The following is a 288,358-nucleotide window of genomic DNA, read 5'->3' on the forward strand; positions in this document are numbered from 1 at the left end:
GTTGTCTTCATTAACTTCTGCTCTGAATCAATAATCAGAACTGCTGACTGTGGCGAAACCATCAACGTCCTCATCAGTTCATTTGTTTGGCTGACGCCACCGGAATTAGGCCAACTGTCAACTGCCACCACCCACCCCTGCAATTTCAGAAGGTGAGATGTTTCTCCACCTGACGAGAGCAGCCTCCCCTGGTGATATAGAATGGATTAGGTGACTGCTTTTGCTTGAGCATGATCAGAAGATGTGAGGTGAAGGCGCAGTAGTCGGGCCAGGGGGTCTCGGCGCGCCAAGTGTGATCAGTAGGACTGTCGGCCTCCTCTGAGCAGTCATTCAGCTTCTGCTTTTGTTTCTGGTGCCATGCTGCTTCCTCAAATCTGCAGACACCTGTGGGAGGATCTGATGTCTCAATCCTCAAATAACATTGTTGTAGATCTGAGTTAGTGCTTTGGGAGAAGATGCTCTTTTATTCCAAATGTAAAAGTTAACCAAAAATAGCAAAAACTCCACTAAAAAAGGCATCTTCAGCCATATCTAAGACAAAACTGATCTGCAATTCTACTCACCTAAGCAACAATATTAAGCATATTACGTTTTTTGATTCTGTTCTTCTTCAGTTTTGCTATTGGATAGTTAATTTGTTACTTTTGTAATCAGTCTTTTACTGATTTCTTAGCAACCACATTTTTTGCAGAAATGTGCAGTACCGCGTATGGCCACAAGGTGGTCAAAAGTGCCACATGATTGTGGAGGATTTGTGTGCGATGACAAAAAAAAAATCATTTTTTAGGACAAATTGGTGAAATTATTCTAATTCCAGCCATTGTGGAGACAATCGCTGTTTTGCCTCTGAATTGTGGGCATAATCATGCCCCCTCCCTGAGGGAAAGCGCGCTTCTCCTCCGCTTTTAATGTCTGCTGCTAATGACCATGTGAGGACGAGAGATTTACAAAGATGGCCATAGAGGCCAGTGGGGCGGCAGAAGCAGCATCCCCCGTGTGACAGAGTGCTTCTTAATCTTATAAACTATACAGCCGACTGCCCAAAAATGTGTGGCAAAATGCAGGCCGCCTCCTCCCCCTTCTCACACTGGCTGTAAGCTGTTTATGTGCACAGTCCCAATTAAAGCTCTCTGACTCTGAGGGTTTTAGGCTGAATGAAGACATAAGTGAAGCTATTCATAAAAATGGAAGCAGACATTTCTAATCGTGCTGTGTGTGTGTAGCTGACCTCAAGGTCACATCTGGCTCTAGACTTTCTTATTCACTTTGAGCTAAGCTGCTCATAGATTAACTATGTGTTTACGGTCTAGTATTCACTCAGTGAGGACAAAACAGCACACAAAAGATGAAGTTATAATATAATCAATCCATGAAAGAGTCAAGTATTTTTGCCTTTCATTACTATGGTGTAGGATGAAGTCCAGAAAGTTCTTGTTACATGGAAGATTTTTGCGTATTTTTATCCAAATATTGATAGCACAAACACAAAACTGCAAAAACTATCTGATAGGTAGTGAACTGTCATGACTGCCGCACCGGGCTTAAATGAGAAATGGGCTTCTCATACCTGTTCCTGGCAAGCAATTTTTCACAAAATATCCAATTCAAATCCACACAATCTGGCAACACTGAGAGACAAATGCACAGCCTGAATGATTGTGTCAGTGTTTGCTTTTTTCCTTATTTCATGCCGGACATAATTTATTTCAGTCTAAATGAACATTTAACTAAATGTGTTTGCCTTTATGCAATAAACATGTAAAAGAAAAAATATTTATCATTAAATTGTGTTATATTAAACTACATCTGAATTTCAAATGAGAATGATTTTGATACAGATTCTAATAGAAATAGTGAGATCTCTGTACATCCCTAGCATGTGTGTATATGTGTGTGTGTGTGTATGAGAGAGACAGATAACAAGAGAGCTTCATCTCTAAGAGTGAGGATTAGAGGAGAGTCCAGCACTGACTCTAGGGCGTAAGAGCTCCAGCACTGGTCCCCCATGCCGTCGGCCATCTAGCCCCAGATGTGGTGATGGAGTGGGGCAGCCCGGTCCCAGCATGTGGCCTCTCAGTATCCTGCAGCCACCTCAGCTGGAGCCAAGAGCTTTGATCCTTTCCCAGAACCGAACAAGCCCTTCATTTAGGTGTGTGAGGAAATTAATAAATAAATAAATAACAGAGAAGGAGTGATGCATTGCATTAGGTGCGGAGAGATTAAAGGGCCATATGATTTGTTAAAGTGATCGAGGTGGTGTCATATGAGCTCCGGTCGGCTCAGAGAGAACCATCCGTCTGACTGAAGCACTCCATTTCTGAGTGCTTCTCTCCGTCTCTATCTGTCTCTCCCTCACTTCAGAAGTCTGACTGAGTCGCAGACAGCGGAGAAGGCATCTAAAGCACAACCCTCCACCTGCTGGCACTGACTGATGAACATGCAGATATAAACATATACTTTATTTATTTATTTTTTTGTAATTCGGTTTGTATTAATGTTTGAGAGGTTTTCTGTTCATGTCTGAGATTTTATAGAGATGGGTGACAAATGAAACAAGTGTCTCATTAAAATTGAGGAATATCTCTCTATCTCTTCATTGGATTTTAGCATATTCCCTAATCTGTGTTGCTTTACTTGAGAATTCTACATGAAGAAAATCTCAGTGTTTTGCTGTTTGTTCTCTCGTAGGTGTTTGCTGGATTGAAATCTGGTGACTAGAGGTTCCTTTGCAACATAGACTCACATTCACCCTTATTCAGTTAATTGCTGCATGTGTATCCCATCAATTTTCAGGCACAAGGCAGTGCACCAATCGCTCACAGATAGCGCACACCAGCAAATCACCAGTTCACTTAACCTGCGTGTCTTTGATTTATAGGAGGTAAGCTTGGCACCCATCACAAAACCCAGCAGATTAAAAACTCAGTGCATATGTATCGCCCAGTATGCAGTAATGAAAAATCATAAAATCATGGTAGAGTAAATCATCAATCACCAGTCAGCTTGCTATATATATTATCTATATTTGACAATAAAACATTTAAATTGACTTGTTACAGCCTAATTCCAAAATTGATTAAATGCATTTTTTCCTCGGAATTCTACACACAACATCCCATAATGATAACGTGAAAAAAGTTTATTAAAAATAAAAAATTCATATACATAAGTACATAAGTATTCAAAACCGTTGCCATGAATCTCATGAAGCTCTGTGGAAAAAACAGTTGATTGGACATGATTTGGAAAGGCACAAACCGGTCTATATAAAGTCATACAGTTGACAGTTCATGTTTGATCGAGTTTTAATCAGTTTAATGAAAACTTGTTTTCTATGATAAAACATAAACAAACCATTTTAAATGACCATAACATTTTGGACTATAGTCAGTTTCCCAAATGTTATGGAAAAAAAGTTCATGTAGTAATAGTCATAGACCATTCCCTTCAGATTACAACTGAAATCTGAAATATGCCCGGGGACAATGCAGCGTTCCAGTGTTCCCCATAGCGTCAGCAGATGATAAGAAGATTAAAAACACCTCAGCCTGTTGAATGTGATGCCTGCTCTTGTTGTATTTTCTGAACCAGCCCCAGCCCATCCTGGGCTTCTGCAAATAACATCCTGCTGTTTTGTTCATTTCCACTTTCGTGGCAAACCGAACCTTCCTTTCAGTTTCTCCCCAATGTCCCATGAGCAGATTCTAGTCTCATATAAAGGTATAAATTTATTCAACAAGAAGGAAATAGGAACCAGATAGGTGAGGTGGGATATACACTTGCAGATGGATCTGGAATGATCTTTCATAGTGATGAAAAGACACCAGGTGCTACGCCTGGTCACCATTAGCATTAGCTGCATTGTCGCAGAGAACCTCAAGCAAACCTCACAGCAACACCATGAAAGAAAAGTTAGGGGAAACAACAAAGTTACTTGTCAAAATGTGTATACATAAATAAAATTAATATAGAGTATTTCATGTCATATATATGGCAGTCCACAATGTGTCAACACAGACTTTGTCGGAAACTGTGTGGAATATCTTTTTGAAGAAATGACCAGATCATGTCCCCGGCCGCCTCCACACTTGTGTTGTTCACAGTTTTGATGCCCACAACCTGAGCTACAATGGAACGCTTCCAGAGTTTTGTGAAGTTTTATTATGCTTAATTATCTGTGTATTTAATGACTGGACTATGGGAAAAAATCTAACAACATAAACAGTCCAAGGTGCAATGAAAAGAGAGAGCTGGTGTGTGTCTAGACATGACCAGAGGAAAATATTTTCACAGCATATTGAATGAATTGCAATTAATCGTGTGTAATTCTCCACAACAAAATGCAATAAAAGTGCTACATTTAATTGACGTAATCGATTGACAGCCCTCATTCACATACAGAGAGACCTTCGACCACGGCATTGATCTTTTCTTTCTACAGCTGAATGACCAGGGGCAAACAGGTCACCAAAGTTCCTTTTCAGAACTCCAGAACCACCCAAGCCTAAGGTGGAGGGGTGTCTGGTTTTGTCTTGTCTGAGATTGGATGGATTCTGCTGGCTTATCAGCCAAGTAGGCGCATGTAGCATCTCCACGGGCGTTGCTGAATGCCTCCTTCGGGGCAGTGGTGGCCTAGCGGTTAAGGAAGCGGCCCCGTAATCAGAAGGTTGCCAAGGTGCCACTGAGGTGCCACTGAGCAAAGCACCGTCCCCACATACTGCTCCCCGGCGCCTGTCATGGCTGCCCACAGCTCACTCAGGGTGATGGGTTAAATGCAGAGGACAAATTTCACTGTGTGCACCGGACAATCACTTCACTTCATCTAAGATATGAGTGGAAATTTCAGGCCAGGCATGCTGTGTGGAATCGATGGCATTAGTGGGGCTGGCGGCTCATGACCTTCTACCCTAGAGCTGACCCTGGCAGGCAGGATCTATTAACCTCATCAACGCTGCAGTGACCGCAGGTCCAGCGCCCACCATGGGGCGAATAAGCCTGCTACTCCTGTGTGGCTGCGTATTATACCAGTGCATGGTCTATTTGCACGCACCTTTTCCTCCATCCTCAGGCACACACATACACAGACAAACATCCGCTCACTCCTTCACATGCAGCAAACACTGGGGGTTTCAGGGATTCGAGTGTTTATGAACTTGGGCACGTACTGCAGCCCATCTCCATGGTGCATTTTAATCCAGGAAACCCATCTCTGTTTGTTGTCCTCCATGCCCACCCCCTTCAGTGGTATTTATGACCCACAAACTAATATCCAGTCAGTATTAGGTGCAGGAGCACAGGAGTTACGTTTGCATAAGAATGATTGTGTGCATAAGAGAGGGGTTGATGATGAATAAGAGCATGAATAAGAAACCAGCCTTATATTATATTTCTAATCTAATATTGCTGTGCCTATTTATAGAGGCTGTGTGTGTGTGTGTGTGTGTGTGTGTAGGTTGGACCACCCTGCAGGCCCTGTGAGCAAGAAAGCTTTTAAAATTTCACTGTGTTGCACACGCTCTAACTCACAGGCACATTTTTCATGGCTGTCAGTGTGTCAGTGCTGCTGATCACACAGGTCTAATGATTTATACAGTACAGCAGCCAAACGAAGCTGGGATTAGTCGCCTCACGGCCGTGTGCTTTTGCGGCGGGGGCGCCCAACAAGCCCCTGCTCTCAGGGCACCACAAGTCATAGTGTTTATCCTTACCTCATCTAGCAGGGTTGGGAAGTCTTATTTATGGACAGAGAGAGAGAGTGTGTGTGTGCATAAATGGGAGTTGCAAATCACTAAGTCACTAAAAATCACTTAATAATGAAGACATCCATCCTAATGAAGACATGCATCCAATGATGCAATTTCCCATGATGCAAGTCATTTTGTGTATCTGAAAGCTATAGAGCATGAAAACATAGAGCATCAAACTGCATTTAAGCACCTCAAAATTATTACTGCTAAGATTACAGATGTCTGGTCAAAATAACTTTTAAGGATAGAAATCACAACACTTTCTTAATTTCTTATTAGACCATTATGACTTATTACTCTCACATGAATTATACATGTGCATTGGTCATTAGTAAGTAATTTCTCATAGTTACAGATGTTATTTTAGTCTGTGTTTAAATGGAAAGAGAAGCATGGACACAAATTACCTAAACCAGCTCCGACAACAGGGCAGCAACACCTATGCACTAGGAAAGACATCTGGACCTTTTTTTAACCAACCGTTCCTGACCAGATGTTCTTCTCGCAGAACAGTTGTGCCTTTTAAACTTGTAGCACAATGGGCTATGGGTAGACGTGAGAAGCCATATGCTCAGCACCATGGCTGTGAGCTCTCCAAGCCTGACTGAGGGCTCTTTGAATAAAAGTAGACATCCTAATTAAAGAGGAATTAAATTCACAGAGTGATTATAAAATTAGAATGCTGAAAAATTGGACAAAAGAAAGTATATTAACCTATGACTGGTTGCGGGAGTCATGAAGCCGATGGGGTTAAGTGATCCATCGGTGCGTCAGGCCATATCTCAGAATGAAGTCTGACCACAGCGAGACACCTTCGACCACGGCATTGATCTGTTCCTTCTACAGCTGAATGACCAGGGGCAAACAGGTCACCAAAGTTCCTTTTCAGAACTCCAGAACCACCCAAGCCTAAGGTGGAGGGCTGTCTGCTTTTGTCTTGTCTGAGTTTGGATGGATTCTGCTGGCTTATCAGCCAAGCAGACGCATGTAGCATCTCCGCGGGCGTTGCTGAATGCCTCCTGTTGTAGCCAAAGGCAAAACCGAGACTCGGCGGGGTGACGCCAGGCGAACTGGGCACCTGTTAGTATGCAGGTGCGAGAAAAGAGGATTAGAGAACTGATTGATGTAGCTGTTTACACAGTAGATCTGAGACAAAGGGGAGCTTGTGGATCCTTTCCTTCACTCCCTCGCTTTCTTCCTGTCAGCGGACAGGTTGTGAAAATGCGCATGCTGTGACAGAGGTACATGTGGGCGTATGTGTTCGGAAAGGATGTCGGGGGGAAGATGAGGTGATGTTTGCTTGTGGACGTGTGCCCCTGTAGGAGTACAGAGGCACTGTGCATTAGGAGCATGGCGAAAAGATCCATTGTGCAGAATGCAAATGTGAAAGATCTACCTACTGCTGTTAACCCATGTAACTGAAACATCAGATGACCAGACACACATAACCAGGGCAGGGGTGTTAGTTAGATAATTTTTTAGGAAATCAATTAGTATCTTCATTTTGAAACTTGTATTAGTTCATTAAATTCCCCCTGTAACTCACTAAGTCATTGGTTCTGGATAGTAGGTCGTGGCTGCCGGATCCCAGGGCAGAGCACCAGACACACAAACATGCACACACCAGAGATCCCGGAGTATCCCTGAACAGATCAGGCAATCTCCACACAGACAAAACCAAGGACAACCACATCCCTGTGATTCACCGCTGACCGCCGTTCCACCATGCTGCCCTATCCATTTCCAAACAGCCAAAATATTGTGGCTTCCACCTGACATATTGGGACAGCACTGAAATGTCACCCAGAATTTGCAAGAATAGATCCAAAAATATTAACAGATCAAATGCATATGAAATGTTATTGAAAAGCGATAAGTTGTGATAACTTTAATTTGACACATTTAATAAATAATAGTTTACTAGTTGCATTTTTGAGTGATTGGCACATCTTTATGGGTGTCATGCTCCCTTCCCCAGTTAAGTGGGGAAGGAGTGGTGTGGTGTGTGTGTGTGTGTGTGTGTGTATGTGTCAGAGTGTGTTGTGCTGCAGGCTACAAGAGTCCACTCTGAACCAAAAAAAAAAAAAAATACAGCAGCAGAGACTGATTTAGACCTCCACTCCCGCTCAAAGTCTCTCTGAGGTCAAAGAACTGCTTTAGCGGACACCAGCGGCCGCCACCTCCATCGGCAAACTTCAGCTTGCTTTCAGCAGATGTATTAATATTAATCATTGACTTCAGACACATTTCAACTTCAGCGCTTTTTATTATTGCTAATATATATATATATATATATATATATACACACACACACGCACACACGCACACACACACACACACACACACACACACACACACAATTTCTATTTATTTATTTATTTATATGGCAGCAGAGCTCTTTGAGAAGCCTGGGCTCAGTTATCAGCGGGAGTTATCAGAGGTGGGTGGGAGTAAAGCCAAGTAGGGTGGTGGCACCCCACCCGCCAGCGCCATGCTGGGTTACCGACTCTGACATCGCCAGCCAGGCTCTGCCCTCAACTTTTGCTCGATGGGAGAGCTTCAAAAGAGGCTGTGAGGTGCTGATCTTCCTGGCTCCCTGCTGGGCATCACTCCTGGGTGATGGCTTAGTGTGTGTGTGCGTGTGTGTGTGTCTGTGTATTCATGCATTTGCCTGAATTTCTGGGTGTTTGCATATATTTAACATGCATTCATACACATCCTGCATTGGTGTTTAAGTGTATGTGTGTGCGTGTATGTGTATACAGTGTGTGAGAGCATGAGTAAGGTGTGTGTGAGGCCAGTGAAGGTGTGTCAGGCTGGATGTTTTCTTTCTCCTCTGCTGAGTGACAGGGCCAGGATGCTCATTACCTGGTAAATTACACTGGTGCCTCTGGGAGGTTCAGCAGCTGTACCGATTCATACACACTCTCACACACACACTGATCTCCCTGCCATACCTTTTGCTCAGGATGCTGTTACCACTGGTACATTCCTTCATTTCACTGATGAGAACAGAAATAGATATTAGATATTAATCAAAACTCTTATTCACTGTGCTTAATTTATTTTACGGATAAATGAGATGATTACATTTGAGCGAATTTGAAGAAGGTGGATGGAGTTTAAATTGAGAGTTAAGATGGAATGAGGGAAAAAAGTTATACTTTTTTCTGTGTTTCATTATTCTACACAGGAAATAATACAACTTTTAAAACTGGTCATGTTTTTCTGGGGCTGCTTTGTGGTATGACTGTAAATTTGCTTTGAGGCCATTTATGAGGCGTGCTATGAAAAAAACTCTTAGTCCCACCAAAGGCAGGCTGCAAACATATGCTGAAAAAAATTATAATAAAATGCAAATGTTTCATTCATCTTTTCTCAGATGTGGAGGTGAGCAAAGTCAGTAAATTATTTCTGGAAATATTTGACTTAATAATTTAAGCCACTGAGGTTTCCATTTTGTGGTAGTTCTGATAATGCCACATTTCCTTTTACTCAATGTTAGTATCGCAGCATTCTGGACAGAATAGATCACATTACATCATACATTTATACACATTTGTGTGGCTGCTGACCTTCTGCCTTGTTTTAGTCAATGAAGAAATACTTGTATGCAATTTAAGTTATGAAATCTTTTGATGGATTATGAAATTCTAAGATTATATAGACAGTCAGGTAAACCCTTGCCTGATTTTTCCCACTAACAAAGAATTGATCAGTTTATAATTTCAATTGTGGGTTTATTTGAACAGTGAGAGACAGAAAAAAAATCTCAATTAATTAGCATGAATGAAATAAGTATAATGATCTCTGTGCAATAATGTGCATTAGTACTTGGTGGTAAAGTCTTTGTTGGTAATCACAGAGATCAGACATTCGTTGTAGTTGGCCACTAGTTTTATTTCAAAGTGCTTCCCGCAGATTCTCTCCAAATCATAAATGTTTTGAAGCTGACTTTTGGCACCTCGAACCTTCAGCTCCTTTCACAGATTTTCTAAGGGTCTGGAGACTAACTAGGCCACTCTAAGACCTTAATATTGTTCTTCTTGACCCAATCCTTTGTTGCCTTTTGGATCATTGGCATGCTAGAACATTCTCCCACAACCCATTTTCAAAGCTCTGGCTGAGGGAAAGAGGTTCTCACCAAAATTTTGATGCAGTGCAGTTGTCCTGTTGGCAGAAAAATACCCACAAAACATAATGTTTCCACCTCCATGTTTGACACACAATATTTTCATGCAGTCCTCCTGTGAGTCATTTAGATGTTCAGTGAGCAGGGGGACCTTGAGGACACTGCAGGATTTAACAGTGTTACCAACTGTTTTCTTGGTCTTGGTTTTCTACGGTCCCAGCAGATCATTGACAAGTTCTTAGTTCTGGGCTGGTTCCGAACCGTTCTCATAATCATTGAACCTTCTTACCCAGCCGCTTGGAGATGGTCTTGTAGTCCATTTGCAGGTCCACAATCTTGTCTTTGACATCCTTGGACATCTCTTTGGTCTTGGGCATAGTGAAGAGTTTGAAATCTAGATAGTTTGTATTGCTTCTATGGACAGATGTCTTTTAAACAGATTACGAGTTGAGTTTACTTAGCAGATTCTTTTTTCCAAAGCGACTTACAGGAGGAAGACACCAGCAATTCTCGTTCGATTTCTATAGATTTTGAGTTTACAAAACTAAGAGCCCTGATAAGGCCTAACTTGTCAGAAAAAGAACATGCAATTCAAATAAACCAAACCATTCAAATTATAAACCGACAATTTCTTTGTTATGGGACAAACTTACAACATCAGTAGGGGCTGAATAAGTTTTTCCCCTGACTTTAATTCTGGAATTGAATTTTTAAAGTATTTTTCATGGGTGGTATCAGGTTTAATTTGCTTTTATACTCTGCCAGAGTTGTTCGTGCCCGAGGGAGTGTCTGACAAAGAGTAAAGCTGTTTTGGAAGTTTACCCTGTTCTTTTGACATGTAGCTGTCTCTCCTGCTCTTTTTTTAAATAAACATGTTTCTCCCAGAAAAAAAAGGCTTGTTTCAATCAGTGTCTGTAATGGAGCTCAGTGCTGCCTCCCTCAGGCCTGAAATGCGTAGGTGCGGGGGCATGAAAACAGCACTGTTTGACACGCAAATATGTCAACTCTGATTTGTTGCATAGCAGCATCAAATAATGAAATGAACAATCATTGTTTTTACCCACAAAATCTTTCTTTCTGTCCCCAAACTGCTCCTCAGTTTTTTTTCCTTCTGTCTGTGTCCTCCCACACACACCCGGCTGCAGACAGGCCCTCCGGAGGCATGGAGCTCTGTTTGTCTCCAAATCTCACACCGCACTAATTATTATGTAGCTGACATGGTCCATTTACTGGAAGAACCTCGGAAAATCAGACTTAATTTTGGATTATGACTCAGACGCCCTTTCACATGCAAATCAATCCACAGATGAAGCTTTTCATTTATTTGTTTGGCTCCTTTTAAAAAATGGTGCAAATGTTATTCATTCTGATGCCCCCTGGGAGGGCTTCCAGGTTTTGGGCTTCATACCAAATGACCGAGAACATGAGTGTAAGTCACCGGAGAGTTCAGGGTCAGCAGTCTGCATTAGGATACGGAGCCCTTAACCTTGATGACAAATCGTGTCCCTGATGTGATTAGTACGGCCAACTCGTGCTGTCATGGAGATTGATGACTTCACTTACAGGTGGAGGTAAAGGGAGCTTGTACCTGGCACATCTGGTCATTGTGAGTGTGTGCGTCTGTGTGTTTTAACAGCCAAAAGTGCTTGAGATCAGACTTTTATCAACCAGAGTCCTTCATCAAACCAACTCTTTTGGCTGATTGTATTTTTTCCCCGGGAGTGGCCAGCAAAATTAGTTCATGTTGACCCTGACAGGGAGTAGAAAAAGTATATACACTATTCGTCAAAAGTTTAGGGTCACTTTGAAATGTCAACCATGAAACATGGAAATGTTTGAATGCAAAAAATACAAAAAGAATAACAAATAATAATCATCAACAAAGTTTGATGTGAAGTGAAGTGAAGTAAAGTGAATGTCATGTGGATACAGATCACAGCACATGGTGCATACAATGAAATGTGTCCTCTACTTTTAACCATCACCCTTGGTGAGCAGTGGGCAGCCATGACTCCCGGGGAGCATTCAAAATGACAACCTTCTGATTACAGGGCTGCTTCCTTACCAGCTGGGTCACCACTGCTGCTTTGGTTCCGGTGGCAGGACATGAACCAGCCTCCTCCGTGTGTACAGACCGATGTCTTGTTGATGCACCAAAAATGAGGTTGTGTAATTGGTAAACAGTAAGACCCTTAATCGAAAGGCTGCTGGTTCAATTCCCGAACCGCCAAGGTGGCACGGAGGTGACAATGACCAAAGTTCATTCACATTTTCATACATATTCCTAAATTTAAATATCTTATACATTGTGATAATTGCCAGTCCATAGTCTATAAATAAAGTGTTTTCTTCTCAGAGAGGCTGAGGTGTGTCCGCTTGATGCTCTTTAAAGGCATTTAGGCATCAAAAAGAGGCTTCCTCCTCACACTTCAAAAACAGCGGGGGAAAAAAACAGTGAAAGCAGATGGAAATGAAAGAGCTGGTCTGTACATGTGATGCAGTCTGGCCTGTTATTGTGATGAAGCTGTCACTTTGTTTCAGTGGTGGCGCAGGAAGGGGTCGCGCCGTCTGATGGTGCAGATCAGAGAGGAACAGCTGCCTCTGTGACCATGTGACGCAATGTAGGTGTCGGCCATTGTGTCACTGCATCCGTCGTACACAAAGAAGCACATGCACTGGGGAAAATAAGCATTCGCTACACTGCCAATTTTTCGAGTTTTCCCACTTACAAAAAATGGAGAGAACTGTAAGTTTTCATCATTGCTACACCTCAACTGTGAGAGACAGAATCTAAAAAAATTCTGAAAATCACATTGGATGATTTTCAAATAATTATTTAGCATTTTATTCCATGAAATAAGTACACACTAAAAAGTAAAGTGTCTATTTTACACTTGATTTACACTTGATATACAACATTTGGTCACGCTCAAAATTAGAGTACAATTTACTTTATGTCCAATGTTACCTTTTCAGAGTTAATTCTACTCAATTTATCAAAATTAACAATGAAATGTGTAACAATATTTAACTCTAAGCTGTATTCACACTTTTAGATTAACACTTTTCACACCGTTAGTGAATAGTCATATTACTATATGACAATTCACACTGTCACATAGCAATATGACACCTTATATGATACACCTTATAGAGTTACTCTTTACTCCAAATTTTGTTCAATTATAACTATAATTAATCTATATGTAATGATATATTATTTTCATTTGTCTTTAATGTTTTTACATATTCATCATATTATGCTGTATGATGCCTGTGATCCTGGTTGGTTAAATGATGGTTAAATGCTGCCAACATGTCTTCATTTGACATCAGTAAAATGTTTGGTGTTGGAAGGACAGGTCAGGAGACTGGATCTATTTTAATTTACACTGTACAGGCGCTTACAAGACACAAGCAGCTCGCTGGATAACACTCGCTTAAACTAGCATTCCCCCCCGAGGCCAAACAGTATACTCCATCTTCTGCCTAACGGTGGGTGAAAGCCCGCCAACGCCCCTACTGAACTGGCCACCACAACGCATGCTGGAAATAATGCTAATCAGCCGGTGGTATACAATATATAGTTGATGTTACCAGCATGGAAATTTTACTTTTACCTACCTGACTATGGCACCTCACTGGAGAAAATTCTATGTGCGTTTGAGCTCTAAGACCACATGTTTGTGCATACTGGTACTAATCAACACTGTGTAGAGTTGAATCTTCACCACAGACTTTTTATTTTAGCTTACATGGTCTATTTGTCCTGCTAATCTTAAACCCTTTCTGTTTATTCCTCAAGTTGCCAGGTCTGATGGAGCTATGCAGGCGTTGGTATTGTACACCAGGAACCAAACGATTTGACTCCTGTCAAATCGAGAGAAAAAGTGCATTATAATGATGACTGAACATGGTGAGGAACGAGGACACATACACACAATGGTTTAATACATGAGCAGGACAGGGAAAACATCACATAACAATGACTCGACGGAAAACCGGGCAGCTTTATACAGGGTGGGCCATTTATATGGATACACCTAAAGTGAAGTGATTGTCACATGTGATACACAGCAGCACAGCACACGGTTCACACAGTGAAATTTGTCCTCTGCATTTATCACCCTGAGTGAGCAGTGGGCAGCCTCAGTGGCACCTCAGTGGCACCTTGACAGATCGGGATTCGAACCGGCAACCTTCTGATTACGGGGCCGCTTCCTTAACCGCTAGGCCACCACTGCACCTTAATAAAATGGGAAAGTGACATTGAACACATTTTATAAGCGGTCATAAACTTGTAAATAACTCATAAAAGAATAAAGTTATGTTAAAACCAAGCACACCTTTGTTTTTCTTGTGAAATTACCAATAAATCTGATGTGTCACATGACCCTCTTCCTATTGAAAAAAACAAAAGTTGGATCCAAGATGGCCGACTTCAAAATGGCCACTATGGTCACCACCCATCTTGAAAAGTTTGCCCCCTCACATATACTAATGTGCCACAAACAGGACGTATATATCACCAACCATTCCCATTTTATTAAGGTGTATCCATATAAATGGCCCACCCTGTACAATCAGATGCACGTGAACAAAGTCAGGAAACACAATAACACAGGACCAACATGAAACGCCGGTCCGAACTCCCCCTGCCAGACCGGATCCCGACACCATCCTTAACATGGCACCATGGGTCATGTGTGTCTTCACCCTCCTAGACTGACAGTAAATTTGGTCTAAGGCTTGATTGCTTCAGGAGAGGACAAATATGTATTATAACACTGTTAGCTCACACTGAGTATTTTACTGTAATTAAAGATTAATGGGGAAACAATATCTCATGACAATGATGCTTATTCCTTACAGTCACAACAACAGCTTTGTTGTACATAGAACTTACATGTACATGCTTTCATGTTTATTGTAAAAAAAATTATTAGCTAATCTCAATTGGGCAGTGGTGGCCTAGCGGTTAAGGAAGCGGCCCTGTAATCAGAAGGTTGCCGGTTCGAATCCCGATCTGCCAAGGTGCCACTGAGGTGCCACTGAGCAAAGCACCGTCCCCACACACTGCTCCCCGGGCGCCTGTCATGGCTGCCCACTGCTCACTCAGGGTGATGGGTTAAATGCAGAGGACAAATTTCACTGTGTGCATTGTGTGCTGTGCTGCTGTGTATCACGTGTGACAATCACTTCACTTCAATAGTGTCAATAATATTCTCACAAAATGGTGCAGCACCATTAGTTATTTGCTCTGGAAGCTGACTTGGAAACAGTTTCTGAGAGTAATTGCACCGAGTATCAACTTGAACTAAAGCAGAGATTACATAACAGTACAATTAAATTAAAAGTTTTTGGTTAAACAAAAGTAACTCCATGAGTTAACTGCCATTACTAATTCCCTGATCACTAGACCTGCATGTTGTCTCTAATGCAACACAGCTACATATAACCTAAATGACACTAACAGAAAAATTGTGTATGTTAAACCCATTTCTGTGGCCTAATTAGCTCTCATTAAATGGCCACTACTTTTACAGTTACTGCAGGGGTACAAATTTCACCATTTGAATGGTGAATCCTCTCTGTCCCATTGGTGCCAATTGCGGATGGCACCGTGTCGGTTGAATGGAAAGATGGGCCGTTTCCCCTTCCAGCTAATATTCACCATGACGACTTCTTTGCTCCACTACCCAATGCCCGCTGGTGTCAAACAAACCCAGTTTACGTCCCAGCACCGGCACCAACCCCTGGTAAACCTCTTTCCCCCCAAAAACAGCAAAAACATAGAGCCAAGTGCTCCACATTGCTCATGAATTTTAATGCAGACAACCCACAGATTACATTTTTGTAGATGCCATAAAGCCTACGGAATGAGAATTCTTGGACTTGGACTTTGTGCATGTTGAACATCCTTTTTTTTGTGGTAGGTTGTTGTTTGGTTTCCAATGAATATATCACCGAACAAAGGGATGATAGGGACAGCAGCATAAAATGATTCTCCCGAATCTCATGAAAGGGATAAGCGAAAGTGTGAGCATCAGAAAGAGACTGAGGTTTTTGCATAATTTGAAAGCTTTTTTCTTCTTCTTCTTTTTCTCTCTCCTCTGTAAATGTACTTTTATCTCTGTCTGCCAGGGCTTCATCTTCCTAATGATGTATTTACTATTCAAAAAAGGCAGCGTTTTACATTTTCAGCCTGATAAGGTGCCGCTCATCCGCAGTTGACTGTTAACAATGATCTTTGTCGGATCATAAGTGTAGTTTTTTTAGTAGTGAGAAAAATAGCGTCCGCTGCTCCATGCACTCACGCGGTCGCCCACCGTAATTTTTGCCCTTTCCACACATTGGTCTACTTTTGCACAATGATGAAACTTATTTCAGCATGGCTTTGTTGACATTGGCAGCGTTCTCTGTGACATTCATTCTGGAATTGGTGCACTCAATTAAGACCCCCCACCCCCCAATATGGGAGATGAGGGTCATGTTGTCCTTGAAGATGAAACAACATGCACTTCTGTGAAAGCTTCCAGAGTGGCTTGCTCTATATTTGAAAAACTGCTTAGGGACCTTGAGTGTTTTTCCTTCAACAAAAACCTTAAATGACAGGGGAAATTACCCCTTAAAAGAGGGACTTCTAAAACCTGAAGGAAACGTTATATATCAGAAAGTCCTTCATTTGTATGTATGTATGTGTGAGGAAGAAAATATTTATTTTCATCCAAAGATGATGGGATTGATCCATCTTGGGCGCTCTGCTGGGGATAATGTATTGCCAGGACACTTTCCACTGTTGTGTCCCACATTTGAACACATTTTATTTTCTCATTTCCAGCAGACGCTGTAGGTCATGTCCCTTTTAAAAGCTCCCGCATGCAAGTGCATTTTCATATGTGCATTTTTTTTTCGATTTCAATCAGCATTTTAAAACCTATAATTGTAAGCACACAGGATACAATAATTCAAATGAGGAAAATCACCAGAAGTATCATAAACATTATCCATTGATCCATTATGATCAAAAGGTCAAACGTCATTTACAAGGGTTACAGAGGATGACATTATTTTAGAAAAGCTAGCTATTGACCCCCAGAAATAAATGAAGTATCTACGTATCTAAAGAAAATGATGAAAATCTAAGGTTGTCTAAGTCGCTGAAGAAGCCCTTTTTTTGGTCTGTGATGTGGTTCTGCATGGTTCCGATGGTTCCGCACCAGCACTGGCACCAGTGCTGTGTAAATGGCATATATTTGAACCCACTACACCCACTGTACGTCTCTGCAAGGTTTATTGACATCAGCTTCATGTTCAAACAAAGAAAAATGTTCAACAAAGTAATAATATTCTGGTCGAGGCCAAGAAACTGCACGAGCAAAAACTTTGCGGCTGAAGCTTAATGGCAGTAGTCAACAGGTTTGTAAGTGGCCAGCAGCGCCTTTTCACTCTGAAATAATGGGAGAATAAAACAGGCCTGTCCTCCTCCTAACACTTGTTTATATTCTCCCCCTGTCTGGCTTTTATTCTCTAAATCTGTCACTAGCTTTATCTCTCTCCGTCACAGAAATGCCGGGCTTTGCATCTCACCAGCACTTAAACGCAAAGCGATTGAGCTGGCAATCGGGGTCTGGCGGGCCGGGGGACTTATAATCAAAATAATGACGACCATTCTCACCGCATTCTCGTGCATGTCCTCTCATTCCCGGGCATTTTGTTTGCGTCTGGTCGACAAGCGGCGACTACGTAGCCCCGCCGCCACCCACTCAGCAGCTCAGGGATCGATCCGTACGACCAACATAATTAAACTTACACACATCAAGATAAGACCCAATTACTTCCACTCTGTGTATTGGCATCCAGGATCAATACTGAACTAAAAAGGGCCGTACGTTCGGCGGTGTGCCGGCGGAAGGACAAGGGAGGTTGGAGGCGCGGCTGAATGCTGATAGGTGTTGTGCCTTATCAGTCCTCGTCTGGATGGGTGTCTGATTTAAGTGGTAGCCGGTTTACCCTCTCGGCTGGAATGACTCGCCGGAGTCGACCGCACTGCCACAATGAACTGGGCGACAGCGTTCGAGACGATTGGGATTTATGTTTCTGACGTTAACCCCGATGTGAAATTTGGGCGGCACAGGTACAGTCCTCTATCCCTTGCCGCAGACAACGTGCATAAATAGCATAAAAAAATAAATTGCCTTGTGCTTGGAGAACCATGAAAAATGCATGGCAATTTTCTCTGAATATAAAACCTGTTCGCAGCTTGTTATTCCTTGACTGTCAGCAGGACGATTTTTCCTCAGATCAGCTCCGTCGAGGGAGGGCTTCATCATTAAATGGCGGCAGGACGGAAGCTACGCAGCCTGTCCCTTCCAGCCTTGAGGATGGAGTTGGACATCACATTGGCAATGTGGAATAAGGCTAGTTAATAAGTGTCTTTGACCAAGACCACTCTTCTGCTTCCTGGGGGTGTCTCAGGTCTATGTGTGGGAGAACACATGGGATTGACATCAGGCCTAACAATTGAAGAATGGAGAAAATATCCAGTGTTCAGCAAAAGCTTGAAAATATTCCAGATTTCAAGATAAACTGCACAAAGCTGCAGGAATTTTAGGCCCTGCTCTGAAGAAACAAACACCTCACCTCAGGTCTTAATAATATAATATCAGAATATTTCTAGTTGTTTAAGGAAGAATTTTGACTTGGTCATCATAAAAGGTTAAGTAAATATTCTTCTATGAAAGGCTTTTGGTAGAATCACTTGGGTGCTCAGTGTTGTTGTCTTGATGCCTGATCCACTTTTTCAGTATCCAAGATCCCACCACCATCATGTTTCACAGATTAAACGAGAAGATCATGTGTTTTCCATTTCTGTCCTCAGTACATCTCTCATTTAAATAAAACAGATAACCCCTAGAGATAAGTTATTGGAAGAAGTTTGGATGTTCTTGTGATTACTTGCTGCTCGAATGCCATAGTTTCAGAAAATAAGTGTTCAGCATTTCGTCTTGTGGGGCTTGTTACCTGTGGAAGGCCACACTTAGCTTGCTACACCGTAATCCATATGTGTTTGTGTGTGTGTGTGTGATTATGCATATCTGTTCAGGTTTTGTGGCTCTGTATTAGAAATCCATACAAGGCTGCAATCGTGTGTGATGTACGAGATCTCGGCTCAGTAATGACTGGTGCACAGCACTTTTCTGATTGGGGGAAAACCTCCCACGATGAAGAATAATATGCAGGTTTACAGCCGGAAAAGGTCATGCCCATAAGGAACTTTAAGGCCTGGACTATTAGTGCTAAAGAGCAGTGGGGGATGTTTGGCTGGGTCAGGATGAACTCCTTCTCCATCTCTTCCCCCCTCACCTGCCTTCCACTCTTCCCTTCATCCTCGCCGTTACTCGTCCACCTCGCCCACTTCCCTTCCTCCCTCTCTGGAATGAGGCATAAATGATGAACTCGCTCTTCATTAACGCAGGGCCCCCTATTTTAGCCCTCTTGGCAGCTTTTGTGTCTGCTCGTATCTTTGACTGATCTCCGGAGCCTGTCGCTCGGTGACTAACGAGGAGGAGGTGGGGTGGAAAAGGGGGTAGGTGGGGGCTGTGAATTACTCGCCACTTTTACTGCCCGTCCCTGGGCGGGCATTCCAGCAGCCCGCCCCATACTTGCTGCATATGTCCAGCTAATCTGTTTCTCCAGCTGTTCCAGGCGTTGGTTCTGCTTGCTGTTTCTGCAAGGTCATCAAAATACTCAAAAAAAACTTTGATCACTCCGTCAGCAAGCAAAACTGTACATGAACATTTTTATATAATAATAATAACAACTTTCTGGACAATTTTCTGCATTACCTGGACTAATTTTTGTGCTAGAGATCCCCCTAATTATTTTTAAAGTCACCCAGAAGTCAATGACCTCACAAAAGAAGGAGGTTTTATTGAATTAAGACAAACAAAAAGTTCCAGAATGCCAGGGAAGAGGTGAATATGGAATGCTTGTTTACGTTCTAAAAGAAAAGCCTGAAGACAATAAGATCAATCACTGAACAAAAGTCTGAAATGAATTTTAATGGTAAAATTGTGATATGATGCACAGTTGAAGGGACGGAACAGGGCAAGTGGGAAAGAAAGCAACCCATGAGGCATTGTTTTCAAAGTGCAGGTCTATGCATTGGGTTTGTTCACTAGTACAGTCAATGCATTTACATAAATAGATCAAACAAAAAACAAAGTGGCATTTGGAAGATGCATTGCACTTGTAAAAAACCTACCTGTCAGCCCAACAACAGAATCCAACTCGACAGTGAAGGGTTGACATCTGTGATTGCATTGACCTTGTTAATCCCAGTCCATTAATTGTCTCTTTTCGAAATTCAGCCGATGTGCAGATTTACACAATGAGATTTTCCCAGGATGTCTGTAGTTTTAAATGCTAATGAGGAGGAGAGAAGCGGGTTGAAGAGGAGAGTTTTACCAACCACAATGTTTGGCACAAACAGGAAGTAGTGTCTGCTTTTTTCCAGAAAAAAAAAGAAATAACCCACTGATTTATTCTGGACATTGGGCTCTTCAAAAGGTTGCCAGATACCAACTAACACCCTTGCTTTTTCTTTCTTTCTTCTTCTTTTACAGATATGCAGGAATGTAGAGGTCATCCAGCCCCCAGAGTCCACAAGACTCTCCCCTCCCGGCAAATAGTTTGTCCTTTTGGCCTCCTGTAATAGTCATTGTTGGTAAGGGGAAGGCCACAAAAGTGGATGGTTTAAATTAACATTCTTGGACTTGGAATTTCCAACTATTTCCATTTAGGAGTCAGAAAACAATATGGAGAGCTATGTTATCAATGAATCTTAGTACTATACATTCTAACATCATGGCAAATCCTTCATCACTGGACACAGTTCTCATCATCCACATGCATCTTCAAAAAAAGCTAATTATTTTGTGATTTTGTAGTGGGGATTTTTCAATGAATATGTGTCTGGATGCATTGTTGGCACACTGCCATTTTAAGACATAGAGCCTTTGACCAACAAACTCATGTTGGAAATACACACCACATTCAGCAGTGGATTCTTCCAGATGCCAAGGGTTTTAATAGCCATTCACTTTGCATAGTCCCTGTAGGCCCAACAATGGGAAGGCTCTCAATAAAAAAAAAAAAGAATAATTGTCCAAGTCAGAAATGAAAGTCATCGAAAAAACTAAATCAATCTGTGAGATCTGTGATCAGTGTCTCTTTGGCTGTCAGAGTCAACAAAGGAATGAACACACCACTCAGAGGTAAACACATTAAACGCATTAGCTTTCTGTACAGCGAAGTGGCCCGTGTCTGTTTCCTAAAAACAGCGATGTCGTGTTTGGTACTACTTGTGTTCCGACAGGATGGACGAAGATGCTTTGATCAGCCCAAATCAGATCTTATTAAGGAGAACGCTGCTGCGCATCTGGTTTCCTCTACCACCCGCCTCCACCTTCCTTTGATTTGGCCTCTCGAGAGCTGCCCTTGCCCTCACTCGCCTTGTCCATCGTACATGAGAGAAATTAACAGGATTAAGTGGCCCGCGTGAAATGCGCCCGATATGCATCTGGCCCTCTGTTGTTTGCCCTGGTGAGTGGAGGGGCCGGCGCTCTTATTACATGCTGATTGTCTGTCTGAGATTGCTTTCTATTTTCCCCTCTTTGAAGTCGCCGGAGGAGTAAACACGGCGTGTCTTTCCCCGCTTCTCGCCGACGCCGCTCTGGCCCGCCTCAGAGGCGTAATGCGGCTCTCCGCTGCTGTGAGCCTGCAGTGGCCACTGTGCTTCTCTCTCTTCACGGGGCTTTCCGGATGCGTCTCGGCGCGATGGCAGCTCCGACCAAAAGCGATTCGTTCAAAGTGCCGCCGACAGGCACATCAAATTGATAGCGCTTTTATTTCTTTATTTTTTTTTATGATTTTCGTCTTTTACAGCCTGCTTACTGTTCCAAGGAGTCTGGAGAGGGCGTGTAAGAGCATTACTTGGCATTAATGAAAGCTGCTAGACAGGTTTTCCGCGGTATGCGTCTAGCTCGTGACCTTTTTTGGGACAGCAGGGATGTGTGTGTGTGTGTATTTGTGAGCGCATCATACAGCAGCATCCCGCCGCCTGGCAATCTCTCCTCCTTGAGTGACAGGCCTCGGGATCAGGGGGTCCGGCAGCAACACGTGCTAATGAATATAAATGACTCCCGTTCGCTAGGAGCGAGGTTGCCGGCCGCTGCCGGCAGGGAACGCTGGGAGCTAAACACGCGCCATTCCACCATGCGCCTCCGCTCCCCGCCCTGTTAAACACAATCACAATCAATAGGACAAGACGAAGCAGCCCGTAACCAGACGCAGTAACAAAAGGCAGCTAGGCGTCTACATTTTCTCTCACCTATGGCCATTTTATAAATGCCACTTGTTATGGTTTGTGCATGAGAATTGATCGGAAAAAAAGTCAGCACGTTACCTTTACAGAAATCATAGGACATCAGTCCAATGATCATTTTTTTTTTTTTTTGTCGTCCCGAAATCAATGAACACAGTCGAAGGGTCACATGCAAATCAGAGCGGCGTTCTGGGAACGTTTACGGACCCGAGGCCATAATTCACCCAAGGTCCACTGAGCCCCTGGGGGTAGGCAGCTTCGTCATGCTGCTCTTGTTTTATTGGGGATTTTAATCGACATTAAAAACCAGTGACCAGGATTTCAGTGTTCTGCCTGCGCCCAGAGGATCGTTCATATGCTAATGAAGAGGGTGCATTTTTTCCACGGCACATTCAGTAAAGGAACTTAAAAGGAACTGGAACATCACTGCAAATTTCATATACTAGTTATAGTTCTTGTCTCTTTGGAGACCAAAGTCCAGCTCTTAAAGGGGACGGATCTGAGTTTTGAAAAATGTTTCATGTGAGTAGTGCATGCATCTCTTTCCCAAATAGTTTTCACACAATCTGTACAGGTAAGACACAGATTTTTCTGGTTGGAAATGGGAACTCTTGATGTTAGAGTTTTATTTGACAACATTGACTCACTGATGGAACCATCCAAGAACCTTTCAGACTGCGCTGAAAAATAATGGAATGAAATTAAGGTTCAATACCTTGTGTGAAACCTGTCCAAAGTTTTGCTTTGCTGGTCTTCTACCTCACCTGATAAATGCCTGAGAACCTTGGATACAGTTCACAGGAGATACTGAAAATTAAATGAAATGGTTCCTTTTGAAATCATTCAACAAAAATCTAGTGAGGTATGCAGGTTTTTATGTGAGTGATGCGCTTCCTCTAGTCACATTGTTTTTTTAATTGTTTTATCACATAAAACGTTGCCTAGTCAAACTATTCAGAAAACCCAACAGTTTTATGCCCATGATAAATGTAAATCTTCTGGGAATGGTGATATTGCATAAAAATGAACGTTGCTGCATCAATAAGAGGTCTGAAGAGCGGTCTATAAACAGAACCCTTTTCCACACACAAAGGAGGGAATGTCCTGAACCTGGTCATCAGTGGTCCCTCCCCAGCTACTGTCCTTTCTTCCACTCCACTTCACATCTCTGCCCAGCACGTTCTATCCTTCACCCTCACTCTAGCTTCCGGATCCAAGACTGACCACCATCCATCCTTCACTCGTTTCACCTTCAATCTTCTACGCAAATTCTCCGCTAACCTCACCTCTGCTAAAAAATGTTTCTACAGAGTAAAACTGGAACCCTCTGGCCACAACCATATTCTCATCTCTACTCAACCCTCCGACACCCCCAGCCTTATCTTCCCTAATCGCTGAAGATTTCACCAACTTCTTCACAGGGAAGATCGAGCAAATCTGGCAAACATTTTCCACCACTACAAGCCCTGCTCTAAGAGAATACTTAGACACGTAACTTTCTTATAATCTTACTTGTATAGGAAAAAATAGACCTGAGTAAATAAAATGATGGCATGTTGGGGTCTTAGTGAACCAGAATCGATTACTTCATTGATGGTAACCTGTAAGCAACTTGTAAGGTCATTTCTTCACATGGGTTGTCCTACCACTGCTATTCCGATTACACACAACTCGTCTTCTCTCTTCCTCCCTCAGATGTACATGCTGCTTCCAAAATCTCTGTATGTCTAACCGACATTTCACCTTGGATGGAATCATCTAAAACTCAGTCCTAAAACTAATATCCATTTCAGCTAATTCTTCACCACCTCTTGCTATCTACCTGAACACCTCATAGATCTCTCCTTCTGCAACTGCACGCACCCTTGGAGTAACTACTTTCCTTCTCGACTCGCATCGCCAATCTTTTCTACTTATGTAGATTGCTGCTCTACAATATCAGATAAATCCATCCTTATCTTTCAACACAGGCCACCCACATACTCGGGTATTACTTTCTGTAATTCCCTCCTAGCAGGTTTACCTTAGAATGCCATCCGACCTTTACAACTAACACAAAATGCGGCAGCATGACTGGTTTTGAACTTTTTTTTTTAATTCTCTCACACTGCCCCACTGCTGCGATTCTAAATACTGATGCTGGCCCACAAAGCCAAACATGAGGTAGCACCATCCTACCTCACAGCCCTTATCATACCTTGCCTTCTCCAGTATTGCTCACCTGGTACCTCCACCTCTTAAGGTACACTCATCTAGAATCTTCTCTGTCTTGGCCCCTAGGTGGTGGAATGAACTTCCCCTCGAGGTCAGAACAGCACAGCGGCAGCTTAAGATTTTCTTCTTTAGAGAATACTAAGTAACTTTCTTATATTCTTACTTGTATAGGAAAAATACAACAGAGTAAATAAAATGATTGCAAGTTGGCGTCCTTGTGAACCAGAACTGATTACTTCATTGATGGCGACCTGTAAGCATGTTGCAAGTTGCTGTGGATAATGGCGTCACAATGCCACAAATGTAAATATAGAAGATCTGCTGCGTTTATGCTGTTTGTACGATGCCTCGGGCCTGTATTTTTCAGTTTCATTACACGTGTCTAATTGCAAGAATAAGGCTTTATTTTCATTTGTTCTAAAGCTCTCTCATCTGGAACATGAAAAATATAAGCTTTAGCATTTCACATTTCACTACAGTTTTTTTCCCCCTTCCAATAAATTGAAAGACTGATAGATTTACATGGCATATTTACAATAGCATATGTATCCAAGTGATCGGATGATTCATTTTAAGTGATTGTTAGACACATTCATTCTTCTTTGGAATATTAAGGTCGCTTTAGGACCTTAGGAGTGTTTTGACTTTACACATTCTATTCTGTACTTTTGAGAGGAGAAGAATGAAGGTCAGCAGGATGAAGACAGAATAGATGTGCATGATTGAGAGGGAGTAGTGCTGGTGAGGGTGGAGTGGTCAACATTACAGAATTATGTAATGAGAAGAAGAGAAGTAGAGAATTCTGGCAGGGTGGAATGAGTGGAGAAGAGAGGCAGGAGTGACAGGTGAGGTCCAGCAAGAGTGAAAGGAGCTTTTTGGATGTGGTAAGAATGCAGAGAAAGGGGGAAATGGAGATGCAGTATGGTGAAAGTAAAAGTAGAAGAAGGATCTTCTCTGCATCTTCTTCCTGACTCTCAGTGCCTGTTAGATGTGATTTCAGCTTTTAATAATGTGGATTGAGTTAAATGAATTAACGCCATGTATACTAGTGTATACAGGACTGGTAAAATATTATAATACGCTATGGTGGGAAGGCGTTTGAAAATTTAGAGAAGACCATTTTTTGTGGGTGTGGGGTCAGGGACGAGAAGAGGTGGAGTGGAAATTAACAAGTCACCACAACCTCAGTGAAGGGTTATGGGCCGATTGGGGTTACAGTAAATGAAGCAGGAATTGGGTTACTTTGTTAATGGTTGACTTCATCCTGTTAAAAAAATGGGATGGGGGAGGAAAAATCGAACCCTCTTGATCCCTTTACAAATATATATAGCAGCCTGTCAAAGCCACTTGAAGGGCACACGGTGTGGAGGAGTTGTCATGGCTCCAGTCTCAGGACACGAGGTTACAAGTTGAAATCCTGGAACGACGCCCCTTCGGCCACTTTTTTTTACCTGCTCTGAGCTGAGTGTTGGCTTGGCTGAGAGGGGCAAGATTTGGATGATTAAAAAGCACACTGATAATGATGATGGTTATGAGGCTCATCATGGCTGAGTGTTATATGAGATCAGCTCCTTTTGCAGCTGGGTTTCACAATCATCTGTCTGAGAACCTTGGATACCCTTCACAGGAGATATTGAAAATTAAATGAAATGGTTCCTTTTGAAATCATTCAACAAAACTCTAGTGAAGTGTGCAGGTTTATATGTGAGTGATGAGCTTCCTCTAGTCACTATGGTTTTTTTTTAATTGTGGAAATTCTATCAAATTAAAAGTTGCCCAGTCAAACTATTCAGAAAAACCAAACAGTTTCAACAAAATCTTATTTCCATTTTCATTTACTGTCAAAGTCAACATATATATGTGACTAATACATTGTTTTTTATGAATGTATGAACTAGTAAAATACATAAATTAAAAGGCCTATATGTTGATTTGGGTTCAATTCAAATGCCAAGTGACTGAGCAAGTGAGCAGGAGCTGAATTGATTTTTATTTCTATAATTTACAGTTAGAAAAAAAACAAAAGGGAAAAGTGCCTGAAGCAAAATAGGGGCAATTATTTGTCCCCTTTGGCAAGGACCGATGCTTGTGTCCACTTTTTGTAGGCAGATATGAGTCTTTCAGTGCTTATGTTTTGTAAGCAGATATGCGTCTTTCAGTTCTTATGTTTTGCACATCTGGACTGTGTTGCATGTTCTTCATGTTTGAGATCTATCCATAGATTTTCAGTGATATTTAGGTAGGGGAGCATGACAGCAGTTGTCTCTTGATGCATTAAACTGTTGATTTTGAGGTGTGTTTTGGATCATTACTTTGGTAGAGTGTAAGATGGGACATTCTGCAGCTTTTGTCTTGCGGAGATTTGTAAAACTGTGGAGTATAGTATACAAAAACTCTCTCTCTGCACACAAAACCACTCCAACCCGATGTTACCTGGGAGAAAGAGGCATGGCACAATAGAGGTTAAAAGGATGAACAATTTCTAATTTATTAACACCAGTAAATTATTATTCCAGTTACATGTAAATATTGTACGTAAAAAGGTACCAATGTTCCAGAGAGGTTGCCTGGTCCAGGAGAAAAATAGGTAAATAGAAAAGACTCAGAATGTCCCATCTTACAAGAGCATCAATCCTATTTCAAGCTTCATTTTATTGTTTTACAGATTTTTGGGCAAACAATAATGATGCTGTCACAATAACACTAAATAAGGATAATCATTGTGTTGCAGTACAGTTATCCACAATACAGGAAATGATAAAGATAAGTGATTATTATGATCTACATACATTTTAAACATTACTGTTATACACACTATTCTAAGCATTCAAAAACCTGAAACATTATTACACATTGATGAATCACAGTCTTAATAATATATGACTGCAGGAAGCATCATGATATGTTGCCATATTGATTTATTGTCCCACCACTAGAGTGTGTGTGTGTGTGTGTGTGTGTGTGTATGTATGTGTTGTGGGTGGTTGTTTTGGTTGCTAGTGACCCTGCAGGAAGAAGGGTGACAGTGTGTTGAGCTTGAAGTATCAGATAAGGGGGTCAACAGATGCATTCTGTCCTGATTCCCACCGAGATCTAGTGACCTCTTGGAACAGAGATAGCATAGTGATTGTGTGTATGTGTGTGTGCGTGTTTGCAGCTCAAAGCCCTTCCCATAGCCCCTCAGTTTAAATCTTCCACATGACAGTGATGGGTCCCTGCAGGCACATTTATCCGCTCTAAGCCCTCCGCCTGTGCCTTCTTGTCTTCCGGCTTCTATTGACTCGCCCCAGCTTATGGCTGTGACAGCCTGCCGTTGGGGTTAAAGAGGCAGGGATAGGGGCTCCAGAGACCTGTGTTAGAGGATAGAGGAGAGGATGGACAGACCTCCATGTCATCAGGTAGATGGGTGGAGTGATGCATCACATCTGAATGGAGAGTGGATTGCTGTAAAGCGGTGGACGGACCAGCCTTTCATCTGGGCTGCAAGCCCAGTCAGCGGCAATGGTGACGAGGGAGATGTGAAGGCGCCGCCACTGTTCAAGTGTAAATCAGAGTGGACCCCCGCTGTGAGGGAGTGCAGTGCTGCCTCTCTTCTCCACCCCACTCTCCTATTCCCACTCATCTCTGTCAGCCCTCATTTTGCGTTTTGCCTCAAGACAAAAGGCTAAAATATCTCTGATTAAATATATAAAACAGCACTGGAACTGAAAAGTTGATACTGGGAAATAAAAAAAACTTTTTTGAGTTTTTGGCCCAATGCATCTTAACTTTCTCAAAATGTTTTATTTATTTCAACGTGAGCTATATAGTACCAGGCCACAGTGTCATTTAAACTTAATTTCTTAATATCAGTTCTATGAGGTACATGGGATCTGTTAAAACTGGCATTTAACACCATGTCTCCAGTTAACCACCAGTTCAGTTTTTGTATGTGAAAGGGTGTTGCAGTTTCAGTAGGCATTATGCATATAATGAGAATAATAATACTAATAATATTTCTGTGTATCACATACATTTTCTGATTGAAATATTGAACTACATTTAATAGACAGGTGCTCTTTTATTTACTGAAGAAAGTCTTCACTGAGCTGCCTGCAACCTGGCAGCTTTTAAGAACTTTTCCTTCAGTACTTCCACCAGCGACGTCATGCAGACAGAACGTGAGGGTATGAGAAAAGGGGCAATAAACGTTTGGAACTGGAATGTCAGCGATCCGTTGGTGAGACATTAGATTTGCTGCTTAGCTCTATTGAGGAAATGCATTAGGCCTCCAGATTAGACCACAAGGCTGCCGTGGTTCTTATTGATCACCTCCGGGCTGTAGTCATCATGTCCTTATAGCTGAAAATCATTTACAATATGGACATTTTGTGACAGCAATGATCTATAAAATAAAAATAAAAAATGTGAAACATATTAGTGTGCTAATCACATGCTGCTTCCAAAATCTCTGCATGTCTAACTGACATCTCATCTTGGATGGCAGCACATCACCTCAAACTCAATCCCACCAAATCTGAACTAACATTCATTCCAGCAGATTCTTCACAACATCAGGATCTTGCTACTTACCCTGACAACTCACAGCTCTCTCCTTCTACAACAGCCCGCAACCTTGGAGTAACAATAGACAACCAACTTTCCTTCTCGACTCACATCAGCAACCTTTCCCGTTCATGTACATTCCTTCTCTACAATATCAGACAAATCCGTCCTTATCTGTCAACACAGGCCACCCAGATACTGGTTCAGTCCTAATGTCACGACTGGACTACTGTAACTCCCTTCTAGCTGGTCTACCACTATGCACCATCCAACCTCTACAACTAATACAAAATGCAGCAGCACAACTAATTATTATACATTTACATTTACATTTACAGCATTTATCAGACGCCCTTATCCAGAGTGACTTACAATCAGTAGTTACAGGGGACAGTCCCCCTGGAGCAACTTAGGGTTAAGTGTCTTGCTCAGGGACACAATGGTAGTAAGCAGGATTTGAACCTGGGTCTTCTGGTTCATAGGCGAGTGTGTTACCCACTAGGCTACTACCACTCCTATGCCTCGCACTGCACCTAGTATACTCCGAGACTCCAGTTCTGCTCGCCTGGTGCCTCCATTTCTGAAGGTACGAGGAAGACATTAATCTAGACTCTTCTCTGTCTTGGCCCCTCGGGGGTGGAATGAACTTCCCCTTGAGGTCAGAACAGCTCAGTCACTGAGCACCTTCAAACGGCAGCTCAAGACCTTCCTCTTTAAAGAATACTTAGATTAAATTGTAACCTTCATATTGTCTGACGTATGTATAGAAACTACAACAGAGTGGATAAATGATTGTATTCATAGTTGGGGGTCCTAGTGAACCAGAATTGATCACTTCATCAATTGTAACAAGTTGCTTTGGATAAGGGTGTCTGCGAAATGCCTTAAATGTAAATGTAAAATATAAATATTCATGAACTACTACACGCCTCCCACTTTACTATGATGCAATTAGTACTAGTTTAAGTTGATGTGATGAATGAAGTGTTTTGGACTAATATTTATGACTGTAGTACTTTATTCTTTAAAAGTTTATGGTAATTTAGAAACATCCTAATTTTTCTAATTTAAAGGAAACATTTTTGTTACATCAAATGGGTCAAAACTTCAAGCCAAACATTTTTCATGTTGTAAATGACTTGAAATGTCTGTTAATGATGGCTCCTCTCTGGAGCTTTATCAAAAACTATTAACCTCGAGTTCCAATGGAGTACTGTATTTGTTAGCCCAAGATTGTCACTTTAAAAGCATTCATTATTAAAAAAAACTCCTGACAATTATATCAGTACAGCAGAAAGCAGTGATTAAAAAAGCAATAAAAGTTGCCAGTTATTATTTATGAATCATCTATTATTCATTTTGTACTGTTCATATTCAAACCTTTTTCATGTTTCTTTTCATTGGAAAAACAATGATATTTCTGTATAAATCAATAAAACTGGCCGATAAGCATCACCTAAATATGCATTATATACTTTTGCCTTAGACAAGATGAAGCTGAGCTCTGGAGCCCAATGGGATGCAGCAGCGCATAAAACAGACAGTGAGGTGCATGTGAGGTCCAGGAGGCTGTTGATTAATGAAACATAAACTGTCTTATTAAATTCATCAGAACTCACTTACCCTAGAAAGGTCTGTGTGTGTGAGGCAGTGCGACTGCGTGTGTTACCCCGCTCACACAGGTAGTTAAAATGCCTTTGGAGTAATAAGATAGCTGTCCAACTGTTACCAACCAATCAAGGTGCAAATGCATGTAAATCAAAAGTAATTGTGCTCTGGAATCTCTGGTGTCTTGGGTCGCATAGAAGCCAAGTGTTTATGCACACATACATGGACAGTTCATGCATCAGAACAACGGTTTTAACAATTCATGGAGAGTTTAAAATCATGTGAAAATTGACTAGATTTCAAAACCGATTGCGCTAGAATATTAGCAGCCTTTTCCTTCAGAGTGCATAGAAATGAAAATTTGTCTGCTACTCTGCTGCAATGCCTCTGACAGTGAGCCGGAGTGTGCATTTGTGTTGGGACTTGGGCCACTCTAAACAGATGCTAAGGGGACTGGAGTGCAGGCCATATGGCTCCATGACTTATACTGTAGGTGGGAAGGCTGCACTGTGACACACGACTGCAGTCTCCAGCCAGCGCTCAGTGCAGCGCGACAGATGCATCCAGGAAAACAATCGCCCATTCCGATACCTCAAATCCCTGCGTGGCGATTACGAATTCAGAGAAGGTGGCAATTACACTTAGCACCGAACAACCTCATGGCAAATCCTAAAAAAGAACGCTGACCTCTGCCAGCTTTCTGCACGTTGAGAGTAACGTTTAAATAGCATCACACGGACATGTTGCTGTTTTTATGCTGCCCAGGCTTATGGATTTTTATTGTATGAGCAGTAGAGGATAGTATGTATGTAGATTTAATTGTTTTTGTCATGACCTGCAAAAGCATTGTCAGATATGGTTCATTAAGGTGCTATAAATACAGAATGGAACTCATGCTGGTCACATTACCATGTTTCTAAAAATTGTAATAATGTCTTCCCTAGATGCAGCATAAACTATCCAACACATTATTGCTTTTCAAATATATTGCTGAGCAGATGACACATAATCCTATGTTCAGTTGATTTGTCTGCAGTTGCTTTTTTAACAGAGACACCATTACAAACCCATTTTAAAAATCAAAGAAAGCCTCTTTCAGTAACCGCATGGTTATTGTTTTCATTTATTTCATTGTACAGTCTCTGGTCTTTGAAATTGCTGTAGAGGCTGAGAATTGTAATGTGACACATTTGTTCCACCAAACAAGCCACGAAATGAATTATATTAGCATTTACCACTTTAACGATACTGCCAAATGGATGAGGTTTAATTTGACTTCCCCACAACTTTGTGATCACTAACTGCCCGGCGACAACATGGAAGTAATTCAGACTCTAAATAGGAGTCTATGCCTGCCCTTTAGGGGTTCAGAGGGTATTAACACAGATTTTTTTTCAAGCAAATTTCACACTGTTGGCATTAAGAAGATGAAAAGAGCAGTCCGTTTTTATATCAAATATTTTACATAACACTGAAAGGTCTATGAAGATGTGCTTGAAATCGTGCAGTTTTCTGTCTGTTCTGTACAGTATAAAGAAAGCAAAAGAGGTTGATTATGTTGCATTAGTGTAATAATCACCTATAATTATAAACACTAGTGTTTTCATAAGCTGGAAAGGAACTCAAATGACACAAAACCCATCTGAATTCTGGTACGCCTTTGGTGGGGTCGGAGAAAATGGTGAACCTGGAGTACCTGGAGAAACACAGAGCCATGTCACGGTCCACGGAACCAGAACGTGAGCGGGTGTAGGAGGAGACGAGGAACCCCGGCGCGGTGTGACACAAGGAGGTAGGTAAGTTCCCTCCGACTTAGTATGCGAATGTTAAAGTACAATTTAGCACGGGGCAGGGCGAGAGGATAGGAGAAGGTCAGGAACGGTATTACTTTGAGTGGAGTGAAGGAGTGGAGCCGAATCTCGTTGAATTGTGTCAATCAATGACTGAGCAATCTTGCCAATTTATAGGAGTCACCTCGTTTCCGTGTTGCTCCCAGTCACATGGATGGAATCATGTGACAAGCCAGGGTTCATCCTCACGACCTTGGAGGTTTGAGGCATGCTGCATGAATTAATAAACAATTATTAACTCACGCACAGTTATTTCTATGTGCATACGTAAGGGAAGCAAGCTGAAAAACAGTAAACACTGGCGCCATATTACCTCCTCATTATCTCCTACACATTACCTCGTGATACGTATGATGTTAATCTTGCTCTTGCGGTCATAATGTAGCCTAATCACCGAAGTCAAATAAAATAAATAAAAAATAAAAGCCCCGTTTATGATTGCGATCTGCAGCTACTGCATTAATAAAAACCGGTTTGGAGAATAGTAAAGAGGAGTTGGCGGTGCCGCGGATTCCTGGAGCGAAATAAAACTTTATGTTTGTCTTGCTGTGTGGAACTGTTGACTCAGCGGGAGTTAGACGGTGTGATGGGAAACAGCAGATAACAAACATTTACTTCATCCAGAATATTTTTGCATTTTTTTCCATCATGATTCACGCTGCGTTATGTGAGCATTAAACACCTTCATCCGAACACAGAAATACGTGACCATGTGTGGGCTTTACGACTGCGCGTCCTTTTATGTTTTACGGCGGTTGTTTACAGTGAGCATCGCGTTTATTCCTTCCGCGCGTATGGCGGCCGTTAAACGCGGTAAACAGAGGAGGCAGATGCTTCCACTCCTGCCGCACACACCTAAACACACTTTCTGCAACAGCTGCGAAGCGAAGATCAGACAGCGTCCTGGAGTGATGAGTGTGAAGGAAAACCATTCGTTCGGTATCTCTTCACCGCGAAGGCACAGATGTCTGGAGAGAGCCGCACTCTTCGCTCTGAACGGCCCGAGCCTTGGGGCCTCGACCTTCAACCCTTACCGCAACGACGTTACCCCGGCAGCCGCATACATCACCGCGGCCACGGACCACCGCAGGGTGGAGGGTGCATGAGGGTGAAGATTAGCTCCATACATCACGGGTCTGGGACCTCCATCATACAGACGGCCTATTAGCTCATTTACAATAGAGTTATTGCCGGTCTTGGCCGTGCGCTTTCACCACCGATCGCTGTGGCACCCTGCCTGGAGGAGAGACCGTGGCAGGGGTAGGTGCAGGTTGAGCGCCTCGCTGATGACACCGCGGGCAACGCAGAGACTGGCACCTGCGCCGGTACCTTGGCAGCGGACGGTAATGGGGCGAGTTGGAGGCGGAAAGCCAGATTGGACTGGGGGAGAACAACCGCAGGCACTGAAAAGTCCCGCAAGATTCCGCCATGGGTGCACGAATGGAGGGGGAGGGCCGTCGATGCTCGCCAGTCGTGCCATCGCAGTGCCGCGATGGTCTGGCCGCATCATTATCTTTGTGCGCCTCTGTCCATGTAATATGTATGCCCGGTCTCCAGGACAAAAAAAGGCTCAGATCAGACAGATGAGTCACGGAGGGGGGCGACAGAAGGAAAATCAGCGGAGAGAAAGAAAGCTCTGTTGTTTCATCCCTTGGTAATGCTACTGCAGACCTTTGAAAAAGCAGCTCAGGCCACTTGGGATGTTTTGTTTGGTTCTAGGGACACTTCAGAGACGCAGCAGCTCACTTTGAGGTTTCAGTTTTCTCTTTTTGGGTTTGTACCTCACTTACAGTCCACGTTAATAAGCAACCAGCACTTTTTCACAGTAAAAACCTGCCGTGGAGAACATATATAAATGTTTGAACTAAATTAATCGACAAACTAACTAATTATTTTTGCAATGTTTGGCATACAAAGGTAGAGATTGACCTGTGATGTGTCTTCTCATATGGGGGAATGGTGTACGTGATTCATTTGTGATGCGAAAAGTTGCCACATGCTCTACAAGTTGTAATTAATTTAAGCAGCTCTATTTATTTATTTGTTTGTTTGTTAATCTCTGCATCTGTAAGAACTACAGCAACTGTCACTGCCATCCTGTCAGCAGCGCAAAAGGCCACATCAGAATTAACCCTGAATTTTAACTGAATGTCAACACACCCAAGGGAGAGAACTCCTAACAGACATTATTTTATGACATGCTGCAGGTATGACATCTGCACATTTGCCTGTTTGGCCTCCATGTTGCAGTCACAACAAATCACTTCAATCCCCATGAACTTCCGAGCCTGATTGCGATGACCTGCCCCTCGTTGCGTCTCCACTGATTACCTGGCTTTCTAAAGCCGCCTCATGTGTCTTGTCAGCTGAATGTTGTGTGTGTGCCTTGGTTACCGAAGGTGTGAGTGTTTGCATGTGTGTTTTTGCTGCCCTGGTTTTGGCTTTGTTTGATCCTCTTGTCCCAGCTACCTGACCGTAATCCAGATATCAAACACACAAAATAGATAACAGAATCACTCCGATAAGTAGATAACAAAGGCTAGATGAAACCATTCCTGATTGAAACCATTTTAATTCATTATTATTTCAAGATGAATGGTAGCTTCAAATAGAAAATTTTATTTTTGTTAATGAAGTCAAATGTTGATTAAAGCCCCAAAGTTTTCTCATTTTGAACGCATGTGTTTGGTCTCAATTGCTCATGTTTCAAAAGTTGTTTGCGAGACTGACTAATACAGTGGTGCATTTACAGGTATGGAGTACCAATAGACATTAATTTTGTCTTATACTTTAAAATAAGTTTGTCCAATTTTAATTGAAAAAGCCCTATATTCATGTCCATAACTTCTATTATATCTACAGATATTGTCTGTTCCAAAGTGATCATTTTATTTTCCGCTTTCCCCTCCACTGCCTGTTTGCTTGAACTCTCTTTGGGAAACTCACTGTGCTTGTTTCTTTGCAGCTGATGCCCTTCCCAAAATAATCTGCCGTCACCTTGAGAAATGTAGATCAGGAGAAATAAAGAGCGCAAATCGATATTTTATATTGGAATGTTTATCTCATTCTCCCTGAGCACGAATAGGTACTGCAGAAAGTAAAAATACACCACGGCTGACCGACCCGACCTTTAACCTCAACCTGAATCTTTCCCACCTGTAGGGCGCTTTTACTTACCTGCTTCTGGCTCACATAATAAAAGATAAATATATCATTTCTTGGTCATGACGGGGTGGAGCAGAAGGCAGGTTAACTGGTGACCCTAACTTGACCCTAAATTGTGTGTGTGTGTGTAGATGTCTGAATAGAGATGCTGGCGAAGGCTCTAATTTAGTACCATTTTATATGTTTTTTTTCTTTAACGTATTAAAAATATTTTTTGTTTACTTCCTGTGTGGGGTCTGACCAATGAATGTGAAATTAATGCGAAATTCATCCAGAGACCGTTCCTACATAAGGATATGGAATAGAAAAAAGACAGGGGTTTAAGAGGCGCATGTTTTGCGTGTCACTTTTATTGTATTTCCAAATGGCAACATGCGGCGCAGCATGCTTGTGGGGTGTGTCGGCGATGCGTCGGCATCTTTTTTTTAAGGCCTAACCAGATGAAAATATGTAAATGCATTACAAAATGTATAACTAATTACTTTTAAGCAATTGACAGCCCTATTATCTATTGTTAAGGTTGCTTATTGGCTGCTCAAAATGGTCTTTGCCTTATTTATTAAGACTGCATTGTCAGGCTTTTTATTATTTATGTCCTGTTCAGCTTCATGCCTCATCATGACTGCTTCTCCTTTAAACACAATCGCAAGCCACGTCCCAGCAGCCTCGGTACGCCCTCTCAAGGTAATTCCACATTATTTCACTGTTGTGCGTGTGTGTGTGTGTGTGGGACACCATGATCAAAGCCCTCTCTGGAGGCCACTAAACAACATTTGACACCTCATATTTACCACTGGCATGTCATGTCCCTGCAAATGCAACGTGACATTTAGGCAAACGGGATTGCGGTTGAATAGCTGGATTATACTGCTCGCCGCTTTCCAACTTGTTGTCCCCTGTCCCTTTATTTGAAAGAGCAGCATGGCTCAGGGTGCTGTGGGATGGCATTAACATTTATATAGAAATGTACTCCGTTGTGCTCGGTACGACAAATTGGCTATTTTCCTCAATTCCATTTCTAATGGAACAATGGAGTGAATGGAGGGAACATGCTGGGCTGTACTTGCTGCTAACCATTTTACGAACACAAACCAGCACAATGGTCCTCATTAGTCAGGCCCTTTGTATGCCAGTATCACTCACTTTGAGGCAGGGTTCTTTTACAGGCTTCCTGTGTCTCGCTCAAGACCGAGCTGAAATAGACACTTGGAAAAGAGGGCGGAACGAGGCCGGACAAGCGACACAGGAAACCTGCAGTTTTACACATGCAGGCATCGGCCACTAGGGCGCAGTAGGAAACACGGGCTGGGAGTTCCAGCTCATCCTGCCAACTTCCCTACACTGGCTACAGCTTAATCAGAGTTTTGTGGAACTGCGTGTTTGAACAATCCCGCTCCACCAATCCATTCCACCATGTCGATCAGGACTGGGGTCGGGAGTCTGCAAGCTCGGCATGTCTGTCAGAAGTGAAGTTCATGTTTAAGAGGCTTTCTGCTGGCTACAGAACTGATTCCTGAAGGGAAAAAAAAGTCCATGTGCGCTGAGAGATAAGCTCGCCAGTGTGATTCATGCATCGGGCCACCGCGATGGGTAATGCTCAATTACAGGGAATTCGGATCTCATTTGCCGCGAGAGCCGACAGTGTTTTAATGCGGCGCCGGGACTCCTCCATGCTGTGTGATTGTGCAGGTCCGTTCCACCCTTGGCTGCACTGTGCTGTAATCCAGCTCTGCCAGCCCCCCATGTCGAAGCGTAATGGGTGCATCCCTGTGTTCAGGCCATGGCTATTATAAACCCCGATCAGAGCACTGAACTCCAACTATCAGAATCACTCCGATAAGCTATCAAGCCCAGGCATCATGCAGAGAAGCCATCAAGCCACAAAATCGGTGTCTGTGCAAGCAGCGCTGGAGTGTGTGTGTGTGTGTAGGACGAATGTGCATGTGAATGCCATTAAATTAATGCATTTGCAATAAATATACAGATGCATATGTGTGTGCATGCATGCATGCAAATGTATGCATTGCATTGTATGTGCATGTATGTGTGCATGCAGACACATTGTGTATGTGCATGCACCTGCATGTACACGGTTGTATCTCGGTGTGCGTGAGCGCTGACACTGGGCCTCTTCTGACATCCCCTGTCCTTGAGATTCCACCAGAAGGGGGAATGCCCTGTGAAGCTCACTCTATTAGCAATACATGATACCTCAAAACCCCTGTCATCCACCCATCCCTCTCCACCACTGACTTTCTCTGTGTGTCTCAGCTGAGCTTCTGAAATATGTTGAAAGTAGCACTGGGAGGCCTTTAGGATTGGAAAACAAATGGCATAATTCAGGAGCAAGCTGCTGGACTTACTGTACCAGAATTCCCTTTCTTCTCGTAATTTGGTGTGCGCTTTAATGCCTGCCTGTTTGCTGTCAGCCGAAAGGAAAAGCTTGACGGACTCGCCGTCTTTAATTAGCATGTTGTTTCAGACAAGCAGTTGTCTTTTACTGAATTAGTCATATCATTTCTCCAAAACCAGAGTGAGTGATAAATGAAAGACTTTCACAGAATATGAAAGAGCTGACTTCCACTTAACATGAAGCACAGACAGCCATTCAGTCAACACAGCAGACCCCCCCCCCCCCCCCCTCGCCCTCCCCCCTCGATGCATGAGTCACAACCTATTAAACTGCAGAGGCAGGCCTTCTGCCTGGAGTTTAAATATTATTACTCTTCTTTTTTTTGTAATGCATTTCATTCACAAATACATTTAAAATGAGCATTCACAACGATTATTTAATACTAATATAAGATATGTCTGTGAAGATTCTCAGTCATCCAGGTGAAACTGACTGAAAGTTGAGTCATGGCAACTGGACTTCTTTCTTTCCTAAAGTAGATATGTTTCATTCTACCGCTTTTTTTTTCTCATGACCAACACTCTTTAAAATCTGTTGTTTGTGGTGCCATGCAATATTGTGTTTTTATCTAGACTGCAAATGTAATACAAATTTTTAATCTTCAAATCACAGTATAATTTTTCTATCAATAAAAAAAACATTTTTTTAATGTTGCACAGTTAGAATTCTTCAATAAAAGCAACGCTAATGTATCTACATGTTGGGTCCTGAAATGATTGGAATACAGATTATATTTGTGATGTCTCCTGATGGACTGTGAACAACTTGTATTCTGAAGACCGAAATCAGAATTTAACGAGGATAGATGGAGGAAGACAGAAGTGTACAGTTAATGTGGCCAGATTGGGAGGTTTTGTGTTAGGTATTTTGGGAGAAATTAAAATAAAATAAATCTCAATAGAACAAATCTCACATAAGTATGTTAAAAAGTTGAGGCATTTAAATAATTCTAATTAAAATTATATTTTCTGCAGATTTGTTGTGTGCTTTGGTGCATTTTAGACAGTTTAGCTCTAAGTCTGTAAATGCTGTAAAATTTGTAGGACTTTTTTTTCACTTCATGGCAGCACTTTGGAACACAAAATACGAACTGACACTCATGCAAGGTTGTGGCCGTCCAGCATCGTGTGGAACTCTGTCACCAGCCAGACTCCGACTGTGCCCATGACCCCCCGACTTCCCTGCCACTCTTGGGGTGCAACTCTGCTGGAACAGAAGCACTAAGCATCTGTCAGCCCTGCCAGCCTCGATTCCTCACTCCACGCCACTGTCATGTTGACGGACCCCCCGCCTGAGCCGAACGCTAATGTATGGCCTTGTCACGCTCCCCGCCCACACTCCCCAGCTCCCACTGCCGAACGTGACTCGCTCACCTATTCCGCATCACATCCCCTTCCTCTCCTTTACTTCCTGTCCTAGTGCTGCTGTGACTGATGGGCGCAGCCAACTCACTTGCATGGGCTGTGATGGGATTGCACCCATAGCCCACACTGTGCCACCACGCTTCAAAATTATGAATTAAGGCAGACCTGGGTGCGGCCCAGCTGTACGTCTTCTGGTTGTGTCACTGCCACCTTCTCAGAGCTGACTCTTAAGTGTCCCTAATTTCTTTGCTTGCTGTCGAGCTAAACGTTTTTCAAATCTCCATGAAGCAAGACAACCCTCTTTTGCCCTCAAAGATTTTTTGTGTCTGAGATGTCTCACACAGGACCTGCACATTGACCAAATTGAGACACAATGCAGGAGATGAAAAGGCTTTTGTACAAAAACAAAGGCTGATGAACTTTTGACGTTAGTGCATGGTGATTTTGCCTCTAACTGTTAAGGAAGACCATGAACATTTTTGGAGGTGTGTTTCTCTTTTGGAGGTGTGTTTACCCTGAGAATGATAATTGTTTGTTAGCATACAGAACCACCCATCGACTGCCTGTCCAGAGAATCTGCGGCATTTGATGTGACATTTCCCTTTTAAAAGGGCACTGGAAGATCATCCATTTGTTGACTCCTGGCCGTGGAAAGATCCCCCAATTGCCTGTGTTCCGTATCACATTTGAGAGCCTCTATCACACACACAACCCAGGAAGAGAGCTTCTGCTTCCAAACGTCTCATACTATACCTCATTATCTGTTTTGAACCATTCCCAGTTCTTACGATCTCTCATTTCATTTTAAATGTGACAGGATTTATGAGAGTGAAAAATATATATTTCAAAGTTTACTTGAACACAGTACATTGGGTTTTAAACAGTTTGGCAACAGTCCTAGATTTTCAGCTACCGCATTCTGGCCAGAGGCAGAAATTAAACTTCATATCTGTTTTTAATCTACAAAACCAAGAAAGGAAAAAAGCAAAGGAATGGTAGTTGTGGCACTGCCAAGTTATATTGCTCTGTATTGAGTGGCTGGTGATCAATGAGTGTATTTTTCCAAAGCTGCAAAATTTTTTTATTTTATAAATTGCTGTAGGTGCTTCCCTGGCTTTGGTAGCATGTGGACTGAAATCATTAATGCATTAATACATTGTTCACTATCTTCTGAAGTTAATGTGATACCTTTGTGGTGCTCCACAAAAGAATATTGTTAAGGATGCAAACTATTAGTATGTGACTGGTCATAAAATGACCAAATTGTATTGCTATATTTTATTTATTTTAAATGTAAACTGTAACTGCATTGCACTCTGAAGTTCATATCAACAGAACTGGCAGACATCTGAAAATCAGACCGAGAGCAAACTGCATTCTACCTAGCTAAACTCGCAAACTAAATTAGCACACTCTAACTGGGTCATTTGTATAATTCCAATTAAAGGACTAATGTACAAAATCATCTTGTCTTATGACCCTGAACTGAGTTCGGAGAATGGCTGGATGGAAATGGTCTTTTTTTTCTTTTTCTTTTGCATGACAGCAGCATGCAAATTTTGTTTGTGCAACTCACACACACGTCATCGTCTTTGTGTACAGAATTACTGCAGACTTTTTGTCAGGTCAAATTTTATATGTTCAGGTTCATGTCCATCAATAAAGATTAGTTAATTTCAGGCAAATCTGAAAAATTGCAACATTTGATGGAATTTAAATTATATCAGGTATGAAGGATTTTGTCACAATGATATGTGCTTCACTAGCCAATCACCTTATGCTTTTAATTTAAACAGGGCTATGACAGACAAAGTGATCCATCCCACAAAGCTGCGTATGAGTTTTTTTTTTTTTTTCTGTTTTCTGACCGGGATCCTTTGATGTGACTGAAAAGCACCTTGGATTAAATATGGAACTAATCTTCCCGGAGAGCTCTGTCCCCCCAGAGGTCCAAGGTTATGGATGGAGATATTAATCTGTCTGGGAAATGTTCCTCCGATGTGATCCCTCGCTCCGACATCCTCCTTACTTCCCTTTCACCCGGCTACGTGGCACCTGCTTGGATATTGCAATTTTATTCACCTAACACAGAAATAGAAAAAAAAGAAAAGCTTTAGAATTAACTTTTCACTCTTTTTTTTATTTTGAGACTGTTGCAGTCATTTCCATAACCACGGCATAATTACATTCTGTTTTTAGAAAATGCAAGGCACTTTTCTTGCCCTTCAATGCTTGACAGTACTAAAGTGGTGTTAAAGGAGTTTTTTTTTTTTATGGCTATGATATCGTGTCACAGGAAGAATAATTAACAACTGTCTTTCCAGCAGGTGTCAGTTGTTGCAAGCTAACTGGTGATGCCTTACTAATTCACGTTAGCACTCATTTATGCAATTACAATTCTTGAAACACTTAACAAAGGCACGCATAAAAACATGGCAATAAATTCGCAATTTCGCCCACATCTGAGACAAAAGAAGAAATCATTAGAGAGAAGAAACTGAGAAGCAGCATTGGCATTGATTCCTTTCCCCCAGAAAAGAAGTTGTCAGGCCAGGAAAGATACACATGAAGGGGTAGGAGGAGGGAAGATGGTGTTGGAGAGCTGGTCTGTTCTAAGATAACACCCTTTTTATTATTAATTTTTTTTTATCTTAGCTCAGACGGAGGGCATTGTTTCGGTAGGGTCTCTATGTACGTGCGTGTGTTCGAGAGCTTTCCCTCTTGATAACTCAATTGTCTCCCAGACGTCTCGAGGATTTAGCATCGTCTTGACAACGTTTGAGGCATACAAAGATGCTGCGAGCGAGCCGTGATATATATCACTCAGTAAGACTATTAAATTCCCAAAGAAGCCATCACGGAAATGAAATCAGATAACAGCTTGAGAGATCTGTTTATCATTCTCCCTAAGACATGGCAGCCCACACCCGTATTTATGCTGTGGGAGAGGTTTTATTTTTTATTTCATGGATTTATTTTAGTTCTTAGACTGGAGCTAAAGCATTCCCAGCAAAAAAATCTATATATATATGAAATAGCACGCTTTTGACAGAACATCTAACACTCCTTTCTCTGAGAAGTTGCACACGAGCACAGACATTGCATGAGGAAATAAATACATCTAGTCACTGTGCACAGTTTCAGTCAATTATTGAAATTACTGTTTGTGTGTGATGTGTGAGATGCTCGCCCAAGGCCAGAGACGACGGCGGGAAGCCTGCCTCGGCGCTGCCCAACTTGACCCGATCCCTCTCTGGCGTTTGGGAGGAGAGAACGCCTGCTTCTTTATACGGCTGGATTTAAAGGGCTTAAGAGAAAAGTCATCAAACGCAGTGAGCAGTGCCTCCCACCCTCACGTCGGTGGCACATTAAGAGTCTGAGTCTGTCTCTCACATTTACGCTCGGAGGCCAACACACAGACTGGGGACGCTGAAAAGCTACAACAAGAACATATCTATGGTTAGAGTTTATTGTCATCAACAGCTACTTAGTAAGTATGTAGTGAGATGAAACAGTGACCCTCTGAATTGGCACATAATATGATATATAACAGAACAACGAAACGCTTAATAAGTCGTTGTAATACAAGAACAACATGCATGTGAGCATTTCTGCAAGTCAGTTCACGTACGCAGGTATTAAAATAATCAGAATCAGAAAACTTTAAATTGCTTAAAATGTCCGCTAGCAACCCACTAAAGCTGTTCTGTGCATGGGAATATGCTAAAACTCCTCCAGGATGATGTGTAGGACTGAAAGTGAAATTGAATTTTGTTGTTGTGATACACAGCACAGCACACAGTGCACACAATGAAATGAGTCCTCTGCAGTTGTGAGCAGTAAGCAGGCATTCTGGCATCCTGGCAAATTGAACCTGCAACTAAAATACATAATCAAGTATAACATTTTGTGTATTTTTGTATTTAGTTTTGGGTAATAATCTGATTACACAAAAAAACTAATAATCTGATGTTAAGTATAATTTTATGCATACATATATGTCACGTTGGGGCTGGACATGGCGATGAAGGAGGACGCATTCGCACGATTTCACAGGACAGGGGTTTAATACAAACTACACGAGACAAGGGAACATGAACACGCACAATGACCCGACGGCGAACAGACACGAACAGGATAGTTTTATACAATTATATAAATATACACCAGGTGAACACGATCAGGGAACATTACACAGGACGAACATGAAACTCCGGTCCGGACTCCGGATCCGGAGTAACCCCTGCCGGTCCGGATCATGACAATATATAATATTCTAAGATACATGTAAGTTCATGACATGACACCTCCAAGGTTTCAAGATTGAATCCCAGCTGTGGCTTGATATGTGTGGAGCTTGCATACTCTCCCGATGTTCAAATTCAAATTCTAATTATATTTGTCACATACATAGTCATACACGGTATGATATGCAGTGAAATGCTGATAGGGTGGTAGTAGCCTAGTGGGTAACATACTCGCCTATGAACCAGAAGACCCAGGTTCAAATCCCACTTACTACCATTGTGTCCCTGAGCAAGACACTTAACCCTAAGTTGCTCCAGGGGGGGACTGTCCCTGTAACTACTGATTGTAAGCCGCTCTGGATAAGGGCGTCTGATAAATGCTGTAAATGTAAATGTAAATGGTTTGATGTTGATATGGGTTTCCTCCGGGTTCCTCTGGGCCGTGAGCACTAGTGGTAAACTAAAGGTGTAAAGTACAGTCAACAGACCCACTCCAATTTCTATACTTCATAAGTGTCCTTGCAGACATCATCATTATCATAATAATAATAATAATAATAAAACGAAAGCACCAAGCAATCACCATTACCAGGATAAAAATAGCCCCGACATGAAAGACTATCCATAACACATTTGTCATGAATACTTTATATCCCATTCATAACTGCTGCTGATTAGCTGCATGACCAGAATAAGTGAGATAAACGATGACATAAATGAATGAAGTAGAACCACAGATGGACCTTTATTCTGAAATTTCAAGAGCAAAAAAAAACTCTTCCGTTATGAAGGATGCAGATGCAAAAAGTTAAATTAGGGCCTTAAATGTAAAAATATGTTATTAACTGGGAAACTTGTTTGCAAGGGGAGGAAGATGAGAAAAGTGTGCAAAAAGAAAGACTCTGTGTGACTATGTCACTTGAAAGAAGGACTGGAGGAGGTGCAGAGGGAGCGAGAGGCTTCTGAACGTGATGCCACATCTTGCAACGTGAGCTGGGGCCCTAATTTGACTTGAGTCCTGTCGAAACACAAATGCGTGTCACATTAAAAGCAATTTTTCAGAAGCTGTGAAAAACACGACAATGACCGGGGGCCTGCTGGAGGTGTTCTGATTTTGTTGCTCTACAACAATCAGCCACGGAGAACTGGGATCCTGCCCCCCCCCCCCCCCCCCCCCCCCCCCCCCCGTCTTGATGACGGCAGCGTTAATTTTATCTTTACCTGACATTACCATAATATAGAGTTCACTGGAGGGCAGAGACCCTTGGAGCCACGACGCCAACTGGGCGAGATGTTTTAATATAACAGCCAAGACTGATTCTTCATTATCCATCTGCAAGACCGGGTTAACCTGCCCACCTCAGCAAGAGGAGAAATCAGTTTTGAAAGTGATTAATGGGATTAATTAAAATTAAAATTAAAAAGTGAGTGTGAGTACTTCACAGATCCACATTTTCAGAAATAATATCCATATAAAACAAAAAAAAAAGTCCTAGCGGCATTCCGAATTTAGAAAGAAAATATAAAGCTCGGTTCTCCACCTGTGGTACATGTGTCCTCTAGTGCGACACCGGGGTCCCAGTTCTTGGCAGTCCAGAACCATTCTGGTCCCAGCGTTCCACTTCACTGCTGGGTGTTCCTTGATGTTTGGGCTGCGCCCTGCTTGCGCCACATATGAAAGGATACTAATGATTATTGTCCAAAGCCACACGTATGGATGAATGGACCTTTTGGGGATATGGAGGTCTTGAAGCAGATATAGTAGATGTTTTTTCTTTGGTCAACTCTTTTATATTTGCCAGCTTGGATTTTCATTTCGTTCGGTGTGTGCCCACTCCAGCTCCAGTCTGAGCTGTCAGAGCTGGGTGGCGCATTCACAGATGATTGCCTGTTTGTTTTTGTCCGCTGTTGGAGCTGATGACTTATTGATTGCTGCATCCGTGCTGAAGCAGCCTCCCCAGATGTCCCCCCCCACCCCCACAAATAAATAAATAAATAAATAAATAAATAAACAAACTGCCAAAACATTTCATCTGCAGCCGCTCCAACTGTTCTGCTGATCTAATTGAAAAGTTTAATTAATTTACGTGCAAAATAAAGACTGGGAGAGACCAGTTTATAGTGCACATTTAGAGAATTGTCAATTATTCTTAGTTTGTTCTTTATTTTTATTGCTGCTGCTCATCAGCCAACTGCAATGGTAGATTTGTGCCCTCAAATGGGACAGAGTGTCACTTTCACACTGAGTGTCCCAGGGCGGTGGTACCCTAACGGGTAAGGACAAGCAGACCCATAATCAGAAGGTCGTGGGTTTGAATCTCGTGCTGCCAAGGTGCAACTGAGGTGCCACTGAGCAAAGCACCGTCCCCACACACTGCTCCCCGGGCGCCTGTCATGGCTGCCCACTGCTCAGGCTTGATGGGTTAAAACCAGAGGACACATTTCGTTGTGTCATTGTGTGCTGTGATGTGTTTCACAATGACAATAACTTCACTTCTCTTCACTAAAATAGTCCTTCTGACTGCTTTTCACATGCAAAAAACGACTCAGTGCCTTAATGAGAAGACTTACAATGGTTAGTATGTCTGCAATAGGCACCCATACAGTATAGTAAACTTGGTGTTTCCTATGGTGCCCGTGGGTACCTTTTAGACTAGAATACCTTAAAGTGGATGTACAACCATGTAGCATACACTTACTTTATCTCTTCACTAGAGAAGCATCCCTTCAGTGCATCCAACAGATCTGTTCTACTTGGTGGCCCTCCTGTGGAGATCATTATTATTATTCATTCATTTCTTGTTTTCTCATTTTACTGAAAAGTAGATTAGGGGGGTCAAATGTACTGTGGGGTCTTTTATATCAGTATATTTATATATTTATACTTTAGTGGCACGTACAGAACTATCAACACAGAGCAAGAAGTTCAAGTGCTCTGAAATCTTTTATCAAAATGGCAACTGACATGGACTTGGTGGAAACACTAACCCTAAAATTAACCCTAAATTGGCTTTGGATCCTGGGTGTGACACCATTCTCATGATCTTGTTGAAGAAGCCATATGAAGCTTGTCTCAAGTCAGCATGTCTCTAACAATTAGTGCAAGTCAAGGCGTTCACATGAATCTTCCCTCTGTTTACACATCTGTGCTGGGAAAACTGTGGCAGGTGAAGACATCTTTGTTCAGGTGAAGTTGTGTGAACACGACTTTTCAAGATGTCAGCTTGAATGTTAGCACTTTTTACAGGGGAAATGATTTATTAGCCTCCCCAAACTTGCTGCAACAAGGAAACATGGATTTACTGTGTATTTCTGCTGCACCTGATTGCAGGTGGACACAAACGTACCTTGTGAAACAGGGCTTTGTTGTGCAGATTGTGTCACGCAGAGCATTTTCTTAACCATCTGCATCCACTGTCTGTGCTGAGAGGCAAGAATGCACAAAGTAAATCTTTGAAGGGCCTGATGCCAGGAAGCATAATATGAATCTCCGGTCTGTTGTTAGAACTGCTGGTTGAGGGTCTCCGAGAGCACTTTTAAACCACTTAAGCCAAATGTTTCATCAGATTATGCCGAGAGAAGCACAGCTCTTCTGTCACGCAGGGGCACTTCCAGCATCTATTACCATCACCACCAAAATACACTTTAGAGACGCTTTGTCATGTACACTATGGCAATGTGGATGGTTTTGTGAAGAGTGACAGGTGTGAATGAATTGTTTGAAATTGTAGGTGTTTTTGAAGGAAAAAGAAAGCCATGGCTGACAGAGTTTTAGTACCCACTAATGATAGTCATTACGCCCGAGGAATCATTTCAGATTCTGAATGTTGAAAAAAGGCCGGTGAGCAAAATTCACAAGATCATTCAATTCACTGATTTTTGAAAACTGCCAAGAATTTAAAAAGTACTCTAAACCCAGGATAATGAACCCATGAGCTTTAACTGGCTGGCATAAGTAGAATGTATAAGATTGTCCGAGTCAGTTGAATTCTGTACAGACCACCATTGGGCTCTTAATTTGACTTGCTTATTCATCCTCCATTATCAAGGTATGGTGTTGAAGGTGAACTATATAACTGAGGTAGGTGATTTCTTCGGTGAATCTTCCTTACTCATTATAATGATAATTTAACACCCTAGCCCTAGTAGCGATGCGAGTGCGAGTGCAGGTGAATAGGCATGTAGCGTGCCCATGATGCAACACATGTTTCAAAAGCTCAGGCAATTCTAAAATTTCCAGGTCTCAAAAAGAGGACATGTCCTGGTCAAACATTCACCCAATTTTAGGACATATTTGAAAGGTGAAATTATGATAAAGATTCCTGTCCTCAGTCCATCTGTGTTTGACTTAACCAGATCAAGGTTGAGGGAGGTATTCTGTGAGACAGGCCATTGAAGGGTGAACTATTGCACTAATCAAAGCACAAAGCACAAAAAACAAAGCAGTTCTATATCCACTCAAATTTGAATTACAAATGGTGCCATTAGATCTGATGGGTATACTGTTAGAAGAACGTTCATCTGCACGTGGCAGTGTTGAGGCTGATTGGGTCGAAGGCTTCTCTTCATTATTCTCTTATTCAGTCTTCTCATAATTTCCCTCCTGGCAATTAATTGGGGCTGACAATTTGCCTTAAGTGGCTGTCAGTTGAAAGTCCATCCGATTTAGCTTAAACCTCCGCTCATTTCCTGCTTTGGCGGCAACTCATGCATCAAGTCAATGCGCTGTGACTGGGCGCTGGCAGAGGGGGAGTGAGGGGGTCAGGGTTTTTAATCTGTGGTCATGCCCACCGGGACGTCGCTATGCAACACCGAACCAGTGGCGGGACGGGATTGTATTTTATGAAACTTTTGGGCTGCACAGTTTTACTTCCTCTTTCTTCTCACCTTTCCCTCTTATTTTCTATTTCCTTTAATATATATGTATATCAGTTTTATTGCTCTCTGTTAATCAACTGTATATTTTTATGTTTCTTAACGAAGCACTTAAACTTTGCCGCTAACGGAGTGCCATAAAACTGACGTCTAGCATTATTACTTTCTAATAGTTTTTATCCACCAGGCCTCTTCTGCTCCCACATCTGGGGTAAATGCCACCCTGTCAGCAGAGCTGCTTAGTAATGTGTTCATCTGCAGCCTTTAAGGCTGCCAGAGCTGCACAAATTTCCTCTCAGTACTCATTTGCACAGACATCCTTGTTGGTGGGGAAAGGCTGCATTACGAGGGATAAGATGATTAGAAACCAGCCATCCATCAGGTCTTGTTAAAAAGAAAATAAGGAAGTGAATGACATTCTTTTCAAATTTTTACCTTTCAATGTTGAAGTGCATTGTTTCTGCAACAATTTTTGGCACACCTTGTTCAGATTATTAATTTTATGCTTCATATCTCATACTTTAATTGAAATAAAATATTGTTACTTGAAATGAAATTATTATTTTTGTTCTGTTCTTATTGATATATTTTTTATAAAAATTGTAATTGGTAAAGCTATGTAAGTCTATACTTTATTATTGTCTTTTTCTAAGGTCTTAGTCAATTTTAGTATTGATTAAAATGGAGCCAAGTACTAGTGAGATGTGGAGCTTAATGACGATATAATGCACCATTAGTCAACTTTCTGCTCCTGCTTAATGGGCAAATGCACAATTATTATTTATATTATATCTAATAACGTTGCTCTGTGATGCATCAACACACATTTTATAATTATAAACACTTGCACGTCAAATCTGTGAATGACTGAGAGTGAGAGATTATGGGAATGCTGTGATGCTCAACGTATTGTGTTGCAGACATATTTACTTAAGTTAGCCTGCTATTCAGCTGGCAGTGGTCTGATACATCTCATATATCTTTGTAACTTAAAATGTGATTATTGCATTATTAAGAAGTAAAACTAAAGTAAAGATCCTGTTCTAACCTCATTCCAATTGTTGTGATGGTACAGGGAGAGGCAGTCATCACATGGAACAGTAAGCCCTATTGGTACCCAGTCTGTACCAGCTGCTCAATTTATAATGTGCTTCAGTTCTGATGCAACATTAGATCTCCCTCTATATCATGCTTCATGATGTCTAATTACTCATTCTTTACTCCTGATTATAACTGAAATAGTGTTGTGTTTACTAGGAGTCAAATGTTTAATGTGACTTTGCACATTAGGTGGACGTGGTCAGCTTTCTGGGGAAATTCTGCCCTCTATCAGATGTTCTGTAAATTCACCAGTATCTATTTGATTTGGTGCCAGTGAAAACACTAGGTTTGTAACTGGTCAATACCATAACATAGACTTTGTAATTGAAGGAGTTAACTATTCAAAACATAACTCTAGAGTGTAAAAAAGGCCAGTCAGTAAAAGATCCCTTCAGAGAGATGAGTAGTCACACAAATATTTCAATTCATTCAAAGTACTTCCCATATATGACAGTAAATGCTGTGAAGTGAGCCCTCTTCATTTGTGATTGTTGTGAGGGAAAGCAAGACACTGTCCCTGCACATCAGTCCGATCTCTTCTTAATGGCATTTGCTTTATTTTTAATAATATTCAATATTTCCAAGCGAGCTCATCCCAAATTATTTTCTAATGACATCTACAGAGCGGCCTGATGCAATTTCAGCTCTGGTGTCAGAAAGACATGCGTTTCTAATCGCATCTCCCACCATGACCAGCAGGAAACCGACGGTCGCACAATGATGATGTGTTCCACTCTGGGCTCAGTGGCATCTCCCCCACATCTCCATAAGCGTGGTGCTCTTCTAGGCACGTTGAACAGGACACACTGGCAGATGTCTTCTGTCACAGAAAGCATTAATCAATGTCACAAATTAGTGTGTGCGAGCAGGGAAAGGGATGCAGTCAAGCGGTCTTTTCTGGAGACCCTCCAGATTTCACACACAATACTATTGCATTATTTGTGTTATTTACTGTCCAGTTGCTGAAAATAAAGAGGGGTGTCCAAATGAAGATGTCAATCATTATGATTAATTTCTAACGCATTCAAATAAATGAACACAGCTGTGTGAATGGAGACGGACCGATTTCTTGCCAGTTCAGATGATCTTTACCTACAGAGTGGAGATGCAGGGAGGCCAGATTTAAACACACACAGTACCACGTGATGCATTTTTAGGCACATCATCCAAAGTCATGGTATAATGTAATCAAGCATTATAAGTTTTTTTCAATTTATTAATTCACAATTAATTCATACCAAATTAGTTGTTTTAATTGATTGAGCTTCCTAATGATAACACTGTAATTTCTACAAATGATATTGATAAAAACAGAATGGCAATAGTGATTAAAACGGATTCCTGTTGATTGGTTGTCATTGATTAAGTAGAACAGCCCCACATGGCTGGCCCGTACCGAGCTGTCCGATGGTGTTACGTAAGACTGACGCTGACAGTGCGGGGTATCGACATCACGTCTTGAATACATGAGCTCCACCATGTTTGGAAATAATGGCTCTGGCTTTGCGGGCCTGTTGAGCAGCACTAGATTTTGGAGGTAACCCATCTCAGTGGAGCTGAAGACCAAAACATTGCCTTACTCAGCACTCTGTGTACGAATCCAAATTCACTACCATTTAAGCATTCAAGCTGACAGCCAAGGTCAAGGTGCCGAGGTCAAATTAGATTCCAGTTTTTTTAATGATATAATGGAATCATTAAAAATAAAATGACAAAAAGGTACTGAAGGTAAAAAAATATCAGGGTACTGAAGGTAAAAAATATCAAAAAACATTTGTGGGTTTGTGTTTTTTATTGAAAAATGAAGTTAAAGCAACATCCCAGGAAACACCACAACCATACAGTATACTTCTGTCCGAGAAAAGGTTTTTTACAGAAAATGCTAACACATTACAGCTGAATCAGGGGAGTTTCTTCAGATGAGAAGAAGCAAAGACATTTCTTCAGTACATTTCAAGGAGGGTGATCATTGTCCAATGGAATATTCAGGTTCACACAACTTTGAGTCAACACGGTTGTAGGTTTCACGGGTGAACTGTACAGTGAAAACATAAAGAAAGAGAGGAAATTGGTAACATGCCCTGTGGGAGCACTGGGGTTCATAAAACTAGCTGTTTTGTTACTTTAACTCTCTGAAACACGAAGACAACCATGGAAAAATGGTGGTTTGTGATGGTGAGGGGGTGGTTATAAAACTCAGTTGAGTCATCAACCACTCTTTATGGACTTAATATATTGCAAAAAATGCACTCTTTATAGAAAACCATGGAGCCCAGTTGACACACATATGAGTACAACAGTTATTGCCTTCATGATGAGAATGTGTTGCATAGAGAAAGTGCAGCACAACAGACAGCTAAAAGCCTTTAAAGGTTTCCTACATGATTTAATAGTTTCCTGGAATATGAGTTCCGTCTGTCAGACCAGGGTCCAATATGTTACCTAAAAGATACGGTTTACTCCAGGGAATTAATGGCACCTACTCCATATTTTAATACATGGCCACCCAAGCACATTCAATTGAGATATGATTGGAGGTTGAGCAAAATTATCTAAAAACATATTCCCCTCCTTTTAGAAACATGAGGTTGCTCTTGATTTGACTTTTTTCAGTTCCATGACTGAAACATTGAAAATAACACATTGTACATTTGCATATGAGGTTTGTCAAATATTTGTTAATGAACACTGAGTAATATATGTATAATTTATTGTGTAGTTCCTAATTGTAGATGGGAAAATCTCCATTTAGGGCACTATTTTTAAACTGGCTCTTGGTGCAGCACTCAGCATTAGACTTGTGCAAGGTCAAGAACTTCCTCAGGGATTAAAATAATAGATGAAACCAAGAAAAATATGTTTTTAAACAATGTTTTGCATGTGACATACACAATGAAGAAGTAGCATAAGTGAGAGTTGTCAATTATCAGGCCCTGACCATCTTAAACTCTGTTTATAAGACATCATTAAAGACTGAGTTTTGAGTGAAATAGTTTCTCAAGATACAGATAATTACCAAGTGGTTTCTAGTTATCTATTTGTGTTATCCTGAGGTGCGCCCTTGACCTTAAATTAACGAACGAGACCCATCCTTAGTGCATAGAGCTAATTTGAAAATAGTGGCCTTAGTCTCATTTTAGTAGTAAGAGTAAAAGAAGTAGTAGTAAAAAGGACGTGTTTTGGCAAATCCTGACAGATAAATCAGATGCTGGTAGCCCTACTGTCTGGAGGTGTTCATCATTGGATGGTTCACAGAACATGATTAACTTGACTTGGAGCGGCGCTGCTCTTCACTGTGTAAGAGAAAAAAAAACATGGCTTTGAAAAGGCAATGAACACATAATGAAGACAAATGGGCATCGAACGTCATTTGGAGGCGACTTCTAAACTTTCACTGTCTGCTTGTGCCAGGCCTGGCATTTAAATGTTATGCTGTTATGTGAGACGGTGAACTAAAAACACACACACCCAGAAAAAAAAAATAAATACATCTTAAAAATACTCAAATTGCAGAGCCAGCAGCTACTGCATTCAAATTTATATTCCAGTAGAACAATTTTGAGAGTTATATATCAACATCTGTTTATATTTGTTCAGTAAATCAGAATCTGAATATACATTTTAATCCAAAACAATTTGTTGTGTGACACAGCTTCACATTTTTATTTGGTTTTATTCATAGTTTTTTTTACAAAGCATTTCCCTCATAAACCAGAACACACAAAACCTCATAAATAAATCTTTACATATATCTTTTTACTGTAGTCTAACAGGGAAAGCTGACCTAAAACAGTGACTCTAATGGCTACACATGGACAATTCTCCTCGTCTGTTGGATTTCTGTGCCAAAGGATGTTCTAATTCAAGAAACACATTTGACTCAGACTTGCCAGGAAAGGTAATGTCTGCCTTTTGGCTTTCCCTCTCCATTATTCCCGAAGACCGATCATTCCTATTAGAGCCTCTTACTTCCCTCTGCTCAATGCTTCCCTTTAATGAAGCAGAACATTTCTGCCAGTGAGCGACATGAAAAATAAAAATATACTTTCTGACCTCGGTGCACCAATGCTCTCAGGCTCTTCTATTAGAGAAAGCACAGACTGTCTTGGCAGCTGGGCCAGGAGGGGGAGTGCAGTTATGCTGAGTGTACCTCATCCCCCAAAAGCTCTCAGTCTAAGAGCCACAACTCCACCGTATACGGACAACCCACACCACTTCACACTAAGTGGATTCTGAGATGCACAGTGGGTCAGATGAGGAACTGCTTTTTGATCACTCTATAATGTAAGTACCGTGCAAAGGGAAATATGCATTTCACTTTTATTTTTTAACAAAAACAAGCAAATAGGTAACATTGTGATCTCATCCAGTGTACCTGGAGCTGGAAAATGAGTGATCTTTGGAAAGTGAATTCAACTAAGAGCACAACACGCGTGAGACCAGCTAGCCTGATCTGATCCTATAGGTTGGAAATATACAAGCAGAAGGAGACACCACGACTCGTAAGAAGGCCTATAACAGAGGGTCATGAACACAGGAATGAATCACAGATGCTTTACGATCGACAGGCTTCTTATAGTGACTATTTGCAGCACATAGTGAATCTCGAAATAATCAAAATGAAAAGAACAAAAAGGCAAAAAATGAACAGACTGAGTCTAAAAAAGTTAGCATTTGTGCATAGTTCATTTTCAAAAAAAAAAAAAAAAATGCCATCAGCATCAGCTACCCTCTCACCTGTAAGAAACACTTTCTGCTGTGTTACAAGAAGTGCAATCATCTACATTTTCTCTGTATTCAAGTACACATAGATCACTGTTGCACTCGTGGATATTGTCACCTTGTCCCAATAGAAATATCTTTTATATATGTTTTATATATGTTTTTTTCTCTTCAATTATTCAGATTTTTTTGTACTTTCACAACAGTAACCCGACACACATGGTTCTTGCCTCTGGCTCAGTTCTTGGCTTGAGTCCTCGTACGTCTCTTTAAAGTCTGGTGCTTGTTTTTTGTTGTTTTCTTCTGTTCGCCTGTTCAGATCCGTACCTCATACCTCTCCCACCCACACCACAGTGTTCCCCCGCTTGATGTCTGACACCTCGCAGTGCAGGCCGCTTTGTTTGCCGTTCAGGACGAAGAGCGACTCTGCCGACGGCGTCACCAGATACTGTCCGAACAGCCCGCTGGACACCACCACGCGGTTTGCTCCGCTCCAGGGCCAGCTGAGCGGGGGCAGCGGCTCCTTTAGGTTCCCAAAGACTTCTCTCTGGCCTGAGGACAGGTCGGAGAACATCAGGTCTGTGCCTTGGGCCGAGGTGGCCACCACAGAGTACTGGTTGGACTCGGTGAAGGAGTGCTGGAACACTAGGTCGGAGACCTGCTGGAGGGGCGTGTCCAGCTCCCAGGTAAGATTCAGCTCACCTTGGAACGAAAGCGTTTGGATCCGGATCTTTCCACTTTGGTCATCCGGGGTCACAATGTACCGGCCATCCGGAGAAACGTATGGTTGCCCAGTCACGTCCATGTTATAGCCAATAACGGTGTCGGTGACGCTGTCAATGATCAGCTGCGGCGTGGGCGTGGTCCGATTGCGGCTCTGGCACTGGATGAAGTAGTAGCCACTCAAGTGTGTGTAGGCCATGCTCACTGGCACACAGCTGTAGTTCTTCAGACTGATGCTCTTGACACGACGAAAGGTCTCCAGGTCAATTTTATGCACCGCAGGTTCAGATTTTAAGAAGACAAACCCAAACCTGCGATGACAAAGGTGACAAAAAAAGGTTAATTGTCTTTTCAGTCATTGAGTTACGTTAACAATTTCATTAAAATTGTAATTTGCTCATTTCTTCTCGCGTGCAGGATTACTTTGATGGTTTTGTCTAAGGTCATGGGTGCCTGGTGGCGGCTCGTACCTCACGTGTGTGATGATGAGGTTGGTGGGGGGCAGGAAGAAGTTGTCCACCCGCTGGAACTGTGTACGAACGACTCGATGTGTCTCTCCCACGCTGGCCTGTGAGATGACCTGCAAAGGAACAAAGCACACTTTAAACCAGAGCAGCTGCAAGCAAAACGCAACAAACTTTCAGCCTAAAGTCAAGGAATAAAGACCCTCTAATTCAAAAGGAAAATTTGCCTAATGTCACAATAGCTTTCCTTATCCTGCTAAAATGGTTTCAATGCAAATCAGGACTTATCCTGGGTTCACCAACGCAGCAAGTCCAGAAACAGGGCTAAGACACCGCTTAAAAAATAAAGAAAGATCAATTATACTTCAAATCTTTATAATAACTTACCATTTTGCAAATATATTAGACATAAATAAATAGGGGCAGTGGTGGCCTTGCAGTTAAGGAAGCGCCCGCAGTAATCAGAAAGTTGCCGGTTCAAATCCCAATCTGCCAAGGTGCCACTGAGGTGCCGCTGAGCAAAACACCGTCCCCACACACTGCTCCCCGGGTCCCTGTCATGGCTGCCCACTGCTCACTAAGGGTGATGGTTAAATGCAGAGGAAACATTTTGTTGTGTGCACAAGTGTGCTGTGCACAATAACAATCACTCCACTTTCAATTTTGTCAAAGGTCACTCTGTATCACTGTATGCACCTGTTAATACCCGTATTTCAACAAAACACTGTACATACCCCTATAATTATCCCATAATTTCCTTCATTCTCTGCACATAAATGTAGCCATAATTACATTTTAAAGGCTATCTGGATTTCACTGCCTTGAACTTGTGACATGTGTAGTGACATTCATCTAGTCAAGTCAGCTTTATTTCTAAAGCACTTTAACAGCAGTTCCACTGCACCAAAGTGCTGTTCAGGCACAAAAGGACACACAGATATACATATACACAGATATACAGAAGAGCACTGTAAAATACATTGACGGTTGAAGCAAATAGGGACTAAACAAACAAACAAACAAACAAACTAACTAACTAACTAACTAACTAACTAACTAAATAAATAAATAAATAAATAAATAAAGGGGGATTAAACCTTTAAAATCTTTAAAAGTTTATAAAAGTTAGGGAACTGAAGAGGACAAAATAAAAACACATTGAGGGAAAACTTTAAAAGTCTGGGAAAGCTAAAGAATACAGATGAGTTTTCTCGCATGGATTTAAAAGCAGAGGTTGTAGGGGCAAATTTAATGTAGCTGGTTCCACAGGCAGGGCCCAGCAATTGCGAAGGCTCTGTCACCTTTCTGCTTAAGGCAAGATCGGGGGACGTGGAGGAGGGCGTTGTCGCTTGATCTTAAGGATCTAGGAGTTCGCTGAAAATGAACAAGATCTGTTATGTAGGGTGGGGCCTGTTCATTTGAAAAGTGGTGTCTTACATTCACAGTTGTAAAACCATGGAGAGTAAAGTAAAAAACTCTCTCTCTACACATAAAAGGACTGTATTCAAACCACTCAAATCTGATATTACCTGGCAGAAAGAGGCATGGCACAATAGAGGTTAACAGTTTCTAATTTATTAACACTAGTAAATTATTATTGCAGTTACATGTGAATATTGTATGTAAAAAAGGTACCAAAGTTACAGAGAAAACCCAAATTAAGAGAAAGGAGAAAAGATAGACAAAGAGAGAGAAAAGCCATGAGAAAGACATTAGAAAAATTGGTAAAATAGGAAAGTCTCATGTACTGATGGGAAAATTTCCCTCAGCTCCAAATAGAAAAGAAAGTGGAACTCCCCTGACCACAAGTGAACAATCCTTTATACATTTTACCCACAGGAAGTTATCACAGACCAATCAGAATATGTTGTTTCTGACGTCACGCCCCCAGTGTTTCCCGTCTGGGGAAGACAAAGAGAGCAGGCGATCCCGACGGCCAGCGCCTCGCACCTTTGGCTCAGGGGAGGGCTGCCAAATGCTGCAATGCCGTCCGACAAAGACATGGAAAACGGAGGTGTTGAACCTCCCGCAAAACAAAAGCTCAGAAACGCCATGGCCCTGCGACGTCCCATCTTACACAGTCTCCATAGCATAAGCATAGAGAAACATTAGAAACACCATGGCTTGGCCTGGGCAATCACAAAACTGCACAAACAACATTGCATAGCAAGACTTTTGCAGCTGTTTTGCAACTGTTGTGACGCCCCGTGGCAGAGTATGTGTGTGTTCTGTCTCTCTCTCTCTCTTTGTCTTTCTGTCTCTCTCTCTCTCTCTCTCTCTCTGTAATGTTGCAGGGTGGCTCCTCATCAGCCCATTCTTGGACTCCTCCCCCTTCCTGCCATGATTGGTGGGCTGTATTAAGGAAGAGGACTCAAAATGGCATCTGCTTTGGGCCAAGAGGAGAGGGGTGTTGTTGGTGTTATTTATGCATTGTTTTTAGCAACATGTGTGCAAAGAATTGTTTATTCATTATGTATTCAAAGAGTATTTAATGAACAGTGTACAGCGCATTACTTACAATTAATTAAGGAGCAAGAATTACCAAACAGAATGTGCATGAAATGTGTTTTCTGAATGAACTGAATGAATTAAATTTTTATTCCTTTTCAAAACAGCAAATACAGAGTGAACAGAGAGTTGACACTAAAAACAAACGTTCCTGAGGCAGATCACATAAAACCCGACGCAGACAGACTCCTTAATTGCTGCAGTTATGAGAAGCAGCTCTACCCACACTGCTCCCAGACGCAGGCGCTTGTCCTGCTCGTGTGATGCGCGGTGATACGGATGTTATCTGCGGTGTGTCACAGGCCCACAGGACCCACGGTGATTTATCTGATCTCACACGGGAACCAGTGATGTTCTCGAGGCCCGCTCCCACCTCACCGTGACAAATGCTTAATCACACCCTGCGCATTATTCGGTCACTGCTCTGGGCTGCGGCTCTGTTTACGTGCCCGGTGCAGGGCCCATACATCAGAGCGGTCCTGTAAAGGGTCAAATTATAACTGATTTTTCTCTTGTCTCTGACAGAGCACCAACAGGACAAGAATAGCATGTTCTCTTTTACTACAAAAATAGCCATACCAGACACTGTTTTTTTTTTTTTTTAAGTAATAATACAAAAGAAAGCCTTTTCCAGGTCCTGCAGCTTCTTTTAATGACATTTTGCTGTCAGCTGGGGTGGACCAGGGTACAAGAGCAGACAGAAATCTTTCCTCAGAGGCCCATTGCCGCCACTGTAAAGCTCAGTGTAACTCCAACCCAATATCAGCTGCTTAAGTGATTCATGCAGTTCACATCAAATGCCTGCAACTTGAGCCCTAGTCTCTTATTTAAACGCTTCCAGTCCCTTCTCTTCTTTTCTGTGTGTGTTTCAGAATGTTCTGCTGACGCAGAATCAAATGTTGTGTAATTACACACCAACAAGATTACAGAGCGGTTCTGGCTGACACTGTAATTTGGCCATAATGTGGAATTAACTTATAACACACACATAGATAAACACCAATTATGAATTCACTGTAACACAAAGCAGAGGCGTGTCGTACAGAAACAATGAACAATGAGATATTTTCATTATTAGGTAGAATTATGCTTAATTGCTTAAGATAACCTTTTCCTTGGCTTCATGCTCTCTTTGAATACTTGTGTGTAGTAGAAACAACTGTACATTTGTCTGCAGCATTTCGGTAGCTTTCTCGCTGAGCAAGGGTGACTGCTTTTGAATGTGGTTTTCAGCAGGCCTGTACTGCACTGTTCCGGCCCACAGTCAACCCGGGCAGGGGATCATAGGTACAACATAACTAGCGTGGTGAGACTGTAGTCACGCACTGCTGGGGTTTGTCGAAATGGCACACGGTGCCCCCTGAGTAGTGTAATTTATTCAGGTTTATTACCGATCACCCAGATGCCAGTGAGTGACTCTGAGTATTGGCGTATCGGTGCACGCCGGACCACCTCAAACCCTAAACTATTGAACAGACTTCAGAACAGGAAGCGCAGCGCACCTCGCTGGCTCTGTGATTTATTCAAGCCGCATTTCTTAATCGCAGGAGAAGTAAATCATCGGCGCAATCAGCAGCCTGCTTGAATCGTGCACCCTGTTGATGAGGCTAAACGCATGTGCCGAGTGCATCGTGGTTAAACCGCGGGCGAGGATAATTCACACGCTGTTTTGTTTAACTAATGAATTTGCCACGCGTGGCTTTCCGACGCCTCGAATGCGGATATTGAGCTATTAAAACTGATAAAGATGTTCGACATCACAATCCCTGCGTCTCGCAGAACCTGAAATTGAGATGAGTTCTCAAACACCCAGGTCAATTATGCGCCACCCAAAGGATAATAGCATTATCGGTCCATTTATTTGAGCTGGGATCCATATGCCCTCCAGTCTATTGTGTGGTTAAAAATTAAAATAGCTTTTTAGCATCTTTGAGTCATTCATGCCCTGTGCTGTAATTACTCATTATTATTACAAAATCACACTGGCGAGACGTGTAAAACAAGCAGTGGGAATTTTCCACAGTTTCAAACAGAAATCAAAGGTGTGGGTGAATAAAAACCCGCTTTATTTAAATATGTATAGATCGAGAGGACGAGTATGAATGCATTAGTGTAACACAATGAACAGACACCTGACACCAGCCGAAATAGTGTCCCCTGTTAATAAGACGGCCCCCACTTTGCCACAATGGCCACCCAGGCAGCGCAGCTCGCCAGACTCTTTTTATTATGGGATTGTGCCTCGTGAGGAGCAGAGGATAATAAATGCCGTCCCTGTCACGCCCGCTCGATAATTCCCAACGCAGCGTGGTGAGGCTGGGCCGCTCTGCGCTGCCTGCATGCACTCAGCAGCCCAAGCCCATTCAATCCCAGAGGCCCCTGGGGCAGAGGAAGCCCATCCACACCTACCACCATTCTAAACTTATGAGGTGCCAAACACATTGTGTCCTCGGGGCATTCAGCACATGGCCTGTCTTTACTGTAGCCTCGGCAGCGCAGGCTTTAAAAATATATCTGTTCACACAGGCTGAGGTGTGAGCACATACACACACACCTACATGCACAGATCTGGTTCTCACTCACCTGCAAGGTGGAATGGGACCTCTGCAGGTCTCCCCAGCTCAGAACCCACACCTGGTCATGGGACTTGTCATAGAAAAGCTTGACAGGAACGGGGTCGGTGTCCACTGCCTGTAGAGAGAAAAAGAGAGTGAGAGATGAACTGCAGGCATGGTGCTTTGTCAACAATGAAGAACATCACAAATCAATTATCTGCTCCTGCGGACGCAGCCTTGGTCCTGGCACGCCCGCAGTGATGCGCGACAGTGGGGCTGCTCCTTAATGGGAGGCCAACATCCTGCTCAGATACAGCATGTGCTGACAGGCCTTTGATTTTATGTCTGTCTGCATGTGTGTGTGAGAAAGAGAGCACAGGCCTCAGAGACAAGACTTTGACCCTTTGGATGTCATTCAAACATATGGTAGAGTCACAATGAATCAGATGCTTTTGTGTTTTGTGACAGATGACCAAGAACACTTTTTGTTAGACAATCAAAAAGATGCAGTTCAATACAATGAAGAAAAGTACTGAATAAAAAAATCTTAGGTAGCTTCTGAAAAACACAGAGATCACGGTTTTGTGCTGGGCCTTGTTTTTCTAATGTCCTCAGAATTTACATGAATAAACATAAAACAAGAAAGAAATACACAATTTTATGATGTTTCACTAATTTACATTGATAGGCGTGGATTTAAATAATCCAGAGCTGTCAATCATTGGTTGCCTTTCATTTAAACACACACTTTCCCTTATCAAAATGTTGTTTTGTAGGAGAAGATTAATACCAACCTGCACAACTTTCTGGGCTTGAATGTCGATGACCAGTAGCCGTTTCTGGAGGGGCTGTGTGACATAGACGTATCTGTCCCTGACGCTGACAGCTGATGACCACACACAACGCTGTGGCAAAATGCCTTCACTTTTAGGACACATCTCCTCCTGTGAAATGAGGATTACAAGAACAAGTTCAATTACAAAACAGTCACAGCATAGAACATTTACAGCATTTATCAAATGCCCTTATCCAGAGCGACTTGCAATCAGACCATGCTTTAGCATAGGATAGAATAGTACAATCTAAGTACAGAATAAATAGCGGCTAAGCAATGTTTATACATAGACCCAGCCACAATTAGATTACAGGTTATTCACTTAAAAAGAACCTACAGTTGTTGGATCCAATTCAAGTTCGCACACAAGCCAGAGAAAATAATGCTTACAGCACCAACACTCACACATGGCTTATTGAGTTATGATCGATCACAAATGCAATTACAGCCAACCGGTAAAACTTAAATCTCCCAGAGGAGCAGACGGCTCATCCAAGACACCTCAGGGCCAAATACAGGAGCTTCTGTCTGAATGATCTGGCTGGAGATGGTTATCATTAGGTTTTAGTGTTATCATTAGGTTCCATGCTTTGTTCTAAAACCTATTAGATATTTAGTGGTGGTGTGTTTTATTGTGTTGCTAATAGCATATTTGAACGTACATAGCTTGCCACAATCCTCTCTGTCCGCTTGATCTGTCGGCGGATCTCACACTCCCCCGGTTGAAGAATAGTGATGCCCTCATCGGAAAACACATAAAACATGTTCCCCACGCTCAACCCTGCAAGTAAAAATAAAGGATGAAAGGATGCTTAAATGTGATTGTAAAATGGTTAGAGATAAAATAACTCTCAGTAGGAACCAACACAACCCCAATATCAATACCACATAAAACAGGCCACCACCCACAGCCACAAACCGGAGTCCTCAATTACCACTTTGTATGGATTAGTCTTTGTATATTTATTCTATGTTTAAATGGAGAAATATTTTTCATATAACGAAATTATAACCTACTGGACATGAGAATCACATTGCTTTGCTGTACGTCAGAACAGAAGTGGTGGTCTGATGCAGAAATGCTATCACAGTAGATGGCACAAAATATAAGTGTTCGAATTAGTCTATAAAAAGTCATATTTAGTAACTATATTCTTTTTCAATTTATTTATATTCTGTATTCTTATATTCTTGCATGAGAATCTTATATCCAGGTAAGTGTGTTAACATTTATGCTACATTAATGCAACATTAAAGCAGTTTCCTCCAGACAGTGATACTGCATACCAGGGTATGTATACAGTACAGGCCAAAGGTTTGGACACACCTTCTCATTCAATGTTTTCTTTTATTTTCATGAACATTTACATTAGTAGATTCTCACTGAAGGCATCAAAACTATGAATGAACATATGTGGAGTTATGTACTTAACAAAAAGCGGAGACCTGGCCTCCACAGTCACCAAACCTGAACCCAATCGAGATGGTTTGGGGTGAGCTGGACCGCAGAGTGAAGGCAAAGGCCAACAAGTTCTAAACACCTCTGGGAACTCCTTCAAGACTGTTGGAAACCCAATTTCCGGTGACGTCCTCTTGAAGCTCATCAAGAGAATGCCAAGAGTGTGCAAAGCAGTAATCAGAGCAAAGGGCGGCTATTTTGAAGAAACTAGAATATAAAACGTGTTTTCAGATATTTTACCTTATTTTGTTAAGTACATAACTCCACATGTGTTCATTCATGGTTTTGATGCCTTCAGTGAGAATCTACCAAAGTAAATGGACATGAAAATAAAGAAAACACATTGAATGAGAAGGTGTGTTCAAACTTTTGGCCTGTACTGTATGTACCAAACTGGAGGAAGTTATACATCCATAGCCTACACTGAAGAAAGGCTTTATATAAATGCTTTATTATTCAATCAAAAATGAACATTTTCTAAACCCATCAGTATTGTGGTGAAATTACAGGCAGGGAGTCAAAGCACAAACCTAATAAATGCACAATAAATGCACAAATAAATACTCAATAAATGCATTGAGTTCAAACAAATGATATTTCATAATGTGTAAACGTAATCTGCCATCTGCCTGTGAACAAAAGCCGCTAATTGGACAAGACTGGACCGTAAGTTCAGCAGTAGATGCGGAGAAGTTGGAAGAACCATGTAAGCAGTATACAGCAATTTAAGATGCTGGTCATTATTTTTTGCTGGTCATTACTTATCTTAAGAGGTTGTTGCAATGAAACCTTATAAAGTCACCTAAACGGCTGTCACAATCAGTCCATTTCATGTGAGAGGGGAGAAAATGGATTTGATGGAGCCAAAAAAAAGAGAACAGAGAATGAGAGATGAAAGACATCGGTATTTGGCATTGTGGGTAATATGTACTTTGTTCTTTGTACTACCATAACCCCAAATTGTTTTTGACTTCATGAAATTACAGACCTTACCCCCTTTAAATCACACTCACAAGTATGTCTTGGAGCTCAGGTATTCTTTATAGATGCAAAACTCAAAAGCTGATCCCAAGCAGAATAAAACAGCATTGTGGTGATGATCACATCTACATGAGTTCCCAGGCAACCATCTATTTCTAAGGTCCTGCAGGAGTCAAACTAGGATTGCTTTTACACGTTTTACATTCACAGTTGGAAGAATTGACCAGATAAGGCACTTGACCTTGAAATACAGGCAAGAGATTCAAGGTATTGGTTTTATCATGGATGTTAAATGAAGATGACCATGGTGGAAATGTCGCTACGTACCTTCCTCCCGCCAGAGTATGTTGGCCACTGTAAGGACACGGCCAGCAGCAGTGATGAAAAAGAATAGAAAGAAGTGGACGTGTCATACACTCTTAGGACATTAGTTTTCTATTGCTTTGTATCCACACAAAAAAACTCATTCATTATGTGACTCAACAACTAAATAAGTTTTCTATGTCGCAAAAAATGAGTCAAGGATCTCTCCATTTTACAGCAGATTGTTATTTGATTTCATGCAGTTTTTTTTCACGTACAAGCCAATGATTTAGTTTATATAACCAAGACTTGTTCAGCATTTATTATTGAGTGAAAATTCAAAGAGTGAAAAAGAATGGGAAATATGAATGCAGTACACAGAAAAGCAGTATTTATTTCTAATTTTAGAGCACAAATTGAATCACCATGGAATCAAAATAAGGCAAAAATTATTCACATGAAATTGTTATAGTGATATGGAAGATCTCTAAACTGGTTTGGTAGATATGTTAGATCTTTTAGCCATTTATAGTACTGTATAAACAGCTTAATCGAGTATCCTCTGCTTACCCTCAAATTCTGGCAAATTCTTGGACCTTAAAACTACAAAAGTGGACCCCTAACTAACTAAAAACTTACATGTATTTGAACTTACATGTCTTACGTGCAGAATCCTCCACAAACAGAGAGGAGATGTCCTCATCCACGCCGACTTCATTTTTGGCGATGCAGGTGTAGGCGCCCGTGTCCTCATAGCGAACACTGTTGACGTGGAGCTCACTACCATTCGCTGTAAGAGAAAAGTAAACTGTGGTAAAAATCTGTGATACATGACTCGAACACCACAAAAGACACAATCCATTTATTTTCCATGAATTTTATATTTATAGAAGACCACACTTTTCCATACTGTTTATGAGCTCTGAGCTTAAGATGTGAGATGTCAAACTACATCTTACCTTACTAATCACTATTCTAATTTAAGGTTCCCCTGCTACACAACACTTTTAACAAGATTGTCAGAAATCTTGAGACTCCAGTAGCTTCTTCAGACTCTCGCCCCAGGCCTAGTTTCTCATCTGTGCAATAGAGAGGCTGTTTCTCTGTCCGTGCCGTGTGTATCTGACAGAAAAAAGCTCACCAGGACATGATAACATCCATAATGGCAGCATCGTTTCTCAGTTCTTTGCTATGTGTTACCTTGATCACAACCTCACAACCATTCACACCCATCCACACTACAGAAATCCTGTGTCATGTAGTGTCATGATAAGATCATGTGAAAGCCTCCTTCTCTCTCCCTATTCTCCTTCATCTTCACACTGTCTGTCCTCTTTGATCTGTCCTCTTGATCTCTGTCTATCCGTGCCTATAATGGTGACAGGATTCTAATGGAGAGCTTGCATGTCCTAGGCGGAATGTGGCTGTTCCGTCACATGCACGGGCATACACACAAACGCACAGCAAAGAAAATGCTCTGTAATCAGTTTTTTATGCATAGTAATAAACCATTTACAGGTCTTCTTTTTAATAACACTAACTACAAACAAAGATTTGAAAATGGGTGTCTGGAGTCACCTAGAGATGTCAAGACCTAACTTGTCAGAAAAAAGAACATGCTCAGAAATTAGACAAATAATTTTTTTTTTGTATAATATATAACCTAAAACTGGTTGACTGCTAAAGAGACAGACATTATGGATTGTTCTAAAGTCTCCTGATGTCCTGTTTAAGTGTGGTGAAACCTCAGTATACCTCTGTTACACATGTACTGTATACGTCACAGATTAACTAATCCGCCTCTAGTCTTCCACAATTGACATCATCTAAACCATGCTTTGAACCTTCACATTTATTGCTCCTCGGGGACTCTGGCCAAAACCTTCCCCTGTGCAACCACTGTTGTTTATGGTGAACAAATAAGTGCAAAGAGAATGCCTTCATCATCCCACTGAAGTCTCCTTAGTTTCAATGTGTGATGGTAATATCTGACTATTAGCACAGGTAATGAGCCACTTGAAACCCGTAAACTCTCCACCAATTCTTCTAATGAGCAATGCACTGTGAAGGAAGCTGAAAGGGAAGCTCCCTGGGAAATCTTCATTTCCAGTGGTCATTTCACTCCCCTCAGTTTGTTAATGGTTATTATGGCTGAGGGAATCACGTGATCATCTGAACCCCAACCACGTGATCAGCTGACCCAACAGCTAAGACTGACTGCAATATTGTATTCCCTGACAGATAAACTCTGTTGTCCACAGCATGAATCAGAGAGTCGACGTACCAAGGAGTGAAAGCTGCTTGGAGATCCTTGGCTGGAGGTCCATGCCATTCTTCAGCCAGGTGATTTTGGGATTGGGGATGCCGTCCGCGTGGCAGTAAAGGCTGGCGGCGACGCCGGGCTCCTGAGCCTGGGTCTCTGGGTACACTAGGATCACTGGGGGCACTGGCAAGAGAGAGGTGGACAGAGAACGCAAACAGAAAATAGGGGATCTGACACCGCTTTCTTTTTTCATGAAAATTGATATATGAAATTTTAATATCCATGTTTAATATCCATGTCATCCCATTGTGACATGAGAAAAGTGATGAGGCCATGGTCACCTGAGGCTGTGGAGAGAACATAAATGTGGAGAGACACACTGCTTATATTTGATGCGGCATCATTTTCATTACAACTGATAATATCATTATATCAGTTGATGATTGAATTTGAATTCCTCATTTTGATCTTTTGACATCTCCAAAAATGAGTTAACAGTGTCCTGTGCTGAACAATTGCTTAAATAAGCTTAGTAATGCAGCATTTTAATGATAAAATCCCAGTTTTTCCTCAGACACTTGGACCCTGCTGCACTGTGCAATCTGTTTGCAACAGAAAACATCCAATAAATCCAATAAAACTGAGGGTCTCTGTTGTGTTTACTTCATTTCCAGGTATGTTTCCTGGTTTATTTAAGCCAATGCAGCTGTCCGGTAATTGTGTGGAAAGAACAGAACCCATTTCCCTCCTCTTTTTACCTAGACTCCCCGGAGCAGCTGTATCGTTTTTCAATTAGCCAAAGTCCCAACAGACAAAACACAACAATCATGCCTATTGTCCCGGTTAATTGAAAATGTTTTTTCCAATTTTCCCTTTTTGCATATCTGTCAGCGGTGAAACAAAGCTCTGAAATTGGATTGTTATCTTTGATTTGATGCAGCACTCGTGCTTTTCCTGAGGTCCTCGATGAAGAGGAGGGGATGGTAATCACACCATTCAGCATGGGGTGGAAATAAAAAAATAAAGAGAGAGAGAGAGAGAAAACACTTATGCAAATGCTTTTCTGAAGCAATGCGCTTTGATAGCTGCAGACAGCATGCCCTTCTGTTTTTACTGCCACTGGCTATTCGATGTCGCTTAAACGGCCGGTCTGCTGAGAGGCTGAAATAATTGAGCGCGCCGCTATGAGCCTGCCAAACAGCCTACATTAGTCTTACTGATTCCCTGCGCCTGAACGCTGCTTACTCTGTCAGACATGTAGCAAAGTGTCACTCGGACGGTATCCATGGGAAAACTAAAAATGTGGGGAATATTAACTTAGAGAGACTTGTGCTTTGAGTGGAAGTTCAGTTATGCCAAGTGCAGAAACAATTTGACATGCAAAGGTGTCAGTGAGAAGTGCCACATTACAGAACAACATAAAAAAAGCTGTGACAATTGTACCTAATTGCTAAAGCGTTGAATAGATCAAGGCAGAGTCAGGGTAAACTTAAAGTTAATAAACCCAACATCACATAATACAATCAATACTTGTGTTCAATTCTGGAAGTATGAAAAGCTGCTGCTCCACTGCAGTCCCAATAATGAGAAAAGTGGTAATGGGTGGAATACTCTATTTGATTAAGTATTTTTAAAGGTCTCTTACAATCAAAATCAGCGTTTTCATACAACAAGGGGATAGCCTGCTTGGTAGTTTCCAAAGTAACCAAAATTCATTTCACAATTCACTGATTTACTTGACATGATCACAACTTCTCATAGTGTGCTTCATAAATGTTTTAATAATATTAGTTAAATGATGACCAGTTAAATGATGCCTGTATATTCAAATGCAGAATGGGCATTCAAGTCAAGGACAGCAAAAAGACCATCACCTTGACCTGAAACCTTGACTTTCACTTAATGAGGACATAACGAGGAGCTGTGAGGACTGATTTACTTGGCTGTTAATGCTAAGAATAATACAGCAGAAGCAGTAATGCAATCAGACCTGGAATGTGTTATAATCTAAAACATAGTCTATGAACTCACATGCAAAATAGTTCTCAAATTGCTCTGCACCATCATTCATTTAGCTGTCAGGTAGATAGCAAACTCTGACCGGTACTTTTGCCAGATATTTGGATAAAAATTTTGACCAATAAGAAAATGTTACTAACCATTCACCTGCAGTACATGGGTCTGGCTCAGCTCCTCGTATCCATACGCATGGCAGCTGTAGTTCCCCATGTGGATGGTTGTCACCTTCGTAATGTAGAGTGAGCCATCATCACCAAAGTCCTAATTGAACAAAAGGACAGGAGAAGAGAAGGGGGGGTTGTTGGGAACAAGACAGCAGGGAATCACTGGAAAGATAGACCATGAATCACTGCAGTCCCGGGTGAACGGGCACAGGGCACTCGAGCCCTGTCGTCACACTCATTCAGGCTGATAAATAGGAAGGGTTAAAAATATAACGAACATTAAGGTGATGAATGAGGCCAGTTGTTGTTTTTCGGGATGCTCGGCTCACTTGGGGTTTTAGTGCGGGCTTAAAAGGATTAAGACACTAAACAGCGCTGTCCTCAAATGAGGCTCCGAAGATGAGTGTACCTGCAAATTTATGCCCTGTAGTTTCAGATGATGGAGAAATGGCTTTCTGTATTTAATATGCGACTCAGGTATGAGGGTAAAAGTGCTCATCTGCACTCATTACTCAATGCAGTCATGTGTGTGTGTGTGTGTGTATGTGAAGGTGTGTGTTTAAACACTGTCTTGGTCATATGTCTTTTACTGAATCTGGCTGAGTAACAATAAAGAAACCTCTGACATTCATATGTTTTATACATATATATGCATTTTATTTTATTATATTTATCTTATGGCTATTAAAGTTATAGCACCAAGATATAGAATGAATACTTATGAAGACACTTAGGAATTGAGCCTGACGGAAGCCCCTGCCCCTTAAGTCAACAAACTGTAAATCTCCACTGAAAACATGAAGTGCCGTCTCTTATCCATAAGCGCTAATGAGAACACACAAAAATACGGTCGGATTTGCGGGGTGTGCCAACTTCAGCCACCTGAACCGTTGCCTACATACAATTTGTATGACAGCTGCAGACTCTTCAAATCAAAGGCTAGTTCATACATAATAATTAAAGCATGTGTTGGCCTAATTGTTATTTATTTGATTAGAATTGCGGATGAGGCTCATGAATAATGCATGCAATGTGGAGAAATTATTTTGCCATCGATAATCAAGCTTTTGATCTGGATTTTGGCCTGATAAGTGTTGGGTGGAGCTAAAGAGCCTGATTCTCAATCTTTCTCATCTCCCTCAAGCACTGCCCTCAACCTGAGAGCACTCAAACTTAAAAAAGAAAACACACACACACACACCATTACATTGGGGAGAATTTGCTATTCAGTGTGCAAAATGCCCCAATTTAGCTGTAGACAAATAGGTCTGCTGCAAGGCAAAGCACATTGCTGAACATGAGGTTAAAATAGAACATTGTTCGCATGGTGCCTCTCGGGCATTAAATTCTATCACGGCTTAATGTGGTGGTGGCTTATTGATTTTAAAAAGAACCAATTTTCATACTCAATGAGACAGCTACATGTGTAAATACAGTGTGATGCTATATTTAGACATTACGAAGGCAGCGTTGCTCTGCGTTCTAGAACACAACAAGGTAACATCATGCAGTTTCCAGAATGTGTGCTGCCTAGCCAGGCTTTATATTACCTGGCACTTCCTGGACATTAGCCAGTAAAATTAGTTAAATGTGACGTGTACGAAATGCTGAATAGAAAATATACAAATACATTCATTAACAAATTACTAAGTACTATATGACTCATGCAAACATAAAAAAATATTTAGCAGTTATGTTTAACTTTGTTTTTTAATCTAAATAGATATGTGGAGTTTTTTGTGTTTTTTGCTCTTTAATTGTACAGTACCAGTCAAAAGTTCGGACACACCTACTCATTTATGGGTCTTTTAAATTATAGATCACTACACATGAATATAAAACAAAACCACACGAGGTTATGTAATAACCAGAAGACCTAAAGTCACAGGTTGAAACTACTGACACGTTGTTCTGAATAAGATCCTCTGATAAATGCCATAAACCTAAAATGAAAATTTAATAATAAAAAATAGATATATAGCAAACAAGACTCTCCATAAGGATTTTTTTAACTTCTTCACTCATATTAATGAGCAACTCATAAAGTAGCTTTTGATGATGACAATAGAGATCAACGTAGTCATGAAGGTAAAAATAGTTGACTCTAGAAATAGAAGTCAACAAAATATTTCATATGTTTCTTGATTGAATTCTTCAAAATGGCATTCAACTTTACACAATTTCACTCACTCGCTTTCCATATCCACTTAGTCCTAATCAGGTTAATGGCTGCAGGAGACCATGAACACACACACCTATGAACAATTTAGAGTCGCCATGCACACTAGTGGCTAGTGTGCATGCCTTTGGATAGAGGAAGGATCCCTGAGAACCTGCTCCAGACACATGAAGCCCAAGGCCATGCTGCTAACTGCCATGCCACACTATTTTAAAAAATATATTTAAAACACATGGTAGTTGCTGTATATGGTAGGAACTCTGCTATGGCCACTAATGGCCAAGATCTTGAAACGCTCTTATGTTTAGAACAGACCATCCACATAAATAATTTACTATTTATTCAAGTTACTGACTCCTTTTACAAAATATCATTAGTGATGACATGAGACAAAACAAAATTGTGCATCATTATTAACAAAGATTGGGATTTTAAAATAAATATACATGTTGGAGTCTACAGAGTCACCAGTTTCCTGTTATAAATAAATATATATTAAAACATAACAGGCCATTCATTACAATGCAATTAGAGAATTCTAATGAGTTGCCGCATAAACAGAACCTCATGCTGTCAGCAATTCAGGTGAGTGGAAATGGGTGCTTTATAGTTCATTAACCGCAGCCAATTCCCAGTTACGGCATGTTTGGGATTTGTAAGTCATTTGTCTCCCCCCACTCCCCTTTTTGAACGGGGTTTGTGGTTTTTGAAAACAGCATGACTCCTGGCCGAACTCCTGAGACCTAAATCATTTCGTTATTTCCAATTATAATAAATGACACAAGCCACAAGGAAAAAGATACTTGGCTGTTAATTGGAAAATGAAAGTGTTCAGGAGAATGTGAGCCATGCATTCCGCTAATGACTACTACTGTTTATGATTTGTTTTTCTGTGAACCTAACATTTAATAATGCTTAAAATCAATGACTGGGAACTCCAGCTGTGCCTCACATTCCTGCACATTATCAAATATTTAACAGGCATCCAATTAAAAGGCCTCTCTGAAAGAACCGCACACCAAAGTGTGGGAGGGCTGGACACTGATTCAGTGATCACCTTGAAAAAGTTTGCAAAGAAAAATAAAAAAGAATTTAAATGAACGTATGACCTTGAATTGAAATGTGTGCAACAAAAACAAGCAGAAAGCAGCACATTTAAATATACACAGACACAGAATTGGCTACTTTCCTTTCAGTCGGAAAGTATTCACAATGCACGTTTCCACATTTTGTTATGTTACAGCCTTATTCCAAAAATGGATTAAATGCATTTTATTTTTGACAACAACAATATTTGGCAATAGAAAAACTGAGAAATCACATTCAAAAGCTTTTGCTCAATTCTTTGTTGATGCACCTTTGGCAGAAACTACAGACTCAAGTCTTTTTGAATATAATGCCACAAGCTAGGCTCACCTGTCCTTGGCCAGTTTCACCCATTCCTCTTTGCAGAATCTCTCAAGATCCATCAGGTTGGATGGGAAACGTCGGCATACAGCCATTTTAAGATCTCTACAGAGATGTTCAATTGGATTAAATCTGGGCTCTGGCTGAGCCCCTCAAGGACTGTCACAGAGTTGTGAAGCCACTCCAGTGGTGGCCTAGTGGTTAAGGAAGCAGCCCCGTAATCAGAAGTGATAAAGTGATAAAGTGAAGTGTTTGTCACATGTGATACACAGCAGCACAGCACACGGTGCACACAGTGAAATTTGTCTTCTGCATTTAACCCATCACCCTGAGTGAGCAGTGGGCAGCCATGACAGGCGCTCGGGGAGCAGTGTGTGGGGACGGTGCTTTGCTCAGTGACACCTCAGTGGTACCTTGGCGGCTCGGGATTCGAACCGGCAACCTTCTGATTACGGGGCCGCTTCCTTAACCGCTAGGCCACCACTGCCCCAAAACTTTCCCTGACCGGGAATCGAACCCGGGCCGCGGCGGTGAGCGTCGAATCCTAACTACTAGACCACCAGGGACCTAGGTTGCCGGTTCGAATCCCGATCCGCCAAGGTGCCACTGACCAAAGCACCATCCCCACACACTGCTCCCTGGGCGCTGTGCATCACAAGTAACAATCACTTCAGACATCCAAGATGTCTGTACATTGCAGTCATCTTTCCCTCTATCCTGACTAGTCTCCCAATTTCCTGCAGCTGAAAAACATCCCCACAGCATGCTTCATTGTAGGGATGGTATTGGCCTGGTGATGAGTGGTGCTTGGTTTCCTTCAAACTTCACGTCTGGCATTCACAACAAAGAGTTTAATCTTTGTTTCATCAGACAGAAAATTCTGTTTCTCATGGTCTGATGAGTCCTTCAGGTGCTTTTTAACACACTGCCATGTGTCTTTAACTAAGGAATGGCTTCCATCTGGCCATTGTACCACACAGACATGAATGGTTGGTTGCTGCAGAGATGGTTGTCCTTCTAGAGGGTTCCCCTCAATTTTGAGCTTCATGGCAAAGGCTGTGAATACTTATGTACATGTGCTCTCAGTTTTTTTTTTTTTTTATTACATTTGCCAAAATCTATAGTAAACATTTTCACATTGTCATTATGGGGTGTTGTGTGTAGAATTCTGAGGAAAAAATACATTTTGGAATAAGGCTGTAACATAATGAAATGTGAAAAAAATTATGCGCAAATATGCTCATCACTTTACATTAAACAATGGCAGGATATGACAGCACTTACATTGATATCTTCAAGGTCCAGAAAGTTGAGAATGATGCTGTTTCGCTTCCAGATGATTGGCGGCCTCAGCGTTCCTTGAATGGCACAGGAGAGGACGGTGCTGAGGCCTACCGTTACCGTGGTGATACTCACTCTCTTGTCCTCGGGGAGAGTGATCTGGACAACCTCTGCAGAGAAAACAGCACGGAGGAATGAGAAGCAGCGCTGCACTGCAAATGTCACAGCGACCAGTCAGTCACAGACGTGTCTGAGATATTTAAGCATTTGTCAGAGCAATACAGTCAGAACATAAAAATGTTAGTCTCCTTAAAAGAGCTTAAGTTGCTTTACTAATGCTACCTCACGAATGAAAGTTACAATTAACTTTGTTTTTTTATACCAGTAAAGTACAAGTAAAGTGATCTTCATGTGAGCTCTGCAGAAACACATACATATACAGGAAGAGAACGAGGGGAGGCTGGTAAAGAAATCATAAATATGTCCACATGAGCCCGGGTCAGTACTGGCCAGACCCTCTTAAAATACCACAACTGGTTCAATAAAAACTGATCCTCGAATTCTGACAGTAGTCTTAATGGGGCCACTCAGGTGTTACAGTGGTGAACAACCTCCCATTCAGCGGGTGAAATGGAAGTGATTGCAGGTGCCAGGCCTCCCACAATGATATACAGGCTTGTCAGGGAGCCTCTATTCCCTGATGGATATTGTGCATCTTTGTGCCTTGTGTCTATTCAGCAGTGTTCTAAAAGTGCCTACCTGTCATAAAAAAAAAGAAAACTCTTCAAAAATATTTTTGATTTAAATAATCAGATACTTTTTAAAAACATTCCTTTAAATGATTTAAAACAGTATTTTCAATGTGAATGTAAAATCTGCAGTTTATATAATGTGGAGGTATATAATGTGAACATCTAACTCAATATAAAATCTTATTTACCTTATCCATTGAAATATTTATTCCATTTCACTCTGAACTTGGCTACAAAAAAATCACAACATGGTTTTTGTCTCATTTTGTCTTTTTTTTATCATACTACATATGGTCAGAGGGATGCCGCCTACCTGCATGTTTATAACCTTCAAATGTGCCTTTCACTGTTTCACTGCCAGGCTGCAGTGGGTTTAATTCTGTGAAGTCCAGAACGTTCATTGAAGTGTTGTGGTATGGTACAGGCCAATACCAGACCAAATACATTGATTTGACATGGCGGGAAAAAGGAAAAACACAGTTTGTGCTTGAAACTGATATCAAAGTGCTGTGTGGAAAAGGAAATTGCACCATGGTGCCAACTGCATCAAAATTCTTCAAAACGGGAAACTGACTTATTGTAGACAAAACCTTACACACAAAACAACAGAGTATTATGATTTTTTTAAATTAATAATTGCAATTTATTTCAGAAAGGCACTGGTTAATAAATTAGTCACTGCTGTGTAGTATAAGGAACTAACAAAGGAATTAACAATTTTTTTTAAACCGTTGAACCCTGCAGAGTAACTACTTAAACGCTAAACACATTAAACACATTAGTATTTTAGTCTCCAGAAGGGCTTCTATTATCTGATTTGGTGTTGTGTGGATATGCTGTTTAAAATGTTACAAAAAACCCAAACCCCAGCATTTATTCATTCAGTGATTTGCCACTATGCATGAAAATGCAGATAAAGATCTGCTGCAAGGCCAAGTTGACATTACACTATCTTCTTAATAATTCGTAGCTTGTGCAGGATTTTTTCCCCAGGATTCACACATGCAAAAAACTATTTGATCCATCAGCATGAGCTGCTATTGCCACAGAGGCCGGAATGGGGAGTGACACTCCTAGCTGGCCTAAAAAAAGCATCCATACCAGATCACGAACACACTCTCAGGGAATCGCTAATGGGCCTCTCTGCCTGGAACTCCACTAGCACTCCTCCACAGTGACTTTCTCCTTCGTGGCGCAGGCCCGAGACATACTTAAATAAGTCATCCTGGGAAACGTGCACCAAAAAAAGGCCACAAAGAAGCAGATGGTGAAAGTCAGTGGGAGCAACAGAAGACTTTCGCTTAAACGATTCGATTCGATCCTGGCCCATTCCTGATGCTAATGGTATGGTGATGAAGTTGTCAGCTCTGCGGCTAAGACGCCCTGACACTCGGCTTTGCAGGTTTTTGCACTGGCTCACTTAATCCAGGCGGTTTGTACAGCAGCATGAGACAACTGTGTCTTACATCCATTACTCACATATTCACTCACATCTGTACTGAAAATCTGAATTATTTAAACAATGTACATGCATCCATTATGCATGTAATTAGGACTGTCAACACATTAAAGCAATTGAACAAATGAATATAACAGAGACAATTGTGGGAGGCTCAGATGGAGGGTGATGGGGTGGTGATCTGGTCAGCCTGCAGACTGTGACAGCAAATAAGCAAATTACTTTGGTTTTGTCGATAGCGGAAATTTTTTACAGTTAAAATGTTGCCGAACTGAGCATGTGATCCGGTAAAAACCTGCGTATGTGTGTTAAAATATGTTAATCTGTTCGCACATGATTTCCACTTTCTTTGCATCTAAAAAAAGGAGGGTCCATATGAAGGAGCATTGCATTCATACCGCAAACACATTGATGTCATGTTTAAGCGCCTCAGCAGCAGTGCTCCCATGTTAAAATAATGCAATTCTGTAAGCAGAGTCCTCACTTTTAGTCTCCTTCACCATTTAATTCCTTATTACTTGTGTGCAACAGATTTCCATTTTTGCCATTAGCCAATTGCAGAGTTTTCTGGGTGGAAATGTTGTGCCGTTCAGTCTGTTTTTAAAACAATTACAGATGAAGACAGGCACTGTGAGTTTTATGTGTAGACTGGGTCAGTGACAGTCACCATGCTGGAAATTGTTCAATATAGGGCAAATAATGTTTGCCTTTACACAGAAAATATCAGCCACACAATTTAAATCAGAATAAATGAGTAACATTAAATGCTATTCCTTGTTATTCCTCAGTATATTTCACATGGCAATATAGGTAATGAGTAACTGTAATGCCAGTTGACTGGGTCAAAGCATGGGACAATGACATTTTTGTGGCATAATATCTGCATGGCACTCACTGGTATGCGAGGTATATCCTGTCTTGTCTGATCCACAAAGTCCCCAACTTACATCTTATAGTACTTAAAGGATCTGCTCCTAAAGATTTGGTACCATAGAACCCAGAACATCTTCAGAGGCTTTTTGGAGTCCATGATTCCACAGGTAAGAGCTGTGTTGGTGGCACAAGGATGTACAAATAACAATATGTAATGTAATGATAATAAAATAGATCATACAATTTGTGAAAGTAAAGCGATTGTCATAATTATAATGTGATTGGACGCAAAATGTGTCTTCTGCATTTAACCCATCACCCTTAGTGAGCAGTGGGAGGTCATGGAAGGTGCCCAAGGAGAAGTGTGGGGAAGGTGCTTTGCTCATTGGCATCTCAGTGGCATCTTGGTGACTCGGGATTCCACCACTGCCCCAATTCACCTATTGACAATAAAATTGTTTCCAATTTTTATTATTTTGGAACCACCAAAGAATGTAAACAGCTATGGGGCCAAATCTGTGTTGTTTACAGGGTCTTACACATAAAACAACATCAATTTTGATAAGCTGCAGCCCTGTCAGAGGTTTTGGCACCGCTAATGAAATCCACGTCTTCCTGAACGTATTGCCTCATCAGGTGAGAATAAAAGAAGCGAACAAAAGAAATTTAACGAGCAAAGAAAATGAGGAACATTCTTCTCAGCCAGTGTCAGTGGCATCTGGATAATCGGAGGCAGAAGTAAGCACCCATGTTATTATTTATCACCTCTGTTCACCGGCGGGTGAGATGTTGCCTTCACAGGTGCAGAGATGAAGTAACAAAAACATAGTCATTAAAAGGAAGCAGAAAGGCATTTGTATGTGTTGTTATCTTAAATGCACAGGAATAAATTCACTCACTGCCGGTGTGGATGTGCCACACAACAGATACCACTAGTGGCATATATTATATATATATATATTATATTACACTGGAAGCCAAATTAAAATTAGGATCCTAATTATCATATAGAGATAAATAAAATGTACTTGGGCACTGTGGGCATGTTGGCACTGTTGCTAAGCAGCGACACATTTGCTGTAATGGATTCATCTAACAAAGGGCACCCATGCGTCGTATTCACGTATGTACAGTAGCAGCAGCAGGAAATGATTCCTCTTCTTCTCCTCTGCCACTCTCTTTCGCGCCGCTAACGGACACTTACGAAACCGGAGCCACGAGCGAATTTAACAACCGAGGCTGACGATAACAACCTCACAAATCGATGCCTGACTTATGATTACATAAAAAGACTGGGTATATACTCAAATTATTACATACAAATGAAAAAGGAAAAAAAAAATCCATGTGGACAGATTTTTTGGTACATTTAATTCTGGATGTGGCCTTAAAAAAACGTAAAGGAGAGTGTGTCATTCCTATCCCGATGGATCACATTAACCTAAGGGGAGACGAAGGACAACTCGAGTGATTAATTTCCCGCCCGAGGGCTAAGTGAATGTTTACAAAAACAAGAGGCATTTGCAGCTCCGACCATACTTAACCTGTAAATGATATTAGCGTGACACAGAATCTGCTGTGTGTTTTAAGCCGGTTACTATCTCGCATGCATGAAATATGAATGCCGGCCACCCTGTGTAAGCCTCCCATGATACATAAGCCACAACCTAGGTTCACGTGTGTAAACAATGCATCGTAATTACACTCTTTCATTCTCCCACTGAGCAGCAACATAAAAAAAGGAGAAAGAAGGACAATCTCAGCAGTGGTGCTCGCTTCACAAGGCATCAACGGAAAATGCCATATTTGGTTTTCTATTAAAAAAACGCATCCTGCCAACATGTCATCGCAGACTAAGTGAATGCTTGGTCCTACCAAAGCAACTGGTGAATAGCTTCATTGATGTGTGTGTGTCTGATCCAGTACAAGAGCTGCTGTAGCTGCTGAACATTCTAATAGAATATTGGTTCCAATAGAAAAGTGGCAGAATCAGAACACACGGTGCATCACACATTTTTACAGAAATAGCTGTGTTGCAACTGGTTTATACAGTACAGACCAAAGGTTTGGACTCTGGACCGCAGAGTGAAGGCAAAGGGGCCAACAAGTGCTAAACACCTCTGGGAACACCTTCAAGACTGTTGGAAAACCATTTCAGGTGACAACTTCTTGAAACTCATCGAGAGAATGCCAAGAGTGTACAAAGCAGTAATCACAGCAAAGAGCGGCGGTTTTGAAGAAACTAGAATATCAAACATGTTTTCAGTTATTTCACCTTTTTTTGTGAAGTACATAACTTCATTGATAGTTTTGATGCCTTCAGTGAGAATCTACCAATGTAAATTGTCATGAAAAAGACAGCCCCTGTCTCACATGGATGCCATTTAACTAAAATGCACCGATACCCACTTGAAAGAAAACACATTGCACCGATACCCACTTGAAAGAAAACACATTGAATGAGAAGGTGTGTCCAAACTTTTTGCCTGTACTGTATATAGAACCCATAATAAGTACTAAATTCTGAAACTGTGTTAATTGCTCCGGCATAATATTCAGAGAGTGAGTTTGAAACTCTATTTTTCTCTTGATCATCTTAGAGCTTTTAGGGATTCATAAGATTCATAACATTAAGTTATGCAGCTTGGGAAAGAATACATCTCTTTCTCCGCTTGTCTCAGTGCCTGACTTTAAAGTCTTTTCCACTGATTAAAACTAATGCAAACTATGTTCTTGAGCCAAAAATTACAATATTGCAATACAATATATTACAATTTACATTTATACAAATATTTGGACTAAATGTGTAGTAATTCGCTTTCAAATCAAGTCAGCTTGAAATAAACACTGGGTTTAATTACCTCATTAATGCAGAAAGTCCTGGCATCACTGCCTCCATATGTGTTTCCATGTGATTTGTGGACGGCGGTGCCCAAAACCTGTCAGCAGCTAAACACCCCTGTGTTAAAACCTTCTGAGCTTTAAAGCTACATAACTGAAAAAATACATCTCCTTGTAACCATTTCACATACTTCCTTAACAGCAAATCAAACAAAGAAATTAATTAATGAATTATCTGTAATGTAAACCCATGACTCCAGCTTGCCAGACAGCAGTGCTGCAGAATGGCCACTGTGGCTGGATGGCATCTCTGCCAAAAAGAGAATTAGAAATACATTAATGACACGCAGCTTGTGGTTCTGGCAGCAGGGGGATTAATTAAATGTGAGATGTGAGTTCATTTGCAAAGTTTTGAAACATTTGAGGAAACTGTAGACTGGATTCATAGTTCTTAACACTCAACTATCATTATTAATGAAATGAAAGTGAAGTGATTGTCACTGTGATACGGTGCACACAGTGAAATTTGTCCTATGCATTTAACCCATCACCGGTGCTTTGCTCAGTGGCACCTTGGCGGATCGGGATCCGAACCGGCAACCTTCTGATTACGGGGCCGCTTGCTTAACCGCTAGGCCACCACTCAGCACACAATCAGTCTGGTTATCATGTAAATATGGACAAAGATAAAATTACAGTCAAAGTTAAGGCCTGGAAAGTACTTAAAGTACGCTTTCAGCCTTCCAACACATATTTCACCTACTCAACCAATTTAACCACATTTTACCTCTTTCCACGCATCCCCTATCCTCTGCTCCTCCTTTTTAACCCTCCGTCATCTCATTCACCCCATGCATTTTACAGAGGAAACCACCAAATATTTCACATATTCAACCCATGTAACTAATTTAATCACATTTAACCTCCTTCCAATCATCCCCCATCCTCCAACCAAAAGTTAAAGTGAAGTGATTGTCATTGTGCACATGTGCACACAACGAAATGTGTCCTCTGCTTTTAACCATCAACCTTGGTGAATAGTGGGCAGCCATGACAAGCGCCCGGGGAGCAGTGTGTGGGGACGGTGCTTTGCTCAGTGGCACCTCAGTGACACCTTGGCGAATCGGGTTTTGAACTTCCCCATTCACCCCATGCATTTTACATAGCAACAATGATTAAACTTTCTGCCTTCCAACCACCACATATTTCACCTATTCACCAAACTGAAACAATTCAACTACGTTTAACCTCTTAACCTCATCCCCCTATCCACCACTCCTCATTTTTATCCCTCCATCCTCATTGAAGCCCATTTATTGTACAGAGCAACAATAGTCACACTATCAGCCTTCCAACCACCACATATTTAATCTATTACACCACTGTACCCAATTCAACCACATATAGCCTCTATCCACTCATAATTCTATACTGCTCTCCTCCTTTTCATCACTACATTGTCCCATTGAATCCATTAATTTTACAGAGCAACAATGGTCACATTTTCAGTTTTCCACCTAAGATAAATGACGTCCCAAAAGTCACCAAATTTCACAATTCATCATTGCCCCACCCTGTTAGCATTGTTGATGTTAGCATGCTAGGAATAGCAATAATTTTTCAACATGGTCCGAACCAAATTTCACGTGATGCATTGTGCATTGGCATTAGCATTAGATGCTAACACACTTGACTAATTTAACTTTCTTTTAATTTTCTTTTTATCCTTTCTTCCTCTTATATCCTAGTTTTTTTACTGCTTTCCAAGTCAAAATCGAAGTTTGTTCACAAACTTCCTTTTTCTAGTTGTGACTTTGGAGCTTGTCAGGTCTGGAAGCATCCTCAGTCAATAAAAGGTCAGTCATTTCGTAATTTTGGTACACTACCAGACTAGCTTGCATCATCCGCTGTTAATGCATTCAGACTAATGAATATTTCTGTCTCCCTCTCCAAGCACCACGTACCAGACGTTGAACCGGTGTCATTGCCCTCTCCTAACCTTTCTGCTGCTAATGCGACTGTCTACATTACAGTCAGCACAAGCCTCAAGTGAATGCCGGCAGGCGAGACAAAGGTGGGCTCTTGTCATGTAGCTGGATGTCTGACAAGTCCGTGGACGCCTGGGGTTGCAGCCGCATTGCTCTGGCTGCCGGGGCAGATGTCACCCTCACAGCGCAGACACAGTGCTCATCGCAGATGGCAGTGGGACAGCGAACCGCAGACATGGAGTCACAGGGACCGATGGGAGAAACGGGCAGGAAAAAAAAAAAGAATGAGAGGAGGGTAAACAGCAAATGCATGCTGACAGGGCTTGAGTGCTACAGAACCAGGCTGATTTTTTCCTGCCACTGGCCATTGATACAACAAGAGGAATGGTGAGGGGAAAAAAATTGTGAGACAAGAGGGAAAGCAGAAAGGAGCCTGTGTGGCAGAGTGATGGGGATGTCAGGTCAGGCTCAAGTCATTCTGTACAAACAGGCCAGTGATAGATATGAAGAGAAAACGACTTCCTCTTCCCTGCACCAAACATTGAGCAGGAAAAAGACTTTTTTTCTCTCTCTGTATCAGGCACGGTAATAGAGGTCAATCCATCCCGACTTCATCCACCCCCTCCCTTTAGAAAGTGAAAGTAAATAAATAAATAAAGTCGTAGCTGGCTGTAGGAGATGTCGTAAATGTGTGTGATATATAGCCTGCCAGGGACGGTGACAGGGTTAACTGTTCTGTAAAACGCTTATATAAAATTTCCCTGGCCAACTTGATGAACTGCTGAGATATGGCAACAATTTGAATTTTAATTGTCAATATCAGCCTCCTGGCATAATATAACAAAGCAATCTTGCAAAGTCACCACTTTGTTCATTGGCATTCAAGCAAAATAACAATATTATTAGGATTTAAAATAAGCAGACATTATAAACATCAAGGATTTGTTTGATTTATTATTAAAAGTCCTGTTGTAGGACTACTGCTGACCTAAGAGTTGGGCCTGTCTGGGACCATTCCTGATGCTGGGGTTGTGTTGACATGAGTGTCAGGATCAGCCATTGTCAGAAACTGACCACTGACGAAAGGCTAAAAAATAAAAATCCATGATTCTACCTGCAGCGGTCAACCAGATTTGGTGATTAGGACATGTCATGGCTATTGATTTCAATTCCAAATGCCTTAGAATAATCAGCTCTATCACTCAGTCTCTTTCTAAAAAAATGCAAATTACAGGGTTCCCTCGGCCACCAAAGTGGCTTGGTGCAAGCTGAGGGAAGCTCGCTCAAGAACCGTAGTCATCTAGCAGCATGATGCCCTGACACCCCAGGGTAAAAATTATGGCTTCTGCAATTAGCAAATCCACTAGGGCACAGCAGAACATTAAGCCGCGAGGAAGAATTAATATGAAATGTTTCTTAAATGGTTCTGATTAAACTGATGAATTGATCAAGATGTCACCCAGGAGTCTTGCCTTAAATAAATTCAGGGGTTATATGAGTTGAACAGTGGGTTCTGTCCAGTTCACGTCCCTGATCTGTCTATATTCACTTAAGAGATCACTTAAGGCCAAGGAGACATGATCTTACTAGTCTAAACCACTGTAATATTAACATGTGCGAGATGCATTCTAAGCCACTCTTTCTGAGGTAAAATTACCTTACAGCTGAGGGAAAAGGGAGGGGGTGGTGGTGTATATCTCAATATCCCGGCCTCATTGTTCGCACTCAAAGCCAGATCTGTCTCCACTGTGCAAACACAATCGTTGCGTTGTACAAAGATAAGCACTTCGTGTGGCACGTAGACGCACAGAAGCTTCAACTGCTATTGATCAATCCCACATACACAGAGGAAAATGTTTAATCTTCATCAAGCTTCTAAATAACATATCTAAATAATATGCTTGACTCAAAATATGCCCCCCCCCCCCTCCAATTCTTCCTCGTTTTATTTTATTTAAACATATAAACACAGTATGGTTTCAGCAATCATCTTGATTTATATCTTAGTAAGTTATTAGTTGCTGCACTTGTTGCTGCAGCCCTGAAACCAGGACAGAAAATCTTTAGACTGCCCCTGTCTCACATGGATGCCATTTAACTAAAATGCACCGATACCCACTTGAAATCACCCCTCAGACTGAATTATACACGGCCGACTGTTTTTTGCACATTAATTGCAGACTGTTTTACTTAACTAGTTTATTTCCCCGATCCAGCCGCACAATGAAGCCTGAGGCTGTAGGACTTAGTACCGCCCATCCCCCTTGCTCGATCCGTCTGGTGTTTCTTTCAATGCGCTGCACTTGGCTATTCGGGAAAAGGCATTGTAAACAGCTCACAGAGTCAGGTGAACATCATGCTACCACCGTGCCGGTGCCAAAAGCGGTGAAAAAGATTAGCTTTTCTTCCCCCAGATTTATGGGGCCTTCAGTATCACAGGGCCCCCAATCGATTGGCTGTTAAAACAACCCTGCCATGTTCCTACCGCTGCTCTGAGCCGCTAGAGCAGCACAAACACATTTTCTGGTTTTCCAGATGGGATTCCCTTTGCATCAGTTATGTCTGAAATGAAGCCGTTTATTAGTTCTCACTTAATGCAGAGTTGCTGTCTAAACAGTGGTCTAGCTTGGAATTATATCAACATTTAAAAAATATAATAAAAACACAAATCATTTGTAATTTTGATTATTTATTTATGTACTTTTTTCCTACCATCAAAAATTCCCTCATCAAGTGTACAGTGACAATATAAGGCTCTTGCCATGGAACTTGTAAAAAGTGATGTAAATCTATGTGCAAAGGTGCAATTTCTGACAAGTACATAAGAAAGAGACAATATTCCAAACTTACAAAGTCGAGGAGAGACTTGTGACTGAGTGAAGTAGTTAGATTTGAACACAGTTCTCCCCTTTTGGTTAAAGATAGGCACAAACGTGGAGGTATGTTCAAGGCTTGCAACAGGCGTGATATTTCTAATTGAGTTAACCTACTCCAGACGTGTTTATGTGCACATGTGTGTGTCTATAAATAAAAATAGAAGAAATGGGACGGCAATATGTGTAGGTGGTTGTATTTCACAGGCTGTATGTCACCTTCAGATTAACCCTAGCCACTTCAATAAACACTCAGTGTCATAGCACCTTCCACCTCCACCTAGCCCCACCACCTCATTAACACAGAAAAGAAAAACAGCACAAATTCTCCCACCCACACTACACTTTAAATACAATTTATTTATAGTCATCAAAAAAGAATAAAAAAACCCACAAAATCCAGCAAAATTGCATCAGTTGCCCTACATATTTCAAAAGGAAGACTATGATGTACAGATTCACAGCCTTGAGTTTTAACTGTTGTGATAGTCGATGCAGCATTTTCAGATGTAACCCTGTGGCACTAGCTGCCAAATTGTCTGCCATTGAACATTATAGCCATTGCCACTTCACTCAATTTTCCTACTGCACCCACTGTGTATATCCTAAAGAATGTGAATCTAGAAAATTTAGTTAATTGTTGACTGGTGAAACATAAGGCAGAAAAACCCTATATGTGCACAAGAAGATGATCTTTGTAAAGGAGCATTAACCACCAAATGTGCACAGAATGAGACACAAGAAGCACAGCTACAGCCACTTAAGCCCTTAAATGCACACACACCTCTAGCATTGCCACAGGGTGCTGATTTCTCCAACAGACATCAAAAAAGCTCTTATATTGCACAGAGAAAATATGGCCCTTGGCCCCTATAAAAAATGTTTTTTAGCTGAGGTTAAATGACAGGATGCATCACGCTACACATCAACCTGCTGTGAGACACATCAACCAGCATCAGGGGGATGCACATATTAACAATCAGACCGAATAAAGTGTTTATTTTTCTTGCACCCGCTTTGATTTGGCAAATGATTAATGAGGGGAATAAGGGACAGGAAGCAGCCTGCGTCTGGTGAGCCCCTCCCGTTGATCACAGTAGCGTTTTTCATCGTGGCCTTGGTGGATACCTCCTACAGAGGGGGGTGGACGTGGAAGCCCTGGCTCCCTGATGCACTTGTTTGATGTAAGAGAGGAACTGTGGGCCCACGGAAGGCGTGAATCAATGGAGGCCTGGTAATGAATTCTTTCCTAGCCTCAGCCAGAGTCTCGGGCAGAGATAAAAGAAGACCACATGCTGCGGTGCTAACAGCTGGGGGGCTCGGCGTGGGATACGGAGCACTGGGGCTCAAGGACTAGCGCAGTTTGGCGGGTGGGGGGGGTTAGAGGTGTGAGGACTGGGTGCAGCCATTCTTCAGCCAGAGCTGTAAATAGCAGCACAGATAATTAGAGTCGGTACCGAGCAGAGAGATACAATCCCTCACCCACACCCACAGATAAACACACTGTAATTACAACTCATTTCAGGTTTTTATGATGAAAGTATAAAATTGTGTCTCATCATTATTAACAGCATGCATTTCGAGGTAAGGTTTTAAGAGCTGTAAAGAGCAATGCAATCAAAACCAGTCGTTTGTAGTGAGTCAAATGCATTTCTGTGTTTGTATTTTTTGGGCTGGTTGTACCCTTGTGGGTCACAAACTTGCCAATGAACCAGCTGACCACAAAAGTAGCCAATTCAAAAACCACTTACTCTCACTGTGTGAGTCACTGTTATGGATCGAAAGCAGTAGAGGGAGGCATGGGCCTGTTTTGCACTTTTTGTGATAACCTGGTGACCTGCCTCCTGCCATTGCGGTACCTGTCTGAATATAACTGGTCTTTACTGATGAACACATTTCAAATAAAACCACCCGGTTTCACATCTGAGAAAAGTATTGGAACTTGCCAAGCAACAGGCATAAGATGTTCAATCATTAATTAAACCTTTGCTCCTGGGGCTCTGATCCTGTAACTGTAAGTGATTGTAAGTAATTACTATTTAAGTAATCATTAGTTACATGCATTATGCAAATGCGATCATTTCTAAATTAAATTGGTACATTTTCTAATCTCAGTACAGGGGGTATGTTTATCAATGTTAAAGGAGTATGGATTTTCAGATTGTGAAGTAAATATGAGGAATCAAAAAAGCATAGTCTGCTAGCTAGCTCTAACTGAGAGAAACTGTATTAGTGATGTTAGTTGTTTTAGACCTAGCTCTGTTCTGTACACAATACATTCAGCTGCATATCCTGGCAGACTTGGTGGAACTTCTGCACCCATGCAACCTAATTTTAACAGGTATATAATTTTAAATGTGCATTATATTACTGATGGTAGCAATATGTGACTGCAATAATGGTAGCAATAAGGTGGTAGTATCCTAGTGGGTAACACACTCGCCTGTGAACCAGAAGACCCGGATTCAAATCCCACTTACTAGACACTTAACCTTAAGTTGCTCCAGGGAGACTGTCCCTGTAAATACTGATTGTAAGTCGCTCTGGATAAGGGCATCTGATATAATGTAAATGTGACTGCTGGCAACACCAACTAAAATATAGAGAGCGGGTTTGATTGTCCCTAAAGATGCTGTTTATAGTCTTTGCCAGTATGTGGTTGGCCAAAATGAGACTAACCATGAATGTCCCAGTTATCTATATGTGTATTATAACAGCGTACTGGATGATCAAAAACATAGAAGGTTACCAGTGCACCAAAGGAATAAATATATTTTCAGTATTCATAGCTTGTAATGTTAGGCATTTGCTGTATTTTGGAAGTCTGCCATGCAGAAAAGACTTTCAAAAAGGCATAAATTATAAAATCACAGCAAGGCACAGGAAATATTGAAATGTTTTTAGTAATACAAACTTTATATAAAGTATCTGACCTCTTCAGACAGCAGGTTGATTTTTGAAATTTTATCATAAATGCCTATTCTCTGCGCCCCCTTGAAGCCACAGAGCTGCATTGTCAAGTGTCTCACACGAAAAAAATAAAAGATTATTGCAAGATTACAGTGGCACCTACTGTTGCCATGGAGACTGTCCTCGCCAGCCCTATGCAGAACAGAGTAAATCTCTTTCGAGAACCACCGTGGACACACACACACAAACACACAACACTCAAACACTTCACAAGGACGGCTCAGTGCAATCAGCCAAAGTGTGCAGCTGACATGCAAGGTGTCTGCAAAGCCGTGCAGATGTTTGCAATTAGTTGCAATGGCCACCGTGTCTGATTTGGGTCTTTACAGAACAAATTTGGAGGAGATCAGTCCATCCACGATGTTAGTAAATGTCCAGCCTTTGTGCTAGGTGCCTGAATTTTAAAGCCAATGACCAAGATCTTTAGCACAGGCCGCAGATTCACTCACAGCATGAAATCCAAACTGTGCATATTCTGCATTTTTGGAAATTAAAGAATTGCTCAGTAGCCTTCCAAGAAAAGGAATGTCCCTTGCGCTGTGACCTAGCGTCTTAAAAATACAGCCCGAAATGGTGGAGGGTCATTGGCGATTTGCTGGAAGGGATCAAACAAGACCCCTGGGCTGCATAAACCCAGCCCACATTTCATTGTTTGAAGAAATAGCAAGAACTCAATGACTTTGTGTGACAGGTGAAACCATCATCTTCAGAGGATAACCGTAATTGAGTACGTCCAACCTAATGCAGTCATTTGCATCCCAGGGAGACCTGTGATCTCCTTGTGATAAGCAGCCCCATCGAGCCGACCTGTGTTATCTCTCCCAGCGGATGACATCCATCACCCCCCGCGACAGGGACTGGCACGGCCGGACCCCGATGCCCTTCATAGCTTCGGTCGGCCACAGAGTTGCAAGTCTAAAGCAGCACATTTCTCCCGGCAGACCCCCCTCTCTCCCCAGGCAATTACACTCATCGTCTCTCTTCTCCACTCGCTCTTTATCTCTCCCTCTCTCCCTCTCCTCTGACCCCCTTCCTCCAGCCCCCTCTGTGTTCCTGCCATATGATTAATTAAGCAGATGTGCTGACTGTGGCTGTCAGAGCGGCGCTCCGTGTCCTTATAATTCCGCCATTAACGCAGACCATGAAAAACAAATAGACCTGTGGTGGGGAGAATGCCGGGCATCAAGCCCCTCTCCTCTTCGATATGTTTTTTTCTCCTTTTTCTACCTCCCTCCCTCCCTTCTCCATGATGAATGCTGTGCTCGGTTCTCTCCGGGGGTTTTAAAGTCCATCTCTCCTGGAGTACAAAGGCTCAGGTCCATAATGGGCTCTCTGAATCTGCAGTGGGGTTTACTTGGCCTGCCCCGCTATCCCTCTGCCTCGGCTGATATTCAGGGGAGCCTCACGAAGTGATTTATCCCATGATAACTGCTAACATATGTATGCGGCGCAATCAAATCCGTGCCTTAACCTGGCCGCGATCGGAATGCTGCTGCGTCAGCAGGTGCACGGAAGTCAGTTTAGGCCTATCTCTGTGCATCCAGGGGGTCCTTCGCTGCAACATGGCTCAATATGCATCTTCTGAAAATGGCGCTGAGAGTGTTCTCTTTATTTTCTCAGTGGGCTGCCCTCACTTTGCACCACGTAAAAAGTCTCCATGATCCATCACGAGTTGAAGCCTGATGTCTGAAGTGATTTCTCTCCCCTACTTCTGATAGTCTGCTCATCTGAGTCACAAAGAAGTGTAAGGATTATTTATTAAAATGTGCATGAGTCAGCAACCTGATGTGGGATCTCCCTGACATTGTGTGATTCCTCCTAAGAAAGAGTGTTTTTCATGTAGCTCATCTGCACCTGAGGCTTTCAGAATCGCCTTGGCAAATCCCATTTCCTGGAGTCGATGCTAATGGGGACCGGGATCATAATGCTGCCTGCTGCTGCATGAGGACCTCCAAATGACAAAGAAATTCTGTGAATGTGTCCTTATGCAGCATAGCATTTAACCTTGACCGGCTCCTGATCAACACAGTGTTTTATTGGCCCCTGCTCACTCCTTCACCGTGCAGTAAAACACCTTGAAGCGCTCACTGCATAAGGGGATCTGACAGAAATGCCGAGGTCCATCTGGACACTAAGAGTAGAGGAACTGTGTAATGACAATGGCCCTCCCACTAAAACCAGTCATTACAGTGGTTAATGACTGTTGGGGCTTAATGGACCCTTGTTTTGTGCGCTTCGATTGCAGAAGCTTTCGGAATGACTCCATGCGTACCATGTGGTTTACGTACTTGCTAAGATCGGCGATGTGTGAAGAACTTTTGATGTAGCTCAAGGTAAATTGTGTATGCTACTTTTAAAATGCCTGGTCAGAAAGTTGACTCGGTCAAAGGGACAATCTGACCTGGTATGTGACCTTCATTAAGACAGAGGTAACTCATGATGGTGATGGGCATTTTGTCACAGGAACCATGATTACACCTTATTAGTCCAAATGACCAGGTGCTCAGAGAGATGGATCTGGCCCCGCTGTGAACGATAATTAGAACTGGCTGGCTAGCTAACTGCAGTGGGATTTAAGCCCGGCTCTGGTGAGGGATATCTACTCTCATCCTGATGCCCTGGGAGAAGAGCAGCGTGACTTACGGAAGGCGGTGTAAAACTCGTGAAGCGTGAGGTGACCATCGTTGTTGTAGTCATCGTAACGGAGCAAGTCTTGCATGGTGCATTCCAGCAGACTGTCTTCGAGGTGGTCTTTCATGGATATCTAAAGGGAGAATGAATACCAAACATGGGTGTGTGCTGCACACCACATGCACTGATACAGAATAGCTGAACAAACTATAACCATGTTTAATTTGCCATTGCCACAGGCTAGAAATTATTAGCAATTTAAACAGACTATCAAGATAATTGTTTTTTTCATTGAACAAAATATAATTGATTGTTGAATTGTACTAACTACAACTTAAAACCTTCAAAAAATCTTCAGAACAAACTATATTAGACACGTAAGACATACTGTACAGGCCAAAAGTTTGGACACACCTTCTCATTCAATGTGTTTTCTTTATTTTCATGACCATTTACTTTGGTAGATTCTCACTGAAGGCATCAAAACTATGAATGGTCCACACTTGGACTGCAGAGTGAAGGCAAAAGGGGCCAACAAGTGCAAAACACCTCTGGGAACTCCTTCAAGACTGTTGGAAAACCATTTCAGGTGATGACCTCTTGAAGCTCATCGAGAGGGTGGTAGTAACCGTCTGGGTAACACACTCGCCTGTGTACCAGAAGACCCAGGTTCAAATCCCACTTACTACCATTGTGTCCCTGAGCAAGACACTTAACCCTAAATTGCTCCAGGGGGGGCTGTCCCTGTAACTACTGATTGTAAGTCGCTCTGGATAAGGGCGTCTGATAAATGCTGTAAATGTAAATGAGATAATGCCAAGAGTGTGCAAAGCAGTAATCAGAGCAAAGGGCGACTATTTTGAAGAAACTAGAATTTAAATTTTTTTTTCAGTTATTTCACTTTTTTTTGTTAAGTACATAACTCCACATGTGTTCATTCATAGTTTTGATGCCTTCAGTGAGAATCTACAAATGTAAATGGTCATGAAAATAAAGAAAACACATTGAATGAGAAGGTGTGTCCAAACTTTTGGCCTATACTGTACCTTCACCAAAACATGGTTAGATTAAAAAACTGATCTACAGAAACAGCATCAGCATTATCTGACCTAATGTTGAGTGTTTGGCTATGACATATAAGGTCAACAAATGTGTTGCATTTGCACTCCTTAATGAGCTATACTGCCTGCTGCGATCCAATTCTCACTTCAGCTACTGCCCACCTGTGCCAGCTCCTCACTGCCAAGGCGTCCATCCCTGTTCACATCCAGATATTTGAACATGGTGTCCACCAGAGCCCTTTTCTGGTCCATTCCAGTTTCATAGTTTTTGCCATGATTGCCGCGAAGGACTTTTGGCTGTATGTCAAGAATCATACTCTTTAGCTTGCTGTACTCTGCCATTGTGCAAGTGTCACCTGAAATGAACAAGAACAGGACTGTAATTAGCCTTAATTATGCTGGTTATGACCCTGGCGCTGCTGTCCAAAAAACATTTTCTGCACTTGGTCAGTTCTGCCCATAAATGAAGAAAAAGAAGAAACTGATTTTGTCTTTTCACGGAAGGTAACATAAATTATGTGTAATCAGCTAATTTCAACGAAGAACAATGAAAAAATATGCACTATACTTGGCCTTATTTACATTTAGATTCTCGTGTTTACTTTTGACCCCCCTCCTCTCTCCCTCCCTTGTAGCAGTTGAAAGATTATCACTCAAACGCTGAACGTAATCCCACATTACTACATAAGAGTCTCTGTGATGGGTACATGGAGCGGGAATCAGCCATAATTAATCAAGTGCACCAAGTGCGAGTTTATTCCTTTACTCGAAATAAAATTATGCAAATATGGACTACCCACTGGGACTCAAGCTGTGAACGGCAAGCGACGCGACTGTGCATCCCGAGCTGAAGACGCTGAGAAAGATGACGCAGTGGCAGGCATGCATGTGTAAGTTCCATGAAGGGACATGCAAACAAAGCATTCAAAAGGACTGGCTGGCATGAATAAGTCATTAGAGAGCTGCCCCCCTACCACTTTAAAGAGTGACAACCCCCTGTTGCGAAGACCCGGCCTGATCGTGGCGCCTAATTCAGCAAGATTTTCAACACTGATTGTTCTTAATAAATACCATAAAGCATGCTATTAGACATCCAAATTACAAAATATCAGCATTGTTTGTATTGACATGCATTGACATGAAAAACATTTGCAAAGATTGCAAGTGCTGTACTCAATACTAAATACAATCTCACATGAAGGTACTGAATTGGGCCAAAAAGCAATGCATCATATAGAATTCAATCAGATTAAATGCAAAAGTGCAAATGAACATCACAGTCGTTTGGACTAAAACGGCAGATTTATATAAAACTGGAAAGAAATAATGATTCCTAAAATTCAAATTAATTAAAAAAGGGCAATTAATAAAATAATAATAAAATCTACATACTGTAAAAATAAAGTATATATAAACATATACTAACATATAAATATATTAATACATGTTGTTGAAAAACCTTCAGCCATCACTCTAATACAGCAGACCTCCTACTGCTCCACTGGAACACATCAGCAAATCGGCACTTTTCATCTCTTCGGCCCATGATCACATATCAATCACTGATGAACCTGCTACAGAGGTGAAAAGGTATCCTCTTTTCGACTTTTCGAATTTGGTAATGAAGTACATCTATCAAACCACTGTTCTATGGGAAAGGTCAATGGCTATATGGCATAAGTTGTTCTGACATGCCATTAATCCCAGTCTCTCAATTATCTCCTTCTTATAACCTCTCTCTCTCTCTTCCATTTCCTCTCCCCGTCTCTCTCACACCCAGAGCCTGCCCCGATAGATAACGGATGGCGATCACAGCAAGGTCTCGGCTAAATCCCACTGAAATGTTAGTTTTTGGAAGGAAATGGTGTGTGTCATTGATGGCCCATGAAGGACTTTTGCACAGGGGACATCATATTTGAAATGTTGTACTAGCCAAGAGCCTTTTTAATGCTAAAAAAAAACTTTCAATATTTTTCCCCACAAAACTGTTTTAGTACTGAGGAAGTACTAAAACAAAATCCTTTTTGCATAGATTTTAAGGTCGTAATATTCATAGAGCACTATTATCAAACTTGCACTTGACCTTACGCTAGCAAACAAGCCCCATGCTTAGCGGGTAGTGCAGTGGCTAGCACCAGACTGTGGAAAGTGAAGGTCTTTGAAAATGTTGCAAAAGACTCCCGCCATGCCTACCAAGCTTTCCTCTGACATTCGGTCCCGAAAGGTCCGCTTTCCTAATACTAAGAGCCTTATTTCCTTAACTTTTGTAAATGACTCAATCAGTGGAAAGTCACGGCAGATTGTTCACAGCACTTTGGGTCAAATCGATAAGAGCTGCACTGAGTCCATTCTGATCAACCGAGGGGTTTGTTCACTTGAACCCAAATACATTTGTCAATATGCCAATTAAATGTATGTGATGTATTGTAATCAGAGCATTTAGTTCCCCAGTCATGTTTTCAATAATCACATGATGGATAAAATGGTGCATTCAACCCATTCCACTTGACAAACCTCTTCCCCTTCACACACTCATGTCCTACAGACAAAGCCTGATTAGCTCTGTCTGATGAAATCTACCTGCACAGACCTCCTGTTTATTATCTCACCAGTAAATACTGAGCTTAACTGTGAGGGCCCTGACAATCAAAATGTATTTGCTTTGTTTGCTGCATGATGTTCAGGACTTCTCCCCACCACCCGATGTGAACTAATAGACCGGTTTTCTTAAGTGCCCACGCCTTTACTTTCTCTTGCCTCCGGCTCTGGCTGCATTCAGTTCCAACCAATTCAGAGGAATAGTGAGCAAAATGTTTGGCTTCTGTGAAGCAGCTCCGGAGAAAAGCAAGGGCAACACCTTGATTCGCCCAAGATAAACCGTTTCCAATTCAAAGGCTCGCCTTGCTTACAGTAGAGAAAAGCTTTGGCCCGAGGATAATATTCCTATGCAGCAATGCAGCAACACGCGGCACCACCGTTCTATACCGTACCGAATTGTGTTCGTTTAAAAATAAACTCTTAAGCACTGTCCCTTTGAGCAATGTCCAGGCAAGTCTTATATACAGTAGCCATGCATGTAATTCATTCCACACAGCTCTGTGTCTTCTTATCAGATTGTACAGTAAGTTCTACTCTCAGCAGCTGCCGTTATCTGGTTCTCCCCACCTTGAGACACTGCAAATTAGAACGTGGCGCGAGCTGGCATTAGCCTGCATTGCAGCGAACGTGAAACAGATTACTGGGTCTGGCATTAAAGCATCACTGCTACTATGCAGAGGCGTTGCAACATGCATGTGGTTTTCTTTTACTACCTTCAGGTGGAAACAGCTTCTGTGTGTGTGTACACTTGTGTCTTTAGACATTTCAGTGGAACACTTCAAAACCACTTCACACACCTCAAAAACCACACAGATAGGCAACTTATCTTACACATTTAAAACAGCTGGTCTATCTAAAATAATAATGTTTTTCACTAAGGGTGATGGATTTTCGTTGTGCACCATTTGCTGTGCTGTGTTTCACCATGACAATCACTTCACTTTTTCTCGTTTTCACTTTTAAAATGACCATCATTGAAAACCCTTGTTTGGTTCACTAGGAGCCAATCTGTAAATGTCATTCACATAACAACTCAGAGTCTACATACTTTACACAGAAACTTATTCAATTATTAAAACCAGTTTTTAATTTGTTTTAGATGCCTTAGGTGTATTATAGTTTCACCATGTTTCTGCTATATATTAAGAAAGTCATTGTTTTTTTTCTCTATTCTGATACACAGCAAGTAAAGTACACGTTGCACACTACTGCAACCTCTGCATTTGACCCATCACCTTGTGAGCAGTGGGCAGCAATGAAAGGCACCTGGGGAGCAGTGTGTGGGGACTATATCTCACTCAAGGGGACCTCGGTGCCACCTTGGAGGTATAAGATATGAATCTGCAAGAGCATTTTCACATTAAACATGCCCAGTTCTGCTGCCTGATTTGATTTATGTACAATTTTTAAAAGCTATCTTAGCTTTACTGGCCTGAAAACAGTCCTCATTGTCTCTAAGGCATAAATCCCAGAACCACCTTCAGAACAGGTAATATGGGAGCTGTGCATTCGGCTCATATGATTGCAAAAGAAAAGAATTGTGAAGCCACTACGCAGCTAATAGATTAGCAGCACAAGTGCAGGCGTTGATTACATTCTTAGCATCAATTTCTCCCCAGCCTGTAGGGCACTGTAAGAAGCAGTAATCTCCCAGCCTCCACTCCTCCTCGCTTCATGAGCAGGACCTGCAGTCTCTGGGGAATAGGGGCTTTAAATTGCCTGGGTAGCAGCTTTGGCAGCAGCCGTGCTGGCCTCATCCATACAGCACCCCCGGCCCGTTCAGCCCGCCCCCTAACAAACAGTCATCATTAGCCACTTCTCCAGTAAATGGTGACCTTGTCGCGCATGCAGGACAATGCAGAAGGAGCGGCAAAACTGCTTAGGAAGCATAATCTCTTGTTTGGTGGAGGCTGTGTGAATCCGTGAGCATCTCGATGTGTTTGCATCAAACACTTGATGCTGCAGTGTGACAGTCACGCAAGAAAATCTGAGGGTCAGCATCACTGCAACAATTAGGGAAGAGCCGTGACGTGAGTTCGCTAAAAAACAGATGCAGGACCAGATGCAGGAAAGGCCTGAGCATCATTTATTTTTTCAACTTATTCACAACAGGGGAGCAGAGCTTAAATGTAAAAGTAATTGTGAATTATTGAGCAGTTTTTCAGTATTTTATTATTTATATCGCCCAACCCCCCTAATTCTTAAAGGTTAAAGCCCTAGAGGAGCTATGATTTGAAAATAACTACTAATAATAAAAAAGTTACACTTTGTGCAGAAAAAAACATTAATTCCACTTGTGTGTGTTTTTTAAGTTGTCACATGTGATACACAGCAGCACAGCACATGGTGCACACAGTGAAATTTGTCCTCTGCATTTAACCCATCACCCTGAGTGAGCAGTGGGCAGCCATGACAGGCACCCGGGGAGCAGTGTGTGGGGACGGTGCTTTGCTCGGTGGCACCTCATTGGCACCTTGGCGGATCGGGATTGGAACCGGCAACCTTATGATTACGGGGCCGCTTCCTTAACCGCTAGACCACCACTGCCACAATGTATCCATTGTGTACATCTTAAACCTGGTATTTTTAAAATATAGGTGGTTTAAAGTATGTCCTGTGCTTGATTCAGACATGGGATACCTGCTGCCTCCTACAAGGTTTTAATAGCCTACCCTACTTTGTCTCTCCTATAGATTTGAGGATCGATTTGATCTTTTATAAATAAAAAATAAAGTGAAGTGATTGTCACATGTGCTGTGATACAAAGCAGCACAGCACACGATGCACACAGTGAAATTTGTCCTCTGCATTTAATCCATCACCCTGAGTGAGCAGTGGGCAGCCATGACAGGCGCCCGGGGAGCAGTGTGTGGGGACGGTGCTTTGCTCAGTGGCACCTCAGTAGCACCTTGGCGGATCGGGATTCGAACCATAAAAAGTAGTTTCGCTGCAAGCAGGGTTTGAACCTGCGCCTTAACCACTCAGACATCGCAGCTTTTGAAGGGCTCTTAGCAGTCTGCTGTCCTCTGGCCTGACATCACTCCCCACACTTTAATGCTTGTGGCACCTGAACACAGGTAACAAATATAGTCATTCAGAATGAAGAGATACTAGGTTATTGTCAGACTGAAATAATTTTTTTTAAAAACCAAAAGCTCTACTTTGAGCCTCATATAACAAGTGTGATGATCAGTGCATTAAAACGTAAGCCCCAGACATGGTAATAATGTCTGTAAGATGGGGTTCTGGATGGGGTTTGAGGCAGCGCTGAACACCTGGTTGCGAAATCCCTGTCGCCACGACAGCTTCAGAATATCAAACATGACAACGGGAGGGAAGGAGTGAAGGCAAGAAGGACAGATCAGTCAATCTTTTGTGGCTTCCACTGTCATACAAGTAGGGGGGGAGGGAAATTTCATTCTTACTTTTTTTTCCCCCATTGTCTATTGCCACACTTTTTTTATGAGGGAAAAGTTATTCATCTAATTATTATTATTGTTTAAAAGAAATCCAGTTTAAAATGATGATATGTTCAAAAACACTTTTGTGCTGTCAAACATCATTAAGAAGTGCAATGTTTTCAGCCTATTATTACCTAAACAGTTATTACCTAAACTTCTCCCAGAAATGAAACACATCTCCAGCTTGCTTGTTTTAGGAACTGACTCAAGATCTCCAATTCAACCTTCAAGGGTTTTTCCAAAAGCTCAAACCTTTCTGAACAAAAAAAGGTATTTCAAGGTACTCCAGAGCTACTCAGTATTGTGGAGCCTTTTTCTTTTTTGTAATTGATCTAGAGATCACATGATAATCTGGTTACTTGGATAAATTGGGTAAACAAATATCTTTGCTGTCACTGTACTAGATGGATCCTTATTACTGATGAATATAAAAAAATATTCGAAAAATAACAAAAATCCTGTTTTAAACTTCAAAAGTCATAGTGTGAATAGTGTCTTGAAATATCACTTTGGATTCAGTCAGAGCACAATCACTTTGTGCAAAGGATCGTCTTCACTAGGGGCAAACCATGGCACTGCTTCTTACCAAAAAACACATCAGCTACAAGCCTCAGAAAAACACACCTTTAGGTGACATCGGGACCCTTCTTTCCTCCACAGTTCATTTGCAGATGGATGGGGCATTTAAGAGGACTTGTCAAACGGAATGACATGTTTCAAAGCAGAGGTATAGAGCCATTAAAATATCTATCGCCACCCTTGTCCCCCTGGAATTGCAAGCTGCATCTCTGTCCTCACTGCCTGTCACTCACAAGCACAATTCTGAGAGCCATGAGCCGCCGAGGGCCAAAGATTCTCACTTTTAGCCAGATGACTAGCATACAACCTTCCATTTTCTCTCTTTTTTTCTTCCTCTCTCCTGCCTCCTCATTACCTCTCCCACACAGATACAGTAGCTGAGTAAAATGTGGGCCAGTCTGATAATATTAACACCGCAGCTGCTCTGGAGTCTCCCCTGGAGCTACTGCCACTCCCACCATTCCACTCATCATCCAGGTGACTAATTTGAAAACCAGGGAGAAGGGGTGTCCATTGACAGAGGCCCATAATTAAAAAACTTTCCTGCCTTCTCCCGGCGCTGATGTTTCCTGATTAGAGGAACAACTCAGACACAGAGCACAGGCAGTAAGCAGAGCCTCAAGGGATGCAAAATGACTGAGTTATTTATTGCTATGTGTTGGTTGATATTTTACATTTAAAAACACGTAAGTGACAGGTGCAGAAAATTCTTACGTGAACAGAAACAGCCATCATATGTACATGAAAAACCCTGATGATCATTGTAGCAGGATTAACCACATCACCAGAATAGTTGTCACCGTAAGTGGAGCTGTCATCTTGTCACAAGTGTTGGTTTGTTACTGCAGTTTGCTTTTTTTCCCGCTTAAAGTGGTTGTATTAGGTAGAAAGGGAGATGGCGTAAGACTACATAAAATTATGATAAGTAAAAAAAGAAAGAATATAACCGCAAAATTTTGTTTTCCATTTCTGATATTTGGGTCATACTGAGGCTGATGTTCATCAAAACCCTGCACAGTAAACAGTGGTGGTTCATCAATGCAGAAGATTATTATTGAGAGAACAAAAGACTGAGAAAAATGACTTTAAAACTGCACCCATTTTAACCTATTTTCTGCTCCGAATTTGATTGGCTATGCATATTGATGATGCATATTCTTCAAATGCAAATTCATGTTCACATCCACCATTAATTTAACACACAACTTTTGTGGAGAACACTAAATTAATGCACAAAACCAATGATGCAATTGAATCTGTTATTAGTATTACAGTTAGTTGCCACAGTAATACAGTGATATCTGCATATATTAAAATGCATTCAATTATATATGACACTTTTCAAGTATCATCACAAATAACCATGTCACTAGTTAAGCAAAGACACCCCCATGGAGCAACACCATGTTAAGCGTCATGCTCAGGGTAGCAGGGATTAAGACCTGTGAATTCTTGATTAAATGGATCACAGGCAAATTACATCTACATCTGATGCTACATTTAAGCTCTGTTATCTCCTACAGAAACCAATCATGATTGTCCTCTGAACATACAATATAATTAGTCACCAGGGAAATGGAGAAATGGGAAAAAAAAATAATAAAAAAAGATCAGCACTAAATAAAGAATTAAGACTTCACTATCACACAAGTCCTGTCGAGTTAAGTGAATAGGTACAAATTCATAATTAGCATATTAATAAATCATCACCATAAGCAAAATCATTTTTAGCAGCTATCAGTCTTCCACTAAACACAGCATATATCTTTACAACTCGGTGATTCAAAAAGTGCCTTTTACACAACCTATGAACACACCAGGCCATTCTGTCTCAAAATTCATGTACTTCCATGGAAGGTAGATTTAGCACTGAATTAAATCTAAACATATTCTTCTAAATGATTTTGCATTTGTTTGAAGATGAATGAATACGTTTCCATGAGTACCATAAATTCAAAAGAAAAGTGAGAATTAAATGGATCAAGAGGAAAAGAACACTTGTGAAGTTCAACTATCTGAGGAAGAGATTACTGCTTTACACCGTGCCAAATCCTGCTGACATTAGCAAAATTAAATTGACAGTGTCCCTAGCAATATTTTATAGCAAATGTAACATCAGATGTGCAATTTGGCTGCAAGCTCTCATTTGGGTTCCCTCTCATCTGCTGAGGCAAGTGATGTACAACATATGAAATTGCAATTAAAAAGCGGTAAAAATAATTGGAGTCCTAACCAAAGTTGACCCCACTGCAAATGGCACATGAAAAGTACCCAAAGCACCTTTTAAAACAGGGCAAAGGGGGCAGCTGTTTTGTTGTTAAGGACCGGTCCACATGTTCAAATACTGTTAATTAGGTAGGCCATATATAAGAGACAATGTTATAGCCTTCACTGTATCAGTCCTTTAACAGTCCATCAGTTCAGTATTAATAACTGCTCACTACTGCTGAATAGGAGTGTTGAAATGAATCAATTCTGCAACGATGCAGTGCATAAAATATAAGTGAATATATCGTTATGATGTTGCTTGGTGTAAACCGCAGAGACAGGATTGTCTAGAGGCACAACTCTGGGGAAGGTTACATGAAAATTTCTGCTGCTTTGAAGGTCCCAATGAGCACAGTGGCCTCTATCATTCGTAAGTGGAAGAAGTTCAAAACCACCAGGACTCTTCCTGGTGGTCAGGAAGGTGACCAATAACCTGACGGTCACTCTATCAGAGCTCCAGGGGGCCTCTGTGGACAAAGGAGAACCTTCTAGACAACCATCTTTGCACCGATCCACCAGTCAGGATTGGTCCCCTAATACTGTATCAGAAGTCTCTTTCCGAAATTCAGCCTTCGAATCACTGCAACTGCAATGCATCGAAACAGGAGGTAACCTTTCCCTTAATGACAACATAAGGGGATAAATTCCTCCGCCCTTTGGCCATTCTGCTTTGCTGCTCAGAGAGCAGCAGCTCAGATATGGAATTTCTCCCCTTATGCCGTCATAAGGGGAAAGGTTACCTCCCATTTCTCATGCTTTGTCTGCCCAGAGAATTTCCCACCCCTCCCCAAAAAAGGAAATCCACCGACCACCATGGTTTGAAAACATGCAAAGCATTGCAGTTGCTTGGTGATTCAATGTAAAAATTAGAACAAATTTATTTAAAGAACCATTAAATTTTTTTTTCTGGAAAAAACGCTGACATGACTTCCTATTTGTGCCAAACAGGAAGTGTTGATTTCCGTGAATGCCTGCACACTTATATAGGCTGCCCTCATCCTTGTCTCGTCTCTCTCCTCCTTATTGACATTTAAAGCAACACACCGAAACGGGCAAACGTCCTGGGCAAATCTCCTTGTTTGCTCCACATACCATCTGCCTATTGGTCACCTCCAACTATATAAAGTGACTTCAGATGGTGTTAAGAGTCTTCTAGGCCCTTACTCTTTTGGGAGATCCCCAGGGTCCACGGAGATGTGCAAGGAGCTCTGTTGGGGTGTGTTTGTGTGTGTTGTTGCTTCGTGTGATAGACCCCTTTGTTGTTAGTCCGTGTTAGCCTGTTAGGTTTATGTGCCCTTTTCGTTAACTCTTATCCCCACTGGACCATCCCTTCCTGTAATCTGTACTGATCTTGGTTAGCTGTGCTGATTCTGCTGTTGCACCTGTTAGCTCGCTGTAAATAAAAGCACTGTTTGTATGCTTTCTTTGGCTGTGTGTGTAACAGTGGACGTCCTCCTCTCCACACCCTTGTCACATTTCTTAGACCCCTACATTTAGGAATGTGACAACTGGCTAAAAGTGGCTGTAATTGTGCACCAAGACATATTTTTGGAAAAAAAAACTTAGATAAAGTATTAGGGGACCACTAAGACTGATATTAAAGCAAAAAAGTGACCACCATAACAGAATGTTTTCAGCTGTAGTATAATAACAGAAAAATAGTTTTCTAAAAGTCAAGGTATCAGTTTGACTGAAAACAGTTGCACTTAATAATGAAAGAAACAGCTAAAGTGGCCAAATTCAGACTAAATGAGTACTTGGTGCATCAGTAAGTTCAACTACATCATTGTTTCTCTTTTTTATATTTTCTATTAAGTGATTGTCATTGACCAAGTGAATTTCAGATTTTCTTCACACAAATGGTGGCATACTAGCAACAAGTAGTTTATACCCACGAACAAAGATCGTAACATATGCTGTTCACAACACCTATAGAAGTTGAGCTGTGGCTGGTTGTGTCCTTAAATGTACCTGAAGTCAAACAGGCGCAGGCATCAGACCGTGCCCAGACGAGCTTCAGACGGGATTCTAGTCATGGCAACAGGATCAGGAAAAGAGATGTGATCTGAGGGCTTGTGCAGGGGGCTGGTGCACTCCCTTGTGCTCAGACAGCTGCAGCTTTCTAACCCTCTCAAAGAGCACACGGCATCGCTGCTGCCAGTAACCAGTCACCTTATGATTTAATAAGGAGCTGACTCTTTGACTTTGCCATTGTTGTTTTGCTCCCCCCCCCTTCACACCCCCTCCCCGCTCTTACACCTTTCCATCCCAAAATTTCACCAGCGTGTGCCTGGTTGCCAAGGAAGCTCACCACGTCTGTAAATAATGCAAGGCCCATTTGGACCCACAGGGAATTCGCCCAGATGTCCATGCACCTGCTAATACATTTTAAATGCCAACGGTTGTCATGCTTGCTCAACTTTCATTTATGGTGGGAGTAAAAGGTTCATTTTCACTTCATTTTGTGTGGCCACATGTTATCAATCTCAATCGCAAAAGTGGTGGTGACATAAAAAAAATCTATTAATCTATTAACAATAATAATTACTATTTATTATTTTAGACTTATCATAATATTTTTTATCATCCTTGACTTAGATTAGATGTAGAGTGGTATCCCATGAAAGAAAAAGTAAATTATAATAATCCGCACTAAAGTAATTACAAGAGAAGCAGTTACTTAATTCTCCAAGTATGATTTTATCCATAGTCACAGTTGTGATGAGAATTATAATCACTCAGCGTCATTAAAATTCACTTCTTCAGTTTCAGGGCCATGGTCTCTCCCTGTTCTTAGCCCATCTTACTTCTGGGTTCACCTTCATTAAAACTAAACCATGGTGGAAAATAATGGGAAGCTAGATAGGCCATTGCCACCAGCAAGGGGAAGTCCATCAAGAGCACACACACACACACACATTTCACAGCATCCCTGCGGGTCTCCGTCAGACAGCTGTCCAGTGCAGTAGGGTGAGGGTACCGGTATGTTTGATGTGGTCCAGATGCTGGACAACACTGAGTCTGCTGTTCGACCCAGACTCATGGCAGCACCTCCTCTCTGTTTGTCATGTAAGGGCACAGCTGCAGCCGGAGTGATCCGGTACGGCAGCACCTGTCTCCCCGCCTGCCCTGGGACTCTGCTCATAGTGAGCACTTCCTGCTAGAGCTGGAAAATGGAGGTGCGGAGGGATGCTCTGATTTAAAGCACTGTCACAATAGACCCAGACATTGGTTATCAAGACTGCAATTACACCAACAAGTTAATGCTTCACTGTCTGCTTTTGGCCTTGATCCTGTGTTTGCAGAACAAAAATTGCAACCTGCTTTCTTGGATTATTGAAAAAATATACATACACACAATGTAACTGTGATGTAATTAATAAATGATTCCTATGAAAAGATAGCCATGAGATCCAAAAGAGAACTTACAAAAACTTCACACTTGAAGGTTGTTGCTAAGCAACGTCACTAGTCAAGTAGGACAGCAGATGCTTGTCACTTTAAGTGAAACATGGAAACAAGGCGGGAAGATAATTACAGAGTAGTGGGCTCTCATGCACGGACAATCAGCCAATCACAATGCAAGGTCAGAACTAAGTGTGGTACAAGAGAATAAAGCTGTCCAAAATATCCCAGTCACATGACCTACCTACACAGAGCCCTCATATATTAACACTTTTTCATTGTTTTGTTCTGGGGGAGACCAGCTGGGTCCTGCCTTTTTTGGGGTAGCACAACAACCATTTTTAAAAATGGTTGTTGTTTTTTTAAAAAAAAGGATACTGTGGAATGCTGGTCTGAGAAAACATATATTTTCTCAGTTTTCAAATGACAAATGTACATAATATTTCACACATTAAGCTGATGTATATTCACAATTCAGCACTCAAGTTTACACTGTTCAATTGTGTATCTACACTTAGCTTCATACCTGTGACTGCAGCACAAAAAGTACTCCCAACTCTTGCATTATTACTTAAATATTCATCAACTTGGTGTACAAAAAGTAAATCGATTCCAGAACACAGTCTCATAAATGGGTTTTAGAGTTGCTTCACATAGCCTTGTGACTCAATATGGAATTATTTTTGTATTTCTTTGTTCTTTAAAGCTTCACATGCATAACCAATTTCAAATGAGTGCTTCTGTGAATGCATCCAACTCGACCAAGAACGCAGATTCTGGCAGATCTGCTTGGGAGAGCATGAGTGAAGCAGAAGGCCGTTGCCGTGTGATGAATTGCATTTTTTGGCACGCTGTAATTCTTTTCACTACTGTACACTGGTACCGCTGCACTCTCTCCTGCGGCCACCGCTGCTCTTTTGAGAGATAGTCATATGCTGATGTGTCCTTGGGCGCCTACGGCCTGAGCCCAATCCTATTCATCAGCAACACTAATGAGCTAGCCGCACTCCAGCCCCATAGCCAGCTAATGGATTTGGAGATAATCCTTAAAAATCCACTAGCAAGGTGCCACACGATCCCAATTACCCACCTGGCAGGGCCGGATGAATAAATGGCTGGTGTGTTGACTTACTATATATTTTGTATGCTTGAGGACTGAGAGTGTGTGGGGGCTAAAATTGTCTTTTGTCATACACTTTCCTAGAAGTGAAAACTTGGTTCATGAGAAAATTTGTAACTATTATAGACTAAATCTACTCTCCATCCATGCACTTTGTATTTTGTAAACCCTGAGTCATAGCGATCTCTACCAATCTCTATCTCGAAATCATGTGTTTGGGCTATTTGAGGCAGAATGAGCCCCACTAACCCCAGTACCACCCCTATAGCAGAACATATAATTGCACAAAGGTTAGGTGGGCTTGTTTCACTGCCATCCAGAGAAAACTGTCTGAGCTCCTAATATCTGATGCTCATGGGCACAGACTGTGAATGATGGGTCTATGAATGGAGAATGAAGTCTGCAAGTTGTGACCCCATATGACAATGACTGTGTGACAGATCTCAAGTTGGCTCGCTAATGGTGTCCATCCATGCTCTGGGTGTCATAGTCTTCAGGGGCAAAATACTTCCTCTGTTTTTCTTTTCTTTTTTTGAGAGAAGCAGTAGAGCACTGGACACTGAATTATGCACTCGAAAGAACAAACAATGGGAATGGCAGGACCCATTTGTCTGAGCGCTCCTTGACTGCAAACCTACTGAGTACAGCCATGAACCTGCCATTGACTTTCATGAATGCAGTCTGCCTTGTCCCCAAAAGAGAAGAACTCTAAGAAAGAAAATGACATCCAGCACCACCAATTCCAGCCAAATATCCGAGCTGCTCTTCCATCTGGACTTCCCTTACCCTTTCAGTCTCATGAGTTATAAAAATGCATTGGTCTTATTGGTGGGACACCTGTGCCTGGACTGAAACAAGGGTACATAAACTAGAAGTAAACTATATGAGAATGTAACAAAAAAAAAAGAAAAAAAGACAGAAGGTCATTCAGACAACGAAGTTCAGTTATGGAGAATTAAGAATTAAAAAGATAAAAAATAATTTCGTCTCGTTCCAGAAACATGCATGGGAGAGGAATTGATTTATTGGAATGTCCAGCACAATATGTGGCAAAAACAAACAAACATTAAAATAGGCCATTTTTCCCTTTGTCCACTTCTTGCCGAAACATTTTGTAGGTTACTCCAGAAAGTGTGTTTTTGATCTGCCATGATTATCTACACGTTTCATCGTTCATGCACCAGCCCTCAACCCAATTCCTTGGGTGCTCCTGATAAATCAGCATTTTAAATGCAATGTTTTATACAATAATTTGCCGTTTCAGAGGGGAAATTAAAATTTCTGCTGTAATGACTAGGCTGGCCTTTCACAGTAATTGAGGCTTCAGGGAGGGACGATAGAACAGGAAATAGTCCCCAGAGACATTCAGACAAGCATTTACTTCCTTTTCCAAGCAAATGCTCTCTGCAATCACGGGGCTGTGTAGGGAAGTAAGGGAAGTAAATGGACGCTGTTGTTGCCACGCATCATGTTTTAATGCTAATATAAGAAGGGAGGACGTTCAAGCACTCATTTCAGCACTAATGAAACCTCTCGGTCTGAAACAGTGGGAGAGAAATAGACAGCCAGACAAGACATAGCTTTTCAGCTGATATGTTATCCTTTCTTTATTACACACCGCTCTTTCTTTCAAGGCCTGTTTTCCAGAGTAGAGGCCTCAGTGCCACATCCTCAGTCTCTACCGGTTTCCTAAGTACCTGCTGTCATTAAAGTTCTTTATTATAGCGATTAGTGCCATTGCAGAGGGAGTATGATATTAGGTTATGAATTATTGCTGTAAAAAGCTCGACCACGGGTTTATACTCAGCTGCCAAACGAGCCAAACACCAGCAGCCCTCAGACAGAGAGGCAATTATCGTGTCCGACCACCATACAACACCTCTCTTACTGCGACCTGGCATCGGAGACAGCGGCTCTCGTAGAGGCGCTGCATACATACTGCAACGTTTCAGACCTAAAGGGACTCTGTGGTGCTGTCACTCTCACACACAACTCACTGGCTTTTTGTTTCGAGGACTTAGTTGGGTATTTCACGTCTTCAGAAGGGATAACGAAAGATCTGTAGAAGCCCACAGGGGATTTGCGACCCCACTAACCATCAGCCATCCATCGCACTATTTCACACTTTTCACTGTTATATCCACCCTGACTGTGAAGCATCGGGAAAGAGCTTCGGCTTCCCATGTTGCAAGTGTTCAGTATGTGAATCCTTAAAGAGTACATGTTACACATTCATTTCTGTTCTCACACACACCACAAGCACAAGTACTGCCTTGTAGGTGTGATTCAGTCCCATGAAAACTGGACTGCTCATTATCGGATTTAAAAATACACACCATTATTCACTTCCACAGGCATGCACACTAAGCACAAGGATGCATGCACAATGCATGCAAAGTGCTTTTGTGCACATATCCCCCAGGTGAGAGGCGAATACAAATAGAGGATGGGCGACCTCTGAACAAAACTGATTATATTACCTAGGGCACATTTGCTATGGCGATAAATAATTTGCATAGCAGGAATGTGTATGATCCACAAGGGACACTAAAATCATTGGAGGCTTATGGAGAAAATGGATTCAGATCGAATCAGGCGGGGTCAAGAATGCACTCAATTAGCTGTAAGTAATTTGTTCCCAAATGTATAGCAATTAGTTAATTATTCTGGCTAATTATTTTATATAATTGATAACATCTTTAGAAACAACTCAATCTGAAACTTATTAAACTTTGTTAGGTGAATTGAACCTCCTGGGCCATTAATTAACATCAGTTATAATCAAGTATGATGGAGATTCAGGGGACAATTACTGAGCTGGCGCTAAATGTAGTATAAGACGTTCTAATGATTTACATAATTAAATGGACAAAACAATAACGCCACGCAATCTTTACTGGTGTTTATGCATGTGAATGTATGACGGGGACTGGTTTAAATCATCCAGAGGAAGCAGCATTCATGAGAGAGGTGAAACATCAAGTTCCTCCCATTTTAAACTAAAAACATCATTAAAGATTATGTGCTAGATGACAGAAATAATTATGCATAACATTAATGGTAGTTAGTCATCTGTGTTTTGTTTTATCTATGTAAAACCTGAGGATGCTGACCTTACACTAGCAAACAAGGCCCACACTTAGCACATAATTGCGCTTAGCATGAAAATAGTGCCATCAGTTGCATGTATGCTTACATTTTGAATTTCTGACCATGTGACCTTGAATGCAATACGATACAGGGGCTTGTTGTCAGTAGATGGGGAAAAAGCACTAAATAGATACTTATTCTGTGTATTTATTCAGAGACAGATTCTAACCCACCACTATAAGATTGCTCAATACATACTAATATGCAATATTACCATGCATCTCCGCATTGTCACTTGCCGTTATCCTCTACACTGAACTCTCCCAAGCTTTGCACAGCCACTAAAAATGTTACATTGGGTAAATGTACAGAGAGTTTATTGTGACTGCTCTAATTTTAATTGTCTTGGCTGTGGAGAAACACTCAAGTATGAATTTTATTGTACCCTATACTATATACTGAACTTTGTAGATATTAAAAAACTATATGACAATAGTGTAATAATGAAACAGAATTATTATTCTGTTACAAGAATATTAATGGTACAAGTCATTCAGACTCAAATTCACCCTCAATTATTTGTACCATGTTGCTGACCTCCATTTTACATCAGTCTTCTAAGGTGCAGCAACACAGAAAACAATTCACTTACCTAGAAAAACGTAAGCTCTTTTGCGTCAAGCCAAGGGTCGATAGAACAGATCTCAAGCCATTGACAGTCTGGACACAAGGATAGACATTTTGTCTCAACTTTGGATGAAACACTGCAGCAGAGAACAGCTTGCTTCTGGTTCACAGCAGCAGGGGCCCGATCACGTTCCTCCGACTCAGCAGGTGAACCAAGGCGCTATTCTGGGTTCTCCGTGAACCTGGCCCTCTGATCAAAGCCAGATCAACCTGTTACCCTCTATTAAAATCCAGCCGATTCTTTCCAGCCACCTAATCCATCATTTAACACTCAAACATTCACACGCTTTGACACTGCATCAGATTGAATTACTGCATTTAAAAATTAGAACAATTAACCCCATAACCCATTAATTACTCTATAAAAGGGTTGGTGGATCCAGGCAGCTATTCAACTAATACTCCAGGAATTTGTTTCTTTTTTTCACATTTTATTTTCCAGTAATCATATTTTGTTAGAGTAAAATTTCTGTTGTACTTCAAAAGATGCCTTGTGTGTAAGGCCCTTTTCTGAGCATGTCAGTTACTCAAAGATGACCCCGAGGAGTGGAGGAATTACTTTGCTGACAGATGAGGTTCTACTGCAGGCGGTACTTAGCGAAGCTCGGGGGAGATTTGAACATTGTGGATTTTGAAGTACGCATTTATAAAAAAGGTTGTTCAAAGGTGACCATCCCCCTCCATTTGTAATTGGCTTAGAAAATGAGTTTGTCCATGCATTGGGTTTAATTGGAATTAAACACCGGCATAATTCGGTGAGGAAAGTGCCGCTCCCGCTGTTTGATTAAGTGTGGCTCGAAACATCTGTTGTATCTCATTAGTCTTTTTCATTTTTTTTCTCTTTTTTTATTGCAATTTCCTGCATCTGTGTGCATATGTGTGTAACTAAGTGTGAGAAAGTTGAGCGGCGATAGATTGCCTCTTTGTGCGTCTCTCTTAAATTGACAGGAATTGACAGGTCAGGCATCAGTTCCACGAGTCATAATGATGGCCTGCAGTCGTAATGACAACGGACTTGCTCTGGATGCATGATGCATTAGTGCTTGCAGCTGCTGACATTTATTTCCAGTGCCCCTACCTGCTTGTAAATCTGTAATTAACACTGTTGATCCTTGTGTGTCTCTTAATTAAATCACCGAGATCTGCAAGACGACGGTGCGGCTATTGATAATGGATCTCAATTAATTGTACACCGCTGTACCATCAATCTAGCATTGGCGCAACACACCTGTTAGAGTAATTAAGCATTCGGCCGACGTGGGCACAGTCACTCACATTGACTTGGTCCAGATGGAGGAAGTTCATTCTGGTTGATATGTTGCTCAATTCTCAGGCCCCCAAAACAAGAGCAACATATTGTGTGATGGTACAATAAGTTGTGATACTTTAAGGTATTTATCGTTAAAGACAGGAATATGCCGGGTTGCCGGTTCGTATCTCGATCCGCCACTGAGGTGACACTGAGCAAAGCACCATCCCCACACACTGCTCCCTGAGCTCCTGTCATGGCTGCTCACTGCTCACCAAGGGTGATGGTTAAAAGCAGAGGATACGTTTCGTTGTGTCACCGTGTGCTGTGCTGCAGTACTGTCCTTCGCTTTCACTTATATTACAAAGCAAGAGAATAAAAATGATGCACACAATCAATGTTTTTAAGGCTGTTGCACTTGCAGATAAGCTGATATTTATAGTTTTGTACTTCCTAACAAAATTATACACATTTGTTTTTTATCATTGCATTCTATTGAAATGATGGTCCTGGTACTGTTATTATGACACTAAACTGAGCATGTATCACTATACTGAACGTTTATCATTACTATTAATGATATTATCACTTGGTAAGTTTAATATTGTGCCAGACAGTCTCTAATTTAGAGACATGTTTCATTCAGTGGTGATTAACAGCCCAGGTTTTGGATTCACCTCCAGGGTCACTATAGAGGCTTAAAGTCACTACTGAGAGTGAATGGAGTTGAATCAGGTCCTCAATCTGTCTAATTTCTAATGTTGATTTTAATGGTTTATTTTATAATGTTAAATATATAATGTCATCCGGCTCTGCCATATTGAGTGGTGGTACCACTCAGGGTTTTTGGACCAAGGTGACAATGGAAGGAAGAAAAGAATAATGTTTGCAGAGCACCTAGAAAAGAGGAGTTGTTTTAAAAGAGAAAGTCTAATGGTGAGCTGAAACTGGAGTTTTGTGGAAATGAGGTGACTATCTGGTCCTCCTTTTGCTGACAGGTCAGCAGCCTCAGGAGTCCTTTTTGCCTCAAATGCAAAAAAATGCTAGACCTGATTTTTAGCTGAGGTAATTAAAACACATGCAACCCTACATTATGCTCAACACCAATTTCTGAAGTCACGTGAAGCTGGGTGTAATTTTAGCACAAACACCTGTTGCCGATGACGTCCGTGCATGTAGCTGTGGCATAAATTTATCTGCTGACTGATTCGGGCCTCAGCCCACCGATATGCACCCCCTTTAAAAAGCATTATAAGGCAGAAACATCTACAACAATATGTAAAACATTCCACCCTTGTTAGCAATGATGAATGTTACAGGGAATGACTGTCGGCTCTCAGTCGTGAGAATAGTGGCGCCCAACTGGGTACAGGGGTCCACATGATTATTATTACATTCACAATTGCAGCTCACAGGTGAAACGTTTCAGGAAATAAATAAATAGGGAAAAAAAATGGTTGGCCACAGATCTGCGATTGATCCTGATACGCAGGATGATATGGTGATTTCCACCCTTAAATTCTCTCACCAGGGAAATTAATTTTTCCTACAGCAGCACACAGAGAACAGAGCCTTCACCTGATCATGCAGCAGCAGAAGCAAGAATTTGGCACAACAGTGATGGCTGAATAGAGATTACACTGCCAGAAATGTACAATTACACTATGTGTATTCAGAATTCACCTAGAATACATAAATAATGTTTCAAATTTTTTTTTTATTATTATTATTTGCAGTTCCTATAAGTGGTGGGATAGGGGGTGGTGACTGTTTCACACATTCCTTCACGCATTCCACATTTGAGAACACATACTTTTATAAGGATTTACATCATTTTCAAGCATGTGGGTTCAATAAAATGTTATAGGCAGTCATCCATATCTGTGTTTGAGCACAGAAAACAGCTTTTTCATATCTATATATATTAGACATCACACTAGATGTATATACTTCACACTAGATACTAAATGCACACTAGATTCTAAATACTGCACTGCTTTTAAACATGGATTGAAAACATATACTTACATGTTGTCTACTATTTTAAAGGTTTATTAACTAAACATACATTTTTAACCAACAAAAACCTTTATTGTTTCATTATTTCAGTAACCCAGAACAAAGAACTACACAAATCTGAAAAAAATCCTTTTCTTCAGGATTAATAAAGTTTTCTGATTCTGAGATCAAAGATATATAGGATCTTAGGGTTAAAGATGATGGTAGAGAATGATTATTTTAGTATAATATTACATACTTATATCTGAGGGAAACGAACATGAACATCAGTGGCTAAATCCTCGAAAGTGTGCATCTTTTTCTCAAGACGAGTGGATTATGGCTGGGCTGGCTCTCGATATTCAGTACGTGCCAAGGTGCCTCTCCAGCAGCATAGACACTGCAGTCCCTAATGATAGCAAAGGCCACGGTGTCACTAGACATTAGCGCTAATTTTTCTCAGTGCTCCCGGGGAGATGAGAGGAAGAGAGGTCTCTGCTCCATGCAGGGAATATTAAAATGCAGTCCCGCTCCTGTGTGCGCGTGAGAGGCCAGTAGGCCCTACAATGGATGGGGATCTCAGGGAAAGAAAAATATCGACAGCTGAATTCAACAGATCTCTGCTGTGCATTTCTACTGAGTCTCATTGCGTTAAAAAATGCACAAAAAAAGGGTTTGAACACTAGGGTTTAATTTTGAATCTGTGTGGTTCCAGAAGAGGACGAAGGGCAGCAACAGCTTCAATGTGATGTCAACTTCATGATGTGGCACGGCAACATGCAAAGCTTAAACACGTCAGACACTGTTAGTCTGTGGAGCGACTCATGTTGACATTCTCCCTTATGATTTGTTGGCATACACCACTTTTATTTTCTACACACAGCAATAAATGGCAAGGTTCCTGCATCAGGTCATATTTTAATTCTATTTTACTTTATTGTAAAACACCTGGTTGATGGGTCTTCATTTTTCTTACTATTTGCGCATTAAAGAGTCTAAAATATGAAAGATTTTTATGTAACCTCTGTTTTCTTCTACAAAGCACAAAACACTGTTGGCTGTGCTGCCAGCATTTCCTACTCTATCACCAACCCTAAGTTAGACAATGGGGATGGTTTCCCAATAGTCCTGAAAGAGATACCGAAGCTACTTTTTGATAAAGACCTGCATTGTTGTGAGGCCACGGTCATTGATGTGCCCTCTCTCACTCCCAGTGTCTGTCCTCAACCCAGTGTGATGCCTGTTTGTTCCTGTTTGCCCTCGCGCCATTTTGAGAAGGTGGACATGTGGTGTCTGAAAGTCACAAACACTCGCCCACTTGCACCCGCACTGCAGGATCCATCACTGGGGAAGCCCACCTCTCCGAATCTAACCTCATTTTTGCCACCCCACTGACTGAGGACCCCCAAGCAGGTGGGTAGTGTGCAGCCAGCTCAGCTAGAGAGCCCCACAAGTGCTCACATCAACCGGATGCCACCAGTCCTCCAGACATTAAAGAAAGAGGCAGAAAATGACTTAAAATGACTCATCTAATTAAGCACCATGTACAGTTGTGGCCAAAATGTTGGCCTAAATCAACCATTTATCGGATCATCAAAAACTTCAAGGAGGGAGGTGTTTCTTGAAGGCCTCAGGGTGCCCAAATAAATTCAGCAAGTGCCAGGACCGTCTCCTAAAGATAATTCGGCTGTGGGATTGGGGTGCCACCAGTGCAGAGCTTGCTCAGGAACGGCAGCAGGCAGGTGTGAGTTCATCTGCACGCACAGTGAGGCGAAGAATCTCGGAGGGCAGTCAAGAGGGGCAGCGAAAAGCCACTTCTCTACAAGAAAAACATCAATGACAGACTGATATTCTGCAAAAGGTACAGGGATTGGACTGCTGAGGACTGGGGTGAATTCAAAATGATTATCCGTGCGCTGCTATCAGCCCTGTCTCAGTAAAGCATCCTGAGACCATTTATGTGTGGGGCTACTTCTAATCCAAGGAAGTGGGCTCACTCACAATTTGCCCGAGAACACAGCCATGAATAAAGAATCATGCTCCTGCATGATGGAGCACTGTGTCATGAGGTCAAAGAACAAAATTTTGGGTCCATGGCCAGGAAACTCCCCAGACCCTAACCCAAAAATGTGGCCAAAACTGCAAATATTGACTCTTTGCATAAACCTGAAGTAATTGTTGATAAAAGCCTTTGAAACTTATAAAATTAAAATTGCAATTATACTTCAATACATCACAGAAACAACTGACAAAAGATCTGAAAACACTGAAGCAGCAAACTTCACTGTGAAAAACAATATTTGTGTCCTTCTCAAAATGTTTGGCCACAACTGTACAGTTCCTTCTAAGATTCCGTAACTACATGACATTTAGTGCAGTAACTATTAAAAACACCTTTTAGCAGAATTAAAGGCATTGTTTAACACAATGAGTCAGTGGTAAGTAATGATAATGTGTTGGAAGTATTGTTTTAAAAGAGCAACAATATTTTGCCTGTTATTACAAGTCAGCCAGCCAACAGTCTGTCTCTGTGGGTTCATTCATTAGACGGAACACAGTCTGTCAGACATGGCCTTTATTTATATTCAGTCTACCAATCTGATTATCTCTGATGACTGTGAAGCCACGACAAGAGACTTCCGCTTAAAAAGTCAGTCAGCCAAGTTAGTGAAAGGTCAAAAGAGGAAAAAAAACCCACAAAAATGAAATGTTCCCCTTTTATTGTAAAATCCATATCTCTCTCCCCTCCGACCTGTTGAAACTCCGGAAAGAATTATCCCCATATGCCAACGTTGCAGAAAGGAAAATTAAACCTTCAATAGACACCAAAATATCAGAGCAAAGATTATCGTTTTTTTTTTTACTTTTTTCTCTCTGTGAAAGGGCCAAAATGAAAGATCCGTTGTTAGTATTTATTTTTTTTCTTTTAAGATTATGGGTAGGTGTAGGTGAGAGAATGGAGGAGACTGGGGAGGACGTTCCCGAGCGTTTTGACAGCTATATCGCGCAGCGTCTACGGCCGACGTGACTGCCCCTGGACGCACGTCTGGACTGGCATAGTGGAAATATTTTGCCTGACAGCTCACATTTCAAAAAATGGAGCGAGGAGAGGCTCTACCTTGCACAAGGTCAGAGAGGGGGGGCTTCACCAGAGGAACTGGGCCATGAAACGGCCCGGCGTGTTCTCAATTTACACAAGTCTTTATGAGCGTAATCAAACGTAATTCAACCTGTCACTGTCTGTAATATTTCATTACGCCGCGGTACGTCTGAAACCAAGAGAGGAACAGACTGAAGACAAAATAGATAAATAGGAGCATAAAGGACAGATTCTTGGTTGCTTATGTGACAGCTGAAGGCACTAAGGGACTGATTATGAGTATTTTAAGAAAAAAACAACACAGGAGGCATCAAGTTGAGCATTAGCACACTTTCAGTTCCTCTGCTGGAGATATAGAAGTAATGTAATTTTATAGACACATCTTCAAAATTTTGCCACATGAACACCCTACAACTGATCATATTTTGGAATACACTTTTTGTGTAACCACGCTTTTAAATGTGTGGTTCCCAAACTTTTTTCCCTGGAGCCCCCCTGCCTGTGTCCATGACAAGTCAGGACCCCCAACCCCAATTCCTTCCTGCATACATACATTAAAAGAATAAAATTATTAATTACAATCTTTTATTTGCAAAATATTTTACATCAGTTGTAGGTTGTTGTCTTATTCTTAACACTGCAGACTATATAAAGTATGTATTAGAGCTGTTAGGCCCAAACTGGCCTGAGAAGAACAGAATTCAGCCTGGGCCTCTTCTGAGCTGACTGTTATGCTGTGTGGTGCATTTAAATAAATGACAGTCACACAGTCAGTATTTTTACTGCAGCATTTCCATACAGCAATGACCCTGTAAACCCTTGCAATGTACATCTTAAGTCTTTCTTTGTACATGCTACGAGAGCTAAAGGAAATGTGCAGGTTTAAAATATAATAGCCAGCTGCTAGCCTCCATTTCGCCCTGTCAGAATCACATCTTTTCACATCTCTCTCACAATAATTAAAATCACCCACCTGATGACGTTGACTGAAAAAAAATGTACATGCAGTAAAACCATACAGATATAATCGGTACAATAGGTACTATAATGTTTACAAATGTCATTATATTATCCTCAGCCAGATACAATTCTGCAGCTGTTCTAAAGCAACTAAAACAAAGTTGAGATAGAAAGGGGACCGCGTCCCAGGTCTTTGGAATAATCTACCTGACTAAAGGATCATTTGTATGCCTTAGCTTTTTATCAGCAGTGCGGCCAATGTGGTTGTATTTTGTATGTGTCTTACTGACCTAAAGAAGGCTCACCATTCTTCAAAAAGATTTCCCCTGATTTGGTGTGTGTGTTGGTGTGGAGTTCCTTTGGATTTAGATCTTAGGGATTATGATTTACATCAAGTAATCAGTGATGGCCATTCATTAGAATGAAAATGTTTAAATCATATGCTAAAAGGTGGTTTGTATTGACCTTCCTTGATAGCAACATCTCCCCTTAGCTGAACGCTCCACTCATTTAAACCTCTGAAGAAGCCATGCTGATTTTGAGCGCCAGAGAGGCTCAGTTTCAGGGTTTTATTTCATGCAAAGAAATATTTTAATGAGTGGGTGGAGAGGCGTTCTTCTCACGACACAAGCCTGATAGCCTTTGGCTCTCTGCAGCTTCTGCTATCTTCCGACGAGAAGCTTCTGCGATCAGCTTAAAACAGAGCTTGTGCCTCAGGGCAACGCTGAGATGCACACCTCCTTTCTGCTGCCAGACAAATAAACAAGTGTCTGTCTCCCACACACAAATACTTGCTCACAAACTGGGCTATAATACAGAGGACAAAATAACTTCAGTTTAACACATTCAACACAAAAGCAACACAATGCATTGTTTAATGTAATTTATCATTTAAATAAGTAAAGAAAAAAATGCAAAATACATTCTAGTAGCACATTTGGCCAGTTCAGGGACCATATACCACAAATTACAAGTTTATCATCTGCTATTTGTTATTTTTTCATGTGGCCATAAAATAAGTGTGTCTGTCAGCGAGTATTGACCTGTTTGGTTTCTATGTATTGTGCAATAAGTAGCTTTAATGGGCCACGGCTGACTGTGAAAAATAGGCCATAATTTTCCTCACTTATACAGCAGTCATTTCTTGGATTTTTGTACTTAATTGTGTGTCTCTGGTGCCATTTATAATGCACAATCTTGGTTGTAACCAAGAAGTCCACCCTTATTCTATGAGAATAATCTCCAAACAAAATGAATTCATTGATTTGATTAGAGAGCATTTTGTTAACTTCGGTCATGGTGCAGACTGAGATCTGAGCTAGTCTGTATTGGTAGTAGTAAGAATCTAGTTTTATACAAAAAAATAATAATATTTTACTGATATATTAACCTGGATGAAATAGTTAGCAGTTAGTTGCAGTTAAGAACACACAACTGAGATGTTAACTATTTCTTCTCTGGCGGGTTTGTAATTGAATTGAAGCCCTGACACAGGAATGTAATACGTTTAATTGGGAAACTTTTCAGACTTTGCACTGATGGCAATATGTTTTTACAGAACCATTAACCGGACTGGCAGAATGAATAGGGCGGGCCATATAAACCCATTTGTCACCTGAAACCCACCCTGCGCTCCAGTTCTGTGCCAAGATCTGAGTGTGTTAGCTGCAATAAAATTTCAAATACATCCATATATCAGCAGGGCAGAACCACACCTGCTACACTCCACCTGGGAGAGGGGAAGAATTGTTAACAAAAAAGAGAGGAATACTTTTCTTGAATCCAGTTTATGAAGAACAGGCATAAGCAATAAATGACTACAAATATTCCTAATAAGGTACACAGAAAAAAAATAATTTAGTCATGAACTGACTGGTCTTGTGAAACCAGTGATTTGTGTGACTAAATTAATTGCACACTTCACATAGAATGCACATTAAAATTCCCCTACACAAAGAAACCAGTGGTAGTCAAGGCAGAGAGGTATGGATAGATATAATATGTTCGAAATATGCACATAATCACAAAACAGTGTAATAATCAGGCTTCATTAAGGCTGATTCACTTTATAGAGTACTATGGAACCAAAAAAGACAATACCCCTCACCTACCAAGAACCTGGACTTGGCCGACTCCTGTTAGCCAATCAAAATGTCATTTAGGAATAAACCATGTTATAATAAAGTAAAATCAAATCTTGGTATTGGGTATTTATTTGGGCTACAACAAGACTAGGTAGTTCTGTAAAAAAGTTATATAGAGATGGATGAGTGCTTTTCCCAGTATTTTCTGTTCAGAATTCTGTGAGTGGTTTGTATCCTGGCACAGCATGCTGCGTGGGATTTTTTCTGCATATTGTTGACTGTATGGGGCAGACAAAGGTACAAACACATTTTACAGTTTGTTGCTGTTTCTCGGTGCAGCGCCTCTGCAAAATCCATAAAGTGAAAAGCTCCCATGATGACCCAACTCCCTCACTGCTTGTAGAGCTCCGCCCCCCCTGTACACACTGCACACACATGTGCTTTTTCAAAAGGTTCATAAAGCCTGAAACAAACAAAATATTACTGTTTCTCAAATCCAGGAAAACAGTGGGAAATGCAGTGGGATGCTGTGCTGCTGTGCTGCTGTGTATCACAAGTGACAATCACTTCACCTTTAAAAGGTGTGTTGGGGCAAATTTGCATTTGAGGTGGAATTCGAAGGCGGAGTGAACCGTTCTCACCCTACCAGGGGCACATGGCGACTCAGAGGCGGACGATTGAAAAGTGAAATGCAGTCGGGCCGCTCGGCACTGAAAGACACCAACCGTGAGAGTGACACCATGACAGGCGTGTCAAAGTCCCTTAGTCATGAATAAATATTTCTTTTCGGGGGAGATTATTGTATTTTGCGTTGTTTGGCAGTGTTTGTGTGGCAGCAGAGTATGGGTCCATCTCGGTGCAGGGCTCCGGGGTCTTGGCACAAGGGGGAGAAATGACAGCCTGTTTGCAGAGTGGGGAAAAAAAACGCTAAAAGAAAAAGAGCTTGTTGCTGTCAAAAGGACTGCTTGCCTGTGGAATGAGTGTGTAAGACTGCTGTATTACCCTTAAAATAATGAAACAGCAGGAAAGTTACCCCTGTTTGTCCCCGTTGAACTGTAATGATGTGAGACGTGGACGCAGACTCCCGCCCGCTACATGGTCCACACAACTAAATAATGGGAAGGGCTGCCTAACAATGCCATCGGCATAAGGTGGCGAAAAAAAAGAAGTTTTCCCCTTTCCCATGGAAGAGAGTGATGTTTACGAGGCTGGGGACCAAGACAGGACCATGGGACATTTATAACTGGGACAGACTGTCCATTTCGGCCAGCAAATTTTCTTTTGTAATGATCCTTCGGGGACAAATCAAGCTAATGAGGTGACCATGTGACCACCGGGACCTGGGGACTGCGCATATTTGGGGTGAGTAAGAGGGATGGCAGTCGATTGGAGACTCATTAATAACAAAACAATAACAAATAAAGTGCTGTAGCGAGAGTCACACTCGTGTCACACCTGGCCCCCACACCTTAGAGGCAGCGTGCGGTGATTAATGGACGCCCTGCAAAGGAGAGTCAATAGCGCATCATTCCAACTATTTCTGCATGGACTGCAAAAGATTTGAAAACTTTCAAAAAGATTTGAAACTGGTACTGACTTATAGACATCATTATAATTACAGACTAAGGTCAGGTAGGCCTTCAACATTATTAATTTTATCAATAAATGTAAATAATTGTATTTTTATTGGTTCTGTCACATACATGCACACAATAAAAAATATGACCAGAAATATATAAGACATTAAATATTTGATATGGCCTGGAATTCATGACATATTTCTAAATAATATGTAGATATAATCAACAATGAAATATTAACTTTATCTACTGTGTTGTTTTAAGATGGAGATGAAAACCACGCATCAGTGGTGCTGGGAAAAAAAATCCTGCTAGAATGCCAAGTTATTTAAAACTGTCACATACTGCCTGCTGCAGTTCTAAACTTTATAGCTCAGCACCATGGACAGCTCATTAACTACTAACTGCCCCTGAAGTAGTAACCACTTTTAAAACAAGAAGCCAGGAAGTCTGTTATATAAATATATGCATACAAAGGAGTCAGACATTAAAGACACCAGAGAAGCTAAAAGCAATAATAAGCACTCTCGCGCTCCCTTATTTTGTTGTTGATGCTGCATGATGTTAGGAAACAACTAAGCACCACGAGCTGCTCACACCCCAGGGGGTCGGTTCCACACCGGCTGATGCCTCAGTCAGGATGAGAGACGGATCATTATCTGAAGTGGCTCTGAGACGCCCCTCTCCGTCTGGACCACAGAAAGGATCTAAGTTCCTCTTGACCCTCTCCAAAATTAATTGTGCTACGTGGCATCCTGGCGGGCATCGGTTCAGTCCCGCCGACTGTGAGGGAGCCCGAGGTTGTGGGGGCCACCGCCGTCGAGGTGGAGGAAGTGGTCAGCGTTCCGGCTTCACAGACCCCCCGCTGGGCCATGCGCTTAGCCCCACACTTTGAGGGGCGCCGCCTGCCACTTTTAGACGGGTGGAGATGAAAGATATTTAAATAGCCGTCGCGGCCACCTCCTTTTCTGCCATTTTGGTGGACGCGTTCTAATTAAAGAGGGGTTGCGAAACAAGGTGACCTGCCATGCTGCAACTGTTTAATTATCAAGTGAAGATAGATTGAGGGCCCTCATTTGCGTTGGACCGAGAACAAGTAAAAGCAGTTTTTGTTGTTGAGTTTGTAAAGTGAAACGCTGCTTAATTGGATTACTGCTGAGGGAGGGGTCAGCTCTGTCTGCTTGCTTTAAATGGCTTGATGAGATAATGTCTTTGGCTCAAGAGAAATGTTAAGAGTGCAGATTGCTTGAAATGAACTGCAGCTTGGAGTAAAACTTTGAGCACAAAAAAAAAAGAAAACTTGAAGCAAGTGCTGTACGACACTGGAAAACCCTAAATTAAATGTAAAATATAAGTAAGCATTTTATGTGTAATATATTTAATTAAACAAATGTTGGTTATTAAATATAGTCTAGACACCAATGAAATTCTCCATATACTGAGATATGAATTATCCCTATCTCAGCTTAATGGAAGATTATTATGGAGCAAAAGAATCGGCTTGCATGCAAAAAAATATGAAAATGTAAAAGAAAGCATAAAAGGTTTAGATAAATTTTACAAAACATGCTAATTTACATAATTTTATACCCATCCACCATTCAGTGCCACTCATTTTCTATGTGTGGGGGCAAAGACCCCCAAGCTGGATAAAAATGTTTCATCACAGGATCAAGGTGATTGTTCAAAAACATTTTGTATTGATCTGCAGTGACTTTTCCCTCTAAGGGGACAGTTGAGCTGTGACAGCAAAATTATGACACAGGTTGTACTGTTTTTTGCCACCCCTCTGCATATAATGGGCCATAAATATACATCATATTTATGTATATGTGAGTGTGTGTGTGTGTGTGTGTGTGTGTGAAAGGAGTCGCTTTTAGGGGCATTTTTTGCCAGCCATTTGAGACCAACCACTTCTCTCAGAGTGCAAAAGGGACTGAAAGCCAGCGTGATAATTCTCCCGACCCCTCTCCACACAATCATGTCTGTACCCTGTCAGAGGCTACAAAGCCAAAAGCTGAAGGTTTACATCGATACCACTGAATGGCAGACCAGCTGCAATTGGCATCAAAAAGGAGTGTTGAAAGAGCACGAGGGGAGAAAAGAGCAGTGGGATGAGCTGGTAGCAGACCAAGGTGGGGAAGGAGGAGCAGTGGAAGGGGAAGATCAATAGCCCTCAGCCTATCATCTCCACTGTTTTCATCCTCCTCTTCATCTGCAGCTGTTAAAAGCAAAGCTGGCCATGCCTTTTTTTAAGGGCTTCCTGGAGATTGCAGCCTGTCAAGGCAATATCAACAGTCACTTATGATAGATAATGTCAGGGGCACACGGCCATCAGGGAAAGGGCTGCATCGTTCAATTGGCTGAGACAAGAACATCACACAACGCTAAGAAATGCGGACAAGCCTTCCTTTCAGTGACATTCTGACACTTGACACTTGCATGTAGAATCTGGAACTTAACTGACCAACTATAAGAATCTTTTCTTTAACTTTCACCGATATGTAGCTCATCACTGCAATGCAAAAAAATAATCACCCACCGACTGTCCATAACTGATCAGGGTGGGGCACCAGACACCATTTACTTACACGCTCACACCTACAGAAAATTCAAAGTCTGCAAAGAACAATAAAAATTGTAACAGTTCATACGAAACCCATCAGTCAGAGTTGCCACGTTCGATTAATCAGAACAACGCGCACTAGTGATCGGTACTGGCAGCTACTTCACAGTGAAGACAATACAGTGCATGTATCACAGAGATTTCAATACCAGTGTATGCTGGCATCAATATATTGAGCAGAGCAGCGAGACGTGCTGGTAATGGGAGCTGCCCTGATCTGACACAGTCCCTGCCACAGAGGCTGCAGGAAATTGCACCTAGCCAGCATCAGATAAACGACGTCCCGAGAGGAGGACAAACTGTCTGCTTTACTGTGAGGATAAGGGAAAGAGCATTTTAGAGGGGTTATGATAATGCAGATAGGGCATCTGGTCTCAAGCTCTAACTACCCCCCTCTAAACAATAAGCATAGTTTCTTATAGTTTTAGAGTGTAAGGCACACCAAAAAGCTTTTAAAAAGTTCATTGTACAACAGTCTAAAAGCATTTCATTTTATACAATGTTGATGTTTTCACAGACGCTGCACATCTCGGTGCTGCTTCCAAATGCACGCTTCATCTCCCCTACCTCCATATCACCATATGGATTCCACTCTTCCTCTAGCTCCACCTCCCATCTGACTGAGAAAGATAAATAAATAAAAGCCACGCTGACATTTACCCGCTGCTCATGATAGGAATGTCTGCCGCCGGAGCTGCGATGGTTTGCGATGTTGCAACTGACCACCTGCCTAATTTGGAGTAAGCATGCATGGCATAGTCAGCCGAGAATATTTTTCGCCTCTATTTTGAAATGACTGAGTGTTTTTTTCCTCCTCCACCTCCACTCATGTGAAGGCAGCGCCCGAGTAATCCCGTGCCTGCTTTGCATGACACCAGGGTAAACAGCCCAGGTTGGCTGCTGCTTACGTTGCTTAAGGCATTTCCGATAATTATCGCTCTTCGTCTGGCTGCCAACGACCTTGAGTTAGACACATTTAGGTATGGAACCATGATCGCTGGAATGTGAGATTTACATAAAACACAAACAGACTTGTATATCTGTAGACTGGTGTCAGATATGAGTGCAATATTTACACGGATAAAATCCATAAATGCAAATGCGTGCAAAGAATGCAAATCCATTTATGCAACATCATTCCAATTTGATAAAAAGGAGAGTGAAAATGTTTTGGGGTTTTGAGACATCTCTCTGATTATAATCATGAAAATCATTCTGCAAAATTTTCCAGTGACAAAAAAAGCTCACAAATAAGCACCCCCCCCCCCCCCCCCCCCCCCCCCAAAAAAAAAAAATGTTCTGCCATCTAAGCTAAACAAAAAATGTTTAATTAGAAAATCCAGATTCTTTCTCAAATCAGCAGTAAGTGAAAACAGAAATATGCACAGATGCATGTATTTAATGTGTTTCTACCTTTTGTTAAAAGCCAATATTTAACATATGCAGAATTATGTGTTATTTATTTGCTTTTATATGTACCACATTGAATATAAATTCCTAGACCATCCTCATAGGGGGAGCAATTTTTTTTATGTTGTGCCAATTTAATATTCATAATTGTCTTTCATTATCTTTCATTCATTAGTTTGCATAAATGAATAATCAGGGCTGGCGCACACTTGTAATTAATAAACGAGATGAATACAACCTATTATCCATGTGTCTCTACAGCTAAGATGAACTTAGCATTTGAATTTCATTTACTTCACAGTAAAAGGTGTACATTTGGTACACAAGCATATTTGACCACAGTTTGAGCCATGGAGGACGAGTTAAGGGACTTACCTTTAAAGAAGCAGTCTTTGCTGTGTATGATGAAGATCCTCCGCTTCTGCAGGCAGGATGTGCGGTACACCTCGCAGTGGTTCTCGTAGAACTTGCCATCTGACCCGCACACGGGCACGAAGCTGGAGTGGCATTTCTCCTGGCACCTGCATTCAGCCTGGCCCGTCACCTCGGACACCACACACTGGCGTCCTCTCCCACAGTACCTCTTTCGGCAGGGGTCACCGTCCAATCCATGAGACACTGCAAAACATGCATAAAACAACATATAGGTGGTGATGCTATTATGATGCAAAAAGAAGACCATTTACTACACGTATTGTACATCTATCACAATGTAATCAAACCAAAATGAAAACACAAGAAAATCCTGAGTTCTCAGGTCTTCACCTCAGCTCTGCACTAACACAGTGTTGCAGTTTGGGGTATTTTAGAACTCTTTTTGTACGGTGCAGTGCATAAACTGTGACCATTCAACTATATAAAAGTCAAAATTTAAACTATCTTGAGTGTGTCATTCTTATGCACCCTGTGGGAACGTGAAGGATATGACATGGTCAGTGGCAGAGAATGGTGGCGATGTCATCATTTTTGCCATGAGAGTAACTCCATTGTCAAATCAGTTCTGAATTGCAGAGAATAAACATCCCAAGCAAAAGATGACATTTTCTCTAGTGATGGCTTGATTATCATATCTATAAACAAAATACAACTGTTATGCAGTATGAGACAAATATCATAAAATCTCACAAATTTCCTCTTTGTTGGGGTTCACATCACATCACCCCACCCAGCACTATGCTCCACACTGACACACACACACCTGACACATAAAGCCTTCTGTTTTCCCACTGATTCAATCTATTTGCGCTTAAAGCAGCACGAAAGCTGCTGAGTCTTGCAGCCTCTCCACCTTGAATTGATCTTTCCAGGGCCAGGAGTGTGGGAGGGACCACGCCTGCCAGAATGGGTCAGAGTGTGGATTTGTGTGTAGGAGGAAGTGGCACGGTTGAGTTCCAGGTTGGGTCAGACTGGGCCAGTCTGGGCTGAAACCACGCCACAGGTCAGCAAATGTGCAAACTCTCCCACAAAGTCAAAATGCAGCAGAAAATTGAAAAGAGGGGAGGATGAAGAGGCTGAGGGCTGTGCATTCACAGACATTAAGAAACTGTCACAAGATCCTCAGTGCAAAGAGAACATTCCCCAACGTCATACCAAATGTCTTTTTGGAACCTCAGATGTGAACAGATGTGAACAGGTGAAGTTACAAAACTCACCACCCAGTTACAATATCTGGTAAGCATGTAACGATAAACTCAACTCATGATTCAGTTCCATTTACGATTCACTGTTCACTTGTTTTGAAGCTTGTTTTGTTAAAAAAAAACTGCTTCCACGCAGGAACAAAGCCACATATGGCAAGATTTTGTTTTACTTTTTTGCATCTAAATGGTCTAACAAAGACTACACTATGGGTCCTGTAGTCAATCATGTTATATTATTGCTTATTATTAAGATATTTACATCAATATTCTATACTGTTTAGAGAGAGCTGGGTGCCTCCTAACAAGTAGTGAACATTCATGATCGGAATCATGCATTCCACCATAGGTTTGTATCCACGTCTCCAATCTGTACAGAAAACCCATAAAAGCCTGGCAATTCGCTGCAAAGTGCACGTACTGAGTAACGGCTGCTATTTACTGATATTCACAACAGGAGAGGATGGAGTTCATATTCTACCAGATAATCATCCCACGGGGGGCTTCCGTTCATCCTCTGACCCGGGTTGAGCCGCATCGACTTCCTCCCGACGTCAGAACATGAAGCAGGTAGAGTTCCTCTGGGCTCCTTCAGTGACATGCAAATACCCAGACTCCCCCCGTGACCTTGCCGCCGGTGTCAAGGTCAGAGACAATTACCGGATTGCTTGTATTCTCTGCGCGCCGCAGATTAAATTCTTAGCAGGGTCCGGCAGGCATGTAGATGATCCCCCACCTCCAACCGCTTCCAATCTTCTGCCTCCACTCATCTTCTTATTCTAAGCCTTGTCTGCTTTAATTTTAACTCACAGAAGAAAGCGACACAAGCAACAAAACTCAACACATTCCAATCGGCTTGGATTGCTAATTACCCAGCAGCAGTTGTGGCATGAGCTGAAAAGCCTCCTCAGACCCCCAACCATCCCATGGGTGGTGTTCACCAGATTTACTGTAATTGTTGAAAAGTGAAGAAGAAGTTTGGAAGAGTTTAATCCTGACCCCTTTAGCAGCTGTTGACAAATGACCAATGGTGGTATAACCCACTGAGGGTCTCCAAAAAGAGCCACAAACACAATCAAGACCCCTCAGCCTTCCAACCAACAAAAGACATCTTAGAGGCTCGTTGGTTTTTTTATCATTGTTCATAATAAAAATCACTGTGACTGAGTGACGCTCGTTGTGTGTCGAAACAAGATTATTTTTTCTGTGATATAATAACACTCCTCCCCCTCTTGACATTAACTTGCCTTGTTTTTTTGTTTTTTTGTTTTTTATTATGATATTTGACAAAATGTCGAGTGTTTGGTTAATATTATCTGGAGGGGATTGTCTCTATTCTATTCTTCTCTCTTAATTCCTCGCATCAATGTTCAGAATGTCTAAGTAACCACTGAGCCAGAGGAGTCTTATGGCACTTGAGATAATTTATTTATTTATTCTTTGTCCCCTAGCTTTGTTCCTAAGGCGAGGTACTTAAATCTGATTAAATCAGTTTAACATTTAAAAAAACATCAAAACAAACTTTCCAGTGGAGGGTGGACAGGAAGCGGATCTTCTGTAAGGCAAACGGCAGAAAAGTTCTTTAATTAATGTGGTTCCATGCACTCATCTGAGGCTTAGTCTGCTCACCTATGCAACGGGGGGGGGCACACAGCAGCTTTCCCTCTGCAATGCCGCACAGCAGGATGTGGGATGTGACATTTGTGGATGCAATGCGGACATTACCATCACCTAACAGAGGCCGCAGCAAAAGTGGCCGTGACAGATGAATACAGGGAGCGGGGACTCATGTCAACTAATCTCGCAGGTTATTTTATTTGCTTTAAAACAGATGAAAGTAATTACATTCTGGCCCGTCACGTCCAGTCCTCATGTCCTCTGCACCACAGGAATGCAAATTGCACCTGACAGGGTCTGTCTGCGTCTGAATATCAATTGGGATCAGGCCAGCATTTACTGTACTAAAGGACCTTTTAGGGGCTGAAAAAGACTTTTAGGGGGTGGAAAGACTTTTAATTGTTTTAAATGATTGTAATGATCTAAGGGTACAGGAGGAGTCCACTTCTATTTTCCAAGGTATACATTTCCAAAACTATAAAAAAGTTGAATTAGCGAGCCTCATAGTGCCTGTGGGCCCAAAGGTACACATACTGTAGTACATGTATTGTGCGTGCAAATACACACATTACAGGGTCCTGTCCCAGACACAAGTCAATATACTCCTATAATAAAAAACTTTCATTTCTGAGAATAAATCCAAAGCAGATGCATATCGGTGTCATAGTAATCTACTTAAATACAGCAATATTAAATATAGTTGTGTGTCCATAAATATAAAGCATTTTTTTTCTCAGTGTCAGTATCTGCCCTCCAAATAAAGAGATTGCGTGCCAAAAACACTTGTTCTCAGTGTTACCATGACAAAAAATCTGTATATTTTTTCACATTACAGCAGTTAGTGTGAGTTCAAAATGTCATCTAATACTTTTTGAAAAAAAATAATTGTTTGCTGTGGTTCTAAAATAAGCTTGGTTATATTGGCTCAACCTCACACCTGCGACCAATTGAATTTGAAATTAATATTAAAATATAAGATGAAAGGTGCTTTATATTTCCCTTTAAATTTGTTACTAGGTAACTGTGACCTGTTGATGGTTTATATTCCCCGGAAGAGATTGCTTTCTTTTATTAATACTATAGAATGCTGTTTGGCAATGCAATTAAATAATTGTGTTAATTACTGTAATTCCAGTGGACAGCGATTTTCTTGATGATGTTATCAAAACCTGATAAAAAAAATAAATCATGATTATCAGGCCCACAACAAATTGCTTTTTTTTTATCAGCATTTGACATTTACAAATATATGTTTTGGGTATATACACAGAATTATTTGTTTGTCATTGATAAAGTTTGAGTGCATGCATTTGTTTTACTTTTTCCCTCAATTAACTATAGTTCTGCCTCAAAGCAGCAGCATTAAATTCCACTTATTGAAATTGCCATAAAGCTGAGTGAACAGATGACCGTCTGTAATGGCCTTGTGGAACAGACATTTAACACTACTAGCACGCCATTACTCAGACTTCCTAAAAAGGTTCAACAAACACGTACGGCAGTGTGCTTAACTCGCCTTTGAGAATTTCATGTTCATGCGCACAAATTGTTTGATCAAGGCAGATATGAGACCATCGTAATTACATTTCACAGCCATTTCCTCACCCGAAAGGGCAAAAACAGTTAAGCACGTCAGGGCTTTATCTACCCAGATAGCAAGAACATTTGGGTCTCATCTGCATGAGGGTTTTATAATCCAGCCAAACCCACATGGTTGAGATTTGAGCATCATAGAAATTAAGATTTCTGATTTCCTCAAACTCGACCAAACAAAAATGTGCACAAAAAAAGTGTATGGCCAGCAGCCACTGAGCCTGTTTCTACTGCACAGTCAGTCATCATTTGTAAAATGAATCTTTTCTATTCTGTCATACATTTCTTTGTGCTGATACCACACATGTATTTGTTTTATTTGTTTTGTTTTAAACTTGTGATTAATCATGAATCACGGCCGATTATTGTGATTAAACAGATTAATTTATTTGACTGCCACTAGTAGTACTTCTAATTCAATGTTAATGCACCATGAGGTGTATTAACATTTACATTTACATTTACAGCATTTATCAGACGCCCTTATCCAGAGCGACTTACAATCAGTAGTTACAGGGACAGTCCCCCCTGGAGCAATTTAGGGTTAAGTGTCTTGCTCAGGAACACAATGGTAGTAAGTGGGATTCGAACCTGGGTCTTCTGGTTCATAGGCGAGTGTGTTACCCACTAGGCTACTACCACCCAAACAAATGAATTAACCATAAACGTGAAACAGATCCAGATCTCAGTCTTCGTGCTGTGGGATGAGTCCCTGATTCTTGACTACAGGACCTCTCACTTCCACAAATGTCAGCCGGGAAAGTGAGGGAACTCAGCAAAAACGGCGGCGTCTCGTCACAGCCGGCAGATTAAACAAGCTCCATCTCAATATTTCCAGCACATTGTTAAATGGGAACAAATTCACTCTCCCACATGGATTATAAAGGACGGTAATGGAAAAGGTAATCAAGTGAAACCACGCGCTAACTGCCGCCGCTGTTTATGAGGCCCCTGACACGCTGCTGCGGTAACTGATATACTTCTGTTTATTTATAAGTAATAAAGGAAAGCCGCTTGCCCCGCGTCTGGACCGGCCGTGGCGGCAAAATAAAATGGCCTAGTTCAAACACTAATTAATTTTAGAGCAACGCTGAGCCTCGACTGTTAGCATTAAAAGGAATGGGCGATAAAGGGCGAGCTTTTAAGGGGGGGGGGGTTTGAGTGAAGCTTGTGTGGTGCCGCCGGGGTCGAGCCGGGTGACTCCGTTCCACTCAACGTCTGAGCTGAAACAATGCCTCGCCAGTTAAAAGCAAGGTCAGGTCAGCAAAGCCAAAGAGAGAGATGGGGAGGAAGAGGCTGCATAAAAGATGTAATGAAGTGAATAAGGGGGCAGGAAAGTAATAAATAAATAAATAAATAAAGCAAGCGATGGAGTGAGAAAAAAGGACAATACGGGGAAAAAGAGAGGGAAAGGGAGCAGGTCGCTGGCACACCCATCTACAGTCACTGATCCTGTTATTGATCTGCAGATCCCCCATCCATCTGCCTCCTCAGTGAGAGGGGCGGCACACAGCCGGCCGCGGCCCTGGCATCTGCTCGTCTAGGGGTGATTGCTGGAGCAACCCCGCTGGGGCAAACGACGCCTGACAAACGCGGAGACCTGGCTTTTACCCCGGTGCCGTGCTGCTGTTGGAATCCTTGCACCGGATTGGGCCGGGAACTTTTCACTAATTACAGATACATAACGATGATGGCAAAAAAAAAAAAAAAGATTAAAAATGAATTTATTAATGTTGTCAATTACATTTTGGTGATTCAGCTGACGCAGAATTTGTTGTTGCCATTTTAAAAATGCAGTGAAAATAAAATGAATATTTCAATACTACTCTTTATCAACCCATTTCCAACATCTACTGCAGACATGCTGGTCTTCAACATTAAGGCTTTACGTCATCTTTAAATTTTAATGTCCCACAATGCATTTATAAAATGAGGGAGTCTGCTGCTAAATGAAGAGCAGATGTTACATCTGAATACCTTTAATGTGCTCTGCCGGGATGTTGTGTAGGGTTTTTCAGCTGCTTCCCACTCAGACGTCAGCAGAGGGCCTGCACGGTTGGGTTCGGGTGTGAGGAAATGGGATCTGCGCTATGCCAGCACTCTTCAGTATTTCCACTGTAGTGGCCATAAGATGTATTGTTTATAGTAGTGAGAAGGATTTATGGAATTTAAGAAGAATGCATGGTTTTAATTAAATTTACAAAAAAAGGTTTTTCTTTTTTCTCATCTGAATCAGCCCTCAGGCTACTAAACTAACACACTGACAGTAAATACAATAAATATAGTCAGCAGGTGTCAAAGTGTCCAGATAATCTCACCATCACTCCATATATGAGTAGCTTTCCCACACTTGCCTCTATCTATACAATGCATAAAAATGATGTCCAACATGTTTCTTATTTCAAAATTCTACATGAACAAATGAATCGAGACATCTGATAAATCCTATAAAACTGAATAGCCATGTGATAATATAGCTGTCAAGAAGAGTGTGTTTGTGTGTTTATGGGTACTCATCTCCATCACAGACCCCAGCTCTCCCTTCCCTGGAACACACTGCCATGCTGACTCAGCTCCCATACACCCCTGGGCTTCAGAAGGCAGCTGTCAGCCCCACTCTGTGGTGACTTCGCCCCATTTCTCACTTCATCCTCCCTCTCTGTTCATGGTTGCCAAGTGGGAGTAGCTGCCCCCTCCTATGGCCCACAGCACCCACCTCTGACCTGGGCATTAGCTAATGGACTGTGTGAGCGACCCCCAGGGCAAGGGCATCTGCATCTGCCACTTGGCCCAAGAGCCACCTGAGTAGGTGCCAGCTGCAGTGCTGAGATAATCGATAGGGCGGAGTCGTACCCACGTTCCAAATGAAGTTATTAATGGCTCTCATCAATGCAGTCATCCAAATGTCAAATGTGTCATTAGCTGCTAAAGGTGCTCATCTGGTACACTGCACAGATCCGTCTCAATCAGATCAAGTCCTAAATTAAACTCGCTCCTGATTGGCTCTTGGAGAATGAAGGATTAAAAGGTGTCAGCTATGGGCACCATGTTATAATGTGCGATAATAAAGAAAGCTTTCACTTTGTTGGCACTTTCTTCATTTGCATTTTTCTCCACCTTTTTCAGATGAAATGTTGCCAGAGCTGGACCACAAAATTTAATTTATTTGCCTAAACATTGTGAAATGTTGAGTTTTTTTCTGACGTCTAGATTATTTCTAATGCGTTCACATCTGCCTGAAAACTCTCATAGTCAATAGCCAAGAAAAAATAACGAGTTTAAACCTGCATCCACATCTGATTTGAATTTCTGGGAACAAATGTCAACTGCTGAACAGATCCAGAGGCTAAAATTCCAAAGTGAGAATATACAGTAGCAATCTCAGAAAATATATTTATGGCGCATTTCGTTCAATCCTCTTTTGCCTATATTTTTTAATCATAATGATGCCGTTGTGTAGGTGAGCATCTGTAATCTATTCCCGTATCATTCCCATTCCTAACAAGATTGTTAACATGTTATCACATGATTTTTAAAAAAATTCCGCCCGTTCGGGGCGGAATTTATCATGTGACCACCTGATTATTCATGTGAAAAATCAGGTGGTCATTCATTGTTCGTCTCAAGAATTTTGCATACAAAAAGCCAAGAAAAATCTGACTCTGCTTCTTATATCCAAGAACAAAAATCTTTCTAATTTCCAGGAAAGGTAAGCCAATTATAAGTGAAGAGGGAACAAAGACCCAGAATAGTATGAGATGTCAATTTGATAAATGGGATCAAATGGTGTAATGTAGTGTGTATAGTGTGCTTAAATAGAGCTTCCACCCATATAAAACGATAGGTAATTAACACCATTGTTTGGAAATGGTTCTGACGGAAGAGGTTTCCACCAATGGTTCTACACACATTGTTTGCAAAGTTGCTGTAGAATGAGTAGCATTGTCTCTTTAGATGTCAGTGAGGACATATTAGACACTCATCTTTACTTTGCAAACTTTTTTGAAATTTTTAAGACCTTATGAAGTCCCCAAATTATGGATGATTTTGAAAAAAAGGTCACTGTATGGAAAAATGTGGCACAAGGAACAGATGAGTGAATTAATAAAATTTATTTACAGTTATATATTGTATTTTTCAATATTATATATCAGATATTATAATTGAATAATTTTGTTACTTCAAACTATTAAAATATACATGACCAAAATAATCTGAACATATATAGGTGTAGCATGCATTGAAAGGCTAACTGGCTAACTGTTGTAAGTGAGTGTGCATGCGTGTTTTCACTTTATGTATGTATATATGTACAGTCCAATTTTGTGTGCTGAATATTGGTAGCATAGGATTCACGGGTTTAGAAAATGGATGAACGTATTAACTTTTATGTTCCAGTAGTGCTGAATGCCTGAGAGCAATAAGTGATGGATGAATGAATACCACAGGCATTCTGCTCACCTCGGGAAGACAAACATTAAACACAGTGAATAAAACATCAACCTGTCTGTTTTAAACTAGCACTTCTAATGTTTTAATGATGACAAGCATTAAAGTCTACCGGCAGAGGAGGGAAGTCATCAGACAGTCTGGTAATATGTTTACAATAAATTAAGTTCACACAAAAAACATGGGCACAAAAAGCACAAATTGCGCTGGGTACATCGAGTCCAATGTGCGTCCATCATTTACAGTCAGACCCTGTGTCAACTGCACTCCAGTTGGAATTGTGCTGACATGTGGGGGCTTGTCTGTGCTTAGCCTGTGTGTGTGTGTGTGGTATCTCAGGGACCATCACTCTAAGTTCACCACAGCCAGCAGGCAGAGAGGAGAGTGGTGGTGGGAGGGTGGGAGTGGGGCGAGTGAGGAGGGCGTTGCCACAGCAGGGGACATAAAGAGCGAATGCTGCTGTCTGACCTGCAGGCACTGCCCATAATACCAGAGCAAAGGCGCGCACACACACACACACACACACACACACACACATATTCATCAGAAATAATCAGTACATGTAATCATGTTAATAAATGTCTGTTTCACCTTTCTGTTAAAATTCTGTTATTCTGTTTGTATGCATGTTCCTTCTCTAAAATGTGCTACACTGAGACCCTGGCACAAAGCGCCATAAAAAATAAATAAAATAAATAAAACGATGTAAAAGGGGAGTTCACTGAGAGGCTGAGACAGAGCACACTCACTCTCAATCTGATCACTATACATAATGAATAGACCCATAAATAAATGATCGGAGATCATCATGAGAACATTAGGGGTGCTGTGGGACACTAAAAGAAGCCACATGCTTCTGGCAGAGCCTGGAATCCAGGGCGGGGAAAAAATGCGGATTTCATCCAGCCATAACGCCACCTGCAGTGAAAAACTGCATTGGAGGTGTAGGTACATTTTTAGACGGCTTGCTATGAAGCCATCTGCATTTTATTCAGACTCCAAGTCAGCAGTAGAGTAAATGGTCACATTTCAGAGACATTTATACATGTGAGGATGTAAAACATGGCAGGCGCACACACACGCCATAAAGTAAAGCCACATTTCATGTATTTAACAATACCTGATTCATGTATATTTATACCAGCACTTGTTACTTGGTAATTATTAATTTACTCTATATAGCCGGTGAAGCCCATCCTAAGAACTTGTGCAGGGTGGCAACTCACCAAGGGTGGGGCACCAGCCCATCATGGGGCGCACAAACAATTTTACACACCATTCACTCACACTCACACAGATAAGTTAGAGTCAGCAATGTACCTAGTGTGCCATGGGGGGAAACTGGAGAACCTGGAGGAAACCCGTGCCAACACAGAGAAAGCCTGCAGACCCCGCACACCAGGAGGTTGGATTTAAACTTGCACGTAAGGCCTTACCCCACCTGCCCCCTGCTTCATAACAATGTCCTTTTAAAATATCTATATGTTCTGTCAAATTATAATTACGTTTTAATTTTTTTTTTAAATGTACATTTGTCATTTTATTAATCACAATTAATCCTAACTTTTTGTTAATTGCTAACAAAAAAGTATTTTTAATAAACACTGTCAGCATATCAGCTACACCCATCTTAATCAGACACCCTTGTTTCAGGGCTCGGCACGGTTGCTTGTTAGTTGTTTACACGCTCCAAGGGATGTGCTAATCCCGGACTTTCTCGAAACCCCTTCACAGAAAGAGAAACTAATTCTCTTTTCTAAAATGAGCTGATTAGTATGTTGCCAGAGTCGCCCGGCTGCAACTCCTCATTGTCTTCCACCTTCCCCTTGGCAAAATGGTAACAGCCTGGATCCGAAGTGGGGAAAGTGTTGGAGTCGGCATCAGTGTCAGCGGCGCTGTAAACTGTTCTTGAAAGGGCGATGAAGAGAACAGTGATGGCAGGGCGTTCTCTCTCTTTCTCTCTCTCGTGCCCTTTCTAACACACACACACTCAAAGGGAGCACTCACACACACTCACACACACACACACTCGCTGGAAAATGCATTACTTGCTTGAAAGTTGTTTAGCAACAGCTGAGTCTATTCTTTGTGAGCGATGATATTATGAGTGCGGACACGGCGCTTAGCCGAGGCCTCCACAGGGGAGCACTAAAAGCAAATTCTGACCCTGTTGATCATTAATAATGCAAAGGAAACCCGGGTTAAGATAAGTGCACCGCCGAGCGACACATAATTTATGCGCTGCCGAGGGAGACGGCAGTCTCCAGCATCATAAAGTTTGAATAGGGTGCAGGCGTACTCCACCTCAGGCCTGTAGCTGTCCACACGCGTTACGGCATTAGCTCCATTACTGCCCGGCGCTCTCACTCATCCTCCATTTGCCCACGTTGGACGATCCGAGTGAAAATGGGGTGTCAGAAAAGCGGCATCAGCGCAGATTCTGAAGGTTTGACACCACGCGAAGGACCAGAGCCGCTGCAGCGGTAGTCTGGCCCAGTGCGGCAAGTGTTCCAATTTTCACCAACGGTACATCATTTCTAAATCAAGAGCTAAAGCTAGCAATATTTACAAAGACTGCAGTCATTCCCGCTTACTAAATGACAGTTACTGCTATTATCGCCACTGCTAACTTCCCTGTTTTAACCCATGAAAACACCAACACTTAGGCCAGTTCCACATCTTTTTTTTTGTCTTAAAGTAATTTTGGCATTAACCAGTTGACAAAAATAAACAAGTTTTTTCTACTGTAATTTAGTTGAGAGGTGGACCTGCTTGTTTGATCAAGGTATGGGTCTTATCAGCTAAGACAAGCTAAAACTAGTGACAAGTGTTGTGTTTTTTGACGGTTGTTTGCCTGTTGAGATCAAACATGCAGTAAGCATGTGCTCGTTTTCATTGTTCTTGGAAAAAAAAATTCTCAACAATGCATCCCAGGCCCTTATTTGTGCAATGTGTCTAAGATTTTCTTTAGGTCCAACTAATGTAGCTTATGTAGCTCCATTAGGACTCACAACCCCCCTTTGGACTCACACCACCCCTGTTCTCCCTCCTACCATCTGGCAGACGGTTCCGCAGCATCAGAACTGTAACTTCCAGACACTGCAAGAGCTTCTTCCTCCAAGCAGTCAGAGCTCTCAATGCACAATGCACTGCCATCACCAGAGCACCGTTAACTCAACAACAATACACTTCCAGCCTTAGGCACCTGATAACATACTGACCATCTCTGCTCTTTTTACACATTTCTGCTCATTTTGCATGTTTGTCTTGTGTGTCCTGTTTGAAATATCCAACAAATCCACTTACAAGCATCCTACATGATGTTGTCCAGTTATGTCCTGTTTGTTCTGTTCATTATACAGAAAAAAAAAATTCTGTACAGTATTTAAGTTTTAGTTTAGTTAGTATAGGTTTAGTTTAGTGTATATATACATGTACAGTACAGGTCCAAATTTTGTACTGTACACCTTCTCGTTCAATGTGTTTTCTTTATTTTCATGACCATTTACATTGGTAGATTCTTACTGAAGGCATCAAATGAATGAACACATGTGGAGTTATGTATATACAAATATATATTTTCTTTCTTTTGAGATTGGACTATGCAGGGTCTGTGTGAAACGCTATTCAATACACAGTATACAATACACAGCAGACAATTCACAATTACATAAAACACGAATGTATGCAACCCCGTCCACTTGGAATTATTGATTATTGAAGCCACTGGCCTCAGCATACCATTGCTCAAATTGAATAACATGAATGACATTTATTGCAAAACTTAATTTATTCCAATTTATTCCTATGAACCCATGAGCCATTTGAAAGGGTTGAATTTAGGGCTTAAACCCCAAGCACATGCCCCTTTCATCACTGCAAACTTTGCTAAAGAGACCTAGCAATCATTCTTCATCAAGCTTATAGCTGACGCTGGAAGGAAACATCAATGAATGCCAACACTGAGCGTACAGAAATGTGAGAGGATCAATGGGAAATGATAGCGAATTTGCCCTTCATGGCCCAGTGGCAGGAAGACAGCCTGCGGAGACCTAACACCTCCTAAGACCTGACATGTTATTCTCTGAATAAGATGCTCATGTCAAGAACAGTGACATGTTATAGAGGGGTTTTTCCTCAAAACAGGATTTAAAAGCACACAGTAGAGTGCTTGCTTTAAAAAAAAAATTTGCATTTTTATGGACCTTTCAGGGTCTCATCTTGACCACAACGTCATGGTGGATATCGTGGGATAGTGGATAGTGTTATTCATGCCTACTTCAGAGGCTCAAAGTCAGAAAATGGCATCTTTCCACCATATCAAAAGGTGGATTATAGAACATGAGACTTAAAGGCTTTAGACTTGACTTCAAATAGAGTTTATTTTTGGGCAGTTAGACTCCTCCTACTGATACCTGCAGCGCAATGTATCGGGACAATGCATGAAATCTAATGTTTAATGTGTGCAGATTTATATTATACAGACACCACACAATAATCTGCATAATCTTCTTGATATGCCATATGACAGACAATTGTGGATAATGATGTAAACAAAATCTCCCCTGGTGGAAATCTCATAATTTATGCATCTTAAATGTCTAAAGGATTAAAAGTATTTCTCATGTGCACAACAAAATACCTAAGAAATTTACTTAAAAAAAAAAAAAAAACACCCTATTTTGTATTCATAAAAAAATTGTTTTGATGTTAACGAAGCTTAAAAACTGTCAGCATGTAGCCTATTTCATCTTCCCCCTTGGATTCCTGCATATTACAATTTAATATTCCACATCATTTTTAAAGGGTCCATTATATTTTCCACAATGAATTCAAAAGGAATACCTGTCTAACCATGCAAATGATGCCTTGCATGTCGACAGGCTCTAGGACTATTTGCATTTTGTAAATGCTGTCAGATATTTTCAAGTAGCTTGTTCCTTCCACTCAACTCCTTTAATGTGGTTTTCATGCCCCCCTCTTTGCTTGTGCACAGCAAAATGGATGGATGACAGACTGCATACAACTTGCTCAGACCAGAAAATACAGATGTAAATAAATCAATATAGTCAAGAAAGGGATGAAAAGCCGTAAATAGGAGGAAGATGAGGCTGGAGCGTGCCTCTCCGCTCAGGGAAACGGGGAGGTCGTGAGGAACGAGAAACATGCCTAGTGATCTGTGAATGGATGCGGGGTTGAAATGAGTCACTTGTGCCTCTACATCTCCCACCAGGCTGCGTTCCTTACGGGGCCTGAGGTAAATAAAGGCATGACTGCATCTCTCTCTTCAGAAATCTCTGTCTGGCACCAATCTCATTACTCCATTCGGGCAGTGCCACGTGGACATGGGGTGGGGGAGGGGGACAGGCGGGCACTCAGGGAGAAAATAAAGCACGCCGAGGGCAACAAGAAATGGAGCCGAGATGGGAGAGAAGATTCACATCATGTGCCCTGTTACATGTGTGATACTAGCACTGACACAATAAGTCATCAAAGAATCATTAATTGGAAGTCATGCAACATATATACCTACCTGCATTTTTGTTCTCCAGCTCATCACTATAAATGTGATGAAATCTCATAACACCTGAGACATCCTGTTGTAGCATATACTGCATATATAAAATTAATAATGACTTATGTACAGTAGTAATAGTATGCAATGTTTCATGACATGAATATTAATCTACCAGTTATATTAGTTTACCATATTATACTTATTTTAATATATAATTAAATTGAATTATTTTATTATATCTCTTGCATTTTGCATAATTATTGTTCAAAGACTCTTGCTCATCATGTTTAAAAATAAGATCTGTCATATTTTTCTTGCTGTCTTATACTAAACTAGAAACGTTTTTGGCTTGAAAAGCAGTAAAAGAAGTAAAGAGATGAGAGGAAGAAAGGATGAAGGGGAAAAGTGGAATTCTTGTTAAATTTGTTAATTTCATAGAATGGGTAAAATTGTAAAAGGTTGAGATTAGAGAAAGAAAGATTGAAGGAATCCTTGTTAAATTAGTTATATTCATAGTGTGCTAGCATGCTAACATCGTATAAATTTGGTGATATTTGGAACCTGTTTAAATGCTAACATCATATGAATTTGGAATGTTTAAAAATAAGCATGTTAGCATGCTGGGGCAGTGGTGGGTTGCCGGGTTGCTGGGTTACATTGGTTGAATAGGTGAAATATGTGGTGGTTGAAAGGCTGAAAGTGTGAAAAATTGTTCTGCAAAATGCAAGCGGTTAAATGAGAGGATAGAGGGATGAAAAGGAGGAGTGCAATTTTGCTGAGTGGAAAGAGTTTAAATGTGGTTGAATTGAAGTGGTGTAATAGATTAAATATGGGGTGGTTGGAGGGCTGTAAGTGTTGCTGCTCTTGCATGGGAGTAAATGGGAGGATGGAGTGATAAGAAAGAGTGATAAAGGAGGAAAAACGGGGGTTCAGTTAAACATTCCAAGTTAAGTCAATGGGAAAAATGCTCAGAAAAACAGACATGGCACGTGGGTGTAGTCACAGATTGCTTTAAAAAGTAATAGCACACTTCTGCAGTATGGGCTGGACAAACATGTAAAGTTTTGTGGATGTGCGATGAAAGCTGCAGTGAGAAAAAAAGTGGGAATAACAATAAAGAGGAAAAATAATAGAAGAACAAGATTTTGGCTTTCCAAGCCAGTGATGAATGAAAAGAAAATTACACTCCTAGGGACCTCAAAAACGTCATGTCTGTATTAACTGCATTCCGCCAAAAAACACACATGAATGGGCCTCAAAAGGTTTGAGGAAAAAAAAGATCTTTGCCAAGTGCTTCTTTTGGTGGTTTTACCCTGATTCTATGTTTTGATTGAAGTGTAAAGATTTGGATCCATGTTACATTCTCATATGACAGGGAGGGTGTTTGGTTTGATGGCCCAATTGTCTGAATCATGCTCCTTGTTTGCATGATCCTCATTTGCATTTTGTCCTTTGTTCACGTTGCTGACAAACACCATAATCCCACTGATTTTGAGCTCCAGTGAGCAAAAACGCAAAAGCCAGCTATTAAAACACATTATTATTCCAGCAGATCGTATATTTCACTCCAGTCTTAAAACACTGATTAAAGGAAGAAATGTGTAAAAATTAATGGTTTTTAGAATAACCTTGATTCCAGTCCAAGTCCCTTCTCGTGGGGATGGGACATTCATCACAGAACCACACAAAGGCTTTCTACGACAGATTCACCATGCACCGTCTCATTCGATTGTGATTTTTCTCCCTCCGGATGATTTCTGCAATGCCCAATGTGAGGAACAATTGACTCCCAACACTTTTACTCCACATAATGGCTAATCTAAAGATCATTAGTAACAGTAAACGCTTGACTTGCGTTATTTATTGTGCTGTCCCGTTTCCTATTAAAACTGGAGGCCTGTTATGATTTATGCAAAGGTGCCTCGGCACTTGTGTCAAGGCTCCATTAATAGATGTTTGTGTGATTTCCACCCCCTCCCCGAACGTGTGAACGTCAGTGGTGGATAAAATTGCTTTCGTGTGGCCACTGGCCATCATCAACACATTAAATTTTTTTTCCTTTGTGAGGATATGTATTTTTTTCCGTCATTAATTGAATATTAAATCTCACCATCTATTTCAAGCAATTAACGTATTTAGGGATTTCTTCTAAATTGTTTTTACAAAGCCCTTATTTTGAGGTAAGGATTAATATCAATTCTTGAGTCATGCTGTGACAATATACTGATGGCTCGGGATCCGAAAAAAAAGGGCTTCTGACCAAACACAAATTATACATAAGATAAGTCCCACAAGTGGGAAATTTACATTGTCATGGCAGAAAGTGGACAGTACAACACATATGAGTGCAATAAGGGTTAGAAAAGGTTTGGAAAAAAAGCTACTGAAGAAGCTGCTCTGTTAATACATATGAACACATATAATAAAAAAAAAAAAAAAGATTGCAGTTCATTGTTTGTGAAGCAAGTCCCTCCACCTTTCTCTCAGCGCACAGAAATATGGATCATGTAGGAGAAAATCTGGGTCAAAGGTCTCCACAATTTGCTAGAGATCACAGTCAGCCACAGAAGCAGTGATGTTAAAAAAAAGATGTTATCGGTTTCTGTTGAATAGCGTTCCAGCTCCTCACCCCATCCTACGCTTCTTCCACCTTCCCTCTTCCCTTTCACGTATCTACTTTGCTTTTCCGCTCGCGTTGCTGGTGTTGACCTGAACACAGCACATCTGTGCATCGGGCCGAATACATCTGCTCTACAAAGCTGCCGTGTGGCACCACGACAGACAAGGGAGATCAAACAGAGGTTAACCGAAATGGGTCGCCTTCTCCCACCACGCCTGTTTTACATTCTTCTCTAACTGCAGACTGTCTTCCGGGGATCTTCCGTCTGTTCATTATCATTAACGTGCATGCACTCTAATCGGGAAATACTCCAAATCATTACTCTTTTAATATTAAATGTGAATATCTGCATTAATATTTGTAGAATGCAATATATTCTGCCATTCTGCTTAGAGCTACAAACAAACTGCAACACTAGGTCAGAATTGCAGCAAAATTGCATCGCTACTACTGCAGGCTTCTTCACACCATGGCCATCAAGGGCCAAGTTCTGCTGATTTTCCAGCCTTCAGCCATCCCTGAGTCGTTTGTGAGGCCTTTGCGACCACTCACAGAGTCAGTCTTTTTTTTTCTTCTTAATGCCTGGGGGAATTGAAAACAATTTATATTTGAAGGCCAGATTGGCTCTAATGGACATTTTACATCAAGCAGTAGCACAAAGTAATCATAAGGCGACAGGAGAATCTACAATTGTACATCGTTTTCAGTGTTCAGTTGGATTGCACTGTAATTTGCCGTCTTTGAGGGTTTAGAATGTAGAAGTACATTACGTCAAGTTTCACTAGGTTGCTCTGTTATATTGGAGCACGGATGTCTCCCCTGCTCTTATCGAAAGTGGACTCGCTGTTACCTCTGACACCAGTTCTGTCCATCTCTAGGAGCTCAGTCTACGAGGAACTGCTAGAACCTAATAAAAACTTGGACTGACATTTTGAAGAGCAGAACTTTTCCTCCATCCAGTCTGACCTCTATATGTCGAGGCTGACAGTCAGCCAAGGCAAACGTTTCCCCATGACGCCACACTGCCATCAGCGTGCCTTATGGTGCAGCTTGTGCTCTCAGAATACACTCGCGCTCTCATGAGTCAGAGTCTCCCAAGTTATTCCTGTGATGTTCAAATTTCAACATTTTTAACTAACATTAAATCTAGAATTATCTTACATGAAATAAATGGTACAATTATTCAAACAAAGGTCTCACACTACTATTATGTCCTCTAATAATATTTAAACTGGGATAGTAACCTCATATGGGTATAAGATATCGAAATAGCTCAAGGATTAGAGGAGGCATTTAGATTCACTTCAAAATAAATACAATTTAGTAATACATGCAAACGTTTTTGTTCATGTGAGCCCAGAGTATGATCGCTATTTTTCATGAGCAATGAATCTTTCAGTCTATATAAAACCCTGTGGTTATACAAAGTCTACAAAAATGCTCATGGACTTTTACATATATGAGGATTGAACCATTTCAGCTACAACACGAATTATGGTTAGAATCATTGAAGAATTCTTATTTTGTCATCGGCCCGACTTCTATAAAGAAACAGTAAAGTGAAACATATTATTATGAGCAGCATGACACTCTTCACTCCTGACAGAATGCTCCGGAATAACTCACACACGGTGTGTATGACTCACATAAACAAACTGGGTTTAGAAGCGACAACTTAAGCGCTCACTGCTCCTGCCGTTGGAGTCTCGTTGGAGTCGCTGCAGAAGCTGAAATGGTCATGGGGCGGCTGAGTGAGCGAACCGCTCTCTGTCTCTCATTTTCTCCCGTCTTCCTCCCCGAAACGCATACACTTCCTCGCCCTGGGAGAACAAGACTCATCCAGATGTTTGCATTCGCCCGGTGTCCCTTGCTCTTAGACACGGTGAGATGCACATCTGATATTAACCGCGCTGCGAGCAGCAGCGAAGCAAAACAAATATGATCAGAGATCAAATTGATTGTGTTAAAAAAAAAAAAAACAAGGAAAGAAAAGAAAAGGGGGGAAAGTGCCCTTCTCCAGCCCATCAGAAACCTGCTGGAGGATCTGAGGACTTAAGGATCAGACGCTGCAGTGGTATTCTTAAGAGCAGCAGCTTAAAGATCACCCAGGGTATGATGAAATACATTTCTAATAATGTAGGCTCAAACAAAACAAACGGCTCTCACAAGCAATGCTCGTGTGCCTCGTGTTTCGGCAAATAATTCCTAAGCGCCGTGCCCTGGATGTTTTCTGTGTTATCACAGGAGATGAACGGAATGTTCAGATGTTTGTTCATCTGAACATTTTGCCTTCCTCCTCTTGCCTCGTCTTGTGCTCTTGCCATGGATCGCTGATAAAATATACCCACGTAAGAGAGCTACGAGGAATGTGTTGGACCGTTTGTCTTCCCTTGAAAAGTGGTAATAAGCAGTGTAATTGTTTTTTTCCACCCTGCTTGCCCTTTTAAAAACAAGGCTGGACCCTATGGCATCAAATGTAATGAGGGGCAAGCACATCATACCCGAAGCCCCCAGCCCCGCCCGCAAAAAAAGACCAGGCCTTTATCATTAGTTGACCTGTAGCATCTAAGTGCTCCATCATCTTCAATCAGTCAATCAGACCCGTTTATGGCCATAATGGAGCTGCGCTGCTCGTTCTCAACCTCTGCACCCTTCAACCTTCCCTCCATCCTATCTCTGCCCCGCCAGACTGGGCTCCACTCGCCCTCCATAAAGCCAGTGTCATTTAAGCAGTCACTGGCACAGCAGAGCAAATTATATTAACATGAAGGACGAACACACAGTCCGCCTTAAAGTGAAATGCCTGGGTTGAGGGTGGGGGAGTTGTGTGGACACATCTAAGGAAAAAACTTTTTAATTTCTCTCGTTTGCTGGTTAGTGATTATGCTATGCAGCTGCCATGTATGCACTTGAGGTCCTTGCTGCAGTCAGAGCTATAAATATCACTTATCGCACAAAGTGGAGGCGAGTGACTCAGAACCCAGCTCAGGTAGACTCGCTTTCCAAGACAAATGGCATCCATCATGTCTGACGCATTTTATATTCATCCACAATTTGCCTGCGAGAATGCATATCTGTCAGTCCGGTCATGTGCAATTGCCAGCTCCCCAGACTCCCCAAAAAGTGTCTGAGCCGATCTGCTTACGGAGAATTAAAGATAGAAAAAGGTTCGTCCACTGTCTACATCCACTGATTTGAAGCCTCGCAACTTGATAATAAATGAAGCCATGTTTTCATACCAAGTTGACTATGAAAAGAAAACTGTCTGATTCTTCTGTAATGCTGTCCCAATTACCAGCTACCAAATTTGAATCTGCATTTAGTAAGCACCTGCCTCAGAACACTTACAAATGAAAGCTAATTACGTTATCATGCTTTTCAGCATCATCTGTTCTCACCTTTAATGAAAGAACATCTTAATGATGAAAGGTTTTTTTTACCTCTTTAAAAAACTGAAACAATCTCTTATCTCTTAGTGAGGAATATAAAAATGATAACTTGTTATTTCATTAAAATTAAAATGCCAAAGAACAAAAGACATTTAAATTCACAATTTACTTGGTAGGGCATAAAAATGACCTTGGCTTTAGAACAATGTCAAATCGTCATAATAAAGTTTTTCGATTCAAAGCCATACATTTCAACTACTCTATTGAGACTTAGAACGTAAGAGGATTTATATAACAATGGCAGATTACATTAATTAAAATGAACTATATATATTATACACTTTTTACAAGGCAGTATTTAGAATACTCTCATATGTGCACTCATATAAGGATGACAGTCAATTATAAATTATCTTCATGTTGATTTATTTATTCATACTGATGCTAATATGACAGTTGCTTCTGTAGCATACTGGAAATCCCACAGAGGACTTCTGCATTCCTGCTCCACACATTGGACATGGTTGTAAATAATTAAATGTCAGTGTGCAAGTAATAAGCAAATCTTTTTGTAAAAGGAAGATAAAACACAAAACACAGCCATTTCATACAATAAGCATTTGTTTCATACGAGTGCATTACTTATTGTACTATAAAATAACACTTTTTCAATTTTCTGGAATTTGTTTTTATTTTTTATTCTAAGCATATGGGGCACTATGCTACACATAAGGAAAAACCAACTTCCTGCAGAGGTGTCACAAGCAGTTCACTATTTCATGAAACTATTTTTATCCCGGGCCTATTCTATATTTCCCCCAAGATTTCGCTGCGATCTTTTTTTGACAAAAGGTGTTGGGAAAAAATTGGTTATACGTAAATTGCAAACTTCAAATTAAACCCAAAATTTATGGATTTATGAATGTGCCGCTACTAAGCTGCAAGTCCTGCTACACTGAATCAGCAAAATCCCTTTTCCTCCTTTTCTCCCAACCAATTTGTCTGAGTAGCCCTTATTCCACAGAGACCTTGACGCGGAGTTATGAGAAGATCTGAAAAATTGGACCTCAGCTCTGAGAGGAGGTTCCTGCAGGCAACAGCGCCTGACCATTTATTCTAAACTCACCGTGGACCTTGCTGGGATGTATCAGGCCTCTGGTGTTAACCTCTCTGAGGTTACTACTCATGCACTTCATCCAATAAAGAATGGCTTCTTCCACTGGCAGACGTGGGGAATGATGCAGCAATAATCCAATCAAAATCATATCTTTTCACAATTTTGCAAAACGCTATGCCCACAGCAGTGTTATGTGTATTGTGCCCTGTAAGCTTGTATTGTCTCTTTTTGCTATTGTGCTGATAGGGGACGTCATTTTTGGCCCCATAGCTATTAGCTAGCTCTTTAGCCAGCTATTTCAGTCTGAGTTCAAAGCTTTATAGTTATACTCAGTGGAATGTGTGGAATGTGTGAAAAGTGTGAGAAGATTCACTTTAGATACACTTTAGAGTGGTCTCTCACATTTCAAAAGTCTTTATATTATGTTTATAATTGCCGTTCATTTTGTGAATTGCCTGGGTTGGTCGTAAGAAAGCGCTCAGGATCTCCGCAGGTCTGCGTTTCCCAGAGCATGATTTCGTCTCAGATTATGTTTAATCTCTGCCTGTGAAACTACTCCTTGGTGATCTAAGCATTGTGTGTTCTGTTTGACTAAAGCTTTTTCCCGCTTCACGCAGTGATTAACAGGAGTATAAACAGATCTTTTTGACCACTGTTTGGCCCAATTTATTCCTATCTATGAATTCAGAGGCGAATGGGAATGGGAATGGGAACAATTTTTTTTCCTATAGGAAAATCACAAACAAACAGATGGTGGCAAGCACACATTTCTAAAGCATTGACGCATAGTAGACACATGGTATTATTCACATTTCTGGGAGTTCTCATGCTCTGCTCTCTCACTAGTAGATGAGTTTTGCCAGTTTTACTCTTAATGCACCGGCTTGATGAATGCAGTCATTTCGCCAAGTCCATTGTCATGACAAATCTTTAAAATATTTATATACTTTAGAGAAAAATTTGCTGTGCGTGTCATGTTGTAGCGTGTAACCCACTGACTCATCATCAGTCATATTCTGCTGAATGAATAATATTGAGACATGATGTTAATTATATATGAAAATAATTAAGCATCAGACATTATTCCTTATAAGCCGATAAATTGGGCGAAGCGGATGACCTCACTGGAGCTTTCACTTCCCAGCAGCTTGCACACATTTTAATCCAGACAAATCATTATAAAAACATTACAATACATGTAGTACAATAGTAGAATAGATTACTGCATTGTCTTGTGTCTGTCTTCATAGAGCAGATAAAATGTTTGTTTATTAAGACATTTGACATTGTCTAACACTCAATTACACAAATTAAAGACACAGTGTGTATTTTGTCTAAAATTACATTTATTTACCCTCACTGAATAAGACATGGGGCATGTTTGCTAATTTCATTTTAAGTATGTCTGTAGGCTTTGTAGAAGCAAATAGGTATAAAACACGAAAAGACTGGTTTTGTTTAGTTAGTTGGATAGTAGAAACCTGCCCAGACCTTTATAGTTTCTGTCTATTTATTACACTTTAATGATGTCTTTTAAATACTAAGTTTTTAAAACCAGGATGATTTACAGCCCTCACTTCAGCCAACCTCCATAACCTCGACACAGACATGCATTATCAGCACTCTACAAATACTGAATTATCTTGTAAATTTTTTATGCTAATTCTGAAAACCAATTCTTTGAATCTAGAAATCATGCCCCAAACTTCTAGCTGAAAGAATTCAATTGCATAGAAATATATACTTTTTTCCTATACCATTCGTTATTCAATACAATATTAGTTCGTATGATTTTTGTCTGCAGTACTGCGAGTATAAACAGGACAACAGTGCCCTGGAATATGATGAAAGGCACATGCTGTTTCACAGCATAATGGTAGAATGTTTAGTGGCATATGTCCATTCACATCATCATCAAAAACATTTTATGGACATTGAGGTCAGATGGCCATATGGCATAGCATTCAATATGCTACCATAGTAACCGAGGTGCACACGCCTGAATTATGACATATCAGCTCGCACGCCACAGTCTGGGTTAAGTACCAAATCAAAATGGCAAAATGAGCAGCGAGGGACGAAGAAGCGTTAAAATGTGTAGCAGGTGACGGGGAGCATGATGTCTCACAATGCCCCTCTCCCACTTTCTTATTCTTTAAATCGACAGACATTACGTTGTAAACATCATCCAGTGAGGTGGTAGCAGCTCACCACCCCAGTGAAGCGAGCAGAAAGGCGCTTATGTATATTTTATTAACCCCACTGCCGCCCCCGTCTCCACACGTCCACAGACACTGTTTACTGTGCCCACTGTCTCCCACACAAGGAAGAGGCCACTGTCACGGAGAGCCGACTGCGGCCTTAAAATATTCACCGATGCCACCATTAATAATTTAACTTCAGACCAAATCAGCTAAGCAGAGCATAACTCTGGGGGAGCCCAACATCGCCTGGGAGAGCGCTTGTGTGAGGTCATCAGGGTCACATTGATCAGCGGCCAATCGGCTGAAGGCTTCACACATCCTCACAGAATAACAAAGATTATCTACAGAATCCGCACTTTTCTGTCTCCCACGTTCTCTCCATCCCACTCTCCAGAAATCTCCACTGTCTCTCTTTGTCTCTCTCTCTGTGTAAAAGATAAAAAGTACTTTATTTCACATTAAAATTTTGGATATAGCTTTTTTTAGTATACACTGGAGCAATTCAGTTCCTAACCGGAACATACTGAAGTGTAAACAAAAGAAGACATACTGAATACCACAGTTCACAGAGAATTTTCACTGCTCGAATATGAGTTATATAAATGCACACACACACTACACACATCAAAGCCCCAAAAAGAAGAGACTTTTTTTGAAGGAATGCATTCAGAAACAGGGCTGTTTTAAATTCCTCTATATGCTCTATTATTTTTTTAATCAGGAAACAAGAACCAATATGCAATTTTTTGGTGCTAAATTATACCTGCTAACCTCAATGCACATGGATAAGATTATGGTTATTAATCTAATCATGATTAGACATTCAAGGATTAAGCCTAGTTCTAGATTTAAATAATTCTGATTCTAGATTCTTTTAAATATATAAATTCAGGTGGTTGCTTATTTCTAAGCCTTATCTGCACGTCCATGCAAAACATGTCCAAAACTCAAAATATATTCGTAGCCTATCTTGTGCATAAGAGCATTCAAACATATAATAATATCAGATCATGCCAAAAATCAGTGGCTGAAAACACCCTCAGACACCATCTTTTGTTCATTCATGTAGAGGAAAAGCTCCAGAGGAAAGCACAGGCGGACTGAATGGACTCACTTAATCTCCCACTGATACTTTGTCAGATACTAATATATTAAGCAATTATCCGTTAATGAGTGTATTTATAAAAATATGAATAATTAATGTATTTATAGCTGCCCTCGCTGATATGGGTGAGAGCTGTGTATCTTATCATCACTCGTCAATTCTAAAAATAAGCCTCTAGAAAAAATATGCATACAAGCTTTTGTTTAAAATGAAAAAGAAAATGTACAGTTTTATGGGGACGTCCTTAACCAGTGACACTCCTAATTCATTCCATGACCCATTTACTCTGCAGCATTGTTAACTGATGTAGAAGAGGTGTAGCACCTCTCTCTCGGGTCCCGTCGAGAGTCCCACACCTGAGATTCTGCCCACTATTACGCATGCTATTTGCACAAATTGCCCCATTTGTGTTTGAATACGAAATTCATTTTGTGAGTGGATTGAAGGTATTCCCTGTAGATGGAATGACAGATGAGTTTTCCTTCTTTCTTTCCTCTTCCATCTGTGAAGACCATCTTCTGGGCTGAATTCATACTCACTGTGATGCCAGTAAGGGATACCCTGCTGCTGGGCAGAAAACAATTGGCGGACCAAAAAGACACGTCTACAGATCTCTGGGATTCCATTATGGGCAAAGAGCTCCACTTTCTTTAATGGTTGGAAAACAACCCCAGTTTCCATGAACTAGATCATGTGAGGAGGGGGACCAGAAACATGGGGGGGTGAGAACCTGCAGAGAACACAGGCGTGACAGCTCATATCACATTCCACACTAATACAGATCCAACAATCGTGAAATATCCTCCTTTATGACTCGGTAATGGCACGAGAGTGATAGGTTGGGAAATTGAGTCAGGGTAGATTGGTTTAACCTTAGGGGAACTATCCGAGGGCAGTCTGTTATGTCAGATGGAGGCATTTCTCCATCATCCTCGGCAGAGTGTTACGCCGTCTGCAGAGCGATAGCAGGCGTGGGAATAATGGTCCTCGCCTGAGTCTTTTTAAAGTGCAAATAAACACATGGAGGAGGGGATATATTTCATCTTAATCACGAGGTTGAATAAGAAAAAAAGAAAAAAGATGAAAAGTGGCTATTATTGTTAGAGTGAAGAAAAAGCAGAAGGGAGAAAAGGACTGATACGCTTTGACTTGAGGAGCCTGCTGGTGCGAGGAAGGGTTCAGTGACTTGCCACTGAGTGGGAGGGAATCTGGGATGGAGTGTTTAACTCTGAGTTAGTGGGCAAAAAAAGTTCTTTCTGTAAAAGAGAAAACCTTTTGACATGGATTGGCCACGTGCTTCTTGTCTTTGAGACAGCTCTTCCCACACACTCTCAATTCATGACCAGTGCCAAAATCTGTCCTTGAAAACATTTATCACAGCCATGTCAACTAAGGACAAAAAAAAATGTTCTTAGAATATTATGACATTCATGCACTTTAGAAAGAAATTGTTCTGAAATGTGATATTCCTTTCATTCCTTTCCTTTCAAATAAGCTTACAAATCTTACATTTTAAAATGTCACAATGAATATTGATATAGTGAAAATTAAAACAAACAGTATGGTGTTCTATTGCATGGGCCACTGCATTTGCTAGTAAAGCAAATATGCATTGGAACCCAGACATTTATCTGCTCTTGCAGGACACACACTCTGCACAACTAAGCTCTTCTCATGTTACAACATGACTGATTCAACTCAATAACTGGGTGGTAACTGGGAGGTTTGGAATCATCTGAAATAAGGTCAAACTCCACATTGTGCAGAACTGGTGCCCTCCAGGACCAGGGTTGGTGACCCCACCAAAGGTTCATAGAACCTTTTTTGGAATTTTGTGTTAATTAAGTGACAGTCAAAACACCACAGTTAAAGAATCTCTTTGCTTTAGATTTCAAATTTCCCAGAGGGCAAATGAAATTGCCAGGGAAAAAAATGAAATAAAAAGAAAAATGGCCTATTATTTTGAGGCTGTTCTTGGAACATTTTCTTGAGATCAAGGCATTCATCAAAATGTTGTTTCACTGTGCTCTCATGCAAAAGCTTGTCACCAGCTCAGAAGGAGTGAACACTTTTAAAGTGCCCCATAAATGAGTGAAATTGCAGGCTGAATGTTAAATAAATAAATAAATAAATAATCACCGTCAAAGCGCAATTTTTGGCTGAGCTACTCCACTCACACTGCCAAATGAGGACACTAGTAATTGCCTGTCAAAAAAGTCCTGGAAAAAAAACAACATTTAAACCTTGTTTTATGAAACACTGGCTCTCTTTTTATTATTATTATTATTATTAATAGCACTGTTCACATCTGTCTATTTAACAAACTTTTCATAAAAAAAGTTAAACCCATAAAACACTTGGGTGCACATTGTAAGTCGCTCTGGATAAGGGAGTCTGCCAAATGCCTTAAATGTAATTGTAAATGTACACATGTTCACTAATATTTAATAACCAATTATATTAATTGATAAGTAATAAAGTGATATAATGACTACATCTGACAAGATTCGTTAGAGCAGAAAGCAGCTTAAGTATGTTTAACATATAAATCAAGCAATATTTGATATTCTGTTATTGTTGTTCTGTTTTCCTTTTGTTTCATCTGAATTTAGCACTTCAAACAAAACACACACACACAACCAATATCTCACAATGAATAATCAATATGTGTTGCTAATTAGTAATAAAAGCGAGGCACATAGTCATGTCCAGTTCAAACGCCAACCTTCCACCCTGGGCAATAGACCAGCTCCACCACAGTTAACAAAGCAGAGCAGACAACCATACACTGTCCAGAATATTTATTCTAAAAATACTGGGAACCATGACATGACACCTAGATTAGCATCAGGTTATGCAATGCTGAGCTCGTACGTAGCTCGTATCCAGCGCAGGCACCAGATCCACTTCAAATATATATCATCTGTCAAGGGATGCTGATACTTTCTTGCACAAACTCTCTCCATTTCCAGTACCATTGTGTGTCAGACACCAAAGGCAAATGCAGGCGTATTCTTTTTTTCCAACTGAATGTGTTTACTGAGTCATGTTACATGACCTGACAGCATCTGATGAATATTTCCCCTTCCCCTGAGATATGCAAATACAGTTTGTCCTTTGCGCAGTGACAAAGTGGGGTCAGATAACTTATTCTCAAAACTCTGTAGTGGGGAGAAAGTTGTACCTCACACAGATTCATGTCCACTCTTTGCATGTACTTGTGGCAACAAAACCAGGATTTATGAAATACCAGGTAATAGAAGCTCTTGCATCTGGAATTGTAGCCCTGTTGAAACTGCAGATGTGTGGGCGTTGTGGTGCTGCGTACCTAATCACAGTCTTCAAGTCAGGTGAGGGCCCTCAAGGAATTTGAATTATTACATATGTTTTCTTTGGGTGTTCATTTTCACAAAACCAACACCTAAACAGAACTGCTGTACAGTCTTCCTACTGCAGAAATCAACAACACATGCATAACATGTTCATGTCCACCAAAAAAACAGAACCCACTTCCACGTTCATCGATGGTCAGTTTCTGACAGGGAAACTGGTGACCAGATAGATTGGAGGAGCAGGAGCATTCTCAACACAACTGTGCAGAACGCGAAATCCAACAACGCAACAGGAGAGCTCAGCTGTCTGACTATACATACAAGGTAAAACTACACAGCAACTGTGTCTAATGAAGTGGCCATTGAGAGTAGAAGCTTCATCCAAGCAGCTCAGCAAACTATTGCACTAAACAGCAATTATGATCATCAGCATAACACAAAAATACAGAGCAATTAGCAGAGTTTTTCTTTTTTAGTATTCTAAAAAGACAGTGTTAGCACCGCCGAGTATAATAAAAATAACATCTTCACTGTGGTAACTGGTTGCCAGCACTACACATATACTCTATTCTCCTTTCCGTTATAGCTGCTGCTCTCTCAACTATTAAAAAGGAGACTTATTGAGTCACATTTGCACTTATTAATTTGGATGAATAATTATACATTTAACGCTATTATTCTTGAATAATATCCAAGCTGGACATTTTATACTCATTTCTACCCAGGTACAAGAAGCACCAGCCACAAAATGATGCATTTGAATTCATAATCAACTAGTCAAAATAAAATTGTAATTACACTCAAATAAAGATGAAGTTGAAATAATACATGTGACATAACAGTGACATAGATGCAGCATTGAGACAAAGAATTAAGTGCAATTTCACACAATTTGGTTTAATTTCATGTGAAGTTAAAACCCAAAAGCAGAACATATAGATTAAGCAAACACTTCAAACATCCAACAAGGGGCAGTAGGCATACCAATAGGCATGTATACAGGGTCAGGGGTGGCCTTTCGGGTAAGGAAGCGGCCCCGTAATCAGAAGGTTGCTCGATCGAATCCCGAACTGCCAAGGTGCCACTGAGGTGCCACTGAGTAAAGCACCGTCCCCACACACTGCTAATAATACATTCACCCTAGGGTCATACACACACACCACCTCATGCGGTGTGTGTTCTCTATTATGCACATGAAGGTATGATTGCATGTGTTCTTGCTGACATAACATGGAGGGAGCTAACTTTAAATTTCTGTACTTTTTATATGTCCCGTAGACTTATTTAATAATTGCACATTGGGATTGCACAATGTTAAGTGCGATAATCTAAAAGAAATGCATTTCATGTGAAAGTCTGTAGGGGTAAATGTGGACGGTGTGCAGAGTGAAAAGTCCAATTCTGGGTCCAGTTGAATGTGTACATGCAAAAGAAGCTCCACTAGATTACCTGGGTGTGTTAGTCTGACTCTAAAAAGATTGGACTAAGCAAGGTTTGAGGGGTAGTTTGAAAGTCTGTTTTTGTTGGACTAGCACAATTCAATTTCTGTAAACAGAAACATACTGATTGTGAAGGTGAGAAATGGGGTCAATCAATCGGATGCATTTCAAATCACTAGGCATAGCCAGTACCACAATGTCCTGCCACCAAGGCCCAAATAGCATCTGCCAAACACAAAAAAGAAAAACACACACACACACACACACACACACACATGCATGTGTGTGTTATTCAGCTGAAACCTCAGACTGGAAAGTTCAAAACTCTCCTGTGCTCAGCGGCAGGTTGTTCAGAGTGTCAGAGTGAGGTTCCATATTTCCCTGGAGTATATGATGTGCTGCCCTGTTTAAGTCCTTCAAACACATTTCCAAGCATGCTCAGCATGGAGCTTAAGCTCTGGCACGGAGCCCTTTTCCCCCTGACTTTGGGTTCATGCCATTTGCACTCCTGAGTGCAGATCAAAGTCTGGGAAGCAGAAAGTCTTTGATAATAAGGACACCCATGTGCAGCTCTGCACCCATATCACCCCAAACACACACACACACACACACACACACACACACACACAGAAGTTTATGACTCAAATAGCAATTATCCTTTCCTTATGACAGGTGCTTTTTCCGAAGGCAAATGTAATTCAACATTTAGATTACATTTTTGATGGCTCAGTGATTTTTCCTGACTTTTATGAATGTTATGCTGGAACTGTCCTTATTGTTCCACAGCATAATTAAATTAGATTTCTGGGCACATTTATTGCTTTGCTCCCTGACAGCACCTTTTTACCTGTCATTGGAGAAATGATCCATCAAAATGGATTTTTGTTATTGCCAGCGACGACTTCTTACGCCATTCCTGAACAGTTGAAGGCTAGAGTAGAAACTTTTTACCAGTTGTTTATGAAACGTTGGAGTCTCATGATTTACAATATATTGTAAAGAAGCTGTGAACGAGGTGAGGAAACCCTCCCCCCAAATGCGATTCTACTTGTTCAACTTATTCTTTTTTAGAGAAAACCACCAATATTTTTTCCTCAACCAGTTAACATTAAAAATCTGGCTAGTGTGCTTAAATAAAGTGCTTTGCCAAATCAGGGCAAAAGCCTTAATTAAACTCAAAGTGAAAATGGAACTCAATGTGACATTGGATGATGATTCTTGGAAAAGTGTTTGTTCTGGGTGTCATAAGGGGGTGGGGAGTCAAATGTGGAAAGAATTTGACTGGAAGTCTAAAATCTGATTTTTCAGGACTTATTTTCAGACTCTAAAGTCCCTCCGCTCTGGGAGCGGATAAGTGCTGGAGGAACTGTGGACTTGTCGGTGATCAAATGCACATATTTTGGGACTGTCCCACATTTTTGGACTGAAGTTAAGGGGCACGTGGAAGGGCTCGTTACAGTGAATCGTTCCTGGGACCCTTCAACATGTCTACTGGACAAATTCCCAGATTTTCTGTCCCAGGATCAAAAAACTTTGCTACATCTCCTACTAATGGCTGCAAGATTGGTTGAAACCTGAACCACACACGATCTCACAGCGGATACAAAAAATCTGAGAGTTATATTTAATGGAACCGTTAACTGCACAACTACAGTTGAAGACTCACATCTTTGAAAGAAGATGGGGACCAGTTCAAAGCCTTGTTGGATAGGCAACTTATGTCTCTTTTAAGTTTATATTATTGCTTGAACTTTGTCTATTTATTCGTTTTTATTTTATTTATTATTATTTTTTATTTTTTATTATTATTTTTTTTTATTATATATATCTTTATTTGAGAGCTCAGGCCCAATCTCAGGACTGTTGTTATTGTTTGTATTTATGTTGACTGTTGTTAATAAAAGTTAATAAAAAAAAACTCAAAGTGCAAATTCTTTGGCATTACCTGGCTTAAAACTGAGCATTCACCTAGACTGCGGTAAAAAAAATACCTTCAGGAAAGTTCTCTCTAGAAATCTCCACCTTTTCCTTGGTGCCCTCCAGCAGGATTCTCTGTCTTTATCACCACAGATAAAAGCCCTCATTCTACGCCTTACCTCCCCCATCCCCCCAGTCATTTACAGCTTGTTAGAGGGTCCCTCTGTCAGCATTGCCCTATCTAATTCCCACCCAATTACTGTCTAAATGAACCACAGGATTCCTTAACTTGGTTTGCCTCTGCCCATTGTTAAATCTGAGACGGTAACGAAACCAGATAAGGACTCCATACGGGTTCATAAATTAAGCACTCAAAGCCAAATTAATCAGCTCTTCTTGAACAATAAAATTTAAGAATATTTAATTGTGCATTTCCCCCTGTCATCTGGGTTACATGTTTATTTATTTGCATGTTTATTTTACCATGTGACCTTCTCTGTTGCACACGCTCTGTCGCCTGCAAAATGGCATTTTATTTATTTATGATTTCCGGTGCTATGTTTGCAACGCAATGGCTTTCACAGGTAATAGCGGTGTGTCTCAAACTAAATCTGGGACACTTTGATTAATGCTGGCATCTGGAATTGAGGCGCTAAGACACAACAATAAGAGACCCATACTGAATGGAGTGAAAAAGAGAGAGTCTTGTGCAATAGTTAGCTCCAGGGTGACATACAACCAAAGTATTGTCATAATTCCCAACTGAAGGGCAAAAGCAAAAAAAACAAAGTGGAAAAAATAGAACAAAAGGGGACAAATATATATATATGTGTGTGTGTGTGTGTGTGTGTGTGTGTGTGTGTATATACAGTACAGGCCAAAAGTTTGGACACACTTTCTCTTCTGTATTTTCTTTATTTTCATGACCATTTACTTTGGTAGATTCTCACTGAAGGCATCAAAACTATGAATGAACACACATGTACTTAACAAAAAGTGGAGACCTGGCCTCCACAGTCACTGGACCTGAACCCAGTCGAGAAGGTTTGGGGTGAGCTGGACTGCAGAGTGAAGGCAAAGGGGCCAACAAGTACTAAACACCTCTGGGAACTCCTTCAAGACTGTTGGAAAACCATTTTAGGTGACGACCTCTTGAAGCTCATCGAGAGAATGCCAAGAGTGTGCAAAGCAGTAATCAGACAAAAGGGTGGCTATTTTGCAGAAACTCGTTTTCAGTTATTTCACCATTTTTTGTTAAGTACATAACTCCACATGTGTTCATTCATAGTTTTGATGCCTTCAGTGAGAATCTACCAAAGTAAATGGTCATGAAAATAAAGAAAATACATTGAATGAGAAGGTGTGTCCAAACTATTGAACTGTACTGTGTGTGTGTGTGTGTGTGTGTGTGTGTGTGTGTGTGTGTGTGTGTGAATATATATATATTTGTCCCAGCTATATTTAGGGCATAAATAGTTGAGTAATACTGAATAAATACTGAATAATTAGTCACAAGAGTAAAATCACAATTCAGGACATATAAAAAAAAATTAGAGAGGTGAAGGATCCCAGCCTCGCCTGTGTTTCTACCTTGCCTGTCCATCTATCCAACAAAAGTAATTCACAAAGAGAAGGAAAAAAAACCACACAATCTATTGAGGTATTTTATCATTTGAACTATGTAGCCCTTCAGAGTCAAGCTCGCCCATCGCTCTGCTCCATGGACCATCACAAAGAGTAAGCAAGGAAGGTGACTACAGACGTCAGCTAAACAGCAATTAAAGCATGATATTACCTTCGTGCAGTTTTAAGGTGCTGAGAAAATAGCCTGACAGCCAGTGGCTGCTGATGTAAGTAGCGAGACTGATAAAGTAATTTTGACGGTGGTTAAATGGGTGTCCAGTTATCTGAGGCACCCTTTTTTTTGGCTCAAGGCCACTTAAAAAAATTGTCCTTCTTGACAGCAGCTTCCAAGCTTGTGGTGATGGATGCCATAATGCTTAGGAACACAACTGTAATTCCAATAGCTTTCACCAAGCTTCCCACGAGCCCAGCAAAAAGCCATCAACATACGTGCCATGCCCAGAAACAGCATGGGGATGCTGGGATGGCTGTTATATTTGACACGTTGCATTCCTTCAGAAAGGAATAGTATTGTGTCCAGGAGGGCTGAAACAAGCACCTAACATACACCAAATCAGCCACAACATTAAAATTCACCCGCTTAGTCGAGGCTGTCGAGGCATGGCCTCCAAAAGATGCTCTGCCAAGGTGAAGCATCAATGGATCAGACTGTGACGCTAGAGTAGCTCGACTAGCAGATTAGATGGTACCTTCCAGCTTTCGCTCATATCACTGGTTGTCCTTCCTTGGACCACCTTGGGTAGTTACTATTGTACATGCATATCTGGAACACCCCACAAGACCTGCTGTTCTGGAGATGACCTAATACAGAGATCTAGCAAGACCTACAAGTTCACTTGCCCTCTGACATGTGCCATTGTACCAAGGTGATAGCTCTTGATCTCTTTACAGTAGGCAAACATGAGTAAATAATTGTGGTTAGATTAAAAAAGGAAGGCACAATCGAATGGCTCATGCATGCAAGTTTAAAAGACAGAGATGAAAGCGCTACAAAGCTACAGCAATCGCCAAACACTGCAATATAAGAGGAACTAAAGAAAACCATGTTGTGCTGCAGACAGTCTGAGCTGAATGCACCACAGGATGTATTAATGTGAAACAGCGGTGGACAGAAATCAAAACGATGGGCGCGTTGAATCAGCTTGGCTAAACAGCCGAGTTAAGAGAGAATGTCGAGTTAAGGGTACTTACGCCGGTCGATCCTGCCATTAGCTTCTGTTTTCAGCTGTCGGGAGAGAAAAACAGGACGCGTTATTAAAACCACATGAGCGTTTGGTTTCGTTTCCACTTCAAGACAGTAATTGATCTGCCCAGGGGTAATCGGTTCCTCTTTAGGTTAACAAACAGCAAAATAACAAAACCCAAGTCAACATTCATGATTGACTGTAGGCAAATGAAAGCGCTGAATGATTTTCTAAATTCATATCGCCACTTTATGTGTTTATGTGTCATTATGGACTGTGTCATGACAACACTAGACATGAGACAGTTTAGCAAATATAGGAAACAATTTATTTAATAATGAAATGCAATCTGTGAATGTGTTTTCGCAAAACCTTCTTTATTATGAGGAAAATAACTTTTTCTGAACTAGTGCACACCTACGGCAAACATGAGTGAATGATAGAAGCCTAGTAGGTAACACACTCAGCTATGAACCAAAACCCCGCTTACTATCGTATCCCTGAGCAAGACACTTAACCCTGAGTGTCTCCAGGGGGACTGTCCCAGTAAATACTGATTGTAAGTCGCTCTGTATAAGGGCGTCTGGGTTATTCAAATACCAAATACTCACTCATCTTCCATGAATTCAGCCTCTGTACAGAGACTGGGTGCAGGAGCATGAAATGCGTGCTCACAAACCTGGAAGCTCAGTGCTTATTTCCATTTCTTAAGAATTTGAGAATGACTGATTTCTACACAATGAAAGCAAATGAAATAAAAAATGTGGACCACCTATACACCCTCCCTCCTTTTTAATACAATAATACTATACAATTTTGATTCCAACTCTGCTCCCCAAACCCCTGTCAGAAAGATTATAAAGAGCCTCATGGAGAGACTTTCTTTCTGCATGCTGGGGGACTGAGGTCTAATTGAGTGGGGACAGCGCACAGCTGTATCCGCGGTAAAGCGAGTCGGTAATAGGGCCCATTGATAAAGCATATGCACGAAATAGCCACTGGCTGCTGCTTCTTAATGCTGACTTGTCCTCTGGGGGCTTTAAGGCATATTGACGCCTAACTGTGATCACAGCTACACTTAAAACCGCCCTTCTCCTGCCATCTGTCTATCTTAGCTGTGGAGTTGCAAGCACAAAAGGAGGAGGGTGGTGGTTTGTCTAAAGCCCAGAATCCCATATTCCTTTCCTGTGCATGTGCCTGTTACATGAGAAGGCTCTTCAAGGTGAGTCCCGAGACCAAAATAAGAACAAGAACGAAGACGAGATGGTAAAAGCACTTCATCACTTTAAATTTTTTAAACACCCATGTGACCAGTTTGTGCGAGCATGATCACGATTACAAGTATCCGCGCGGAGCTTGCGATGCACTAAGCGCTGCCTGGAAGGACATGAGGGTGATGAAATGCATTAAATGGGGTAATTTGCAATCACCACGAGTAAGGTAATTCTGGAAGGAGAGTAATTCTCAGAATGCGTGAATGAGTTATTCAGCAGAACCATGCACAGCGGTTGTTCCGCTCTTTCGGCTGACAGACGGCAGTCATTAAGAATATACTGAACCCAGGGCTACCTATAGTCAGAGCATGAGACACGCCATTATTAAAGGCAATAAAACCATTGAAGGCCGCTCAAAGTGGAAATCAATTCAAAGTGAATCAATCGACAGCCCTAACCAGCCTGACATTTTGAAGGCCCCTAGTCGACGTGCAATGAGGGCATTTAATCAGATGCAAAATTGTATTACGCAAATCTGTACATCTCTTGGTTTCAATTCAGCTCATTGCAATGTTCAAGACATTCTGAGAACAAGATAATTTTACATAAAATGGATTATTGCATGAATAGCAGCATACTTCACCTCGGTGACCATCTGACTCAAAAGAAAATGCCCTGCGGCTTCAAATCACAGAGCTGCAAAACTATAAATCAAACTAATGTGCCATTTGTCGTTGAAAAATCAAATAGAACCTGTAGTAATGAGCCCTGTTGAGGTTTTACTGATGAATTCACTACAGAAATGTTCTCCCGTAAACAACCACAAATTATGGAAATTTGTGAATAATAACTTGCCCCCCCAGTCCTTTCCTGCACAACATTTGCATCATTAGCCATATCGGTTTCGCTACATGCTAACAGTGATATTTACAGGCATGATTTGTCCTCTAAGCATATCGATTAATTCTAATCACCACCAGCTGAGGTCTTGGACACATGAGAAGACAAAGGAGACATTTCTACACTTTCCTAATACTTCCAAAATGCGACGTGGAACTAGCATTCCTAACCTAATAGATGAGTCCTACTTCCCTGGTTCATGTTATGCACTACCACCTGTTGCTTATTGGAATGATAAGAAAAATTTATTACAGGCATAAAATAACTCATGGATATAACTCATAACAGAACACATGTGACTCAAAACCAATTTTTTGATCATATAGGATATTTTTGGTATTTATTTTATGACACTCGTCGCAGTTGAGAATGCAAATGTGGGCAAAATAATTACGGTAGACCATGTTAAAAACAATACCGTGAACAGGCAAAGAATCGGATATGAGCAGAAAATCTGCATTGAACTTTAAAGGCTGCAGTCTTACAGGCATTATTACAGGGTACTCTTCACAGTGTTTTTGAAGACTGTCCAATGAAATATTATAGTAGGAAGAATGGAGGAGGGGCAGGCTGTAAACTGGAAATGCTTCAAGGTAATGGAAATGTATAGGAATAGAACAAAGGGACTGTGAACAAAGACATTCTAAGTATAAATTGGCCATGAAGCTCTTTATACATGCCATTAATAAATTATCACACATTTTCCTATTGCACCTCACCCCTGCCTTCCATGTTCGTCTGTAACTCCTGTGCTAGAGAGACGTACAATGTTGCACATTTTGAAAGCAGGAGGATTTATTTCAAGCAGTCGGAATAAACAATTCTCGTTTTCAGCATCTCATTTAAAAGAGATTCTCGATGAGAGAACTTAAAACTTGATGATCTGAAACAAGTTGAACAAATGCTCTGTAGAAGGAAATCGGGGATGGGAATGGTGCAGTACATCACAGCAACTGGTTCTGTAATGACCTTGGCCACACTGTCGATAGCACAGAGTGACTTCTAATTAATTTGGCTGCATGCATGGATTGATGATACTCCCGGCCTGAGTGTAAAACCTCCCTCGGAGTGACAACAGAAAGGTGTTACACCAAACTGCCAAAAAGTCTGAGGTCTCCCGGTGTGGCAGTAAACAGTAACAACAGAATGTCCTTTCATCTGTATCCTCCTGTGCTTTTAATACTGTCCTTTTTTTTCAATCTCATTTCTTTCCAATGCCTCTTTCCTCCCTCACTCCATACCATTTTCTTTTTTCATTTTCATCCACGTTTGGCCTTGTGGTTTTTCTCGGTGCCTTTCACTGCTGTGAATTACAATGGCAGTCAGGTCCGCAAGTTTTAATGCAAAGCAAAGTGAACCCAGTCGTGTACAAACGTTGGGTTCTGGGAGTGGATATTGTACCTGAAGAGAACCGAGCACATTCAGGCATAACAAAAGGCTTTACTACAGAATGAAGGCTTAATAGTTTAAGAATGTACGCTTTGATCTAGAATCCTGGTGAGAGATGTTCTCTTGGTAACGTCAAGAGAAGAGCAGTGGGTAAAAGAGCTCCCGTCTCTATATCCTAACATTTTCTTATATGATACATTATTTATCTCCCAATATGATATGAATGATGTTGATATCTTAATACCGCAAATACAGAACTCCAGTCTGGGAGTTATAATTATAATTAATAACAAAAAGCTTTAGAAAAAACATGAAACCAACAGATTTTGAACTTACATTCCTCAATATTCATCTACACTGTCAAGGATTCAACTGTTACAATAAAAATAATTTTAAAAATGAATATTATCATGAATGATGTACCTTGACTGTCACATCATATTTTTGTTTCAGCTGTAGGCTAACTATGAACCAAACTGCACTTACAGAAAGGCAGAAGTCCAATTTACAATATGTTATGCATTTGCTGTTTTCTTCTGGCACTTTGGCCAGCTGACTTTTCACGCAGACCTGTGGGCTTAAGTGACTTTCAGAACTATATCCCCCCCCCAAAAAACCCTACAGAGAATGGCGGAGAGGCAGCGCACAGCTTCTTAAATTAAAATCATTTGCTTTATCAATTAATGGGCTATCTGAGCAGTGGCTGGGAGGCTTGGAAAGGCTTTGAAGAAGGTGTGGGGTTTTTCTTTTCAGCTTTGATCATTGAAACAAGCCCATAGCCTCAACTCCGGGTGAACAATCCTGTCCTCTTCCTAGCCTAGAAGGGAAGGCTGCCATGGAATATTATGTCCCGAAGATGCCACTAAATTGATTTTCTCCAACTCACCGCAGGCTTTGGGCCAATAATGCCAACGGTCTAAGTTGTTTCCCTTCACTACGATGGCTGGGGAAAGCCCAGGAATCCATGAACGCTGAAGGAATTCAGGAGGCAGAACGGCCTGTGAGAGCGGCGACACCCTCCTCCCTCCCGCTGCCAGGCTGGCACGCCATGGACAAGGCAGACTCAAAATAGACCGGAGGGGTTCATGCTTAATTGCACAAAGAATTGTGGAAAGGAAAACATTTCTCTGTTTGTGTCGCCGGTGGCCCTGTAGGACCATTGCCTTACGTGGAGTGGGGGCAGCGCCAGGATTTTACATGTGCGACAAATAAATCGGCGACATTTTTAAAAGCCGTGTTCCAAATCGAAAGCTGGTATAAATCGTTCAACCCGCAAAAAAAAAAAAAAAACCACATTCAATGCATGACAATAAAAGCATCGGAACAAAGTGGCTTGACGAAAACCAATTATTCCTAAAACAGTAAATGTAGGCTGTTTTTCTCTTGCACAAGTTGTAATGCAAATGTAAGCGAAGAAAACATTTCGAGGGAATAATCTGGGTGTGAAAAGCAGCGCCGCTGCTGAGGGTGTGTCCACATGAGTGATTCGGCAGAGTAAATTATGGGTAAAATACTTTCACGGTTCTATGATGATTCAGGTTATCTGTATCTTAAAGAGGACAAAAACCAAACCAGCCCTTTTCGTTTGAGCGCAATAATTTCTGAAACCGAGAAGACGAACGTTAATGGTTAACAAAGTTGAATATGGGAGGAGCCAATATGGAGGATTTTAAGGCATTCTTGACAATTAATCATATGCACAAGTAATACCATTGTGCTCATAATAACAGTCTAAGGGACCATCAAACATCACAAAGCCAGAGCACATCGGCCAAACACGCAAATAGATTATCAGCACTAGTAACTGTGAACTTCTTTAGCGCCATGAAAATATCCCACATAGGGGATATGTGTTGCCCATAAACTCTTTTTGTTGTTGTTGTTGTTTTTCTTTAGCCCAACAGTTCATATGCAAGTGCAGTCATTAACAACAGGAGAAGGATAGGATGCAATTTCTAGAGTTGGGTCATACAAAAAATACAACACACATGGGCATCTAAAAACCCAAATCATACAAAGTCAGGCAATGACGAGCTACAATACAATACCAAAAGAGTGAGAGAAAGGGGGGGAAAGGCATATTTACCAGAGGCTGCAGTGGCTGGTAGGCATCCCCGGTGTTGTTTGCTGTATCTGCACTCCTCCATCCCTCCGCCAGGCAGAAAGCCGCTCCGAGCAGGGCAGGAAGTGCCCAAACACCTAGTTGGCCCATCAGTGTCAGCCTGTCAGGAAACAACAAGACAACTGTCACAAGGGCACAAGTCCGCCAGCGACCGCAGCCCCCCTAGGCCACCCGGGACTCGTAACTTTATCTCAATTCGTAACCTTATTCTCGAATTCTGAACATCGTGCCTAAAGGTTTTAGTGCTGAGCCACATTTATAAATATTTTTTTTTTCTGTTCAGTCGCCACACGCTCCATCTAAAACAAGTGCTGAACTGTGTGGCATCAGTTTTGGCAAATGATTCATCGCTGTTTGAAATGAGGAACAGATCAAATGAGAGCCCTTCCGGCGCATATAGGCTAAACAGCCCTTAAACCATGATGGAAGGGCAGGCCCTGTTTAACTTCGGGGCCTGACACTCATATAAAGAGGAGAGGCTGCCCTTGTGGGTTTAATCAGGAAATGCAATCTGCCACTCAGCTCCTTAATGTAGCTGTCGCCACCAGCACCAATCACAAAATGAAAAACTGCCGTGGTTTCCAGGTCCATTTTTAAATTCATCAGGGAAAGAGAACTTTTGGATGCAGTGATTATTCAAGCAGCAAATTGAATGGTTTGAAGGTGCATTCCGACTTGCTCGGGATCGCGTTCATTAAGGATATTTGCCAACTGCAAGATTCAGGCACAACAACAAGGACTACGAGTTTGTAAAGGCTCGATTCATCCGCAGTGACATCATTTGTACAGAAGAACAAAACACTCTACAAAAAGCTGAAATTATTCATCTATACTATCCATAATATCAAACATAAAGATCATCATACATTCCGACTCTCGAATGTGTTTTAAGGCACAATGGGAAGGGAAGGTGGCGTCCGACTTATGACACAGATGTGAAATTCATCCCGAGCCAGAGACAATCCCAACATTAAGATGAAGACGGACCGTGAGGGGATTTTGTGGATGATTTACATGAATCACCTTTTGTAAATCAGATAGGTGCACAGAGAGAGGAAAGCAGGCCTGACCAGATGGATATATTGAAATGGACACAGTATCATGTGGTGCAATTCATAGCATTAACTGCTATTAACTATGATTATAAGAAATATATATATATTTTTTTTACATACAAACATTATTAGCACTGAAAAAAAATTCTTACATTCATGGCCCACACCAAAAATATGTTTTCAACTTTCTTGAGAGAAGAGGTGGAAATATGTCCATAATTTGTCAACAAGGGAACCCAGTACTAATGCTGTTACTACAACCTGTCAAAGTGGGTTCCACTTTGAACGGTTCCAAACCGCTGGCACCATAGGTTACTGGAGGTTCTATACAGTCCCCCTGCCAATGAGCAAGGCAAAATGCAGCAGATCAAACCCCACCAAGACCACCATAGCCAAACAGCATGGCACGGTGGAGCGCTGGGAAATCAGTTGGCTCCAGTTCTTTTTTTTTTTATTAGTGTTGAATATTTTAAGAGCAAAATGGGTGGGGGGAAAAAACCCTGCAAAAAAAAAAATAGTTTAACGGCACCGGATGAGCGCTGCTGATAACAGTCGCCACTTCTATGTCCATTAATAAAAAAAAAGACAAAAAAAAAAGATTTGCAGACATATAGTCAGTCTGGAAGCCTTTCAAAAAGCTCTTTTGATGATTGATGTCTCCATGCAATAAAGCTGCAGTGTTGTCAAGGATCGCCTCGCCATGTTGTTTTTATGGCACTCAGACTGGGGCTCCTGCAGTCTTTCCATCGTTCACGCCAGTCTAATCAAACTGGCCGCCATCATATTTTACTCGCTATCGTTTTGACACAAGGTCAATGCGATAAATTCTTACAGGAATCAAGAGCGGTGCCACGTCCACCTACACGTGAAGTGAATAAGGTCGGTAATGTGATGTAAGGTCGGTAATGTATTAACGGGAACGCAGAGCCTTGAAAGTGACCAAAAGTATGGATTTTCAACAGGTTCCACATTGGCGTCGGAACACCTCGGCATTCAGGCAATCCTTCAACCATTTCAAATCTATCTAAGCCAAAACTGCCAGCATCGCCTCTCTCCAAACATGGACCTATAAAAGGCCGGTGTGTGGGTCTCTGGAATAACTATTGTTCAACGTTTCCGCTTCAGAACCCGGACCAGCGCCGTTACCGACGACCGTGCCCTCCACTGATATTTCTGTGGATTTTTTTTTCTGTGGGACTTCTGTGACCATGACAGTAGCTTACGGGTGTTCAAAACCCAAATATCACTTGGAAAAAGAGGCACTCACTGGAGCTTTTTTAACCAAAAAGAGAATGTCTCTTAAAGGACCTGTCAGCAATTGTGCTGACAGCGGTAAAACTAAAAGCTTAGAGAACTAAACTGTCTTGTTATGTGATGCTGATTTTCAGTAATTTGAAGAAAGTTCATATTTCGGTCGGGAAAAGAGAAGACTGCCCCGGTACACTGCAGCCCAAACGTCCTGGACACAGGCCATTCGGAATCAGCACCACAGACAGCTCCTCTTCATTTATTCAGTGACCATGGGTTATGAATGCAGTAACTGCGTGGAACAACGATCTACGGTGGACTCCTGGGCCCTGGAGATGTTAAGGGACCAGTCGTCACAGTACAGCACCAGAATGCTGCGGCGGTATCGCGGTCCTCTGCTTTCAGCATGCTGAATTTCCCATGCAAATGAACAAACCTTTATGGAGCTGTATGGCAATTTCTTAACGTGCGACAAAAACTTTCCAAAAGTGCACCTGACCTGCCCCTTTATGTAGATTTTTAAAAAAATCAATCTATACATATTTACACAGAAATCTACACTGACTGATGTGAACTCTTTTCAATTACGGATTTGTCCATATAAGTCCATAGAAACACTGTTTGTTGTTGTTTTTCTATATTTTTATTATTTTATTCCACTTAATCGGTGTTCATATGTAAAGTTATGGGTAATATTGATTCCTGTAAGTGATCATTTTCCTTCATTAGCAGAAATCCGGAGCTCTCGCCCAGTCTGCCGCTGGTCTTCATTACCGGGGATGCGGGCGAAGGTGCGATGGGTGCCGCAGGCACGTAACCGACACCACGTCCCCGTCCACACATTATTACAGGGCAATAATGACAATATGAATACGGATGAGAATAATCGGCGCGCACCTGTTGTGATATCGGGGTTCGGCACGACGGCGCTCACATCAATATTCAATATTAGGCGATGATTATTAAAATGACGATCGATCGTTTTATTCATTATTCCACTCCCACGCCGAGGCTGCAGAATAATAAAGTTTCGCAGGGAAGTTGGCGGTCTCGGCCGGGCTTTAATAGACTAAATTAACTACGATGTCCCTCTCTCTCTCTCTCTCTCTTTAAAACCCCCTTCATATTCGTTCCGCCGAGCGAATTTCTGTTTGAATCTTTCATGAAACGCGCCTCGTCTCGGCGGCTGAGGACGCATTAAGGGCTCCCGTCTCCGTCCGGACGCTCCCCTGCGCGCCGCCGAGGAGTCAAGCTGCGCACCCACGGGTCCCCATCACGGCCATCATCACACGCCCACATGATCACCACACCACACCACGCCAGCGGCGGCGCCGCACCGAGCCGCCCTCCACAAGCTCACAAGCAGGGGAGATAAACATCATCATCATCATCATCATCTTCATTGGACTGGTTTATTAACACATGCAGAGGAGCGCGCTATAATAACCATAATAATGAGAGAGAGAGAGAGAGAGAGAGAGAGAGAGAGACTTTTTTTAAAGACGCGGTTCCCCCCTCACCTGCCGTGTCGCTGAAATTCTATAATAACCATGATTACGAGAGAGAGATAGAGAGGGACTTTGTTAAAGACGCGGTTCCCCCCCTCACCTTTAATAACCACAATAACGAGAGAGAGAGAGAGAGAGAGAGAGAGAGAGACTTTATCACCTGCCGTGTCGCTCCTCCGCTGGCGAGAAAACGTGCGCGCGCCTGCGTTAGTTCCGTGCTCGGGTTCGGTCGTGGCTCGCGGAGCCGCGCGCTCCATGCGTCTCGGCTCGCAGTGGCTCGCGCCGCCGCGAGCCTGCCCTATTTCAACGGCGGCGCGCCGCTGACGTCACGCGCCGGGCGCGCGCCCGGAGCCCGCGCGTCGCTTCGGTTTGCGGCTCCGCGGGGAACTGGATGCACAGACACGGCAATATCACGACGGACGGCAGTAGGTAGAAGCTGCACGGTATTAAAGGCAAATTTATTGTGCAAATTGGGCGACAGGTGGCGAGGTTGTAGGTCCGAATTCCGGTTCTCTGGTTTCGTCCCGCCGTCCAGAGGCATGGACACTAGGTGAATTGGCGACTCTGAATTGTCAGATGAGAAAGAATAATCCGAATGATTTATGCAAAAGTGTTAATTAAATAATTGAATTAATGAATTTATCGAGTACTTTTTCACCCGGTAACCAACTAATTATTTTAACCTGTTTTCTAACGCTTTATTGTGGCAAGCCTGGGCGACAGGTTTTGTTTTGCTTCCTTACTGCCAGTTGTTAGAAATTCAAGTTGGCCCTCAGAGAAAGAAAACTTTACAGAAACATCCTTCTACATCCTTCTAGGGGCAGTGGTGGTCTAGCGGTTAAGGAAGCGCCCCGTTATCAGAAGGTTGCCGGTTTGAATCCCAATATGCCAAGGTGCTACTGAGGTGTCACTGAGCAAAGCACCGTCCCCACACACTGCTCCCCGGGCGCCTGTCATGGCTGCCCACTGCTCACTCAGGGTGATGGGTTAAATGCAGAGGACAAATGTCACTGTGTGCACCATGTGCTGTGCTGCTGTGTATCACATGTGACAATCACATCACTTTAACATGGCACACCCTCGAATCAAAAATGAGAATAAAGGAGCTTTATGGACCATCCAATTAAAAAAATTAAGCAGCAGGCAGCTGATGGAGGCGACATTATGAAAAACGGAACTTTATTGCTTTCCTGGTTTGGATTTTTCCACCCTGAAGCATTGCAGACAGGACCGTAAACACCTTTCTGAAATATTGCAATCGGCATGAAAGTTCTTGATAGATGTTTGATGCAAAGTTTCATCAGCACTGCTGAACAGTGAAATGAGGGCCACAAGTTTAGCATAAAATGTTTTAAAGGGACTCATATTGGTGTTATCAATTATATTTAATTTCTTAAATATAATTACAATTTCTTTCATAATGTGAACATTTAAAACATTTTTAACTTTGGTAGGGTGGTTGTAACCTAGTGGGTAACACACTCGCCTACGAACCAGAAGACCCAGGTTCAAACCCCACTTACTACCATTGTGTCCCTGAGCAAGACACTTAACCCTGAGTGTCTCAATGGGCACTGTCCCTTTATCAGATGATGAATGTTGTAAATGTAAAAATTAAAGTGGCACTTACTTCCTCAAAAATAAAACCACTAAGGACTCTATAAACATAATAAATAATGAAATGTACACACCTATATAAAGTAAATGCAGTGAATTAATTATTTACTGTCATTCATACCTGTTGCTTTGTTAACACAAAGTGACACTCCTTCATGGGACATGAAAAATATATATGATCTGTGCAGCTCTTTGAATCTTCTAGCTGCTATAGATTTAAGTGGTGGGTTTGCAGTTCAGTCTCAACCCAGCTGAAGTTTGAGGCAAAGCATGGAGGAGAAGGGCAGGGCAGAGCTGCTTGGAATTTGCCTGGCCTCTGCACCATGTAATTACATTCAGCCATCATGAGCTTTGACATCCAGCATCCGCTCTGGAGAATGAGGCTCTGATCGACATAAAAGGCGCAGGGAAAATGGCGGGAAATAAAGATCTCCGACAGAGCCAGAGGGAAGGCCACAAGGCCACGTTTGAATAATCGCTGAAGTCACACTAATGCGCGCAATATGCAATACAAAGATGAGTGCAATTTATTAAGCGGTCTCTTATCTAAATACGCATTAACGAAGGCAATGACATTGGGAAACAGAAATAATGCTACATAATCCAATCAGCCCACCAGATCCTTCCAGGATCTCTCAAACAAATGAAAAAGGGAAAGCAATCCACAGTGATTATCCTCAGGCTAGGAGCTTTTTAAGATAAAGGACTAGGCTGCTTTATTTGTCAACTGCTGTTCATGAAGTGCTGCTCAAATCCTTTGATATGCTGTTCAAGTCGAACACAGTTTTTGAAAGTGAGTCTGGAAGTCTTTCTGCATGTTATGCCTGCCTTTCCTGACATGGCACTCTTCGCATTGCGTGCTGACAAGCCTTTTTAATTCATCTCACAGCTACCTCAGTTCTGTGTTTTTTGAGAGTTATTTTTTTTTGCACCAAACTTTGCGTGCAAAAGTTCCGGGAAAAGTGTTTGAAGTTCTACAGAAGAAAGGCGTCGGATGTTCCGTTGATTCGCTTAACTTCTTCAGGTCTGTGAGATATGAGGTAAACGCTGGCATCGGTGACTAACTTGTAAGCAGTCTGACAGAAGCACACAGAGGAGGGATCACTTTAATGTTGCACCGTCACGCTCTAACAATGCAGAGCGGGGGAAAATTAGTTACCCCCTGTCTTCTTAGTCTGGATTTTTAGAAAAAGTGGGAAACTTTACGGACATCTGCACTTAACTTTTAATTTGTGCACTTGACTGACCAGTACAATCCCAGCAAATCTCTGATTTTACCTTGGAAAGAAGGCAGACCCGAGGAGTTTCTCAGACATCAGGCCAAGGAAAGTGAGTAGAATAAAAAGAACACATTAGAATAGCAGCACTCTTTTTAAGTCTGACCCCCTGAGTTCCTGAGATTTGCACTTTTTTACATAATATTATAGTCTTTCTTTTGTTTTTCAGGTTGGGACTTGTCATTGTTTGCCTCTTTACTGACTTGCATGGTTGTAAACTGTGTACTTGATTTACCTGGAGAGCATTCGGTCATCGTGTTTTTTTTTGGTTATTAAATCCCCTTTTGTTAGTCCTGTCCACTTGGGTCAATCGTGTATGGACATACATGAAAGACTATTCCATTCTTTGGACAGGGCTATTTTGTTTCCGACACCCATTATTATTACTGTTGAGAACCTGAGCAATGCGAGTGTGTGCCAAACACATGTATTTTTCCATATATCAGTAAAATGACCAATCTCGGCAGGAGTGGCCGGCAAGGTGCGGCACGCAGCCTTTGTTCCTGCAGAACACGTGACTCGATGGGCAAACCTGTGATTTTGATTTGTTTCACAGCTGCGGTCTTCCCTTGATATCAGTCATTTCCCTTTGTCGCCGCTCTCCCGCCATCAGTCTGATGGTGCGTGGGCCCGAGATGACAATGAGATTGGGGTAAGAGATGAAAGTGTTGGCATGCAGACAACAATAATGGCCCCGCAGCTCTCACCTGGAGACAATACATCACTCTGGCGAAAGGGACGACTGGCCTCCAGGTTTGACCTGTAAACACAAACCCATGCAAAAAACACACCCTTACTTCATTCTGTTTTTTATCCCAATGGAAATGTATTTATTTCTGTCCTGCATTTTCTCAAGCTGCCATTAACCCAGAAACACTCCAGCCCCGAATAAGCCGACTTTATTATAGCCGCGGTTAATGCCAGGACAGAGGGTCTTCATTGAGATAATGCCTCTTTAACATGCCTTGTCACACTGTGGGGCAACAGGGAGCAACAATCTATTTCCGCAAATGTACTAAAGTCGCCCACAGCCCCGTCTGTTTAAAAAAGAAAACTTGATACAGCAATAAGACTCCAGATAATGTGAAGAGAAAAAAAAGCACACACCACCCACGTACTTTAAGCCTCAGAGGAAAATATCAATAGGACAAAATGCTTAGCATTCTCTGTTAAACAGAGCTTCATTCGGATAGGATTAAAATTTACAATTGCCTCAGACTAGCCATATATTATTAATAGACTTAATTCTATGACAGGGACAATCTGCCCCATGGATTTAAATACAGAAAAAAGCAGCATTCAAAACCATATACCATATAACTGCAATGAAACCAGTGTGGATAGGGTGACAAGGGAGTAAAGAGGGGGTACTTTTTGGTAACTGTACACTGACATTGTAATCATCTTATTCAAGGGTACGTCAGTCGAAAAAACCTGATGGTCTCCGGCAGTATTAGCAACCCAGCTAATTCATGGCTGTTTCAAGATGGCTGCTAATGGACTGATTTTTGTGATCTTATAGTGCAGCGTGTCAGTATAATCACATTACTGTCCAAACGAGTAAAAGGCATCCGTTACCTGGGATCAAAGCCAATGCACAGTGAATGAGTGTGTGTTGATAGGAATCATATAAATGATGGCTTCATTTACTGTCACCTAATTGTGGAGTAATTATCAGAAGGTTCTGAAGGTTCAACTTCTTCTGTGGTACATGGACTATTGAATGCATTCCTTAATTCAATGAAAAAAAATCAATATGTGGGACAATATAATGTATGGGGGCAATGCGAAACTGTGCTTTTATCTACACTTTTACATCATTTTCACAACATGTTCTAAAACTTGTTGTATTTATAACTCCCTTTTCATCTGCCTTTGGGGGCATCCGGAACTCCCCAACTCACAGTGTGGCATATCAAGGTGCTGTTTAGACAGCAGGAATATGGCACAGGTGTGCCTTAGACTGCTCACAATAAAAGGCCAGACTGAAATGTGCATAGTTTTGCTTCACTGGTGGTGGGGGTACTAAACCATCAAGTATCTGGTGTGGCCAGAAGCTCATGCAATTCAACACATCTCCATCACATAGAGTTGATTGGGTTGTTGATTGTGGCCGGTAGAATGTTGGTTCAAACCTCCTCAATAGCTGGGCAAATGCCATGCATCCCGTTTGGAGAAAACCGGGCACTGCTGATCACCAGGCCAATACCATCCTTACAGTGAAGCATGGTGGAGACAGCATCATGCTGTGGGGATGTTTGGGAGACTGGATAGAGGAAAGATGAGCTCAGTAATGTACAGATCATCCACATCCAGGATGAAAATCTGCTTCAGGACGCTGTGTTCATCTTTTAGCAGGACAATGACCATAAGCACACAGCCAAAATATCAAAGGATTGGCTTCAGGACAACTCTGTGAATGTCCTTGAGTGGCCCAGCCAGAGACCAGACTTGAATCCAATTGAAGCGCCAATGCTTCTCATCCAACCTGATGGAGATTGAGAGGTGCTGCAAACTGGAATGGTTGAAATTGACCAAGGATCATATTTAAAAAGTACTGAACAAAGACTGAGAATACTTATGTGCATGTGATTTTTCAGTTGTTTTTATTTTGAATAAATTTGTCAAAACCTCAAGTAAACTTTTCTCACGTCATTATGGAGTGTTGTGTTTAGAATTCAGAAGAAAAAATGCATTTAATCCATTTTGGGAAAAGGCTGTAACAACAAAATGTGGAAAAAGTGATGTGTTGTGAATACTTTACGGATCCACTGTATATGTGAAGCAATTTTCTTTAGTTTCTCCAAATGTTGTAACTGTTTTTTTGTTCCATGTAAATACTTAATTCACAAAATGTCATTACTTGATGATGAAAGAGGAGCTGTCTGTGGCATCGATTGTTATAACAACTGTTTTGTACCCCCCGTTCTGGAAAGCATTTTAGTACCAAACATTCTGGTACTTTCTGCAGTGAAATGCATGAATGACAATGACTTATGAATGAAGCATAAAACGAATCAGGAGATTTGGCAGGATGTTGTGGGTCAAGCCCTTATAACAGACAATGGGCCATGTTGTAAATGACTGCTATCCCTGTCAAAGGACAAAGTCCAATCAATATATGCAAACTGTCATCATTAAGTCTGACTTAAAGCCAGGATGATGAACAGGGACCCTCCCGGACTGGCATGTTCTCCATTAGTCTTCGCTGTGTCTTGGCGACCATTAATTTAATGAGACTGGAGCTAGATTCCCAATGTTCACTCAAGGCAGTGTGGCTCATCTGGTAGGCCTAATGTTGAGCCTGGTCACCATGCACAGGCGTGCCTTAGAGTGCCAGTTTGTGCACAGTTTGCTTGAATGGTGGTGGGGGGGTCAGAAAATCTGTCAGCATCTGTTGTGGCCACCGCCTCACGCATCTCCGTTGTATAGAGTTGATCAGGTTGTTGGTTGTGGTTCGACGAATGTTGGTCCACTCCTCTTCAATAGCTGTGTGAATGCCAGGAAACCGGGCACCGCTGACCACCAGGCCAATATCATTCCTACAGCATAGCATGGTGGTGACAGCATCATGCTGTGTGGAGGTTTTTCTGCTGCAGAAACTGGGACATTAGACAGGATATGTAATTTAAAAGCAATGTAAATGTTGTGCCTCGGTTAGCATTCATTTAAAGAGGCTGGAGCGAGGCTCCCAACGTTCATGCAAGGCAGTGTGGCCGACCTGATGGGTTTGATGTTCAGCCTGGTCAACATGTCCTCAACCCCTCCTCTGCTAATTTTCAATGAAAATGTCACTCGCTATTAAAGTGTGTTACTTCATGATTGATAAAAGTGTACATTATGTACTCAGATTCATTTAGAAAAGGTTAAGAATTAATGATAATTACACATCTTTCTGTTTTGATTGCAGGGGACACGGTGTGTCCCCTCTTGAGGCTGTAAACCTCACATAAAATCTGACCAGCAGCAAAGAACGCCCATCCATATTGGCTGCATCGATTTCAGGGTCACATGACTTCCCCAGCTGCCTGTTTCTTTCTGGACAGATAGATGAGAGGCCATTCTCTGCATCATGAGACTCTCCATCACTTGGAGTGCTCCAGTCCATCAGAGCCAGACAGCACACATGAAAACTCACACACACACATACACACATACAGACACTGACAGGGTCAACATAAGTAAAACTGTGTTTCACCAACAAAGGACCTGCTGTCCACAGGCATCATCAGTGCTCAGATTAGAGGAGCTCTTCAATCTTTTGATCTTTTCAGCTTTACAGGATCTTGTGCACTGATTGGGGTTAAGGCCTTTTTTTTTTAACTCACAGGGAAAATCAGACATAGGTGGTAATTACATGGACCATACATGTTCCCTAAACATTGGTTTGCACAACCAACTAATCATTGTAAACTGTCGAGGATGGGGCAGGCTTGTCATGAAATAAGAGATGCGATTTAAAAATGTTTTTTGAATTTGATGCTGTGCAAAATATTATTCATCCAGTAGCTTTACGCCTTATTCTATAACTTGCTGATATACCATGACATCTGACGTAAAAAAAAAAAAGAAAAGAGTCTGTTTCAAAGTTTACAAGAATATGAAATCAATGACCTTCTTGTGTTAGGGTTAGCTTAAGGCTACAGTGTGTACAAATGTTAGTTCGAAGAATGACCTAACCATAAATGTCATCTATCCATGTATTGCATCATGGAGCTAGGTAAGGATGTTAGCATGCTAACCAGTTAGCAATGTAATATATAGCAAATGCAGCAAGTCGGCCCTTAGTGCCACCTGAGAGCAGAAGTAGCATTTCTTCAAGGGCAAATTCAAAATCATCTCCATCATGTTGAAAACACCTCCTCCCCAGTTTATTCAGGCAGCCAGTGAATGGAACAGTACATTAAAGCAAGATGTCTCTCTTTCTCCATCACATCACGCAACCTCTAGACCAGTACTGTACAATAAATACAGTAGATACAGCACATTTTCTACACTTTTTTTTCTTCTCTCTGTTTCTCATTTTACAGAGTTGGAGAGTATGAAGTCATGGTCTAAGCCAGTGGTGCTGTAGATATCATTTTAAAAAAATGACACATGAATGTGTGTAGCCTACTTGGTTTTACTACTGTCAATAACACCGGTTTAAATGTAAAAAAATGGAAAATGTCATTCAAATATTTATTTTAAAATTTACCACGTCCACCTCATGTATTGTAGTAAAAGCCCACAGACAGAACAACAGGCAACAGGCAAAGAAAATGACTTACAAACTGGCAGTAAAGGATAGAATCCATGTGACCAATAAAAACACATTTATGGGTAGACGACAAGGTAGACGAAAACAACTGAACATGCCTCTTGTCAAAACCGTGTAGAGGAAGGAAAGGGAATAAGCCTTTCTGCGAGCCATTTTGAAATTGATAAAGTTAATCAGGGGCGAGATTTCACGCACAGATCTGACAGCAGGGTGGCAACACCGGGCGTCCGACAAACTCATTATCCAGATGAAAGTCTGTGAGCTGGCGGCTAGCAGGGGGACAGGAATTCTGCGGCAGGCTGAATATCGCACCGGACACACACCTTCGACACAATGTTGGTGTGGAAATCAGTTTTTTGGTGGCCAGCAAAGCATGGAATGACCTTGGGATGGCAAACCACGCTCCATTTCCACTCCCATGGAGAGAGAGGCTAACACCCACCATCATGCTTCTCCCACTGTTACCTTCAACTCTCGCATGCCCTGCAGCACAGATTAATGTCATATTTTAAGTTAGTTCATTCTTATTTTAGAAAAGAATGAACTAAAAAAAAAAAAAAACTTAATTAATCCACAGCATTCAAATCCAAAGATCAAGTAGGTCATTTGGAGGAGCTGTTCAGGGGTCATGAATGCATTCTGCTTTCATGCATTCTGCATTCTGTTTTTATGGGAGCATGTGCATTTATTTAAGAATCACTCAAAGCTAATTGAGTTTTTTGGTTAACAAAAAAAAACCCTAATTGTTGCGCCCAGAATAACGGCAATCAACAGAAAAAAAGGTTAATTACTTGATCTCTGCCATATGTACAATGCATTTTCAAAACATTTCCGCACCTTACTGTAACCTTCGCATCTGCTGGCACTGTCTGAAGGCTATGAGGTTTAAAATTCAGCACTGAACTTCGGAGTTCTGTTCCTTCCAGCGTCTCCTCCCCGACGTTGACTTTGTCTCTCGTATCTCGCGGGAAGGCAGAGCTCATGCCAAATGGCCATTCAAACCAATGGAAACGGAATATCCACAGGGAGGGGATGAGACATTACATGGATCATTACCTCATGATACAAGAGAGAGCATTGACAGGCTTAATGGCGCTTTGATAAGCTGCTTTCAGGATGCAAACATAATCTGTTAACTTTCAATCCTTTTGTCACGATTATATTTGGCAGTGAGAGAACTGTCATTCTTTCCGTGCAGTTAAGGCACAGAAAGGCAGCTTTCTTGTTTGGGACGGTGACTCTATCGTTTTCCCACTTGTCATGTTATGAAAAATTTCTACATTCACCCTGCAAGTTTGAACAGCTTCCGGCATTTTCTATGCTCTGAGTTAATTAATCATTCCAGTGTGAGTGACCAGTCTGCAGGTCAGATCAGTATAATTCCTTCGCACATCTGTCATCTGGAAACTCCTCTGTGCCAATGTTTAGATATGTTTGTCTTTCCAAATGAGAGAAGAGTCTCATTCTGCAAGCGCTAAATGATTTTTGGATGAAGCGAAGCATCCAGTCGTGCCGCCAAAGTCAGGCTCAACTATCTGTGAACTTGGACCGTGTTAACGCATCGGGAGGCCCGCTGTCAGAAAGTGTGCCTGATGACAAGGTGACAAGTCCATCAATCTTATTTATCCGGGGAAAACTGAGATCTGGGCTGGCAATCAATAACATTCACAATTACCCTCCCTTCGTGGGGGTCTGTGGTCCCTCTCACAGCTGGACAGGGGCACAGTGTGGTCCAGCATCATGCCTGCCACATGTCCTGACATTAGCTGCCGTCCCCTGGGAGGGAGTGACATTTCCATGCTGTGGGCCGGAGGAAGCAGAGACCTGGATTTTTTTTTGTTTAGGGAAGTAGCCTGAGGGACATGCTCACCTTGACCTGGAACTCCATCCTAAAAGAAGGACAGAGCAAGGCCCCAGAGGAGACGGATGGATCCATATCAAGCCGGCAGAAAATAGATAAACTGTCATGAGTCATCCTTCGTCAGAAAGCTAACGAAGGCCACGGGTAGCTCTGCCGGTGTTGAATGCTCCGGGAAAATACGACTCCCAGCATGCATCACTGGTGCCGAGCTGCTCCCGTGTGTGACCTCAGGCAGACGGAAAGTTGCTCAGGTCTTGATTGACTAGAGTGGCCTTTATAAATAATTCATTATTTCATCATTTAACGTTTCTCTTGTTTTGCAACAGTCCTTTGTCACATTTAACTGCATCTGTACCATTCAACTTACAATTCTGTCAATTGTTTTGTGTGGTATGTTACCAAGGTCACCATGTCACTGCAGAGACTTCGAAATGACCTATTACAAAGTGCAAGTGAAGTGATTGTCATTGTGATACACTGGAGCATAGCACATGGTGCACACATCAAAATGTCACTGCCACTGTAGTCTTTAAAAAAATGATATTCCTTATTCATTCCTTATTCATCCTTTTAGGAACAGTATAGTGGGGTTAGTAAGTGCCATTGACTTTTCCAGCCTTTTGTTGCCACCTCTCAATTTTTAAAAACATGTTGTGTTGTGGAGGATTTTCTGAAGATTTGATCAATAAATTTACGCAACAGGAATTTATAGTAGACAATTGTTTATTGCAATATGCAACAAGACAACAGCCAGCCAGTTGATGGAACTGCCCCATAACACACTAGGGCCTTCATTCTTACACATTTTTTTTATCTTTGGCCATATGTCATCAGAAAAAATTAATGGAATGAATGGAATCACAGTGAATGTAATCACATATCTATCATCATTCATTTCCAGCCAGTATTTTTTGGCAATGGTTATGAACAGTCTAGAAATAAGCATGTGTGTATGATCTCACTGAAAGTGCACATGAAGTTCAGGCTGTAACTGTGTGAAGGTTAATACTTTGCATAGGCCACAAAGGCCCACAAACACACAATGTGGTTCACAAATGTTACCCAAAAATATCACAACAGTTGCTGCCATCAAATTCAAAATGAAATTTGCACTAATTACCATGACATACAAAAGTGTCTCACTTTATTCACAATAGATTTTCAAATAATTGCATTCTGTTTTTATTTACAATTGGGGTTGTCATAGAGGCCCTGACTCAAGGCATTTACATTGTAAAATAATATTCAGTAAGTACCTTTTATACACCAATGAGCATGTCATCAAATCACCATTTCCTCGCATGTATTACTCAAACTATACTCTGCAATTAATCAACACCACTTACTTCACTGAATCCCAATCAAGTGGGCTTCATTTGCAGCTCATTAATTGCATTTTGTTGGAATTACACGAAATGTGCATCACACGCTTGTGCATCGTTTAATTCAGAACTTCTTAATCCTCCCCAATATGGCTGCATCTCCCAAATAACAATAAACCCTTGCTTTAAAGAGGCCACCCGGAGTATATGCAGACCTTCACCCTAAACTCTAACTATGGTGAATTATGTTCTTTAGAGTGTCCATGTTGATTTTCAATGTCCACTACAATTCACTTTAATGAAGGCAAAATGAACTTTTATTTTGCAAACCTCACTGCTCAGAGTAAAGCAACAGCACTCTCTTAATAAACCAGTCAGAACTCTGGTGTCAGGGAGGGACTCCTCCCACTGACAGGTACAGGAAGTACCAATACTTTTTACCAGTTTGTGCCAGTCTGATGTATGTTTACTGAGCGACTTGGACAAGTTAGGTCACTGATTAATGATGACAGAACCGCACATGGGTTTTTATTTTTCACAATTTTTATTTCTGAAAGACATAGACAGATGTATACTGGGCAGCCAATAAAAAAGAGCTGGTGCACGTATCACTTTTAAATTGAACTACTTAATGATATCAGAAGTTAGGTGTTTTTGCTGATGACACACAAAGTTTATCCTAAAAAACCTGTACATGCACAGGGGAACCCAGAAATGCCCGAAGAGCAATTAGGTGAAGCCAGTAACTTAGGAACAGTGAGTACTTAGTTTCCATCTGTTCATGTAGATGTTTCTAAACCCAAGCAAGAAGCAGCAAGCTGTGGGAGCATGTTCTTACCATCAACCATAACATTGGGCATTTAGAGGAAATCTGGGATTCGATATCAGGAACACAAAATGTTATCATATTCTCTATTTTTCTTGACTTGCTGCATGACTGACAATATGAAGTGGGTAGGTAGAAAGGCAAACTGAGGTAACACAACCAAATTAACTACCAATTAGATCTTCTAATCTATTGACTGAAAGATGAGTTATAAAATAAATAGTTTTTATGGCTCTTACTTCTCTAATTTCTGTTAATCTGATTAGAAAATAATGATTCTGTGTTCAAATGTTACTTTTAATTGTTTTTTTCTGTTCTGTGTTTTATAAATCTATTGTATTTCTTTAGACTTCCAAGCCTGAAGTCTCGCTTGTCACTTGAACACAAACCCCAACTTTACGTTCAAGGGGGGCCACAATGTGCATCTACAGTGTAATCTGTGGGATGTTTTATTGGTTTATCATGCTTGTCACTAACTAATCAGGTATCTGGCAACATTTTTATTGTGCAATTTTGCAAGTGTGACAAAATGAAAGACCAGTCAATGATAATCAGGCACACGCTTTGGAAATAATCCCAACCCACCAATCTGTAACTGAGCAAAGTACTGTCCTCACCCTCCGGGCGCCTTTCATGGCTGCCCACTACTAACTAAGGCGATGGGTCAAATGCAGAGGACACATTTCGTTGTGTGCTGTGCAGCAGTGCATCACAATCACTTCATTATTCCCAGCTTTGACTTTGGGATCAAAATGAATTTCCACATAGACTATAAATTAGTTTAAAGTAAAAACAAAAAAAAGTGGTGTCTATGTGACATTTCACCCACTTTGTAGCCCATTTTTTGTTTCGGAAATGAATTGTAATGGCAACAGTTGTGCCCACACCAGGCTGAAAACAAATCTGCAGCAGGCCAAATTACACTCGGACTAAAATCCACACTGTGGGTCAAGTGTGGTTTTGGCATGCGCTCTTCAGACTGTAGAGAGACTGATGACAACTGTATTTTCATGTAAACACAAAACATTAATTTAAAGATGAACACTTGTGGTCATGTAGATTTAATAAAAGAACTAATTACAAATAAATACAAATAACAATCCCATGCCTGACAGAGATCAACGCTTTCCTCTTACTGCGTATCTCCTTCGTTTCATTGCACTGGGTAAACTGATAATCAGATATCTGGCAACATTTTTATTTTGCAATTTTGCAAGTGTGACAAAATGATAGTCTGTCAATGATAATCAGGCACACGCTTTGGAAATAATCCCAACCCGCCAATCTGTAACTGAGCAAAGTACTGTCCTCACCCCCCAGGCGCTTTTCATGGCTGCCCACTACTGGGGCAGTGGTGGCCTAGCGGTTAAGGAAGCGACCCCGTAATCAGAAGGTTGCCGGTTCGAATCCCGAGCCGCCAAGGTGCCACTGAGGTGCCACTGAGCAAAGCACCGTCCCCACACACTGCTCCCCGGGCGCTGGTCATGGCTGCCCACTGCTCACTAAGGGTGATGGGTTAAATGCAGAGGACAAATTTCACTGTGTGCACCGTGTGCTGTGCTGCTGTGTATCACATGTGACAATCACTTCACAATTTAAATTTTTACTAACTAAGGCGATGGGTCAAATGCAGAGGACACATTTCATTGTGTGCACGTGTGCTGTGCTGCAGTGTATCACAATCACTTCATTATTCCAAGCTTTGACTTTGGGATCAAAATGAATGCACCTGGAAGATTTTTTTTCCACATAGACAATAAATTAGTTTAAAGTAAAAAAGTGAAATGTGACATTTCACCCACTTTGTAGCCCATTACCCCATTTGCCAGATAAGGCTCTTTGTTTATTACTCAGTTACCATGGATACATCAATGATCAGGCTGACAGTAAATGCTTTACTGAGGGCTGTCATCCTTATTATCCACCCGTTTTGCTGCTGTACAGATGGCGGGCAGAGGACTGGATTTATCATGTTTTGCTACATCAGCCTACATTTTGTCAGCCTGTATCCCACTGGCCCAGAATTCTACCCACCCGTCCTATCAGCACAAATTGTGTCGGTCATAAATTGCACAAACATGTTCCATTATCTCATTTTATCTCATTAATGTGATAAAATAGGTAGTATTTTCATTGTTTTGAGACATGCTTTGTTTAAATAGGAATAAGATTGCATGTCACTGAAGTGCATGTGCATTGCAGGCCACCTAAGAAAAGATAAATAATTGAAAAATGTATCTTCATGAAGTGCTTTTACCTTTAAATTCCTGCACAATTAATAATGCTTCCCACACACAAAAAAAATGAATTCACATATTTACCCTGAGGTGGGGTGAGACAGTCTTGAGGGAAGTAGGAGGGAGCACTACAGTGAGAAGCTAAACAAATAAGAATTGTTGGGCCTTTAATGTCTAAGATCACAGCTGTGCCATGACGGAAGGCGGCAGAACTCCAGGCAACATTGAGGAAATGCAGTCTACACGTGCACCTCCCAGCAGAGCTATTTTCCATTATCTCCTTCCTCTCTTGTCTCTTGTTTCGGAAATGAATTGTAATGGCAACAGTTGTGCCCACACCAGGCCGAAAACAAATCTGCGGCAGGCCAAATTACGCTTGGACTAAAATCCACACTGTGGGTCAAGTGTGGTTTTGGCATGAGCTCTTCAGACTGTAGAGAGACTGCTTTATGATGACAACTGTATTTTCATGTAATCACAAAGCATTCATTTAAAGATGAACACTTGTGGTCATGTAGATTTCCTCTTACTGCGTATCTCCTTCGTTTCATTGCACTGGGTAAACTGGCTGCACACACAGCACCCATATGTAATTATATAGTTCAGCACCTTCAGGAGTTGCCATTTCCAGTGATTGATGCTACACTGAATAAAATTTGGCTACTCCTACTGTTAAAAAAATAAAGTGGGAGCAAGAGATGGCAAAGCATCCTGAACTTTTTTTTTTTTTTCTACATTTTTACAGCATTTATCAGACGCCCTTATCCAGAGCGACTTACAGTCAGTAGTTACAGGGACAGTCCCCCCCTGGAGCAACTTAGGGTTAAGTGTCTTGCTAAGGGACACAATGGTAGTAAGTGGGATTTGAACCTGGGTCTTCTGGTTCATAGGCGAGTGTGTAACCCACTAGGCTACTACCACACCCAAAAGTAACTGCACAGTCTATTTTCTGCGAGGATGAGCTATGAACCCACGCGTGCAGAGCACAGTGGATTAGCAGTCCATTCACCTCTGTCCGTTTTGTTTATTTTTTTGTCTTTGATACTCTATGCCATATAAAATGTATAGTCATAATACTGTTAGAAAAGATTTAACGTGCAAACATAAAACTTTATTACATTAGTATTTTTATTGTGAAAGTTTCACTACATGCACTAGCACTGTATATTGAAATGTTCATATAAAATAATAAAATAATGATAAAAGCATCTCTCAGACCGGAGCTGGCTCCTTCATTTATGCTTGTGACTGATATTCCTCTATCCTGAAGTTTCAAGAGGAGAATATCTGAAGGTCTCATGCAAGGGTTTAAGAGCTGCATTAACATCCAAGAGGAATTTCAAAATGTTGAAAAGCATGAAAAGGGACGTGTTTTGGAGGAGGATCTATGAAGGAATGCCAAAAGCTATGGTTTGGACACTTTTAAAATCTTTCTCAACAATGCTTACCCCTGACTTTAAACTGGCAATCAAGCAGACTGGAAATGGTGCATCTTGTGAAAAATGTTGATCCATCAGTTCACTCCACAAAACCCATGATCGACAGCAATGACAATCACGCATTTGCTTTTAATTTTTTTTGCTTGCTTTCTGTTCCTAATTAATTCACAAGTTAAAACAATAATAATAAAACACAGGCTTCTAGATTATCGGTTGACTATTTGAGGTGCCACTGACTCCACTGAGGTGCCACTGAGCAAAGCACCATCCCCACACACTGCTCCCAAGGGTGATGGGTTAAAAGCAGAGGACATATTTCATTGTGTGCTGCAGTGTTTCACAATGACAATCACTTCACTTTCACTTCATCTGAGCTCAACTTTTAATTTAACTTACTTAACTTACTTAACTGTTAAGTAAATGTTAGTTATGACATGATGCATCGAAAAAATTGATTAAACATGTTGTCTTGCTGCTGAATTTCTGTTGTGTTGCCCGGTTGGGTAAATCTTTTATAATTTTCTATTTTAGGCTTATGATCCCAATTCTAACTGGTGCCCAAAGCAGTTCAATACATATCAGACAGTTTCAGTGTTTTGGTGCATTTTAGACAATTATGGGCTGAACTAATCAGGTATCTGACAACATTTTTTGTGCAATTTTGCAAGTGTGACAAAATGAAAGGAGCAGTCAATGATAATCAGAAAAGTAAACCAGTAAAAGATTTGGAATAAGGAAGTGGGGTGCATAAGAGATGTACGTCATTGCTACACACTAATAAAAGCATCACTAAAGTTTGAAATTGGGTAGTTAATATTTCATATTTAAATGGACCTGCTAGACCTCTCTTTAGCAAAAGTCTGTTGAAAATAATCCTGATTCTGGTCATGACATACATAATATAACCAAGCAGGATTTTAGTGATTACAACATTGGTCACTACTGTCAGCTAGGGACATTCCCACAGTTAACACATGGATGTTAGCAGCTTCCTGGTGATATCTATGTAACATTTATGGTCACCCACAAATTTGCCGTGGTAAGCATATGCAGCTTGGGGCTCCCTGGAGCTCTTTTCAGAGGGTGGCAAGAGGGGTCCCGTTGATCCTGCTGCTGATGTGTACTAATTATCCCTGCCCCCCACCGTGTCATGTTCTCCACCCCTATACTCTGATTGGGGAAGGGAGGAGATTTCTCGTTCTGATCCATCTTTTGTTTTATTTTTAATTCTGCTGTTTGCTTGTTTTAACAGGAACTGTACAATCGCTCTTCATGTCAAACCTTTTTTTTGAAGTGAGTTCAGGTTTCACAACTGTAATGCACTCGTGTTTCATGACTGAAATAACTAAATCAATAAAAAAAAAAAAAACGAAAGAATTGAGCATTTAATACAAATTAAAATATGTCGCCTGACTGAATTACCAAATGATGCGTTCAAAACCACCGTGAAACAAGTGACATGGCATTGCGTGCATTTAAATATCTGTTACTCTATGATGCAAGCACTGTTCATCAACAAACGTGCACATAAAGTGCAATAAAGATTATGTAATTTATTTAATGTATATTTGTTGAATATACATTAATTCTGTGACGCACATGTAAATCCTTTATTATTTTTTTCTTCATCTTTCTTCACCTCAGGGCCGCCATACTAATGGCTGAGATGTGGTGCTGGGAAACTTCCCTGAGATTACGTTCACTAATCACATCCAACTCTGCCTGCAGCCAAAGCTGTGCCATATGCTATGTCAGTTCCTCCTAACCTTGCATTGTCTGAAAACAATCATGGCACTGTCATATTTCATCAGAGCAAATGGAACACACGCAGGCCTGATGTGATTTAGTGTAGATAGAGGTTGGTACTGAAGAGATAACAAAGTCTCCTGGCATTTTTACCCTTAAAATTAATCATTACATTTCTCTTTGTGACAGACCTTATTCTTTTGAAAACTTTGACTTATGAAGGGATGACTTTGCTATTGTGTGTGGGGGGAAAAAAACCCCAAAAGGAATTCAGGTTAATATTGATTCATGAAAATGTAGACAGTTGCTCTCAGCGCAGCCTGCCAAGCCAAGTGACATCTTTCTTGTGCTACAGCTACAGACATACATTGGCCCAGTAATCAGCGGCTGCAGAGCGCTGATTACGTGGTTCAGAATAAAAATGGTCTGAGGGATGCTGCACTGCCGTGCACTGAGTGTTTAAATAAAAGTCCCCAGCATTTCCATACAGAAGCACTCTCATTCATATTGAAACGTTAAAATATCAGTCTACAAAAAAGAATACATCACTATTAAAAAATGTGCACACTATGCATGAATAAGTGGACAAAGCCAAAATCATCCAGTGTGTGCTTCCTAAATTATAAGGAAGCACTGTTTAAATGTCTTCTGTTGTTGAAAGATTTCAGATTTCATTTGAGTAGTCATCCATTTGACTGTCATTCTTACACTTGTTAACAACTTTCAAACAAGAAATAAATAATTATACATCAAGGGATCGTACTATAATTCTTTATATAGCAATGAAGAGATTTGGGTGTGATTATCCACCGATTGCATTAATGCATGTCTACCACAACTTCAGTATATTGCAAGTAGTCATATGAATGAGTGAGTGAGTCAGTCAGAGTAAAATGAGAGGGTGAGTGAGTGAGAAATTGAAAGGCTGATCGTCAGCCAGTTCAAACAAGGACTCAAAGGAAGATTTGTCCAAATCCAGTCTTTGCATAAAATCCCGTCTTCTAGGTTTCCTCTGTCTGGCCAGATTTTGAAGACCGCACAGATGCCCTTTCTGTCAGATCCACTGGAATATAAAGAAGAAAGAGCAGCTCAGGATGACTGAAGTCTGCCTGTTTGTTGGTAAAACGGTAAGACACTTAGCCACCTGAAACCTGATTCCTTCTGCGACGCCTTGATAGAAGTTGCCTCCTTTAACAGGGGATTCATTAGACAAGACAGCGTGCAGCTGCCTATCGGTTCAGACTCCACCAGCGAGAGAGGGAATCAGCAGCTTCACTGATTTGGCTATGGAGAAGTCACACGTGCGGGAGAATGTGGGTCTAGGTGCTGAAAGCCCTGTGCTCCCAGTGACACCGGCGCTAACAGGAACAGACAGGCCGGAGCGCTCACACTTCTGCCGCGCCTGGGACTCTCACTCACCTACAATTAGTCCTGTCAAGGGCCCCACACATCGGACCCATCCTAATTGGCAGTGTATTAACAAGAAAATTATGGTAATTAGCGGGCCCGAAGTAATGAGGAATAACATTCTGTGTGGTTGCGGGATGGGGAGAGTGCGAATGAGGGGGCTCCATTTGCATTTTATCAATTTGGTGAAACAATAGCCACGAATTAGAAGAGAGGAGTAAGAAATCCAAGATTCAGCCCAGCTCCCACACAGAACCACAGAAAACAAAAGATCCCAGATCCAGGCTGAGCTAAAAATATTCCCTGTGACTGCTCTTCATTACTGGGCAATGTGGACGCATGCTGGTGCCGCACATGTGTGTTTTGTTGCTCACCGGACAGCCAGAGATGAGCACCATTGCAGTAATGCTGATGTGGCTATTTGAGGCCGGCCATTTACCCGCTCCAGAGAACATTTATTTCCCAGGTCTGACGTGCAGGGGCCCAGGTGATGGATGCCGTGTTTGTGCTGCCGACCATATAACGGGAGGCATTCTCTGCTTTCTTGTTTATTTCTGTTTGGCCAGTTAAAGCACACACAGGTACGCGTGGTGAAATAAAGCACTACAAGGTCCTTCTGTGCCCCACGCATGGCCTAATAAAGCACAGTGGACAGCCTCAGCATCACATGAGACCACTGGAGGGCCAGTTACTGAGTAACATTTCTCTACTGGAGTCAAGCACAGCATCAATATGAAGCGAGCCGTCGGGGGTCCTGCTTGCTCTCACACATTCCATACATCAAGCCTGTTACCTTCAACGTGTTGTGCACAGTAATGGAAACGTTCTATGGTTTTACGTGTCCAAATGCAGCCTCCCTCCAAAAGTAAATGCACATCAATGGCATTTAATGTCAAAGACATTTGTGTATGATACTAAAATATGAAATATCATTTAAAAGCCAAAGATAACCTCACAGTTCATATCAAACCACCCAGTGAGCAATATTGGTACAAGCAAATCACTCATAAGTAGTAAAAAGTGGAAAGACAGAATTTACCAAAAAGCACAGGGATGAGCCTCAAGATCACACTCCCATCCTGCATTAACCAAGTGTTTCTCCCTCCAACTTTTGTGGTGCTACTTTTAATTTGTGTTTCCTTTGTTTGTATGTTTAGCCATTCTGGTTTCCTTTCTTGTTATTAAAATCATTTTTGTCTCCCCTGTACTCATTAGCATCAGCGGACCGAGACACAAAGAATTCTGCCCATGGACGCTGGTCGAGCCGGAGTGCTAAAGACTGTCTCCGTTCTACAAGCAGTAAGAGGCGCTTCCAGAGTGCTTGAGACTGCCTCCATTCCAGAAGCTGAAGGTGCTGCCATAGTGCTCAAGACCACCTCTGTTCCATAAGCAGGAAGGGGTGCTGCCTGAGAGCCTGGGACCACTGCATTTCCAGAAGGGCCACTTCCATCTTGGACACTGCCCACTCTTTGTTGTTTTTTCCTCATTGACACTAACGTTCTATTCTATTGACCTTGTCTCACCTCCACCCTTGCTTACCATGATTCTTGAACCCCACCATCTGGATACAAGAACCGAATGCTGCCGACCCATTCTTCCACCCGACGACCCAAAAACCCTCAGCCCCTGCCACACCAGACGCCACTGTGAATGACCCTCACTTCTTAACTCCTGCCTGCCATCTTTGTCTTCACCCCCGCCACAGTAAACCCAAGCCATTCCCCTTTCCCCTGTGTCCCAGCCACTCTCACTCTCCCCGAGCTCCTGCACATTGCCCCCTCCAGCGAATCAATTGCCTCCAATTGCTGTTTTCTCTTTTCCTCCTCCTATTTTCTCTCCGGCTCTTGCTATGTCCGTAAGTGCGACCCCAGTCTATGGTTCTGACAGGGCACTTCCAGAGTGCTCAAGACCGCCTCTGTTCCAGAAGCAGGAAGGGTTGGTGCCAAAGAGATGGGGACTGCCTGTCCCAGGAGCAGGAAGGGGTGCTGCCTGAGAGCCAAGGACCACCGTTGTTCCATAACCAAGAAGGCACGCTGCTTGGGTGCCCAGGACTGCCACTGTTCCAGAAGCAGGAAGGGGCACTACCAGAGTGCTCAGGATCGCTGCCATTCCAGAAGCAGGAAGAGACACTGACGGATTGTGAAACCAACAATGTGAAACAAAACTCAGTAAAGAAATAGTTTTATCTTGATTGTTACTTAAACACACTTAAACACACCTAAACACACAAGCTCATCTGTGAAGCATGGTGGAGTTAGAGTCATGGCTTGCCTTGCGTGGCTGCATTGGAAACAGACTCTATCGTTTTCATTGTAACTCAAGATGGTTGTGGCAAAGTGCACACAAAAGTCAACAGATATATACAATTTGCCAATTTGCAGCAAAACGAATGCAAAATGATAGAGAAGAATTATATTATGCCGCAATAAAATTATTGGACCATTCAAGCTAATCAGCACAATTAATTGTGTGAATGTGAAGAGAAGACTGAAGGGAGAAATCCTGCCCACCCAGTATTACAGCATTTAGCTGGTTTAGAAACCATAATGAATCCATTTATAATAATAATGAAAAATTCATAACCTCAAACCCTTTTCAAAAATAAGCATGCACCTCACTATCAATGCTAATTATCTACCTTTAGGTGTCATTTCTAAAATAACAGTATTGTTAAAGCTTTATTAAAACTGAAAGATGTTTATGACGCTTTCAGTGTGTAATTGTTAACTAATAGAGCTCTGCAAAGTGAAAGACAGGCACGCATCTCAAAATTGTATCTCATAATGAAAGCAATTACTCTTGATAATATCTCTGTTGAACGGCCCAATCAGGCCCTGCCATCTAAATGTGAGAAATTTTGTATTCATAGGTCAGCAATTACAATTACAATATCTACTGCAGATTCAAGTTCAGGATGTCAGAGGAAGCAGACTCCTCTCTTTCACAAATGTTGCAACCTTCTCCTACTCCTCCTGGGTTAATCAAGTGACCTCTGAATGATTTTCTTTAATACTTAGTTCATCATTCATGAGGTCATCCAGGCTACTTTCACATAATTTACCTTCTAGCCATTTTGTCCTTTTACACTAACTGTATGTAGTGGAAGCTTTTATTTTTTTTATTACTATTTTATAGGGAGTGTTCAGATATGTGTGTCCCTTTCTGGAATATCCTATCACTGGTCATAAAAGTGTCACGGAGAACGGTTTTCGGCATGGCAGACAGGAAGCAGAACGCATACGCATGACTTCACAAAGAAAGCCATATTTTACTAATGACATACAGGGCAACATAGAGTGACTGACAAATATATACAAAAGGACTTCTTATATACAGGCAACAACAGGTGAATGATATGAAAATATCAGATTCTTTTTGATTCTTAATGATGGAGTCATGTAGTCTTTTGCTTGGTCTCATAAGCAGATTATTGCAATTCAAGGTCTGCCTGTATACCTTATATTTCAGTCTACAATTACAGAGAATAGTTTGTTTATTGTGAAAAATAACAATTTAATGTTATTTAATGTTGAGCTGTGTTGTATAAGCAATGAAACACAAGGCCCTATTTTCCCGACACTGTACAAGATGTGGATCATGAGGCATGTAGAGGATGGTGTTGGTGTGTGAATTATTAAAACATTGTCAAAGTAAACAGGGCAGGAACAGGGCACTTGAACACATGAGAGGGATTTCTGTTAGTCACCATGCTTTAAATATCCATCAATGAAATCCCATTTGATTCACTAGGACACGATCTGCAGATACAGTTCACATAACAAGTCAGAACCATTTTTATTTTTACTATTAGAGTAACTGTTCACAGCAAGTGATATTGTGTCCATGCTGATCGATCACCCCGTAGAGTATCGGCATGAACTCATTTCTCCTCCATCTGTCGACTCCCAACTCAGATCTGGAAACCCAAATGGACAGGCTGTTCCTCCTCGCCATGCAGACTGGGGATCGAGGAGCAGGCATCCTCGACTGCACAACGAGCAAACATGCATGCTGGGATCCTTTCTGGGGAGCTAGTCATTGTCTTTGGGGTTGGACCAGCCAGAACAATTTACAATGGAAAAAATGGGTCAAAAACCCTCAGAAGACCTGTGCCATACTAGTAAAGAAGTTCTCTAAAAAATTGGTGTCAATTGTGGCTCAGAAAGGATACACTAGTGACTATTAATGGCCAGGGGGCTAAGAATTTTGGAAGTCTAATTTTTGCCCTTTCTTGTTTCAAATAATATCAATCAAATAACCTAATTAAACTTAGTATTTCTTTCCAAAATAACAAACACTTGTTGTTAATGGTAAGATTTGTTGAGAAATCAGGAGTGTTGTCTAATTTAATAAGGAAGGTTGATATTTTTGGCCTCAACAGTATCGCTACTCGAACCTGACAGCTCTGGCACACATCCACTACAAATACAACCATGCAGATGTCAGCATATCACAAGCGAGTGCGACATTATCGCATCATACGCTTCCTGCCAGTGAGAGAACCAGCAGCATTCACTCTAATAGTAAATGACGAAACGGACCTGTGTGTTAAATTACAGCAAGAAACTGGTCATTGTGATGAATTGTAGAAAAGAGAATACGCTCTGGGGAAATGTTCGCCCGTTCGCCAGGAATTAGAGGGAGGTAGGGTCTTACCTTCACTGGCTAATGACCCTGGGGGGGAGTTCCTCAATGTTTCATATGATTCAATTAGTATATCAAAATCAATTTTTCTTTTGGTAGGCTAGGGATTATAGGGAGACTTAATTAGAACATGTTAACCATGAGAATTACACTGAAGAGGCCTGTGATCATTGCTGCTTTTCAAGGTCTAGTAATGGGCACACTCATACATCATTTTGTAATGATTCCCGTACATGAAACCTGCACAAATTGATAGTGCTGTCTAATTATTTGTACATTCACGGTTTTTACTCGTCAGCGCAAAAAGCACAACACAGTTTTGAGGTCATGACCGAATTATCAATTTCTATACAGTGAAAATATAATTAACTAAATTGCTTGGTTGACGAGGTGGCAGGAAGGGAAATGCAGAGGGGGGGGGGGGGAGCAAACAAAACGTGGATCACAGTTAATTACCAAATTCAATGAAAGGCTTACTTTTTCCAGCAAATACACCATGATCGCTGAGAAGGAATCTCCTCTTTTCAGTTGGCACAAGCTGTTTTTGATGGGTGCATGTAGTTGTCCTTTACCACTGCCAGGTACTGTAGAAGTAGTCAGTTGTGGGACAGCCATAGCGTCACAAAGACTTCAGCTTTGTGACGTTATGAAAGGTTTCTGATGATGTAAAGTGGACAGTATCAGCATTTTGTTGTGTGCACTGTGTGCTGTGCTGCAGTGTTTCACAATGACACTGATTCTAAGACACACCTGGACATTGAAGTTAAAGTGAAGTGATTGTCATTGTGAAACACAGGGAGCAGTGTGTGGGCACGGTGCTTTGCCCAGTGGCACCTTGGTGGCTCGGGATTCGAACCAGCAAGCTTCTGATTATGGAGCCGCTTCCTTAACCGCTAGGCCACCATAGTCACTTTCACTAGTCAGAATTTTTTATAATCATGAAATATTTTTCATATTTGGCCTGGTAGCAGTCATTGTCCCATGATGTCTGAAAGAACTGCACTATACCTGCTTGTGTGATATATTTGACAAGACAGGGGTTTGTCCAGAGAGAAGATGTTGGGTGTGTGAGAGCCGTCAATCATCATGTTGGTCTATGGCATCAATCAATATTGCTTTTTTGCTTAGACTACAAATGTAAACTGCATGAAGCGATTACGTTCACACTCGTTATCTCCAAATATGCTGTTTGCTATAAACTGATCTCATGAGGTCATGGCCAAATGATTAATTTTGATACAGTGAAAAAACTATTCATTGAACTCCTGTGCTGATGAGGCAGCATGAAGGAGGAAAACAGCAGAGCGCAAAACCCAAAAGAACAAATTGCAAAACACTGCAATAAAAAGCTTGCTTCAGGAGCAAATTCACCATGTGCTTGGAGAAGGAACCTCCATAATGATCATTTGGAGGAGGATGCTTTCTGTGGGCACTGGTGGAAGTTCTTCCAGTAACTGCAGGTCAGACATGGGATGCCCACAGTGCTGAAAAGGTTTAGCTTTTCCAGCTCTGAAAGTTATCGTGCCTCTGGCGATGCTCAGGATGGAATATGTGGACCGCAGCTACAGTCTCCAGCAGTGGCTGATGTGCTGAATAATGATCTTAGTAGAGTTTTTTTTCGTTTTTTTGCTAAGCTTTCAGAAAAAATGTTATTGGGAGTGAGAATGAGGGGCCTGTGATCAATTCTTATTCACATCCAGGAGGGGAAATAAATAACTAAAACACACTCAGGTGAACAGAAAATTCTGCAGCTCAAATCCAAAATGTCTCCAGATCATGTCGCCAGTCGTGCCACATCCAATCAAATGATAATCCGTCTGCACTGCAGAACTGGAGGCACCCTATTAAACACCTATTGGCAGCCTAATATCCATGAATTGCAAGTTATTAAAGTAATTACTCAATCAGACACAGTACATTCGCTAAATGGCTAGATAATAGGCTGCCGTGGTCATTAGCGCCGTATAAGTGAACAATAGCGTTTTTTTTTTTTTTTCAACTGTTTCTAGTCTTTATCTGTTAATATTTCCAGCTCGGAATACAATTCTTGCTCAGTCACAGCAAAACCGAACACCCTCTTTCTCATTCCCTTTCTCTGGCACTCTGTTGTTTACCGTCACCCCATCTGTTAGTCAGCATGGTTTCATCAGAGCATGCCCATTAGAGAGAGCGCAGTTACTCTCGATAATGAAGAGTCACCGCTCCTGCCCTCGCCAGTGCTCCGGCATCACGCTGCTCCCTAATCTGCTGTGAATGGCTTCACAGGATGAGCATGGGCTGTTTCTGTGATGAGCCTGACTTCTGTAGAACTCTAGATGGTTTAGTACAGGTGTGTAATAAATGTAAAGCCCTCCTACACATGTGCCACTATGTGAGTCAGAGTATAGCCATAAAAAGGCATTGAATTGCGTGGGATTGTTAAGGTGGAGCCATTTTCAGAAGCACGATAATTAAGCAACAGATGCTTTATTCTTAAGAAAAAGGGTTTTATAGCTAAGTAGTGAGAGACAAATGTGCCCTATTAGGGAACACCCTGGACAGTTTCTCCCTGCAAACAGTAATTGTCAGTAGAAATAATCACCTAGAGATTAAATAAAAAAATAAATATGAAATCAACAAAATTTCCAAACCAGGACTCATGGATAGCCCCAATTACAACACCAGGATGTGGTGGTGTTCCCTATTTGTCTAGTAAAATAGCAATATTATGATGAAAAATGTCCTTTACAATGCTGGATTCATGTGTCCAACTTAAAAAGCTCCCAACTGAGAGAATACATGGATATCTAGATAACTACATACACAACAATAAATATTGTGGCTGGAAGTCCATTAAGAAGATTTTATTGCCATGAATACACAAGCCCAGGCCTAATTATTAAGAGAAATTGTGTGGGGAAAATCCTGTCTAGTGGAAGAACATCGCCAGTACTGGAAACACAAAGATTTTCGATTTGCTTGTCACAACATCTAACAGATGAATGGAGGGCTGCATGCTTGGCCAATCAATTAATTAATCACACATTTATAAAAGGAACAGAAATTATTGCTAAATGCGATTGCAGCACTTTGCTTTGCTGTGCTGCTTATGTGTTCATAAGACATTCCAACATAAATATGGCCAATGTTCATTTTCTCTGTAAGGACTAAGGGAAACGGGTAAAGATACAGCGAGGATAAAAATCGCCTCCATTACCACATAAATGCCACTGCCATCCCACACCAGAGACGGCCTGTGTCATCTCGCATTTCCTGAGAGCACGAGCAGGAGGAACATGAGACCAGCCAAGTCAGGCCTCGGGGAAGTCATTCTGCGACATCAGAGCGGGGACATTTCTCCTCATCAGCCTGCCCTAATTACACCAGACACTGGGAGCTGCAGAAACACAGAGGATAATTATCACAGCATTATACCGACGAGCACATAGCCCGAGGTTGAGGTAGTCTGCACAGAGAGGGAAATGAGGCCCGTCACCAAAGACTTCAGGAGTCAAGGAAAAGTTTTGCAAAAAGAGGACAAACAAAACAAAAAAAAATCTATCGTATCTCTGTACGATAATAGGGCATTATAATATCATGAAAAAAGGTCAACCGTTCCTTTCCACTGGCACTGAGGTGCCACTGAGCAAGGCACCATCTCCCCACACTGCTCCCAAGGGTGATGGGTTAAAAGCAGAGGACACATTTCGTTATGTCACTGTGTGCTGTGCTGCAGTGTTTCACAATGACGATCACTTCACTTTCACTTTCACTATCAAAAATTTGAAGGATGGCTCAGTAATAGAGAACATTTTCCACTGTGCCATCATTGTATCACACCATGACCATCAACACACATGATAAAGTTAGCTACCAGGTTGGCCTACCCTCCTTTCCCCTCATTTTTCTACATGACTGAGTTTGTTCAGAAAATGAAACCTTTGCATGTTTTCACAATGAGAATCACTGATTCAGTTTCAATGGACAGGTCACATGGACATTCTACAGAATGTGAGGGGTTAAATTAAGGAAGAAGGTGTGAATGCCTAACATGACTCAACAAATATAACTCTCGGCAAGGCTTCATAAGCTCTCTCTTCGACAAAGCTTCAAAGAAAGAAAGAAAGGGAGAGGAGGAATAGTGAGATTTAGGGAAATGGGGAGAACAGATGAAGTAAAAATGGTAGGTAAGCTTTATACTGTCTGGCAAAAATCAGAGCAAAAAATGCATCTTTCTGCAGCGTTTTATCACCAGGGAGAGTCAGTCTGAAGCTTGGAGCCGTGAGGCGAGAAAAAAAGAGGAGGGTGTGGGCCGAGACAAGAGGAAGACGAGGGGGAACGTCTGGCAGCTTAAAGAGGGCTGGGGAAAGGCGGCCGGCAAACACTGCCTTCAACCGGATCAGGCCGAACTGCACATCCTAAATGCCCGACTGGAGGAGAGCGGCGCTGCTTCACCTCGTTTAATGGGAACAAGAGATTTACGAGCACTGGTGCCAGTGGGCCCTTCAGCCCTTGTCCTATCTACACCGAACGGCCGCCGTCAGCGCTCATACACATCTTCATACCTCAGTGCCATTATCGATCACTCCTGCATGTTCTAAATTTATCTCCATAGAGATGAATCAATCTTCTTATCTTCTTATTCATGCCCCTTGTGTGCTCTGATTCAATAAGTTTGTGCTTGACATGGCTACTCGGCCAATCTGAAAATCGTTGGATCTAATTAAGACATTATTATCCCCAGCCTGCAGCAAAATAGGGTGGAAAAGGCAGCAAATTTCACATGAGGGTTTTGGGGGAATCCACTGGTGAAATGCCTTGTCTCCACAAAAATACCCTCCGCTGTTTACCACTAGTGAAAAGGCACTTGTTCATTTCCTTTGACAGCAAAGCAATTTGACAGAACCCAATAACACCTGGCTCGTGAGAGAATACAGTGAGAATAGCAATGATTACCGCTACTCTCGCGGGCATTAATTTGGGCAGAAGTACAGAGGTGTTTCTTTGGGTTCCTCTGAGTGTCTTGTGTGAATTAGAACTGGGGTCCATTTATCAAGACTCTGCAGGTGCTACTATTCACACTGTCGGCCTGAACTTGCAAGACAAAACAGAATTGACAGGAATTCCCTGAGAAGCCGCTCAGATGCAGCCAATTTGGGGGCCTGTGATGAATATGCGACATAAATAATTAAATGTGAACAATCGAAAACCCCAACACAATAAGCAATGTTGTCTTGGCTGTTTTGACAATGTGAGCATGAGATTTCAAGCTGAGCTAGTTTTTCCAAAAGGCTTTAAAACACGTTGCACCATAGAGGTCTGTTTTCAAAATGGTGTGCAGCGCTACATGAATGCCATAAAATAATTTACATGCTAATGCATGGGGCTTGATGGCTAGTGTAACGCATCCTCTGGATTTCTATTTTTCAGATTATTTAGCCCGACGAATTGCACATTTCACAAAAAAAGGAAGGGGGGGGGGGGCAGTGGTGGCCTAGTGGGTGAGGAAGGAGAATCCTGAACCACCAAGGTGCCACTGAGCAAAGTACCGTCCCCACACACTGCTCCCCAGGATCCTTTCATGGCTGCCCACTGCTCACCAAGGGTGATGGGTAAAATACAGAGGACATTTCATTTCACTGCACCGTGTGCTGCAGTCTTTCACCATGACAGTCACTTCACTTTCACATGCCGTTGATTACTGGACACAAGAAAATGTTATTCATAAAATACAGGAAACAAGATGGAACCACAGACTGACTGCATTGTCTCAGGTTGATGTGATCAGAACTGATTCCTACTATTGTTGATTCAGTGAAAACATTTCAGTGATGTAACATGCGTATTTCATTTCATGCCCTTTAGTATTTGGATTTGTCATCTTTATACTGCCTTTTTGCCTGAAAGCAAGCGTTTTAAATTTACGACTTGTGGTGAGATTTACTTCTCTTAGTTTGCTTGAATGACTGCCAGTGTGCCTGCACACTTCTGACCCTCTCTAGACACTGTACTACATTTTGGAAGAAACAGACCCCACCTCATTGCTTCACTGTGATTTAAGTTCTGACTTGTGCAGACACAAGCCATATGTTCACATATTGTGGGTTAGACTGGGTCTACAGCTCACAGAAACATAACTTGCTGAGCGCCGTCTTGTTAGTGCAGCATGTGCCAAAAACAGATGCGTGTCAAGCCCCCTTTGCATTACACCTCAGTACCCAAAAATGGGTACGAAACCTGCAAGTGATTCAGTCACTGAAGAGGAGAGAGAATGACGCCTAAAAGTGCAGCAGCTCTTCTACTCTCCCACATCCCCACTGGGGGTGCGAGCATCCCTCCCCACCCTCCAAAACCCCTACCGAGACACACCACCAGCCAAAACGCATCCAGATACTTAATTCTTTTACTGACAATATTCTGACAATTACTTATTCTCTGAGAAATGTAAATCCACCAAAAACATGTTTCAACAAAAATATGTTGGTGGGTGGTAATAGCCCAGAGGGCAACACATAGGGCTGAGTAATGGCACAGATCTCACAATACGATGCATATTACAATACATGGGCCACAATACGATTATATCACAAAATATTGTGATACTGTACATATTGCAACATTGACTGAAAATGTAAAAGCAGAGCTGAAATACTAGATGTTGTGCTCGGTTTGTCATGTCTTGCAGTTTCACTCTGCCTGAAATGCTAAGCACCCAGCTTTACAGCGCCATCTACAGGAGTGGAGGTTGTTTCTCATCTCTGCTGACCTCACTAAAGAGAACCCTTGACAGCACCGCCCATTCGACTAAATTTGTATCCAAAAATAGCGATATTTGACGTCCCTGTATCGATACAATATCCCCAGGTAAAATATCACACATTTATTGTCTATCGATATTTTCTAACACCCCTAGTAACACACTGAATAATAACGAATTATGAAGAACAGAAAGTTGCTGCAGTGTTATTTCCTCTGCAATTATTTCTAACTTCAATGACATGTTTTTATGAGTTTAAAATTAAAGCATGGTGCTTATGCACACCACTTTGGATGATTTACGCACCTAACAATACATAACATGAAAAATAGTGTTTCATTTATGTTACGACCTGAACTGTTCCTGGCACTTCGGGGCAAGTTTTCCTGACACTTTTGTGTGGATGGATTTTTGTCTTGTGTTGTGTAAGGGTAAGAGGAATATCTCTTGTCCTAGTGTGCAGGGAGTGGTCACTGTTGTATTCCCTGTCTTGTTATTAAACCCTTGCTTTGGGTTGGAATCGTGTGATTGCGTCCTCCTTGCCTGGCACCCCATGTAAATCTGGAGAACTACTTTACACTAGCAAACAGGCCTCGCGGCTAGCATGTAGCACGTCATGTTAACTACAGGCATGGTCAGATGAAAGTGAAGTGAATGTCATTGTGACAATCCCGGGGAGCAGTGTGTGGGGACGGTGCTTTGCTCAGTGGCACCTCAGGGGCAACTTGGCGGATCGGGATTCGAACCAGCAACCTTCTGATTATGGGGCCACTTCCTTAACCACTAGGCCACAGATGTGTGATGCATGTGTGATTTATGTGGCATTGTGCTGAAACGCCTAGTTCCAACGCCTTCTTTTTTCCTGTCTACTTTATTCATGGTCTCTTGACTCTGATGACAGAGGGATCCTTGGCTTTTGGCTGAACGGTGGCCTTTTTCCGAGCAGCCACACACATGGAAAATGTGCAGGAGGGCCAGGATAGAATCCACAAGAAGGTTTAATCTGCATCTCCGACGCTGCACTCAGCTCCGCGTCTCAGCCCAGAAGCTCGCAACGATAGCGGGGTAATCACGGCCCGGTGGGACGACAGCGGTTGGTGCGATACAAAATGGATCGAGATTACAATCTGACCCAATCCGGCTGACACCCCGGCACACAACAGACAGATGGTGACCCCCTGCTACCTCTGGGGTTCCCGACTCAACACCTCTGCCAGTCCAGAATGCTGACGCCTGTGTATCTGAGTGTAGCACACCAGAGCTGCCTGTAATGGTATCTGCAGCCCATTGATGTCCGAGGGCATAACATTATTAATATGTGATCCACCTCACATGGACGATTTAGAAGCCTCTTTATATTTTAAAATGCGAAAGCGAGTCATTAAAGCATTTTTGAAAAGTATTTTTAAACAGGCTGCCGCCCCAAAATGAGGACAGCACTCAAAAAGGTACAGTACCGTTCACATGAAAGCTGCCTGATGCAGCGATTCCATGAGCTTCAGTGCAATAAGTTCATACAGCATATGAAATGTGCCCGAAAGGCCTTAAAGATTGCATTTCATCCAAAATAGGGATAAGCTAATAGAGAAGAAAATGATGAGGAACAAAGCACAGGCAACCCATAAAGATGCATTTACATATTTTTGCTGAAATATGCATCACTTTGCCAACTGCGATTTCAGAGCGCATCACGATAAGAAGCAGCAATTCACTAATTCATGGGCCTTCACATGGGAAATAAGAAGCCATTAATATTTACTGCAATAATTAGTCTCATTCAATTATTTCCAAATAAATCCTTTCTGTTTAGACAGAGACTGACACACAGCTAAGCTTCAAAATGCCAAAACACAAACTATGCACACTTACTCTTTGTCACACACACAGACACCGTAATCATCCAATATTTACTCTCCCTTCTGAACAGCAGGCACAGAAACTTCACTTATGGCATTTACAGTATGTTGAGGTGCATGTTACCCCGTCATGTTTTAAATGTCAGTTTTAATGTCTGTATGACCTCACACAGACAGAAACACACACATACACATTCCCCAAGTGGAGGAGATAATGAAATGGCATATGAATTATTCTTAGTAAGGTAATCTGTTCTGGCTGGGTGCATATCCAACAAATTTCAGGTTTGCAGTTTATTATGGCAGTGACAGGCTGTCATGGAGCTTATGACTGTGCATAACACCACACACAGACACACACACACATTTTTAGTGCAGCTTCACAGGTACACAGTCTCACTCACACACACACACACACACACATACTCTGTGAATTAAAGTGTGCAGGAAAAATGGCTTGTCCCTGTAGTGCCCTTTAGTAACAAACATTCGTCTTATGAATTTGATTTCGGTAAGGATGTAGTCTATCTCTTATATTAAGGGCGTCAGGGAAAATTGTGTTTTTCTTGTCTGTCAATCATTCCCCAACGGGAGACGACCTCCAACATAAACAGAGATGTATTCGGAGAACGCCTTTTTCATTATCAGACTGTGTTAAGGCGGATTCCTGTCACAGCGGCAGCAACCAGTCCACCATATTAACTTAACACTCCAAGCAGCCAGATGATGGTAATAATTTTATTGATTGTATAGCTCTTGCTAAAGTCCAGCATTGAACTGATTGTGGGGATGGTATTCCCTGGATGGATTTCCCTGGTATTGGGGAAGGGGCGAAGTTAAGAATTTACTAAAATGGCATTAAGGCAGAGGGGGCTTTATGGATAACAATGTAAAAGGATTTCTGAATGCATGTATTTGAAAGTTTTTATGCATATTACTTTATTATTTACATGTTTGTGAATATGCTAATTGATTATTATGAACACCCAATGTTTGTGAATATGCTAATTGATTATTTGTCTGTCTCATAAAATGGTATCGTCCGTGTCTATAAAGACTGGCTTTAGTTTTTAGTAGGGAGAAATTTAGATAAGAGAATAGTGATGAGATGGAGATTAGAGAATTGAGAAGAGAGGAGAGTTTTATTTGACATTTTAGAGCGGTTGACTTACATTGTATTATTTATATTTTTAAAACTGTATTTTTTGAGGTTTTTTAAAATATAATTTAATAAACGTCTGCCTCAGAAGCACTATTGTGTTGTCTTCCCTGCCACCATCACCACTCAGCTGTCCTGCACAGAGGGATCTTCACGGCCCCCCTTACACACCCAATTACGATATTTGAGTACTTGTTGGAGGAAAGGAGTTCATTAGTTGCAGAAGATGGGAAAACTGTTTCATACAAAGTTACCCAGCCGATCCTTATTGAAACATTGTGGCATATCACAGGACGCCCCTGTTAGCAGCGACTGCTGTATTGACTGTATTGAGAATGAACTGAATCATCACAGATGATTTCACAATATGCTGGCGAAGGCTTTTAATGCCAATTAGGCAGTGTATCATGAGAATCCTGTTCGACGACACAAATACTTGCAGAATTTAATTAAATCTGTCGTTTGCGTATTTACACTTTTAATTAAACACTTTCTTAATCATTATGATGGTTAAATTTTGTCGCCCGTCATGTTAACTACTCATGTTAAATGTTAAAATGCGTGTCGCTATTTTGATATATGTGTTAGTGGGAGAACAAATCTGATATATGTGGCAATGTACTGAAACGCCTAATAGCACACACATTTCTGTCTACTTTATTCATGGTCTCTTGACTCTGGTGACAGAGGGATCCTTGGCTTTTGGCTGAACGGTGGCCTTTATCCGAGCAGCCACACACATGGAAAATGTGCAGGAGGGCCTGGATAGAATCCACAAGAAGGTTTAATCTGCATCTCTGCCCCTGCACTCGGCTCTGCGTCTCTCATCAAAACCCTGAAGCTAGCAATGATAGCGGGTAATCGCGGCCCGGTGGGATGACAGCGGTTTGTGTGATGCAGACCGGATTGAGATTACAATCTGACCCTATCCACTTGACACTCCGGCACACATCAAACAGATGGTGGCCCCCAGCTACCTCTGGGGTTCCCGACTCACACCGCTGCCAGTCCGGAATGTATCCGAGTGTCTAATGTAGTGAAATGGCAAAAAACAAATCTAAAGAACACTCGTGAGCAAACTCAACATCTCAGAGATGGCGGTGGTGAGGCCGAGGCTGGAGGACTCTGGTCACAGCTTGCTTCTGCGACAGGAATGGTCATTGGGAGTGGTCAGAGTGCCGGTCAAATGACTGACCCCTTCGGCTAGTTGATAGACCACAATGGCCAAGTCAGAAGGACTGCGGGTTTTGGGAAAGATGCAGGAGTCAGGAAATGTGCAGTAAGTGGTAGCGCTGGCCGGGGCATCCGACGACGTAGGGAGTAGGGAACTGGGTGAAGAGCAGGGGGTCACACAACAGCAGGGGACGTGATACAGGCACTTGTTTTGAGGCTCCTGGTGTGCTCTCTGGCTGTATATGTGTGCACATCTTGCCCTAACACCAATCTCCGAAATCGCTCCGTTGTTTTCATCCTCCCTAATCATGTTTGTCTTCCGTACATGAACGTCATCTCCATCAATAGTGTTGTATTATTTTCATTGTCTTTGTAATTATCTCTGTAATATATAATCCACTTTATTAATAACCACATTCATGTTCCAAATTAATAACCATTTTCATATTCATATATTCTATATGAATACAAAATGTATATACATATTGCATATTACTGTTTTATCATTGTATGTATTCTCTATTCAACTTTGTATTACCAGCCACATATTTTATATGCACTTGCATTGTCAATTGTTATGAGTGAACTCAAATATTGTGCATTTTGACAGTCTCTGACCCTTCACACACAAATATGGTGAACTCCCTGTGAACTTGCTTATGCTTTGAAGCACATCCAATACTATGAGCTCACAGCACACATGCGCACAGCTGTTCTTTCTGTTCCAGGTCAAGCAGACCAAATATGGTAGCCACTTGGCATGATGGGACAGCCACTTGGCATGATGGGATATGTGTGATGTCTGCATGGATGTTTTGCTGATCTTTCTTTTGGTCTAGTTAATTAAAAGGAATGGAGTGGATGGAATGTGTAGGGTTTCATTCCCACTGGGAGCTGCCATGTTTGCAGAAGCTCTCACTTGGAGTCCCTATGTGTATATCAGGGAGCCACCATGTTTTAATGACCACCCCTAGTGCATAGTAACGTTGAGCCCAACAATTTTTAGACACGTGACTGTGACAAATAAATAAGTTGGAAATATTGGTGGAATGCTCACTGAAGGATGTAACTATGCTAATTATTATTGTATATAAAACCATGTTGGGATGAGCAGAGTGTGCATCGCCCACGGGCCCTCGACTGCTCCATCTCTATTAAAGAAGCTTGCTGGAATTTTTTCATCATTGAGGTCTGATCTTCTGTCATGTCGAGGGGAAGGAGTGAAGGCGACCGACCCGGGTAAAGACTTCCAAAAGAACACTCAAAAGAGTTTTAAAAGTGAGTCATTGGGAGGTGTACGGGTGTGTTGCATTGAAATGGGTGTGGCTTAGAATGAGCTGCTTAGTCCTTGAGTGCAGGTGATTTTTGTAAATTCAGGTCTGTTTGTGCAAGTGGTACAGCAGCCAGCCGCTGCTGGGCATTACAACTTTGTTGGAATGGACTGGTAGCCATTTTTATAAATATTGTTTGTCATCACGTTTGTCAATGTTGCATGTAATATGATATTGAGGGCATAACTAATTTAATGTCTTTTCTATAAGTAACTAAATATTGATATTTGGATGATACACACAGCTTGCCACTAAACATATTGCATTGTTTAGACTGACCTTCGGCAAATTATAAAAAAAAACTTTGTTTTTTAATTTCTTTGGATCTAAGTTTACCAGAATGTATACGTTTTATTGTGGTATTTTAGTTTAGCTGCACCACTACAATTGTGAGCTCAGGGCCAGATTATGCACCCTGATGCATATCCCAACCAACCCCAATAGAGACACTCAATTGCTTTTTAAGTGAAAATATTGGTTGTTTAATTCCCATTATTACTGATTATTGAGTTTCTTCATGACCCTACACTGGACAATGAGGAGCCCTTTGTGGTCCAGGCCACAGCTGTGCTCTTCACCACAACATAATGGATGAGGGCTTTTTCCTCCTCTTTACTCCTAGTGCAGTGCAGACGTAAGTGAAAGAATGCCATGCATCTCACCTGTGCTTCAACTGTGTACATCCAATCAATTTCACACTGTGGTAAGTCTGGTGGAAGCCTCATCCATTATTTAAGCATCCATTATAAATTGCAGCACACTATGTTATCCTTATTTAAACTAATGGCCCTTCCTGAGTAATTGACTGCATTTCACCCCCCGGTGTAAAAAAAAAAAAAGCATGTTCTGAAGAAGTAAAGTGCTTGGGAAGTTTTGTGCATCTTCTCAACTGAATTTGAGTGGTGTTGCCTTTTGAGCTTCTTTTTGTTCTTTCAAATTAGGTATGTAAAAAGGACCATTGTTTGTATTCACTGAGGGGTTCTCACAGGTCGCTCCCAAACAGCGACAAAACAAAAGAGCTGGTAATTGTTTATTGCTTGGAATCTCATTCACTTCAGCAACTATTCTGAGCTGCATTGACTTCGTATGCAAAGGTGACGTTCCCTTAGGTTCCAGGATGAGAACATTTCCCATTGTCTGATACTGCAGCTTCAGGAACTTTAGAGTTGGATCATGAAACATGCACGGAGGCAGATGGGTTTTAGGCCACGTAAAGTACACCTTCACCCCTGGAGTGACTCATTAAGTCAGTATCGATTTTCTTTTGCTGAGATCACTGGGGGCCATGTAATGCCGTCGGAAATCAGGAGATAATCAGGGGGAAATGAAAATGAAACAGACCCGATCTCCAGCGCTCTCAGCGCATCTCACTAACAACCACGTGGTCACATGGGATCCTAGGAAATTGAACAGATGCAGCCAGGGCCCACTCAAAAAAAAAAAGCAATCCGCCTGATATCCACACACAAACAAATTGTCATAGCAATGAATGCTGGCAGCAACACGTTCAAAGCATCAGACTTGTCAATTAGCCAGCATTTTAAATCATATGTTTGACCTCCATGAGTCAGTCAGCCCAAAATAAGATGTTTTAATGTGCTACTCTACACAGAAACTTAAAAGACGACCGTTTCCAGAGACAAACCGACTGACAAAATATGACAAATCACAATGACACATCTTTACTTACATGTATGTTGACCAATGCAAGGCATAAAAAATCATCCAGGGCTGTCAAAATTATTGTGTTCACCAGTGTGATGCAATTATAAAGTGTCAATATATTAAAATAAATTAACATATCTGAGTTTTGTCTGTCTGAAACCTAAATGTAAAAGTGTTTCAGCTTTTGAGAAAACCAAAGTAATTTGTAGTTTTATTTCCAGTTTATGATCTGCAATCTCCTAATCACTCCCAATCTGAGCCTCTTTAAATATGCATTGCTAGCTTTAATCTTAAGAATTAAATATGATGTCCTTGCACAAATAAGTCACAATTAAGCAGCATAACAACAAAAATGGAAAGTTTTAATAAAATATTTTTTTATGAAATGTTTTCTACATTTTACATTTCTATGTTTTTCTTTAAATGTTTGATGCAGGGGTTACACACTTTTCCACTTTTGCAATTGTTTGGATTCTGTTGTTTCTAAATTTGCTTTGAAGTTGAATGACTGTAGGCTTCATGTGACACATCTTAAATCTTAAGAATACCGAAAAGGTCACACTTCCGTGCTGGCATGCAGGCATAAATGTAATTTTCTTCAGGAGATGTTTAATGTGGGCAGATTACTCTGGGTCCATAATGGGGCTCATTATGAAAGCAGACACGTGGCAAAGTGAAAATCTGTACGGTGACATCCCTCTGGCCTAGCGCCACGCTCAAGCGGGGTAAACACAGTTATTTAATCTCTGTACTCCCAGTTCACCTTGGCTACATCTCAGTTGTTGTCTCTTCTGGACCTCCCCCCTCAGCCCTCGCTCCTCACCTCTCCCCCTCCACTCTGATAGGAAGGACAAACGATTCAGTTCTGCTGTGACCTCATTGCCTCATTATGCGCGGCTTTGAGCCGGAGTGGCGCACAGACGGTTTGGGTTTGATCCAGCCCCTTAATCGCGCAAACACAATCACCCAGCATGATTGAGTAGGGCAGGTCTTATCTCCACCGATCAATATCATATACCTGCTGGTGGTAAGTGATTGCCATTTTCCCTTGTAGATGCTTGTCAAACTGAATGAGAGTTGGATTTATTGATTTCGTGGTAACACTGTTGGCAAATTGAGGGAGTGCCTGAATTGGGCAGGGGTTTTGACTGGAGAGACGGGGTCCTTGCCAAATGTGTCACTCACAGGTCATGGCCTCATGACAACAAAGTCAGCTAAGAGTAATCCCATTTTTGCTTAATGGGTATGATTGGGGCAACTCGACACATAATCCCCTCTCAAGGATTTATGGGGACATTGGTAAAAAAAAATAACCAACACCTTGCAGAGAACAATAACTTCAGATTATATATATATAAGATTATATATATATATATAAGTTATTGTTATATATACAGTACAGGCCAAACATTTTGGACACACCTTCTCATTCAATGTGTTTTCTTTATTTTCATGATCATTTACATTGGTAGATTCTCACTGAAGGCATCAAAACTATGAATGAACACATGTGAAGTTATGTACTTAACAAAAAGTGGAGACCTGGTCTCCACCTGAACCGCAGAGTTTAGGCAAAGGGGCCAACAAATGCTAAACACCTCTGGGAACTCCTTCAAGACTGTTGGAAAACCATTTCAGGTGACGACCTCTTGAAGCTCATCGAGAGAATGCCAAGAGTGTGCAAAGCAGTAATCAGAGCAAAGGGCGGCTATTTTGAAGAAACTACAATATAAAACATGGTTTTCAGTTATTTCACCTTTTTTTTGTTAAGTACATAACTCCACGTGTGTTCATTCATAGTTTTGGTGCCTTCAGTGAGAATCTACCATGTAAATGGTCATGAAAATAAAGAAAACACATTGAATGAGAAGGTGTGTCCAAACTTTTGGCCTGTACTGTATATTAAAAATATTGAATTCATATTCCCCTTTCCAGGATTTTGTGTTATATTGCTGTGGTATAATTCCAAATTGAAAAAAAGTTTTTAAAAAGGCTGGATGTTCAATCAAGTGCAAGGAGGTGAATTAAGGGCAAGGATCTTGAAGTAGTGAGCAGGCAACAGAATAAAAACTTGCCTCTAAAATGAGCACTGTGTTCTGTAACTTGTCGGAAATCCACACAATGCCGTAAAAGGCACTGATTTCCTGGCCTATTTTCCCATTTCTATCTGCACTCCACAACATCTCATGAAAGAAAATCTCTAAGTTTGCCCCATCTCCTCGGCCCCGTCTATTATTTGGGCCTCATAAACCCTTCTGCCGTGAGGGCCTCTCTCTTTTTTGTTTTACCACCTCTTGATTACCTGCCGCGAGCCTTCACAGATATTACCACTCAGAGGAAGACAGGGAGAGGGAGCGAGCGTCCCATCAGGGTTAATGGAAGTACGGAGGGGTGAATGAGAAATGTGGCCCAGGACGGGGCGCGCAAGGCGAAGGTGGTTTGGGACTGGAGAACAAACAAGGATAGGGTCTGGGACACGGGCTACTAATGAGGTCCCATTTTCTCCGATAGGGAGATGGGGGGAGGACAGGTCAGTGCACGAGTGCTGGGAAGAGTCGTGATGGAGATTGCAATGAGGAGACCGCCTTCAGGCGTGCGTCCATCGCATTACGAAATTATACAGAGAGCACTCCATGACACACAAACCTCCATAAAGTGTGAGACAGGACAGAACGCAACCCTTAAAAGCACGCCTAAAGCATGAGCTCCAACAGACACATCTGTGAAAGCAGATCTTGAGCTGTCTCTTCATTTCAATTTTTCTTTTTTGGACAGTATGAAACATTATCTTACGCCAAAATACACAAAGATTCCTCAATCCTATTATATTAAACTGAAGATTAAATTGTTATGAGTTAAAAGGAGGCTTGGATAGAAGCCTTTTTTCAGGAGGTGCACAGACTGCTAAAAGTCAGTTATTGGCTTGATTTAAATTGAGATTTCTATGTTTTTATGAAACAAAAGAATAAAACTGAGCATGAGAAAGGGATAACAAAAAAAACATTTAAGGAGAGAAAAAGAAATGTTGGAATTTATCCATGGAGAGTGAGGAATTATGAGGAAAAGGCACCTCTTATCAGTGAAAAAGAGACAGGAACAGAAGGCATTCGAGATTCGGTTGTGTCGCTGTCAGAGGGATGAGCTTAAAAAACACAATATCTTTTTAGAAAACATTATCCCTTACAAAAGTGCAGCTTTGGGGCATATAGAATAGGCTGGACCTGAGAGGTGGGCTGAAGCCCAGAGATATGAGAACAAATATGTGTGTGTATGTGTGTGTGTGTGAAATGTAAAAGAGCTAAGCTATAATTCAAACTCATATTCAATAAAGCAGCTCAGCTGAATGAGATGTGAAATTGGCTGCCATCAATATAAGGGCCCTTTGGTAAAAGTAATTTTCGAACCTTTGAATTGGATTGTTCCGCCATTCATTTCCCAACCAAGTTAATAGCCATTATGAATTCCGAGATAAGCACTGACCATGACTTAAATGATATTTAATGCCACTGGAGTGTCAGAAAATGTAATTCTGATTCAGAGCACCCACAGGCTCACAGGTTACTGGGGTCTGCTTGTGGCATGGGACACAGTTGGCATCACCCTCTCTCCCAAACTGCCACAGCAGCTCAGTGCTTACCAATTAACCTTCCTTATGCTGCAGATGCACTAGGCACACTTTGTGGCATAATTTGCTGTGCTCATGTGCAGAAGTCCTTTTTATTTCAGTAAAAATCAGCAATGGTCAAGGTTACTGGTACAGGAGTGCTTTCAGTGCTCTCACACTCAACAGGGGGGTACAGTTTCCAAGCATATTTCAGCAAACGGCTTCAATGACCTACTCAGGACAAACTAGGCCTGTATGCTCGATACACACCGTACTTTGTGGATTCGCCAGACCACCAGTACCATATCTTAGAGATTTGTACCCGTGAAAAGTAAATGATTTCACCCATTATTCTGAGCTATGATGATTTGCTGTCAACCTTGTTCATGAAGCAGGTCCACCAGTACGGTCTCAATAATGTTTTACAGCTATGGCTGTTATAACCAGCATGCAATTTGCTGCTTATGGAGGTATCCAGCAGGTAGGTTTTAAATGATGTTAAAAACCCTGTTGTGTACAGGATTGGGAACTATTAGCAGCTGACTGTTAGAAACTAAGGGTTAAACAAAGATTTTGCTTCGTTGCTAAGACTAGGGCATATACGGCATTGTACAGGTGGCAGTAGCTTAGTGGGTAACACACTCGCCTATGAACCAGAAGACCCAGGTTCAAATCCCACTTACTACCAATGTGTCCCTGAGCAAGACACTTAACCCTAAGTTGCTCCAGGGGGACTGTCCCTGTAGCTACTGATTTTAAGTCACTCTGGATATGGGCGCCTGAAAAACGCTGTAAATGTAATGTAAATGTAAATGTCTTAAGGGTTTTTTGGTTATAACTTGGCATACTAATGAGTTGGGACTAGAACAATCCAACCAAAGTGTTCATAATAGATGCATTCCTGATAATGTTCAAGACCTGCTTTCAAAGGTGAATGCTCTTCACTCACTTACTCCCAGAACACCCTGAATCTGGAATGGGGTTTATGGTGGCCAAAGCCTAGCAGTGAACACAGGGCAGGGGCTCACCAAGGGTAGTGCGGTGCCCAATTTAGTTGAAATAAATTACAGATTTGTCAAAAAGCCGCTGCCAGTGTAAATTTTAAATGTTCACTATTGGTTCACTATTGTCATCATCAAAGGCCGCTTCATGAGACGAGTAATTCATAAGGAAGTGTTCAACAGAAACCTTCAGGAATGTTGGTAACCATCCTTGTTCTCTAAATTAAGGTGGTGGAAAGAAGCCAAGAATGTGAAATGCCTCCATCATAGTAAAAGCTCCCTGCTTTGGAGAGACTCAAATGTTCAACTTCTTTCCATATTTACATTTTTTTATTACATAACCTTGTGTGTGTTGTTTCATAGTCTTGTGTCATCAATTTTTTCTATAATGTAAAAAAATGCAAGACCCACAAATGAGTAGGTGCGTTTTTTTTTGTCTGGAAGTGTGTTTCAAACCAAATAAAATACAATGCCAGACGGTGTTGTAATTGTGCATGCCTGAATTATTCATTTATCAAATAAATAGATAAACAGTCAGGAATACGGGCAGTTGGTCATGCAAGAGTATTAAGAGTGTTATTACAAATGCCGGTGTTAATAGAGTGTTAATACAAGTGTCTGGTGCAGGAGTACAGGAATCAGGAGCAATCTTCCCACCGTCAGCATCCTCACACCTGCAGAACATATTTATTCCAACCATGCTCTACTCCACCTAATTTAACAAGCTTAATTAGTCACCATCCTTGGTTCAAGACGCAAGCTAATTAGTTAAAACAGGTGGTGTCAAGCGTGGACGGACCCCCCACACAGACCTGGGCATTGCGGGGCTGAGTGATTGCCAACGCATGTTCACCGCGGAGGTCAGAACTCAAAACCAACTCCACTCATCGGGAAGCACATTAAAACGAGCTTGCAGAATCGTTTCAAAGGTGAGATTCCTGTATGGAAATTTCACAAATTAGTCCTGCGCCTCCTGACAGATGATTGATGGATAAAGTAGCATGTGAAATAACATGCCTTGCTTTACTCTGACGTCATGTGCTGAGATGAAATCATTGAAAATGATTTCCCCATTCTTCTCAAAAGCCACATAGGGCTATTAGAAAGACATGCTCCATGTGAACTATGGCCCTGAGGGTCTCGCGGAAGAGGCTTATTGGAAAAGCACTTAACTGTAATGTGAACTGCATGGACACCAGGCTGACCTTTTATTAGGTCTGGGCATCGGTTCTGTAGTAAGCTGTCTGAGCGGGGGGACCATGAGAGTGTGTTTATTTATGCAGCGCAGTCCACTCGCAGTTCATCATTTTTTAATCAAATTAATCTAAAATATCTGCCACCATGTTTTTTTCACCGGCTACACAGTTGTCCTGCTTTCGTTTGTCAAAATGCTGGAGTCCATCACTCTTTGGCAGATGAGTGATTTTCTGTTATTTATACAAACCCCGTTTCTGAGAGCTCCACACCAACACAAAAAAAAAAAATCATTATGACATCCATTTTCTGTGCTATCAGTCAAAACCGTTTAATCTCTCCTCTCAGAGATGCAGAGTATGCTGCATCGATAATTGAAAAAAATATAACTTAGTTCTGGTCATTGTAGCATTCAAGCTTTTACATTTGTTGTTAATTAGCAGAAAAGGCTTTTTGAGGGAAACCTTCTAAATCTGTTGGCTGTTGCATTACCAAGTAATGGATAGACAATGGATGAACCTGTTCTACTTTGTTACCCAAGTCAATAAGCACAATATCCATTTCCATTTTGAGTGGCAATTCCAATGTTACTGTGCTAGATAGTATGAAAAATGGAGCCTTGAGTCCACGCATTCCTGCTCTCGTTGATTAATTTATTCTCCACCAAACACGGATGACAAATCAAGCTTCATGATCTTCAGCAGACAAGGATCGATCCAAACTTGCATCTCGTAATTACCTAAAACCTTAATTATCAGCATGTGGTAATGAATGATTAGAAGAAAATGCTCACAAACACGAACCATGGTGTGGCCACACCACACCATGGCTAAACCTCGGCCAATGTTCCTGCTTGTAGCATGAGGTTAGAAAGACCCATTATTTAGCAAATGCAGATAATTAGATGTAAAACTGACCTTGACAGATATAGAAGCCATGTTGTTGGCTCAGCTAAACTAATCTGCCATGATCCGGTCCGGCAGGGGTTACTCCGGGTCCGGAGTTCGGACCGGAGTTTCATGTTAGTCTTCTGTAATGTTCCCTGATCGTGTTCACCTGTGTATATTTATATAATTGTATAAAACTATCCTGTTCGAGCCTGTTCGCCGTCAGGTCATTGTCTGGTGATGTTTCCCTTGTCGTGTGTATTATGTATTAAACCCCTGTCCTGTGACGTCATGCATATGTGTCCTCCTTCCTCGCCATGTCCAGCCCAACATGACAGAATGACCTGACCATATTTGGATGCAGCCGATCGATGCCCCGCTGAGATCCAGGGAGCCGTGGTTGGTCGGGAGGACGTCTGTCCCACAGTTCCATGTCTGGTGGTATCCAAGGTTCCATGTACTCGTCCAGATTCCAGCAACGCACCCCTGGTAATCGCCAGTTCCCCGCCATGATCCATGGCATGTTTTATCATTACCCCATGCGTGACCGTGGGGTCGAGAGGATCTTTCACGCTGTCCATGTTCCCCCTGGCGATACCAGCGACGCGCTTCCGGCAATCACCAGTTCCCCTGCCAAGATCCATGTCATGTTTTTAGCGGTTCCTCAAGCGTGACAGACTCTCGCCAGCCAAAAAAAGCTACCGTGGGGTCGAAAAGATCTGTCATGCTGTCCATGTTCCCCTGGAGATTCCAGAGGCATGGATTACCGACGAATTCGTGCGACCAGACCTGGATGGCCTACAAAAGCTACCATGGGGTCGAGGAAACTGGTCGTGCAGTTCACGAGGAGGGCGGCGGACTTCCCAGTGGGGCAAGCCGGAGACTGATGGAGTGACCTGGTGCCTGCGGACGGCGAACAGGATGCAGGTCCCCAGGGACGAGCCGTGCTTTGGCCCAGGCCTGAAGCTGCCGGTGCAGGACAGCCGCCACTCGTTCTTATGGACTCCCCCCCTTTTCATGGACCATTTTGTGTAGCACTCCGGGAGGTTGTGCCTTTGAGGGGGGCTAATGTCATGATCCGGTCCGGCAGGGGTTACTCCGGGTCCAGAGTTCAAACCGGAGTTTCATGTCATTGTCTGGTGATGTTCCCTTGTTGTGTGTATTATGTATTAAACCCCTGTCCTGTGACATCGTGCGTATGCCTCCTCCTTCCTTGCCATGTCCAGCCCAACGTGACATAATCATTATCACAGAGCTGTCGGACACAAAACTTGTCAGACAACCGCGACTCTCAGACATTCTCATTTCACTCCTTCACCTCCTCTACTAGTAAACGGTATTATTTGCATTACATCTATTAAAAGCTGGATGTCCCTTTCGTACAGGATGTGTGTTTGGCCAGTTTGAAGGTGGACATTACTTATTACACAGAGGGCAGTATTTGCCTTTCCTCTTTCTTTTGGACAGACTTTTTTGGAGGTCAGACTGAGGCAACTGGCGTAGTGGGAGCGACAGCACGGGTGCACAGGTCACTTGTTGTCCCAGTAAAGGGGAGCCATTAGAAGCAGCTGTCTGAAACATCTGCCGCTTCCCATTAATATCACAGTCCAGTGAGGCTGGCTTTGAGGTAGTTGCCTTCTGTAACATTGTCTTATGCATCATGCCCCCTGCCCTAACCCATCACGCCCGTCGTGTTGTTAAAACCCAACCCTAAAAATTACTTTATTGGATGCCCAAAAAAAAACAGGTTTTCACTAAGCAAATACGGATATGGGACAATATACAAAATATAATATACAAAGTGTATGCTTTTGCGCATGTTATTTAGTGAAAAAAATCATAGATTTAGGTACGATTTGCATAGATAAATATCATTCATAATGTCCATGTATGTTTGCAAATAGACAACAGCCCAATACTGGGTATTATTCCAAATTTGGTTTTTAATATGTTTCATACAAAGCAACAAACACGGTCTTGCATTACTCTAAAATGCGTATATTGTGTCATCTGAGATCCATGAAAGTTTGTGTTTTGCTAACTTTATTCCAATCACCAGGCTTGTGAACTTCCATTTTCCTAACATCAATACTGCTCCTCATGCAACCTTCCTTCAACAAAAAAAAATTCTCACTGATGTCCATTCACTTTCCTCACATCCTTCCACCACAGCAGCCTCAGGTTCAACACTTGCATTTGACCTGCACCTGCCATTCTCTCGAGGAATTTGTGTGTGTGTGTGTCTTGAAACTTCTAATTAGCAGTTCACTTTGCAAGCATTGGGAAATCCAATTGCCTTATAAATGATTTGTTATCACTGAATAATTAACTGAGCTCTGGAATATGCTTGTGTGTGTTGAGCTGCTTGAAGGGAGGCTCTGAGTGCTGTGCACTTGTAGCACCTCACACCACGTTGCGTTTTATTTTCCAACTCCTAAAAAGGACATTCTGTCAGTTTTTGTGAGTCTGAACGTAATTGCTTCTTAGCTGAATGCAGTTCCCCCAAAAGTGGAGCCATCAAAGTTTCTGAATAATTAATAGAAATTCATGACATGAAAACATTACATACATGTCAGAACAACTTTTTTTGTTCCAATCAAAATTGAATGTCACCATTTAGCATGGTCCTGACGCTGGTGGGCTACTCCAGCTCCATGTTTCAATCCAGGATTTCCAGTCGTCGATGGCGTCCTCCCAATTTCTGCATGTGATGATTGTCTGCATCTGATGTTTCTTGTACAAATATAGCCTCATGTTGTCTAGTACACATCAGGTTATTTTATGTCAAAATGCTTACCTCAGCACAGGGTCATGTTAGGCATCACTAAACACACAAACAATAGTCACTCACGTACACACCTATGGGCATTTAAGAGTCACCAATTTAGCTGGTGTACGTGCCTTTGGACGGCGGGAAGAAACAAGAGAGCCCAAAGTAAAACCCTTACCAATAGAACATGCAACTTCGGAAACAAGCCCTAAGTCTACATTTATAACCACAGGAGGTTGTGAGACCACATTGCCAACCACTGCAACACAGTTTGATCCAGAAAAGCACTCAATTGTATTGACCCCATGTGAGATTTTTAAGGGGACATCAGAAAGTTGGAAGGGACAGATAACCATAAATGGGTGCCATTCGACAGCATCTACCTGTTACCAGTGGCATTTCCGTCAGCTGTGGGCAGACGTTGCTGAGCAATGCAAACGCTCTCCTTCTTGGCTTGAAGCCTTTAACAAATAGCTCTCACAAAGGAAATCTATCAGGCTTCCTGGGGAGAGCATTCGTTTTCATTATGCAGGCTTTTTCCTCCCTTACAGCAAAAGGTTTAAGCAGAGAGAAAAAAGGGGGGGAGATGCAACACAACCTGTCTGTAAGCGTGTATATTTTAATTTTTTTTTCTCCTCTTCTTTCCTGTTTCACATATTTTGTTACCGTCCTCTATATTCATCTTAATCATAAAACGGGAAGTATAATTGCATTTTTGGGTCAGCCAGATGGTACCTTTGTTGAGGAGATTAATTACCCCATCAGACAGCATTAATAAAGCAAATATTTGGGGTGGAGGGGAAGATGCAATTTGCAAATGGGGGTGGGGGGGAGCATGGCCGCAATAAACAGGTGAGTCAGGAGGACTGCGGCATGCAGATAGCCCAGAGGAGCTGTGTACTTAATTCCCCGAGCTCGGAGCCAAGGAGTGGACAGTGAGACAAATTAACAGTCATGCACCTGTCACCGAACAGGGCACCGGTGCCCAGCTCAGATAATGAGGGTTCAGCCCCTGCCTCGCCTCTGCTGTGTTCGTTATATAAAAACATATATAAAGCTCCTCGGCCACTGCTGCGGGAGAAACTTCTCTGTGGCCAAGAACCACTTGATCTTCAAAAGCATCTATGTAAATGGATACTCAAATGGTTCTGTATAAAATTAATTTTTAAAAGAAATCTATTTTGGTTCCATTTCCTTGATGCCCTTCTCCTCCTTCAGAACAGAAGTAGCAGGATGAGTGTAAATGTGCATGAGAATTCAGAGTCCTTTCAGCATGAGAATGTCACTAAAGGATACAGTCACTTCAGTGGCCTGAATGAAATATGACAGACCCATAGCTACCTCAGGATATCAGCATTCATTTTGTCACAGATCATTCACTTTGAATATCTGATCATCTTTAAACCTCTCGCTTCATCACAGGTATTGTTTTTTATTTAATTGCAGTGGTATAATCTTTGGTTGTAGATATTTTATGATATCAGGTGGTGCCTGACCAGACCAGAATAGGCTTCTTTCATTGACAAAATGGGTCTGTACCAAGCATCTGTTGTAGCTTCCTGTGTGATTTTGTTCTTCTATATGTTCTCTATTAAAACCTTGTGTGTTGCCAATAATAAAAGTATCCTGTTCATAAAATGGTGCATGTTAGATACTTTGTTCTTTACAAGGCCTGGAGATGTTTTTTAAGGGTCTGTCTGTGGCAATTTAATTCTGTCAGTCATTTGGATCTCACCCACAAAACCCCAGCTTCAGTCTATTCAAAACTTGGAATGAAAAAGGTGAGAGAAAAGGGCAAGTGCAAAACAAAGCAGAAGTATCTAGAAAGGCCAGCAGTGCTAAATTTAACCACACATCTAAATATTACAAATCACAGAGTACACTCCCAGCTGAGAAGTGGCCTCCATTCGAGGTCTCATTTAGGCGATCTGAAAAGATGAAAAGGGACGGTGAGTCCTGGAGCTGAATCAGAATGACCCTTGAAAGTTAACATAAAGGTCAGGAACACTTCAGAGGTGATCAAGCTCAATTTTCTGCTCAGATGTGTGTCTGACAGAACGTGTGATCATTTTCATCACAAAGGGCCTGATGAAAATGGCTTCAAAATACATAGTGCCTGTCTAAACAAATGGTGACAAAGCGAGGAGGTTTTTTTTTTTTACCTTTGGCACAGAAATTGGATTTGCAAAACGGCCAGAGGCTCAGATGCATTTTTTAATTTTTTATGATTCACTTTAGTCATTGTGTGGAGGCAACCGGTCCTAGCAGCACAGAAAATTACATTATTTACTTCTGAGCCTTGAGCAACCCTGACCAACATGCACCCAATCGTTGAACTCCTATGTAGATCAAACAGTCGGTTTGTTCAAATAGATTTTCTTTAGTACATAGGAGAGTGGGAGATATAGATCCAATGCACTAAGGTCATCAAGAGGGGATGTTGCGTGAGCACCTGAACTGGAGAAATGTGAAGAACTTTCAGGAAAATAAGGAGGTCAGAAATACCAGATCTCATCAATAAAGTTACCTTTGCTGAGGCAACAACAGCAACCCCATCAGCAAACAATCAAATGCCACTGCACTAACTGAGTCCATGTTGCTGAGGACCATAAATATATATTTTCAGCATTTTTGTTAAATATATTTAAATATATTTTAGCATATTTTTTTTATTGATTTTAAGTTCTTCAGAACGACCTTTCCACCTCTCTTATTTGATTTTTGCCAATATCAAAGCAGTTCACGTGGTCACTTGGTTATAGTTTAATGACTATATCTACATATATTGAGAATAACTTAGTACTGTAACTGATTATTATTTAATAAGTAATCTATATATTGTTTGTTCATAAAGTGTTAATTAGCAAACTGTTCAATGCAGTGTTTCCAGGTCCAGTGGACCCCTGATGAGGGTCGATGGTACAGGAGATGGGCATGATGCCAGTATAAAGTTATATATCACATATTGATAAGATCACATCTGAGAATTTAATTTATTTAAAGTTTAAATACATTCCCAGTCTTCAAAGAGAATGACACAGTACTCTTCAAATGTACGAGAGGTAAAGTTTTAATTAAGGAATTCCGATAATTAATTTAGAGCAGACATGAATCCTCTTCATTGGATCATTAATATGAATGACAGCCTTAGATGTCCTACACGAAAATCTGATCAATACATGCAAGGGTGGACAGACCGTCCTTTTCCTGCAGTAGGTTCGCATCACTCACACTGTGCCATGATGTTTTTCTGTTCAAAGCATTTTTATCTGTTTTCTATAGTTATACAAACACCTATAAATAAGTCTTATTCTTCAATCTAAGATTCTGCACTAGACTTTTCAGTTAAGACACTTTAATTTGCATAATTACCAAGAACACATTTTCCCCTCATTTTTTTTCTTGTCTGCCCTCCGGGCTTCTGGAAGCACTTTCCTTTTCTTGTCTTCAAGACACGCCTGAAATGATTATCAGATAACAACTCCACAATGATCTGTGTTAATTACACGAATTGCGGCTAATTAGGAACTGAGGCAATGCCTGACTGAAGCGAGGCCGGTCCTCTGCACAGATATGCTTCTTTATAAGAGGTCAGCAAAATGGCCTGCATCATGCTTCACTACATGTTTGCCAAGACTGGGGCCTGAGCTCCATGGAGCAGAGTGGAATATAAGAGAATACGATGATTAACTTAACACATCACTAAATAGTAAAATAGAAAATTTGGTTGAATTATCCTGTACATTTCATTACCTTTTATTATTATTATTTGAAAGGAGTGGAGGCATGTGTTAATAGGTGTGTATATTTGCAGCCAAGCAAATTGCTCGGTGCAACAGAATTTTAAAGCGTTGAAGTTTTTTTTTTATGCCTCAGGCTCTAAATTGAGATACAAATCCAAACAAGAACTGATTGACAGTGTCTCTGTACCTTAATGGGGGTTATTAAGATAATTGACCTAACACAAAGCCATCATTAAGGTTTTGAATTTAGGTAATTGTTGTGAGAGAAAGAATTCTCTCAACATCATGCTGCTTGCCCTTTGTAATGACACCTCTATTCATGCATTCAGCTTGCATCCAGTTCACAAACAAGGATAAATTATTTCATCATCAGCGATAACAACTGAAATGAAAAGGAAAGGAGTGAAAGGATCTGTAAACAAGTGGTTTCATCTCTTGGTGCAGACAGGGAACCACTGGAGCCGGAGGGCAGGAAATTTTGAGAAAAAAATAAGAAAAAACAGCTAACCTTGTCCAACACAAATAATGCTGTGGAAAAATCGGCATCAAGCAAAAGTATGATAACACTCACATTTTAATCAATAATCAATAATTGCTTAAATAATGTCTAACCAAAACAAAAGTTTACTTAAAGCTCAGCAGAGATCTGGAGGAGCGTAATCATTATAAGTGAGGAGAATTGATTTTCAGCTATCAGCAGCACTCCCTCAAGGTGACTTTGCACGCCCGTGCCACCACAGGTCTCCCGCAAGCACCGCGACGACGGCAATGAGGAGTCTGGTCTCGGGGCAGCATCGCTCTTACCCCCGGCTACAGCACCTGCCGCTAATTAAAGCCCACATAATCAATGTCCTATTGCTGCAGATTGAGACCTCGCCATTGATTGACTTTGTCATTTCAAAGAGTGTTGAAAAAAAGGCAAACTAATTGGAATTTGCTGGAAAAGGGACACTTTTCCCCCTCCGCATGCCAGAATTGGAGGTGAGACAAGAATTGCTGTTCACATTTGAGAAGTTGGAATGAAATATTACCATACACTATTCTACGTGGATTTTTCAAATGAATCTTCTGTTGAATTACACCACAGTCGCCACAGAGACCTACTGGAGCAATGTCTGCATAGTGGCACATTTATTACTGAATGCACCACCTACATCTTATGGACATGCAGGTGACTGTGACCCCACTATGATGTAAATATATGCAGTCAACATCCAGAATTTGCATCAATTAAATATGACGTGCAGTCCATCTATGAAGCTGAAATGGGTGACATAAAAAACATCAGAAAAGATTATTAAACTCTTTCAAGCCTCCTTTCTTATGCTTACTTATTTGTTTATTTCATTTTCATTTTTCCTTATATTTTATACAATGATAATACCACTCTTTTGTTTTAAAAATCATTTAAAAAATAATAATCAATCAATGTCATAATTGAAGTGTAGTTGTCTCATTAAAATACAGATATAAAACCAACCAATTCTTTGTCTTCTTTATTTATATAAATTCTAAGGATGCATTACCTTAAACTAGCAAACATGGCCCTAGTGTATAGTGCTGCGATTAGCTCCAGTTTAAAAACAGTGCCCTTTCAAATCTGAAAATACATAAACAATACAATAAACAAAAACAAAATCTAGATTTTTTTTATATATATACAATGCTTCAGAATTGAAGCTCACATCAAGGTGAAACAAGGCTTGTACTCCTGGACAGAAAATGGTGTCCTTTGCAGGATGAGGAGCATTTTGCCCAGCAGAGAAGTGACAGTTTCAAAAGGACAAAGAGAAAGAATGTCTTGAAAGATTTCAAAAACAGACAACCAAATCAGCAAGTCTCAGAATGTGCATAAAGGTCACAGAACGAGAAAAAACAATGGAGAGAATGTACAATGAACGTACAACATAATTAAGCTCAATTTGACAAAATGTGCAAAAACACAGTTAACAGTCAGTTGGGTTCTATGGCCTTATTGATGAGGCCAATTGCAATGGGAAAATAAGTTGTCTTTATGGTGTGAGAAGTTGGCCCAAAATGGACCAGGACCTCCTGCCAGAGGGGAGAGATCAGAGATTTTGTGAAAATTGGAAAATGGCCGACTGCAGTCAGTCAACTTCTCTGCAGTGCAAAAGGGTGTGAAATGTCCTTGTATTTTCATACTCATCAGCTATTTAGTAACGCCCCTGTCTCGTAAATGGGGGCATCATCCTGGAAGACGCACCTATAGTTTAAGCATTGAAATGTTTCATCGTAGGATTAAAGGTGACCGCATGAGTGAAGGCCAGGAGCATGGGGAAACCGAAACACTTCCTACAGATGAGTTTCCCAGCTCCTTTATTGTTTTGGTGTGATTCTTCTATGCATGTTCCTGCAAGTTTGGCCAAATGTTGTACAACCGCATTCAGCCCAGCGTGGTTTTGGTGTCCAGATAGCGTTAGCCTGCGGATTGGTCTCCAGATTTATCCTCCCTCATTGGAAAGCTGCTTAATTCCTTTGGAAAGAAGCCCTTTCTTCTCCACGGTCCCCTGGCTGTTCATTCTCAGTCACTCTCAAAAGGGCCACCCTGGGAATGCGGCGGAGCCGTTCCATGGAACCAGCATAGCTCCCCGGAAAAGCTGGCGTCCTCAGCAACCTTGGAGCAGGTCCACGTGGGGAGGCAACAGGGAGAAGGAGAGAGACTAAGTGAAAAAGAAAGAGCGAGGGGGAAACTATTTGTTCTTATAGAAAAATGTCCCCATCCGCCATTCCCTTGTGTGGCCATTGATCTACGGGGTCTGATTCCGGCGCTGTGTTTAAATCACCTCGGGGTCCGGAGTCAGCCCAGCCTTGTGTCTGTCTCACCCTGCTTTTGTTCCACTCACCGCTCGCTATAATAGAAAGTGCTTTTACACTGGGGGGACTGCTTCCAATCTCGGCGCAATTTTTCCCTTTCTCTCCTGTTAAAGCACATTGTGTCTTCTCCTTTATGGGATCTGATGGTGGGAACACTCTCACCACAATAGGTCCGTCGCGTTGTCACACCGTTGATGGCAAATGGGTCTTTTGTGTGCAGACGCAGGGCACGAGCGCCAGAAGAGGCAGCGAAATCCTCCTCCTTCCCCTCCAGCGGCGATATGCACATTTTAAACATGGCCAGATTTCCTCAGCCCACTGAGCACCACGACTTGTCATGGAGGGACAATGTACATGCACCAAAATCTGCACTCTCTAAAACCTTAACATCATCTCCAAGTCCTTTCCACTCAGAGGAAATATTTTCATCAAAAAGATACCCAAGGACTCATGGACTCGTCTCCTCATTACCCAGACGTCACTTAGGTGTTCTTCAGCCTTGTGCTGTCTAGCTGTTGTAAGTAATCATTTTAGTAATGTCTATAGATATATTTTTATAATTTACTAAAATTTATAACCATGTACTGTTGGTTAAAAAACTAATTATATATAAGACAACATATAAGAAAGAAATTGTTTGGTACTGTCACAGTGGTGACTTCAGATCCATGTGCTGGACCAGAGTTTTCATTTGTCAGTTTTGTCTGCCCTTATCCTAATATTCCTTAAGTAAATCTCTGTGTCTACTTCAAGTCATGCAAATGCATCCAGCATTCTTCTCCTGCCACGCCGATCACATCACTGTTAGATTCCCACCAAGGCCTTTGCTATTATTTTCAGAACTAATATATGTTATTTGGTTTTTGTTTTTTAATGCTGGACAGCTCACTCACTCAGGGTGGTAGTAGCCTAGTGGGTAACACACTCGCCTATGAACCAGAAGACCCGGGTTCGAATCCCACTTACTACCATTGTGTCCCTGAGCAAGACACTTAACCCTAAATTGCTCCAGGGAGACTGTCTCTGTAATACTGATTGTAAGTCGCTCTGGATAAGGGCGTCTGATAAATGCTGTAAATGTAAATGTAAATGTCATGCACCCATTTTCCAGTATATCACATGACCTGACAAATTAGAGAACATGCCCTATGCACAAAGTAACAGTTACGAGGCACAAGAGTGAAATCATAGATGTTATTTGACATAGAAGATAAGTATAGATATACATACACCTAGATAAAGCTAAGAACATGTAGGTAAAAAGTAAATAAACTACATACAAAAGAAGTAAATCTTAAGGATACACAATACTGGCTTAGACAAATGAGCTCTGGTATCTGTTAAAAGCGTACCTCCTGGCCGATGGCAGGAGGCAGTGAAGTGGGTGAATAACTTTCCTCAGCTGTATATAAAAGATACAGCACATGGGAATGTTAGCTGATGTCATAATGACTAGTTCACCAATCAGAATGCTTAAAATAAAGTGATAATAAATTACTGTCCCTGACAAAAGTCTTGTCGCTTGTGTACAAATTGACCTCAAGTGCCGCTGAAAATTATTTCTAATCAAGATTTTTTACAAGAAATGGCTCAATGTTTCAGTGCAAAATGAAACTGTCAAAAAGTATTCTAATATTCAAAGCTTGGTAAAGCCCATTGAGTACATTTTTGACATAAGTGTTGTTGCCTTGTCATATGAGCTTCACCGGTGACTACTAATGGATCAGTTATAAAGAGAACCCCTAGTACACTAGACCTTCACATCAACTGCAGCTAGATCTCTGCAAACATGCCTAACATTCACCCTGAGACTAAATAGTTGATTATCAAGAGGCTGAAGACCAGATCCAGTGCTGATGTGGCAGACACCTTCAATGTGTCTCAGCGTCAAGTACAGAGGATAAAAACAAGATGTGAAAAGACTTGAGACATTTTTGACAAGCCCAGGTCAGACAGACCCCGCAAGACAACTGCTCGAGAGGACCGTTTGTTGGCTCAAAAATCCAAGGCCAGCTCATTTTCCACTGCAGCAGAGCTCTACGAGACCTGGTCACCTGAAGTCCCTGTGTCAACCAGAACAGTATGTCGGATTCTGTCTCGAAATGGCCTCCATGGTCGAATCAGTGCCCAGAAGCCAGCACTAAACAAAAGGCAATTGAAAAACAGTGTGGCCTTTGCCAAGGCCCACAGCCTGCTAAAAGGATGGATGCTAGAAAAGTGGCAGAAGGTGGATTTTTCCAATGAATCTTCTGTTGAATTACACCACAGTCGCCACAGAGACCTACTGGAGCCTGCATCGAGATTCACCCAGAAACGGTGAAGTTTGGTGGCGAAATAATCATGGTCTGGGGTTACATGCAGTATGGGGGGTGCGAGAGATCTGCAGGGTGGAAGGCAACATCAATTGTCTGAATTACCAAGAAATCTTAGCTACTTTTTATATTCCCAACCATAAAAGAGGCCAAATTCTGCAGCAGGATGGTGCTCCATCACATACTTCCATCTCTACATCAAAGTTCCTCAAGGCAAAGAAGATCAAGATGCTCCAGAATTGGTGTCACGACTACGGACGTACGGGGGAAGGAAGCGCAGATGTGTGACATGTTGGGAAGGGGTTTTATTTATAAACAAACAATAAACTCAAAGAAACAATGGCACGGTGGCCGAAAACAGTTTAACGTAAATCAAGAACTGAAACTAACCCGCAGGCGTGTGGCGATTGCCAGAACTCAAAACACATGAAACTAAACCAGGTCAAGTTCGTGCAGAGAGTTCACGAAAATGCCGGCGACCTAGAAGGGGCGGAAACATCCGGCATTTATGGGGCGTCAGGATTGTAGTCAGGTGTGGAGCCCAGCTGCAGGCAATCCTGACAATTGGCCAGCCCAGTCACCAGACATGAACATCATTGAGCATGTGTGAGGTAGGATGAAAGAGGAATCATGGAAGACGAAATTGTGGGAGGCATGCGAGACTGATTTCTTTGCTATTCCTGATTACTTCATCAATAAATTGTATGAACCCTTGCCAAATCGCATGGATTCAGTCCTTCAAGCTCATGGAAGTCATACAAGATATTCAATTTGGATCTCACAGCAACGCTACTTCATTTGCTGACATATTTTTGTATTTGCAGTAAATTTGTTCAATTTCTGTATAGGCGACCAAACTTTTGTATGCCAAAATGTTCCCTTTCTGTCTTGATTAAAAGTCTTTTTTCAGTGAAACTAATTCATTTCAATGCATTAAACATCATTTGGTAGGTTTTAGCTTTTCAAATGAGCTATTTATAACACCAATTGTTAAAGTCAGGTTAATAGCAGGTGTTTCTACAAAATAGATAAGCGACAATAGTTTTGTCAGGGACTGTATGTGCATGGCACTTACCACATATGCCCCAAAGGTGTCTCTAGCTGAGAGCTGTCGAGTCTTGCACATGAGCTCTTCCTATAAAAAATCTTTAAACTGTTGTCTTGGTGTCAACAATAATGATGCATCAACAAAAAAGCCTGGTTGGATACTGTAGTTTCTACAGTATCTGTTTGACAAAAAAGACTCATACAGTGCAATGAAAACCACGCCTAATATCTTCCTAGAGAGTCACAGCAAATAAAAGTTTAGAAATGTGAATAAGTGACTTTCAACATCAGTATCATCAAAAAGCAGCAGCGATACGACGCTGAGACCCCAACTACGAAAACAGCTCACCTTGCTTCACCAGTGAACCTGCTCTGACCTGCTGACCACCATAAATCTTCTTGGCAGGTTTACAGGTTATAATTGGAAAGGTGTTTCCAGACTCTTTTTCGGCCCCTTCCCCCCCCTCGCTCCGTTCATAGGTCACCCGGATTTCACAAGTCGGAACTATTTCAAAATGGCACCGAAGTGGACGCTTGCAGTTCAATCTCCCCAGAATCAATACTGGGATCAATAGTTGTTATGAGGGGACATCAGAGTGCACTTTGACTTTTAAATGTCAGATTAGTTCAAGCCGCCTGTTTTTGAATGAAGGACAGATTGATAGCATCGCACTCATATTTGTCCTTTGACTATAATGGATGCAGCGAATGTATGTTTTCATTCTTTTACGTTATTTAGTCTGTAAAAAGGACATGGTAGTTGCACCCTGACATTTTTCATTCATTGCACCGTAAAATAACAGCCAGCCTTGTTAGCACGGTGTTATCTCCGTGTCTTTTCCTCCTCAGGGTGCAGGAGGTCGGAGGATCGTTGCCGGCCGTGGTGGTGAAGGTCGTTGCTCAGTGTGACCTCGGGAACATGAAGCCGGTGACAGTGGTCATAAATTTCATTCAGTTGCCGGGGCACATGGCACAGTTGGCACAGTGTAGGCATGGCGCGATACAGACAAGAGGAAGATAAGGGAGCGGGGTCATTACAGCCTCCTCTTTTGACCCGCTCCTTCATTTCTGGGGACGGCAGCCTCGAGGCCGGGGTCAGGCGCTATCATTGAACGACCTCACAGCCGCTTCGACTAAAGTGGCCAAATCGTCCCACTTAACCTGCTGTAAACAGCTGCTCCAAAATCAGAATTGATCAAACAGGCTGTCGCTGATTCGGCAGTAATAACCTGCAGTTTGCTGTGATCATTTGGACCAGGTTCAGGTTCAAAGCACCGGGATAATACAGAGGGACATTCCGCTGTACGGAGTCCTGCGCCAGAGCACCTGCGAAATGAAACGGTCAGGGCGGACATGGGAAAGATAGGAAGCGGTCGGAATTCAAATCAGACCTCGGGATTTAACGGAGAACAGGAGCTTTTTTTCGTCTCTGGAAAAAAAAGGGTGGGGCCTAAACACAAAACACACAACATGGGTAGATGGTGCCAAATATGACATTTTGAGCCAAGTTGTCCAAGTACTTGCCGTCATGCTCCGCCCTTTGACTTTTCCCCTCTTCTTTGTTGTTTGCATTGTAATTGAGTTTTTTCTATCACTTTCAATGCATAAAGGTCGAAAAACATGCCACTTCTGACGAACACCGAACGCAGCGTCACCCAGTCATGCTCATTTCCTCACAGCCTGCGCCTTATGTCCTTTCCCTCCCTTTAAACATGATTTCTGTTTGTTCAGGCATTGTTTCATCTCCATGGGGGCCAATGCACAACCCGCATGAGTCTCGGTGCTCATTCTGTCATCCACTGCCTGGTGTGCCCACCTGTTTCGGATCTGCATCTACCAACTTGCCTTTCTGAGGGATTTCCCCGTTTCATTTACACTTTTGAAATGGTCAGACTGCACGTGTTTGAGCTGATTTCGGTTTTGAACGAATATTTTCAGTCACGGTGGAGAATTCAATTTGGCATTTCTCGCCTCCTGTTGAGTCAGATTTTCCACTACAGAATCAAAGCACCTTTCTGAACACCCTGATGGTGACATCACAGGAAGCAGTCCTCTAACGGCCTTCTAACAGCAGGCGATTGGACACTTCCTGATCACACCACCAACTGGCCTCGCCAGTGAACCATGTAATCACCACACTGGATGTGGGCGTTTTTCCCCCCCTTCCATATCAGACTTGTCTATTCAGAGAGCTGCACCTTGAATAAATGGCTTTTATGGAGCAGTCTTTCAGTCTTCCGACTGTTAACATGGAGAATTTAACATGGGCATTGTAATAAAAAAACATCTGAAAAACATCCATCAACAAAATTATAGTTTGAAGTGAATTGCCACAGTTTGTTAGATCTACAGTCCAATAAATCAAAAGCCTGTAACAGCGCAGTTTTAAAGAATATAGATCTGTAACACATCTTTACTATTTTTATTCTAAAATTGACTGGCTTTCAAATCACACAACACCACAATATTGTATTTCCCTGCTATTTAATTGTTCTTTTAATGAATAAATATAAATTAGCTTTACCGCTCCCGACTGACCGGTCGTAAAACTGTTATTACCTGCAGTGTCTGATTATGTGCATGGATGCATGGATTGACAGTGCTGCTTCATTTGCCATTAGCCTGGGAAAAAAAAGAAGCCTCTGACCTATTTTGGAGTTGGATGGCTGAGCTTAGTGCCGTCTGACACTCAGCATCAAACCTGGAACCTAAAGAGAAGCGCATCTGAGCAGACGAGCCACATCCCCGCCTTTCTGAGGCTGACAGGATGATGGGCACGATGGGCGTGCCGGCATCACCGCGCCTCCCTCCCCCACACTCCATCAGACGGCTGCTAAGCAGTGGGGGAGAAAGAAAAGGGAGTGAAAGACTTGCTTGGAAGACCTCCAACAGGCTGTTGCTTTCTGCTATGGTGATCTCACCCGGCCCGGTTTAAAAGACATGGAGGGCCATGCATCTGCTAGAAAGACACGCCGCTGGAGTCTATGTTCCTGGATCTGATAAAAAGACATCTGTTTTGATGAAGCAGCGGTGCCAGAATTATCCAACTGTGACAAGAAGTAGCTCACCTTCGTATATCTTCATGTCAATCACGAGTAATGTCCAACTACGCCGAAAACAGCACACATCTGCTGAGCCGACTCTCAGTTTGACTGCGTTTTTACTTTTAGACCTGTAGTGCTGCTCATATTGAAAAAAAAGATGAAACACACACACACACACACACACACATATACCAAGCTGTACTGACGTCGCTCCAGGATTAACAGGTCATGATTCAAACCACACCTTCATTTGAATAATGAGCTTCAATTTTATTAGCAAATGTCCCGTAAAACCCAGAGTATGAAATCCCATTCAAAACGTTTCAAACCACGTACCACCATCACCAGTCATTCATGTTCAGCCTGATGGACCGGCAGTGTGGTGAAAAGTGGGAGGGGAAAGAGTGACAAGATCCAGAACAAGACAAGGACAGGACGCAGCGGAAAACATGCGATCACAACCGGGTAATCAGTAGAGACAGGTGATCACAAGCAGGGTCAAAGGTTCATGGGGAGGGAACGACAGCCCAGCAGGGTGTGACACCGAATCACTTTTGATCCCTCGAAAAACACACGTCAGCAATCAATTCACGTCTTACTGATGGACATTCACCCAGAAACGAAGCCAGAGATGGTGAGAGGGGTTCCAATCTAGACCTTCCGTTTTGAGGAGCTGCTAATATAAACATTACCTTTTCAAATATTCGGACCCTTCAGGAGACTTGTTGGCCTCCATGGCCCTGATCTTGATTACCACAGGTGGGTAGTAATGATTAGTAATGGTAGTAATTACATCTACTCCATTACATTTACTTGAGTAACCTTTTGAAAAAAATTACTTTTAACTTTTTACTTTTGATTGAGTACTTTCGTGAATTTGAAAATATACACTTACTCGACTCATTATTTTTTTTTTAAACCATTTAATCAGACGTAGCCATTTAGTCACATGACCAAGCACAAACCATAGCGGCAAACTCGTCACAATGCACAATGGCAGATGCACTGTCTCCTGGTTACAGTAAGAACACAGAATTCCATACTTTCATATGGACCCTTTTCGTGATTGTAAACACTTTGTTAAATGGCATAAGTTAAGTGGACGATTGTACATTTTCTGTAGAGGAACCAAATTACGGTTATTGTTTAGCGGTTTTATTTAATATCTCAATGCTAACACATATAATTAGCATACATAAGATAGTTTGTATGCTCTAATGTCTAGACATTAGTATGACAATTCATGTTCAGTACCCTCATATGAATTGTAATTATTATTATTAGGACTATCAAAATGAACGTTGACTACAACGTTCTACTCAGTTTGATGGTTTGTCAATGTCACCCCATTCGAAGTGCCTCTTCTGTTGACACGTTCACATTACGGCCACTCACTTGGTCCCCTAATGGTTTTAAATATGCATTTTAGCGAGCTGTAGTCATAAAAATTGATCTCAATTAACTGCAATTAATTCATTGCTAAATTAATTTGAGATTAATTAGTTAATTTTTATTAATTGACAGCCTAATTGTTATATATGGGCTTGGTCCAGAGAACTGTCCTTGCAGTATCATTCATCATCATTGGGAGTCAAATGGCTTCCTTTATTGCGCATTTCTTTTCAAATTAAAATACAACGAGGGACAGATGCTCCACATTCTACAGTTAATGAATAACTGTACATCTGAAAAGCACAAGGTCGTACGTGTTCCGACACCTGACGACTGCGGCACTACAACTTCCTGTAGGCTTCGCAGGACCGTTCCCGTGGTTGCAGCAGATGTGCCGCTTGATGGCTGATAAAAACGGGTCCCATTGTGCTGGGCACCGAGTTTTTTGGCTCAGATGGCATCCTGTTCACTCATCTGTCACTGCAACAGCAAACCCACGCTGAGAGCTAGTAACAACTCCCGCGATATCGCCCTGCTCTTTATACCTGATTACCTGTCACACTAGCACCAAACTCCAGCCGGAGCATCTGGCCTCGGCCTGGATTTTTTTTTTTTAGGGCTGTAACAAATTGGGAGACGTCAGTCATACTTCTTTCGCAATTTTTCCCCACTTGCCCTCCCCCATTCATATCAAATAAATTAATCTCAACGATTAAAGTCTTTTTTTTCTCCTTGTCACAGGCTGATAGCTCCATGGCAAGTCCTTTATCAGCTGCTGTCAGGTGCAATTCCATTCGTATCCGGGTTCCTTTCGCCGTCTTCTATAATTTACACAGACAGTCATGGCAAAGCTCCTCTACCCTCCCGTCTCTTTCCAAGCACACACAGATGCCATCTTCACAATCTGCCATGTACCTTTAGATGGATGAATGGAGGAGGAACCTTTAGGTGGATGAATGGAGAAAACGTCACAAACGTTACACGATAAAATAATGGCTTTGTCATAGTGCTGCAGAGGCACAGTCCAGCCTCCTGCTTCCTCTGTCGAACAGGCAGACAGATGCAGACTGATCCTGGGTGACTGTGGCACAAGGCCGGGCTGTGCTGTGAGCACTTAATACATGGGTAAATATTGGCCACCCTCCCCCGAAGGGGAGCGAGGCCTTTTCTGGAGGAATCCGTATGCAGAGAAGAAGGAGAGGTGGAGTGAAGGAGAGCAGGGAAAGGTTAATTGGTTTTGTTGACCATCTGTTTCTCCCCCCCACCCCGATTTCCCCATTCTTTTTTTTTTTTTTTTTTCATATCAGAGGCGTAAAGTGAACAGGATAATGAATGGCTGCAGTCAGGATTTAAAATAAATCAATCGGCAAGGTGAGCATCTCCCGCTGATTGTGTTAATGGAGCAGAAGTTGATCCTGGTAAAACTCGCAGTTTCTCACCCGCTCTGACCACTTTCTCCCTGTGATCTCTGGTGGTGTAAGGCATGCACGCACACACACACGCACACACACAGCCGACGGCTTTGTCAGGTCAAGCACAGATCAACTTCAAGATGAATTAACTGCCGAGGTTGAAAACCCAGAGAGACATTGACACAGAGTGGGCAATGAAAATGCATTTGGTTTGTATAACACCACAAGAAAGGAGTAAATGCTTTTAAACTCAGATGCTGTGAGTAGCCGGTCGGCTTCATAAGAAGATTCCTGGACTTCTGTTATTTTACATCCTGTAAAATAAGAAGGGAAAAGGAAGAGATATGTGTGCTTTAAGTCATTTCATGGTTATTCATGCAGGCTCTCGGCTCTGTGCTTATTTTAGAATATAATCATTTTTCGGACACCCGGGCTAGCCTGTCATTTTCAAAGGGAAACATTTTGAAATCTCTGTGGGGAACATGTAATGGCTTTCTGTGTCCTCATAATCAGTTTTTAAGAGGCTGAACGCAATATTTAAATGAAGGGAGCGGACGGACAGGCCAGATTATTCATAATAATGCAAGTGTCAACCGCCCTGCCATGGCCTCGCACACAACTCTTTACCGATTAGTGGGCCGACACCAGCCTTTGGCACACCGTACCATCAAAACATTTGACCCTTTACATTAGAAGTGGGCAATGTAATCATGAAATATAGATGTCCAAATCATGTCACAGCATGAGCACTCGTTTTCTCATTTAATTAATAACTGACTGCAATATTGCAAGTTCTATTAATAAAAAAGTGAGATGTGGACATAATTGAACATTAAAATTAAGGCTCGTTCCATGAATATGATTAGAATAATCTTCATCATCATTAAAAGCATGTCTACATCATCTCTCAGCTGATGTATTTATTAGAAGCATGTAATATGAATATAATATTTAGGATTAAGTAGTAATCTTTTAATAACCGTAAACATTTAACAACTGTTAAGTGGCCATCGAAAACACAAGGAAACATTACACTTTGCTAGTTATCTTAACTACTTAAGATTCATTTAACAACATAACATTAAATTTTATTCCTGACAAAGATTTATAACTAAAATATCAAAATCAAACCCACAAGCGGTAGTTATGATCTAACAGTTATCCTGGGGCTGCTAACAAATTTTTAGCATTTATTTCAATAATTATGACTGTATTACGGAAACTGAGTTTAAATGAACAGAAATTGAGGCTATCCACGCAAACATTAGCGCGAACACTCCACAGTTTAGTTATTTCCTCCACTTATACATGAAGCCCCTCTATGCAACTCAACAGCCACTTTATTAGGTGTAACAAATCCACCTAGACCATTAGGTATAATTAATAAAGTGGCAATTGAGGTCAGAGCATAATAGTCTTAAGGCATATTTTATCACATCGGATTAAATTTGATCAAATAACCATCATGTCCTTAATTCAAATGAGTCAATTACAAAAAAAGTATTACAAATAAAACTCATGAACTGAATGCGGGGCTGTCACGACTACGGACTTACGGGGGAAGGAAGCGCAGAGGTCTGACATACTGGGAAGGGGTTTTATTTATAAACAAACAATAAAGAAATACAAATAAACAATGGCGCGGTGGCCGAAAACAATTTAACTTAAATTACGAACATAAACTAACCCGTAGGCGTGTGGCGATTGCCAGAACTCAAAACACATAAAACTAAACCAGGTCAAGTTCGTGCAGAGAGTTCACGAAAATGCCAGCGACCCCGAATGGGCGGAAACTTCCGGCATTTATGGGGCGTCAGGATTGGGTTCCGGTGTGGAGCCCAGCTGCAGGCAATCCTGACAGAGCCCCCCCTCCAAGGGCTACGTCCTCGGAGCCCCAACAGTACCATCAGTGGAGGCGGCGGGGCGGACGGTGGCAACCACAGGGCTCCTGCCCTGCTGTATCCTCCCCTTGGAGGACCCGGTCCCTCGGGCTGGCTCCCCGGCGTGGTCAGGCGTGGCGGCCCCGGTCCCTCGGGCTGGCTCCCCGGCGTGGTCAGGCGTGGCGGCCCTCCCTCGGCTGGCTCCCCGGCGTGGTCAGGCGTGGCGGCCCCGGTCCCTCGGCTGGCTCCCCGGCGTGGTCCGTGGCGGCCCCGGTACCCTCGGCCTGGCTCCCCGGCGTGGTCCCGCTTGGCGGCCCCGGACCCTCGGCCTGGCTCCCCGGCGTGGTCCCGCTTGGCGGCCCCGGACCCTCGGCCTGGCTCCCCGGCGTGTCCCCTTGGCGTGCCCCCTACCCTCTCCTGCTCCCCGCTGGTCCCTCTTTCTCCCCCCCTACCCTCTTCCTTTCTCCCCTTCTTTTTCCCTCTTTTCTTCCCCTGGTCCCGGACCCGGCATGGCTCCCCGCGGGCCGCATGGCGGCCCCGGACCCTCGGCCTGGCTCCCCGGCGTGGTCCCGCATGGCGGCCCCGGTCCCCGTACCTGCACACAATAATCAGGGCCGATCCATCTGGGTACGTGTGGGCCCTGTCTCCACATGTCCCCTCTGACACGTCTTGTGTCACCCCCTGCACCGCGCAGGGAGATTGTCCCAGAGCCTCCGGCGACTGTTCCAGGCACCCCAGGCTGGTGCCTTCTGGGACTATGCAGCCCCTCTCGCTGCACGGCCCTGGTGCCAAGGGGGGGGCATTGCCAGACCATCCGGCTAGCCCCTTCTGCGTCCGTTGGGACAAGCAGGCCCTCTTCCTGTCTGTCCCAGCTGGGTCCTCATGCCTACCCGGGGGCTCTATGGCGCTCCACCCCTCTGGAGGCAGACGCAGGCCCATGCCTGGCCCGCCCTCCTCACTGGCTACCGGAGGACCCAGCTCCATCGCTTCCCCACCTCCCCTCCCCTCAGGAGGAGTCCCCAACCCGAACTGCACCCCCCCAAAAAATTCTTTGGGGGAGCACCCCCCCCGGCTGGACTTAGGGGTACCTTGGGGCTCGTCCACCTCGCCTTGGACCGGTGCAGTCAGGTTGGGAACTCCCTCCCTGGGGTTCGGCTCTGCTGCTGGGTCACCATCTGGTGGACACAAAGAGGGGAAGTGGGGGCGACATACGGACACATATGCCACGCACACACACACAGACAGAGACAGACAGAAGAGAGGGTCGTCTAGTTCCCTCTCTGAGCACTCCGGGACCTCCTCAGGGGGCACAGCCAGGATCTCGGGAGGCGCGACCTTCTCGTCGCCCGCCAGTGCTTGGTCTTCTTGCCCCGGATCCTGACTGGCGCTGGATGTGGTGGAGGGGCAGAGTTCGATCCCTGGCTCAGGCCGATCGAACTCCGCCCTCAGTCTCTGCTGGAAGTCCCGAAAACTCCTGTCGGTCTCTCCCTGCTGCCAGGCAGCGTCGCTGGAGATGGTGGTGGGCGTGTGGCGTGGGGGGTGGTGGACGTCTTCTCCAGCATGCAGGGGCGCTGGTGATGCGCTGCCGTTCAGCTGGGGAACGTCCGAGCAGAGGGAAGGCGGGTCGGCGACTGGAACTGGGAGGGCATCTTCCCTGTGAGGCAGTTCCGACAGTGCAGTTGCTGGTTGGCGACCTCCTGTCGCCCTGTTCCACCAGCTTACGCCCGCATCGCTGTCCTCCTGCTCACTGTTGTCGCACCTCTGGGACTGACGTGGGTTTCCACGGACCTCGCAACGGACGGGCACGATGGGCGGAGCCATCCCGGCACCGACTGCCCAATCGGCGTCATCCTCGTGTTGGTCCGTGTCGACCTCATACCCTCGGAAGTCACGTGGATCTTCACGGATGTCGCGACAATCTCGGACGCGCGCGCTGGGTGGAGCCATCCCGGCCCCGACTGCCCAACGAAAATCCACGTCATTGTCGCTTTCGTCATCCGTGTCCTCCCACCTGTGACTCCGAGGGTCGTCCACCCTGCGGACATCCTGGACCCAGGGTGCGATCAACTCCCAGGGGCAGTACTCTGGCCATTCGGGCTGGAGGCTGCCCACCTCCTCGCTGGAGGAACGCCGCCGTTGTTGCCGCTTCTCACCCCCCTGGAAGTGACGTGGGTCCCCACGGACCTTGCGACGATCGCAGACTGGCGCGATGGGCGGAGCCCAACTCTCGTCTCCCGTGCTCTCGTCGTCGTCCGTGTCGTCCCAGTCCACGGGGAGCCTTGCCAGCAGAGCGCAGAGTTCTTGGCTCGACATGGCGAAGATCGTGGGGGTCGCATCTTCTGCGCTCGCTGCCCACGTCACTTCCTCGCTGCTGCCGACGCCAACGTCCTCGCTCCGCCCACTCACCCGCCGACGTTGTCGCTTCCGGGTTTCGCGGAGTTTCCCGGGGATGACGTCATCACTCGGCGCCGCGTACCACGGCTTCTCGGGGAGAAAACGCTCCACCAGAACGGGCGGCGCGTCTCTCCCCTGCCGTCCGCGTTCGCCGCGCCGCGCTGAGTCCTTCGCGGCGTTTCTTCTCCTCTGTTTTTTACCTCTGCGCTTTTGGGGGGGTCGCTGGCATTCTGTCACGACTACGGACTTACGGGGGAAGGAAGCGCAGAGGTTTGACATGCTGGGAAGGGGTTTTATTTATAAACAAACAATAAAGAAATACAAATAAACAATGGCGCGGTGGCCGAAAACAATTTAACTTAAATTACGAACATAAACTAACCCGTAGGCGTGTGGCGATTGCCAGAACTCAAAACACATAAAACTAAACCAGGTCAAGTTCGTGCAGAGAGTTCACGAAAATGCCAGCGACCCCGAATGGGCGGAAACTTCCGGCATTTATGGGGCGTCAGGATTGGGTTCCGGTGTGGAGCCCAGCTGCAGGCAATCCTGACAGGGGCAGAGTTAACCAGCGCTGTACTGTATGCTTCCCTTGCGTCCAGTAAAACCTCCTGCTATCACGCATGGCTCAGTCCTTGCCTTGTTAAATCAGTCTTGGCAAGAAGTGTTCCTGACAAGGACATGTGTGGTGAACACAGAGGACAAAGGCACTTGTTGGCTGTTTACAATTGTCTGAATAATTCACATATATTAAATATTCACATTTCAATCTCAAAGTCAATATTGCGTTGGGGGGGACCAGGGGAAGTGAACCAGAAGTGGAGCGACAGTTTGAGTCCTGCATGGGCCAGAAGAAGAATGGTGACTCCTAGATGCAGTGTTTATTACCCTGGAAAAGTCTCGCTCATCACGTAGCATGGAGAGCTAATGAAGAGGATTCCCAAGGTAATTAGTCGGCTTTAGATTAATGAAGGGGATACATTGTATAGCAGCAAGAATGAGGAAAAGAACAGTGTAATCCGAGGATTATCATAAATCAGTAGATGTACAACAAATGCAGGAAAACTTATATGCCATTAACAGAAATGCTCCAGAAGGAATGAGAATCACAGAGACAAACATAACACATGTGAAGCATCTACTGATTGAATACCAGGGATTTCTGTGTCTTCTCATATTTTTCTGATGTGAAAATAACTGAATATTACTGTTAACAGTAAAAAACGAGTAAGAACTATGCTGGCTGTGGTATAGAGATAACATTGTGACCCTTATAAGAACACAGACCTGGAATAATGATCCCTCTGCAAATGAAAGGGGAATATCATCAACAATAAATTCATTTATTATTGTTCCAGACATTTTCTGGTCCTCTGGTTTAGGTTTGTGTTTTGTGGGGTGTAATTAGTTTTATTAGTATAAATGTGTCCTTTCTGTGTCCCATCCTTGTTCTGTCATTTGTCATATTTTATCTTTGTTTCATGTCTAGTCTTTGTGTGTGGGACTCATTAATTAATAAAAAAAAAAAAAAAACGTTCATCACATACATTATATTACTCTTAGTAGTGGAAGTGATAGTAGCAGTGGTACTGTTGGGCAGCGGTGACCTAGCAGGTAACGAAGCAGACTCAGAACTGAAAGGTTGGGGGTTCAAATCCCGACCGTCAAGGTGCCACTGAGGTGCCCTTTAGCGAGGTACAGTCTCCACACACTGCTCCTCGGTCGTCTTTCATGGCTGCGCACTGATCACAAGGTGATGGGTTGAATGCAGAAGGCACATTTTCCTTTCAATTTCTTTTTCACCAATAATACTATAAATCTATATAATATCGTTTTATATCATACAAATTTTACTCCAGTGTATGGCAATCAGATTATTAACCATCATTAAAGGTCCCATGACATGAACATTTCCCTTTAACATTAAAAATTAACATTTAACATTAATAAGAGTTCCCCTAGCCTGTCTATGGTCCTGCAGTCAATAGAAATGTGTATAAAGAGTGCTTTGGCCATTCTGCTTTGGTGTTCAGAGAGCAGCAGCTCAGACGGTGGGATCTGGAATTTGGCTCCTTATGACATTATAAGGGGAAAGTTACCTCCTTTAGCTCATGCTTTGCCCACCCAGAGAATTTTGCACCCCTCCCCTAAAAAATTTGGTCCAACGTTTTGCATGCTCTTCCTGTATTGGCACGGGTTTCCTCCAGGTTCTCTGGTTTCCTCTCGTCATCCAATGTCATGTATTTGGCATGTGTGGAGTCCCCACCTTGCATCCAGTGTCCTTTTGTGGCACACAAGCATTCCTAGTGCAGAGTTGACCAGGAGATTTTTATAAGACACTGTGTCATGAAAGTGAGGTTTCACTCTGAACAAAGTGCCTCCTTACCTTAATGATGAACTGTCACATAAAAAGGTGGTGATATACTTTGGTCACATTTACTGCGCAGTAAACATTTACATAGCTATTTAGTAGATTTTTTTAGGGGAAGTGCATAAAAAGAAGTAGGACAGATTTTTACATAAGCACATAAATGGAGAAAAAGTTTATGCCCATCATGTGTCATAACCTCCATGTGGAACCAAGAAAAAGGTGAACACCCGTTGAGCCATGGGTTTCAAATTTGCAACAGATTCACTCAAATGAATGCCTTGTACTGTGTCATAATAATACTTTGTACACATTGAAACATTTGTGTCTAATTACATAATATTTATGACTGTACAGTTAAAATATAATGTCTCAACACTTGAGGAATGACCATACATCATTCCACTAGTCTAATCTATTTTATTAAAACTATATATATTTGAATTGTCCCTCACCAATGCTTCACTGCACTGTGATGACTAGTAGGAGTTTTTTATAGGGCAAAGGCTTTCCATTTGTGATTGAGGCTATTGATTGAATGCACTTAAGTATTAAGGCCGCAGAAAAAAAAGAGTCAATAGTGCACTCGGCATATTGACCACAGAGACAGTAAATATACAGATTTCCTGCATCTCCTGGTTCTCGGATTACAATGGCCTTATAGAACAACGACCTGAGGGGCAGATTGTGGGTTTAATGAGAATACAATATACAGAAAAACTGACAAGATTATCTTTTTGGGATAAAAGCACTAGTTGATCCAATGGTTAAACCATCTGTTGTTGTATCTCTAGTCCTATATTTCATTTATATAATTTTTTTTTAAATGATCATTATTACTCTTGCATTAACAAATGAGTCACTGCATCAAGCAGAAGTAAGTGGAGATGTTTTTGTTCATCAAAACAGTGAGCGATGAAGTGCAATGAAGACATCGCCAAACACAGACATTCATACGGCCTTGCAGTCATGAAATATTCACCTGCGCGGTCTAAGAATAGCCCGGCATAATCTGATAGAGACTGAAAGCCAGAGAGCAAGAGAGAGCGAGGGACAGCAAGTGGAACCGAGGTCCCATAAGCTCCGCTCTGCGACTGAGTGGGCCGTGCGGCCCACCTGGGTCGGCAGGTCCGAGGCTTCCGCGAGTTCATGTGAAGCCCTGAGGCCCAGTGCCAGCGGGCCGTCTCTGGCCACTTCCACTAAGTCCAAGTGACAGCTGACAGAGACTATTTTCAGACGTGGCTCTGAGGGACGCCCCGTCGCTCCTCCTATATCCTTCTTTCTTTAATCACCAACAAGGAATGTGATATCAGCAAGTAAAATTTCCCCCAAATCTCTTCTCTCCTTAGCAGCCCAATGAAAAAAAAACACAGACGCCCCAAAAAGCAACACAATTACAGCTCAATTCACAGAATCTGCCGAGGGCCAAAAAGAGATTGTTGCCGTAAAAAAAAAAAAAAAAGCCAGGTTCAAGAGCCAACGAGGACTCAGGGACTTTAAACACTCCTTATCAAATATAAATAATGGCATGCCACCATTAAGGCCAATATCTGATTCAGATAGATGGACCTATTAAAAGAGAAACTTAATGAAGTGTCTTTTTCTCTTCTCCCAAGGTTCAGCAATAAAGTTAAATGAGGAACAATTTCTTTCTGTCCATTATATTAAATTACTTACTTCATTCTCTTCTATTCAGTCTCAAGGTTCAATGAGCTGTTGGGGGACCCACATTAGTGTTTTATTGCTTAGAGGGAATGGCTGTTGGGGAGATCGGAGGGAGATGAAAAAATCTCACCTTTTCCTTTTTATTTATATTTGTTTTCTAGAACCTTCCGCTGAGAGTTCAGTGACTCATACCCCTTTTCGTGCTCCAGCCGCTATAAAATATTGACTTCTGAACTCATTGCTGAGGAGCACTTAGGAGATTTCCTGGCATTGTCGCTCCTGACTTTAATTCTAGCATCTGTCTCAAGCTTCCATGCAGACCCGCAAAGTTAGGCTGACATTTTGCTGGTGCAAATGCTGCGCCGAAGTTGTAATGACCTCTGAGGGCTCGCTCGGGGAGTTGACGCCAGGTTCGGCACTCCAACTCTTAAAGCTCCTTTGCACAAACAGGAAACAGGCTGTTGTCATTTTTTGAACAGCTGTGTGTAATTTTAAGATGCATCCGCAAATTGTTGAAGTTATCTTACATACGTGGCATCTTAAGGAGAACAAAATGGGCATTTCGTATGTGCTGTAAATACATGCAGAGTTTGGGTATTTGAAGAAAATTCATAAAATACATCATGATTTTTTGCAACCACATCTCACTTCTTCTTCTCAAAGCACTGCTGTTGTCAATAAATAAAAACAGTACTAAGCTGAAATGATTAAAACAGAATTAACAATACAATACACAATTGTGAAAATATTGTCTGAATCATATTGTCTAGATATCCATTTAGAATATCACACATATTAAAGTAAAAATATGAATGCCAGTTATACTTAATCTGAAACAATGAAACTAGTTAATAAAACTCTATTGAAAATAGAAAATAAAATACTGAAAAAAGTGGTGAATAATAGAATACATTAACACTGGTCTAAATAAGTAAATCATATAAGATGGCTAAAACATCTTTCATGGCAACATTTAAAATTTTAAATCTCGTCTAACCCTTTAAATGACACAAATCTGGCTGTCCATTTCATCAGAGTCTCTGAATCTGTTAATCGGAGTAATAAAAATCAGATGAGTATTCTGAAAGAGAATTTTAATTTTATGGTTTGGCCCCTTTTTGAATGAACAAATTCTGGCAAAGCTATTTAAGGAGGGGTTTGTGTGTGTGTGTGTGTGTGTGTGTGTGTATAGGTGTCATCTCTATTTACATCTGCAGTCTTTGATTTCAGATAGGTTCCCTGGGGCCATATCCTAATGAAATATGCCTCTTGCTCTGAGTTTCTGAAATTATTTTTTTTGCCTAAAACTTCAGTGTGGCTGAATAACATGCACCGTTTAAGAATCCAGCACATCCGCTGATGCAGTAGTTGTGAATTTGTAATTGAAAACCATGAAAAACAATACCCAATTTTAGTTTTAAACAAGAAATATTAATGTTTGAATATTTTTTATGTGGAAGGTGATGTTTCACTTGACAAATAGAACCCTGTTTTCAAACTGGCAGCAAGTGCAGAAATACACCCTATGAGTAGGGCATGTTCACTTGTGTAAGGTCAAAGGATTAGACACTGCTGACCCACATGGGTCAGTAAGGTCACATGTATGAGGAAGTAACACTTGTGGGAGGTGTCAATCATTGAGCTCAATCATTGAGTGTTCTGAGTGACAAAAATAATAACACATCAACAAAAATTCTCAATAATATACAGATATAAAAACCAACCCATTCTTTGTCTTTTTTATTTATATAAATTCTGAAGATGCATTACCTTAAACTAGCAAACATGGCCCTAGTGTATAGTGCTGCGTTTAGCTCCAGTTTAAAAACAGTGCCCTTTCAAATCTAAAAATACATATAAAAATCTCGATTTTTTTTTCTACAATGCTTCAAAAAGCTCAAATCAAGGTGAAACAAGACAGGGCTTGTACTCCTGGACAGAAAATGGTGTCCTTTGCAGGATGAGGAGCATTTTGCCCAGCAGAGAAGTGACAGTTTCACGCTCCGTATACCATCTTATGCTCCTAGGTGTGAGTAATGGGTTAGGGTTAAGTTCGGGGTAAAGGAAGCATGAAAGTGTCACGCTCAAGGAAACCAAAATGTGAAAAACCACACCTTGCCATACTGTCACATTCCACCATGAGACTGGACCCACAAGGTCCCTTTTCACACATTGGGGTTGTATTGAATGTGTTTTACAGCCCATGCACATTGTAGTGTGCGGTTTAAATAGAAAACCCATGTTGTGCTTCTGAATAGCTTGGGCTGTCCATCATCTTATCTGTTACTATAGAAACAGATCACTCCTTGCAGGAAATGGGAAAATGCTTGATATGTGTGGACAGCATTAAACTGTTGCAGTAAATATGTATCACAAAATCTGTTGTCAGCGTGAAGAGGGTCCATTTCCAATTCAAGTGCAAATGTTATTATAATATTTTGTGAGAAAATATAGATTTTAAAGTGACAAATGCCAGAAGGCTTTTAAAGAGAATTATTTAGGGATTTAGAATAAATAAATTTTCTGCAAATTAGCCCTGTCCCTGGGATCTTTTATCAGAAGGTTTTTAGTTCCCTTTTTTACAGATGTCCTTATAAATAAAGTTTTGTTGAAGTTTCAAAACATGAATTTTAATATTCTCATAACCTGCTACCTGCTCAGCACACCACCTGCTGAGCTCTTCCCTCAGTCAGCCACATTTCAGACCCTTTAAGCAGGTTCATTCTGGATCACAGTCAGCGCAACTGAGCCATCAATCAGCCCGTCACACAAGTAATGGCACCCAGTCATCATGGGGCGTGTGGAGTAAGTGGGTGGAGCCGCTTCAACCCTAAAGCCCAATAAGGCAATTTAGAAAAATGATTAAATCGCCATTCGTTCGTGTGGCCAGAAACTCTGGGAAGGTGTCCAGGTGAGTCTGTAAAGCATCTGCCTTTTGCAGTGTTTGGAGAACAAATTGATCTTTTTTATGTGCACCAAGGCTGTCCGATTGGACAGATTTATTTTTTTATGACTTTCCTGAAATTCCCGACTCTACGTGTGCATTGCTTTCAAACGATAAACACTTGCAAGCTGATGTCTCATTAAAAACACAATTATTTTTCATTTGGTCTGGTTGAGTAACATGCATATTAATAGTCAGCACAAGGCCTGCACCCAGGGAATTGTGCATCATAAGTAATGTGCGATTATTTGGCATTCAATAAAGTGCAGAGGCAGTAAAGAGGCAAAGTGATAATCCAGAAATAATTCCCACAAATATCAGATCAGGAGGGATTTTATGCAATTTATGTGCTCCCTTGAGAGGAATTGCAAGCCCATAACACCCAGAAGATATCATTAGAATAAATAAATACTTTTTTCTGTTTGTTTGTATCCATTTACAGGCATGCTTGTAGCTGAGTTGGGGACCGGGTGTGGTACAAGGTGGGCACTGTGGCTGCAGCCATGTAGGGATTCCCAGCACCATGCATTGGATGGGGGGTTTTAATCAAACACAGCAGAGGAAGTGCAACTCCAAACATGCTCAGATAGATCACCATCCTGTAATTTGTTTTAAATCAAGGCAAAGCTCCCAAAAGGATCAATCGTAGAAATCAATATTCAGGCACAAAGTTAGCATCTCCACCAACTTCCGGTTTTGTTTCCCACCATTCTGTTATGTAAAATGTAAAATCTTTCCTTGCACTTCAGCGCAGCGCATGAAGCTACACTAATCGGGTTAACCTACTTGTTTGTTTGAAACACACCTACCGCTATCGACCTACTGTTTGAGATGAGGAATCCAGAAAGCCACATCAGAATCTACAATTCTAGACATTTCCATTGCTGTGCAAATAAAAAAGAAGAAGGCACAGAAGCAAATCATTATAATGAACAAAAGAGATTTATTAAACACAAAACTGGCTCGAGGACCAAAAAAAAAACTGAAAAATTAAAAACAGCCTAAAGGCGTGTGCCGATTGCCAGGAACAGAAACCAGGTGCATCAGTGTCAATGTCGCAGCACCTACTGGGTGCTGCGTAACAGCTTATCAAGGAGTCCTGCATAATCATGCTTCGTTGGCTCCAGCTAAAGGTTATTAGGTGCCTTGGCACCGACTATGACGGCCCAATGGCTGCGATGCGTGACGCTCCAAGGCTCCCAAACTCAGTCACCAGCGGAGTGGGCAACCACAGGTCTCCGGCACTGCAGGCATTGCTGGCCCTCCCTGGCTCTGGAGGACCCGGCCTCACTGGCTGGCCCCTGACAGCATCCAGCATGGAGGCATCAGTCCCTCCAGCTACCTGCACTCAAGAAGAAGGGTCTGAACCTTCCGGGCACGTGTAGCCCCTGCCACTGCAGGTCCCTGCAGACACCACCCCGCACCTGGCCAACCCTCCTCACTGGCTACCCGAGAGTCCATCCCCAGACCCCAATATACAGACACTACACACACCCATAAAAAAACGTGTCGTCGTCTGGCCCCCAGATAAGCCAAGCGTCCACTCTCATTGGTGACACCGGAAGGAGGCTCCTCGGTGCTGGTGTGGGAGGCAGGTGGCTGGTAGGCACTGTTGTCTTGGCCTGCTGTGGGCTGTTCGCATTGCTGCAGGTACTGATGTGCATGTGCATGACATGAGTGGCGTCCACTGATGGCTCTGCTGATGACGGTGATGACCCTGGATCGCGGGTGATTGCGACGGCGGCCCACACACTCCGGCCCACTTCTGGGTTTACCAGATCACGCTGGGGTCACTCACGCTCCACGTTTCACCATGTTGCAACCCCATCACATGGATTGGAGTGGGAATAAGGCGCAGAAGTATGAATGAACATAAGTGATTTATTAATCACAAAACTGTCACGAGGGCCAGAAAGAACAGAAATGGTACAACTGAAGACAACCCGAAGGCGTGTGGCGATTGCCAGAAACATAAACCAGGTACGTTAGTGTCTCAGCACACACTGAGCAGTACATCTGCAAACTCAATTCTTTGCTTCAGGATTATGGATCAATCAGAAAGGAATGAAGGAATTATACACAAGAGCATGCAATGTCATTGTAGAAGGAAAAACACAATTTCTTTTGAAAGATGCCATGAAATCAAGCATTTTATGTTGGACCAATGCCCCAGAAAATCCTAGAGGGATGGATTTTCTGTTCTGCTGTCATTTGATTACATGTTTTATATGGTGACGTTTCTTTGTGGTGTTCTGTATAGTTTTTTGATGTTTGCATGTTGACTCGGGTTTGCACAGCAAGGCATGCAAAGAAGTGAATACATTTTTTGCATTGTGAATTCTATGAGTGCTAAATTTCCCCATATTTGCATACAGGTCAGAAACATAGTGTTACACATACTACATAAAGCAATTCAAATAAAGACACAAAAAATCAACCAAAATAAATGACATTATTCCTAGAACTTTGCAAAGGTCATTATAAATCTGAAGTTCGTACAGGGAGTTTGAATTTGATATCTCTGACTGTGTGAAGGTAGGGCTGGCAAATTACATTGATGCCTGCAGGGCTTAAATGCATGTGCAGAAACTTGTGCTTCCTTGGTTCATTTGTCAGTTGAACAGCAGCAAGGTTACCAGAGAAACAGACAGATTTGTTCCATTTCTAAAATTTGCAGAATTGATTCATTATCTTTTTTTTAATTTACCTATTTAGCTTCAAATGTTTTTTTTCACCACTGTTATATTGAACATTTGTGCTTAAACTAGCTATAACATAAGACTCTCTATTGGCCATATATAGTAGGCTTTATACACCCTGCTTTGCACTGTCCGCCAAGTGTCAGGTGGTGCGTTGCTCATTTTCACAAGTGATGTTTCCCACTGGTACAAGCGCTTTGCTATTTTAAAGGCAGCAAAAGTGCCATTGCATGTGTAAAGTCTGAGGTACATTATTAAACCATATTTTAGCAGAATTTTTTTTCAACCACTCCATGGGTCACAACTATTGATAACGCAGATACCTACCAGTTAGATCTTGTACTGATTCTAAAAACAATGGTATATTTATGCATATCATATTAAAGATAAATAATCATTTTCACATGTGACCCATCTAGTACAATCTAGTAGAATCCAGAACAGGACAATTAACGATTAGGACAATTATTTTTGTCTCCTGCAGATCTTCCATGAGAGCATTTTTTTTTCGACATTTATTTTAGGCTTATTTACATTACACTGTTATAATTAGGTCACACATAAATGTAAATTGCACGTTCCACTCCAGACTTGACTGTCAAAATAGAGCCCATATGCTGTTTTTGCTTCGTAAGCATGTTTTCCCTTCCAAACATGACCCTCTGTGACCTTGGATTCGTTAGAAGGTGTGACGCCTCGCTGCATCAGACAAAATCTGCTAATCTGGTAAAACTGGTAATCTGATGCACGTGCATCAGCATCAGAAGCAGCAAGATGCTATGCAAGGAGCATGTTGATCTTTAAGACACATATTTTAAATGCATTGCAATGTTCTCACCTTGTTGCGGTTTGTGTAATGAGTATCTGTCATGTCCTTCCTATGCCTCAGACTGACCCCATATGCCAGGGTAATTAATTAAATATCTACATGTCAGGTTGGGTCTGGATATTTTGAGGGAAGCAATTCATCAACAAATCATCAGAATCTCACGCCCAAGGTGGTACATCTATCTTTTCTGCTGGACAGCTTTCAGCTATGGTTGTGGACAAAGACTAATGGATGGAGAAATGCAGGGGGGAATGGCACTGATATAGGACAAAACTGACATTTCTGACATTTTGATGCTCATTTTGATGCTCATTTTGAGGGTTTTGCAAATGACAAGAAATATGTGGCACTTCGTTACAGCTAACGTTTTTGTCTTTACACCCTGAAGACAAAGTCTTATCAGCTGAACACCACCCCATGGTTGTATGCCTACAACAGTGTGCACCCCATGGTTGTATGCCAGTCAACAGTGTGCAGACTATGCATTGATGATTACAGAATTTAAAGTAAAAATATATTATTTATAATCGGGTTCTAAAAAAGGATGTTCTCGCATTAAAAACTATTGAGATTTTCTGGTGAAATGTGGGCTATTATTATACAGTATTATTTCCTGAGAGAACCATTCTGTGTCTTTGTCACAGAAGAAAGAGAGGTTTGCCACATTTTGCACTGATGAGCAGTTGTCACTCATCCGCAAATCAATCCCACACTCTGTAGACAATAATCAATGTCCTTGACCTTTGACCATCAAAATCTAACCAGCTCATTTTTAAGTCAAGTGAAGCATTAAATAACAGATGCATAAATCTTTTTGTATTTGTTGATGTAATTGCTCCCATTATTTGGTTCCTTTACTTGTCATTTTTGTTCACTGTAGCATGTAATGCCAGAGGGGCAGTGGAGAAAACGCAGAGGAACCCAGGAAACAATGCCCACAAACACCTCTCTGGAGTCTCTAACGGAACACCAGGGTTCAGGGACGCAAACAGTGAATATGAGGCTTGAAGACGGGACGCCAGCGTCTGGGGACACGAGACCTTTATCCAGTCATTGACTGGGGTGTGGACAGGTGCTCTGTGTTTAGTGGGGTGTGGCTAGTGATGAGTACAGAGTCCGTTTTCAGGTCAAAGTAAGCGGGTGTGTGCAGGGAATCTCTGCATCTCTTGTTGAGATATGATCGATTCTTTAAGTAAATTAATTTACTCTCCATACTCCATATCTTTCCTTCGTTTGCTTAAAAAAAAAAACAGTACAGCAGAAACACATTGGGGAGAAAAAAAATCACATGTAACAAAATCGCAAAATCTAATTAAATCACTTGCCACATCACCATAGGGGTTACACACGGGGGGTGTTTAATGAAAAAAAAAATTAAAGTCTACTTTTATTGTTTTGCATGCAGGCGACAAGAGCTGGAGAGCCACCTGGTGTGGGCAGCGCTGTCGCCTTGGAGATGAAATACAGGGGCATGGAAATGGATTGTTCTCGCGGGCGGGATTTAATTTGGGTGCATATTCGAATCCAGTCACACACGCCCATGCATACGACAGCAAATGAAAATGAGCAGCAAGTAAGCTTCAGACCCTGGGTAATGCAAGTGGTGCAACCAAAAGCACCACAACAATTATTCACACTATTTTTGCTTTATCTGAAGACTCTTCCTTCTAGGAGCCTATTGAGGGTTATTGAACGACTCCAGCTATGAGTTCATGTAGAATTCTGATTCCTGTAGCGTTTAACTAATTCCTATTCATTGTATACAGGTTTGTGTTCTTATACTTACACATAAAAAATAATCACCCACTAAGTCTCTTGCGCTCATATCTTTCTCCTGCAAAGGAGGCGGTCAAACGTACGCGAGCCTTCAACTCGTCCTACACCTCCACTAGAAGGAAGGGCCTACACTGGAATGAATGCACTTTTGTCTTTTGACAGATGATTTTGTTCTTACTCTTAGCATGCTGGGCTGCTGTGCCCCCATCAGATGTAACTCACCTTCACCTTCAACTCACAGCAGCCAATTATCCGTTCATGTAGGTCGTTCCATCATTACCTGACAGCCAACTTCTCAAAACCGTCAGAATTTCTCCAGTGGAAAGCTGCCATGCACCACATTATCACGGTTCCAACACAAGGCTACAAAGTCCTTTCTCACCACACGCCAGTGGCAGTGTTGATTTAAATACTACCTGAGGTAGAACCAAGTTCATATGTGCTCCTCATCTTGTGTGTTCCTCTCCTTTTACGTTAGCGTTCGTCCGTTTCATTCGTCACTGCAGGGTGAGAACAGTGGAAAAGAAAGTGTGTCCTGCGTCAGCCACATTTTGGCCCTTAATGAACACTGTCTTCAATGATTCTGGTGAGTAGAATGCCCTTTCATTAGTAACCTTAAGAGCAGGAATGGGGCAAATTATTCATCCGAGGAAGGCTTTGCAGCCTGTTATCTCGCTAGTAATCGAGAAGCCACCGTGGTGAAAGTGTGCGAGTGTAAAAAAAAAAAAAGTCTTCATTTCACAGGTTTTTTTCTGGTTCACCAACTCAACTTCACTGTAGGCCTGTGAATTTACATTCAGTTTGAAAGAATTCACTGTGTGGTTTTGTGTCAATAATTTTCCAAGAAACCCATTATTTGGCTATATGATATGATTGGCTATGAAATATGATTGGAAAAAAGGGAGGAGGAGTGAAATAAGTGAAATAACTGCATTTGCTAATAAACTTATTATCGAATAAACCTGAGATTCCTCAATTTGGATGATTTTTGAGAAGAGCCTGTAACCTTAACACTGTTTTAGTGACACTGTACGATGCCCCCTCCACTGGATCTGCAAAAAAAAAAAAAGACGAACAGAGGAATTAATTCACGCCTTCCTCACCTTCTCTTTGCATATTCTTTCTTTCTTTTTTCACTTTGTGAATCCACTGCCGTGCTGGGATGAGCTCATCTGTTTGTCCAAGGGCCCTTCAGCTGCGCCACTCCTCACTATCACTTTATTTGTTTTGTCACGAAAGCAAATTTTTAGAAAATTGACACTTTCCGTAACGAGCATCTGTTTCCACCATCTGCGGCTATGCAAATCCCCACAATGAACATTCAGCCAGGGCCCAGGCAGACGACGCAATCCCGCAGCTCGGATGATGGCGCGGCGGGGCGGGGAGGGACATTTGAGGTGTGTTATGGGTGCGGGGGAGGGGTGGTTTCAGGTATTTACATGCTGTTGTTTCCCCCGCAGTTTAAGCAGACATATGTTAAATAAATGCTCAGCTAATTTGGAACAATTGACGAGCCGACTGCTGCGGTGGGGCTGCACGCCCTGTGCAACGCGCTTCTGTCTGGCACCCGGGTAAACGTCCTTATGTGGTGGGTCTGGCGGTGACGGAAGCGGATAAATAGCTCGGCGCTCTGATTGGAGAAGGCTGACTGTGCCTTTCAGTTGGAACTAGGCCTTTTTGATTTATGAGTGCGTTGTCGACATGCCACAAACCTGTTGGCTTCTGCAACAACTGACAGTGCGCTTAACCGGCAGGGAGAAATTAGACAATTATGGAATGCAGCATTTCCTCGATGGCGCTTTTATTGCCGTCGTTAAAAAAAACTACTGTATATCATGCATAATTTATGACTTTCAGATGCAGTGGCGTAAAAATCTGTCGGCTGCTAATGACTGTTACCGTCTATATTATCAACTCTCAGTCCCAAACCGCTAAGATTATGACTGTTTATTCCAAGCAAAATCTAAAATATACTAACGATTGTTTTCCATGCGCATATTGGATTCTATTTATCATTTGATGCCATGCCTCCGATGCTAAGGGTCAAACCGCGAGCGCTCCTCTTGCACAACACACTTAACATGAAAAGCTTTCTTCTGTCATTTCAATTCGATTCACTTTCCTAGAAATTCTGCCCCCCCCAAGAACTCCTAACCAAGGTTCCAAAAATTTGCATATGGAGGCCCTTCCTGCCTTTGTGCAGACCTGCTTTTTCGGTGTTGTGGCTGCAAAACACGTGGTCCTTTAGGGCTTCATTTAGCAAACCTATGATCTGAGCCGTGGAAATCCTTCCTGGAGGACATGAATGGGAACACGAGCAGCTGTCAGGGAGGCTGGATCTTCCCACCTCCCACCACAACTTGAGAGCCGTAGCCGCACACCAAAAAAGCCACTTGGGTCACAGTGCACCTGGAGAGGCGTGGAGCTGCTCACTGCTTCACGTCGTCAACATCATTGACAGTTATCAGTGGTTCTGTTTTCCTTCTATTGTCCTGAAAATCCATTTGTTAGGCGGGGACCAGAGGACATAGAATAAAACAGCCGAGGTAAGGGCACATCGGGCTCCCGTGACTGACTCAGAATGCACAGGACATAGTGACAGAAAGCTGTGACTCACTCAGCTCCACAGGGGAGTCATAAAGGGACAAATATCCTGCCGAGTCACACTGCAGATACCGAAACCTGACTTTTCTCCAGCTAGGAGAAAATCCAGCCTGGATTTTACGTTTTAGTTACATTTGTTCTGTCTCTCTGTCCAATTATTGACAGAAAAACCCCTGTGGAGTTGGTGAAGGCTTTTTTTTTTTTTTGCATAATTGAAAACCGCAATATTGTCACGTGATTCCATCCATCCTAGGGGTGGGTGATATATTTTTGAATGTGCTCGATGTATTGAGTCTTACATTTACATTTACAGCATTTATCAGACGCCCTTATCCAGAGCGACTTACAATCAGTAGTTACAGGGACAGTCCCCCCCTGGAGCAACTCAGGGTTAAGTGTCTTGCTCAGGGACACAATGGTAGTAAGTGGGATTCGAACCCGGGTCTTCTGGTTCATAGGCGAGTGTGTTACCCACTAGGCTACTACCACCCTAGTCTTGTTCCACACTTGACGTAGTAAATGGCTATATCTTGACCATTGAGGATAAAATCTAATGATATTGGTAAACAAACAGCATATACTTCACTTTCGAAGTTCGCTTCTCTGATCAAATCAGACACTTCACTCCTCCGCCCATCCATAAAAGTCACAAAATTCACAATTTTTCTTTGTGGTGTCACTGTAAAATGATAGGTTGGATTGAATTGCTACAATCAACTTGTAATCACTGCTATAATCAACCTCTTCTTCAACTTTGCGGGGGTTTGAGCTTCAGTGCCGTTTCTTTTGTTAATGCGTTAACAAAATTCAACTTTGACTATTTGTAACAAAAGTGTCTAGCAACATTTTTGACAAGAAATAGCTACTACTCGTCAATATTCTCTGCAGATTTGCCTGAGACCTCCATTTAGCTTGGCATTTGAAAAGGGGGAAAGGGAATGATCTGTAAATATATCAACTGACCAATCATAAACTTCTTGGTGGTGGAGGGCAATGGTTTGACAGCTTCACAGCATGCACAGTAATATGTATGGCATTTTAGAAAAGTACTGTGTATTAAAAAGTGGTAAATCACTTTTACGGCAATACGACGTGATAACGTAAGATATATGCAAATTAGCCTATGTTGTCATCTAGCATAAACAGCTACATTCTGATGGAGATTTTTGGCAAAACTTCAGAGGCTCGCAAAGTCCCTCTTTGCCACACCTCTCGCCACGTCGCTGGCCACTTTTTCCCACTGGCAGCTTTTTCTGGGCACAGCGAAAGATCGCTCTTCACGTGCGCACACTATTACAGCGGCGAGTAGTACATTTGTGAAGACAAGTGAAAACCCATACGATTACTAAGACATTAACTGGGGTCAGACGACTTGGTTCCATTAATTCATTATAGACATGTTTATACAGTTATTCAAAGAAAATTACAAGGTATCAAGATATATAACGTGTATAGTGATATAGTTTCAAAATATTATTTTTAGGCCACATTGCAATGGACTACACAATACTGTTTATATAGCCACATACAGCTAATCACATAACATGCAAAATGCGAAATGAGCAAGTAAATGTTACAAACAAGATTACAATATATGATCTCAATATGACCATATAATATATTTGATCTGTTTTATTGCATGCATGAAACATTCCAGGACACTGTACTCACCCCATTCACACCAATGGACAGTTTAGGTTTGTCAGTTCACCTAGCGTACATGCCTTTGGACTGTGGAAGGAAACCAGAGAACCCCAAGGAAACCTGTGCCAGCACAGGGAGGGTCTAAAGACAAGAACAAGAATAAATCTTGTCGCGTCCCGGTCTAGGGGTCAGGAAACATGACAACAAACGAGGGGAATGTGTGCGGTGGGAAGACACAGATACCAAGCCCAAGTGAAATATTGTGCTTTTATTTACAGTGAGCGGTGAACAACAAACCAAACCAAACGTGCTATACATAACACCACAACAACCCACAGGAGGACAACACACCATGAAAGGAGAGACAATACAATTACTCAACAAAAGCAACAACTAACCACACTAATCACTCTAACACACAACAAAGGCTTATCAGCAACTCTACAACAAAATCCCAAAACTCCAAACTCCAAACTCTCTCCTCCTCCTCCTCCTCCTTCACCTCCTCCTTCACCTTCACCTTCTCCTTCTCCTCCTCCTCCTCCTCCTCCAAAACAATGAGCCCCGAATGATGGCTGGAATGGTCCTTAAGTAGTTCTCTGTCCTGTGCGTTGATTGGCTGCCAGTTGACGAGGGAATTGGTCTCCACCCAGCAGACAGGATAAAAGAGAAACTCGCACAACACAGAGCACCCCAAGCCATTCTACGGCCTAAAGGACGCAACAATCTATAACAAAAACTCTCCCACATCAGTTCACGCCACACATCACAAGCAGTCCGTTAATCACAGGACGCTCCTACAACACCATGGAAAAACACAAGCGAAACACAGGCAGAGAACAACAAAAAAAAGACCAACAAACAAATTGACAACTTGCTTCATATACAGAGTGGTTTTGCCCACACCCAAGATCAAACTGAAGTAGATGAAGATGAAACATTGTGATACCACCACAGCTTTAGACATGTATGGTACAATCCGCGCCTGAGCCCAATGAGGTTTAAGAGACCTCACAATGTCATCAGCATCCCTGCTGCCAAGAAAAAAAATGAAATATCTTTATTGATCCGGACCAATCAAGCCAATTTAATGAACATTAAACACGAATAAGATCTATTGGTTTTCTAAACCTGGGTAAGGTGCCAAAGTCTATTCCAGCATTCAGAACCCTTTTAAATCAAACACACAATACAGATGGCAGAAAAAAACGGTTGTGTGTATAAAAACTGAGGAGAACAGAGTAAAAAAACTCTCTCTCTCTACACACAAAAACACTGTCAAACCACTCCAACTTGATGTTTCCTGGCAGAAAGAGGCATGGCACAATAGAGGTTAAAAGATGTTTCTAATTTATTAACACCAGTAGATTATTATTGCAGTTACATGTGAATATTGTATGTAAAATGGTACCAATGTTACAGAGAAAACCAAAATGAAAGACAGGAGGAAAAGACAGCCTAAACCAAGTTTTAGATACATCACCTAATCCAGGAGAAAAATGGGAGGAGAGAAAAACAGCTGAGAAAGAAAGAAAAAAGTCCCTTCCCCAGATCTTTATACACCTGGCCTACAGGAAGCTGTCTCAGACCAATCAGAACCTGTTGTTTCTGACGTCACGCCCCCGGTGCCTCCCATCTGGGGAAGACAAAGAGAGTAGGCGGTCCCGACGGCCGGCGCCTCACACGTTTGGCTCAGTGGAGGGCCGGCAAATGTTGCAATGCCGTTCGACAAAAACATGCAAAAACGGAGGTGTTGAATCTCCATGCACAACAAAGGCACAGAAATGTCATTCCTCAGCGACGTCCCATCTTACATGTGTAAAAACGTATCATAAATGAGATTCTATTGCAGATCCTACTGCAGAAAAGATAAACGAACATCCATCATGAATCTGTTGATCCATGGCCAATAAGGAGAAAGGATAATTAATTTAATGAGTTAAAACGTGTTCCCTATGGAGTCATGGTCAGCAGCACAGGCTCATCTCTTTAATCAGTGAAAAATGTGAGACAAGAAGGCTACTTATTACCATTCAGCAAGTTATTATTCATCATTTTAAATGTTTAAAGCATTTTATGAATACAGATTAGATTCCCTGCAAAACTCAAGCCAAGACACCTCCTGCACCACATGTAAGCGTTTTAATTTTTAGCATTTTTCCCCCGCTGTTCTCTCCCTCTCTGCTCCGGTGTGAAATGGCCGGCGTCACACAGGTCTCACTTTGTGTTTCTAATGATTAAACATTATTTTAACATTAAGCACTACGAACATCAGACACAGAAACCGCCCCAAGCAGCCGGCAGAGTTACCATTTTAGGACTATAATCACCCCTCCTATTTATGGCTGGGGAGATTTAAAGTAGTTACTGAGGTTAGACGGCAAAAAGGGGGAGATTAACTCCTGGCAATTAAACGGGAGAAAATCCTCAGCGCTGTTTATTATCCAGTCTTGTCTCAGGGCCTGGTGAAATATGCATGTTCTCTTATGAAATATTGAATGTACATCAAGGAAGCCTCAAGCCTCAGTTTTAAGGGAGGGATGGGAAAAGGGAAAAAAAAAAAAGAAAGGGCCGACCTTTTCAAGTGCTGAGGCCCAATATCCCCCTGTGCGTTATCAAAGTGGTGTAATTTCCTCCTGCCCATCACTCCTCTTTTCAGATATCGCTCTGCAGTTGCGGTTCGCATTTCTGCTCCGAGTCGTGACTGCTGTCTGAGAAATGGGCGAAACTCTCGAAACTGCGTCTCTGCCGTGTGCGTTATCTTTTGTTCATCGAGGTTTTTTTTTTTTTTTTTCACAAGAGCAGCCCTGATGGTGCGACAGAATCGGGAGGTGCTTCATACTCGGCAACAGGTGCCCAAAACAATCACTTCTCCAACGTCCCCGGTGTTCTGCGAGTGCAACAGATGGACCTGGGAAGACCTTGATTCACAGAGGTATCTTCTGCTGAGGCTGGTCAAGTCGGGATGAGCAGGATCTCTGTGCACTGCACGAACGACATGCTGTAAAAGTGTCATTTCACGGCCTCTCGTATGTTCAGACATGTGTTGGAGGAGCAGGTGAAGCTCTGGCTTGTTTGAACTACAAAGCTCGGAGGCAAAATAGGCAAAGCTGCGCATTACTGCCGTTTACACTAAAACCATACTGGAGGTGTCCCCGTGCCAGAGATTAACTTAATCTCATGTCATATTTTCAAACCCAAATCTAATCCTATCCGGATTTTTTTTTATCTGACTCCCAACTGATAATGCCCCCATAGGGCTCATGCTGCAAACCCAAATTCTTTCTGCACCCTTTCTTAATTTGCATTTAGATTCCGACATGCCACCGGCCCCAAACTCAGATCAGTGGCTGGCGCCGCGGTAGAACAAGCAGCTCATAAATTTTATCAGTGTGGGACGGAGAGGGTAATGACGAAGTTTCACCATGTTTTCTAGGGATTAATGGATAAATGCGACTTGGCGGCACTCAGGAAGCTTTCGTCCGGACCCCCAACTCCCTCCAGTCCACACCATCCTGGGTGAAAAATCCTATCACAGCCCCCCCCCCCCTAAAAAAAAACATCCTGTACTGGCCTCCTCCTCTGATTCACACTGACTGAATTCATCACCAGGCCATGAATCTACAAGAACAGATCGACTGTGGGAAGCAGAGGGCTATGTGAAATATACGTGTTATTTAATAATGGGGCCGTCCCCCCCTCCCAACCATTAATATTTACGTTCATCATGTTTTTAATGTGAAGAAGGTCCTTTAAGGTGTTAATAAAACACTTCCACCTACCACACTTTCAGTCTCAGGATGGATGGATGTTGGCCTTACACACACACATTCATTACACTGCCTGGCCATGGTGTCTTAACACAACACCTCCTCCACCCATCTTTCATTTGATTACAGAGGGCGGAGACACAGTATATGAGCTTCACTACTGAAGTATATTCAAATGTTGTATTAGCCTGAATATACTATAGATGACAAAACCTTTGTCAAGATCCGCTTAAAAACCCGTTTTAAAAAATCTTTTGGCGAGGGTGGGGTAATCTAGACTGTGAAAGTAAGATAACACCACTCGTACAGCTGTATTCAGGCTAATATTTTTTAATAAAGATCATTAGAACCTGTAACTAAACTATTGCTGTGCTAATACATACCTGGAAAGGGGTGTATGAAGGTTGTGGGTTTTCTGAAACAAAAAGTAAGTGCTGTTTGCATGGATTTGTGACCCAACAAAGCCAAAGTGATGTTGGCAAACGTGCTTCCTGTATAGAAAGGAAGGCACCCTGTGCATAGTGCCACATGGGCACAATTCATGACATCACAGTTCGTTGTCAAAGAACGCAAGCTCTTCTCAGAAGCTTTAGTGGAAGCGAGAAGAACCCATGACAGGCAGACAGGTGTGTGAGAGTGTGTACTGGGACAGGTCCACAAATGAAAGATGCTGTACACGTGAAAAGGAGGTGCAGACAATCGGCCCGGCAGCCGTCAAGCTCATTAGCACTTATGATTTAATCAGGCCGATCTCGCTTCGGCGAGGAGACAACAAGGCCGGGACGGGAGGGGGAGACGATGGCAGAGCTTCACAAAAACGGAATGAGAGGAAGATGGCAGTCTCCAATCTTATCCCGGCCTCGCCGTCTGACGTGTAGCAGCTGTTTCTCGAACGCGCGTCTCATTAGAGCTGCATCATCACACACACACACACACACACACACACACACCCGCACACAGTCTGGGGCGGCCCATCACTCCTGTCATACAGGCTGTCCTGTGTGTCTGTGAATTCACCATGGGTTTTCACTCACAATCCGACGCACACCGCTCTTCTTGTCTGCCTTGGGCTTTTGATATGTAGCAGTGCCTGCGAGACGGTGCTATGTTCGGTTTCGCCGGCTCGCAATTTATCTTGGGAAGCAAAGGCATATGCGTAGACACACCTCGTACTGTGGCTGACATCTCTCTCTCGCTCTCGCTCAACCGCCTGCACTTCTTTGTTCGCTCTTTCCCCGCTCTATCGTTCCCTCCCTCTGCCTGCGAGCACAGTACTGACGGAAATCGAGCGCGGAGGGGATTTTCACTCGTCGCTGCGGTGCTCTCAGTTTTCTCTCATTCACTCACCTGCAGGACCCCTTGCTCGGACTAAGCAAGTCGGCCTCAGGGCCCTATTTTGGCTGTGCAAACTTGCACCGTCTACTAGGGCATGACCATGTAATGTGAACGAGTGCATGTTTTTATGTGAGCGCGACCCTGGCGCACCACACAAAAAGGTGGGGCATTATCATTATAAAGCAATATTTATATATTTAAATAATAATAACAGCAGTTTGGGGAAGACTTAGTACTCAACCACTTACTCAACTCATCACGGCAACAGAACATGTGTCTGTGGCACCCAGGGAATCCACAAATATCCATAAAAGGGACACTTTGTCGCAGAATAAGAAAAACAGTAAACTGTGCAGATTTTTGTACAAGACAGAATGTCACTTTATAGCCGACTGGGACATTGTGGTGACAGAAGCTCTGGATGCTGGAATATCCCCACAGTGAAAACCAACTCAGCTGTTCATTTAATTTGATCAGGAAGGGACAAGTCACTGGGATTTATTTTACTTTACTCTGGGTCCACACCCAGAAGCTGGTTAGAGACACTTCTTATACTCTTTATTTTATAATTATATTATAGTTATCTGCATGCAGACTTCACAACTGAAAGATTTTAAAAGGCAACTGTGAAGTGATACACGGTCTCTGCATTTAACCCATCACCCTGAGTGAGCAGTGGGCAGCCATGAACAGTGTGTGGGGACGGTGCTTTGCTCAGTGGCACCTCAGTGGCACCTTGGCAGATCGGGATCCGAACCGGCAACCTTCTGATTAACTGCTAGGCCACCACTGCCACAACTAGGCATGTCAACTACTAAACATAACATGCTCCGCTGATCTATGTCAACCGAGGGACAATTCATATATTAATTATTTACACAACTGAGCGTTATGATTATCGTCACTGTAATACGCAAATTTTCTCTGGCGGCATCTTGTGGATAATATTTGTAACTACAGATCCATGGATAGACTGTGCATCACATTTAAATGTCCGCTTCTCCCTCATTTACATGAATCTCCCTCGCACGTCTCGACTTTTTGTGTGTTGCACAAAACCAAGATTAGGAATAGACCTATCGCATTCTATTATTCAAAATTGGTTTACTTGTAGTGAAAGGCGCTTGCACTGCACCTTGCGCCATAGTGAAAATATGGCAACCATGACAATACGGTAACCGTGACAACACTTGCTTCAGCTGTAACCAATGGTTTTAAAACAGCATTCAAACACACACACAAACACACACACTGGGATTAGGTACAGTTTATACACTTGCATGTTTTCACAGCTTCACACACTGCCATTTTGATGTTCGGTAAATTGATATCGCTGCCTGCTTCAGCTTTGATGAATGGTACCCAGGAATTTAGAGCCCGGAACGTCTAACGGCTTTGTGTGTCGGCTCCCATCAGCATTTTCAATGTGCTAAACCGGTGCCAGAGCTTGACTGTCACAGCAAGCTCAGTGGTTGACAGTCCGGCCTGGAGAGCAGAACAACATACTTGCCATATTTAACATTCCCCAGACTGTTTCAATCTGTTTCAATTAAGAATATATATGGTTTGGAGAGGGTTTAATAGGCAGTGCTTGTGTCCCACCCCTTTTTACCATCAGAGATGAATAACCATACACATGACATTACTGTTACTATATTACTGTTCTATTGGTATAGAAATATAACGTTTGAAAAAGATTTTGCCTCGGTCAACCAGAGCACAAAAGAGCACAGCAAGTAGGTAGCAGTACGGTTTATCTCGGTCCTTAGAGGGCTAATTTTCTTGCACTAAGTCCAAAAGAAGGGTTTTCTTGCCCACCGGCCCTTCACACTTCTCATGCAGTCCGGACGTACAAACTGGCCCTTGGATCAAAGTTTGCATTTTCAAGCCTTGGCGTCTTGTTTGCCTTCAATGCTGTTCATGAGTTCACCCCTCCCTGCACAATAAAAGAGCTCTATTGTATTTGTAAGTGCGACTATCCATCAGACGTCGCCAGCTCGGCTCATATTTTATCTGTCACATTCAGGGATAAATTTGACGTGAGTAAATGCAGAATGGTGTGTGTTTGCTGGGCATATGGCTGGAGTGTGCCAAGAGCTTCCTGGAATGGGAAGTGTGTGTGTGTGTGTGTGTGTGTGAGAGGGAGAGAAGGAATGAACGGACGAAATGGGGTCCTCCCATCTCTGAATAAAACATGGAGTGGTTTTAATAAGAATAAAAGCATTAACACACTGATTAAGCTTCTGTCTGGGTGCATTTATGGGATGCCTTTTAAGTCATTTTTGATTTACTTTCCGGACCAATTTCCCAGCCCGATCAGTATTCCTCTGAATTGATTTCTCTCCTAGTGCTGGTGCTTGGTTGTGTTATGGAGTCACAGGGAGAACAGGGGAGATGTGTACATTTTCAAATTAACATTTGTCAAGGTTCCCCTCTGTTGGACAAGCACCCAATTTCATTGGCAAATCTCCCGAAATCTCAAAAGTCGCAAAAGGAGAAGAAATTCCCTTTCTTCATATCGATTCCATTAGAGCTTCAGCTAATAATCTTTTAACTGGTGGTCACACACACCTCTTCGGGGCATTTCAGAAGGATGACACGGGCCACAGGAGGTAAGCACACTAGCGCGTGCCCTACCCTGTTGTAAAACATCTTCCGTTTGTAAAAACCCACTTATTTTCCTAATGGCCATTTAAAGGTGGACAGGAAGCAGGTGGTTACCTATAGTGTTTAACTGCTATTGCTTTTCCAATTACCATATGTCAAGATTTTAGCCAGGATGGTTAAAAGACTCCAAATCATGGAATTTCTCATGATAGACTGCTGTTCAGGGTTTCTGGCTTTTTCACGACCATGTAATAGATGGCAAGCCTCTAAACGGGCCCAGCAGTATGCAAAGCACTTTTATTTTGTACATAAGCCAAACATAAGCAAGTGTGCTTGACTAAAGCCTGGTTGGACCACATTCAGCTTACAGCATGCACTCTCCATGGCACATTTAAAAAACGCCACAACATTAATGCAACGCCACAACATTCACTGAATCCGTGAGTTGTATTGATTTCACAAGAATTTGTGTTAGGGACGGGAGTTTTGATCCCATCAACCGCATACAGCACATCCAAAAGATTCTCAATGGGGTTTAAGTCAAGACTCTGTGGTGGCCAAACCATGTGTGAAAATGATGTCTCATGCTCCCTGAATCATTCTTTCACACCAAGGGACTGTGTACTCCAATATGGTTGTGTAAGAAATTAGAAGGTGTTCAATGCACGTTGCCAGCCGAAACATATAAATTACTGCAGTAATTAACCTGTCAAAAGCTGTTGCTTATTTGCTCATTTAAATCCAGGGAGGTTTGTATTTTAGTATAATTATGTCTCACAAAGGGGATGCTGTGTTCAAGTAGCCAAGCTAGACAAGATGGTGTCACAACTGATATTTTCAGACCACATCACATCTCACAGTTACAGTACTATATTCTGAAATCAAGCCTAGTCTGTTCACCTAATGCCACACAATAAATGTTCTCTCATACACGTCAGACACAGATGAAATAATGAAACATTTTTCCTTATGATGCACACTGGCTATTAGACAAAACCTTGCAAATAAGTAGATGCAGATTTGAAATGTATTACAATATATCAGTATACAGTATACAGTATACAGTATATCAAGCCCAAGTCATGTCCTGTACATACAGCAGGAGAAATCATTCCGTTTTAATTTTACACAGTACACGATTGTACGCTACACATACACTACACTATTGTGCTACAGTTTTAGGCAACAGTGAAACTAATTAAAGGTATTTTGTCCTCTCTGTATTTTTGTATGACACTAGTTGCTGTTGAAAGAGAAAAAGTGAAAATACGTGTGTTATTAAGTTGTTGTGACACACGGCAAGCACAGCACACCTAGTGAGCAGTAGGCAGCCAAGGCGCCCGGGGAGCAGTGTCTGGGAATCCCCTCCTTTAAACAGTTACATAAAATTAATGTCATGGCTGCAAATAACCAAAGGCCAGTTCAGCTTGTTTTCAATTAAAGCCCCATGAAGTGGTGAAGGAGTAATCACATCAATGTTGCAGAGCTTTTAAAGGCAACAGAAAAAAAACTAATATTGGACTTGGGCAGGAAATGTTACTTTATCACAGCAGCAGATTTTTTCCCTCTCTCTTTATCAAAATTGCTTCCGACACTATTTGTGGTGTTTCACGAGCCCCCGCCCTCCTCAGCCTTGGTCTTCTGGCCGGCCACAGTCAACAGACCCATCAATGGCCCTCTCCCCTCCTGAAAGCAATTTCCTCGATCCCCGCAGCTCCATTGTAGAGTCTGAATAAACTGATTATTTAAAGCAATGCAAAAAGGATCATGGGGTGCCCAGTCACCCTCCCGCAGGCGAAGTGCTGCCCCCTGGCGCCCTCCCTCCCGGTGCCCGTCAGTGCCGCAACACAATCTAATCAAAGCGCTCCCACTGGTCCAGGAATTGCCGCGGCGACCTGATTGACCACGGCCCCGGACGCTTGTTCTCTGACTGGGCCCCTTCCGCTCCGGTGCGCCGTGCATTTCTCCCACGGACGGAAACGGCATTGGGCGATGCGGCACAGCCTCTTGTAGTTGTTACCGTCTTGCCAGCGTCCCTGCGGTGAATTCTTCCTGCCTGTTTTTCTTATTTATTTATTTGCTGGCCCAAGGCGGAAGCGTACAGCAATAGCGTCTGCCCGAGGAGGACAGGTTCCCCCTTTGAGTCTAGAATGCTTTTAAGTTTCCTTGCTTCCAGGTAATTGTTCTTGCCACAGTCCCCTCGGGCCCTTTGGGGGTACAAACCTTCATTAAAAAGAAAACAACATTTAATGCATGGGTGCATTTAATATACAGCTACAAGTCTTGTGTATTTTCTTAATATCTGATTATATACTCCAGATCAAGAAAGGAAATACATTTTAGGTTAAATGTAGTTTAACTACAGTTTAGCAAACAATGTCAATCCAGTAATTCTTACCGGAAGGTGCGCTGTGTTTTCAACCGCTGTTTCGTGCCATAAAACTGTCATTTCTCCATTTTATATTGCTGCATTCATTTCGAGGACACAGTGAAATGCTAGAATGGGTAGAATACACAAATGTAAGGGTCGCAATAAATCATGCAACTTTTCCTTAACCGGAAAGGGGAAGGAATGTCACCAAATCGCTGGAGTGTATTTAATGCGCGGCAAGGTGAGTTTCCCCTTAAAGGATGTCCCGTTCTTTCTGAAATATGAGAAATACCCCCCACTGAAGCAGCTTCCTCCTTTATATCAGGGTATATCAAATGGCCGCATGACACATTAACGGCGGTAATTGGGGCCATTCTGTTTGACCTGGCATGAGAGGAATTCTTCACTGCTAAAGTGGTGGTGAAAACAGTGATGGTAAGGTTGTGTGTGTGACAGGCCAACACACAAAAAGGGCTTAGGAAGAAGCACCTCCATTGCTGAGGGTCCAAAAGTGGAGCTTTCTACTGGAGCAGTGGTTGGCCTAGTGGTTAAGGAAGCAGCCTCGTAATCAGAAGGTTGCCGGTTTGAATCCTGATCCCCACACACACACTGCTCCCCGGGCGCCTGTCATGGCTGCCCACTGCTCACCAAGGGTGACGGTTAAAAGCAGAGGACACATTTCATTGTGTCACTGTGTGCTGCAGTGCATCACTTCACTTTCACTTTTTTTTTTTCTATAAACAACGGCCAGGCCTGGAAATAAGAGAAATCCACACATACCAGTCACCTCGACTGGAGACTGAAGCATGTTTAATTGCTTCTCTGTGGTCACACATTCTGCTCCGCTAATCTAATGTTCCCTCATCTTGCACGATTCTTTGACAGCACGATTCTTTGACAGCACGCATCAGCGCGAAGAGACAGGGCTGTGCTGCAGCACATTTAAACGTGTCAACACGACTGTCACAGTAATCCGTCATTAAAACACAGGGAGACAAGTGTGATGAGTGAGATGACGCACTTCAGAATGGTAAACACAATTTACACTGAAGAACTGTTGCCTAGTGATATTTTATCATTATTCCCGAGTTATCTAGTAGGATTTGGAAATATTACAGGAGTTCTGATGGATATATGGTCGGTTCAAATCCCGAGCTGCCAAAGTGCCACTGAGCAAAGTACTGTCCCCACACGCTGCTCCCCGGGGCCTTTCATGGTTGCCCACGGCTCACCAAAGGTGATGGGTAAAAAGCAGAGGACTGTGTACTGTGCTGCAGTAACAATCACTTCACTTTCAAATGCAACAAATATTGTGCCGCTGTTCTTTTTTTTTTTATCATACTGTTTCTGGTGTCCAAGTCACGGAAGGTTGATTAACACCCAAAAAAACAAGATACGTTTTTTTTTTTTTATCCATATCGCCCAGCTCTATGACCTATTGACATTACCAGTAATCTTTTTTAATGGCACCATTGGGATTAACAGATTATGTGGGACTTTGCCTCATTATAAAGCAACCTGTGGCAATTTCAAAACTTCAAGGAAAAAAAGCATTAATTCCTTGAACAAAACAAATGTTCAGAAGCTGAATGAGGCTCCCTCAACAGAGGCATGAGGCATCTTGACTGGCTAATTGGTTAATGGCTCATCTTGGGTTTTTTCACGACAATACGTGCTTGGTGAACTATATTTCAAATCCACTCTTGCACGCTTAGCACATCTTGCAGAGTCCTGCACACAAACACACAAATATCCACTTTTATGGATGACCAAAAAAAAAAACTTTACCTTAAAAAGCTTCTACCCCTATAGCAATGGAAGGCACTGAATTCCTTTGTTGCCTCACTTTAATTGCTCACTGCTTTTTTGTGCAATATTGCTGCTACTTTGCATTTTCCATAATCTAACTCCACGACTCTTTGCGTTGCAATGTTACGTTGCTCTTTACGTTAACTGTTTTATTACATTATGTACATATTTGCATTGTATGGTGAATACTGTTTATTTATTGTAAAAGTTACACTGTTAGATAGTAGGTTATTGTGGCACTGTGTTAACAGGATAGTGAGTGAGTGTTAAGCGTTATACTATTTTAACTGTATACACTGCACTCTGTACATATGACAATAAAGCCCTGAATTTAAATTTGAACTATAGCATAAACAATAAGGCACTATAAATAGAATAAATGGATGTGGACGTGGAGGATGAAAACAGATGAAAGAGTACGCTGGAAAGTGCTGGATTGAAATAGAAGCTTGATTTCTAATGGCGACTCACTCACCTCCTGATTGTTTAGGATTTTACTCAAGCCAGCAAAACAGTCTGGATAGCCATGCCGCTGGAGTGTGTGTTCACCATATTTACGAACGAGCCGTAAATGAAATACCATTTGTTGGCGCTGCACATTGCACTGTGTGTATAACAGGACAATCCTCACAAGAGCCAGACCGGTGCAAAGTGGCTAATGCAATTTTATAAAATAAAGCAAACACTTCAAATGATAATCTGATTTATGATGAAGGCACAAATAGTAACTAAATGTAAAGAATTTGAGATAAAATTAGCATTTAGTACAGCTGTAGAACAAGTCAGTGCAACAGTTATTTTTAATGGTTAAAGTACGCTTTTTAAATTGAAAAGAAAGAAAATTATCCAAACTTTAATCATGACCTGAATTAAACTTTGGAAACCAACAGGCTTAAAAAAAAAACAGACAAGTTAATTTGCACCATAAATTTAGTTTAGATTTTCTAATCAATACTGGATTTTTTTTTTTTTGTAAGGTTTTTTTCCCCTCCATACACAGATGACGTTCCCTGGTGTAAAGCTCAGTTGCAGCTTGTGAGGCTGTGCTGCTATGCAACCATGACTGAGGAAGGACTGCAGCACGTCCGAGGCTCAGATGTCCTTGAATTCGTCCCCGTCGTCTGTTCTCTTGTGCTGAACCTTTGAGCAGTGGTGGCCTGGCGCTAAGGAAGCGTACTTGTAATCAATAATTCAAAGTAAAGGTATTCTGAAGTGAAACATACTTTCATTAAATGAATTAGAGTTCCTGTGGAGTAAAAGTCAGATGACTGGTCTGTCCGGCTTGCCCTACTCAGTCTAAACATGGGGCTTCTTTTCGTGGCCCAACAAACAAACAAAGACCAGCTGAGTTGAAGGAATGTCAGAAGAGGAACTTTTAAAGATCATAAGCTCAGATAGGGTTAGGTTAAGGCCACAGTCAAGCAGATGGTTTACAAAAGAAGAAAAAAATGGGGGCATCTTGCTAAGATCAGTACAAGGACATGCTGTAGAATCCCGGTGTAACAGCTTGTAGGCTGTAGGTGTCTCTTGCACCCAATAGCTGATACGTCCAGGAAAACGTTCAGAGAAAACCAGTGAACGACCATAGTGTTGTGGTAAATCACTGCTCTTTTATTTAAATAAAAGAATATAAATAGTTTGGTTTGTACAAAAGAGCTGAAACTTATTCTAGTTGGGCTCTGCAGGGTCACCAACGGCTGATTTCCAGGTCTGAGACCTCTTTGGCCATATTCGGATTCAGTCGTTTTCTCTCCATTATAGGTGTGTGTGTGTGTGTGTGTGTGTGTGTGTGTGTGTGTGTGTGTGTGTGTGTGTGTGTGTTGCTGCTTACATTCAAGTAACAAGTATGGCATCAGTTAATATGTTAATGTTATATAATAATAATGTTTCAGATTAGGTTTACTTTAGTATTGAAGATCTATATGTTTATTTACTTTGTCTGCTGGTGTTCATCATTAAGTCCACATAAATTGTAGCTAGCTTGACTTTTGACTTTCATCTGAACTTGGTGTTTTTTTTTTTTTTGGGCTGCCTTTTCCATGTCACAAGAGGGTCTTTAAAATAATGGTGGTATCTGGGATGAACATGTCCCAGTACAATCCTCGAATAATTCAGTTCATTTTCTTTATCATTAAAGATATTTTTAACACCTCCACCTGGTTGAGTTCCAAAGTCACAGGGTTACAGGCTCATGGCACATTCCGATCAAAATGCTTCTAGTGCCATCCAGTGGCCGTGAACCATAATGCACCCACGCAAAATCCACTTTAAAGTACAGTACAGGCCAAACGTTTAGACACACCTTCTCATTCAATGTATTTTCTTTATTTTCATGACCATTTAGATTGGTAGATTCTCAATGAAGGCATCAAAACTATGAATGAACACATGTGGAGTTATGTACTTAACAAAAAGTGGAGACCTGGCCTCCACAGTCACCGGACCTGAACCCAGTCGAGATGGTTTGGGGTGAGCTGGACCGCAGAGTGAAGGCAAAGGGGCAAAGAAGTGCTTGAAGAAGAATGCCAAGAGTGTGCAAAGCAGTAATCAGAGCAAAGTAGTTTTGAGGAAACTAGAATATAAAACATGTTTTCAGTTATTTACCCTTTTTTTGTTAAGTACATAACTCCACATGTGTTCATTCATTGTTTTGATGCCTTCAGTGAAAATCTACCAACGTAAATGGACATGAAAAAAAAAAAAAAACATTGAATGAGAAGGTGTGTCCAAACTTTTGGCCTGCACTGTATATTCTTTTCCAACATCACTTTGCTGCTTGGGCAATGAAGATCATTCACTATTCATTCTGTTCACTCATTTCACCAACAACAAAAAAAACTTGCAAGAGCAAGTTGTGCTTTATTGACAAAAGACTGTAGAGTTTTAAAGTAGTGCTTATAAGATGCAAAAAAAAAAAAATCCACTAATAATCAAAATTTACAGACAAGGTGAAGAGACAAAGCATCGTTTCGGGCGTAAGACAGTTCCTCATTGCTTTAAGTAGAGAGTTATACTGTAGTGCATGCCAGTAGTGACAACTTTCCCATGCCCATGACCAAACTATCAAAAATGAGTAAGTATACAGCAAGTAAGCTTTCACATCATACCATGAGAGATGACTAGAAGATGAAAAAGGACAAGTACCTTTAGCCATGAGGCCAAACACATTTCTGTAAAGCATAACAGAGTAACCACTGAAGGCAGAAGTGTAGGATGACTGTTAGGATACTTTCATTTGTTATAATACTTAGTTACTTATTTGGCCATAAGCAGTTGAATGACCTTCTACTTTAGAATCAGCAAAGTCACAGAAACATTCCATTTTAATCAACTTCACTGAAGTCAAAAAGCGGCAAGAGACAGATGAAGACATTTTAACAATGCAGTGATTACTGAAAGTTTGTGACGTGACTGGCATGTAACTAAAGAAAACAATATACAATTGCCCTTATATTGTTTTATGGATTACCGCATGGCCCAAACCTCAAGAGTTAAACAGATTCGGAAAGTTTTGCTTCCGCTGCAGCAGTTCACCATTCAAGCACACCATTATTTACACAGAAATATTCACATAGTTTGTGTTCTTCATCACCCCACCCAAAAAAAAAAAAAAGAAAATGTGCAACAAAGGCTCACAGTGGAAGGAAAGTAAGGCCATGGCATGGAGCTTAGTTTCATCTAAATATTCTAGCACCGCGTGCCATTAAAATGCAGTGGCCTTCGGTTGCAAAAGTGGAGTGGCCCAAAAGACTCATATATCAGGCACCTGTGCAGCTTCATTGTAAAACCATCATGTTTGTTTGAACGCTAAATGGGGTGTATGGAGACCAAGGACAAGAACACCTACACGAAGAGACAGTGAGGAATTCTTAAAGAGAGTCTACTTCAGTTCAAGTTTCGATATGTCCATGGCTAAATCCTTTAATTGTTTTTTTCCCAGGATCAATGATCACTCAAAATATGTAGTCATTGGTCATCTTGAGGGAGGGCATGGCTTCGTTAACGTTCTGGTCAAGTCGCTGGTACTCCACGCCACGTGAGCACAGTCCGTCTCTCCAGCGACGGCTTGAGGCCAACAGGAAGATCTGACAGGAAAGAAGAAGAAGAACGGCACACCAAAACATTAGCCTGGAATCATTAAACCTCCCACAAGCTTTGGTCCAACACTCTGACCAAATCAATAGGATAATTTCCCTAATGTACCTATAAATTAAAACAAGAACCGTTTATAAAGTGAAGTGATTGTCACATGTGATACACAGCAGCACAGCTCACGGTGCACACAGTGAAATTTGTCCTCTGCATTTAACCCATCACCCTGAGTGAGCAGTGGGCAGCCATGACAGGTGCCTGGGGAGCAGTGTGTGGGGACGGTGCTTTGCTCAGTGGCACCTCGACAGATCGGGATTCGAACCGAAAAACCTTCTGATTATGGGGCCGCTTCCTTAACCGCTAGGCCACAAATAAGCATATTTGAAATACAGTTATGAAACACAGTTTTCATAACTCATCTTAATCAAGATCAGACAAAAAGCCAGCAATGGCTGTGACATTAGCACATTAGGCAAGAGCTAACTAAGAAGCCAGCCCATCTAGAGTGGCAGTGGCACTCACCTAAGAGGGGGACTGTCCCTGTAACAACTGACTGGAAGTCAAACTGGGGATAAGGGCTTCTGCTAAATGCTGTAAATGTTCTTGCTTTGTGTAAAGTATTTGCAAAAGGCCAGAAGACAATGTTGTACCTTTCTTTTGTTGTGGTAGGTGATGTACACAATGGCCACCAGGAAGGCGATGATAACCAGATGGAAGAAAAAGTGTGTGTCCTCCTCATCTGGTGCAGTGTACATGGGGCTGTCCAAGTGTGGATCAAACTTCTTTAACTCCGGTTCTAGAGCAAACAAGATGATTGTCATTGTCACTTTTCATGGAACAACGAAATTTAAGGAGCTGTCGCCTCACTGCTGCATATAGTTAAAGGCAGGAATAGAATAATAAACAGATAGAAGAGTATTACACATTATATACAATTACACTGGTGAATAAATACGAAAAACACCTAAATATTCTGTAGTATGCAGATGTTTCCTTGACTCGTGAGGAAATAACTTTTACCAAACGTCTGGAAGTGGTTCTGACTATTACTGATTTTGTATTTTCATCTAGTATTTTGTAATAGATATCCTTATTACACCCTGATGCTGTGTATCAGAAGACTATAACTAGTTTCGCCAACCCCTACTTTGCAGACATGTGCAAGAATCCTGTTGATTCCATGCAATGTTAATTTGTTAGACCCTCAGAGTAGAACTGGTCTGACCAGTCTGCCAAAGACAATTCTTGGAATGTGACTGGCTGAGCTGGTTTGATGAGCTAGCTGCCATGTCGTCGCCACCCACCTCAATTATTGGGTATTCAAGACACCATGAAGGCTCTAGTCTATTCAAACCTCCACCTTCCAAATGCCCTAGCAGCACCTTCAAAGGTACTGGAATGTCAAAATGTTAAATGGTCCAACCCCAGATAAAAGATACCCATATATATATGTGTGTGTGTGTGTGTGTGTGTGTGTGTGTGTGTGTGTGTGTGTGTGTGTATATATATATATATATATATATATATATATATATATCTCCTATATGTAAAATAAAGTAAAAGAGCAATGTTTGGGAAATACAAACCTGGACCTTCAAGGTTTGATTCCTGATCTCTGGAGGGCATAAGTAAGGTGTTCTCAGCATCACCATCATCCTCATCTTCATCTACACCAAAGGTCAGAGGGTTGTTCTCAGGGTCTTCATCCATCTCGTCATCCATGTCGTTGTCAAATTCAGCTTCTTCCTCATTAGTTAAATCTTCACCAGGGCCCTCAGGAATGTTTTCTTCTAAATCCTCAGCAGGATCTTCCTCGGTCAGATTTTCAGGTTCTTCAACAGGTTTTGTAATAGCGCTCTCATTGGGCTTCTCTTCAGCCGCTTCCTCGGGCTTCTCTTCAGCCGCTTCCTCGGGCTTCTCTTCAGCCGCTTCCTCTAGGATCTCTTTAGCCACTTCCTTGGGATTCTGAGGAATTGCTTCCTCGGGATCCTTTTCAGCCGCTTCCTCGGGATTCTTTTCCGCCAATTCCTCGGGATTCTTTTCCGCCAATTCCTCGGGATTCTTTTCCGCCAATTCCTCGGGATTCTTTTCCGCCAATTCCTCGGGATTCTTTTCCGCCAATTCCTCGGGATTCTTTTCCGCCAATTCCTCGGGATTCTTTTCCGCCAATTCCTCGGGACTCTCTGGAGCCAATTCCTCGGGACTCTCTGGAGCCAATTCCTCGGGACTCTCTGGAGCCAATTCCTCGGGACTCTCTGGAGCCAATTCTTGGGACTCTCTGGAGCCAAGTCCTTGGGACTCTCTGGAGCCAAGTCCTTGGGACTCTCTGGAGCCAGGTCCTTGGGACTCTCTGGAGCCAGGTCCTTGGGACTCTCTGGAGCCAGGTCCTTGGGACTCTCTGGAGCCAGGTCCTTGGGACTCTCTGGAGCCAGGTCCTGGGGACTCTCTGGAGCCAGGTCCTGGGGACTCTCTGGAGCCAGGTCCTGGGGACTCTCTGGAGCCAGGTCCTTGGGACTCTCTGGAGCCAGGTCCTTGGGACTCTCTGGAGCCAGGTCCTTGGGACTCTCTGGAGCCAGGTCCTTGGGACTCTCTGGAGCCAGGTCCTTGGGACTCTCTGGAGCCAGGTCCTTGGGACTCTCTGGAGCCAGGTCCTTGGGACTCTCTGGAGCCAGGTCCTTGGGACTCTCTAGTACTACTTCAGCTTTGTTCACAGAAGTGTCTTTCTCATGAGCAGTCATTTTAGAATCTGACTCCAATCCTGGGGCCTCATGCACTACCTCAGAGGTTTTGGGGGAATTGTCTGGATCTTCTTGAACATGGGTGTATGATGCAGTATGTGTTGTACCGTCATCCTGCTTTTTGCCGTCTGATGTTGCAGATGGATCTGAATGTGGGATACAAAGGAAGAAAAATCAAGGAGTTACTCAAGGAGAAAAAAACACTAATAATGTGAAATGTTTTCTTTTAAATTGGTCTTAGTGATCCCCTAATACTGTATCTGAAGTCTACTTCCAAAATTAAACCTTGGTGCAAAAATACAGCCACTATGAGCCAGTCCCACAACAAGATTTCCCCAGTACGTTTCGGTATCTATACCTTTAAATGCTAATGAGGAGGAGAGAGGCGGGACAAGGAGAGAAGCAACATTATTAACCAACCAATGTTTGTGTAGACGGTTGTGTCTAGCCACTGCAGGATCATAGACATGCTATGAGAACTCGTATTAATGTTAATGATGCAACTGAGCCACCAACAAGGTAGTTACAACTAGGGCTGCAACAACGAATCGATTGAATCGATAAAAATCGATTACTAAAAGAGTTGGCAACGAATTTCCTAATCGATTCGTTATGTCACGCAACGCGGAGACCTTTTATTATAAAAAAAAAAAAAAAAAAACTTTATTTGAGCGCGGAGTGAACACACTCGGTCTCTCTCGCGCACAGATGCTAGCAGAGTTTGGCGCCTCATAGAGAGCGCGGAGCAAAAAAAAAAAAAAACGAGCGGAGGTAGAGGACAGATACATGGCGGAGGCAGAGAAATCTGCGTGAAAATATGCAAAAGCGACATGGCACGGCACGGGAGCACCACGGCAATGATCCAGCACCTGAAACGCGTGTTTGATGAGGAGGAAGGGAGTTCAGCAGCAGGGGAAGTCACTACACAATCCTACTTTTGTTCCGTTTTGAAGTGAGGAAATGTAATGTTCCTGGTGCTGGTATTTAACTCACCGCGGAGGAGAACTAGACGGGGACTTACAGCGCCCCCTACAGGTGTGGAGGGGGGATGAAACAGCGTTCGGACTGTTCTCTGTGTCTCCTCGTGGTCAACTTGCCTATTGTGTCCCTGAGCAAGACACTTAACCCTAAGTTGCGCCAGGGGGACTGTCCCTGTAACTACTGATTGTAAGTTGCTCTGGATAAGGGCGTCTGATAAATGCTGTAAATGTAAATGTTTACCCGTCATCCAGCTTGACAGGCATGACAAGTTAGCGTTAGCGCGTTAATAACAGTAGTAAAGCAGGGGTGCTATAGTTACTTTGCATTAAAAGACTAAAGACATGTTTTTATTCACTTTTTTTTGGACCATTCACTTTTCAACCTGTTGTCATGTATAGCTACACAGCAAAAAAAGCTTTTCTTACCTAGTAATTTTGTCTCGTTTCCGGTCCAAATATCTAAGTCTTAAATCAAGATTACTACACAAGAAAAATGGCATGAGAAAATTAAGTGATGCTTAAAACTTAATCACTTAATTTTGAGATGTTTTATCAGAAAACAAGACATCATTTCTTATGCTATTTCATGTGTCTAGTAAATGTATCTTGATTTAAGATTTTTTAGAGATTTGGACTGAAATCAGGACAAAACTACCAAGTTAGAAAAGCATTTTTTGCAGTGTGTGTGTGTGTGTGTGAGTGTGAGAGTTTGTGAGTGTGTGCATCTGCAGTGTAGTGTAGAGAACAAGTTCTGACATTCAAACAAATCCTGTTAAATTTTCTGATTTGTATTGTTCTTTATTTTTTTATAAATTATTTATCGTTCTGGCAGCTCAGGTGGCACTTTATTTTTTTTTTGAAAAGTCTATATTTGGCAGATGTAAAGCATACATATGTATGTTTTTTGTGTTAGTCAATTCTTATTTTATTTTATTATTATTATAACAGCTCAAGGAGCAACATGTTTGTGAACTTTCTAAAGATTTTGGTTCTGTTTTTGAATAATGGGTTGGAAATTAATGCTTTTCTTTTCTTTCTTTTTTTTAAATCCGATTCTACGATTAATAAAAAAATCGACAGATTAATCGATTATTATAATAATCGTTAGTTGCAGCCCTAGTTACAACAGCCATAGTATTGTAGCAGAGAGGCCACTGGCAACTACTCAAATTATCTGACTATGTTGCTATGTGACTTGCATCCCATGGGCCAGCTGGTATCAACGGCGACATTCAAATTTAGTCAGCCACTCCATTTAAAAACCACTCCCAACATTTTTCCACTGAGCCTCGGTGAAGGCACGCATTACGATGAAAGAGAGACTCAGAGCCCAGGTTCAAAAGAGCCATTCATTCTTCAGGCCGCCCTTCCAAACAAGCTGCTGAGTGAAGGTGAACAGCACCCAGCCCTGTTTCAGGAAATCACCCGAGAATCTCAGATTCCAAGAGAGGAATGAGAAATATGATCAGATTTCACTGGCCACGTCTCTGGGTACCAAACCAATCACTCAGAGCAAACATTACAACATGCCGTGGCTGCTTATGTACATAAGGAACAGGAGATCCTCCGCTGGATGTTGATTTCACAATGAGACATGGCCACTGTCACAAGTTCAAACTGAGAGGAGACAGAGTTTTACAATTCTACAAACAGGCAACAGGACATTACCAACTAAACAAAGGAAAAAATAAGCCTGACTTGAACTACAGAATCAGGGCGCTGTTATAACGTTATTAAAATCTTTCTAATGATATTTTTCATACATTTACATGTCCACGTTTACTCCACTTTTTCAGAAGAGCCTAGCATGAAGTTCGAAAAGATGCCGGCGCTTTCGACTTCCAACAGAAGAAATAAGCATTTTACCGAAAGAGTTAGCCGCCAGATTAAATTTGCCAAACCTATTTAGTTACCTATTTAGTCCTATTTAGTTGCCTGACATGACTTACACGCACCTGCGTATAAGGTAAAACGACATAAATGTGTCATTTAGCATCAGTGCTAGCAATCTCTGACCTAATCGCGGGCCGCTCGTTCGGACTCGGAAAGCTCGACCTCAAAGATCTTTCACACTTCAAATAGAAAACATTCTACGACATACCACTGCCCGGAGGATTAATGGAGGCCGAATCAGAACCGCTGGACATTAAATTGACATAGACGATAAGAAGAAGTACTCTGACAACTGTCAGCGTACGTCCCTTCTTCCACACGGCCGCCATCTTGAAAGACTGGCGCTGGGGGGCGTGGCTCGGTCGGATATAGTCGCCAGCAGCAATGGCGTGGGCCCAAGCACCAAATTCACCACTGTGAACTACAGTGGCTTATTGCTTGAATGGGCCATCTGTATCTTCTATATCAAACCTTTTTTAAAATATATTTATATTGTGCAAATGTGCTTCAAATTTAAATATGTTTGTATATAGCCGTTGGAATAGATCCACTGTATTGTTATATTATTAATACATTGTGCAATTAAACTTTGTGAAATTTTAATTGTGTAGTCAACACAAATTTTTATTTTTTGTTGTCAACGAATCCTAACTTTCCCTTTCTTATTACTGCAAGATTGTGAACTGTTTAAACCAGTTAACCAGTTAAAATGTCATTATTGAGTGTAGTCAAAGTCACATAGGTCACTTTGAGGTATACTTAAACACACCGAATAAACATTACGGGTCAGTTTCCCATCCACTTATTCATTCTAGTTCTACACTAAAAGCATTTTTAAAGACTTCTTTTGGTCTAGGACAAGGCTTAATCCATGAACAGGAAACAGACATGTTATTTCATGTTCATGAATTAAGCCTAGTCCTAGACGAGGGGTCGGCAGCTTGCAGCTCTTTCATTCTTACACCCTCACAATTTATTTTCCAAAGCCAGAGGGAGCCGTACCCTTTATTATATGTATTCAATGAAATCTCTTCAATGAAATTTTCTATTAAAAAATGCTTAGTCTAAGACTAGGCTTAATCTGTGAATGGGAAAAAAACTATATGTTAATACAGCAAATTTATGTAACCCATTACAATATTCACTTTGTGTTGGAAATAATTATACATATTTGCGTAGCTAAACTATGTGCTACGTGTGATTTATAAATAAAATGGTTTGGAAATGGATAAACTGCTGAAATCTGCAGCCATTATTGAAGACGTGTTACTCATATATGTTGCATAAAAGATGTACCTTCTCAATTTGCAATTAAATGTATGCTCAACAAAAACAATGGCGTGAAAAGACACAAAGAAGGTTCAGTAATTTATTAGACTTGGGGAGTAACAATACTGTCAAGTACACCATGTTCTCAGCCTAGTCAGTCAAAATCGGAAGACTACATTTCCTATTAAAATGTACTCATTTCACCCCCAAAAACTTGGCGTGTGTGCAGGACAGTTTTGCTATATTTAATTTCCAGCGGCACTTGACAGTTCTTGAAGAGACTTTGCCTTAGATTTCACAAGCAGGCCCACATGTATAAGAACACTGGTAAAATTACATTTCTTTCACATAACAAAATGAGTCACATACATATCACAAAGATGTGTGAGACAAAAAAAAAAAAAAAAAAAAACACCACCAAATGAGTAACAAAGTTATGGTGATTACCTACTGCTGCATAAGTGAAGGGACAACTAAACAGACCGTTCACAAAAAAGGACATGACACAAACATAATCCCTTTTCCCTGGAGGTTTTATTTTGTTTAAAAATCCTCCAAGTGCAGGAACATTACTGCTGAAATGTACCCATCAGTTAGCAGTGATGTCTGTAAGATACTACAGTCCCACCACATGGGCAGGAAAATTGCATGAAAAAAAAAAAAAAAAAAAAAAACACAAATGTATTTTTTTTTTTTCTCCAAATATCAAAATTAAATAAGACAATTGTAGTGAAATTTATGTATTCTGAATAATCTTAAGCATTTTCTATATACTTTGATTTTGTGCAGATTATAATTTAAACTACAGATTTTCCCTTTCAAAAAGTGAGTCTTAAATTCCAGTGCAACACATCATGTGTCCTTAAGCAATGATGGTTCAACTGTTCCGCTGTGTGATTTGACAGTTTAACAACTTGTCCCATCCAGAGCACATCTAAGAGAAACACAAGGTTGTGAGGGTAGCTATTCAGTAACATATCGTTCAGGTGTGTGGGCACAATCTATGCCTCAAACTCAAGGCCTAGACCCAGTTTGTGGCCGCCTGCATTGATGTTTTTGCCATCCAGCAGGGCTGATAATGTCAGTTTTATTCCTGCCATTGGGGGGAAGAAAAGAAAAAACAGCTTAGTCAAACTTAGTTAATAAGTGAAGTCAAATGAACTTGACCTTAATGTCTATTCAGACATTCCATTTCATTACTCTACACCAAAACAAACAAAAACAAACATATGGCAACATACAGTACAGTTCCGTTCTCACCTTGCTTCAGTGTTTGGGTGTATCCAAGCCCAACAAGGCTGGAGTTGTTCACTTTGGCCTAAAAAGGCAAACGAAACAAATAAAATAACCTTAACTTATCTAGAACTTGCAACATAACTGTGTTACATGGGTCAGTATAGTGTAATTAAAACCATAAAATTACATTAACAGACTGCTTCTTGACCAACTGAAGCTCAAAGATTAGTCCATGGACTGACCGCTTGTAAAGAGGTGACTTACCGAGAAGGAAGCATCAGGATCAATCTGATACTTAGCAGCAATGCCAAAGCGGGTGTTGCTATTCCCAGCAGTCCATGCAAGGTTCACTGCTGTCTCCAGTTGGTCGTTCACTTTCTGGTAGATGGACCCTCCAAACTCTGTGCCATCATTACTGTGAAACAAACAAGCAGCAGCATTAAATATTTATTTTTGAAGTAAATTTAAAATAATCTTCATAATGCAGAGAGATTAACAGGAATTTAAACTCATTTGACAATTTTCAGTTGATCTTTGGAAAGAAGAAAATAATTCCACAACAACCCAGCAGGGAATAATTGTCATGAGCTTACCCTCTCCTCTCTAAAGTCCCTGGCAAATCCCATCACCTTAGAATAATCGACCACACAAATAACTGAGTCTGACCAACAGGTCCCACACACAGCAGGCCAAAAATAAAGGACAGTGTTTATAGTTCTGTCCAGTCTGGCCACTTCAGATTCACGCATTAGTCTGTCTCCTCAAGATAAAGCCGGTTAGCCATTCTTAATGGCACTCAGCAGCCAACACATGCCTTGTAAACGCTACGGTACGAGTCAGACAGATTCTGTGCTGGACTAATAAAGATCCTCCACTTATCATGAAAACTGCATTACTAGAATGTATAAGACTTGGGCAATGAACTTACACGTTCGTGTGAAGCTGGAATTCATCGGTCTTGTACCCAACAGCAAAGTTGCTCTGGGTGACTCTGTTCTTGCCAGCCTCAAAGGTCGTCTGATAGCCAGCCAGCCAACCCTCATAGCTGACCACCACAGCACCATGTACAGCCGTACCATTGATGTCATAATCCACATCGCATCCCAGGTTAATGTGCTCCCTCTTATAACCGGACTTGATCTTGCCACTCTTCTTACTGGAAAAGAAACATATGCTTTACTTTAGTGAATGCAGAGTGCATTCAGTAACTTAATGATAGAAGTAGGAGTTATTAGTCTATTTAGCATTCTGTTCAACTGCTTATTAGAAATTGTTTATTGAAATCATATGATTGATGCTCACATTGCAATTCTCACTTACACCTGACTGGTGCATTCTTGGAACTAAAAAATACTGTTACATACCTTCTATATAAATACATTATATATTAATATCTATAGGCAAATCACTCAAATGACTATGTTAAATTAAGCCTACCCTGTGTTTGGTGAGAAAGATGAATCAAATGTCAGCTTTAGACCTTTAGCAAGCTGCAAGCACAGGAACAAAGGTGTGAGATTACGTGCAAGACAGTGACTGTAAATTAATTTAAAGGTGACAAAAGTGACATTCACAAATAGCAGCCAGAGGTAAGCCACTCTAACGCAAGTAGGCATGAACCAAGTTCGATACAGAGGGACTGGATCAAACCTGGTCTTCTACAGTGATCTCTGTGCCCAGGGTGTTATCCGTGTTCCACTTCTCTGTGAAGGTCAGCCCATGCTCTGCCCACTTATATTTGGTCTCCAAAGTGCCAGCCACTTTGCTGGTCTCTGTGTTGGCAGACCCTGTGCTGGTGAATTCCTGGGAACAAAAGCAGTCAAATTCAACTTTATTGTCATCTCACCATATACAAGTACACAGAGAGATGAAGCTTCAGGGATTCACAGTGTGCAAAAAGACATAATGCAAATTGAATACAAACACGCAGCAGTAACATGACAATCTGGCAGTGTATGGATAGATTCAGTCTATAGTGTATATGGTATATGATATACTATGATAATAATGGTAGTAGTAGTGATATGATAATAATAATAATCTGTGTGTGAGGTAGTAAGAGATTAAAGTGCAGGGTGAAATACTTAAGCAGATTGGTACATGTCATGTAAATGACTCAAAAATAATTTCTCTCTACACTGGCAACACAACTTAGAACCCCCAAAAAATGAAAAAAGTGCTCAGGGGCTTCAATTACACTCATTTTATCATTATACAGTCCAACAAGCAGCAATGTCAGTCCCATCTGTGTTCTCTGACAACCACAATCACAGCTTCTGGAGCGCAGTATTAAGAGCCCTCAAATCTGACACTCACTCATATCTGCTCAGTCAAAAGCCTCTCAGGATCACTAGTGGTGAGAAGAGACATTCATACTCCGAACGTACTCACCAGACCATTTTCTGACTTTGTTTTCAAGTCCAACTTGATAAGACCAAATCCTGAAATGTTCATCAAAACAATAGTGAGGTCAGTATAAAGAAACTACATTCACAAAATAATCATCAAGTCAAAATCCTGAAATCTGGCAGGCTGTATTTTTTGGCCACACTGTGCTGAAACAACCACAAAACGTAATAAAGAATAGAACAGTCAACCCCTGACAGCCATCCCACGACCTCTACACCGCCCCCCTCCACAAGTGAAAGCTTATGGCACCTCAGAGTGGAGAGCTCGGGACAATGACAGACTGACAATCCCATTCAGGCACTATTGATCTGGACGCCCAAATGCTTCAGCCTGAGCCAGCGTTTCAAATGACCTGGTGTTACATCGGGCTACGGCACCCAAATGCAACTTCAGCACACTGCTGTGGCCTTTAGAACTCCAAAATAAATAGAGCATACCATAGCCCTTGGTGAACACATCCCTGGCGGATTTGCCCAGGTCAACGTATGTGGGAGGTACAGCCATTATCTGGAAGGAGGAAAAACAGACATTGCTTTAATTAATTTACGAGCAATAAATATGCATATAATGGCAGACTGCTGATAAAACAGTTCAAACAAGGCAGCCAGATATGTTTCTGGTTAAAGGGACTGGTGGAAATTAATTAGGGGCGTACATGTATTTTTGTTTGTATTTTATTTATGTTTTACAATAACTTAAATTATGTTTTATGCAGAAAATAACTACTAACCAACAAGCTACTTCCTTTTTGTTAGAATGTGGGTTGAAAGATGTAAAATCCCTTATATTGCATTTCATATGCATGACCTCAGTCAGACAAATGGTGACACAGGGTGTCCAGTTTAAATCCAGTTTAATCAAAGATAACAGCAAGACACAACCATTCAACTCCTTCCAAATAGGCTTTGAACACATCCTGGTCGGACACACGCGAAGACCAAACAGGAGCAGGCCGGCTGCAGCCCTGAGTTGATGTGGCCTGACAGGCCATGATGAAATCTTCCGCGTCAGGCCCACAACATGGTGCACACAAGGTCACCGTTCACCTGAAATGGATGTCCGACTCGATAAACCTGCTGGTTCAGGCTTGCAAGGCGTGACACGAACACGAGGGGCGTGAGGCTTTCAGTGATACAAAGAAAACGTCGTGATCTTGAGGGCTGAGATCCTGAAACAGAATCAGCACCATCAGATTCTGCCAGTTCCACTAGACTGTGGTCTAACCTCGCTTTCACACCAAGTATTGGGCTTTTACGGGCCTACAAAAGAAAAAAAAAGAACCTTTTGTGTGGCATAAATTGCACACACGTGTGAAACACCTTAAGCAAACACAGACTGGACGCAGAGTTGAATTAAATGCATTACAGACGGGGCGGTCAGGACAGGCTAACCCAGTGGCTAGCCGCTCCGCTAACGACTAGCTCCACCGGCGGCTCTCGCTACATACCGACCCGCTACTCCCTACTAGTTGCTGCGACCGAACGCTCACTTCGGCGCCCTTCGCACAAGCGGGAGGCGGGTTCGGAGACAAGCAGCGGCGGAGCCCCGCCAGGCCTCGGCGCCGTTTGAGGGATGGAGATAAGGCTCCGAGCGACCCGCGCGCAACCCGTCGTCGCCGCCGCCGCCCCGAGCACTGACGCCGAGACTGACAGGCCGGTGTTGGGTTCCCACGTACCTCCTTCGAAACTCCTGCCTCGCCTCGCCTCGCCTCGCCTGGAGAGGATTCCGCAGCGGACAAAGGGAGGAGTAGGACAAGCCGCGCAACGTCACGCACACGTCTTAGGTACGCGGCGCGCGCCCGGGACTGGCCCCGCCCACTGCGTTATGTGCGAGGCGCATGCGCGTTGCGGTGCGGTGCGTCCCCCCCCTTGCGGTCGTGACATTGACGTGTCGAGTTTGACCTCTGGATCACGGCAGCGTTCAACAATTGTTTTAAATATATCAAATCATTGTTTTTTTGCTTCAACTCCTAAATACAAGTTATTTATCCAAAACTACAACATGAAGTAAATTTTTTATTCAATATTTATTTATCATTTAAAAAAAAAAAAAGTGAAGTGATTGTCACATGTGATACACAGCAGCACAGCACACAGTGCACACAGTGAAATTTGTCCTCTGCATTTAACCCATCACCCTGAGTGAGCAGTGGGCAGCCATGACCGGCGCCCGGGGAGCAGTGTGTGGGACGGTGCTTTTGCTCAGTGGCACCTCAGTGGTACCTTGGCGGATTGGGATTCGAACCGGCAACCTTCTGATTACGGGGCCGCTTCCTTAACCGCTAGGCCACCACTGCCCAAAAGATTTGTCGTCCCTGGGTGGGCTCGAACCACCAACCTTTCGGTTAACAGCCGAACGCGCTAACCGATTGCGCCACAGAGACTTTTTTGCAGTAGTAGTAGTAGTAGTACAAGTAAGAGAAGTCATTGCACACAACGAAATGTGTCCTCTGCTTTTAACCCATCACCCTTGGTGAGCAGTGGGAGCAGGGTGTGGGGACAGTGCTCTGCTCAGTGACACCTTGGCGGCTCAGGATTCGAACCTGTGGGCTGAGTTTGGTGACATAAGAAACTGAATTTAATTGTAAATATATGAATTGCACAACTGAATTGTTCAGTTGCCTCATTGAAAAGCTGAATCTGAATGCATTCACTTCCCTTGAAGCAACTCCAAGGAAAGTGTGGTGAATCTGAATTCATCACAAGGAACTTGAATCCTACCTAAAATAAAACACGATTCACTTCTCGCAATTAAATTTAAGTTTAAAAAAAATCAGTTTCAGTTAATTGAGAAATCTGTGTTTCATTTTCCTAATGGATCTGTATTTTCTCAATAAACTGAAACTAAAATGTAAAAAAAAAATGTGTACGTAGAGAGTGTTACATTTTCAGGTCAGATAAATGTTATTCATTGGAATTCACATCTAAACAAACACATTCAGATTCAGTTGTATAATGCTACGACCTGAAACTGAAATATTAGCCCTTTTTTACTGAAATGGCATTAAACTGAAAGTGAAGTGATTGTCATTGTGATGATTCAGCATCACAGCATCGGGTGGTAGTAGCCTAGGGGTAACACACTCGCCTATGAACCAGAAGCAAGACACTTAACCCAAAGTTGCTCCCTGTAAATACTGACTGTAACTCGGTCTGGATAAGGGCGTCTGATAAATGCTGTAAATGTAAATGGGGTCCCTTTGTGAGCAGTGAGCAGCCATGAAAGTAACCTGGGGAGCAGGGTGTGGGGATGGTGCTTTGCTCAGTGGAATTTTGGCGGCTCGGGATTTGGTCCCTTGAAAAAAGGGAGGCACATACACAAATGTTTTTAATTCCTACACTGTTCATTCCTACAATGTAATTCCAACTATGTAAATACCCTCAAATTAAAGCTGGATGTCTGCAGTTGAAGAACAGCTTTGTTTTATTTTGAATAGAGCAAAAAAGATTATTGTGTTGATGTTCCAATATTTATGGCTTGTATATAGAATAATATCATATGAGAAACAAACTATTACACAAAAACAACAAAAGAATAAAAAATTTGTTTGAAGAACCTGTGAAATATCCTGAAATTCTAGTCTTAGATACATGATAAATCTAATATGAATGGCTGTAATTTTCATTTTTGTATCATATTGTTTTTTGAAAGCTCTAAAATAATCCTGTATCAGACACACAAGCTCTTTTGCTTGATTAAGTTATTTGATCTGATGTATGACACTTTTTAAGAGAAATGCAGGGAAGTGGTATCTTGGAGTTTACCCCACTTCCTCTGAAACAGTGTGTGAGGTGAGACACACTGAGTGCAGAGAGCAAAGTGAGTATCACTGGCCAGAAGGTGGCAGTGAATGTGAATAACCAGAGCGAGGGATGGTGATACAAGGCAAAACTAAACATATACAAAAATCCTGTAAGTATGTGTAATAACCTCCTGTTTATCAAGTAAAAAATATCAGTTATGTCCTGCAAATATATTATTGGGATTAATATATTATTGACATATTTAGACTCCAATTCCATTAGATTCATGAGCTCATTTATTTTTGAGCAATATTTACATTTATGGCATTTAGTAGACGTACAATCAGTGGTTACAGGGACAGACCCCCTGGAGAGACTCTGGGTTACGTGTCTTGCTCAGGGACACAATGGTAGTAAGTGGGGTCTTCTGTTTAGTTGGTGAGTGTGTCAGCCACTAGGCTACTACCACCCTTGAAATATAATATATATGTTCAACTACATGTTCAAATACATGTTTGATATACTTGTTTTTTCAAAGATAGAGATGACTTAATGACTCAATTTACTTGATTTATGACAGTATTCTATTGACTAACCTTTTTTAAGATGCTAAAGTTTTCAATTTCATGAAACCTGTTAAATGTTTTTTGTCTTTGTATTTTTAATCTTTTTGGATTTTGCTAAATAATTCATAATAATTTCATTTTTATGCTTAAAATGTGATCAAATACTGTAATATTTATGGCCTTTAGTAAATTAAAATCTAATATATAATTAAGAAATGATTATATTTAATCCATTTCCTATTCTTTAGCCACAATGAAAATATGTCATCAGTCCGGGTAAAACAGATGTAGCCTGGCAAACTCATTTTTAGATTATCCACAAAAAAATATCTGGAAGCTCTTTTTATCCCTCAACATCAAAGGCACCCAACACTTCAAAAAGCCATCAATGTCTGCTAATCATGTTCCCAGAGAAGACAAACAGAACACAAAATGCTAATCAACGAAGGGCTGCCTCTACAAAGTACACTAAGAAATTATAAACAGATGCCACGATTTGCACCATATGGATAAATAAAGCACTATGTCATCTTATTCCAAACAGCGGTTCAAACGAGGTCTAAACCCCGCTTATCCTTTTCAGCTCATGAGTCTCTCATGAGCTGATGTCAGCTCATGTTGATGGTTGCTGTTAAATGTTAAATGACAGTCTGCACGATTTGTGTTACAGTAATACATTTCCAATTTCTTGTTTAAAGTATCTAAATGGCCAGAATCAGGCAACAAAAAAAATTAATTGGACATGGAAATTGATTAAAATTTATTCAAGAGTACTAAATATTTCATTGCTTACTTATTAGGTTCTGTTTCATAAGACAAAAATATACATATGTTATTAATATAGTATAGCAGTGCCATTTACAGCAATCGACCCTAGATGCCTTTGGATTATCACTGAAAATCTAAGTGTTTATTAATTACGGGGTCATTAATATATAAATTTTGCAAGTATGTCTTCTTTCATATGACTTTTATATATTTTTAACTCTTTGTAAATCAGCACCAACTGTCATTAGAGTCCTTCATATATCCTAGAAGTAAAAAAAAAGCATTGGTTTGCATCTAGACTGACACCTCACAGATGTTGACATCATGGGGGAAAAAAACGACATTAGTTTCCTGCCTTGTACTCTGGTAAATACCGGAAGGTATAAGAAATGTCAAGCCTCGCCTGCGTTCTCAAATCAACCCCTCCTCGCGCCGCGGCTCTCCTCCACCGACGGTTTGTTTTGTTAGGTGAGAGGGTCTGAGATCATATCTGCTTTGGTGAAATATGCACCGTGGAACTGCAGACAGAGGAATGGAGAGATGGAGGGCTTGATATCGGGTTGCCATCACGCCTGCGCTGTCAGCTATCTCCGAAGCGCTGCTTTTGCTTCACTGACGTACACAGTGTGTCGTAATCACGATACTATAGTAGCACCTTATTTAGCTTAAAACATCAAAGATCAACATCTAGTGCTGGTTTTGGTTAATCACACTTCCATCAATCCGAGAATAAGTCGGGCGTATATATTGTCAAATCGCAATTCTGGTCTGAGATGTATTCTGGGTTCATCCCTTTCTTGAAGTGTACATAAAGATCAGTCGTTGTAAGAAGTGCACTCACCAGACCGACAAGGCGCAGGCTGTATCTGTACCCCACCACATCAACATGTGTACTACAGAATATTTGGAACCATCAGACCTTCCATATTTTCCCCTTGGGCTCCCCGGACTTCAAAGCACTAGAGGAGGTTTGACATATTCATGCTTGTTTTGTGTATTATACAAAAGCAGACTGCAGTGGAAAGCAGAATTTAAGCAGAATCGTCTGATATTTTGGCCTTTTCCTTTGCATCCCTTTAAACAGCAACTCTGTATGAACGCATGCATTAGTTAAATGTCACTTAAAACAACACTGGGATGTTGAGAAATATACAGGTCTTCACTGCTGCACAACACTTAATGGAAAGTGTGAAAAAAATATATAAACCCACACACGGCAGATATGAGACCTGCGATTGCCCAATTGTGATGTTGGCAGGAAGCTTGTCATGCCAGGCACATACACGCCTGTGACACGAAGCACCCACATCAGCACCTCAACCCCCCACGCATGTCAAACCTTAAAAAACCAGAGCGAGAGAGAGAAAAATGAAGAAAAAACTCCTGCTTTCTACCAGTTGCATTTTCCATGCATGGTGAGGAGTGAAGCGCTTTTTTTAGACCTGGTTCAGGGTGAAGTTTCTTGAGATGAAAGAAATCAAATGCACAAGTTCCCGCTTCTGTATGGGGTTGTGAATGCTTGCAATTAGACATTTAGAATGGTGCACACAGAAAGACAAATGTTGCAGATATTAAACTTTCTGAATCGATCTCAGATCAATTATGTTAAACATGCATGGGCATATGTATGTATGGCTTTTTCCACAAAGTTCTCAGATCTGTTTCCTGGTGGGAAATATGCTTACGGTAGTGTGAACCGTGCCACAGTGTCAAAGGCAAGACAAAGGAACAGAAATAACAAAACCACATTCAGAATCTTTCACATTCACAGTGATGTCATGCCCTGTGAATGGTGTCTTATCGGCAGTCTCTCTCGCCCCGGCAGATTGCTTTCAGTTCCTTGTTGTGTTTAGAAATCAAGGGAAATGGCCGTTTGATAGATGTGTGGTGAGTGTCTGGTCACCAGTGCAGCAGTGAGCCTGTAATCTTTCTCATCCCCAAAACGAAGCCTAATTGGAACCCGTATAACACTCTCAACGTGTCATCGCTGTGAATTATGTGGGTTTGCAGAATAATGTTTGTTCCCATGATTCATCCACAACTAAATGACATATTGTGGGAAGCAAAGCATTAAGATCAGTTTTTCCCACACTGAATATATATATTTGCTTGGAAGCACAGACACAAAAAACCATGCTGACAAGCACAAACATGCTTATGTGTACAAAGCCTGGTAAACAATGTTCTTTACACAAATATGAGCTGCAAAAGGCAATAGAGGTGGGTCGTTATGATAAAGAAAATCAAATCTTCAATCTTTTTCTGTTTTCATATCTAGTTACGCCACTGCCACTCGGTTCTGCATAATGGGAACTGTAATGTAATGTTTTATTAAAAGATTAGTGTATCAAGAGTGGCATTAGAGATTTTTCACCTAAATTAATCTGATTGATAATAGGACATTAGAGCCATAATAAATGATTGTATTTTTAGATTTGATACTTGACACTAAGTACATTTAAATGGAAATTCTTTGGTACTTTTGCTCAAGCTGAAATTTAAAGGTAGAATATCAGAAAAAAAGTGAAGTGATTGATTGTTCCCTGGGCTGGCCACCACCGCTAGGCCACCACTGCCCCATCTTATATCTTTAATGGACTAATATTTTGCATTGGGTATAATGCACCTTGTTGTGGATGTGAACTTTGAACTCCTCTTCTGAAGTCAAAACATGTTTTCTGCATTAGGTTTGTAGTCGGTTGTCTACAACATTTTACTGCTTCCTTGGGACCTATAAGACGGGACTTTTATATGAAACATTTTCTGCAATGATGAAGAAAAAAACGAAGAAGCTGCAAGGCAATGGCAGGATGCATGCACATCCTGCTATACAGTATTAAATTTACCACATTAATAAATACGCTTGACATCTTGAAGATGAGGCGTACCGGGTCCCGTTCTCACCACATTCTCTTTCAGAAGTTGCAAAAGGGAAAGTGCATGCTCTTGTGCTAAAAATGGCAAGCCAATGGCAATAACTCCCCTGTTGCAGAAGAAACACTGAAGATTATTTGATCTTTTTTCTTCCTCTGGCCCAAACAGTCACCGATGGCCAGAGCTAAGACCCCAAAGTAAGTTCACTCCCAGGCCACTTCCCTTAGCGTTTCAAGCGATGCCAGGAGTTTATTTGTTTTGGATTAGTCTTAATTAACCCCGCCTATCCCACTGTCGCACAGCAGACTGGAGGCACAAAAAAGCCACTTCCATAAATCCTGCTGAGACAAACAGAGGAAAAGACTATACAATTCTCCCTTTTTACACACAAATCACCCACAGACATCCTACATGAATGCAGGAATGCTCTGAAGACTCCATTCATGGGCGATTAGCTGATCAGGACTGAGAATTTGTTAGTTTTTTTTTTTCACTTAATACAGATTTAAGCTTGTTTTGGAGACAAGATATTAAATAGACATTGAGCTTCAGTCTTTTGAAAAAACCTTCCAGCAATTTTTATGGCTTTGCAGTTTATGCTTTCAGGGACTTTGAAGTCATGAGGCATGACTTATTCATCCAGTCCAAAATCAGAACTCAAACAGTAAATGTTTGAGTTGAACAATAATATTTTGCACGACATTTGAACAAAGACACAGGTATGGTTATGATTAAATTAATGAGAAGCTCATGAGGTCGCTGCTCATCCCATCTCCTCCTCCTGTTGCACTGAATCTGCCCTTTTTTCCCCCAGCCATTCTGAACATGACCGTGTCATTCAAACTTATGTGTGTGAATGACGGGTCTTTTGAAAAGCATCCACATATGCATGATGGACGATGTCTGCCACTTGACTCCGAGTACTTAATGTAAAAATGAAAAGAATCATTAATAAAAATTGGTGTTGATAACCATTCAAACTCAACGTCACAATCATAAGCATTAAAGACATAAGCAATGGGGACTGGAAAACCGAGACGACTCAGGGGCATAATTCATGTGGCGTCAATACTTCTCATATGACAGCGATTCTGAGATGAGTGCATGCATGTGTGTGTGTGTGTGTGTCTGTAAATGATTATTATTGTAGTAAAATGGCTCATGGATTCTCCGGGTTTGTGTTTCATTGTGCATATCTGCGCTCACATGTTTAATTAAGTTATATCCAGATGCAAATGAGCCCCAGATGACTTGTTTCTAAATGTTTCTCAGCATCAGATATTCTCATGGAGCTTCTGGATTTTCACATATGTTTGCATTGCTCTTATCATCATCATAATCATCTTCATAATTCATTTTCAAACTCTTCTTATTCTGTTAATGGTCTGGCATTGATCTCATCAAATACTTTGAGACACTTATTTTGTGCTAATATGCGTGCTTCAAAGAAGTGACGTGATAATCTATGTCCAGCGGTTGTAAAGACAATTGTCTATTGTTGGGAACACACATCCACATATAGCTGTACATCTTGCTAACAATGGAAGCACAGTACAACTGTAAATCTGATGAAGTACTTCCGACCGCTCCACATGGATTATCACTTCCTGTGAGAGATTACTGCGCACCACTTTAGATTATAGACAACACATTACTACATATTATTATTATACATTACAAATGACCACAAATGACCACAGTCTGTCACATGTAATTACAGATTACACACCAAGGGTGGGACTCATAGGCAAATTAGCTGCGAAGACAATTTCACACAGACATGCTACCCAATCTGAATTTAAGGACACTCACCATAGGATGAAGTCTGAAAAGGATGAAGTCTGTGTCATTTTAGATTATCCAGTTCTGCTGTAAATTCTGCATAAAACAATGTTTCTGGTGTAAATGTATTACAGCATTACACAAATCCAGGAAAATTCAGGAAATATCTTATGTTTTGTTAATTTATAGTCTCTGAAACACATAAGGATTCAATGGCAGTGCATGGCAAACTTTTTTTTAATGTGAATGTTCCCCTGTTGTTCCTCAAGGGGTCAGTCTTATTCCCCTTGCCTGGACTTTAACCCAGTGCTCAGTGCTGTGGACCGTCTCATATTTGCTGGTGCACAGGCTGCCTCACCTGCCCACTGTGTCATCACCACCGTGTGTGCATGCACATAGTTCTCTGTGTCTGAAATGCAAATTTGCTTATGTGGGCTTTAAACTTTAAACTGTGCACATATCTGGCTGGCAGTGTGAAACTGTGCATGTGTGACATGTCGCTCTCATTTTAAAAAAGAACTTCATGTAATTGCATGATTGAATTTACATTTCAAAATAAAATCACTCATCTGTAAGGTTCTCATAATCATGAAGGACGCTCAAGGTGGTTAGCACTACTCAGATTTTATGCATAAAGTCAACCGCATCAGCAAATTGTAATTACATTACAAACAACACACATTGCTGTGAACAAGCAATTGGGCCTGCAGAACTGCCATTTCAAAGCTCTGTCTGGTGTAAAAAAAAAAAGCCATCACTTTAATTGGCTCACAGACATCAAAACATTGATTAATTTATTTCTCAAACTGGAATCTGCACAGAATCTGTGTACACAGTCATTTTGTTGAAAAATGTAATTTTGTCGAATAAAGAACAGAAAGTTGTTTCATTTACAAAGTGCGTTTCTTCTACAACAAAATGTCATTTTGTCCACCGAATGTGATATTTCGTCAAAACCCAAAAATCTTTTCATACAGAAAATGCATTTCATCAATATTCATTCAGTGACATGACTTGACTCTCTGTTGTTGGCAAAATGTCTTCCACAGACAAATTTAGGATTTTCTGCAGATAATTACAAGTGCCTTTTTCGGTTTGGTGCCAAAAATAAATCACTGCTTTTCATTTGAACATGTCACG

At 41.8% G+C, this 288,358-nt stretch overlaps 3 protein-coding genes and 1 non-coding gene across 5 annotated transcripts; all 4 read right to left on the reverse strand.

Annotated features, from left to right (window-relative positions):
• Positions 1–51,426: 51,426 nt before the first annotated feature.
• On the reverse strand, positions 51,427–167,669 carry fstl4 (follistatin-like 4). 2 transcript variants are annotated; one of them, XM_028984666.1, is made up of 16 exons: positions 167,537–167,669; positions 163,530–163,665; positions 157,948–157,981; positions 123,551–123,793; positions 91,123–91,316; positions 89,912–90,032; positions 73,516–73,682; positions 68,622–68,742; positions 66,484–66,645; positions 64,855–64,989; positions 64,224–64,250; positions 62,119–62,237; positions 61,416–61,565; positions 60,650–60,757; positions 55,565–55,674; positions 51,427–55,405 (listed from the first exon to the last, which is right to left on the reverse strand). In XM_028984666.1, exons 2-16 carry the CDS (start codon positions 163,653–163,655, stop codon positions 54,700–54,702), a joined length of 2,523 nt encoding a protein of 840 aa, XP_028840499.1. In that variant the 5' UTR covers positions 163,656–163,665; positions 167,537–167,669; the 3' UTR covers positions 51,427–54,699. The 2 variants fall into 2 exon arrangements, with proteins under 2 accessions (XP_028840499.1, XP_028840500.1); XM_028984667.1 differs by lacking the exons at positions 89,912–90,032; positions 91,123–91,316.
• Positions 167,670–265,707: 98,038 nt separating this feature from the next.
• c6h5orf15 (chromosome 6 C5orf15 homolog) lies at positions 265,708–272,900 on the reverse strand. Its single transcript, XM_028983077.1, has 5 exons — positions 272,780–272,900; positions 269,712–269,844; positions 268,547–269,655; positions 267,611–267,756; positions 265,708–266,953 (listed from the first exon to the last, which is right to left on the reverse strand). The coding sequence occupies exons 1-5, from the start codon at positions 272,898–272,900 to the stop codon at positions 266,822–266,824; spliced, it is 1,641 nt and encodes a 546-aa protein (XP_028838910.1). The 3' UTR covers positions 265,708–266,821.
• A 1,026-nt stretch (positions 272,901–273,926) lies between these two features.
• On the reverse strand, positions 273,927–279,291 carry vdac1 (voltage-dependent anion channel 1). Its single transcript, XM_028982390.1, has 9 exons — positions 279,161–279,291; positions 277,923–277,992; positions 277,468–277,517; positions 276,727–276,879; positions 276,514–276,566; positions 276,005–276,232; positions 275,341–275,491; positions 275,101–275,158; positions 273,927–274,933 (listed from the first exon to the last, which is right to left on the reverse strand). The coding sequence occupies exons 2-9, from the start codon at positions 277,987–277,989 to the stop codon at positions 274,842–274,844; spliced, it is 852 nt and encodes a 283-aa protein (XP_028838223.1). The 5' UTR covers positions 277,990–277,992; positions 279,161–279,291; the 3' UTR covers positions 273,927–274,841.
• A 503-nt stretch (positions 279,292–279,794) lies between these two features.
• On the reverse strand, positions 279,795–279,868 carry trnan-guu (transfer RNA asparagine (anticodon GUU)). The gene has a single exon. It is a non-coding gene; the product is annotated as a tRNA-Asn (tRNA).
• Between the last annotated feature and the right edge of the window lie 8,490 nt (positions 279,869–288,358).

Source organism: Denticeps clupeoides, chromosome 6 (genome assembly GCF_900700375.1).
Source record: "Denticeps clupeoides chromosome 6, fDenClu1.1, whole genome shotgun sequence".
NCBI lineage: Eukaryota > Metazoa > Chordata > Actinopteri > Clupeiformes > Denticipitidae > Denticeps > Denticeps clupeoides.

Bases quoted from the DNA above. Each gene is read 5' to 3' on its own strand.
- vdac1 (XM_028982390.1), bottom strand. From the start codon at position 277,989: ATGGCTGTACCTCCCACATACGTTGACCTGGGCAAATCCGCCAGGGAT. The intron at 275,159-275,340 runs GTAAGTCACCTC...TTGCCTTTTTAG, and splicing joins ATCCTGATGCTTCCTTCTCG to GCCAAAGTGAACAACTCCAG. The intron at 274,934-275,100 runs GTGAGAACGGAA...CCCCAATGGCAG, and splicing joins CACCCAAACACTGAAGCAAG to GAATAAAACTGACATTATCA.
- c6h5orf15 (XM_028983077.1), bottom strand. From the start codon at position 272,900: ATGGCGGCCGTGTGGAAGAAGGGACGTACGCTGACAGTTGTCAGAGTA. The intron at 269,845-272,779 runs GTATGTCGTAGA...TCCCACATTCAG, and splicing joins CATTAATCCTCCGGGCAGTG to ATCCATCTGCAACATCAGAC. The intron at 266,954-267,610 runs GTACAACATTGT...CTTTCCTGTCAG, and splicing joins CCTACCACAACAAAAGAAAG to ATCTTCCTGTTGGCCTCAAG.
- fstl4 (XM_028984666.1), bottom strand. From the start codon at position 163,655: ATGGGCCAACTAGGTGTTTGGGCACTTCCTGCCCTGCTCGGAGCGGCT. The intron at 73,683-89,911 runs GTAAGTCACGCT...TTTTCTCTGCAG, and splicing joins CGAGTTTTACACCGCCTTCC to AGGTTGTCCAGATCACTCTC. The intron at 66,646-68,621 runs GTTAGTAACATT...CTCTCTTGCCAG, and splicing joins CCATGTACTGCAGGTGAATG to TGCCCCCAGTGATCCTAGTG.